The following is a 288,358-nucleotide window of genomic DNA, read 5'->3' on the forward strand; positions in this document are numbered from 1 at the left end:
TAGTTGACTATTCAGTTTCCATGAGTTTGTAGCTTTTTTTTTGTTGTTGTTGTTGAATTCTAACTTTAATCCATGGTGATCTGATAAGACACAGGTGGTTAGTAATATTTTTTTGTAACTGTGTAAGTTTGCTTTGTTACCGAGTGTGTGGTCAATTTTTGAGAAGGTTCCATGAGCTGCAGAGAAGAAGGTATATTCCTTCCTATTTGGGTGGAATATTCTATAGATGTCTGTTAAGTCCAATTGATTCATTACCTCCATTAATTCTCTAATTTCTCTGTTAGGTTTCTGTCTGATTGACCTGTCCATTGGTGAGAGAGGAGTGTTGAAGTCTCCTACTATTAGTGTGTGCGGTTTGATGGCTGCCTTGAGTTTTAGTAATGTTTCTTTTACGTACTTGGGGGCTTTTATATTAGGGGCAGAGATATTCAGGATTGAGACTTCATCCTGATGAATTGTTCCTGTTATGAGTATAAAATGTCCCTCTCCATCTCTTCTGATTGATTTAAGTTTGAAGTCAACTTTGTTAGAAATTAGTATGGCCACACCTGCTTGTTTCTTAAGTCCATTTGCTTGATAAGCATTTCCCCAGCCTTTTACTCTGAGCAGTTGCCTGTCTTTGTGGTTTAGGTGTGTTTCTTGTAAACAGCAGAATGTTGGATCCTGTTTTCATCTCCAATCTCTTAGCCTGTGCCTTTTTATAGGTGAGTTGAGTCCATTGACATTAAGTGATATTAATGACCAGTGGTTGTTAACTCCAGTCACTTTTTTAGTAGTAGAGTTTGTGTGTTTCCCTTCTTTGAGTTGTGCTGGTGAAGGGTCTCTAGATGTTTGAGTTATTGTAGTCATTGTTGGACTCCTTGGTTAGTGATTTTCCTTCTATTACTTTCTGTAAGCCTGGATTTGTGGCTGTGTATTCTTTAAATTTGTTTTTATCCATGAAAATTTTGTTTTCTCCATTTATAGTGAACGAAAGCTTGGCTGTGTATAGTAGTCTGGGCTTGCATCCATGGTCTCTTTGTTTTTGCAGTACATCTATCCAGGACCTTCTGGCTTTCATGGTTTCCATAGAGAAGTCAGGTGTAAGTCTGATAGGTTTACCTTTATAAGTAACTTGGCCTTTTTCCTTTGCAGCTCTTAATATTCTTTTTTTATTCTGTATGCTTTGTGTTTTGATTATTATGTGGTGAGGGGATTTTTTTTTTTGATCCAGCCTATTCGGTGTTCTGTATGCTTCTTGAACCTTCATAGGTACATCTTTCTTTAGGTTGGAAAAGTTTTCTTCTATAATTTTATTAAATATATTTTCTGGACCATTGAGCTGCACTTCTTCTCCTTCTTCTACTCCAATTATTCTTAGGTTTGGTCTTTTTATTGTATCCCATATTTCCTGAATGTTTTGTGATGAGAGTTTTTTGGACTTGCTGTTTTCTTTGATCAGTGCGTTTATTTTCTCTATGTTATCTTCAGAATCTGAGATTCTTTCTTCTATCTCTTGTATTCTGCTGGTTATGCTTGTTTTTGTAGTCTCTATTTGTTTACCTAGATTTTCCATGTCCAGCCGGCCCTCTGTTTGTGTTTTCTTCTTTGCCTCCATTTTAGTTTTCAAGTCTTGAACTGTTTCCATTATCTGCTTGATTGTTTTTCCTCAGTTTCGTAGGATATCATTCACTGGTTTATTCAATTCTTCAAACTTTTTGTTATACTTCTCATCCATTTATATAAGGGTGCTTTTTACATGCTGTTTAAGGGCCTCTATCGCTTTCATAAAGTCAGTTTTTTCTACTTCTTCTTGATTAAGGTATTCATGTCCTCCTGATGTGAGGTTGCTGGGTTCTGGTGGTTTAATGTTGTTTTTCAGATTGTTGGGTGAATTCTTGCATTGGCGCCTGCCCATCTCTTCCTCCGAATGCTCCCCTATGGATCTTCTTTTACAGGATCAGGTCTCCTTGCCCACTGATGTACCTTCCCAGTGATGTCACTCCCCAGTGATGGCTCTCCTGGTCCCAGATCGGATTTCCGTGCTGCTTGGGTAGCTCATAAACAAAGGGCCTACCTTGCTTGCTGCAGGCACGCTATGGAGACAAAGGAACTACCACCCTCCAGGTTGGATTCAGATTCCTAGGTTCTACTTCTTAAAGGTGATTGGTTAACAAAGCTTCCCCTTCACCTCCCCCTTTTGTCTAAACAAGACTGATCCAAACCCAGTACAATTATATACAATGGGAACAGATACCAAGTATAAAATTACAAAATAATAACATAACAAAATACAACATAAACAAGATCAAGCAAGGAACATATAACAAAGGTTTTAATAAACATTCTATTTCAAGAAGTCTAAATCTTGCATTGGAAATAAGATTGGCTAAATCATGAGGAAGGTAACAACGACTATCTAATCTTCAACCCCATTGAAGATCTGAGAAGGAAAATTATATTACTTGAGTAAGCAGGAAGTGCAATCAAGCAACTTCCAAAATGTGCAACAAATGACAGAGACAACTGGCTACCTGGGCAATCACCCAAAGTCTCATTTGCAAATTTGAAGCAACCAACTTTGGCTAAGGCCTAAAATAACTGACAGATTATTTTCAAGAGGGAGAAACTTTTCATATCTGTCTTTCTCTGTCCTGCCAGGATTTGACAGTCCTGCTTTTTCATTTCTGGATACTATGTATCTTGTCAGTGGTTGATGCATGGTCATTTCTTTGTCCAAAGAAAACAAGCTCCAGGTGAAGTGTCTTCAGTGCTCAACATTCTCTCAGGAATAGATCGGTGCTGCCAGGAACAATTGGGTCTCACTTCAACAGAACTCTAAGTTCTTTAAATGCCATTTCCTACAGCTCTTTGAGGTGACTGAAGATTATCTATCTATGCAGAATATATTCTCTATGTAATTAAAGAACCTGATTAGTCTAACTATAAGTATGACAAACATAGATGACTATTGATCTCTAATTCTTAATACCTATATAACTTAAAGACTAAGACAATAAACAACTGTGCAATAAATGAGGACAATAACCTCCAAGTGTAAACAATGTATAAGTATCTTGATCAGAGGTAGAAATGTACATTGCAATATGGTAAATATATATCAATATATAAAAAATGTTTTATACAGAGGTAGAAGCATGCATGTATACAATATTCAATATTATTTAACTTTGTATCAATATACAAGAATCTATAGCAATGTGGTTGTCTATAAATAATAACTCACAAGTACTCGCCCTATTACTATTATTATTAGTGTGAGTAAGCTCATACCATTCTATTATCCCATTCAATTTCCCCCCTTTTTTAAAAAACATCACTGAGCCTATAAAATTTCCCCCAATCCCCAACTTTATACCAATTATAATCAACCCCTAAATGATGTCCCAAACCCTGAGGACAAACTTTGTTGGGGGGGGGGTCAAGATACTTATACATTGTTTAATTTGGAGGTCATTATATCTACTGTCAGGGCAGTATTTTTCTTTAGTATATACTATATAGACTTTTCTTTAGCATATAGTTCATTGTAGGTTACGCATGCTCCAGGGGATGATACCACATCCTTCTACTTATGATCAGTATTAACAAGACTAAGTAGGTTAAAAAGGCAGGACTTGAAATAGAGCTATGTGTTTGGGAGCTGTTGAGGAACTGAGTGTGATCAAATCCATTGTTTCTATCCATAAAATTTGAAGTAATAAATATAAAATTAAATTGAGAAAAACTGGGCCACTCCAAATCTTGCAGGAAAACAGAGCACACCCTGAAGTTGAACACACAGGTTCCATTCTTACTAACCCCTATCCTCTCCCAAGGAATGAATACTTTGAGGAGCCACCCAGGGATTTCTCTTTAAAATCATCAGTATCTTGAGGTACTTCTGACCGATCTATTCTCATTATTTGATATTCTTGGTAGAAAAGAAGTTGACTTTCTTTGGCTGCAAGTACCAGAAAGTATAGTGTACTTGAAGGAAATTGTATGTAGTTATGGAATGTGTCACAGCAAGCCAAGCCTAGGCAGGAGATTTCAACCTGGGAATAAGAAACCATGAAGGCTAGTGTTTCTGGACCTCTCTCTGCATACCATAGGTATTCTTCATCTGTGCTGACCTGCTTCTTTCCCTCTGAGTAGTTATCCAGGGGAAATTAGCTCTCCGAAGCCCAATTTGCATATGATAGGTTAAATAAAGGTAAATCTCGAAACCTATTTCTTAATTCCCAAAGGACAGAAGATGAGTGGGCAATTTGTTCTGTTCATTCATGGTCCAAAGGAAAGATGAAATTGATATGTAGAAAGTATCTAGTGTTTCACCCCGTTAAACCCACATTAATTGCTCCAAAAGTGGCAGAATGATGCTTGTTGGGATGTCAGAGGAAGATGCACTGATTCCACAAAGATCAAGTCAGAGCATTGACTAAGAGGATTTACATACCTTTCTGGTAATAGTGGGAGGAGGGGGTTGCCCTACTTGGTTCTGTCTTCAGCAATGGGGTTTACAAGATGCTTTAAGGAATTTGATTCAAGACCATGACTGGTTTCTTTCAGCATTTTTGGCCAACCTGGATACCTTTATTAATGCTTGGGAATGATGAAGGCCACGGTTTGAGCTCAAGCCTGATCAGGGAAAACTGGAAATGGATGAGTCAGAGAGCTGATCAAGACATTCTGTGCTTCTCAGTAAGGATACAGAAGGTAGGAACAGGAAACTAAGGCACACCCCACGGTTAGCATCTGAACAAGGAGCAGTTTCTAGGGAAGAGAAAAATAATTGTGAAAATATGTTATCTGTGAGTGGAGACATACTAACAGAAAGGCGGAAATTGTTTAAGTCACAGATGGCTGTGCACTGATAACAAACACTATTCAATGTGACTCAAGGCTTGAGATCCAGACTTGGCAGGCTTTAGACTATTTCCTCCTGCAGAAGGTCCAGCCTACTTCACTTTGGGCCCCACTGCAGAGGAAATTTGGTGGTTCAGCATCAGCTGACAGTGTCCCACAGTGATTTCTCAATCCTGGATTTAAATTTCATGGCATAAAGCTTTCTTTTCTTCCTCCTTTATTTTGAGAATGCTTAGCTTTTGTGAAAATCATCTTAACAACAATTGCATACTTCAAACCAAACTTGGTTTCTTGAATGGCTGAGATTTATATGCAGGATTGACTTCTTCAAAGTGCTGAAGGGCAACCAGCTCCTTGATGAAATTTCACAAGTGGGTAAAGGAACAATTACCTCAATATTTAATAACAGTGGGAAGTTCTGGTACTGATCTCTTATCTTCAAGTAGAACTCAGCTGTATTTCGTGTCCAAATGAGCTGGGTTTTCTTTCCACCACTCAAATCATGGCTTTCATTTTTGTTCTAATATAATTATACAGAGGTTAATACTTTAGTCTCTATTATTTATTATGCCTTCTACTTGAGTGACAGTTAGAAAGCAAGATTTAAGTTTAGGCAAAGCTTATATTAAAAATACATATTTTATATTAAGAATATAAGGCACACACAAGACCCATACAGGTTCAAAACAAATGGGGTCCCAGTACTGAGAGGGAGAAATGGATGTGAACTCCTACCTATAACCAAGAGGCTTTTCCAGTTGACATCCACCGGTAAAGGAAAAATCAGTTCTCTTCAATGGAATGCCGTAGGAGTCTATTAATCACATTACATGTCAGGTCCTGCATCCAGGGGTAGCTGGACAACATAAAGAAATCTCTGTCTCATTTTTATTTGGGCATTTTTCTTGGGTTTTTTTTTTTTGGTTGTTCATTTTTTGCCTCTGCATTTTTTGTTTCTGTTTTTGTGTATGTGATTTTTTTAAATGTGTGGTTCTTTTTTGTTTGTTTTAAAAAGAGAGATAAAAAAGAACCTAATGTTGCATGGAGAGGGACATGGGGAAGATCTGGGAGCAACTGAGGAAAGAGAAAAATATGGTCAAAATGTACTGTATAAAAAACCTAATAATAAAAAATACCATAGAGGCTGTCGATACAGTACATCCTCAGACAACTACCACATCTCTTCATCTTCTTCCAGCTGTGTGCCCTCAGTCTGCTTTTTATTCTGTGGACAGTATTAACTGCTGAATGTCCCACCTAAGACCAACATACCTCTTCCTTCCTTAATAAAGCTTTCTCTCCTCTGCCTCTTTCTCTTCCCTTCCTTCTCTTCCTTCTCTCCCTCCCTTTCTCCCTCATCATTTTTCCTACCTCTCCCTCTCTGACATCTTCTCTCTTCTCTTTACTCCCCTCTCTCTCTTTCCCTTTCCATCTCTCATTAAATAGATTATAAATCTAGAGACATGTTGAATGAATGTAGCCACACCTATACATCTATGATAAAAAATGTATTAAATGCTTATGGGTTTTAAGTTCAATAATAAAGAACTAGACTCTGGGTCACTCTTGTGGATGAGAAATTATATTTTAAAAGCTTTAAAAAAATAAGAGCATAATAAATTGATGTTGCCTTTAGGGGATTTTGCTCTAATGGACTTGAAAAACGTAACTCTTCAATTTAAAAACCATTTAACATTTGATGAGATTTAAAAATGATATTCAATCAAGCATAGGTCTTAATGGAGAAGACAAATGGTAAAACATTTAGTTTGTTAAGAGTGAGCTAAATAGAGAAGCTACTTTATTTTCCATTCCTTGGTATGTTTATGCACTTACAGAGAGATTCATGTTTATGCCATTGATGTGAATAATGGTGTTTGGGACTGCTGATGTTAATCTTTACTTACAAATTCTATTTTTTCAGGTCAGGTTCGATGTCATTAAAACCTGCAGTTTTTATGTTGTCCCAATTTTGAGCCCTGAAACTTTTAAGAAACCCTTGGGTTTATGAAATAATGGTGCTATCTGTCCATAAGAATTAAAGCATTTCTGACACACAGCCAGCAACAAGCCCCTTGGTACATAGTCTGAATTTAAGGCATGGATCACTTTCAGTATGGGCTAACTCTAGTTTTAGAAAACTGACATTCCTGTTTCCTAACTATTTTCCTTTTTTTCTTGATAGTTTCCGTATGAAGTTCCCAAGTAGAAACAGCCCTTTGCAGGGTGCTGTTGGCATCGTGATGTGACAAGCTGTCATTAACCCATCATACCTCCTAGGAATTGAAGCTTATTTGGTATTTCTTCCTCAAACCAAATAAGAGTCTGCAGCTGTCCTTAACACTATGGCAATAGAAACTTCCTGAATACATTTCCAAATGTCCTTTAGGGAGCAAGAAGCTACCAGATGGAGATGGAAGGAGGCCTCTGAGGAGGGACTGCTGGTTAACCACTTACAGGAAGGTGGTTTGTAGGGCGCTCACGAATTATAGCCAGGTTTACATTTTTTTCCCAAAGTAATTTAGGATAATTCTTCTACCACAACTTTGTTATGACCTTTAAAGCACAAATAGGATGTCTTTCACAATCTTAAGATCTGGGGAAATGAAATGGGGAAACACACACACACACATAGAAACATACACACAAGCTTTGTGCTACTGAAATTTTTGCAGAAAAAGGATATGCTGCAATATTTTGAGTTGCTGAGTTTATAAATACACAATTTTGAAACTCTTAGGCTTCCTCATTCAATAAATTCAGAACTGTTAAAACAAAACATAATAAAAATAAAATTCTCTACAACCTCTCTCATCTTGAATGCAGTCCTATGAAACAGGTGTTTGCTTTTGCACCTATCTTACCATGATTAACCCTGCTCGTCTCTATCATGGCTTCTTTCCTTCTGTTCTCTGTTGGTTCTCTCGAAACACTAATGAGATGCTCATGGTCTGTCCTTAAGTGAAAACATACTTACCTAATTTTTAAATTTTTTTGAGATTATAATATAATTGCATTATAGTCTGCTCCCTTTGCACTTTCCAAACCTCCCTTACACCCCTCCTTGCTCTCTTTCAAATTCATGACTTATTTTTCATTTACTGTTACATATATTTGTGTATTTTAGAACATAAAATATTAAATGCTAGCAAGTACTTCTTAGTTTATTCTTTAGTGATAAGCGTTTGCCTCTTTTTGTGACTTTGGATTAAGATGACATAATCTTAAAGTCGTGAACATATTCTTCGGGGGTTCAATGGATTGGCAAGTCACTCTTCTGGTAACATTCATGTGTTTTCCTAGACGCTGACTGGAGGCAGGGCATGTCAGCTAAGCTCAGCTACAGATACCGTCTACTCTAGAGACAATTCAGATTTTTCTATTATCGTATCCAATCACACCACTAGGAAATAACACAAAGCGCTGGCTTTCTTTTATGCGGTTTGAATTTGAAGTTACTGAGTAGGGGTTAAGGGAGAGCATTCAGAGCAACAAAAGCAGAGTATTCATTTCTCTTTCCTAACATGAGCCAGAACCAAACAGCTGGAAGCTTATTTTGAATCCGAGGCAGATAATACATCCTATAACCAGCTATTTTTTTCTCTCTCTGCAGTGTATGTTCAATGAAGATAAGTCATGTGAAGAATTATCTGACTCCATAAGATCCATTAGGCCAGCGTCCAATGAGGTACCACAGCTGTGCTAGGGACCAGATAATAGAGAATAAAGAGAATTTGGATCCTTTCCCATCATCCACCTCTACCATGAATGGGAGGTGAAGAGAAGAAGACTTAAAATGAAGGTTTCTCAGCTCTGTGGTTCAGCCAGGAGACCACAGGTCACGGGGACCAATAGGAGCCATCTAGGGAAAAGACCACTAGGACCTTTCTAGGTTGTCTATCAGCTAAAGTAAAGATAAAAGAAGAATTCTTTCTTTCAGGCTCTTATCCTGCTACTGTCTTCAGATAAGGTTCAGCCAACATGTCAAAGTCAGCCTTAGGATTTGAGGTATAGCCAAATGCAGTCTAAGCCGGGCCATTCAGGAGCATGTATTCTGAAACCCTCTTAGAAAGCGGTGCAGTAAGTTGAGCCAAATCAACTTCTTAGAGTCGGCCAGATTTTTGTCCTACCAAGGGCTAATGTGCTGCTGCCTGTATTGCCTCCACTGACCAGACCACAATATTTCATTTAACTAATGACAGTCTTCTCATTAAGCTGGCTGTTAGAAGCCAATGGAGAATTCTCTGCCTGCCAAAATGGTAGGTCTGGCTTCTTTGCCTGTCTTCTCGAGGGCAGTGCTTTGTTTTCACTCGCTAATCATAAACAACACAACTGTCCTGTAGACTTGACTTGAGGACATTTCAGCATCAGAAGAAAATACCAACAACCCCTTGGAGAGGCATAAATAAACCCCCCACCCACTCCCCGGGAGGCTTTGTACCTCATGCTCAGGTTCAATCACACAGCATTTTTCCCTGGCAGTCAGAACTAGTGTTTTGAGAAGTAAGCTGCATTCATTGAGTGTGTTTGTTGTCTGCAAACTAAGGTCTCCTAGCCTACTCAAACCACAGAGCCCAGCCTATGTCTAAGACCAATACAAAGAGAATGAATGGGATGTAGTGAGTGTATTCCTGACTTGGTTATATGGTATAAATTCTTATGGTTTTTAAATTGACCTGCCTTAAGTAGTTTTGCATTGATGCCTGGAAGAAAGAGAAGATAAGTAATCTAAGTGAACAAGGGGTGGGCATTCAGGATAAAGAGTGAACAAGAAAAGACATATAGGAAGGTATGATGGTCACTTGGTACTAAAAATGGAATACCAAAAAGATTAAATATTCCTGTTGTAAGGAGTGTTGTATTTCCCTTAAGGCGCTAATCTGACTTTCTATGTAGAAGTCTGGGGTTTATGAGCAGAAGGTGAAAAGCGCAGCCAAGTCCACATTTTCATCCAGAGTTAGGGCTATTGTGAATGAGGTACCTTGAATGACTGTGGGTACTACCCGGACATATGAGCACACAGTTCGGCTCTACTTGAAGTCATGGAAACAGAGATCTTGTAATTATAAAATGTTGTGGCTTCTGGTCACTTAGTTTTGGAGCAATTTGCTATGTAGAAATGAATAACCACAATATCTCCATAATGCGTGGTTTTACATTTTCTCCAAGCGACAGCTTTTCTGACTCCCTACTGCTGTTCCAGAGGAATGGGGATTAAAAAGACATAAGAATGCTGACCAATTTTTATTATTTTTTGTTGTTTTAAGAGTTGCCCCAGGATAACAACATTAAGAAGAGGTTGGCTAGATTCTTTATTTTTTAGAAAGGAAATTAATCTGAATATGGTTCATAATATATGTACTACATCAAATTTACCCCATAAATGCAGCCCTTTCTTTTATAGAGTAGTTATGCAAAGCAGTAAACATTTGCATAACGCAGGTAGGTGCTTGTTAATCAAAAAGAACTCAGAGAGAATGTCCTGGGAAGACCAAGTCCCGTTGCTACCTTTCTTTCCCATCCTCCAAGCTTTTTTTTTTAAATGAAAGATTGGTTTGTTTTATTTCTTGAGTGTGAGTGTCTGCCTGCAGGAGTGTGTGTCCCATGTATGTGTGGTGCCCATGGAGGGCGGAAGAGGAGGACATCAGATTCCCTGGAACTGGAAGTATAGACAGCAGCCACTAGGTAAGAGCTGGGAATTGAACCCAGGTTCTCTGGAAGAGCAGTCAGTGCTCCTAACCACTGAGCAACCTCTCCATCCCCTTTCTCCAATTCTTTTAAAATACATTTTAAATTGAAATATAGTCATGCCGCTTCTCGTTCCTTTTGCTCCCCACCCACAGCTCATCAAAAGACCCACCTTTCCAACTCCTTCCATGTCCCTCTCTCATTCTCAAAGTGATAACCTCTTTTTTGATATCATGTGTGTGTGTGTGTGCGTGTGTGCGTGTGTGTGTATGTATGCACAAATATATCAATACAGCCTGCTGACATAGTTTTTGTTATTTGAGTGTATATTGTTTCAGGGATGACTAGCTTGTATCGAATAACCAACTATGGGCCTCATGACTAGGAGAAACTAATTCTCTCTCTCCCAGGAGTCTTTTTTATTTTTTTGCCTGTAGTTCTCTGCCTAGTGGTGAGACCCCATGAAATTTTCTCCTCTTCTTGTTAGCATGTCCATTTTTTAGTACCATTGTTCGGCTCTTGTTTATTCAGCTATTTCTAAGACAGACTCTTTGAGAGCTGACTTCCTGGTCTTCTGGATCTTACTACTTCAGGGCCTTCTGTCATGTATCCTGAGCCATAGAATGGGAGCCACGACAGAGATAGAGTCATGGAGGCTGAACTCCCCACAATCCAATGATCATTGCATTGTGTCAAGTTCTTGCTTTCTCTGGTGGTCTCCATTTGCTTTGAAGAGAAACATACATAGATCTTTTTTCCTAGCATATATTCTGATTATGGTTTCCTTTTCCCCAACTTTTCCCAGACCCATCCCATGTCCATACCCACCCAAATCCACACCCTTTTTTGGTCTTTCTCATTAGAAAACAGACAAGAATCTAAAAAAGAAAAAGGGGGAAAGAAAAGATAAAATAAAACAAACAAATCCAAATAGGACAAAGTAAACAAATGAATAGAAAACAAAATGAGCCAAAGAAAAGGCACAAGAAACACATCTAGATGCAAAGACTCACATATTCAGACACGGAAATCCCATAAAGACAAAACCAAAATCCATAATATATAATCATAGCACGATTCAGTTAAAAAATGCCTGACAAGGCATTATAAGGCAAGAAAAAAAAAACAACCCTTCCCCAAAGACCCCTCTAAACTTTATTAGAGTTCAATTCAATGTTGGCCATCCACTGCCGGGTGTGGGGTCTGCCCTTTGGTGTGGTTTATATACCCAGTGAGAATTCATTGGTGAAAACTAAATATTTCTTTGTGCATGTTGTCACAGATACTGTGAATTCATATATGTATTAGTTCTGTTGTGTCTAGAAGGCCTTGTTTCCCTGGTGTCTTCCATATCCACTAGAACAAAAAGAAGAAATAACCCCCCAAAGGTGTAGACAGCATTAAATAATCAAACTCAGGGCTGTAATCAATAAAATAGAAACAAACAAAACAAACCATGAAAAAAAACACTACAAAGAATCAATGAAATGAAGAGCTGGTTCTTTGAGAAAATAAGTAAAATTGATAAATCCTTGGACAAATTAGCTAAAAGATAGAGACAGAAGATCCAAATTAACAAAATTAAGACAAAAAAGGTATTATAACAGGCATCAAAGAAATCCAGAGACTCATAAAGACATATCTGAAAAACATGTACTCCACCGTACCTATCATCCTGCACAAAACTCAACCCCAAATGGTTCTAGGACCTAAACATAGTGCCAGATACACTGAATCTGCTAGGAGAGAAAGTGAAGAATAATCCCTAAATTATTGACACAAGAATAGACTTTCTGTAAAAAAACACTGATAGTACAGGCACTAGAACTATGAACATCAATTAATAAATGGGACCTTATGAAACTGAAAATCTCTATGGCAAAGGACACCATCGTTTGGACAAAGTGGCAGCCTAAAGAAAAGATTTTTATCAATCAAACATCATATAGAGGGCTAATATCTAACAAATATAAATAGCTAGACATCAAGAAAACTAATAAACCAAATTAAAAATGGGATATAAGTCTACACAGAGAGTTCGCAAAAGAGGAAACACAAACAACTGAGGAACACGTAAAGAAATGTTCAAGTTCCTTAGTCACACAGGAGATACAAATAAACGAGAAGCTTCTTTGATGGTGGATGGTCACTACACTTGTCTGTGGGTAGAAGAATAAGGTGTATACTGTAGTTAGTAATTAGTCTGGACTAGCGAAGCAGTGGTAGTAGATTCTCTTCTAATATCTACAAACTCTAAGCCCTACCCATTTGCTAGGGTTTTAGTATCAGGCGTGATCTCCCTTCTGTTGTGTGGGCCTTGAGTCCAATTAGCTCTTTGTTACCACCAACATGGGAGTGCCACCTTTACAGATGTCTGGTTGTTCTGGTCGCTGTTGTGGAAGGAGGTTTGCAGATTCGATCCAGCTGTAACTTTCTGAGTCCCATGTGCTGTGGAATATTATTTTAAGGTGTGTTACATTTGTTTATGCTGTGGAGCCTTTGTTTAATGATGCAAAGATGTGTTGCATTCCTATATATTCCATTTGTTTAACTCTATGAAGCTGTATTATTTTTGCCTGTTTAAAACACCTGATTGGTCTAATAAAGAGCTGAATGGCTAACAGCAAAGCAGGAGAAAGGATAGGTGGGGCTGGCAGACAGAAAGAATAAACAGGAGGAGAAATGTGGGAAGAAAAGACGATCTAAGAGGGAGAGAAGAAAAAGGACTACAGGGACCAGCCATTCAACTACACAGCAAACCATGGAGTAAGAAGCAAAGAAAGGTATATAGAAAAAGGTAAAAAACCCAAAGGTAAAAGATAGAATGATTTCAGTTAAGAAAAATTGGCTAGAAACAAGCCAAGCTAAGGCTGGGCATTCTTAAGTAAGAATAAGACTCCATGTAATTTATTTGTGAGTTGGGCAGTGGGTCCCCCAAAGAGCCAAAAGAGTAAAAATTTAAAAAAAGCAAACAATTACACCCATGTCCTAACTTTGCTGTGTCTTCAGCAATATGTCCTTGCCTTCAACCTCTAAGAGGCCACCAACAGCAACAGTAGCACACTCTTTCGTTTGGGGAAATGCTAACTTTATTCTGATCGTCCATTTGAAAGGAGGTTTCTCATGCCTGGTACAGGGGATTTTGTTAACTTCTGGTTAGTCTGTAATTCTTGTACAAAGCATTGTATTGTATATAATTTTATATATTTTACATATTATCTTGTCTCTGCCTTCTATCTCCTCTTCTGAGTCCTGGAATTACAGACACGTTGCTGCATATCCATCTTTTTCATGGGCTCTGCTGATTTAAACTAAGGTCCTTACTCCTTTATCAACTGAACCACCTATCTCTTCATTCCTCAATTATCTTTTGACTTGATTATGGCCAAGCACGTTCTCTACCTGGATATTTGCCTTTTGAGATATACTCCTGATTTCCCATACAGTACTGTCTAAAGGATCAAATGGTTGTTTGGACACACGGTTACTTCTGGCTTTAAGGCAAGCCATAACAAAAACAGAAAGCACAGGTTAGCACAAAAGCTAACTTAACTTTTCGAAGAAATGTGCATAGCATCAGGCTATAGAAAGACAGAAAGAAGTCAGGCAGATGTTTTATTATCCTCTCAGGATACTCAGAAGGTGCTTGCTTAGTTCTTCCATAAAAACTGTGGCTGTCCATGTAGTAGAAAAGATGAAGAAAATCTAACTGTACTTGTTTTCTTGTTCGCAGTGTAGCCTATGATGCCTCACGTGCCTCCCCATGCTGATCTTGGCTTCTGTTAGCCCCTGCACATCGAAGGGCTGGGCGAGTGGGTGTGGCTGGCAGTCTGTAGGAGTCCAGCTGTCTTTGTGGGGGCCTCCAAGATGCTTGATGTAGCAGCACGGTTCGATTAGCTCCCCTCAAAAGATCTGAGGCCCGCACTTTTGTCTTTAAAATAACACTAGGAGTCCTTTCTTATTTTCTTCTATGGTTTAATAGAAATGGATAAAACAAGCAATGAACAATGCTTAAATCAATTTCCTAAATAAAGGAAAACCACAATAACAATACAACTTTTTCATCTGAGGCTCAGATGATATGATCTGAGGCTTTGTTTATGGTGGATGTGCTATAAAGGCACTCAAAACAGCAAATGTATCCTTCCCTGGTAAAGACGTTAGCCAGATACAACCTGTCTGACTGCCATTCACTAGAGGGTAGAGGTGTACACATTCCACATTCCAACTTCAATGGTGGTTAGTCCTTAGCTATTGAGTTCTTATTACCTCTAATACTGTTCAAAAGACTACCTAGGGATGTTGTACTTATAAGAAAAATGATTTACAACATAGTTCTCAAATCCCCTGTTATTTTCATTATTTTTAGTGTATCCATCTGTAATACATATTTCATTGCAAATCACCTCTTGTAGCTGATAGTTCGGGGGATGATGTTAAAAAAACCTTTGAGACTGGTTGAGCAAAAGAAAAAGTTTCTTATTGGCCAAGTTTCTACAGTTAAGAAAACAAAACTTTAATGATATTTTCAATAATTTTAAAGAGAAGATTGGAAGTCTCTACTCAAGACTTGGTAAATGGCCTCGTGAGCCACTAAATGGCACTCAGTGTGCTAGCTTACCCGAAGAAACCCGAAGTGCAGCAATTAAGACCTGCAAAGACATTTTTCTGCACCGAAAAAAAAAAACAATTGAAAAAGCAAACCCAGTCATATTTCTATTTTGGCTGTAACTGGCGTGTGTGAAAGAGGCTGTTTTAGGTCTATGATGCCAAAATGAAAGCTTTAGTTCAGGGTTCCAGTATTCAAAGGAGAGACAGACTCAGGTTCTAGGGCCAATGCAGGTTGAACTCCGCTACTCTGAGCTTGGGTTAGTAGTTCATTTTCTTAGTGCCTTGGTCAAAAAGAGGGATATGATTTGGGGTTTAGTGGATGATTTGACAAATATGAAACTCATTTATCTGGTGTGTTATAAGAAATATCCCTGCCTAATACTATCCTTGAACATCTGAATAACACTAAATGCCACACACTTTTCCCTGAACATATACATTCATTTATTTAATCCCCAGAACAACAGTGAGCTGGATTCTGCTGCCATAGGAAATGGGGGTCCTACAAGAATAAGTAAACAGTAGATTAATACATTGAGAGGACATGAACTGGGTAGGGTGGGTGGTAGAGGGAGGTCCTCTCTCCTAATTTATGCCCAGAGAAGAGAAAACTTGAGAGTCTACTGAGAATTAAAATTCCATTAGAATAAGCCTACCATATAGGCAACAGCCCACAACCTTACTGAAAAAAAATGCTGCTTAAACTTTGACACATATGCTCAGATGCATAAGCAATTTACTTTTCAATTCATTTGGGGTACTAAAAAGACTCTTTTCAAGCTTTCAATTGAGCCACCAATAGATGGTTCATTTGAAGCAGTCCTGCATGTAGTGGTCCACAGGGGCTGCACAGATTGGCTTCACTAACCTGGTTATTCTGCACACTTGTGGTGGGTTACTGGTAACCAGTTCCTTCCCTTCTCCCTTCCTCTCTCCCCTTTCTTTTCTTAGATTAGATTTCCTATTACGATTAGTTATTCACTAAGACCAGGCCAAGAGTGAAGATATGAAGGCCCCACGTACCTCTCCTGCACATTTGGGAAAGGCTCAGTTGGTTACTTCTCTATCTGTGAAATTGTTTCCTGTAGGAAAGGGGGAGCAAATGGAATTTTACTGTGAAGGAGCATCGCTTGTGTGCTGTCTACAGCACAGACTCCAGGCGGGCACCATCAGAATACATCAGGTAGCATTATCCTCAGCCGCCTTTCTGTGAATCTGAAGACTAGTGGAAACCCTTCTTGCTTTCATAATGAGTTTCTAACGCAGCAGAGCCATCTAGGCGCTCACCACCGCACCTCTGACCCTCTTATTGTGTTCTGGGGCTCGGGAAGGAGATTTCACCATTGAGTTAACATTTTATTTGAAATCCCATAATGAAGAGAGAATGTCTGAAGCACTGGGAAATAATGCTTGAGAGTTTATAAAGAAAGAAAATGTCATCGCTTTTTATAATTTTCCCTTTTCTTCACTTATAACAAAATTGCTTTTCTGATTCTTTAAAATTTTTTTTTTGATGCTTAGTGCTGAAAGCTATAGCTGTTATTTTAGAATAAAATCGGATTTCAATGCTTTCTGTTAGATGCAGATCAATTTTTAGCAAGTGCAATTTAATAAGACCCAGGCCTATTTACTGAATTAGCACAAATCACCCTGGGCTTTCACATTTTAAATAATTTAAATATTCTAAAATTTAAAATAAAATGTATATATATATTAAAGTTCAGTATGTACAAGAGACATACTGCTATAGAAAACTTAGTTGCTTCCAGGTTGTAAACTGTCTGAGTATTTAATGTTTTATTTTTTTAATTTATTTATTTATTAAGGATTTCTGTCTCTTCCCCGCCACCGCCTCCCATTACCCCCCCTCCCCCAATTAAGCCCCCCCCCAGCCCGAAAAGCAATCAGGGTTCCCTGTCCTGTGGGAAGTCCAAGGAACCCCCACCTCCATCCAGGTCTAGTAAGTTGAGCATCCAAACTGCCTAGGCTCCCACAAAGCCAGTGCGTGCAGTAGGATCAGAAACCCATCGCCATTGTTCTTGAGTTGTCAGTAGTCCTCATTGTCCGCTATGTTCAGAGAGTCCAGTTTTATCCCAGGCTTTTCCAGACCCAGGCCAGCTGGTCTTGGTGAGTTCCCAGTAGAACATCCCCATTGTCTCAGTGTGTGGGTGCACCCCTCGCGGTCCCAATTCTTATATGTGTCTAGTAAAATTTGAGGATTTTCATAGTCTTGGCTGAGACCTTGCTTGAACCATCAAGTGCATGTATTCTACCTCTGTTCATCCTTGCTTGCTTTTCAAGCAGTAGGACCACCTTACACTTCATGTACACTCATTATTATTTTAGATTCTGTAACTCAAATCTGATAAATATGAGAGACCTAATGTGGCTTATTAAGTGCCTCAGAGGAAAAAATAATGTTAAGGATGGAGTGTGAGAGAGAAGATGGAGCGACTCAGAAAGTTTAGCTTTCCTTCAGTGGAAATGTTTAACCCACTTGGATGACCCGTGGGTCCTGTGAGAAAAAAGCTCTTCTGTCTCTAACTCATATAGAGCTTTGTGGACAACCTATAATTCTGTCTTTATGTTTTGCCCTCTACTAGTTCACTGCTTTTTCATAAATACTATATTATTTGAGGATTTTTCAGAAAAGGCAAACATTGAGCCTCACTAATTACCACAAACCTTTACTTTCTGATTAATATCTTGGGCATCCTGAGAGCTTGCTGGAAAATTTTAAGTAGTAATACACTATTGATTAATAAGATAAAATTTCTTTAAAAAAATACAGGCTTCTGTTTTTGCATACCTTAACTTTATCCTTCAACCAGCTCATCCATGTTACAACTTGTAAAAAAATCAAATCTGATATTGAGATGTTGCTAAAAACACTTTAAAATCTGGGTGGATAAATAATCCTTTGTATTTTCCTTTTTGATTTTTTTATTATTATGTATAAGGTGTTCTGTCTGCATGTATGCCTGATTGCCAGAAGAGGGCATCGTATCTTATTATACATGGTTATTAACCACCATGTAATTAGTTGCTGGGAATTGGATGGAGGGTCTCTGAAAGAGCAGCTAGCGCTCTTAACCTTCGAGTCAGCTCTCTAGGCCCCTAATTCTTTGTATTTTCTATATCATATTTTTAACTTAGCTTTCTATGCATTGGCACTTAGTAAACCCATTATGATTCAGAAGTGAGTGTACAAAAGCCTAGTATGCCCCAAGGACTGACCAGACTGCTGGAGTTTGAAATATTTTCTTTTTTTAAAAAAACAATTTTACCCAATGTACTTTTTCTCTTTGTTATGTTTTATTGTGTTTACATCCTTTACAAATTGGCAGTCAATTTAGGAGCTAATTAGACTAATGTTTCTTAATTAGAATACTTGATTAATAACACAAACTCATATTTATGCTCACTATGTAACAGGAAATCTAGAGCGCTATAGTCATATTTATGTGGGACCTGGTGGGTCTGAAAGTGTTTGGCAGTAAAATAAAATCTTGTGGGAAATGGTCACCCATGCCCGTCCACTGGGCCTTCGCTGACATTTTATGACCATGACCCATTTCCATCGCTGTTGGAATTGCTTTAGTTTATAAGTGGCATAGTGAGTTTGCTTTCCACCCACTCAATGGGAGGGAAGAAGCTCAAAGAAACAAGAACCACATCAAAGTCGGACAGAATAACTAAACACACACTAGTTACTAGGGAAAGGTGAGGTGGAAAGTGGCCATAAACACTCAAATAAAGGACTGGACTAACAGTGGATGTGGAGGCTGATGAGGTGGTTCTGTGGAGAAAGGCGCTTGCTGCTAAGCCTGAAAGCCTCAGTTTGATCTCTGGAGACTACATGGCGGAAGGAGAAAACTGATGGCTGCAGTTTATTCTCTTGTCCTCTGACCTCCACACCCATGCAGGATTTGCAGAACACACATACACACATAAACACACATACACACACACACACATGTATATGCATGTATGTGTACAAATAAATAAGGAAAAAATTAAAGAATGGAAATTAACAAATTTCTCATTCTGTGCAGAACAGGCAACTGACAGGAGGGACAAAATTAGAAACTTGTCTCATCTTCACATTTACTGAGTCCCCACTGCGTGTTTCTGGCAGGGTACTGTTCTTGCTGTCCCAGTAGTCAGCGCTGGAGATTCTCACAGCAACAGATCATCACTGGCCTAAGGCAGGTGCTGGCCAAGGAGCAGAGAGAAGAAAGTCAGCGTAGTGTTGCCACCTGTGCTGGAGGCAAGCTAAGCCAGCTTTCTTGCTTGGATTTTAAATGATTGTTTCAAATCTCATATGTTGCTTCTCTGAGTTATGTTTCCCAAACAATCTGCCTAAGAAAATCTTGACATTTAAATAAGAGACTGCCTGGAGGAATAAAACTTTAAACTCCTGTTGATTGCGGGTTTAGCAAAATTATTTGTAAAAAGCATGGCTTTTTTCATCCTCCCAAAAGATCAGCGCCATACCCAAGTCTGGTGAGTAACCAGACTTGTATCTTTCTATATTCATTTATATAGCGTAATGAAAACCATACACTCTTCCCCAGGGCACTTCCACCTGATACAAGGCTCTGCACAGCTGAGATATGGTCACTGCATCTCAAAGTAAAGAGGGGAGTCAGTGTATGGCGCATAGTTGGTGGTGTCATGAGGCCAGGACCTCTGCCTAGATTAAGGATCTGGCTGTGGAATCAGTATAACTATACATTCTCTCACCATTTTTTTAATGAAAAAATGCAATTTGAAGGTGAGAGGAAGTAGTGGCTAGCATCAGACTGCTGTGGTTTGGAAACATGCCTTATCAGTAATTATTTTATGCACGTAGGGAAGAGAATTTGGATGCATTTAGCTTCCAGCTCTGCCACTTGTTTAGTTAGGACAGAAATCCATGATTTGATACCAATTAACCTTACACATATGTAATCCAACCATGCCTCAGCTTCCTGGCTGAGTTCGACATCTCTGAGATAATCAACAGTGGATCTATATTGATTTATTTACAATTGAAATTGTTTTTGCAAACACACAGAGATTTCATTGGACTGTGATAGTTTTGTTGGACAAAAGTCCTTCAACTAAAGAAGACAAAGTCATTTCAGAATTTCAAGGTGAGCCATGAAAGCCACAGATCTCTCTTGTATTATTCATGATTAAAATGCAATACCGTTTAAACAATAGATCACGTAAAATTCAGTGACTATATTGCAAAAAGCACTTTAAGGGCTATCAAAAAATCAAGTCGCTGGACTATTTTAATGTAAATAAACTATCAGTAAGTAAAGGGAGGCTATAAGGGGAGTAGAATGGGAGTCACTATATCTGCAGGCCAGAGCAGCTTCAGTGGAAAAACTTTAGTCTGGTTTTCAGGGAAGACAAGCCAGAAAAAGGTCTCTCTCCTCTCTCTCTCTCTCTCTCTCTCTCTCTCTCTCTCTCTCTCTCTCTCTCTCTCTCCTCCCTTTCTTTTTCTCTCTCTCCTTCCCTTCCTCCCTTCCTTCTTCTCTTTCTCTGTGGGGTATATCTACAGACATTTGTAAGGTCTCTTCTGCCACAAACTCAACAACAAAAACAAAAACAAACAACAAAAATGCCAGCCAGTGCATATCTTTAGAAGGCAGAAATTGCCGCATACAACGGGAAAGCCCCAAATAAATGATTTAAGCAAAAAAGATAGCACTCTCTCTCTCATAGCAAACAAGGTTTGATTGGGGGAGGGGTTTCTCACTCATCTGGGTAAATATTTAATGTGTTGTTAGAGCCCCAGAATCCTATATTCTCATCCTCCTATCTTCAAAGACTAGATCCAGTCCAAGTTCTCTTGTAGTCCATGGTGGCTACTACATGGCAGGTATCACATCTGAGTTTTAGGCTCTGAGTAAGAAGAGGGAAACTTCAAACATTATTAGTCCTTTCTATTCGAACAAACTTTTCAGAAGTCTCATACGACACTCATGCATGTGTGTCTGTCTTTTATTTTTGGCTAGAACAAAGTCATGTGACTATATCATGTAAGGATATAGGGTTGACAACTGAGAAATATAGTGCTTTTCTGGGTAGCAATTTACACCTCTAAAAATATTTGACAAGAACTGATAGTCTCTATTTTAGACAGGGAATAAAGAAATGGACAATATCTTCACTGACAATTTTGCAGAAAATTCAGTATGGCTCTTGCTGTTCTGCATTATTGGAAGCCAGAAACCCGAGTGTCATGTTCAAAAAATAATGCATGTTCATTGCACTAGTGTAGGTCTCAGGGTTTCTTAAAGACAGTGAAGGCTGAAGTTACAGAGACCTCAATAGATATTTTATAGTAGGGACCAATCTATTTCTCAAATATATTAAATATTTAATTGAGAAAATATAAAATTTTTAAATTAAATTAATTTTTTGATTTGGGTGGCTTAAATGATACATAATATTATCTTCCTTCAATGACCCAACAGACAATAACTACACAAAATGGTTTTTAGTTTCTGTAAAAGCTTAGTTATGGAAAAATACTTTGCAAATATTTAATATAGATAACAGGAATTATTTTAGATATAACACAGATTGATTTGAGCCCTGTTCCTTGAACTGGAAGACCATAGTTATTTCCAAGGTTTTCAGGGGACCTTATATTCTCATGTTCACCTCTGTCTTTGGGCAGCTGCTTCTACCAGCTGAATCTTTATACATCTTGTTCTCTGTCCATACTATATGGATCCAGAGAAAGGGCTTGAATGTTTTCCTTTCATATAAGTGTAAGTGAACTATATCACATGCATGTGAACAGGTTTGGACTGTCGATAGTGTTAGGATGAAAAGTCACTTAGCCACCAAACTTGAGTATGTTTTCTTGGGAATATCATTCCCATTTATGTTCTCACTTATCCTTACCAGCTGCAAAACAACTTTGCTGACTTCTCTGAACTGGAATACAGTGTGAGGAGGCTCTCCTTGTCCCTAACCTCCATGACATATTCATAATGTAATTAACTGCACAGCAGGCTCACTGATATGATCTCATGTGGGTCCTGTGGCTGCATTTGGCTGTCGCTGGCCTATGGTTTGCTTTTAGGATTATAACAATGAAAGCTAGAGACTTTAGCAAGATGAAATATAAAAAACAAAATATTGTGTGTGCCAATCTGTGTGTGGCAGCCTTTAATAATCGTTAAACATTGTTATTACACCATCTTCAATGGATACACTTTTTCTCACGGAGAAAAATATTCCTCTGGAGCAGGATGGTTTTAATTTAAATAAGGAAGCCTCCAGAATATGAATTTGGGAGATGAGGTTAATATAAGGATAGGCAATTTGGTACTTCTTGGGGTTACACCAGTTCTCGGGATGATTGCATGAGTACCCTGGGCTGCTGTAACTGTGAAGAGGAAGGCTGAGGCTGGTCATGCAAGAGTCAAGCAGGTGAGTGCTGAGTGCCTAGCAGTGGTCACTGAATTCAACAGAAGGAAGATGGCATCTTTTCTTCTCTAATGGAAAGCTCTCAGTGAGGCTGACTGGTAATAGTTTACTCTGAGTTTCACAGCCTAAGTAAACAATTCCATTGTGGACACGCCCCATGTCGTCTATCCACGTGTCCCTTTGTTCTTCACCCATTGTCTTCACTACCTTTTCCTTATCAAGCCCTTCTTTTCTCCCTTTCAAACAATTTTCAATGTGTATAAATCTGTTCTTCTCGTGGATCAGGATTGGAGAACTGCAGTAATTACCTATTCCTTAGAAATTATTATATGCATTGGATAGATGATCATTTTCAGCTTGTGAGCAGACGAACAATATTTGCTGGTACTTTCCTATTTTGTTGTGTTCAGTGGCTTTTCATTTTTAAGAATGCCATCCTTTGTAGATTATGCAGACAGGCCTGAATAGTTCCCCCACCAGGCCAGCTGTGGTTACCACCACACAGCTTTTCAAGTTCTTTAACAACCACACACACCTGTTGGTGTGAAGATTTACTGCATAGTAGCCGCTGAGACAGACGCTACCTATTAGAAAAGTCAGGGATCCCTCCCTCAAGGAACATGTTGTGTATCTGAAGAGGCAGCTCATAAAATTCCCAAGATACAATTGAACTAATGGTTCAAAATGTACATAAATTCCCCATGGTCTGTTCTCTTCGAGGGTTTGAGAGGTAAATGCTCAGGCACAGGTAAGCGGTAGAGTGCCCCTGGTTCCTGAGTAGCTGTCTGAATTCTAGGGAAAGACATCTCATAATGCTTTTCAGAAGAAAAGCCACAGTAAAATCTTTGGTGATACTTCCGTGAATCCCATTAAAAAGCAATATTTTCTACATTTTGAAGATTATAATAATGCATTTACTTTCCGTACTCTAGGTTCACTGTACGGCACTCATTCAAAATAGAGGATCACTTTGAAGCAAGGCACTGCTTCCCTGATAATGATGAGTAATGCTTCATTTAAAATGTCATTTTAGATGCAAGAGGCAAACCCCTGGACTCAAAGAGGCAAAGCTAGTAGGATTTTTCACAAAAACACATGAAGTCAGAACAAAGAGAACTAGCCTGCCTTTTTTTTTTTATGAGGAAGGAGACAATTTCTTGGTTTTGTCACTGGTTGCCTGGGACAAGGAATAGATTATATGGCTTTGAGCGGTCCTTAGTTCTTCCCCAGAAGAATAAAGCACCCTTTGTTATTGTAACCTTGGGGAAATGTGATATCGTTTACCCTTAAGATTATCCATCCTTGTTCTTAAATTTTCACGTACCCTGGGACTCACAGATCACAGGTTAATGAGGAGAAAACATTTAAGGATTGAAAAAATTTTATATTATTTTTGTACTGTTGACTGAGGTTTCTGTCACTCCCGGTTCGACAGCCATTCAGTCCCAAAGAAACACTCAGAGGCCTACATTAATTTGTTGACACAGGTTTCTGTCCCATTAAGTCCCAAAGATCATCTGGTCAGGTTTTGCAGCCATAAAGTCCAGGGGGTGGTGAGCATTGGATCCTTAGCGCACCCCAGACTTGGAGTGTGGGTACAGGTATAAGCTTGGCAGCATTCTAGCTCTCCCTTCTCCGGAAGCAGGTGGTCACCATGGCAATGTGGGGGCTGGTGGGGTGGGAATGTGGAGGTACCAACCAGTTCATGAAGCTGACCACCCACTTCATCCAGGACAAGTCCCTTAGGCAGGAAGGACTGAGGCCTGGACCCTAGCGCTCAAAAGCCTCAGGGGTGGAGATGTTTCCAAGCCTTTGGGATTAGGTTCTGAAGATGAGTTTGTGTCAGAATTTCTGCAGGACCAGAATGCGTGCCTTGTATCCCCTTGTATCCCCTTAGACCTTCAAGATGGATGACCCCCTGGTGGAGATGCAGGAGATTGAACAGTCAAGCTTTTGCCAGGCTCCTTAGACAGCCCCTGGTGTAGCAGACTTAGCCTTGTCTGAGAATTGGGCCCAGAGCTCCTTGCAGTTGGAGATGCTGTGGATGTAGTTCAGGATTATCATGAGACTGACAGGTTCCAGGAATTCATTGCTGAAGTTACAGTCTGTGTCCCTTGCCCAATAGGCTGAGGAGTATCTGGGGCAGTCTGAGGAGAAGCTGTGGTTGGTAGAGCCAGGGCCTAATGCACCAGGCTGCTGGCCAACAGCTCCCTGAAAAGGGTGGACAGGGCCCCACATTGGGTGCCAGATGATGATGAAAGTTGCAAAATAACCCCACACTAGTTAAGAAAGATGTATAATAAAGGGTTACATATTTAGGGGTTAGACTCACAGATCACATTCCTAGATCACAGCCCTCTGTACTAATGGGGAACAGGAACTAAATCAGGCAGCCAAAAGCAAGAGCTGAAAGCAAGAAAACTAGCGAACGCTTTACAACTGCATTTATAGTATAAGAGACCATGCCCAAGTGGGCTGGTATCTTAAAGACTATTGGTTGAAGGAGCTCCAACAGCATGTATCTGATTGAATTTTAACTTATTCAGAAATATCAATTCATTTCTATATAGAAAAGCAGATATAAGAGTAGAATGCAGGGGGGAAAGTCGTTGTTGCTATATGACCTGCAGGTTCCTGAAACTGTGCTTCTCTGCCTTGTGGACAAAAGCAGCTTCCCAGAGCCTTTGAAGTCCCTTGAGTGTAAGAGAAGAGAGGTAAAGTGGGGATGTGATGTGTAGCACGCAGAGAGCTATGAGCATTTGCCATGTTGGTAACAATGGGGGTGGTGAACTGAAATGACATGCAGAAGAGAATACTGATTGACAGGATGGGAAATGACTGAGAAATTGGAGACCCAGGTCTTAGAAGAGCGCCAGATCCATCAATAAACAGAAATAGACCACCTAGGAGTTTTGTTCTTTTAAATTCTAGTCTCTAATGTATATGTTTAAGTCAATAATATAATTGTGTTTCCAATGTTTAAAAGGTTCATGAGGGCGGAGCATGAAAACGCTCCTTCAACCACCATTCTCAGTCACTTAACCACAATCCCAGAAGCAGCTGACATCACAAGTTTCTTGTGTATTCTTCCAGAATATTCTAAGATATAATATGACTGCCTTTGCTTTCTTTATCCATATGGAGGAGTTCTTGAGCCTGTGTTAACATGTTTACCATTATGCCAACTGAAAGTGTCATGCTTCGTCTCTACAGGCAGCTCAGACCATCAGAGTTGGTCAAAATGCCAATGTTCTTTTTTGAGAGATGGAAAGGAAAATAGATCAATACATACAGTTGCTCAGATAAAGGTCATTACTAGTATTTGTATTATATAAAGGTACCACAATTGCCTCTATCTCATATTACTGGTCATGCGTTAAAATAACAGAGGCATACTGAATATGAGGGTAAAAACTCAGTAGTCACATGATATCAGTAAAGGATAACGATTCCCTTGAGATATGTTCATTTTATAGTTTATTACATAGAGTAATTGTGTTACTGAATGATACTCAGTTTTGGACTTTCAGGAAATTATTTTCGAATCTGAGTTGAAAAGAAAACAAGTAGCCTTTAACAATTGAGTTCTTATTAATAGGACTATGAAATATCCTGTCCCTCATTTACATTATAACTTGTCAGGGTGAAAAGCTGCTTATTTATCTGTTTAATGCTTAGAATATAGTAATCTATAGATATATGCTGAAGAAATGACCAGATGAATTTACTTAGAAATAAATCATCTGGTTCATCAATAATTGGTTCAATTCCCATATCTTACCAGGAACTACTTCCATTTGAGCTATGATTAAAATAGAGCTGGTACAATAACTCAGGTCTCAGACTGTTCTCTCAACAGTGCACGGCTCTCAGGTGACAGTCTGAGAGCTGGCACAATAACTCAGGTCTCACAACTCTTCTCTCAACAGTGCACGGCTCTCAGGTGACAGTCAGAGGTGGGTTTGGCAGGCTAAAATGTAATGCAAATAAGTAACGAGCTTGAAGTTCTCTTTCCTGCTTTTAATCACCCTTTATTTTTATAAAATGAACATCTACCTATCTAGCAAAGAAAAGTAAGCTGGGCAGTGGTGGTTCTTGGGAGGCAGAGGCAGGCGGATCTCTGTGAGTTCAAGGCCAGCCTGGTCTGTACAAGAGCTTTGGACAGGCTCCAATACTACAGATACACCCTCTCTTGAAAAACCATAAAAAAAGAAAAGTAAATGAAATAAGAAATTCACCAGTTTAAGCCAATTTTAAGACACAATGCTTTAACTCCATAGAGGTGGCAAAATAAATCATCTCCAATGTGCCTGTATTACAGGGTTTGAAATGTACTAATTAATTGAACTTAGAAGATGAGCCAATAAACACTGCTAACATACTGAGCAAACAATGCGAGCATTGACAAATTAAAACAAGCTTCTGAAGAATTGCTCCTTAAGTGTTATGGTTTTTGGATTAGAAAAAAAAGAACAATGTGTGTTGCTTTGTTATCAGGAGACTTTTATATTTGACATTTTGGAAGCAAGAGAAGCAAATGGCTTAAAAGGGTGAAAAGCCAATTCACCATGATGGATGACATTTGGAAGCTATGTTATCATTTGCAATTTAAAATTTAGAAATGATAAAGTATATTCAAAGGGACTTACTGAAATGTATGCATTCATCTCGGAAAACTAGACAGAGGGCTTTGAATTTAAAAGTTTGTTTCCACTCATATTTTAAAAAATGTTTCTACATTCTGCACACACAAAATGTAGGTCCACTTTAAGAGTATAGTCAAGATTGCAGACTCCTAGCCCAACCAAACAAAAGAGAAATGAGGCCCAAATTAATGGAATTAGATGCAATCAGGAAACAATATAAAAGATGCCAAGAAATCAAAATATTGTAAAGAGTTCTTTTAAAACATATATTCCATTAAGATGGAAATCTGAAAGAAATGGGTGACTTTCTAGATTCAACCAAGTCACTAAAATTAAACCAAGAAGAAATCAATAACCTAAACAGATCCATAATAAATAACAAAATCGAAATAATAATATGAAACCTTCTAGGTTAAAAAAAAAGTTCAGGACCAAATGGATTGACTGTAGAATTCTACCACTTTCAAAAAAGATCTCTATCCAGTCATTCTTAAATTATTCAAAAGAGAGAAGGAAAGAAAGAAAGAAAGGAAAGAGAGAAAGAAAGAAAGAGAAAAAGAGAAGGGGGAGAGAGAAAGAAGAGAAACACTCTAAAATTCTTTCTATGAGGTTAGTATCATTGTAAAATTAAATTAAGGTAAAAATACACAAAAAGTAAACTGAAGATCAGCATCCTTAATGAATATAGATTTTCTAAAATGCTCAAGTAACTACATGCAAACAGAATATAGATATACATGAAAAAGATTTACACCATGACCAAGTTGGCTTTATCTTTGAAATGCAGGAATGGTCCAACATATACCAGTCAATAAATTCAATAAATTTAATAAACCAGAAAATGGGCTTAAAGACAAAAATCGCATGATCATCCCAATAGATATCAAAAAATCTAACGTCTTCAGAATAACAGTCTTAGAGAAAGTGGGACCAGAGGGAACATCTTCAGCATAATAAAAGGATAAATAAGAAACCCACTGCCAACATCTTCCTATAGAACAATTTGAAGCAATTCCACCAAAGTCAGGGATGAGACAGTAGTATCTATTATCCTCACTTCTTTTTAATACTGCACTCAAAGCACTAGCTAGAGCAATAAGGCAGGGGAAGCAAATTAAAGGGCTACAAAGAGGGGAGGAAGAAGTCAAACTACCCTTCTTTTCAGATAACATAATACTGTACATTACAGATCACCAAAATTTTACCAAAAATATCTAGAAAGCATAAAACAATTTCAGCAATACCAAAGGATAAAATATTAATTATCAAAAATCAATAAGTTTTCTATATACCTGTTACTCAACAATGTGAGTAAAATAGCAAAAATATCTGCAAAAATTCTAAGAAATCACACTATTAACTATCTGCTTAAAAACACATATATGTGTACATTTATTAATATACATTTTATATGTATGCATACTATAATATGCATATATTAAATGAAACTATGCATACTAATATGTTTATTATACATATGTTAAATCATAAGTTCCCAACTGTGTGACAGTATTCTCACCAAGAGTTAAAGATTATCTAACAAAAACCCAAACAGCAGGCATGAGAATTTTTCTGACTTTTTTTTTTTAACCATGGTTGAAGTTTCTTGAGCATAATGTGATGCTCTCTGTTGGTCATTTGTTTGCTTTATTTCTACTTAAAATTTGAGAAAAGGAAAAGAGGGAAGAAGATGATCAGTGGGTACTAAGTTACAGGAAAGTGTACTATTGCATAGTGAAATAACTTTTAAGAAGTACTCTATGACTAAAAAAAAGCTAGACAAAACTATATTTGACATTTTCACCATGAAATAGTGAGAAAGATAGGTAAATTTACTCTGATGTGAACATTACACAAAATGTACACTTATTTAAACATAAGATGCTACCCATTAAAATACATAATTTTGCTTTTAACCCATCAGCCAAAAATCAAAAATATAGTAAAAAGTAGGCCAGTAGCAGATCCTGTTCTCCTGGTGTCCTCTATCCTTCTGGATCTTATGCTCATTCTTCCCCCTCTCCTGTGGGCTTCCTGAGCTCTGAGGGGATGGATTTTATGATGACAGCTGATGTGGGAGTCCCCTCTGTGTGCCATGATTACCATTAATGAGTAAAAAAAAAACTGCTTTGGACCTATAGCAAGGAAGAACTTAGGTAGACAGGGAAAACTAGGCTGAAGGCTGGGAGAAAGAAGGGCGGAGTCGAGAGACATCATGGAGGAGATAGTTCTGGGTGGCCAGGATGAACAAGTGGCCCCTGCAACAAGCTCTTTCACCTTAAATTAACCCATTTCTATTAATCTGTGTATCGGGACGAGACTCTGACTTACTGGTAAGGATCTGGCATCTGTATTATTTGGCAGCTACATGGTATCTCTGACTCTGCCTACTCTCTCTATATCTCTTCTAGCCTGGCTATATTCTGCCCTGCTATAGGCCAGAGCAGCTTCTTTTTGAATCAATGGTAATAAAACATTCATAGCATACAGAGGGGACTCCCACATCAACATGTAAGCGAACGCATATGATATTTATTTTTATGGGTTTGGATTACCTCATTCAGGATGATTTTTTTCTAGTTTCTTCCATTTATCTGCAAATTTCATGATGTTATTTGAAGAGTTGAGTAATACTCCTGTGTGTAAATATACCATACTTTCTTTATTCATTCTTTTGTTGAGGGACATCTAGCTTGTTCCAATTTCTGGCTCTTGTAAATAGAGTAGCATGAACACACAGAGACTGAAGCAGCAACGACAGGGCCTGTGCCCTGCATCAGGTTTTTTGTGTTTATATTATGGCTTTCAGATGAGGGCTTGAGTGGGGCTCCTGAGTGTGTAAACAAGTTGATCTCTGATTCATTTTTCTTCTCTTGGGATCTTTTCCTTCTGTTGGTTTGCCTTGTCTTACTTTAATATGATGGTTTTTATTTTATATTATCATACTTCATTTTATTATGTGTTGTTGTTATCTATTAGAAGCCTGTTCTTTTCTAATGAGAGACAGAAAGAGAGAGGATCTAGATAGGAGGCAAGATGGCGAGGAACTGGAAGGAGAAGAAGTTAAAACTATAATCAGGATATATTGTGAGAGAAGAGTCAATTTTCAATAAAAGGGGAAAACAAATTTTTAAAAGTATAGCATTAACCACATGAAAGCAAGTGAATATATGATCAATGTATACTGGGAATTCCTGCTGTGGGTCAGTAAGCATCTCGTGCTGTGTGGTTGTAATTAAGTCTTCTGGCAAGGGACCCTATCTGGTGATGCCAAGAGATATTATCAGTGAAATCCTCATCAGAATATATCCAGTTTTATTTCTTCATAAGCTGTGGCCACAGAACTCATAGATGCTGCCTCTCAGAGTCTGAGGGTGCAGATAAACTCTTTGCCTACTTTTCTTCATTCTCTTTATTTTTCATGAAGGACTCCAGGACTGTGCAGAGAAACAGAGCAGGCATCAGCAATTCGACAATTCTAGTCTCTTGTGAAAGATTGGCTTGCCATGTATTTTATGTTCAGCCTTCTTGTAGTTACTCTCAGATGAACAAAGCAAAATATTCTCGTTCTTCCTTCTTTACAAATGCTGCAAGAAAAAGCACCCAGTGATTTGTATAATTGGCAACTTCAGACTGAGAATAAACAAGAAGAAAGAAAAAAAGTCACATTTTCCTTAACATAATCCAGAAGTGCTTCTTCATCTGCCTTATGGTCAGGGCATGGATTTCCCTGCTACTCCCTGATCTAATTCAGAGCAGAAACAGCTGCTGCATTTCAACTGATTTATAAAAACAGCTGTTTGCAATAGACACCAGCTGACGTCAGTGGAATCATCAACAGGCATTGGCGAGTCTACTCAGTTGAAGTCATATCAGCTCAATACACAGGTACATAAATCCTTAATTCCTTCTGTCCTTTTTTGTTTTCAGAAACTGTCATCATTTCCTGTTAGATGATAATTGTTATCAGTCATTTTAGCAAACAAGTAGATGTGGCCAGTGTTTAAGTTCTTTTGACTAATCCCTGATACATAATCCTATACAACAGACCAGCTGTGTTTTAAAAAGGTTCCTCTTCTGTGGCTATGGTAGATAAGGATTTTTGAAGACCCCATGAATGTTCTCAGTAGAATCTTGTAGAATTTCCCAACCTACAGACTGGCTCTTACTCTATTGGTTTCCAAAGACAGACTTTTGTCTTGGAACTTCTGGATATGATGGATGCGGGAACTTACAAGACTGAATAGCAAACAACATGATGCTGAATATTATTTATAATTCATTCCAGAAATTGGAGCTCATCTATAGAGGCAAATATGAACATTAAAATATCAGATGGGGAATTTGAGGGCATAGTTCAGTTGGCAAAATATTAGCCTAGTGTCCTAGTTAGGGTTTTTATTGCTGTGAGGGACACCATGACAATGGTAGCTCTTATAAAGGAAAACATTTAATTGTGGTGGCTTGTTTATGGTTCAGAGGTTTAGTCCATTATTGTCATCATGGGAATTAAGGCAGCATGCAGGCAGACATGGTGCTAGAGGTGAGAGTCCTTACATCTTGATCCCAAGGCAACAGGAAGTGAACTGTCTCACTGGGCATGGCTTGAGCATATATAAAATATCAAAACACACCTCCACAGTGACACACTTCTTCCAACAAGACCACACCTACTCCAACAAGGCCATACCTTCTAATAGTGCTACTCCCTTGGGGGCCTTTTTCTTTCAAATCATCCTTCCTAGCATATACAAAGTACTGGGTTCAGTCCCTAAAATCACATAAAACATAACATCGTGGCTAATATCAGTAATTCTAGCATTGGTGAGGCAGAGATAGAATGATCAGGAAAGTCAAGGTTATCCTTGACACATGACAAGTTACAGCTCAGATTGGACTACATGAAAAACTGTCATTTATCATCTGTATATCTATCTATCAGTCTCTACCAATCAATCAATCTATCGGGCTTCATCATCATCATCATCACCACCACTATCATCTGTCTTCTATCTCTCTATAATCTACCAATCATTTATACCACTCAGACTATGCTTTTTCACCTAACAAAAAATGCCTTCTTGACTGTTGCAAGCATCTCTCTCTATCTCTATCTATCTATCTATCTATCTATCTATCTATCTATCTATCTATCTATCATCTATCTATCTATCTATCTATCTATCTATCTATCTATCATCTATCTATCTATCATCTATTTATATTTCAAAAGTCATTCAAGGACTGAATTACAAGTCTTCATTACATTAAAATATTCCTGACCCTTTCCTCCAGATAGAGTCTAATTTCCATTCCTTGGGATTATAATGAGCTTTGCCATTTCGCCCATGACTTTGAAGAAATATTAATTCATCACTGTGGTATCAGGTTCCTTTCCTTTCCACTCAGACTATGCTTTTTCACCTAACAAAAAAATGCCTTCTTGACTGTTGCAAGCGTCCACTCCATGTTTCCCTCTACCAGGTTTCAACCCTAAAAATCTGATGTTGTGAGCCTCTTGCTTGACAATCACCAATGTCTTGCTATGCAAGAACTCCCCCATCCCATGTTCACTAACCAGGCAGTTCATTAATATCCTAGCAAGAGGACAATTGATAACTATGCTTGCCTTGTCATACCTACATTTACAGGATATAGTGTAGAATCTGATAAATAGTGGCACTCAATTAAAATATTAATTCAGCAAATGAATGATAGTCTAGTTATTAATTGAGATTGTTTTTTTTTATGTAGGCAGGAGGGAGCAATGAATATCTTTGTGCCTAATGTTGACAGCAACTGAAGAGGCATTGGGCTGCACATCAATCGTTTTAGAAAAAGTTCTTCTCTTTAAAAACCTCTTTTTACAATGGGAAGCCAAGGGAGTGCAGAAAGGAAGGCTCTGCTGCTGGTCACTTAAGATAAGAGAGGGTCCCGTGATTCTGAACTTGTGTTAGTTAATTGCTCAGGAGAAGTCGGACCTTTCCCCTTTGTTTAAGTGAGTCAATAGATGTGTTTATACTGTAGTGTAGACACACATTGTATTTAATCACTGAAAGCTATCATCAAGCAATTGACAGGGGAAAACAGTGCAATCCAATCAAATCGACAAGGATGACTAAGAGCAATAGCAGGAAGAGGTGACACTGACTTCATGTTATGTGACCTGTTTCAGGTCACTATATCTTTGGTTTAAATATATTTTCTGTGACCATGTTATGATTGGCCCCTTAGGACTCCTTAGAATATAATAGCCTTCCATGCTTTATCTATCCTTTCCTCCTTTTTCCTTTCCTTTTTTATTTTGTTCTCCCCTTTAACTTTTTTATTTTAATGCAAAGAACATGAGTTTTGAAGTCACATGATTGGTTCTGGGCCTTAGTCTTATTTACATACCTTGTACTGATAAAATCGCTAGGCTTTTTATCATGTCTTGGCAGGGCTTGCTCAGTCTCCTGCAATACTGTCAAGTTGGATGAGTATGAGTATCTTTCTTGTGTGTCATACCATCATGACCCTTTCATCTACCTCCTGGACTCGTGCCTTAGTTTTCTGATCTATGAAACCTGTAGAGACTTACTTTGATTTCTAGTTTATTGGATCGATAGAATACTAAACTGGAGATTTTTCCAGTATTATATCATTCAGGTAAATGTAAATATTTCTTAAATATCTCAGCTGCTTAGCTAGTTGCCGAAGCCTGGTAAGACAGTATACAGTTGCTGAACTACATCTAGGAATCCCATGGTTAATACAACACAAATCACGCCTATGTTCATTAGCTACCATTACGTCTTACGTTTTGAAGGGTTAGCTTATAAACTCATTTTTGGATGCTACAATTTCACTTGGAAGAGCCTTTCCTTTATTATCTCATAAACTGCACTTGTTGAAGTGGGAGCCAAAGTGAAGGTGTGGCTAGGGATGGAACTTTTACATTGATACCATCTAAATGATGTTTTAAAAGTATTTTAAAGAAGATACCCTACAGAAAATCCTAGAGCACCCCTGAACATTAATGCTCACACCTCACTTTGTCCCCCTTGTAATTTAGATACACCTCATATCTGGTTACAACTGTATTTGGCTCCGTTAATGATTTCAGCAGTGACTCAAGAAGCTGGCCAATGACTGTGGGTATTTCACTGTTAGCGCTGATGAAGGAGATATGATTTGCTGCTATCACCACTCTACTATTTGCCTCATGTCAAACCATTAATTTGACAGTATTAGATTTTTCTGAAAATAGTTTTTCTGAATTGTCTATCCCTTCCCTCATAGAAAAGCTCTAGCCCTCATTCATACTACAGAGTGAATCTAATTCTCTCCCACATCCCATATACCATAAACATTTTGTTTTTAATATGTACTTTTGACTGTATTTCATATTTTCTGTGGTGCTTCCATGTGATGTGAATTTTGGATGAAAACATATGCTTATAGTTTTTGATTTTAACATTTCAATAAGAAAATTTACTACTCGAATATGAATGGTAATCTAGAAACAGTATTCCCAAGGTTATAAGAACTTAATATTTAAAAATTAAATTAAAAATTACTCTAAGAAAAAACTGTGTGTATTTTTGCTAATATTTTGCTCTTAGAAGTTTAAAATAATTTGAAATTAAAAGCACAAAAACTTTAAAAGTAGAGTTTAGAAGTTCATTAATGTTCATTTTTAGCTTTTCATCTTTTCTAGCATTCAGAATAGTTATGAACGAACTTGAGGCAAACCTACTGAGTTCATGAAATAGACACACACATTTATTGACTTGGCTTGAGACATCTATGGGTTTTTGCAGAATACAGATCTTCTCTTTGGGCCATACTAGAACACTTTCATTTTTCTTTTCCTTTGTTTGTTTGGTTTTTTGTAGCAGAGCTTCAGTTTTCCTTTGCATCCATAACAATGACTTGAGAAGGTTCCGGACAGAACAGGAGTGACCCGTGGGCACTTGTCCTGCCTGTTTGTGAGCAATGTCTCCTAGGACTTCCGTGTATACTAAAAATCTCCAGAGATCACATCTACTACACAAACAACCCCAAAGAAGCACATTCTCCCATATACTGCAAAGTCCATTTGCAGGGTTCTCAGCAGGCCTAAGCATGAGCACGGCAAACATGGTACTCACAGGTTTTGCCCTCTTACCCCTTTCTTTCTCCCTTGCTAAAGACTGTTAGATTACATTCCTAAAGCTATCCTGCAAGGTCTATTTCCTCATTTGGCCACTGACTAATTCCTGAGACAAACACCAAGGTGCAACAATCAAAATTCATTATTTGGCTAACATGTCCAACCAGGATTTACCAATCTACTGTAGCACAGACTCCCCCTTTTTCTTCTTAAAAACTCACTCCTGAAAAAATAAAACCCAAAACCAAAATCAAAACAAAAAACCCACCTGCTTGCTGCTTGCTTGCTGCTGCTTGTTGTTAGGCTTTTAAGTCCCCCAATCCGGTCCCCTGCTTACCTCTCTGGGGTAACAAATGTTCTTTGTTCTGAGAATTTGGTGTCTGAATATATACTATGCCTACTCCCTGGGGGGTGGGGGAACTACTCCTGTATACCGTCTCTGCTCTATCTGTAATATAATGTAAAATCTACACCAATAAGTCTTGCATTATACTTATTACGGAATGACTACAAGGGAAAAAGTTTGCTTAGATGTATCTTTCTTTTTTAAAATATTTTTATTCTGTGGGTGTTTTAACCCAAGGATGCCTGAATATATTGATGAGAGAACTACAAGTATTGGAACCAGCAGCTATGCCAGGCTGGCTGTGGTTAGACACTGCACACATTTGGGCCCTTGAGACCAATGACACTCCATTCTATTTTTTAGATAAAACTATAAGAGAGAAGTTTCATTATTCATAATGATTCAGTATGAAAAGATTTTGTATTGATACAGCCAGGGTAGAGGGAAAGCTGACAGGAAAAATCAAGCCTCCATAATACTATTTGAGCCTTCAGCTGCAGGTGCAGCCAGAACAACCTCTCCTTTTAGTTCTAATTAGTTTGAAAAGGCAACCCCTCCCTCTCTCAAGTTTAAATTAATTTGAGTTGACTTGTCTCACTTGGAAATAGAACAGGTTGAAATCAGCTCAGACTGAGAAAGTAAAATCAGAATGGCCTGGAATAGCAGGCAGATGCATATAAAGCCAGCTCTGGGAAGACAGGAGAAAGTCATCCCAGGGCACACTGCAGCACCAGTGTGTCAGAGTAACCTCTTCTTGAGCGAGAGCAGCTGTCTGAAATGCTGTCAGCATGAATAAACAACTCCTCTTCTTATGGAGGACTTAAGTCACTTTGACCTAGCAAAGCTGCTCAGTTCTCAATTCACAACCCAGGAGCCAAACTTCCAGTGTAGAGATTATGCATGGAGCATCCCACAGCTGCCCTCTTTGTGATGTGGCCAGAAGCAGGCATCTGTCCCCTTTACCTGTCCCTTCTTTGCTTTGAGTCTATCTTGTTCAAATTTCATGTATAATCCCCTCTCATAAGGGCTTCTCTTTTCATTTGATGAGATGAATTAGGCGTTACTTTCTGTGTGATCTCTCTTCAAAATAGGTGCATTTGATTTCACTCAACTTCAAGTTGATACTAGTTGTATTGGTTAACTAGCCATGGGAAACCAATGGGGTATAATGATTATATCCCTCTTCCCCATTATAATGTCTTCAATTAAATTTATTTAAAAATCAGTGATCTGACCATTTATTCATCCCAGTGTTTACTTGATGGGGAATTTGAACTTTAAAGCAAGTGTTGTAAAGCTGGCTCCAAGGCATAGCTATCCAGAGGTGGATGTGGTATAGGAGGTTCTTCTGTTCATGTATTGCTTTCATTGGTTAATGAATAAAAAAAAAACTGCCTTGGCCTTTTGATAGGGCAGAACTTAGGTAGGTGGGAAAACCAGAACTGGATTCTGGGAGGAAGAAGCAGAGTGAGAGATGCCATGGATCTTCTGCCTGAGACGGACACCAGTTAGAATCTTGCTGGTAAGCCACAGTCACGTGGAGATACACAGGACAAGGGGTAGAGGATGAACAAGGGGTAGAGGGAGGACAGCAGGTAAAGGGAGAACAAGAGACAGCAATAAGACTAGAGGAAGAAGAAGGGATAGGGGAATACAGTGATTATAGGGCAGAAAAGGGGTAGAGGAAGGATGATGGGTAAGGGCAGACAAAAGGTAAAGGAGGGCAAGGAGTGGGGACAAAAGGTACTTGAGGGTAAGGGGTGGAGAATATTATGCTTCTTTTTCAGGGTTCTCAACCTCTGGCTGTCACAGTGGCTGAGATTGTACCATTGGGATCAGGAACTGATCTCAATTTACTGTTGGTATAACTAACTTATTTCTATCATATTTATATTTTATATTATATTTATCATATTTGGGAACAGATAGTAAGAATTAAGAAAGATAGCTTCTTTCTTAGTTCTCAGGAATATAAACCTATGTTTGAACATTTTACTCCTTAGAAATAACACATAGAAAAGGTCATTGAGCATGTTTATTTGATTCTTTAGGAGCAAAATCATGTCACTTGTTAGATCTTGTCAGAATCTATCAAATATGCACTTTATCAGGTCCTCTAAGGAACATTTTAGAAATGTCTTGCTTTGCTTAGTGGGAGTCTGTCACGTAGTAGGTTAAATATTTGTTGAACAAGGCTATTGAAATGTCTGCCATGAAAGCATAGCTGTGATCTTGTCAAAGAGTGTTTGTAGAACACTAATACTTCCTTCCTAAATTTGGAAATCATTACAGCCTTATATGTAGAGATCTTCTGATGTCATAAACCTACAACACATATAACAAACAGTCTTGGGTGGGTTTTGTTACCTTGACACAAACTGGAGTTATCTGAGAAGAGGAACATTAATTAAGAACCTGTCTCAAGGGCTAGGTAGTAGTAAGTAGTAAGCCTTTAAACTCAGCCCTCTGGGAGGCAGAGACAGGCTGATCTCTATGAGTTTGAGGCTGACGTTGTCTTCATACTGAGTTCCAGGGCAGTCAAGCCTACATAGTGAGACCTTGTTTCAAAGATAACAACAACAGGAAGACACACTAACACAAAAAATACCTCCATCCAATTGATTGGTAGCCATATCTGTGGGGCATTTCCTTGATTAATGATTGACATAGGAAAGCCCATCTCACTATATGAGGTGATCCTTTGGTCAGGTTTCTAGGTGGTAGAAAAAAAGGAAGCTGAGCAAGCCCTGGAGGGAAAGCTGGTAAGTATCCTTTCTCCGTGGTTTCAGCCTTGACTACAATTTCTGCCTCCAGGTTCCTATCCTGAGTTACTGCCCTGACTCTATTCAGTGATGGATTGTGACCTGGGAGTTATAAGTTGAGGTACATGTTTTCTTCCCCAAGTTGCTTTTGATCATGCTGCTTTTCACAGCAATAGAAATCAAACTAAAACTAGTGGGTTTATAAAGTGAATTTTTAACTATATTTCTTTGTCATATGCCTTTATAGTACTATTCTAGCATTTAGAATATTTTTTTAGTAAAGCATGATTTGCATCTCCCAATAATTAGGACTATTTGGTGCAACACAAAGGCAACTCTATTTCTGAAACAAATGTTTCTGTGTTATTCAGAGTGGGAGCTTCATCAGTGTATTTCCCTCACCTTAAGCTTTTAGTTTGAGAGGCTCTGTCATAGCAAAAAGTTACATTATATATTATGTGTTGATATTTACCATCCAAAGGATGGCATCAAAAGATAATTACATTCAACACTGAGACACACTTTAACTTAACCAAAACATGCAATGTGTTCTTTTATTGTCACAGAAACATTTTTTTTGTGTGTGTGTGTAAAGAAAATCCTGATGTGATGATGCCTGGGCTTTGTTTTTTGTTTTTGAAGATGTTCTTAATCATATTCAACTTGAAAGATCCATTTTGTTATAATGAAGCATGACTGAATATAAATTGGGAAAAATAAGCAAAACTGGTACCAGGACTTTATTAAGCAATTTCACTAGCTACAAATAAACTCTTTTAACATTAAGAACACAATTTCATATATTTAAAAAAATCACATCTTCTATATAGACTATAGGCATGGATTTTCATAACAGCACATGTACTGAAGTATCAACGAACAGATCCTAAAAAGAGAAGGCACAGGAATGACTTGCTCTGGTGACTTCCTGGGGTTCATGAAGGGAAACATCAGTAGCTCTACACAGACTTGTTCTCCAGCAATGAAGCAAATCAACACAAATATGTATTGGCAGCAATCACGAGATGGAAACATATGATGGGGTTTAGTTGTCCTATGTTTCTCATAGGAATTTTAAGAGAGGAGGTAGCTATCAGGAAGTTTCCAGAACTTCATTTGTCTTCAGATCATGAAGGACTCTATGTTGGAAACACTGGGCATTTATTTAGGAATTCGGGCATGGTCCCAGTGTTCTAAAGCTGATATCGGAACCAGACTTAGATCTCATAGCTCATATTCAGGGTATTTTGGTTTCAGTTCCTGAAAATCAACTGCACATACAATCTGTTTCAGCAACTCTCTGTGGCGTGGGCTTTACCCCACGGATCACTTTCTGTCCTCATTGACTGCCTAGAATCATCCTCCAACGTGGGAACAAACCCTCAGGCCTAGACCATATTTCTCTTGGATTCTTTTCTCACTCACTAAAGAGTTCATCAAATATTCTACAGTCACATAGATGACTACTTGTAATTCACAAAATAATTGTAAGGTGTTAATGAGATGGAGTGGGATGGTGGGTTCATTTGATTACTCTCTCAAAGGAAAACATACTGAATTTTAGAAACAAGCTTTGGTCTTGAGTTAGATGGCACTCCCACTTTCCAAGAGAAGTTTTTAATATGTGCCATGTGTTTGGTTGTCTCAATAACTGGGGGATTCTATTTTCAGAAATATTAGGTAGAGTCTAGTCCTCCAGCAAGCCATTATGGGGGAAAATTGAATTTGGTGGCATTCATCTAATGAAGACACTTGTTTGATTTTTCAAATGACTTTTGGGAAGATTCTTGAAAATCTTAGGCTTCGTGTAAAATAATATTTTCTTCACGAAGGAACCAAAACAACAGATTTTATGAGTTGTGTTAATATAGGAGAACGATCTCAGAGCTCACAGCCACCCAGCTGAAAAAGACTGGGAGGAATTATGCATAGTGTTACTAGATTAAAGGAAGCAATGAAGACCTCATCCATTTAAAATTGAACCTTATGTAAATAAGAATTTTAGTGGAAGCATTTCTGATGAATTATATAGAAAACTCAATTACGTATTATTTATCTGAGATCTTAATTTCACTGCTGTTCTTTCTCTCATGTGGCAACTGTAACCATTAAAAATAAATAACCAAGAATGGAAGAAATTAGGAAGCAATGTTCATAAATCTAAGCTTAAAATATATTAGAGTTTTGCTTCCAATATGACCCCCTTTGTAGACTGGTTGGGAGTCTCCTGTTGCACACAGAAAGAGAGAAAGATGAGTGCTGTTATCGGTTTTGTTGAGAAGCAAATCAGATTGGAATCATCTCATGTCAATAAAACCGTGATTCTCGTAGATCCAAGGCAGTCCATCTGATTTCATATGATCCAAACTTCAAAAGCAGTGAGTTAGAGAAATGACCTTCTATGAAAACCTTACCATTAAAGTAGAAATGATCTACCAGTACAAAATACTGTGTTGGAATTTTGGCGCTGATTCTGAAGCTGATGGAAATAAAGTTAATTTAGTCTTCTGGTATATAATGAAGTTGGGGAACTAAGTGATATTTGGTACTTTCAAAAAACATAATTAATGAGCAACCTAGGCAGTGGAGTTGTGAGAACTCAGCTTCTTTCTAAAGAATCTGCTTCATAAGATTGCATAAGTGACATCTTTAGAAGAAATATAATTTTTGCAAAAAAAAATAAATTCATATGCAGCAATTCTACCAAGCCCAAAGAAAACAAAGCAAAAATGACAATGAGTTAAGGCTAGTCATGATGTGCCCTTTTTCTTTAGGATAAGTTTGATTTTTAAGAAGATACAATATAATTACTCTAACCACTGACAGTTTTGACTCATACAAATGTATGCGCAGAACTAAGAACTACAAAATTGTATCACAAGTAAAATAAAATTAACACAATTTTCTATTAACACCTTTTACAAATTCTATAGAATATTTTATTATCATCATTGGGAAAACAAACAATTAGGACATTATTTTAAACTGTACATTTCACAGGGTCACCAATAAATTATAGCAAATAGAGCATTCACACCATGTTGTCACTGAAAAACTAGTGAAAAAGGCTAAAATATAGCAAAATAAAATTTTTTAGACATCTTATTTAGCATCTCCTGAGGGACAGACACTGTGTGTTATTTTCTCTTAGCGGTTCAGGATGCAAGCACTTGACCTATTCATCTCCTCTTTGGTTGACTAACCAAAGAAAAGTTAGAAAATTGTGTGATTAAATATTTGTAAAATGGTAGGACTGAAAACTAACAGATACATGCATTTCCTGAGACTTCCAACTCTCCAGTCAGTGATTCTAACAGATAGGAACCTGGACAGGTGGCACTGCCGAAAACACCTCAGATCATTAGAGGACTCAACATCTTTGGGTGAAGATGTGTACACGATCAAACATTTATATTCAAGTTCGCATTAGATCTTGTATCTTGAGGTTAATTGACAGTATAGAGCGCTACTGCCAGAAGCTTCTATTTTCTGATGGTCTCGCTTTTTATTGGTTTTATAATGATTTTCCCCATAAGCCTTGAAAAACTGGATCTATAGTCAAGCCTGATAACACAGAATATATTGATTTCAAGAGTTAAAACTTCAATAAAACCAATTTGACTGAGTGCAACTTCAACAATGTGTGTGTGTGTGTGTGTGTGTGTGTGTGTGTCTTGCCAAATATTTTATTCTCTGATACATTCTCTGTTTGAGTTTCCCCAATATGGCTGAAAGTGAACACTGAGGTTACCATATAGAATTCCCTAAGGCTTTTAAAGGATAACTCCTCGTTCTCCATGTTCTCTGTGTAGTAAGAAGGAGACATAAATGGTAATGGCAGAAATATTTGCTATATTGGTCCTTCAGAGCAATCGACAGGAAAGCAAATTTAAAAAATGTTTTTATTGAGTATTTTCCCTTATTCCACTCACTCCTTGGCTTCATTGCCATAGGTTGAGTAAAACTTGGATTTTAGCTATTTATTTATTTTGTCTTTTGCTTTATAGGACTTGTAACACAAAGTGTTTTAAAGTGTCAGCAAAACAAAAAGTACATCAAGACATACTTGAAGCCTATGTGTAGCCGTCATGCTCCCTGGTCTCTGGAAAGACAAAACAGAGTTAAGGGTCTGATTGGATTGCATATCATCATTTCTCTATAAAATGAGTCTGCTCTATGAATGTGCTCCACAGCAGGGCCAATGACCAGAAGACACCCAAAGGCACCTTATCTCCATTCTCTTTCCCAGAAATCTCATTTAGTGAACTCTCTTGGGGTTTATTTCTATCTTAGTCCTTATTTAGAAGTTAAGGCAAGTCCATTTATCTCAGCGCCTATTATCTAGAAACTAACTGTATATCCATATGGAAATCATAAGTTCAGACTGAAAGTAATTTCTTGCTAACAAACTTCTGTGTAGACATCTTTAATGGCAAAATCCACAATACAAACAAACAAACAAACCCTCTTTCCTAGTTAAGTAATTTTAGTCTAATGCTTCATTATGTTTATTCTTCCCAGTACACATAACAATATCACAAAGTTGACTATGTGCTAACACTGTAGTAAAACATCCAAATTCAAGAAAATACAATAAAGTTACTTTAACATTGCATTCATTTTTGGCTAACAGATTAAGAATCTCTTTTTGTCATATTGTAAAGTTAAATAATTGTGTCATTGCAACTGTGCTTGGCTGTAGATGCTCATGAGGCATCAAAATTGAGTAATCACAGAGCAGATTGATTCCAAAAGCAAATTTATAGAGAATAATGTCAACAATTGGTTAAACAGAGTTCCTATTCATCTGCACAAAAGATCAAGTGAAACAGACAGATAATAGACTTGCAGAGGATAGATAAACAAAAAAGAAAAATATGCTTTGTGAATATTAAGTCCCAAGCTGTGATGGTTTTATAAAAAGTATTTTAAATGATAAACTACTGCGTTTTCAAATGTTTTGTAACATTTTCCATACATTGATAAAGGAGGATATTTTTATTTTATTGTTTAGATTTTTGAGAATGGATCTCACTATGTAGCTCAGGATAACCTTGAGCTCAAAGTATAAACCAGGCTACTCTTGAAGAAATGCTAATTCTCCTGCCTCTCATATTCTGGGATTATAGGCATGTACTACCATGCCTGGCTCTGGGATTCATCTTTAAGTTATACTACTTATTAATAATCAGTGTTTTTATTTAAAGACAATTATCCTATGTTTTCATATAATCTGTGTGTGTTTGTGTATCTCAGTATCAGCTTGCCTGCACCAGAGTATGTATGACAAATTACACACACACAACTGGAACTATAAACTTATCTGCTGCATGTACAGTCACGTTACTTATTCTAAAAAGAAACCACATTTTCCACAAACATTCTATTTGGTATATCAATTTCCCTTCACTTTCTGTAGTTGTTAGAAAGTGCAGTTCTCTAATGAAGAGCATCTATAATCTAAGTCAACTCTTGGCTATTTGTAATATTGAGATGTAAACTTTAAACCAACTCCTTATCTAGGTCAAAGGGATTAACTCATATGTGCTCCATTCAAATTAATTAAAAGCCAAGGCTATGCTTTGATTTCTCCAGGAGTACGATATGCATGGAAATCCATTATCCCAGGAAACTACTGAAGGTTAATTATTTCTATGTGTGAAGATAAAATAATCCATAATTTTAGGAACTTTAGCAATTGTATAGTTTTTAATAAATCCCTCACGATCTTCATGTGAAACATATAGAGGGGGATTGTGCCCTTTGAAGTTTGTTTTTGGAGTTGCCAAATACTACAAAGACACAAGTAGAATACAGCACTCAAAAGTGTGTTAACATTGTTTTTCTTGTATTACCAAAAGGGATGCCACTGAAACTTTGTATGAGACCTCAGCTCCTTGGCCTTTTTCTCACCGCAAGCAGCATGGAACCCAGACTGCTTACTGAATTTCAGTCTGGAGAGATCATACATACTGAAAGAATTTGTGAAGGAACTTTAGAGACTCAAAAACGAGTTTGATCGAGTCTCAAAAACGTTATTGGAATTCCCTCTGCATTTCTTCACCTTCTTTCTAAGTTATAAACATAAATGAAGCGTCTTTAAAACTGTTTTTCATAATCTGGGTTTTAGAATTATGCATTTGGAATCCCAAATATATAGGAGAGCCTTATGGTGGTCTTTCTTTCTGATTTTCGATAAAAATTAAAATTATTAAGAGAAGTTTTTATGGATTTAATTTTTTTCTGATTGCCACACAATTGTAACTTGACATTTGCAAGGCATTATTATTTAAGACTGCTGAATTAAAATTATAGCTATCTCTGATTACAGTCTTCTTTTATTCTTTTTAAAATATAAAGTTGATGCTCACAGTCTTTCCAAACAACCTTTTTGCACAGTAGTCATAGCTGCCTCACACGGAAATACTCTGCAACACCAATGTTTTCATAGAACACAAAAATCACTAATGACTGCCAATATTACCAATGCAGGGAAACAGATTTGATGCATATTTTCTATGATCAAGAATTAGCTACAATTGCCCAATTGCAGATGACTATGGAATATTTTATCAAATCTCACAAAACAAACACATTTCAGTACAACAATGTAATACACATTACGTTGGGCATTCAATTGTTTTGAGACCCATATAGCATCTAATTAGAAAGAGCGAGCAAGAGAGAGGGAGTGGAAAGGGTAAAGGGTATGAATAGTATAGGAGCCCGAGGTTGAAATTAGAAAATGCAGTCAAGTAAACACTCATGAGTTACATATCACAAACATTAATTCTTAAAAACAAAATTCACTGTTCTTTTCTATTCCTAACACTAGTAGTAGATTTTGCTCACCAAATGGGAAATGACATATTTATAGTAATGCAGAATATGGTTACAATCACTGAAGACACGGTATTCCCTCTTTTCCCACTCACTACCATCCCTAATTCCTTCAGAGACTTGGTGGAATAGGAAATTCAGAGGGTGTATTGATAATATGTCTAATACAATGAGGCTTCTCTATCTTACTCATGGACACTCCAAAGAGTAATATCAAGTGTTGGCTTCTCCTTCATCAAAGACATAGTTGAGTTTTATGACAGTGCTGATAAAATCACCAAGTTCTACAAAATCAGCAGTGACAATATTGATGCCACTCTCTCCTGGCTTCTGGGTGCGGACCCACTGCATCATGGCCGGAAGAGCTCTGAGAAAGGGAACAAAAAGAGAAGTTAAATAAGGCATGGTGCATCATGGCTATCTCAGATACAAGCACAGGTAAAAATGTGTGAAATTGCTAAAATAAACTACAGTGAATTCTTGAGTCTTTTTAAATTTATTCATGTGTATATGCATATGCATAAATCACAGTGTGTACATGAGGAGGTCAGAGGAGAGCTTGTAGGGATTGGTTCCCTCCTTCCACAGTGCGAGTTTCAAGGATTAGACTCAGGCTGTCGTGCTTGATAGCAAATGCCTTTACAAATGCTGTTGAGACATTTTCCTGACCCTGAATTCTTGTAAATAAAACCTGAATAAGAGATCTTAGCATACTGCTCTACACTGGACTCTTCAAGTTCGGAAGAGTTATACTTTATACTTTATATATGTTATAAAGTATATACTGTTATACTTTACAATGAATCTTGAATTTTTCCCTGGTTTTGCACACTATAATTTCATACCCTGTGGGATGACGAGGTGAGAAATGAATCCTTGTACTTAGTAAATATTTATCACATAGCTATTGTTTTGGGGAAATGTATTAAGGTGTAAATTGCCACAAAGCAAAATATTTCTGTCTTTAAAAATTTTATTATTTGGTGATAAGCAGGTGAGCAAAGAAGAAAGTCCCAATAAAGTATAATTATTGCTCTTTCCTTTCAGCCTGTTAACTGAGTTCCTAGTACTTAGGAGTTCCCATTATAAGCACTTGAAATATTCAAGAGAATGAAAAAGAAAAATATTAGCATATAGGGTCAACTAGTTGACTCAGTAGTTAAGAGAGCTTGTAGCCATGTCTTTTGAGCTGAGTTTGAGCCTTGGGGAAGGCAAAAACTAACACCTGAATATTGTTCTCTGTCATGTGCACTGTGGTGTAATACACATATATCATTAGTAAACAAATTAATGTAGAAAATGTAAGTTTACATTTTAATAAATAAAGACATACAATAAATGATAAAATTAAGTAAATTGTTGCAGTTTGGCAAGAGAAAACAGATGCTATAAAATAAAATAAAGAAATAAAGACAGCAATATAAAGCTGAGAAAGAGAAGTGTATATTACATTACAGCTTTGAACTCTCATTTATTAGACCTCACTGATAAGGGGATATTTGTACAAAGTTTTTTTTTTTCCTTTTTAAACAAGGAGTTAGTCACATGGCTGTCTAGAAAAGGCATCTTAACTACTGACATGGCCCAAAAAATGTAGGATAACTAAACTTAGGAAAAGGAATAGAGAATAGTGAAAGATAGTGAGGACTATGAGAAAATCGTGTTGATTCCTGTCAGGAATGTGTATCAGATACTTTGCCTAATGCTGTGACAAAAATAAAAATGTCAAAAGCAATTCGAGGTTTTATTTCATAGTGGAGAAGGCATGGCAGTGGGAGAGTGGAAAGCTGGTCACGTGGGGTCTGCAGTCAGAGCAGAGACAGAGAAACGCTAGATACCAGGAACATATTCAGAGTGCTGTCTTTCTTCCTCAGTTAAACTTCTCCAGAAAAACTCACACAGACATACACAAAGGCTTGACTCCTAGGTTATCCTAAAACGCAGTCAAGTTGACAATGAGGAACCACTATCAACAATCCACCCTTTGTCAACATGATACCTAAATACAAGTTTTTAAAAAATTATTATTAATTTTTAAAGATTACAATATAATTGCAACACATACAATGTATCAGAATATGAAGCTATGGATTCCAATCCTAATGGCTATATCCATAAAATCACTCTGGTACCTAAGCCTCAAGGATCTTGGTATAAGTGGAGACAGAAAAATTGTAAAAGCCTGAAGATCAGGGAGTTGGGTGTAAAATTGCTCATCCTAGAAATGTCAGAAGCTACACCCATAAAATCTCATCATCAAGGCTGGTTAGACATGAGCTGAACAAGGACAGCAACAATAGGCATGATAAAGTAGATGAGAGAAAGCCCACAAGGCCGCAAAACTACACTAAGTACTACATCATTTTAAAATCACTACGATCCACCCCTTGTCTCTATGGGCTCATGGACATTTCATAATTTTAAACATTTTCAATCTAACTTCAAAATCCCCATAGTCTTAACAGGCAGGATCAATACCACTCAGAGCCAAAAGTTTCTTCTGGGATTCAAAACCATTTCATAATTGAGCACTCTGGAAAAAAATGTAAACAAGTCAGTTATATTCTTCCAATATTCAACGTCACAAAGTAAGCATTCTTATTAAAAATGGATGGATAGGAGAATAACAAAGAAATGCCTGACCAAAGCAAACCCAAAACCCAACAGGGAAAACACCAAGCCTAGCTACTCTGTCAAATACCCAAAATGTGTGGTGTCACCAAGGTTCTTGCAGAACAACCCCCCTGGTACCTAGAATACATGTAGCCTTCCCTGGATCCTGTTTCACTCCATGATTTTCTTTGCAAATATCCAACAGTCATGGCACCTCCAACATCCTGAGTCATCCATTGTGACTTAAACTTCAGTACAGCTTCCTCCAACACCCTCTCAAGACATCCTTGCAGAGAATCAAATTATGTCACAGATTTTTGTAGCTTTCACAGCTTTTTGGAGCCTCATTTCCAGCTCCTATCACCCATTCATTTTACATTTTGAATTTTTATAAAATCAGAACTCTATGAATGATGCTGCAAACTCTACTGCTAGTTAAGATGTAGTCTGGTCCTTTTTACCATAGCTGCAAGGGCCTTTGCACACTTAGTGACTGAACTTTGGGGAAAAATTCCTAAATGGTTGTTTTGGAGCTGAGAACCCCTTTGGTGGTATAAATAAAGCAGTCTCTCTCCTTTCAAATGAAATTTGTTTTGTTTTGTTTGTTTGAAGTCTGGAGTCTTTGTTCGTATCTTGTCTTCAAGGCAACTTTCTATTTCCCTATGTGAAATGCGAGTTTTTTCTTTAATTGCCTCCCTTCTTACTGTAAAACTAGGTAAACCCAGGGAGCAGTAGCCACACCACAGCCTGAAAAGCTATGTTGTTTGGAAACATCTCCCACGGTGTTAGCAACATGAACAGCACATAGTTGGTGGAGCAGAATGAGAAAATCAGAAGCCAATGTGTGCATCTATAGCAACTGACCTTCAAAAATGGTGTGAGGAACATGAGTAGGAGAAAAGATGGACTTTTCAATAAGCGGTTCTAGAAACTGGGTCTTTGTAAGCAGAAGAACTAAGTAGGATCTCTATCTCTGCACAGTTACATAAAAATTAGGATGAGCTGCATTGAAAATGCAAATACAACATGTAACTAAGACACTATTAGAATAAAACATAGTCGGAACACTTCAAGACATTAGAACACAGGGCTTGCAGAAACAAGATCATCTCTTTCCTTTCCACAAGTGAAAATAGAAAAAATAGGACTAAATAAAACTTATAGTTCTTCACAGCTAAGAAAACAATCAACAGAGCAGAGTCAACCCACAGAACAGGAGAATAAACTTGTGCTGTATATAGTTAAGTTAATATCCAAATTACAAAGATAACCTAGAGTACTAGGTAGAAAATGCAAGTCAAATTTCATCCAACGAATAATCTGTTCTAAATCTGCACAGTAAACTTAATATACATTTCTCAAAAGAAAATGTAAATAACTAGCTTATATATGAAGTTTTGAGAATCATCTGCTGCTAAGAAGATAAGATCATAGCAAAATTAAATCACTTTAGTTAGATAATTGTTATCAAAAAAGAGGTGAGTTTAGGCATCATCTCTGGGGTAGCACGTTTATAATATGTGAAACCCTGGGATCAGCACACACACACACACACACACACACACACGCACACACACACACACACACACAAAGATAACAAATGACTGTGAGGATACAGTATAAGGAAACCCTTGCACACTTTAGAGCATATATTAAAAGAGCCATTATAGAAAATAGAGATTTTCCTCAAATATTTAGAAAGAGTATCATTATATTGGATGTTAGCCAAAGCAATAGAATAAATGTATCAAAATAATGTCTGTACTTACATATTAACACTCTTCTATTAAGAAAAGTCAACAAATGGTAACAACCTAAATGGCCATCCACAGATGAATAGATGAACTTAAAGGAATACTATTCAGCTGTATAAAGAATAAAGTGCTGCTATTTTCAACAACATTGATGGAACCGGAGGTCACCACATTAAGCAAGCCAGAAACAAAAGAAGACACATATCATGTGAACTCACTTACACGAGGGGTGTAAAAAAAGTTTGCCTTGTAGATATTGGGAGTAGACTGGTAAATACAATGCCTACAAAACATTCAAAGCTAGACTTATGAAAAATTCAAAACTAGACTTACGAAGAAGGGATAGTAAACAGGTTGGTAGTGAGATTGAAGTCATTTGTTCCTACACACAGAGAAAAGTAAGACAAAAACTCGTCTTCAAACAAATGGTAATGATAACATACTATCTATTTGTAGAATAAGCTGGAATAAATGATGTTGAATGTTTTCCTACAAGGAAAAGATAAATGTTTGTGGAGATCAATGTGTTTACCTTGGTTTGAACATTGCACACCACGCCTTTAATGAAGTATCAGCTGGTGGTCCATAATTGTGTATCCAGTTAAGTAAAAGATGGTGGATTCTGAGGTTAATCAAGACCGAAACAATGTATCCTGCTTTGGAATAGCAACAACGTGTCTTTGAAATAGTGACAAATGACAATTTGTGTGGGATTGGATGCCGACAGAAGAAAGAGGTCATGGATTAAACTAGATTTCTAATAAAATTCAGACATTTACTATATTGGAAAGATCAGGATGATATCTTTCTGTCACAAGAGGTAAGTTTAGAGTCAGACACCAAGATGCCTGCAGAATGCATGCATTGAGACCTTAAGTGGCTATTAACAAAAGCACAGACACCAGCTAAAGCAACATTTGATGAGGATGCTATATGTGGATGTTTCTCCAGATACTGGAAAACGTATCTGTACAACTGAATCCATTGGGGCAAAGTTGGATGAACAGCCTTTGGCTGCACTAAAGCTTTCAATCATACCTTTAAGATCCTGATCCATATTCCTAAATCTCTTCATTATCACATTCAAGACACACTGAGATGGATACCGCTGCTTCTCAAACATTCTCAGCGGTCCACTGCCTCCAAAAACAGACCAGTAGGTGGGGGAAATTTAGTTCTCACAGCCACAGTTACAGAAGATTCTCATCTTAACCACTCTGGATCTCTGGATCAAAGGTACTCATTAGAAAGGCACTGTGCTAACGTGTGTGCAGCCCCTCAGGTTTGGACCCCATCAGTCTCTTTTGGATTTGCTGAAGAGGAGGAGGCATCCCTGCTATGAATACAGCATCACCCTTGCATTTTACAAAAGCATATATATGTATCTGTGGAAGAATGTCATGAATAGAGTCTATTTTTCAGAAAGAATGCTCTGTCAACAGCTAACTCACCCACAGAGGTAAGAGGAAGAGTAACAGATGCCAAGGCCAGTGTTGCCTGTATTTACCTTGACTGAGACTGTTTCCCAGAGTTCTTTGGTACCAGGTCACCAGAGGCTAGTCAGCACCCAAATCTCCATCTTGGATCCGTGACCATTGCAGACAGCCTCAGATGCCCTCACTACACTGAGATTAAATTCCTGGTTCTTGAATTTAGACCTATTTGTGATCTCTATTGAGAGAGGTCAGGAGAACATAAGACAGCATTTTTCCTCTCTCTCTCTCTCTCTCTCTCTCTCTCTCTCTCTCTCTCTCTCTCTCTCTCTCTTTTTGCTATAAAATAGATCGCTTTGGGGATTGGTGATATATTCTTGGAATAGCTTGCTGCCCCCCAACAAAGCACAAGTATTACATTGAAAATATTATTTCACTGAGTTAGGAGCATATTTCTATTTTCTATGCATGCATGCATATTTTCTAACAGTCGCTATGGTACTAAAACCAAAACAAGCAATTATGCCAAGTTGACTCTCAAATACTTAGACAGTTGTAAGTAGAGTTATGTTAAACAAGAAGAATCACTACGCATGATTAAACTTGCAAACACCACTGCACATTTATATGTGTAGTGCACCACACCCATCTGCGCTCTATGCAGTTTGTGAGCCGGGCAAGGGGCTGGAGATTGAAACACACAAAGACTCACAGACAGAGAGTCAGAGACACAGGTCATCCTTGAAACAGGAATGCCCCCTTTATTGTGTTCAGAGGCAGTTTATATAGGGATCCTTAACTAATAGCCATGCCCCAGCCAAACCCACCAGAAACCACTCTTTTGCCATCAGGAACTCCTGAGGGTCTCAGGTGCAAGCATTGCAAGTTGTTTACCAGAAATTCAGGACCTTGGGGGTTCACAGCTCCCGACAATATGGAGTAGTGTTTCTTTTATGATTGCTCTCCTAGATCCTTTGAATCATTCATCCTGTTTTCCTTTCTCCTTGGTGACATTTTAATACCACAGGAAAAATGCCTATTTATTTATACGTCTGTGATCATACCATTTATATATTTATGTTTTATAAAAAGTTTTAGCTTGCTTCATCAGGAATCAGTTTTTGCCCCTTGGAGGCAATATTGCTACTGAGAGTGTGCAATGTACAGGGAAATAATAAGTAGTCAATTTTACTTAGCATCAAGCAGATAAGTAGAAAGAACTGACAAAGTCTCTTCTGGCAGAAATAAAATACCAATGGGTGAATAGTCTTGGGTTTGTCAGTTAAGGGATGTTGTAAGAAGCCAGGCCAGGCTCACAAACAGTTGAAGTTTGTTTCTCATAGTCTGGGGTCTGGAAGGATTAAAATCAAGGCTGACGCTTTGTCATGGAAGTGCACTGTGGTTCACAGAGAGACTTTATATCTTCAGGTTAAACAATGGTGGGAAAATAACCTCAGTTAAACAGGTGTATCTCATAAATCATAAAAGCCACAAACTGATACACACACACACATGTACACACACATGTATACAGAGAGATAGAGATAGATAGATAGATAGATAGATAGATAGATAGATAGATAGATAGATAGATAGATAGATAGATAGAGACATGCACACCCATGACTAGAAGCAGCATATCTGGTTAAAGCTTGCTTAAAAAAAACTGATTTAAATTATTTCCCTAAAATTGTACTCTGAGAAAAAAATGCATAATATAAGCACAGCTCTTTCCTTCCAACCCATTCACTGAGCACCTAGTACTTACAAGTTCCCACTGTAAGTGCATGAACCATTCACGAGAACAAAAGAGAAAATATGTTAGTTTACAGTGTCAGCTAGTTGGCTCAACACTTATGAGTGCTTGTTGTCAAGTCTGATGACCTAAGTTTGATGTTTGTCCTCTTAAAGATTATCACATCAACTGGAAAGATAGGTAGAGGAGAAAGGGGTAATGTTACATTTGTATTTCAGGTCCCAGTTAACCGCAGTTGTAAAATACAAGTGACAGTATCCTGAGTTTTGTACACTCATACCCGCAGGGGATAAGGTCATTGATAGCGCATCTTAGATAGAGGTCAGGGTTGTTAACACTGCTTAGCCGCAACAGATGTGTTCTGAGCGCTATAAGATACAGGCACAAAAGCTGCAGCCACACTAGAGAGATGGGGGCACAAGGATTGACAGGTGTCACCCTTCTCCAAAAGGTACTAGTAGTTTAAGATGTTCAAGGGAAGTTTCTAAGTCATAGGAAGTTTGTGAGCTGTTTCTAAACTCATTCCCATGCTCGGAGAGTAGCTTATCTTAGTTTTGTTTTTGTGGTGTTTGTTTAACAGAAAGCAATGAAATCAAAGCAAAGCAGGATAAGCCATCCATTTCCCTTGACGATGGCAACCGCATCCCATTTTGTTATAGCTAGAAAGACTGTTAAAAATCCATTTTCAATTAAAATAAGATCATACGAAGTACAAGAAAAATGAGAGTTCAGAAAATATGCTGTGTCCTCGGGCTCATCACTTGCTCCCAGGCAGTGTTTCGGAATGAGTCACAGCCCTGCTAGGAGACAGAATGTGAGCACAGCCAGCCCTCTGATGGGGCCTCCTGGTGTGCAAGAACTATTCTGTCTGTTAATTTTTTCAAGGGAATGAAGCATAAGGAAAGCTTTACCAATTCTAAACAAAGAGCTCGTTCAATATATTAATAAGATTAGGTTGCAAGAAGACACAATAATCTTTCTTTTACTTGAAGAACCTCAAGTTCTGTGTGGGATCAAGAGTTCTCACTTTGCACACTCTTCTTCTTCAATACTGACAGCCCCCAACTGCAATGCCACTGCACTGCACTGGGAATTTGAGTTTTGAAAGCACAGGAGAGATTCACCTTTGTGCACAGGACTGCATCTATCTGTTGGCAGCTCTCCCCCTCTTTGGAAAGATTCCCATTTGCTAAGAGCTGCTGCTGACCTTGTGAGGAAGAGTCTTAAGTATTTCTGGTTTTGTTAGGGAAAAAGAACTCTCCAAGTCTCTCCAAGTTTGTTTCTTAGGACTCAGTGTTTTTCTAGTCAGTCCCAGGCATAGCAGAGGTAGCAATGTCAAAGGGCATTACTGCCTACCATCTGCAGCTTGTGACTCCACCAAACAGCTACAAATATTTACAAATATTAGCCAGATTTTTAAAAAATAAATTCAGTGTTTAATTTTTCTCTTGATTTAGGATGCAATAATCACACACATTTATGGAATCCAGAATTATATTTAATACATAAATTCAGTGTTTAATTTTTCTTTTGAATTAATATGTAATAATCACATATATTTGTGGAATGCAGAATTGTATTTAAAACATGTATCACCACCATACCCATTATAATTTTTCATTTTTAGAGTTTTTAGCTCTTTTTTCTTTAAAAAAATTACATTTATTTATTTATCAGGGGAGAAGGAAGAGGGAGCCTGTGGGTGCATGTCATGGCACATATGTGGCGCAGAAGACAATCTGAATGAGTCAGTTCTCTGATTAGATGATATGGCTCCTAGAGACAGACAGGTCAACAGAAAGAAGGCAAGCACATATAACTGCTGAGCTGTCTCACTGTCCCTAGACTCTCTTTCCTAGTTCTTAAGTAGAGAATGGAAATTTATGAACTATAGCTCCAGCCAGAGATGATAAACACTATCTAACCTCATTCTGTTTCCTTTGCCTTTGCAGCCATGGCTTTGTTTTGAGATTAACTTTTTTTGTTTCAAATATGAAATTCTGCAGTATTATCTTTCTATGCATGAGTTAATTTTCATTCAGCACAAAGTCCTATGTTTCTCTCTATTTTGTCAAAAAAAAAAACAACAGGACATATTCTTTTTATAGCCAAATAACATTCTGTGGTATACACATAAGCCTCTTCTCTACCTAGTTACATTTCAACAGACAACTCTCTTTTTTCTGCAACTTTGCTGTAGTGAGTAGTGCTACAATGAACTAGCATCTCAAGTGAAGAAAGACATGTAAAGATTAAGTGCAATAACACGGAAATGGAACCAGAAGGCAATGGTGTTCCATCATCACTGTTAGTGCCTACAGGGTGTGTATATGTAGTTAGCTCTATTTTTCTAGTGAGGTGACTTTCAAGCAGGTAACTGAGGACAGTTGCTCTGTCAAGTGGATAGCGTGTTAGGTCATTTGGGTCAGCAGCTCAGATTCTACCTGCTATATGGTGGGCGGTTTTGTCACCACTTCTAGGAGGATTGCTGGCTATCAGCTCTAAGCTGGATTTCCGTGTAAGAACTGCCAGCAGCTAGAAAGCCACTTTACTGAAGCTCATGCATCATTCCTGCAGAAAACATGCACCTAATGTTGGTGCATGTTGGAAGGGGTGAACAGGTGCACTGGGTTCAAGGCATGTCAACAGAGATATAGGCTTTAAGCAATAGGGTTACTCCACATGACTGGTTTCGATTAGTTTCAGCAGTGCTAGAAGATGGGCTGCAGTTACAGTGGAAGTGCTATTGGAGAGAGGAGGCTAAATCCCTAGAACAGCAAGATAGAGTCAAAGGATTTGAGGCTTCCCAAGACCGAATTCTCAGGGAGGACCATTATGCTGATGCACACAATACAATGAACATATCTTGACCCTATGCCATACAGCAGCTTCTGTTTACAAAATGGTGCCCACTGTGTGGAGCATGGATCCACATAAGATCTAAGAAACCTTAAGAAAAATGCTCTTGTTTATGGTATTGTGTTTGTGAAGCTTATTTTAAAATGTAATGTATAATTAAAAATGATAGATTAATAGATAGTCATTCATAATAGTCAAACTTGTAGTCATGTTAGCTAGATTTTTTTTAATGTACAGAGATCTATTTCAAAGGGATAGGTATTTTTCAACTCTTCCAAAGACCTACTGAATATGGCTTTTAAAATTTTTTTTAAGAACTTAGACTTTTCTTGACAGTGAGACATGTCTGCTTCTTGAAGCACCAATTACTTCAGAGAGGTTGATGGTCATTGAAGAAACTCATTATGGAACTTGTCTTCAATGTGACAACTCTAGCCAGTTGGGCAAGAAATTGCTCTTGCCTGGACTGCTTTAGGGGATGCTGTGTGAACTGGACACGCAGGACCCACAGAAAAATGATCGCTGAACTTGCCAAAAGAAGGTAAGATGATCTTTCAGAGTTCCTGTTCATGAAAGAACTGACAGACATTTTTCAGGACACAGAAGAAAGCAACTGATGAACTTTGTCAGTACAAGACAAAACAGATCTTCAAATTTCCTGCTTCACTTAAAAGCCTGCCAGATATTATGGGCCTGTAGGCTGAAGATGGATGCCCCAACATTACAGAAGGACTTCGGACTTTGGGTGACTGTCCAGGCAGCAAGATGTCTCTGTCAATTCTAGAACTTTGGAAGTTGTTTACAATGCACTTCCTGTTTACTTAGATAAAATTATATCCTTCTGGGGACTTTGATGGAGTTGAAGACAGATAGTTATAATTTTCCTTAGTTATAATAAAAGATAAATTAGATACGAAAATTTAGACTTACAAAGAAATATTGTAACTGTAATTCTGGTTTGATACCTGTTTTGTTATATGTAATTTTATTATGCTAAAGTTAAAATCTTTTTTTTTATTTAGACAGAGAAGGTGAGATGGTATGGGATGCCCTTCTGTATATGTGTTGCCTTTATTGGTTGGTGAATAATGTTCTTTGGGCCAATTGCTTAGCAGAGTAAAGCCAGGTGGGAAATCAGAACACACACACACACACACACACACACACACACACAGAGAGAGAGAGAGACAGAGAGACAGAGAGAGAGAGAGAGAGAGACAGAGACAGAGAGGAGGCAGAGTCAAAGAGATGCCATGTAGCTAGTGAAGGAGAAAGATGCCAGACCTTTTCAGTAGATCAGAACCTTGTGGTGATACATAGATTAATAGAAATGTGTTAATTTAAGATTAAGTTAAAAAGAAGCCTGAGCTAATAGACCAAATAGTGTTGTAGTTAATATATTTTTTTGTGTGATTAGTTGGATCTGAGTGGCTGGGAAACAAACCAGCAGTCTCTGCCTACAGAGAATATCTATCCCAGCTCCGGCAAGCTTGCTTGAGGACTTTATTCTAATGGCATCACAGTTTAGATTCTTCCTCAAAATTCTATTTTGATCAATCTCCCTAAAAACTTGATCTCAGCTGACTTTGGAATAAATCTTTAGTTCTGAAGTTCAAGAATCTTAGATTCTGTTATAAAAATCAACCTACAAGTTTATTCTTTGAATGCTGCAGGGTTGGGGGAGGGATTGTTCTGTGATCATGAAAAATCTTCTACATAGTGGCCACTACGATAGACTGATAAAAGTAATGAGCTTCAGAAGCAAAGACTATGTTTCCATTCTCCAAATGTAAACAGGAAAGGTCTTCAGTAAACTGAAGGATTTGGGGGAATTGTTGCCTGAAACTGCATTTACACCCAGTGCCATGGACTGCCTAGACTCAGGTGGGCCTCACTGTTTCTTCTAACAAAGCAGCAAAGCTTGCAAAAGCAAGGTATTCTTGTCAGTGACCAGAGTGTCTTCCCTCAGTCTTCTTGAGATTTCCCTCCACATACCGGTAAGTGAAGAATAATGTATGCAAGACTCAGGAGCTCCAAGTCTGCTCCTAAACACTCCAGTCCAAACTGCTGGAAGTAATGAGAGGATTTGATGACGTCATCACAGTGTTTTGTGTGTCATACTCGGTGCATCTCAGTGTTCCCAACACAGCCTTTTAAAGATGAGCATGCTTGCTAAATCCATATCAAGCGTTCAAATTATAAAAAGCCATATGTATCCCTTAGTTGTGCCTACTACCAAAAATCTAGCCAACTACCAAGGGCTATTGAAGTCATGGATCTTGGAGGAGAATCTATAACTGCCACTTTGCTAAGTCAGCATAATCCATAAATGCACTATTTATCCTTTTTGTCCTTATAGCCATAAGTAAGTGTAGTCTCACCCACTCGTCAAGGAAACGTCTTTACAACAGATAGAGACCATTACAGAAATTGACAAATCAGAATGAGCTGTTACAGAGCCCAGTCCCAGTGGATACATCTACAACACAACTCCTGTACCTAGGGCTCAGGGATCATTGCGGAAGAAAACACAGGAAAAAAAATGTAGATCCAGAGGATCAGAGGAGTTTGCTGTGAGATTCTGTGTTTTAGTAATCTACATAAAGGCTACACTAATAAAGTCTCATCAACTTGATTGCTTAAACAGGAACTGAACAAGTACAACTACAGTAGACATGCTAATGTAGGAAAGCCCAGCATGCCTCAAACCCAGACAAAGAGCTACAGGTAACAAAGGAATGCTGAGAGTGGGAGAAAAGAAGAAAAAAAATGTTCCTCAGGGAAGAATGTGCCATCTGGTTATTCAATACCAAATGAACAGCCCTGAAAACACACTTATGTGACATTCTATAAGCTGAGCAGGTAATATATAAGAATTTAGATGTATATACATATATTCATGCAACAACAAAAAAATGAAAAATGAGGTCATGAATTTGAAAGGAACAAGGAGGGGTTTGTGGGAGGGTAGCGAAGAAGGAAAAGGAAGGGGAAAATGATGTAATTATAATATTATCTCAAAAATAAAAAATCAAAACTATCAAATTTCTAAAATGTCTCATTCCTTAGAGAAAATGTTAGCACGCAGGAATGAACACAAACCAAATTTAATTTGATCACAATAACCCAGGTGCTAATGAGCTAGCGTATCTGTGGGCCAATGAAGTCATGGAAGATTCTCAAGGGTGATTTCTTTAGCCTTTTCTCTCCTAATAAGTGATACCTGCAGGTGCAAAGAATAGAATGATGTCATATTTTCTGTAAGAAAATAATATCCACTAGGGGCTTATTTATAATTTCCTCTTGGCAGCATTCGTAGAAAATTGCCCTTAGAATGTAGTCACGGAGACAAAATTTTAACCCAGTCTAAGTTAGAAGACTACATTCTATCATGTTATTTATTGTTTTTGTCTTAAGAAAGTATGCTATAAGACACTGCTTAAATTCACCTATTTTTATGCAAATCAAAACAACTCTGAGATTTCATCTTACACCTGTAAGAATGGCTAAGATCAAAAACACTGATGTCGACTTATGCTGGAGAGGCTGTGGAGTAAAGGGAACACTTCTGCATTGCTGGTGGAAATGCAAGCTGGTACAACCCCTTTGGATGTCAGTGTGGCGATTTCTCAGAAAATTAGGAAACAACCTTCCTCAAGACTCAGTAATATCACTTTTGGGTATATATCCAAAGGATACTTAATCATGCCACAAGAATATGTGCTCATCTATGTTTATAGCAGCTTTGTTTGTCTTAGCCAGAACCTGGAAACAACCTAAATGTCCCTCAACCGAATAATGGATAAGGAAAATGTGGTACATTTACACAATAGAGTACTTACTACACAGCAGAAAAAAATTAACGACATCGTGAATTTTGCAGGAAAATGGATGGAGCTAGAAAACATTATTTTGAGTGAGGTAACCCAAACACAGAAAGACAATTATCACATGTATTCACTCATAGGTGGTTTTTAAACATAAAGTAAAGAAAAGCAGCCTACAAACCACAATCCTAGAGAACTCAGACAACAATGAGGACACTAAGAGAGACTTACATAGATCTAATCTACATGGGAAGTAGAAAAAAACAAGATCTCCTGAGTAAATTGGGAGGATGAGGACCTTGAGGGAGGGTTGAAGAGGGGAGGGGAGAGTCAGGGAGGGGAGCAGAGAAAAATGTAGAGCTCAATAAAAATCAATTAAAAAATGGTGTAGCAGGTCCTTCTGTCTATGTGTTACTTTCATTGCTTGAATAAAGAAATTGCCTTGGCCTTCTGATAGGGCCGAACTTAGGTAGGTGGAGTAGACCGAACTGAATGCTGGGAAGAAGGACAGTGTGGTAGACAGTGTGGACTGTCTCCTATCTGAGACAGACGTAGGTTACAACCTTGCTGGTAAGCCACAATCACCTGGTGATACACAGATTTAATAGAAATGAGTTAATAAAGATGTGAGAGTTAGCCAATAAGAGGCAAGAGCTAATGGGCCAGGTAGTGATTTAATTATACAATTTCTGTGTCAGTATTTCTGGTGTAAGATAGCAGGGTGGCCAGGCCAACAAGCAGCCCACTTGCAGCAAAAAAAAAATTCACCTCTTTTTCATTTTCAGCAATACAGACATTCTTAAAGACTAAATAACATGTGACAAGTATGTCACAACATAGAGGTGCCGGATTTGTGCCCTATTGGGCAACACATGTCCCTTCTTCCTACTTCCTACCTCATTACCACACTCAGCAACGTGATCAACAGCATCAGGCTTAAAACTGTCTTGATAACAGTTATAATCAGAGACTACAATCTTTATCAAACTCTTTCCTAAGCTTACTTCTGGGGAAAATGCCTCATGAAAAATGAGAAGATATTCCCAAGACAAAGGTTCATGATAGAATTTTCATTAGTTTAGGAAATGCTGAAGTGCCTTTAATATTTTCAACATACACAACAGTGTGTGAAGCCTATTATTATATTAGGGGTACTGAGATATTCTGAGAACCCATTTCCGTGTCTTAATGCGGTATTCGTCAGATTTATATGATCTAAGAACATTCCTCCTACTTCTGCTTCTAACACATCACTAGCATGTTTGTTCATATGTACACATACACACACACAAACACACATGCACATCCAAACTCAGAAGCCAGTATTGGGCACCTACACAATACTGTATTTCTGTGTTTCTGGTTAGCATTATTTTCAAGGTCTTGCTATCCCCCTATGTTTCAGGATCTTTTGGATTCATACAGCCTATTGAATCTGACCTTCCTACCTTTGGATCACTCCTACTCTTGGAAGGTTCTTTTTGACAATTAAATAATTCAAGTTGGGTTTCAAAAGAAAAAGTCTATTCTTTTTCAACAGAGTATCCTTTTAAATGTTGAAAGTGATGAGTATTCTCCCTTTCTTACCAAATATAGCTTCCCTCTTCTGTCCTAAAACACCACATTTCCTTTCCATAAGTAAATCTGAGAACGCACCCTGTCCATCCTTCTGATTGTTCGACTTTATCTACAGTTCCTTAAAATGGTATTTAAGTTGATGCAGTGGTCTCTCAGGAATGGAGAAAATAGAACGGTGTCTCCATCATCATTCTGGTCCTCTTATTATTCACAGTGGGAAATTTAACTTCTATTATATATCTGAGGCAGAAAGTCAGTTCAGTATAAATTAGTCTTACTGTTTGTCTACTCAGAACTCGTTTGACACATGGCTTGTGGCACTTTTTCTTTTAACATTTAAGTTACACTTGAACAGTTTCCTATTGTACATCTTGTATGAAGATTAACCGAGTTTCTTACTTTTCAGTAATATTTAATGGTTCAATGTCCTATAAATAAAGATTAAAATTCATGATTTCCTCCATTTAACTCTTAACATTTTGGTTTCATACCATTGCTATTTGTCTCCTGACAGTCTAATTTCTCCTGAGTGCCTAAGGCTGTTCTTGGCTGTAATGAGAGGGAAGCATAGAGAGGAAGCAGCTCCACTCTTAGGAGACTCAACGCAAGCCTTCTACCTTATGACTTCTCTCTCCTTCTAGCTCATCCAAGTAGAGCTGTAAGAAAAGCCATCAGTGGGAGCCTAAGGCTATTAGTGGTTTAAAATGAGAGGACACTAAGCGATGAGGAACGCAGAGTTTTGTAACCCATGGCCTGGCAGCTGCTCCAGCTATAAGTAGTGATGGTTTGTCAGAGGCTGAAGCTGCACAGGAAAGCATCCCCTGGCTTCTTCGGAGTGATGATGCCAGGGAATCCCGCAGGGCAGGGTATCTGGACTGCTCTTCATTCTCGAGAGGGAGGGGGAATGGAATGGGGGGAGGGGTAGGAGAGGGGGAAGGGGCGATGTGTGCGAGGAGGGGGAGGGAAATGGGAAACGGAAATTTTTTTTTGCAACAACTAAAAAAATAAATAAATAAACAAACCAAAAAAAGAGAGAAATTGGGCAGTTACCACTTTTCTTCAAAAATGGAATCACATTTATTTGAATATTTGGTTATAGAACTATTGTGTTGCTTGGTTGGGTCTATACTTATCAAATACAGAAAGAGGGTTTACAAGGTGGCTTAAAGACCATAACAATGTCTTCCCTTGTACTGCTGCTCACTTAAGTATTAATAAAGTCGTTAATTAAGAAGTTATTCATTCCAATTATTTGAGCATAGATTATCCTATAAAATGGAAGCACTGGAGCAATGTCTAGTGTGTCTTACATTGTATTTAACATTGTGGTCCTAAAAGAACTTTTGATTAATTAATTCAACTTAATTCTACTTTCTAAATTAGATCTTTTTCCCAAACTGATTTTGTCCTACAGGACAAAATAAATCACCTTGCAAAACAAAGCCGACTCAATCCTTGGTAATTTCAGAGATTTTCATGGAAAAGTCTTTAGGAATTGTTGAACTGATTGTGAACAGAAGAGAAATGGCACTGGTCTGGATTGAACTAGAGGACTGTCATGAGGGGTCCATAGAAATGTGGGGCTCCAGTGGGGCACACATTCTTAACAAGACGAGCAACACAATTTTTAGGTTTTTTTTGCTCATTTTCAACTTTTATTTTAAAGATGCAGAAAAGTATTTCTGGTTGTTTGTATATTGGGTGTATACATTATGGATATACTGTATAGGTTTGGGAACCTTAACTTCCAAAGTTCCGAGAATCACAACTTGAGTTGTATCAACTACATTCATTTTTTTTTATCTTTGGTTTTCTTCTCACGGTTCTGCTTTCAGCAATATCACTCTGAGATAACCAGGAGCTTTCTCACTGAAGAAATAAGGAGAATGGCATTCAGTCTTATTCATCTTAAAGCACCTAAATTTTAAATATGAGTTTACTTAGCATTCTAAGGTCAGGTAACACAGTATCATAAAATCATCCAGTTAAAATAACTTATGATAAAATAACAAAACTACCTTAGAAACAATCAACATATACTGGTTTTATCAATTAAAATAAATTATAAAAATAACTTTATTTCCTCTGTTTCCTTTTAGACTAGAAGAACAATGCTTAAAACTCCAGCAAAGACTAAACATTTTTCTTTGAAGAGCCAGTGTGCAGATTTGAAAAGCACTCAACAGTGGAGGTGGGTTAGACAGCAGTACTGGTGACATCCAAGGCCTTTGTTGGCTTCTCAGCATCAGCTCCTCATCACCTGGTTAACCCTGTCCTTGGGAAAGGTCAGACCATGGGGGCTCTTCTTCCAAGGCATTAGATTTCTTTGACAGGAAACTGCTTTAGAGAGATTCCGCTATTCTCAAGGGAAGGAATTAATTAAAGTTTTCAAACTAAAAGTTGAAACCAGCATGATGGAAACCTAAATAACCGTGTTGCTAATTTTATTAGGCATCCCTATCCCACTGGACACCATTAAGGAGAAATTATTTGAAAATACCATCAAGTATGTGACTTTCTTAGCTACTAATTTTAGAATGTATTTTATAACTGGACTTATTCCTGGCATTCCTTCCCATTTTAGGTGATAAAAGGTTTTGAAATAATAATGAAAGAAGAAAAGAAATCTTTATTAATTCTATGCAAAAATAAAGTGCTCCAAATAAATATAAAATACTTTGCTGACAAAATCTCCAGCTGGTTCTTACTGTTGCAGATGATAAATGATGTTTCATAATGCTGATTTACTTTCTTAGTCACATTAATGCCTTTAAATTAGGTAAAAACCAAAATCACAATCACTAGGATATACAAAATTGATTTAAGAATTCTAAGTACTTGACTTCAAACCAGGATGTTCACGTCAGGCTACTCAAGTAATACAGAACCAACAATATCTGAAATGGTACATGGATGTTCTTGACTAGGCAAAGACAGGTGTGAAATCAAGACTGAGTCTACTCAACTGGGACTGCAGTTCATGTGCAACAGGCAGTGTGGAAATTCTTCACTAGTGTTAGGAGAAAGCAAAGACTTAAATGAGTTGGTTTACTTTCTTGAAAATCTTAAAGCGTCTACAAATTTGATACAACTAATTCCAAGACTTGAGACTCAGCAAACTGGAAATACGACTGCCTGGAAACTGTCTCTTTCACTTATAAATAGGTTGGATTGCAATAGGGCTTGGATTGTAATTGAATTTTGTTATTGATCTCAATCTGTCTGACTATGCATTAAGAGGCCATGAGAAATGGTGGAGGAAATAGTCAAGGTCGTAGTTGGAATCTTTTCATTATTCGTTTTATATTTGGTAGATTCTCCCTTATGTTAGAAATCTAAATGAAGATAAGGACATCCAGTTCATATTTCACCTTTAGGCTGTAAACTAGTTCAGTATGTGCTAAGATGCCAAATAAATATTGGGTAACAAAGCTATTGTTACACATAGTCTTGTTTCTCTCTCCCTCCCTCCCTCTCTCTCTCTCTCTCTCTCTCTCTCTCTCTCTCTCTCTCTCTCTCTCTCTCTCTCCCTCCCTCCCTCCCCCTCCCTCCCTCCCTCCCTTCCTCCCTCCCTCCCTCTCTCCCTCCCTCCTCCCCCTCTCTCTCTTACTGTTGCTGTTATGTTTGTGGATACAGCATCTCACTATGTAGCCCTCAATGGCCTAGAACTTGACATTGTAGGTAGACCAGGCAAACAGTGTTTTAGAATTCCTCCTACGCTTTGCTTTTGCCCAGGTACCCAGTGCTTAGATTATAGGTATGGGCTTTCACACTAAATCTGGCCCCACTATCCACTTTTGTTCAAGATACAGATTCACAAATACTCCTCAACATGGAATTCCTGCCATCCACAGCAACACACCATTTCAGTTACTGAAATAAGTCTAGTGAATACTTGTCTTTTTATCTGTCTCTTCAAGCACAAATCTGAAGAAGCTAGATAAGGATTTCCTTCCAGAATGAGTACATTGACAGCATGCATTATTCCACATATCCTTTCACCATCTGAGCTACAGTCATAAGAGCTCATGCAGATTAGCATAATATAGAATTCTTTTAGCCACCAATGCCACAGTTTCCGTTCAATCCACATGGGAGAAATGGGCTATGTTAGTTAGTAGAGACTGGTCTAGGTGATGAAGTTTGAGCCTAGAAGATATAATAGAATAAAATACCAACATTTCTAGTTTAAATTCAAAAGACTGGATGCTTCTCAGGAAAACAGTGTTGGTTACAGTATCTGAAAAGAAACTACTTTTTATTAACTCTATTCATTAAACTTATTAAAAATAGTACAGAAAATTTGGGCCCCAAAGCTGTTGGAGCTAAAACGTAGGTGGATCAGAAAGATGAATGTTTCTAAATATGTCCTCTTTAGTATATAATTTGCATCACCAAATATCTTTCAAACTAAAATGAGATGTCTAGAATGCTTTGCAAATTTAATATGGATACTCTATTGTGAGCTTCAAGATCTCATTATTTATCTTGGTTTATTATTTCACTATGTTCAATCAATAAAGCTATTAGAGAAAGAAAACTCCAAATAGAAACAAACCCTCCAAATGTAGCATAAATATAAACGCAAGTCAATAAGATCATTCATTCCAAACCCCAAACATGTACGAATTTTTAATGTACTTACTTGTTTTTACTAATAGAAGTAAAAACTGAAAATGTTTACTTATATAAGAACATTAACCAATAGTATTTCCTTTATTTTACGTTTTAAAAGAATTTATGTTTAGACAATAGCAAAGGTGATAAATGAGTGTTCTGGAAATGGGCATGTTCTCAAAACTGGAAACCCAGCAACTTCAAATTTCAGTACTTACCTGAATATAAGCATGGAGTGACCACATTTTCTGTTTATTCCAAGAACATGACTATACTGTCAAAGTTGTTGCAATGTCACATAGACTACCAAATTCTCAAAACTTACTCCAGCTACCTTCATTCTTGCTCCTTTTGGGATCTTGCTCATTTTCTAGGCTGCTAAATATACACTAACGTGAAGAACATTCTGTATATCACAATGATAACCAAAAGTTGGATTATAAATATTAAAATCATGACTCTTCCTTTTAATGAATCCACTGTCCTTTTTCAGACAGCTTGAAGATTTTATGATTATTTGAAATCTAGTTGTTTTGCTTCAAAAAATGCCTGTTACATAAACAGGAAAAAAAAATCAATCCAAGCACAAACCAAATAGCTCCATGTACCCGACAAATATTTTGAAAATGATGGCCCGAGGAAAATCAGTTGTTTATATATAAAGTAAGTGTCTCTCTTTGGGGGTAAAATAAATGGCCAACTCAATTTTAAACCTAAATGAAGGTTTATAGTCCCAACAGGAGGTTTCATGATGTACCACCACAAAAATTATTAAACTCAGTTTGAATCCACATCCCAAGCTTTGGATTGAAATAATTTAAAACTGTCGCACAGTGTCTAGACTAAGAACATTTTTAGTTGCAATGAAAATTCAATATGCTTTAACCTGCAGAAAATAAAACATGGTGTCCGCTGACAGCGAATGCTGACATTTTTCTGATCCTAATGAAAATGTTGTTCTGTTTTGATGTCAAGACACAGCCATATTAAAACGTTTCTCCCTAAAGCTCAACCACTATATTTGCTATACACAGGGCAAACGTTTTTATGAATTGTGTGATTTACTTAAGCTGAAATCAACAATCTGTTTGTCTGAAAAGATTTTTTTTTCTATCTCAGGCATCTACTTCACTTTTAGATAAGCAGGAAAAGCTATATTGCCATGGTAGTAATAAGTAATATAGTTTGCCTTCTTGTATTTGCTGTAGGTTTTAAATGTAGTCAATGATTCTTCATTTGGCACAAGCATTATCTTAAACTTAAGAAATAATCTCCCTAAATGATCTTCAGAATTAATGGATATGTTTTAAAGGAGTGATTTCAGGTGGATTTCTAAGATGGATGATAAATCATCTATAAAGAGTAAGCATTCCCAATCGTCTCCACAGACAGACACAAAAGGGAAAAAAATAGCCTGCCCAATATTGTATTGGCATAGTTGATTAAAATACTAAGTGCCAAGTAAACCAGAAGAAATAAAATGTATTCCTAGAAAAAAATACATGCTCAATAATTAAAGCTCCTGATTTTGTCAACTTTTATTCAAATAAAAGGAAGACATGCACAGATTTCTGTCACTTCTTCTATAGCAAAATGGAAATTTAAACTCCAAATGACAAAGTCATCAATTAAAAAAATATTAGATTGCAGAATAAAAATTCATTTCCATCTGTCACTTAAGGAAACAGATTTTTATATGTAGAGTAATTTTTATATGTAGAATTGTTAACTTATATTTATAATTTTAATGAACTGCTGTGCCTAGAAATTATTTTAGATATGGAACAAGAAAAAGCAACTGATGCCCATGACTCTTATCCAATGACAACAAGTATTTCATTTCTGTACAAGAAATTTAACAACGATGGCTAAAAAGATAAAATTTATAAATTCCTTCTGGAAATTTCTCTATTTAAATATTCAAATTTTTAGGAAAAGTCTCCTAAGATATACAGAGTAAGCTGTGCTTTTAAAAAATCTTAATTTTCTCTTACTTCAGATAATTACTGTATCTGTACTAGGGTACAATGCCCACCTGCTCTGGGTGCTCACTCTAGGTACATCAAAATAGGCTGTGCTCTGCCCTTGCGTTGCTCACAATTTGGTACTTCTATCTGTGTGCAGCCCTCACACAATATTGAGTAACTTAAGGTAGTCACTACAAATCACAGTGGTCAGCACAGAACTGGCCTAACTAGTTTGGTGAGCTCTTGTATCAGGGTGATTGTTAACACAGTGAGTTGGAACAGGCTACTGATTTGGGCTATTTCCTTTCTCCATCTGAAGTGCAGAGGCAAGTCACCATTAGGCTTTTCTCAAAATGAGATGATTTGTGCACCTGGATGCTGTATTTAAGAATCTCTAATTGGCATCGTTGACTAGATCTGTTTATTGATATGATAGTGGAACTTGACAGTGAGGCTGTTGAAAGAGCGTCTCGCCAGACTTTTACATGTGGAAACAGATCATGGGGTTGGATTAGAAACTTCCCCCTGAGTGGTTTTCAACCAGTAGAGTTACAATCCTGCCCAGAGGCTTTCTTGACTGCACCACACGGGGGCCATTTTGCCTACTGTTAGCTACTCCAACGCAATAATGAAATAACTGATAGGGTCACGTGATAGGTAGTCCTGCAGAATGTTGGATAGAACAACAACAACAAAAAATGGCTTAGAAAAGCATACCTTTTTATTTCGTAAGGTAATCTCTAGGTCATCACTGAAAATGCTTGCAGTTTGCTGGATTCGTTCTGCTCTGGGCATAGGCTAAATCGGTTCATAGTTAGGCAGAAACTTCTGACTTCAAGACAAAGGCTGGCTTTTCCAGCACCTAAAGTCTCATATCCTCCCATCTCCTTGTGTATTCTTCTATTACTTGCCTTTCACACATCACAATACTTCTTGTCAGTGCCAGCTCATCCTCATAGGAGTGTGAGCTTCTAAAGACAGAAAGCTGGGGAAACTGCCCTTGCATCCCTGGGCTGTCTGCTATCAGACTAGAGTAATTCCTGGCGATGGGACAAATTAGTTGAGGTCATGGGAGAACACTACAAACTCATCCTGGCTTTCAGCTGTAGTCATTTTTTTTTTTTGCCTTTGTCGTCTCAAATATTTTTGCCTTGAGTTACAAGTGGTCCAGTCTTCCCCTACAATGACACTAGGGCCATGTGAAGCTCAATAGCTCCAACCATCGGCACACAGGATCAAGAGAGAAAAGACTAACAATATAGGTATAAGTCAGGAAACTAAACCATTAAGAGAGAAAGACTGACTAGCAATTTTTCTTTATCTTTCTCCTCATTATGTCTGTCCTGAAATCATCAAATCAGTGTTGTAGATATTAGTATTTAAGGCCTGGCAAACAATCTTGCCAATATTTGTCTAATCAAGGTTTCAAATAGACCCCACTGTGCCATTCCATAATTTTAAAATATTGATGACTTAGGAAACATAGAAAAGTTGGGAAACAAAAGTAAGTACCTAAAGCTGGGTGGTGGTGATGCACGCCTTTAATCCCAGAACTCGGGAAGCAGAGGCAGGCAGATCTCTGAGTCTGAGGACAACTTGGACTACAGAGCAAGTTTCTGCATAGCCAGGGTTACACAGAGAAACCTATCTCAAAAATAATAGACAAATGAGCAAATAAATAGACGAAATTATTATATAAAAGACAATTCCTATTACGAAGGCCTCTCCCTCCCTCATTTCCTTCCTTAATTCCTTCTTTCCTTTCTCTCTCCCTTCTTCCCTCCCTTCTCTCCCCTTTCCTCCCTCCCTGCCTTTCTTTCTTCTTTCCCCTTCTTTGTTTCATTTTTCTTCCCTAGTGTCTTCACATTTAATATTCAGGAATGAGAAAAATGTGTTAAAGAAGGAAACCATACAATAAATCCTTGCAGCTTTTTCCCCTGTCGGTGTGTGGTCCTCTAATTAATTTGCCATGCTTTCTGCAACTGTGAAGGCGAACGAGTTTTCTGCCATAACAACATGTATTTTCCAAAATTGTATCACCAACAGATACAGTGTTGTGCAGAGCAGAAGATTGACAGTCTGAAATGCATGTAAACTGAGTAAAAAAAGGCACAGAAACATCTGTAATTGACCTGTGGATGACAAGTAAGGGAGCTTCCCTTGAAAGCGATGAGAAGTCATGTCTTTCAGCGAAAATATGGAAATATCAAGCTAAAGGAAAATCTGCCAAGGTATAGAGGAATTAGGCAATTCAAAAAATATCGTAAGACCTCATTTCAGAGAATAAAATGGAGTGGCATATAGTCATATAACATGAATTAGAAAACTCAGGCTATTTATATTCATAAATAGGGTTAAGAACCTTTTCCTGGAGGCATTACCCATCCTGGAACAGGTGGTCTGAACAAAGAGCTCCATAAAGCTGAATATTTTCCTTCCTAGAAAACCGTTCTGCATATCTTGCACTATTATAAACATGCTACCAAATCTTTCACTTTGTGAATTCCTTTCTAAAGCTTTGTTGCTATTTGTCTGGATTATTTGTGTAATTTAGGACTGATAATAATGTCATGTGTGCCACATCTGTCATGTGTGCCACATTTCGTCACGCGTGTCATATTTTGTCACGCGTGTCATATTTGCCATGCATGTCATGTGTGCCGCATTTGCCATGTGTGCCGCATTTGCAATGTGTGGCATATTCGCCATGCGTGTGATGCGTGCCATATTCGTCATGTGTGCCGTGTTTGCCATGCGTGTCATATCTGTCATGTGTGTCACGGCCGCCACGCGCGCCATGTGCCTAACATCTGTCATGCGTGTCATATTTGTCATGCGTGTCATATTTGCCACGCGCACCATGTGTGCCGTATTTGTCGTGCGTGTCTTATTGTCATGTGTGTCGTGCATGTCGCGCTTGCCATGCGTGTCATGCGTGTCGTAGTTGCCATGTGTGTCATGTGTGCCGTATTTGTCATGTGTGTCGCGCTTGCCATGCACGTCATGCGTGTAGTATTTGTCATGCGTGTCATGCGTGTCATGCGTGTCATGCGTGTCATGCGTGTCATGCGTGTCATGCGCGCCGCGTTTGCCATGCACGCCATGTGTGCCGTATTTGTCATGTGCGCTGTGTTTGTCATCTGTGTCACATCTGTCATGCGTGTCATTTGCGGGGTGCTTCTCATGTGTGTCACATCTGTCATGCGTGCCGTGTTTGTCATGTGTGTCATGCGCGCCGCATTTGTCATGCGTGTCATGTGTGCCGTATTTGTCATGTGTGTTGTATTTGTCATGTGTGTCACGTGTATCGTATTTGTCATGTGTATGTTGCTTGTCATGTGCGCCGTGTATGTCATGCGAGTCGTGTTTGTCATGCGAGTCATGTGTGTCGTATTTGTCATGTGTGTCGTATTTGTCATGTGTGTCGAGCTTGTCATGTGCGCCGTGTATGTCATGCGCGTCATGTTCGTCATATTTGCCATGCGTGTCATGTTTGCCACGTATGTCGCATTTTTCATGTGTGCCATATTTGTCGTGCGTGTCATATTTGTCGTGCGTGTCATATTTGTCGTGTGTCATATTTGTCGTGCGTGCCATATTTGTCGTGCGTGCCATATTTGTCGTGCGTGCCATATTTGTCGTGTGTCATATTTGTCGTGCGTGTCATATTTGTCGTGTGTGTCATATTTGTCGTGCGTGTCATATTTGTCGTGCGTGCCATATTTGTCGTGCGTGCCATATTTGTCGTGTGCCATATTTGTCGTGCGTGCCATATTTGTCGTGCGTGCCATATTTGTCGTGCGTGCCATATTTGTCGTGTGCCATATTTGTCGTGTGTGTCATATTTGTCGTGCGTGCCATATTTGTCGTGCGTGCCATATTTGTCGTGCGTGTCATATTTGTCGTGCGTGCCATATTTGTCGTGTGCCATATTTGTCGTGCGTGCCATATTTGTCGTGCGTGCCATATTTGTCGTGCGTGTCATATTTGTCGTGTGTCATATTTGTCGTGCGTGCCATATTTGTCGTGTGTCATATTTGTCGTGCGTGTCATATTTGTCGTGCGTGCCATATTTGTCGTGTGTCATATTTGTCGTGCGTGTCATATTTGTCGTGTGTCATATTTGTCGTGCGTGCCATATTTGTCGTGTGTCATATTTGTCGTGCGTGTCATATTTGTCGTGTGTGTCATATTTGTCGTGCGTGTCATATTTGTCGTGTGCCATATTTGTCGTGTGTCATATTTGTCGTGCGTGCCATATTTGTCGTGTGCCATATTTGTCGTGCGTGCCATATTTGTCGTGCGTGCCATATTTGTCGTGCGTGCCATATTTGTCGTGTGCCATATTTGTCGTGCGTGTCATATTTGTCGTGCGTGCCATATTTGTCGTGCGTGCCATATTTGTCGTGCGTGTCATATTTGTCGTGCGTGCCATATTTGTCGTGTGCCATATTTGTCGTGCGTGCCATATTTGTCGTGCGTGCCATATTTGTCGTGTGTCATATTTGTCGTGCGTGTCATATTTGTCGTGTGTCATATTTGTCGTGCGTGTCATATTTGTCGTGCGTGCCATATTTGTCGTGTGTCATATTTGTCGTGCGTGTCATATTTGTCGTGTGTCATATTTGTCGTGCGTGCCATATTTGTCGTGTGTCATATTTGTCGTGCGTGCCATATTTGTCGTGCGTGCCATATTTGTCGTGTGTCATATTTGTCGTGCGTGCCATATTTGTCGTGTGTCATATTTGTCGTGCGTGCCATATTTGTCGTGCGTGCCATATTTGTCGTGCGTGCCATATTTGTCGTGCGTGCCATATTTGTCGTGTGTCATATTTGTCGTGCGTGTCATATTTGTCGTGCGTGCCATATTTGTCGTGTGCCATATTTGTCGTGCGTGCCATATTTGTCGTGTGTCATATTTGTCGTGTGTGCCATATTTGTCGTGTGTCATATTTGTCGTGCGTGTCATATTTGTCGTGCGTGTCATATTTGTCGTGTGTCATATTTGTCGTGCGTGCCATATTTGTCGTGTGTCATATTTGTCGTGCGTGTCATATTTGTCGTGCGTGCCATATTTGTCGTGTGCCATATTTGTCGTGCGTGCCATATTTGTCGTGTGTCATATTTGTCGTGTGTCATATTTGTCGTGCGTGCCATATTTGTCGTGTGTCATATTTGTCGTGCGTGTCATATTTGTCGTGTGTGCCATATTTGTCGTGTGTCATATTTGTCGTGCGTGTCATATTTGTCGTGCGTGCCATATTTGTCGTGTGTCATATTTGTCGTGCGTGCCATATTTGTCGTGTGTCATATTTGTCGTGCGTGCCATATTTGTCGTGTGTCATATTTGTCGTGCGTGTCATATTTGTCGTGTGCCATATTTGTCGTGTGCCATATTTGTCGTGCGTGCCATATTTGTCGTGTGTCATATTTGTCGTGTGTGCCATATTTGTCGTGTGTCATATTTGTCGTGCGTGTCATATTTGTCGTGTGTCATATTTGTCGTGCGTGTCATATTTGTCGTGTGTGTCATATTTGTCGTGCGTGTCATATTTGTCGTGTGTGTCATATTTGTCGTGTGCCATATTTGTCGTGCGTGTCATATTTGTCGTGTGTGTCATATTTGTCATGTGTGTCATATTTGTCATGCGCGTCGTGCGTGCCATATTTGTCGTGTGCCATATTTGTCGTGCGTGTCATATTTGTCGTGTGTGCCATATTTGTCGTGTGTCATATTTGTCGTGCGTGTCATATTTGTCGTGTGTCATATTTGTCGTGCGTGTCATATTTGTCGTGTGTGTCATATTTGTCGTGCGTGTCATATTTGTCGTGCGTGTCATATTTGTCGTGTGTCATATTTGTCGTGCGTGTCATATTTGTCGTGTGTGTCATATTTGTCGTGTGTCATATTTGTCGTGTGTGTCATATTTGTCGTGTGCCATATTTGTCGTGCGTGTCATATTTGTCGTGTGTGTCATATTTGTCATGTGTGTCATATTTGTCATGCGCGTCGTGCGTGCCATATTTGTCGTGTGTGTCGCATTTGTCATGCGTTTTCTTGTCTAGTTTTGACAACTCAATGTCTTTATCACCAGTGTAAAGCTCTGTTATAAAGAAAATTTCTTTTTACAGTGGACAAAATTCAGTAAACTATATTTTAAAATATTTTTTACATCAAGGATTTGGAAAAACATTAAATGGGCTTTTGGTATGATTCAAAGTTAAAATTTAAAATCCTTAGAACAAATTTTTTTGGAATAAACATTTTTCTAACCAGTATATTTATTTATATATATTTAGTGGACGATACTCAAGTATGAGCAATCCCATGATGTGTGATGGAAGCTGCAGGCACAGGCAAGGGTCTGGTGATGACTGGGGGTAAGGTGGAACAGCGTAGATTTCACAACACAGGGCAGAAGCTCTAGACCAAGTAGACGTTGCAGAACCAGCCAGAACTGATACAGGTTAAGGCATCTAGAAGCTAGGAGTTCTACAGCACTGAGATGAAGCTGTGAACTCAAGGAAGATATCTGTGCTAGTTCAGGGTCAGGTGCCCGGGCATTCGGCTTCCACAACACATGGCAGAAGCAGAAAAGCCCCAGTGTTGGGGATGCTGGAGCTGACCCAGGGTAGGGTGTCCAGACACAGGAAGGCTGTGAAAGCAAGTATTGGATTAGAGCTAAATAGTAGGGGTTTTGGACATGGAAAGCCACACCAACTGTAATAGAGGTAGGGAAAGCCAGGGGTGTGCTGAGCCTTGGATGGTGCATGTTACTGCTGCTGATGGCGGTTCATCAGGGATGATGATAAAACCTGCAGCCTTGAATACAAGTCCCACAGAAAAAAGAGACAATTCAGCCCTACAACAACTTAATCCTCTCCTGAACATTGGAAACACCTTCACCAAAAGAAGAAAGGTGACTTAATTTAAAAAAGAAAAAGAAAGAAAATCTCAGCCAAGAAACAACATATGCACAAATCCCAGCAAAGAAACAGAACATCATAGAAAACCAGGACAACGTGCCTAATGCAAAAATTACTAATCTCATATAGTAATGAATGTCAGTGAGAACAACTAGGAAGAGCTCCCAAAGAAATAATTCAGGATCACGGTTATAGTTGTGTTCAAACAAATCAGAGAAGATATGTTGTACTTCAGGAGTACAAAAGAACAGAGTCTAATAGGATTCAAGAGAGGGAAAGAGAATTCAATAAAGACACTGAGTTGAAAAAGAAAGTCCAAACTCAAAGACGGCTGGAAGTGAAAGACTCAGTAAGCTAAATACAAATTTCAATAGAGGTTCTCACCAACGGAACAGAGCACGTGGGAAGCGGGTCTCAGGCCTCATTTGAGGAATTTGATCATTCAGTGAAGGTCAACGAGAAAAAGAAAAGAGCACAATACAGGCCAATCTTGGAACACCATGAAAATAAGAAGTTTGTGTGGGTTTGTACCCTTAGTTGTGTTTTTAAAATTTTAATTATGTGTATGTGTGCATATTTATACATTTGATTTCATTTTAATTATGTGTATGGTTATGTGTATCTGAAGACAGGTGTCTGCTGAGGCCAGAGGTGTCAAATACCCCTCCCTGGAACTGCAGTTTCAGGCAACTCTGAGCCTCTTGACATGGGTGCTGGGGATGAAACGAGTCCTCAAGAAGACTGTGTGTGGTGTACAAATATATGCATATATAATTTCAACATATGCATACCCACATATTTAAGGCCAGGCTAAAGGGGGACAGGTGCTCTAGGGTGCTGTAATGCATTATTATTTCATGGGTGCAGAGAGCTTTCCTGATTTCTGCTCCCCACACGCTGGCATCCTGCAGCAATGTGATTTGATTAGCATCACACCGCCCATTCCATTGCAGTGTTTAGTTTCTCATTCCAGGAACAACATACCTGGCGAAACCTGCTTAAGGGAAGAAGGTTCAGCTTCAGCTTACAGTTCAAGGTGAGGGTACAATCCATCCTGGCAGGGAAGGTGTGGAGAGAGGAATAGAAGGCTGCTTGTCACATTTTGTCCAGTCAATAGTGTGATAGACTCAGTACTCGGATGATTCTTCCTTTTGGTTCAGTCTAGGACTCTAGCCCACGGATTGGTACCACCCGTACGTAGGATGGCTTTCCCACCATAAGTAAGTAAGTAAGGAGATCCCTTTCAGGCATACCCAGAGGTATGTGTTTCTAGATCCTTTGCAGCTGATAATCGTTATTCACTACCACGACTGTGAATGTCAAGCTCTAGGCTCCTGATTCCTTTTTTAAAAGATTATTTTCCCAGAGTTTGAAGAGCCCGAGCACATGAACAGTTTCAATGGATTTAGAAGGCTCAGCTATGCCCTATTGCAGACTCTAGCCAGAAGAAAGGGAGTTCAGAATCATTCGTGAGAAGAGTCACACAGTGAAAGGAACCATGGGTCTGAGACGCCAAGGGCCTCAATTTTAGTCCAGTTCTATACAACTACTTTTTAACTTGTGATCCTTGACTTTTATATTTCATAATAAAATTATTTTAAGGAGCATGACTTTGTTTCTTTGCAGCTCCCAAGACCCATGGTTCTTCTTGTTCTGGGCTTTTAAATTGCTTCTTTGTCCACCTAATACATGGCATTTCTAATGTATTCTGATGGGCAAGGGATATTAAATGGTAGTAACAGTATCCGCTGTACTTTAATGACAAATGAGTTTAAGATGCTAACTAGCAGCTTGTATTATTTGTCAATTAATTAATGTCATTTAACTTCTATCCTTCATTTTTTTCTGCTTTGAAATATGTAAGATACATGATATGTATTCTTTCTTGAGTAAACGTTTGAAGAAAGTTACAAAATTAATTACACTCTTCATGGTGATCATTTCATTTAAGATATAGATCATCAGAGCTTTCTCATGTTCTGTAGCTTTAAAGCAGGAGGCAACGTGGCCTGTTGTTTCCTGCTGGTTTTCGTGGATCTGAATTATCCCCCAAGGTCCATGTTTTAAAGACTCAATTCTTCAGCTTGGCAGCATTAGGAGGGGTTGGACATGATATGACAATTAAAAATAAGATTGGTTTCTAGCCATAAATAAGGGTCACAGAGTCTACAAGTGGTGAACCTAAAGAAGCTAAATAAGAAGGTGAACCCAAGGAAAAACATATAGTTATCCTCTTGCCTATGGGAAGTAGACAAAATTGCCGGGAAGAAAAGTGGGATCTTGGTGGTGGAGTGGGTTGGGGGTAAGGGGAGATGGGGAGAGAAAAGGGAGAAGGGGAGGATGGGGGGAACTTGGGGAAACAGGATGATTGGGATAAAGGATGGCTGGATAGGGGAGCACGGAAGCACAATTCTTAGTTAAGGGAGCCACCTTAGGGCTGGCAAGAGACTTGAACCTAGAGTGGCTCCCAGGAGCCCAAGGCGATGTCCCCAGTTAGTTCCTTGGGCAGATGAAGATAGGGAACCTGAAACGACCCTATCCTATAGCAATACTGACGAATATCTTGCATATCACCATAGAACCTTCATCTGGTGATGGATGGAGATAGAGACAGAGACCCACACTGGAGCACTGGACTGAGCTCCCAAGGTCCCAATGAGGAACAGAAGGAGGGAGAAGATGAGCAAGGAAGTCAGGACCTCGAGGGGTGCACCCACCCACTGAGACAATGGGGGCTGATCTATTGGGAGCTCACCAAGGCCAGCTGGACTATGACTGAAAAAGCATGGGATAAAACCGGACTCTCTGAACATGGCGAACAATGAGGGCTGATGAGAAGCCAAGGACAATGGCACGCGGTTTTGATCCTACTTCATGTTCTGGCTTTGTGGGAGCCTAGCCAGTTTGGATGTTCACCTTCCTAGACATGCATGGAGGGGGGAGGACCTTGGACTTTCCACAGGGCAGGGAACCCTGACTGCTCTTTGGACTGGAGAGGGAGGGGGAGAGGAGTGGGGGGAGGGGGAGGGAAGTGGGAGGCTGGGAGGAGGGGGAAACTTTTTTTTTCCTTTTCTCAATAAAAAAATAAAAAAAGAAAAAAAAGAAACAAAAAGGTTTGTGAAAGGAAGTTAAGCAGTTGGGTGCATATTGGGACCCCCTCACCACCTATGTGTATGTGTGTGTGTTTATGTATAAGTATGTGTGTTAGAATGTGTGTGAGGTTGTATATGTATATAGTGTGGCTGTGTGTGCATGTGCACGTAAGTGTGCTACCTGTCATTAAGTGAGCAGCTTTGCCCTACCACATGCCTATGCTGTGATGTTCTGTTTCAACATTGGCCCAAAATCAATGGACCCACCTGTCCAGGTACTCATGCTTCTAGTAGTGTGAGACATAATAATTCTGTTTTTCTTATAAATTGACCCTCTCAGGTATATTATCACAGTTCACAGAGAACTGACACATAAACAAGGGCTAGATCCAAGAATTTTTTTTTAGAACCAAAAATTTAATGAGCTTTGTTTATAATAAAACAACTCATAATATGGGTAATTGCTACAGGCACTCTTTCCCTATGGCCTTACGTTACTGAAATTATGAAATAAAGGTTTGTGTCCATTTTGAAGGGGTTCAGCATGCCAGGGATTATATTATCTGATTTTTATTAAAAACCCTTTATTTTATTTATAAATTACCTGCATAAATCTGAGCTTAAGATCCAGTAAACACTTTGGACCTGGGTACATATCCTTTTCTATTTAACATATTCTATAAATTGCAGATAACATATCTTCTACCTCAAAGCTTCTTTTTGTTCAACTAGAAATTTCCTACTCACTTTAATTCTCAATTTAACAACTGCTTCTCTGTGAGATGTTCCCGAAAGTCCTGATTCACGGGAACAGGAACAGTTTCTTACTTAACCTTAATTCCCTCAGCGACATGTGCCTGCCTCTGACAGGGCAGATGCTGTCCCTGAGCAATGAGGGAGAGCGAATCGGCCCTGGCTTACACCTTGGCCATTTTTCTTTATGTAGTTGGAATGAAGATAGCAACGTCTTACGCAAACAACTCTTCCCTATCCGGAATTCTTCATAGTAAAGTCTGAATATTTTAAGGCCCAGTTGCCCCTGGATATCAAAGTCAAAAGCAAACATGCATGTGAACTATTCTTGACAGCTGAAAATGCCTGTTTAGAGACATTCAGATGAGAAAAATATTGAACAAATCGTTCTCTCTGGAGTAAAGATTTTCTTTCTTACATTTCAGGCAATTATTTAGAAGAGTTCTAAACAGGTGGAGTTAATTTGAAGAAAGTCCTTCATCTCATCACAAGCCATAGACTGTTTCCCCAAATTCTATTTATCTCCAGGTAAAAAACTTTCAAGTGTACGAATGCAGTGATTCAAGAACAGTGCACATGATAGCCGAGGAGATTTAAGAGAAGTTTGGGATAATCCACACAACACAGTGAACTTTCAGTTAATAAAACTTTTGCATAATAAAACACTCAGACAGCCGGGCGGTGGTGGTGCACGCCTTTAATACCAGCAATCGGGAGGCAGAGGCAGGCAGATCTTTGTGAGTTCAAGGCCAACCTGGTCTACAAGAAATAGTTTCAGGACAGAATCCAAAGCTACATAGAAACCCTGCCTCGAAAAACAATAAATAAATAAATAATAAGTAAAATAACACTCTCAGACAAAATCAGTATTTTAGGACAAACACAAGACAATAAGAAATTAAGTTCCTTTCAGGTTTTCCAAATAAGCTTCCCTGAGACTGGCATAAGGACAATAGTTTTATTAGTAGTATTTTTATTCATACAACAAATAGTTAATGGATACTGATTCCATGACAAAAATTGTTTTAGGCATTGGGCATACACGAGACAGCAGACGGGATTCACTGACTTCAGTGGGTTTTTTGGTAGAGCTTGAGTTTTATTTAAGGAAAACAAATAATAAACAAAATGCCAGGTGATAATACAAAGTTGTGTTATAAAAAGCACTCTGGGTCAGCAGTTGCTGCTATGCTTCTACTTCTAACTTTGTTCTAGCTTTAGACTTATGAGTAAAAAGATTGATAGAGAATTCTTTCCGCTGGTCCAAAGCACTACTTCATGCCTCTCTACATCTGAATTATTACTGGATTGTCCTCCCTTTCCCTAGAACGTGAATTTCTCTAGAGACAGACTGCATTTCTTTTATGTTTATATCTTCAATGCCAGTGATGTATGTTTCTTCTTTAAATAGACTATGTTGGCTTATGAAAAATCATCCTCCTTCCAACTTTTCCATTTTCTTTCAAAATCTGGCACCTTCTGTTTTTTTTTTCCTACCACTTTTCTTCTGCCCAGACTTAAAACGACTGTTGCTACAGTCCCATCCACTTCTTTTACAATTCTAAATTCTTCCCTCGGATTTTTGATGTCTCAAGTTATCTTCACAGTTTATTCCATTCTGCACTGTAGGGAACAGGATCTGTAGACACAGGAGGTTTTCAGATCACTACGGCCTGAATGTCCTACTCATCTCTATGCTTTTATTAATGTATTATTCTCTCCTTCACCAAATATTTATGATCTCAGTGAAGAGTACCATTGTGACTGAGGTAGGAATCTATATTTACTTTTTCCTCTTTTAACTTTTCTCCCTCATCTCTGTAAAAACACGAATTAAAACTTTTGTAGGTTCTACATCACTGATATAGTTTCTAGTTACCTCTCCAAATCCTTATTACAACCACTCAGTTTCATTCATCATCACATGATTTCTCAGGTGGCACCACAGTCTCTCATGGGCAAACATGCATGAACCACCTGCTATCTATCTAGGGAAAAAGATATAGGAAGCTTTTGTCTCACTGGAGATCTGGGTCTGGAATATCTTCTCTTGTCTCTTTGCATGTGGTATAATCTCATTTGAAATTATTCATCCTTCTGTGGAGGGATGTGTCTAAATCCAAATCTGATTTATTGTATCCTTAAATTTAAGCTTCCATCATTTCCCACTCTTCTCAACAAAGGTCTTGCTTTTTGATGAGAAATACAAAAAAAAAGAGTTGTTATGTTATGCACCTGCTTTCTGTTTCTAGGATGAATTCTTGCTCTAATCTCAAAAGCTGTATTTCAGTAGCAGAAAGACAAAAGTTTCTGAATTAAAATGTGTAACTTCTTACCTCCAGGCACTTGAATTTCTCAGGATATTAAGAAGTATCTTCAAAATACATATACACATATACCATACTTCTGATAGCCCAAATATGTCCATGATTATTCCTATACAAAATTCACCATATCATAATTTCTTCCCTCTTATAACACTGGACTGCCACCAGACCTCAGTCTACTAAGAATACAACATCAAGAGTCTCTCGATCCATGACGGGGAAAAGAATATACATGGAGTCTTATGTATTACTTTTCCTAACCTAAAACCAGACAATGTAATATAAATAATTCTCATGCCATAGATGCTGGATTTTAAAATAAACAGAGTCACAAGGAATTATATAGCACCCGGAATGATGCCTTTTCATCAGAAAGAGGGTGACACATTCTAAAACACATCTCCTTTGCTTGGTTACCTTTGCAAATTTAGACATTTTTTGAAATGGTGACATTATACAGTACATATCTACTACAAGCTTTCTGTTTTAAACCAACGCTGCAACCTTTACTTGAATCTTATCTGTCTGGAGTTGCCAATGGCCACTCATATTCTACCCAAATCCCCTTCAGAAAGAGAATCTCAGTACCAGTTGTGGGAACTAAAAGTCTATTCTAGGATTTTTTTTTTCTCTAGTGCATTGAACTAGAGAAAGTTCATTGAACTACATTGAAAGGAAAGAAGCATTGCTTAGTTCACCTAATCATGATTTGTTTTCTATCCTGTCCACGAGGTCTGGTTACAGCAGTGGCTTCCACATAAAACAGGACTCTGGTTCCATATATGTGGGCACTGGAGAATGCTGCTCGTGCTGAATTTCAGTACATGTGACATCATAAGAAGAAGAAAACATTTCCCCACCAAACATGAGAGACTGCTTATTTCCATTTTATATGCCTTCTCTAGCTGCACTCTCAATTTACATTAAATTACTATACAACCAGACCATTTATCTTTGCTATTCAATCACTTCTCCAGAAGAATATGGGCATCTAAGCAGGTAGACACACTTAATATCTTGAGTCCGAATCCTAGAACCCATGTTCAAAAGAAAGAAGTAGCACACAAATGCTGTCCTCTAACCCCACAAGCTTGCTGTGGCATATAAGCACTCTAGCACGCATGTGCCCATCTTTAGACACATACCACAAATGCACACACAGCATTTATACACAATGATGATAATGATAAGTGATTAAAAACCCTGAGACACTTGATGTCTTTCACTAATTTACATCAATAATGGATGGTACTGCTAAGAGGTGACGGCTTTACGTCACTGGGGGAATAAATGTTTGTGAGTATAGGACACTTTGGTTCTAGGGGAAAATTTACAGTGTCATTTTGGAATAATATTTTACATGTTTAGATGTAAGAGCATAGATGCTGCTGGTATCTGGGTGCAGTGTATTTCTTTGGGGCATTTCTTTTGTTTGCTATTTAATTAATACAAATGCTAAGATTCTTCTCATCAAAAGTAACATTCTTAAATTCTGTGTGCATCTATTTTATAAAAATTGGACTAGATGGCCCTATAGAGCACCATGTTTCACATCAAAGCCTTCTTAGCAGTGATATTCAGAGATAGGAGACAGATTTGTCTCTGTCCCTGCTGATGTGCTGAAGTGGTAAGAGCTCACTAAACCATGATCCCGGAGGGCCCACAGATGGATGGGGAGAAGTCACACATGCCAAAGCCTTCCATTAGCTGCTTCAATTAGCCCCACGATTATAGCAGTCACACCAAATTGTTGCCCATGATGACAGGGAACTTACTAGTGACTAAATGACATGTTTTCCATTTTGCTATGACAACCATGCTTATTCAGACAAGCTTGACCAAACCCTGAGATGCTGTGATGGTTGATGCAGTTAGACACTAGAAAGATGACTAATGAAAAGAGCATATTTCTCACAAAAATTATTTGTCAACATTATACAGTTAACACAAGTTATCAACAGTTTCTTTAAGGACAAGTATCTAAATCATTTTTTAAATTATGGAAGTCTTTTTGCCTTAAAATATTGCAATACAGTTAACAGGAAAACACTACTGAGTGAATTTAAGGAAAAATTTTCAATTAAAATTATTATGATTATTTAGGGAATCAATAGCCAAATATGAATTTTCCAGATACTAATTTTAAGTCTCACTTCTTAAGACTTTCATGTCCTTGGTTCTGTAACTCTATTCCTTTTATTTGTGTCTATAATACATGGTCTGCACACTAGAGAATAAAAACCTTAATAACCGTTAGAGCCATTATAGAGGATAATAATTGATATGTCACTATTGTTATCCAGTGTCAGGCTATAATCCATCCACAGTTCTTGGATCTGACTTGCCATCAAACTCATATTGAGCCCCAGATCAACTATAGAAGCCCCACAGAGGAAGCTTGAATGTGTGTAGGTTGTCAAGTCTCCTTGGCAATTCAAAGACACAGAATCGCTGTGATAGACTTACTTGTATCTCTAAGAATGATCATAATCAAGTAAAAATAACAAATAAAGTTAATATCTGCAGTAATAGTGTTACAGAGAAACAAAAGCCTAAGACACCTGTTACTATGGCTATATAATATCTGACAGTGTAATTGTTCTGTATGTGCACTTCTGTTGAAAGTGTCAAATATGCTAAATTAAAATAGGATTCTTTTCTATGTAAACTTCATTAAGCCCAATAATAAAATCATTCCCTAGGAAAGTACGTTTTCAAAAATAATTATTTTCTCCTTTAATTGGCAAAGCACCATTGAGTGTTCCACCAGAAATGTGCTGTTAATGGTGATAATAGTCAATATTTGCCAAGTCTGGACTCTGTGTGGTTACAGAATGAAGCACCTGTGTGCACATTTCTTCAGGCCTCACAACAGTCGTGAGGTTGGGTACATTTTATCTCCATGTCAGAGGGGAAGAGTTGAGGATTTGGGAGATTAAGAAATTTTCCTAAGGTCACACAAAAGCAAGAGGAAGAGTCAGGCTAAGCCCCGTACTATGATAGCGGGATGCTCTGGGCTAGTTTATATCGTACTGGAACATGAATTTATGACAGGACGAATACAAGACAAACGGCCTCGTTCACTTCCAGAAAGAGGTTAAGCAAAGGGATGATTATCCCTCTCTTCCAGAAGCTACCTTTCAGGGTTGTCAGTTCATAAATATCTCTGTAGTTCACTGAAAGTTTAAAATTCTGTGTTATGAAAGTAATACCATCAAAATGAGCATTATAGTTGATGTATAGTGTTGGTATCAAAGTAACTGTCATAAATTTAACAAGCTACTCTTAAACCACCAGAATTTTCACAGTTGAAAGCTGAAATCTGGAAATCAAGATGGCTGCTCTTTGGGCAAGCAACCCAAATCACACGTGTTTTTAGGCCACGACAGTTAGTAAAGATGACCGAGGAAGAGAATCTGAAAATTGAATGGTCTTTTCCTTTATCCTTGAAACAGTAAAAATTTTGGATAAAAATCAATGAATAGACTCAGAGTTGTTTCACCTATTGTGGAATACTACTCATCCACCAAGACTTTTGTTTGATTGTTTTTCATTTAAAACCCTCAAATTTGGAAGTAAATGCAAACATGGTCCTCTCTTTAATTTTACATTTGTTAGCAAATATGTGAGACTTTAATATTCCCGATTTGGTTTCCTTTAGGAAAGAATATTGTAATTTCACAAGTTTGTCATAAGCAAGGCAAAGCAAAAACAAAACAAACAAAAAACAGAGTATTCTATAGGGGATAAGAAACTACAGGCTCAAAAGTCAGATGAGCGTATGTTTGAATCCTACTTCTTCTGTCTGAGATGCCATTTGAGGCTGGGTGAGTTGGGTTAATTTGTTTTCTGCATGTAAAGCAAAAATGAGAGTATTTGAATCATTAGTTGTTTGGTAGAATATGATGGGGGCAAAAATAAAGTATTATTTGTATTAATTCAAAATGTGCTATTTTCAATCTCAATTTTTCATTGTACATTTAAGTAAATTTTCTAAAAGTTGTCTTAATTTTATTTTGTGAATATGAATGTTATTCTTATTTTTACAGCAATGTAGTAATTTAAATTAAGAAACATTTCTAAGTTAGGTTGTAAACAGAGATATTTCATTTCACTTTCTGCCTCTATTTTTCTAGATACTGAAGTTTCTGGCCAACCAAGGATACAGGTAAATCATTAAAACCATTATAGTTCAAGGAGAGAAAGAAGGAAAGCTTATTTTTGTTTATTATTATTATTAACTAGTAATAAAATGTCAGTAACATACCATATCTACTGAAACATTGGTGTCCATAAAAGTTTAATTGGGTTTATCTTCTTGTTTTGGTAAAGAATCAAATGAAAGCAATGATTTGTGTTTAGAAACGTGATTAGAATTCTGATAAAAAAATTCATTCATATGTTCAAATAAACTACTATTGTTTACTCAAGGATGGAATCAGCCTAGAGCCTGCTAGTGGAGGAATAGATGGAGAAAATTTTCTGAATACATGCAATTATGTATTATTCTGCCACAAAGACGAGTGAAACTATGTCATTTGCAGGAAAATGAATAGGACTAGAAATCATTGTGTTGATGAAATAAGACAGTTTTCATAAAGAAAGATACTGTTTGTTTTCTTCTCAGATATGGAATCTAGATTTAAAGGAAAATGACTAGAAAGAGCCATAACAACCAGCAGCAAGTTGAGACTAGGTACAGTTGGGTTGGTAGCGAGTATGTTCAAAGTACTTTATGTGCACGAGAAAGGTAATGTTATAGAGACGCATATTCCAACAATAACACATGGGCTCTATATGAAGAGTAAAATTGAAAACAAAAATACCATTGTTACCACAGACTTGGAGTATTTACAGAAGAGAGGGCAATTCTTTGCCAGTGCCTTTAAGTGAATGAATTAAGAAAATGAGAGCATGCACAGAATGAGGTGCTTCTTCCCGCCTGCATAGTTAGCTGGTATTTGACAACACTGCATTGAAAAACCCAGTAAATGCCTGGTTGTGGCTTACTATAGTACACTGCCCTAGGTTGGATGAAAGTGCCCAGAGTCTGCACTCTAACTAAAGGGAAGACTCTCAGAAGACCAGCTGCTATGGCTTCGTCCTTTGGAAGCAAGGAAAATTGCATTGTATAGTAAAAATCTGTGTACAGAAATGATTCAAGTTATACAAATAATCCTTAGCATAAACAAAAGGAACATTCTTAAGAATCTAGATATTTTTCTTGTTTTCTTATTCTATGATATACGGCTCTAAAGTAGTTTTTTTTTTTTAAAAAAAAGAATATACCACAAACTTAAAAGCTGAAAGTGAGCTGTCATTCAGACTGTTGCTCATGAAGATGATTGCTCATTTATCCTTTCCATGAAGGATGACTCAAAACCTTTCCATGACTCCTCTACTAAAATCAGCCTCCAGGTCTGTCCATGGGTCTCACAAGAGAAAAAAAAATGATCTCATTATTGTTTCCCTTGGATTTTTCTCTCCCTCATCCACTTTGCTCTCCCACCTTGTTTACTGAACTTGACTCTGAATGAGTGTAGGTTGTTCCAAAAATCAATTCACTTTGAAAAGATGGAGAAGTCCCCCACCCCCACTAAAATTCTTCCAAAATTGCTGCAGCACCACTTAGATGAGTAAATTCCGAAGATGACTAACGGGAAGGTGTCAGTAGACCAAAAGTGTGTGAGTTCTGTCTTGCTCGTTTAAGCAGAAAACAAGCCATACAGATAATTCTGTCGCTTCCCTACCTCTTGAGCTGCTGGATCCATCTACACTTGCAAAGAAGGCAGACTCCTGTACCACACTGACTGATCTTTAGCTCAGAGGCAACTCTCAGTCAGTCTGCTTTCCTCTGGGCAGGAGGCATTTTGAACATAAGAAGATGTTTTTCACCGTCACGATTTGGGGAAAGGGGCTTCTAGAATCTGGTGCCTTGAAGCCACAGATGTTAGAAGCTCCTTCCATCCACAAGACACTTCCCACAAGAAATGACATTGTCCAAAATAATTTTGCAGAGGCTCAGAGACCCTGATCTAAGCTGAGAATTCTGCTGCCCAATCTTTTAATATCATTAACTAGGTCGATGCTAATGTTAGCATACCCTTGTGTTTCCATAAGCATAAATGTGTACAAAGATTTTTCTCTGATATTGAAGGAGCAGCTTCCCCCCCCCCCCCATGGTACTCTTTGGCCACTTAGAATGTCTCCTTGCCTGAGGCTCCTTTACCAAAGAATACTAAATCATCAAAGAGGTTGCCTGGAGATGTACTTGACATCGTAAATGTCTAATTGGCAGGAAAACCAAAGCAACTAAATATGTGTGTGCTTCTGAGGGAGAGGTGCTGTCCCCATCCCATGTTATTAGATCTCACAGAACAGTGGCCGGAGGAGCAGGGACTGCCAGCAAGTCTTCTCTTTTTGCCAAGTATTTGTAAAATTGTCCCTTCTCACAGCAAAACTGGAAACGGGGGAGAAAACTGGTACAGAGGCCAACCACACTTGTCAAAAGTTGCTTCTCAGCTATCTTTCAGAGGTCCCAACAGTGACTTCCTGGCTGTCAAGTTAATTCAATAGGAGCATAGATTCCATTTGCTGTGAGTTGTTAACAACCAAGAATACATTTTAGCAGAAACGATGTAAAAAGAATGGCTGGTCTAAAAGCATATTTTTTTCCCATCTCAGATTACTACAACATAATGTTATTAAATTTTCAAGGAATTTATGGAACTTTGAGGTTGAAAATCTTACACAATGACTTTGCTTTTGCCTCCCTTCTGTCGACTGTCACCAATAAGCACAAGAAGCATTGCGTGTCTGAATGGAGCTTTCCGATCTTTATGCACATCCCGCTTGTTGGCATAGTTTGCAACGTTTTACCTGGAAATGTTTGCAAAACAAGACTCAAATTTTTGTTGTTTTTCTTTGGAGCACAGGGGGAAAAGTGTGTGTATGTGAGTGTTATGCATGTGTATGTTTGTGTATCTGTGCAAATATGTATATACATGAGTACACACATGAATCTAAATGTGGATGGCCAGAGGTTCACATTTAGCGTCTTTCTTTATCACCCCTCAACTTATATTTTACATGTCTTTCTTGGAGCTTAGTCCTGTGTTGGGACTAATGAGTCCTGGCCTTCAGCTGCTCTTCCCTCCTAGAACCTTCTAATTGAAGTTACTAGAAGCTGATCCTAGCTTAGAGGATCAGAGGATGGGATTTTCACCTGTTGGCCATTGACTGCAGTGTATTTAGGCCTACATGGTGCTAATAAAGAGGTGCTTTTGGTACCAGTGTTTAAAGGTCTGTATGTGGGTCTGTCTCCGCGTGTGTTTTCTCAACCTTCAGCCCCTTGCCTGAAGCTCGCGAACTGGGGTCTAGCGCATAGAGCACAGACCGGGGCCACGTTGCCCAGCAGTCCTGCAGCTTGACTGGTCAGCAAACTTTCCAGGATCCTCCTATGTCCGCCTCCACAGCACTGGGGCTATAGCTGTGTGCCACATCACATTGGGGTTTTTATGATTGTTCCAGGGACTTGAATTCAACAACTCTGTCCTATGAACCATCTCTCCAGCCCATAAAAGGATATTTTAAATGCCATTTCTTGTGGTCAATGATTGGTTAACAACATTTCAGAAGAGAAATACTTCATATTAAATATTGAAATATTTAAGAGCAAAAATCAGGATGTTTAAGAAAGAAAAATGGCAGGAAAGGTCCAAATATAATTGTTCTGAGATGTGGAGAACTCACTTCTATCATCTGTCCTTTCAGTTCCTACAGAATTGTTATCTACAGGTTACAATTTTAGTAGTTAGCTGCAAACTATGTCTTGTGCGGTTCTATAATTGTGTCTTTTATATAAACTCACATATCAAAGACATTGTCCTATAAAACAAGGACAAAGCTCTCTTCTCTCTCCTACAAGTGCAGAGTACATCCTTAACAATGTCCTGTTTGCTGGGTAGTCAGCTTAATACATGTGTAGATGCTTCTCTCTGTCCTTAGACATCCTGAGGCATCCAGGCGAGCCACTCTGGGATACTCTGAAAATGAGAAATCATAATTCTCAAAGTAATAGCATGAATACCACCTTAGTCACCAAGTGACTGCATCTCTTTCTCCACCCCCTTGTCCACCCCCTAGATGAGTTCTGTCTAGATTTTTAAAGAGGAGTCATAGGCAGAGAAGATGCTGAAAATAACAGAGAGATGAACTACACAGTGTTGAGAGCAAAATATAACTTTCATAATTACTTCCTTCTACTCCCAACGAAATACCTCTGGGAATCTTACTAAACGAAAAGCTAATATTTAGAGCAAGATCAAAGATGAGTGCATCTTCTAGGGCATGGATACAGTAGGAGAGAAGGTGCAGGCACACTTTTAGGAGCTAGTTGTCTCTGTCTTCAACTGGGAGACAGAGCCACAGTGCCTGAGAAATTTGTCTTCTCTTCATGAGCAGCAGAAGAAAAAAAAACGCAATTGTATATGTATTGAAAAAAGGGAGATTTAATGCTTATTTTTATTACTTCTTTCACCCCTCTTAATATGCTTCACACACACACACATATGCACACACACACACACGCACACACACACACACACACACACACATTTAGACTACCCTGTGTGAGTAGGAATAGAGAATGGCATACCATTAAAAGAACTATTTTTTTTCCACACACTTTGTGCGATGGAAATATCAAAATGTTACTGCTCATTCTCCAAACCCTTAAAGAGTTTCTTCAGCCTGAAGAAATAGTAGTTCTCAGTTCTATCTTATTTGGGGGCTACTTGGCTATGGTGAAGTGTTGAGGAGTAAGCATACAACTACAGTAAATTGTGTGTGTGCTGGCACGCAAAAGCCTCCTGTCAAAACCAGACCGAAACGCCTGTGGCAGTCTACTGTTCCTGAATGGTAACAGACTCAAATTCCTTATACAACCCTTTTACCAAATATAACATGATTAATAAATAACCCTAGAGGAAGAAATTGGGTTTAACCTGAAGCAAAGAAGCCAGCTTCTGGCTCTTATCTCTACCTCAGTCCAAAATGGCGATCTTCCCTTCAGGAATCTCAGAATGAGGCTGTGTGTGAGAGCTGTCTCCTCCTGTATTATATTCCTCTCTAGGGCTGGGATTAAAGGTGTGCACCACTACTGCCCGGTTGTGGTAAACTAGTGTGGCTACTGGGATTAAAAGTGTGTGTCACCACTGTCTCATATGTAAGGCTGACCAGGGCGGCTGTTTTACTCTCTAAACTTCAGGCAAGCTTTATTTATTAAAATAGAAATGAAATGTTATTGCAATGGTCAACCAGTAAGCGTGGGACAGAAATAAAATGAACTCATCAGGCCACTGAGAAAGAGTGCTTTCATGTCTCATAAATTTCCATATTTTTTTGCAGACAATGAATTTATATTCAACTAAGAAATCCCACCAGGTTGCTATGATTCTGTTCATTATAAGCTACATATTATAAGTGTCTTATTTGAATTAAAAAAACAACCTGAAGAAGATTCTGCAAAAACAAACCACAAAATGGAAAGATCTGTGTTCCTAAATGACTCTTGATAGTATTATATGTAATTTATTTTCTTGCCTGCAATATTTTCAACTCTCAGCTAAATAGTATAGGCAACGTCTTTCCAGTTTGTCATTCAGACAACAAGTGGCCACACCGTGGACCCAGTGGCATCCTGTCTGGATCTCACACTCATTTCCAAAGGGCAACGTGTGCTTTTAGCATGAGCTAATGAAATCACACATTACGGTCTTGCCGCCACCCACTGCTCTTCTCAGACAGGATGTCACAGCCTCTGTAACAACCTGTAAGCTGTTCTGCTTTTAACAGCTGAGACCACAGGGAAGTGAGTGGTGAGGGGGTAGGAGGGAAAATATCTTAAAGCAAAAATTCAAGCTCTGCTTCTGATGTTTTTTTTTTTTTAAATCAATTGCGGCAAGCAACTCCCCAGTTATTCTTGTCTCATTATTTTTTGTACTTTAAAATAAGTTCCTCAACAATAGGCGCAACCACAGACAGAACAAATGCAGAAAATCTGTGCTTTGATCAATGAAGCTGAATATTAAAGCCTGTAGACAACCTGTGCGGAATTTTCTTCTAAAAATCCCCCCAGCTTTGATACTTTGGTAAATTGCTCATATTCCCAGCTTTTAATTACTGTTGCTATATTGACGTTATTGTAGAAGATGGTATGTTCTCAGCTGAATTGGTGATCTAAAAGCTGAGCTGTCCTTGCCTGGAGTGCTATTAGCAAGTTGCAAGCGTCTGTGATACTTTGCCATGTGGGGATGCTGAGAGCATCTCCTAATTGTCTCATCTTTTGGCAACAGGATTTGGCCCATTTCGCCTCAAGCAACTAAACACTTAGACTTTCAAAAGTAGATCAGTCTCTCAGAGTTGTGTGTACGAAGAACACACAATGTATCAGCATATGGCAAGGCATCCATTCACCTCCTAACATTTCCTCGTATCTGGCATAAAGGTTGGCAAAAAAACTGGGGTTCACTTATGACAGTGTGTAGGTGCCTCATCAGCATGAATCACCCCGGACTCATAAACACATGATGCGGTTCCTTTCCCTTTTCTGCCTCTTTGTGGCCTGCAAGAGCTGAAAGACCTTGAAGTTGGAATACTGAACTCCACAGGTCAGAAAGGTCTCTAGCTAATTCAGCTTCCAATCTCAACCGGCCGAGAATCCTTACACTTCCTCAAAACCATTCCCCACGGTTGTCCAATGAGTAGCAATAGACTTTAGATCCCAGAGGGAGTGAAATTGAATCTCAGCGTGGCTCAAGTTGAAGAGTGTGTGTTTTTAGTAGTCTGGGGTATAATTAACTCCGATTCTCATTATCAGGGTGGGCTAGGATTTGGGAATAGATATGGCCAGAGTTGTTTCAAGCCAAAAAAAAGTGCAGCAAAGACAAAGTCTACAGGAAACCTCCCTCGTCATAAAGCTTCCAGGCTGCATGAAAATGGCAGAAGCAGCAAAACAGTAGCCACCAGCAGCAGGGCAGGGGCTCACATAGGTCATATTACCCTCTTTTTGTACACAAACAGTCTCTTGGAATACTCTGGGATCATGAACAAGGAAGGCTTTTCTACTCTATTTAAGAACAAAACCAAGGTCTGTGTGCCATAAACAACTGAATAGCTAGCTCTCTTGACCAAAATAAGTGACTATGATTTTATTAGCAGTAAGCTTCATTTTATTCTGCTTTACAGATCAAGCTTATTGAGATGACCAGTTATGGAACTGTCCTTGCTTTCTAACAGCACCGATCTAGAGAGAGCCTGTATTTTCTTAAACCTTCCCCAGCATTGCCCACCCTAAGCCCCCCATCCTGTAAGTCTTTTGTAGCATCCCCTTCGTGGATGCCTCAAGGTCCCTCTTCCTGCATGCTCCCACTCACTGCAACAAGTAGACAAACCCAGCATGCCCAGCGATGCATTGAAACTGAGAAATCTTCTCCAAAGGGCTAATTACAGAACTCTTCTGCCCTTTCACACTACAGCTTACATTTTAGTTCTTGCTAGAATGTGCTTGTCACACCTTGACTGAATTTTCAATTGAATGGGCCTGTGACCCACTTTAGGAGTACTGGCTACATAGAGTAGAAAGGAAGAGCTGTCCTAAAAACCTGAAGGCCTCGTCTTCATGGCTCAGAATGTGACCTGTGAGGACCAGAGATCTGATTCTCTTGAATCAGATATACCTTGCTTTCTACCAGTAATAAGTCCAAAATAAATCAAATAAAAGCCCAAATAAATCCCCCTAACACCTTACTTGCAGAGTGAAGTACTCAACAGATGTACTGCAATCTACTTGATGAAGTATCTGTGCTCCCTGGACACTAACCTTCTTTATTCTCTCTGTTCTCCCGTCTACCTACTTCCTCTCAGTGTTCTGTGATATCTATGTATCTCTATAGCTAAGCTATTTGTATCTATTTATAGAAAGAATTATGATTATATACTAGGCTAGTTCCTTTTCCGTGTTAAGCTCACTTGCCCCAGAAATTCCACATAAGAGAAATGGAATCTGGCAAGAATTACTAAAGCACGCAACTCTCTATCACATGACATATCCTCTCTTTCCATCTCCATAACCCTCTCTCATATCCACAAACACACCCTTAATATAAATGGAAAGGATCTGACTTCCCAAGGGCTTAGAATCCCTTCCAGTCTTTGACACTGCTGACATGGACAATGGAAGGTGTCTATGTTTGCTTGCATGTTATCAGCTGAATGGAAGAGAGAGATGTTTAATGCATGCTCTGATTTCAAAATGTCTTAGGTTAAAGTTGTTAAATCGAAGAGATTTGCAGAAAACATGTCTTCCATATTACAGCAAGATCCATGCTGAAGTTACTGTATGTCACAGAGTCTTACGGTAAAGACACTTATTAAAAACAACAGCAAATTTCTTTCCCCCTTTCCTCCTCCTCATCCCACTTCCTTCTCAGCATATTGGTTGAAATCGTCCTAGGGGACAAGTGGGATGCAAAGAGCCATAATACTAATTGATGTAGTGGAAATACTGAACTTGAAAATTATTGAGCTCCTGGAACGAGAGGAAATGTGATTTCTAGCAGAGGGGAACAAAGATTCCTCGGAGGAATCGTTGTTTAAGGCTTATATCTTCATAATAACCCTGGGATCAAGCATAAGGTCCTACTTTTGAGAGACATAGGAGAGATAGTGCCAACGGAAATGAAATCACTTGTAGGCATTTGAGTGAAAGACTCAACAACCAGGAACTTGTATTTGGATCTTTTGAATAAAGGGACTATGACCAGCTTATGAGCACTACCTGAGTCTACAGAGGAGGATCATCGCGGATGTAGAGACTGGCTCTTCCCAGACTTGGTATGCTAAAGTACACCCATGAGCAACACTACTCAGAGTGAATATGTTATGCAGGCTCACAGGAGTCTTAAAAGAGACAATCTTTGAGTTACAGACTGTTGAATCAGTCTCTGAGGGAGGCATTCACAAATTTGCATTTTAACAATGTCACTATAAACATGTTTCATATTGCCAAGCTCTGAGCTGGGGATGGATTGCTTTCTGGAACTTCCTTTTGATTTCTCCACTAGAATCCTTTCACACCGGTTCACAAAAGCTGGCATCTGAATTGAATACAACTCGGCCTTCAGTGACAAAGTAAATTATCTCGTTTTTCTGACCTTCAATTTCTTAGGCTATAATTGGTACTAATAATGTGATACTAACAATATTTCATATAGGAAACGAATCTTCAATGCCTTTCCATGATGCCACTAATGTTCTTGTTCCTCAGACATACGTAACCAAGGAGACACCATTGTTCTTCCGGTGGACAGAAAATCTATTACTAGTTGCCCTACTAATCTGCTGACCTATCTGATGGCAAGTCCTGGATGGGGGTAGTGACAACAGGTGGCTCTTCACGTAGTTAGCACTGCCTCGTGCCACTTTGCAGCTAACTTGGAAACATTCTCATACTCAGCCTCTTGGTAAAGCTTTTCTTGGCTCCCAAATGCTGCTATGATGTCTGCTATTGGAGCTGAATAGCTTCCAGACAATAAACTGTAAATAGAACAGCAGGAGGCTCACAAGCTTGACTGTATTCCCACTGGACAAGAAAGACGAGTTGACTAGCTTCCTAACACAGGCCCAGAGAGCTCAGAGAAGATAGGCTCAGCAAACATTGATGCTCCAGCCCTCAGGCTCCATGATGAGTCTGATACCACAGGCATCAGTGATCCAGGGCACAATATTAATTGCAGACTGACAACCAGCTTAAGCATTCCTGGTGCTTTCTGTGCCATGATGCTCTCTGGCTTTCCTTGGACTTTATATTCCTCCTCTGACTATCATACTTCCACTACTGCCTATTGCTTCTGTCACCTTGCACTTCAGTATCCATGTGGTCTCAACTTTCTTACTAAATCAGAAGGGGCCAAATGGTAAATGGATACAAGGCAGGAAGGACTGAACTTAACCATCTCTGAGTTTCCTTCCCCTTTGGTTGTTCTTTATCAGTGATCTCCAGTAGCCCCATGCCGGAATCCTGTTTCGCTCACTTCAGACCTCCTCTCCTCATGACTTTGCCCACCCCGTGTTTTGAATGCTCTACCTTCTCCTGCATTTGCTTCCATGTCTAAACACACAGTGTATTAACAGACACCAAGTTATGTCCTTTCAAAGGGCCAAGGCAGTTTCTTTTTTAACCAATGAAAGTAACACATAGACAGATGACCCTCCTCCATCAGTGGGGATTTGCAAGAATAAGGATGGAGATGAATGTGAAATAGACCCATATAATAACCCTAATTTATTAATTATAGAATTTTTCAGAACTTGATTATTTTTGCTTTCTATTTATGGGGTTGTCCTGCCTGCATGGTTTGTATTTATAAGCTTGGCCTGCCTGCATGTGTGTGTAGATGTGCACCATGTGCATGCAGTGCCCGCCGAGATCAGGGAAGGATACCAGGATTCCTGGGAACTGGAGTTTGAGAGAGTTGTCACTTACTGTGAGTGCTAAGAATCAAACTCAAGTTCTCTGAAAAAGCAGCCAGTTTTTAAATAGAGAAGTCATCTCTCATGCCATAATTTTGGGGAATTATGAAAATTTTTGAGTTACATACTAAAGACTTGTCTCAAATTTTTATTCCTAATAGATTCACTATTACCTACTTCCTATTTCCTTTATTTCCCTTCTTTCTTTTGCCTTTACTTTAACTTTTGTTTTCCTTGTGTTCTTTTTTCTTGTTGTTTTTTAGATTGAGTTTTCAATATTCAGCCCAGGCTGGCCAAAGATTAATGATATGCTTCCTCTGCCTCCTAAATACTGTGATTATAACTAAGTATTACAGTATCCATCTACTAATACCTGGGTTGGGAGACATAAGGAGCGAATGGACTTGATTCATGTGGAGCATACAGCACAGTCCCTGGCACATTACAGCAGCTGGGTAGCTGCAATTGCCTTCCCCATGTTTGCCCAGCTGGCTAATAGGGTATATACAACAGCAACATGGATTTTCTACAACACAGGTAGGGAGATGACTGTCGCCTGGGATTTAGTAGTCAGAGCTGGCCCATTGTATATCTCTATGGGATGCGTGTTCACCTAGAATGATGCTATGAGGGTTTCCCAGGATTCCAAGGGGCAGCATTGCCTGTAGAACTGAAGTCACTGTGTTAACATGTCTTCGATTTCTCTTTCCAGCACTTACTGTTTCAACCTTGGCACTGCTGCGGGGGAGTGTAGCTTCAGTTTTCCCCTTCCTCAGCCAACCTACATATTGGAGTTATTTTTATCCCCAAGGTTCAGTTCTGACCTGACCATTCAATTTCCTGTTAATACAGCACTGATTAAACTTAGTCATAAAATCTTCCCTTCAGTTTCTCAATAACTATCTTTCATGTTCTTTGTTTTCCACCTTGTTGTTGGTTTATTTTTCCCATAAATTTTATTGATATGTGAAGGCTAATTAACACATTCATTTTATCTGCAAACTTTCCCCAAGATGACCTTAGTGCTCCTCTCAGTGACTACATTTTAGAGAGATTTTACTTTGACAATTGATCTTTGACATCCTAATTCTTAGAGCATTAAAAAAATTGCAATTGCAAACTATTTCTCTCCCTTCTTAAGATGGAATTTTCTCTTTGTCTTCTACCAGTACGTTCTCAAACTTTGTTTCCCAAGGACCTGAGCCATTTTCTTGAAATACAATACTCAAGCGCCCCTATTTCCTCCATCTCTATGTAAGTCTAAGAATCTAACTCCCCTGAGCACCTATTAGCAAACTTAGACGATCCAATAATAGTCAGTAAACTATTCTTTTATGTTTCATGTTCCATTGAGATCACTCTTTGGTGATCAACTCTATCTTTGATGCCAAGCTGTTCTGTGCCTACACCTAGTGCTTCCTATTTCTGTAGCCTGGGTAGCTACCCCCTAAATTTGTCTTTGCTTGTCACAATGGCATTTAAAACCAGTCAAAACATTTCCAGGCACTAGGCATCATTCCTGTAAGTCTATATATTTTTGATCTTTAGTTCTCTTACCACTATTATGCAATTTGTACTTAACTTATACATATTTGATTTCAAACTTACTTGATATATGATGTAACAATGGTATCTCACTGATTTTAACAGACCTCACACCACTTAATATACCTCATTCTTCAGAACCCTCAATAGACAAATGCTGAATTGGATCTAGTCCACTTGAATATATTGCCAAGTTTGGCTTGGATACTACCATTCAATGGAATCCAAACAAACTTGTAGTTAAATTTTAGAGCTTGACAATAGCAGGGAGATAACAGTGTGGTGGCTTTAAGACTCTCTACTGCCACACGCTTGAAATACAGTGTTCAGAGCAGAATAGGAATGCAAACAGGAATTAATAAACACAGCAACTTGGGCTTACATTTTGGGTCTACAGTTCTTGGCTATGCTATGAGGTGAAGTTGGTTAAGGCTTTTAATACTTTGTTCTTGCATTTTTTAAAAATGGGATAGCAATATGCCAGCATCTGAAAGATTTTATGAATGTCAAGTCAACTAATACAGGTAAAACGGTTTACTATAACACCCAATAGAGGTCACCTTAAGACAACTGACAATAGCAGGGCATGATTATTATGATCATATAGTGTATTGGACAATATTAATTTACTTACAGAGAGATGCATTGTCTCCTAAAATCTGACAAGTGATACTTGCTTTTAAAAAAGAAAAAAACACAAAAAGCAGTAATTTAATAAACTTCCACATATCAGGAAAGGAATCGACTCAAGATGTACACCTTCTTTTTAAGAATGTGTGAATTTCGTGGGGGTGAGGTGTAAAAGCTGGTGTTTGGAAAATACATTAAAAATAGGTCTTTAAGAAATCAAAATCTGTGTCTTTCGGCACTGCAGAAGTGCAGAAAACACATGTGTAGTTTTTAGGACTGAGGGTCAGACTGAAAGCTGAGGTCCTCGGGTCCTGGCTGGGTTTAGTTTCCCTGAAAGTCACCCAGAGTTTCAGCCACCAGCTTCTCTGCGCACATGCTTGAGATTTCATTAACCAAGCTATTAGAAAAGATTGCTGTAGAGGAAAAAGAAAGCTCGTCTAAGTCAGGATTCAGTTCAAACTTCAAAGTTTCGGGTGTGTGTTGGGAGTAGTGAGCCCACAGATCCTGAATTTCTTGTAATGTCCTGATCTGAGTGCCTACAGCTGCTCTGAGCATGAGACCTTCAGGAGTTCCTGATGGCAGGAGAGTGGTTTCTGGTGGGTTTGGCTGGGGCGTGGCTATCTCTATATAATCTGCCCCTGAACACAATAAAGGGGGCCTTCTTGGGGAATTCAAGGATGACCCGTGTCGCTGTCTCTCTGTATGTGTGTATCTGTGTATTTTAACCTCCAGCCCCCTTGCCCGAAGCTCGCGAACTGGGTGCCAGCGCACAGAGTGCAGACATGGGGGCGCTGTGCGCGGCAGGTGTGGATTCTTGAGTCCCATGGCTGATGATTGCATGGTGATTTTGGTTTGGATCTTAGAAAAGTTCATCGTATCTTTTGGTTCTAACATGGAACTTCTAGGGTGAACAGCCATGGCACAATGGAGTAGGTGAAAAACATCAGTCTATTTTTATGCTTCTTCACTTGATCTGAAGAAATGGCAACAAAAACGACCCTTCGCTCCCTCTTTTAGAGGGAGGCAAGTAACCTCTGCTGGCCACGAATCAAGGCCAGAAAGGAGCATTTTCCAGAAAGCTAGAAGGTCCTTCTCCTGCCTCAAAGGTAACAAAGCAAAAACTCAGGTTTCACATTAACACCGCATTCAATCCAGCAATGCAAAGGTAAAATGCAGGTGACTCTAGTATGTACAAGATGAAGCTCAGCTAGAGAATGCTCGTAACACTAGTATGGTGGCCAGGTTACAAGGCCGACGGATCTGTAAACCAGTGCAAGTCACTTGTATGATCTTAGAGGGCAAAATTTCATTCTACCTAGAGGATCCTTTTTTTAAAATTAAATATCTTTTTTCTTTTCTTTATTCTTTTGAAGCAAAGTTAGAATTCACTAAAGTTTTAATTTTGATTTAATTAAGGCAGAGAAGGGCTTGAGCAAATGCCACTCAAGGCTGGGTAAAGACCTCAAAAAGAACAAGTCACACCTCTAGGATCTTCCTATCTCCCTTTCTTCCTTTTCCCATGCTTATCTTTCTCTTTTTTGGTGCTATTGTTCTACTATTCCAAATATGTAAGCCTCAAGCAAGTGAGAGATACTGAGTTAGAACAGATGGTTGAAGACAGTTCTTCACAATTAATTTCATGGGCTCTTAGTAAATATTATCTCAAAAAAGTGCGTGGAAAACACTAGGAATTAAATCAAAACAGGATTCTTCAATAAAATATTTGTAGGTGTCTTTTATATGGTAATGTGCACTGTGACTCTTGGGAGAACTGTGCAAAATACAGTTTTCAGTACTTTTCTAACATTTGATATTTTTATCTCTACAAGTCCTCCTATAGTAGCATACCAGAGCATAGATAGCCAGAAAGCAGTTTAAGTATGACTTAGAAGCATCCAAAGTACATCAAATGCTATAGAAAGGTAAATGAAAGCCATTCACTCTGAGTATGTCCTTTGTGGGTTTTTCAAAGACTGCTTTTCTACCTGGGAAACCATGGAATGGCTCTTGGTCAAAAGGCAAAACGGTCTTGTAGTATAGGTAAATGTTTTCCTAAACAGAGAATTGAATATTGAAACAGGTGTGCTCTTATAAACTTAAAGAGATCATAGGGAGATTTATGCCACCCTAAAATATAAAAGTTAAAGATACAGTTTCTTTCTGCTAAGATGGAGGCAGAATGACAAAAAAAAATGGTATCAGTTTAGCCTGGGGATTTCTCTGTTTATTCACTATTTCCAGTGGGATGCCAGGGTTTCATCAAAACATAGAGACCTTATGGGATACAATTACTAAAATAGCACGTTTTTATATGTACATTAATCCCTTGCTTGCTAATTTGGTGAGAGGTCAAGTAGTCATTTGTCAGATCAGCTAGTCTTTGTGGAAAGTAGTGCTATTAGATGAAAATCTTTCTTGATTTGGGATATTTTGATGGAATTAAGTGAGTTTAGCCTTAATCATCTGAGAGAAAGATGTGGGCTCTCAAAGGCAGTTAGAGTGGAAGCAAAGGAAAGTAGTGAGAAGAGGATGGGTGGGTGGAAGAGTGGATTCCACCAGAGGGTGTTTGGCTAAGATACCAAGTCATATACAAGTCGTCAGAGGAGCTATCTCAGGGGAAGTCTTAAAATTACAGACAAAATGCTGAACTTACTTTTCCAATTATGTGCATTAAATTGATTATGCAATTTCTCTTAGATCCATAGATCTTCAGTAATATCTAAAAATCATGGAAGACACCGAGCCTAGAGCAATGGAATGCATGCACAGATCATGTGGGATCACCGGTGTCTCAGGCACTGAAGCAGTAGTTAGGGCTCAAGTTTTAAGAGAAGAAAGGTAGACATTATAGGAAACTGCATGGAAGAGATTTCAGTGCTGTAGGTATAAAATGGATGCTTTGCAATGGCATTTAAATCTCAAAGTATGTGGAGATCCCAGCTAGTAGGTGATCAACAGAAGAAAGTTATGCTTTTGTAAGGAAGACTATTTTATTCTGGTGATCTGTGCCTTTCCCTATCCATAAGTGATAATAGCTCCAAATGAGTTGGCTTTTAATTAATACTCAATTGGCTACATCTATTTGCATACTTTAAATGGCTTTTAAACTTAACATGACTTGCTGGGTGGTGGTGGTGCACGCCTTTAATCCCAGCACTCGGGAGGCAGAGGCAGGTGGATTTCTGTGAGTTTGAGGCCAGCCTGGTCTACAAGAGCTAGTTCCAGGACAGGTTCCAAAGCTACAAGAGAAATCCTGTCTTGAAAAACTAAAAACAAAACAAACTTAGCATGACTCTAACTACATAGTCTCCTTTTACTACCCTCAACTGCTTTTAGTTTCTGCTTTGGTAGATGGTCCTTCATTCTGTTTGTCAATCAAAAACCTCATCCTTTCTTCTCTCAATCTTAGCACAGAGCTAACCAGTCGCTCTATGATCTTATCCTTTATTACACATCATCCTCTTTCAAGTTCTCCTTACTTCCTCTCCTAATGTGGAATAGCTTACTAAAAGTGGTCTAAGCTGCTTACCCACTTACCCTCATTCTGTCTTGCAGTCTGCATCAATTATTATCTAAAAGGCACTTGTGATCACTTGACTGCCAGACATCAACAGCTAGCCCTCTACCACTGGCTCGATAAAGTTCTCTGCAGCTTAGCTACAATATCGGTTTCAACTATGTTCTTATCTTCTAAAGATTCTCCCACTGCCGCTGTCCACACATCGTGATATTCCACAGGATCACCCATGCCATTTTACTTCAAAGTTCTTTTCCTCATTTTCGTATCTTTCCACACAAGACGTTGACACTAACCAAACCATCCATCCATTCTGTCCCATTAGCACAATTCAAACTATCAATTAAAAGACTAAAATACATTCTATGAAAAGAATGTGGGTACTCTCTTCTTATGTTAACATTAATTAATATTTTAACTGAAATAAATGGTACGCATGGTTCTGCATGCTGTTATTCTTTTGGTGGAAGTTGTAGAAATCTTTGTTGATGTCTCTATTAATACCTCACAAGTGATCATGGCTCTGTCTTGTTAGCCAGTCTTGATCAATGGCATGCCGTCTTACTGGAGAACAAACCTTCCTAAAAAGGCAGAATATGTAACTTACAAGGCACAAGATGTGGCTTGAGAATGGGTCAAAATCAAGTATCTGTTTTATCATTCACTGATGAAGAAGTCTAGGAGAAAGTATTATATTTTCCTAGACCTATTTTTTTCTGTATGATAATATCTACTTCTCATGGTTGTTATTAAATATTAATTGGTATTCAGTATATAAAAACACTGCAAATAGCAAAGCGAGAGCCTTCTAATGTGTGGAGTGCTACACAGATACATAAAGGAATAACAATCAGGGGACAGGACTTGCCACTGGATACAGGATATATATTGTTACACACAGATATGTATTACAGAGGATATGTTAAAGTTCAATGGATATGAAGTTATCTGGAGAAAAAGATACTTGTAGAACTAATCAAATTAAGATCAATTAATCAAGGCAGGCTTCAATTCAGTATCGTTTTATCCATATAAAAAAGAGGCACATGGAAGAGAGATCACATAAGGAAGGTACAGTTGGTGATGTATCTATAAACCCAGGGACAAGAACTGTCAGCTCTCACCAGAACCTAGGGGAGCTTATTAGCTTAAGTCACCCAGTCGCGCTACTGTGTAACCCTAGCAAACTAACGCACCTTGGTAAGATATTTTGCTCTCTCACTTTTGTGCTCTGTAAGTTGAGTTTAGACTACTAGACAATTCTCCTGGCTTTCCGAAGGGCACTTACCTTTCTGTGATTGTTTCTCTGAGGCCGCTTGCCACTCCTTTGACCACAGTGCTTGCTTTGGGTGTCAGCACCACCTGAGATATAAAAAACGAACCCTTCTTTCTTCTCTCAGTGATGGATGCCTGGAGAAACTGGATCAACTTCTCAGGGTCTGTCGTGTTTGCCCAGGGTGCTGGCATCATCTGCCCAGGCCAGAGAAAGGGTACCTCCAACGCCACTGGACTGTGGTAGAAGACCAATACTTGGTAGTCCTTCTCCCATAGGTACTTTAGACTCACTTCCTGGGCAAAAATAGCTGGACACATTTTGTTTCCATAGATGTCTTTCAGCATTTGGACCAGTTTTTCATGGTGATATTTCTGCATCCCATAAAAATGGTTGAAGTCCAAGAATACTACCTCTTTGGGGTGCTCTGTGAGAAATGCATTGATCTCTTCAAGACCCTCATTGACTTTGGCACTGAATAAGCCATGAGCAAAGTACAGTTCATTGTCCGGGTCTCTAGGCTTCGTGGAAATTCGAAGGTCAAAGTAGCGAATCCCAGCTCCTAGCTGGCCAGTGAAGCTCATCGTTTGAGTGGCTAACCATTTCCTCATCAGCTTCTTGGCTACAGTTCCAAACACAGAGACAAAGTTTTGGACAGTTTCTGGCTGCTCAGGGCCTACAGGAGACGCTTCATCAATGTAGAAGCTGAAGGAATCATGGGACCCTGGGAGAGCAACAAGGCACAATATGGTTAATTTCTGGTCTTTCCAACAACTCACTTGTTTCCCTCCTGAAAAGCATTCATTCTCCCCTCAATTGAATCAGAAAAAAAACTATGGTGAAATATTTATTTAGTGTTCATATGTTGTGGGGATTCTTTGAATGGCCTGGTATAGGAGAGGAAACATTTCAGTTAATCAGTCTGATGGCAAAAGAGTAAATGATTTCCTTCAAATAATTACTTCAAAGGTCACGTACTCATCTGCTATGAATTAAACCACACTAACACACCACCACACTAACAAGGATGGGCTTTCTATACCAGCAGTGTAATGATTCATGAAGTGTGATGTATGGCAACTCGTAAGGACTAAATACTTTGTCCTCAACTTTTTCATCTGTGATGGTTAATCTTGTCAATATGACAGGATTTGAAAATCATCAGGAGGACGTTGGTGGAGACAGTTGACTAATATGGGAAGATCTACCCAGAATGGGGGCCATAGCACAGTAGAATGTCATAGTCTGGGGGCTTTAGATGAGAGCGAGCGAGAGAGAGACAGAGAGACAGAGAATGGAGTATCAGAAGTCATCTCTTTGCTTCCTGACTACGTGTGCCTTGGGACCAGCTGCTCTCTGCTCTCGCTGCCACAGTTGGGGCAGAGCTCACTGCAATACCTCCTTTAATTTCCCTCACCCTCAACGTGTGACTCAAAATAAGCTCTCTATTCTTTAAGGTGTTTTTTATACGATATTTTGTCATAGCAGCAAGAAAAGCAATATACCAGTTCCCTTTGTTCTAACTCTACAGGGATTGTCTCAATGAACAAATAACTCCTGCGTATGGGTAGGTAATCAGAGTGTGAATTCTCACCCAACACATTTGGGAAGCAAAAGAGGGATGGTGAGATAAGGGAAGAAGTAAGAGGATAGTACAACTAACTTCATCCCTGACCTTGTACTTGGCTAGTTGTGGACTAAGATGAGATCAGATGCTTTTTACATACTGAATAAACAAGGGAATTTCTTGTAAATTAACACAACTGACTGTGCTTAAAAATTAACCAATATTTTCTCTCAAAAGAAAAGCCTCTCAATGGAATTGATTTTCAAATTTATAAGAATCCCTTCCATCATAAAATAAGAAGTATTTATTTAGTTATTTATTGGGGGAAGTTATAAGTGTCAAGTAACCATAAATACAGTGACATGTTTATCACTTCTTGTAAGTATGAAGTGCCAATGACATCTAATGATGATCTGTAAAAAGAATTATCTCAAGGTTGAGTTTTATCTTTCCAGTCTTTCTTGAGTTCTGAGTCATGTTTACTGAGTCATTGAAATGGAACTCATGCATCTTGGATGCTTCACATAGCAGGAAAGGCAGATGGGCTTCCAATTGTGACACTCTTTCTTTCATTTTCATGACCTTGTCCCTGAGCCATTGTTGCCCGTCTGTCACTTAGCTTTGTCTTGTGTTCCCTTTGTTACCTTGATTCTGACTAGGACCCACAAAGAACTGATTATTTTTATAGATCTTTGAATTCTCCAATATCTTATACACACACACACACACACACACACACTCCCCTATATTTATGGAGGCAACATGTCATGGCATTTGTCAAATACTCTGCTTTTCCAGGATGCAGTATTAATCTTGCTTGCATTCTATAACTATACCTGTATGTGCTCCATCTCTGTGCATGTGTATAACCGTTTATCATCGCAGAGCTGAAACTGTGCATAGACAGAAGTCAGAGAGCATCAACTTTGGATACTGTGGAATGTGCTGTGATAAAATAACTTGCAAATGTACTTTAATATTCACAAAATTGAGAACTTTCAGGTTTAGAACAGAGAACACCTCAGAGTTTTTAGACTTTTTAAACAACAAAAGGTAATCCAAACAAACTGAAATGTCATGCTGAATTTAATCTTAAGCTGTGTGATCTATTTATCTTTAGTTGATGGGATAGGAAGAAAATGTCAGCCATTTCTGAGTAAATAATGGTGGAAGTTTTTTGTATCTGTCACTGCCATATTTTAATAGGTATTTAAATTTCTGACTATTAATTTATTAATACCTGTTTATCTTATTTCTAATCTAAGCAATGAAGCTGAACAAACTGTACTGTAGATTCATATACACAGAGTAATGTATGAGCTTAAGAAGCATTATAATTGAATGATGTAAGATCAAAATAGTTAAATAATCATGCACACCCTACACAAGTAAGGAAAGGTTCTTCATGCAGAAAACGGGGTGGGAATATTGGATATGTCTTCAAACTTACAGAAGACATTAATTAGAATCAGGCAGAATGAAAAGCAAATATAGCTAGATTTCTTATTCTATAAATGAGATTTTGGGGTGTTTTTTTCTATCTTTTTAAATTTTCATTAGTGTCTATTAGCTATACATAATAATGGGCTTCATTTTATTTTGACAACTTCGTACATGAATATAGTATATTTTGATCATATCCATTCTGCCTCTGTTCCTTACTCTTGAACGTACTTCCTTCTTCCCTACTTATCTTCCAATGTCTTAACCTTCCTTCTTTTTTCCTTCCTTTCTTCCTTTTGTATATTTTTAATATGTGTGTGTCCCACTGAATTTAATTACAGCTCCTATAGCCTCATACATGAGGATTATTCACAGAGCTTGCACACCTTCCTAGAGGCTGTCTATAGGATGGAAAACCTGCCTCTCCTTCCCCAGCCACTCCTAACCACATTTCTGTTCTCGGGGAAAGGTAGGCCATTATCTCATTCGTCTTCGTGACTCCATTATGGCTTTACTCTCACCTTACTATCATGTGCTACATAGTAAACATTTTAATGTGAAAATAAGCTTTGAAAATCATGTGAAAATTAAAAAAAAATGGTTTCAAGATTATGTTATTTGTTGGCTTTCAAGGAACATATGCCTTTGAGCTCAAAAGGAGTTAAAAATAACAAAAAAGTTAAAAGTACACGTAAAGAAACAATTGATGCCTCTGTTAACACTGTTTTTAAACTAGGTGCCTCCATGGCATTTAGGAAGCAGCTGTTGGGGGTAGAGTACTGGGACTGTCTCATTATGTAGGCACTGCTTGGGAAAAGAGTTAAATCAGTTCATACTAAGGATAGTCCATGCATTAGTATGGGGGTAAGTAGCCTAACATGGGTTTTCTCCAAAGAAAGTAGATTAATGACTTTAAATTCTATTTGGAATGATTTTTCCTAATGCCAACTTTTTCCCCTGAGATCTTTTCTATTGGGTTGACCTTAAAAATAGAAGCCATACTTCATGGCCACTTAGAAAGAGACAGAAAACGTTCTCCTACCCTCATCTCTTTAAGACTGGAAAGCTCTCCTCCTTTGTGAGTCTTCTGCAGTCTGTGATCTAATCTATTGTTCTGTGCTGACTTTGTGTTCCTGGACTCTTGACAGCTTTCATGCTCGGCCTCGAGCTAACAACCTGAACCTAAATGAACCCTTGTTGTTTTGGGCTGACTTTGTACTATCTTCTCAGCAAAGGCCTGCTCCACCTCTACAAATGCAGGAATATCCACGTACCTGTGTTTGCTCTGGCTCTTAATAATTTAACTCTAAGAGGTTATTCTGTTACATCTTTCAAAACTGACACTTTGATTTTTCCTTCTTGACAACTACTTTTCTCACTCAGGTAGTGTGATTGTAACGCTTAGGTAGTTCTTAAAGCTTTTGCACTAAATTTTAGGCTTTGTTACCTTTGAATATAGCCATTTAATATTCTATATTTTTTGAAGTGTTGCCTTAGCTATATTATCCAAATTTTGCTTTGTGGTATATCCTACATAATTTATATATTTTATTTTCTGAATACTTAATATTTATATATTATCAATTAAATGTTCATTATTTTTATTTTATTTTAATTTAAATCAGAGAACATCCATGCCATGTATAATTATTTTATTAGAGGCAGGGTATTTTAATGTAACCAAAGATTGAACTCAGTTTTCTGAGTTCTGGGATTACAGGAATTCACTATCATGTCATCATACCCAGACTATAATTTTCATCTTTTAATATGTAGTCGGCTTTATTTTATTTTATTTGGTGACTTTACATGTGCAGTTGGGAAGAATGTTTATTCTTTTGCTACTGAATATGCTGTAAATGTTTATTAGGTTCATTTAGTGAGCGATTTTGTTCAAAGTTTTCATATTCCTATTATTTGTTATTTTGTTAATTACTTAGAAAGAAGCTTAAAAATCAATCATGTTTTATTATTATTACTATCATCATCATTATCAATAATGGTCCCCATAGGCTCATATATTTGAATACCTAGTCAACAGGGAGTGGCAATACTTGAGAAGGATTAGGAGATATGGTTTGTTGGAGTAGTTGAGGCTCTGTTGGAGGTAGTATGTCACTAGGCATAGGTTCTGCAGCTTCAGAAGCCAAAATCAGTCCTAGTGGCTTACTCTTCTCCCTGTGGCCTTTGGCTGCTGATATATAACTCCCAGCTCTTCCAGCAGTCTACCTGCAGGTTGCCATGCTTCCCACCATGATGATAACAGACTAAACCACTGAAACTGTAAGCCATCCCCAATTAAATGGTTTCCTTCCTAAAAATTGCTGTGTCTCTTCACATCAATAGAACACTGACTAAGATAGACAATTTTTTTTTGCTTTCTAAGTTCTGAAGCCTTGTTAATAGCTTCATAAGCATTTATAAATGTGAATATATTTTCTGAATGAATTAATTTTTCCTATATGCCTTCTCCTCTCTTCCTCTTCCCTCTTCTCCCTGGTACCAAATGTTAAGTCAGCATAGCATTATTATTGTTCCCTTTTAGCATCCTTGTGTCTTTATTGTAAGGGAGTTTCTTGCATACAACACATTCCTGAGAGTTGGTTCTATATCTACTCAATGTCTGTCCTTGAATTCCTGGGATTGGCTCAGTGAGACAAGCAAGCTATTCTGCTACATTTTTACTACTGACCCATTTGTTTCTCATTGCTGTTTTTAATCTGATTCTTTCTTCCTTTGGATTAATTAAGTTTCCTAATATTCCATCTACTGGACTTTACTATCAATATCTTATTAAAGTCTTTAATTTCTGGGTATGAAAAGCAAAATATTTATATGATGATTAAAATATCACATAAGAGGTTCTTTTGACATCTAAAACAAAGCTTATAAGAAAAAAATTAATTAACTATTCTATAAGCCTAATTAAAATAACTTTCTATAGCCTAACTACCTGAAGATTATCAAAGTTCATATGTGGATGTTTGACAAAGAAAAGTGATGTGTAAAATATGACATCAAAATATATTGGTTTCTAAGCTGGATACTCTAAGGAATTCATTCATTTAAATAAGTCTTTGATTAAAATACACTAGACATTGTAAAACACTATAGGCAACATTAAAGGAAGTGTTGGAAGACTAGGGCCAAGACTCAAGGCTTAATACAGGAAGGTTATCAGGTCATTAGTTATTTATATGGCTTTTATTTTCTATATTAATAAATTGAAATACTTTAGTTCATAAGATTATTATAAAGAATGTATGACTACCATAATAAGACTATATATAAATACTGTATAAAACCATAAAGATAACAATAATTGAGGTTTAAATTGCTGTTCATTTTTATATTGTTATAACTAGTGGAACATCCATTCACTTAAGACTAAGCAAATATCATCTGCACAAGTGAACATTGGGTGGCTGTACCAGCTCATGATGGGGATGATGGAGACAGTAAAATACTAAAGCTGCAGATTTCATGTTTGGAAATGTTTATTGGAAATAAGAGTCCTCGACAACCTGTGTCCAGGTTTCACAAGTTTAAAACAGAAGAATAATTACTCCACTTATTGTTGTTTTGAACAACATTTAAAGACTCACATTCATTATATTAATAAAGTTGGTAGATGATTGAGACTAATTTCTAGTGCTCCTCCTTCAAAATCCAGGCAGTATTATTTATGAAAAATCTTTCAGATAAACTTTTGGTTGCTATCTGTGTTTGATCACAGCCTCATTTCAAATAAAACTATTGGTTTAATATGCACCGAAGAAGAGGTATCAAGTCAATTTCAGACTAAATGACCCAGCAAGTTAAAGTCAGAGAGGTATGCAAGCATTCAGTTCCAATAGCCACAATTTCACCAGTGAATCCAGGCTCTGACTATGTCACAGGAATAATCCCATCCATTGTTACCCTGGCAGAGCACTGAGATTGCTTGTGTTTGTCCAGGACATAAGACTCCATCATCACCCCTATTCTTCTAGGAATCCTGCTTCTGACAGCATATTTCTTGGTTACTTGATAACTTGATTGTCATATAATCACAGAAGTAGCACTACAGAGGCAAGAAAGCATGGGTGTTATCTTCCACTATGAACCAAAAAGGTGAAGAAATAAGAAGGTGGGCTTATTTTTGTGACCATTTTCTGGGACAGAACAAAAATGGTTAGGATTGCTTCCATGCCTCAAGAGAAAAGGAAACTGGACGGAAGTTTTCCTTTTTGTCTTTCCAATATGTAAACACAAATCCTAACTTCATTTCTTCTGGTGTGGTGAAGTCCTTTTAGCAATAATGGTGGCCTTTCCTTCCCCGACTTCACAGTTCATCTGTCTACGATGATGTCTAGTTGTCACTAGGTGTTCGATGTCATTAGTGGTACTTGGTTATGTTTATCAACTTCTTCCTCTATCATTGTGTCTTCCTCTCCTCCTAAAACCTTCCACATATGCACACTTGATTTTAAACCAGACTGAAAGCTTTTTAAAACAAGAATAAAACAAAGCATATTCAAAAGGAACCTTTTAAATCTCTGGGCTCATTCCAGCATCCATCTTGCATAAATACAAAAATATTTTATCTGTATCAATCAGTCGAAATGGTTTGCAGAGGAAACACTACAGAATGAAGTAACTACTTCTGGTTTGCACAAGAAAACACCACGGAAGTGAAATAACTACTTCTATTAATAATCATTTTTTAATGTTAGGCCAGACTAGGCCACTTTACACAGCATCATCAGGCCTCCTTCCTCTTCCTGAGTTTGGCTGGATCATCTCAGATCATCAGATGGTGAAGACTAGTCTGTCTCTCTCTTTATCCACTCTGGTCCCTTCTCTTAATGCGATAAGGCTATGAGTACCACAGCCTGTGGGAAACCTTAGGAATATTGCAGATGGCTGTGAAAGAGAACATGCCTGTCACGTCTGTGACTTCATTACTACTTCTTGACACCTGGCAAGGTACATGGCTAATGCCACCAAAACAAATTTTAAAAAATATCAGAAAATTCTGCTCAGTCATTCTGAGACTCTTGGTGTTGATATACTTCTTAGAATATTTAATCTTTCCCTAATTTCTTCTTCTTTCCTTGGCATTGTTTGCTCTCAGGCTCCCTCATTTTCTCTTGTTCTTCTACTTCCTAGTTGAAAGCATATCCAGGCTATGACCATGGGTTTCTCAGTTCCTTTTGGTGATCACATCCAATTTTAGCTTCTTTGTCTTTCTAAAATGTTAAAATTCAACACATCTACTTTTGTCTGAGTTTTAGAATCCCTGCCTTTAAGGAAAGTAAATTTCATTGCTTTCTTTATATCTTGAATTGAAATGTCCCAAATAGAGCTCAGTGTGCTTCTAGATGTGTCCTTCCCTGTGTTCACCAGCATATGGAACTATCGCGCCAACTTCTGTCCTTTCCTGGAGTTTTTCTTCAACTTTATCTGTGCCCCTCAAGCCACACAGTCTTCACGTTGCACTGTGTTGAAGTAATTACTATTTTAAAATAAATATCCTGCCTCAGAGATGTTCCTTTCTTTTCATCTCGGTGCAAATAGCCTGGTGTCTTGTGTGGATCTCAAGGACCATTTTGACTGAGATTAGCAGGTCTCCCAAGCAGTCAGTCCTCTTGTCAAACTTGCTCCTCAAAGGTTAGCCTGGCTCAGACTCTAGAATGGATTTAATCTGAGAGGAAAAGGCACATGACTCCAGCCCTCTATTCATCAGGAAATCTCCTGCTTCCCATCTTTTCCCTAATAAGCTTTGTGAGGCAGTAATTTACCATGTCTCAGCTCCCCTAATGATACTGTTTGCTTTGATCATGCTGCTCCCTGAGAATTCGGATATGCCATCACTAAAGGCTAGGCTGCTCACTAGAACCTGGTATGCTGAAGCTACTGTCTCTCACTGCTCCTTTATTCCAAGACTCTGGAGTAGAAAGAAGCTTGCTCAGTTCCCAATTCCTTCTCCCAAATCTCTAAAGACCACCCTCTGTGATGCTGCCCACGTGACCCGGAGCACGACGGAGCACAGAGGACTCTGCACTGTCCTCTCAGGTGGTAACATCCCAGAAAATACTATAAAATCTACTAATCTTCTTTTATTAATGTAACGATGGGGGAAATTAAGTATATTACAAAATAACATTCATACTCAAATTACTTTTATTCAGGGCATACAGCAATTGAGGCTCTCTATTTGTGACTACATGATGTTCAACCCCACAGAAAAAAATAAAAGCCTTCAAAATTAATCACTTGTCACCTGACAGTCTATAATTAATCTCATTAATTTTTGTTTATCGCACGTATTAAACCAATCAGTTGTTTGTGTTTTTGGAAGAATGTGACTAAAACCTTAAATAGGAAGGATTATCTCTCATTTCTGACACATGTTCCTGACTTAATCCTCTATCATATGACTGTGTCTTTGATTAAAAACAAGATTTTTTTTTGGTCCACAAAGATAATGAACGTGTATCACACATCAAATACTTCTCAGTTCAGACAAACAATTAAATGGCACAGCGTTGTAGCTTAATGTGCACACTTCCTCTGACATGATAGGTACATAGAAAGTGCATTCGACAGTATTAAAGCCAGTGTATCTGGTGAATCACTGAGGTGATCTTTCTGCAGTGGAAAAGCCAATTTTATCATGCTTTAATTTTAATGTCTTTTGGGGGCAAGTCTCTAAGTTCAGTTGTCTAAATTCTCCTTCTTTAGCTCACCCCAGAGACCAAAGGTTAAAAACATGGATTACCTTACTTTGGTATTTTGGCGCAGGGTTCCAAATGCTAAATTGGGAAGTCCTATTAGATTGATGTCTCCTGGGGGTGAGGACGCTCAATACTCACCGAGAAGGCTATGCATTCACTGCATCCACTTACTAAGTCAATAGATGAACTCATGGCAGATCATTTAAGAGCAACAAGGGGCAGAAAATTGCCATCCTTGCTGCCAACTATCAATTCTCCCATGCATTTAAATTTCTCTTTCAAAACTATCAACAGATCTATAAGGAAAGCAATAGAAAGACTCTAAGAAATAGAACATTACTAAATTACTTCCAATTTCCTGCTAAGCAGCCATAGTGGGGGCCTTTCCTTTCCAGGGCAACACACTCACTCTGGGCACTGCTCAGTATCACATCAAATGGACTTACGCCCCGAAGCTTTGCTGCTGTGCAGGGTACTGCTAACTCAATAATAACACATCACAACCTTGCAGCCTAGAATCACAAAACTGGGGGAGGGAAAACAGGGACCTGGAAAGAAATGTATACTGAATTACAAAGATCTAACAGCACTGTGAACCAGATAGTGAGAAGCAGTAACAGACTTCTGCCTGGAGCTATCTGCAGCAATAGTACTTATCCAAGGGTGCTTTTCATTCAGGGGTATTTGAACAGCTAAGGAGACATTCTGGTTGTTTCAACACACAGGGGCTGTGGCTAGCATAAGATGAGTAGAGGATGCCTATAGACATCACATAATACCCTGGAGAGCCTCTAGAATAAAGAATTATATGACTGGGCCGGGCGGTGGTGGCGCACGCCTTTAATCCCAGCACTTGGGAGGCAGAGGCAGGCGGATCTCTGTGAGTTCGAGGCCAGCCTGGTCTACAAGAGCTAGTTCCATGACAGGAACCAAAAGCCACGGAGAAACCCTGTCTCGAAAAATCAAAAAAAAAAAAAAAAGAATTATATGACTTAAGACATCAGTAGTAACCGAGTAGAGACAGCTTACAGGCAGATAATTTCCCAGAGGTCACCAGTACTCTGAATTAGTCCTCTCTGCCTGCAATAGCCACCTTTCCTTCCAGATGGCTTATCTCACACATGCTTTCTATTGTGATGTTCTGCGCCAAAGCTGTTCTAAATGTACACAGCAACAGGATTCTCACATACAAGAAGTCACTTCTGACTATGATTGAAAAATCAAGAGAAGGCATAGTTTGGGGACTCAGTTCACCTAACTACTTGTTTGCTGTTGCCATTGTTGCTGTTTCAGAATGTCTTTTAACTGTTCGGACTGATTTCCAAGTGAATAAATCTTTCAGGTTAAGATTAAATCGTTGATCTTCACCTATATCCCAGAAGTTCCTATGAAGCACAAATTTGGCTGGAGAATGTTTATCTAGCTCTTTTCAAAAATCAGTAAATAAACCGAGCACCCATGGGACACATGACACTGTAGTGGGTGTCTGTGTATGTGCTTATGGATAGGCAGGGATTGTGAGAAAGGTTAAAAACAGCAAAAGTATTTAAGGAGGGGGTACGGGTATTAGTACTGTCAAGTATTTCCAATCACTCACTTCTTCCTCTAAAGAACTGAGCATTTGATAGGTATTTACTGAGCATCTGTTACATATCATGCATTAGGCCAAGCATTTGGAAATAAAACAGTTTGCAAGCATTACCTGGATCTTTCCTTATGGTGTTCATATTACAGTGGGGAGAAGCAGACAGGGAAACCACCATTATCACAAAGTATAATGAATGTTATGATAAACTACACACAGCACCTTCAGATAAAACAGTTCAGTCCTTAGCGAAATGTCATCTGCTATGGGAAATTACTAGTAAATGTAAAAGGTGAGAACAAACCCCAAACACATGCAGCCATTTAGACAATTCTTCACCCATGTTAAAGCACATATGATTCACTTGGGAGCTTGTTAAAACCTGACTAGCTGGTCTTGGGTGAAGCATAAGATATTGCACATCTGAAAACTCCCATGTCTTGTGAACACCACTTTGGAATAGTGAGTTATCAAGATAGTTTTTTATTTTTATTTTATTTTGCTAATCGGACGCCTGTGAAATTATCTTCTCCTCTAAATACTATCTCTTGCGTTTTCTCATTTTCAGTATCTATTTTTTCAGGGGAAGGTATACACAAGCATACACACACACACACATGAACAGATACCAGCATGCACACAAAGCGATGTATAGATTTTTGCATATGTGACCTGAGCTATGTCTGTATGAGAGCCTTCCAAGTTTGAATGGTTTATAATGTGCATGCTTAGGTTATTTATTAAATACTGTATCAGAAACGAGAACTGGGCTGATCATTTTCTATTAATAAAGCATTGATATGTTTCCATGATAAGCTTTTATTTTGGTGAACTTTATGAGATCATTTCTTGATACAAGAGCTCTGGCAGTGATTCTAATGGAGCATCTAAAGTCAAGTCCATAGCCTTCAGAACAAGGTGCCGTGTTTATCCCATTTAGCTTGAGCCCACCAAACTGTGTTATCTTTCAAGTGTTTTTATTTCCAGATGCAGTGAGTCAGGGAGAGGGATGAATCAGTGATGACTAGATAACAAGGAAGTGCAAGGTGAAGATTTGTCTGTGAAAGAAATGTAACAAACAGAGAGGAAAATCGCACATTTTATCAATAATTGGCCTTGACAATTTTGGCATAACTCATAGGGGAATTCAAAAAGGACCTGACTATAAGGGAATGATTTGGAGGAGAACCACAAAAGAGAACCACCTGGTTCCTTGTGGCATTCAGCTCTACCTCTGCCTCGAAGGTTCTGGATAGTTTAAGAAGGATATAATGTCCGGACCTAAACGAGATGTATGCTTTATTTATGATAAAAAAAAAACCATGAAAATCTGTTTTTTTCCACAGCAAGGTGACTGGTTTTGCCCCAGAATTGTTCAATGAAATTAAAGAAAAGGATATTTTCTGACATTTTTGGTAGTGATCATCCAGGGTCTGTGTTGCCACTCAGTGTGAACCACTCTGCAGCTCCAGCCACAGTTAACTTCTTTCTCCTTCTTGAATACACTAAGTTTATTTCCACTTAGTCTTGCCCTTGGGAACCCCATTGCCTATTAACCTTCATATTCAAGTCTTTATGTAGACACAGTCTTTTTAAATAAACTAATGTCTCCAAAGTGTCTAGCTCATCCAACCCTTCGCTCTTTGTCTCCAAGACATGACTGAGTGGTGTTTCCTTCTTAGCACTTAAGTTTTGTTTTTTTCTTAGCTTAATTTTTGATTGTTTGTTTTCTATCACTGCCACAGATATTGAATTCCATGAGAATAAGAATGGGTCTATATTACTTATTATTGCCTTTACCAGCAAAGCCCAGTGATTGGCATGCAAAAGACATCGAATAACTAGTGATTATATGAAATAGTATCTTTCCATCTCTGTAAATCTCAGTATCTTCATGTATCAATGGGATTGTTAAAACACTATTTATTATGATTATAAAATAAATTAACTGACAAATATAAAGGATGGCTCACTAAGAAAATAATTGAGAAGCGTTAGCTTTTACTATCACTCTGGGTCAGTGTTTCTACCTTTAACATGGAGGCTTGAGTTCTTGGCACATAAGTGGTTTTTAACCAAACATTAGCTAAATGCAGGAAAGGACGCATATGCATCTCATTAAAAGGCTGTAAATGCCTGTGGCTGCAATAAAATTCTTAGGATTATGCAAAGAAAATATTGGTACTTGTTCCAGGGTAGTATAGATAGATAATTTGTTGCAAGCCTTCCCTTTTTCCATTCCTTAGAACACAAGTTGCTTTTTCTGTGCTAAGTGTCACTGAATCAAAGGTCTCTAGATGGGAAAGGCCCTCCTTGTGCCCATGTGGCTCCAGATTCCTATTGTGAGCCCTGGTTCCTCCGATGTCCAGATGTCAACAATAGCTTGTTGTCCACTGAAGACTCTGAAGGATTCTTCAGTACAGGGCAGATTAGTGCAGACCACCCCTTCCCCCAACCTCTGTGTTCTCCTGCCAGGGAGCACCCTCTGCTCACCCTACCGCAGTCACTGAAGGAGAAACAGAGGAGCTCCAGCCTCCCGTTTGGTGAATAAACATGCTAAGAGAAAGAGATACAGTCAGTCCAGGCTTCCTCATTCTTCCTTAGGAGTTAAGTTTTGTAAGATGCTGATTTAACAAACAAACAAACGTGTCATGTCTTTCACTGGTTTTTTTTCTCTTAAACTCTTTTATTGCAGGCAGTACAGAGTTTGGGGTAGCCTTGGATACCTGCGGCCAAAAGAGCAGCTCTGATTGCCTAGGCATGGATGCTCTAGAGAAAGGAGGGGGGAATGCTCTCTAAAGCTAAATCCCTATCACTAAAATCACCTGTTCTGAAATGAAGCAACACAAAGCATCCTATTGAATTTTTTTTTCCCCGTAAGATGTAACCAAGCCTGGAAACACACAAAGAGTCTAGTTATTAAATTCTCAGATTCAAGAGTCAGAAGGCCTCTGAAGTTCAACTATTTATTTTGTCTTGAGAGTCTGGCACTATTTATTTTTCTTTTATGAATAATGAGAACCTAAAAAAACCACACATTACCCTTAATCATGTTTTGCTACAGGAAGAAAAATCTCCTTGAAATACAAGCCTTTGATTCTCTCATGAGCTCACAAAGTACCACTTCTGGTCAACAGTTGGGTTTTTCTCTTATCAAAGAAGTGCGTGAGGGTTGGAGATTTTTCATTCACTTTCCTTCCTGCCTTTATCCCCTTCCCCAGTTCCCTAAGATTTGATATGTAGTTGTGTGAAGAACGCCATATCTTCCACTTTCTTTTCTCCTACGCCCTTCCCATTTTCCAACCTTGCAGCGTGATACTAACCAATACCTGCCAGATGACTGCACACATGTAGACTGCTTTCTAAATACCAAAACATGGGTACCACAGCTGGGTCCATCACAAGTAGATTCTGTGCAACACTACCTTGAAGGCAGAGGACACTTTGTCCCATTAATCTTAAGTACACGCAGAAATTCTCAATATACTCACTCTCAAATATACATGTTATAAATTGTTGGGTAGTTATGGCAGTGGGATTACTCATATATAGTCCTAATCATGGATGTAAACAGATAAAAGCATATTAAATGCATTTGAGGTCTTCAATGCTTTCTCATAGTGTTGCATCATCTTCAAACAATCTAAATGACTGCATTCTGTAACACACATTGATAAATGCCTTAAGAAACCCCTAATTAGAGTGCATCTCTGAATTTCCTCTCATATGCATGATATTGAAATGAACCCCTTCCTGTTTCTTAGTCACTTCTTACGGGTTTCATTTTCTGGCAGATGACAAACTCCCCCTCTTCTGCTCCCCCCTTGTCTCCTCATAGAGTGGTAGGACTACCTTAGGTAAAGGACGGGAGGACCTGGCTATGGACCTTTGTACTGCAAAATGACAGTGACAATGGCTCCCTCTGGCATTTGCTCTCAGTAATGTTCTTGTTACATCATTCACATGCCTATTTTAGTGAACCCTCCCCTAAAACCAAGGCATTTCTTATTTTGGCCTCAGGTTTGTGTTAAAAGATTTGTTTGTATTTACTATTGATCCTTAGTTACTATATCTAGTCATTTAAGAATATATCTTGACACTATTCAAGTCTTGACACTATCTGTACTGGTAACAGAAACACATCTCATCAAATATTCTTCTAAAGGAAAGGGTTTTCTTCCTCTCTTCCTTCCTCTCTGCTTCCCTTCCTCCTTTCATCTCTCCCTCCCTCCTCCTCTCTTTCTTTCAATGTTCATTTATTCACTTTTGTGCACATGTGGAGGTCAAAGACGATTTGCTAGAGTCAGTTTTCTTCTGTCTCACGCAGGTTCTAGCGCTCAAATTCAGGTTTTCAGGCTTGGCAACAACCACCTTAACCTCTAAGCACCTTGCTGGTCTTCCCACCCATGTCTCCCTCCATGCGTCCCATCTCCCTCCCTTTCTCTTTATCTCTTTCTGCCTCTGTCTTTTTGTCTGTTTGTCTGTCTCTCTCCCTCTCTTTCTGTCTCTTTAGCTCTCATTTTCCCTCTCTCTAAGCCTTCTTATTTTACTAGAGTATCTATTCTCTATTGTCCTCAGGTAGGATCTTTCCAGACTGGATTAGTCACGTGGTCAAATATATAAGAACAAATCATGTTCTTATTGTTTTGTTGTTTACTTAGAAAGTAAAGGAAACAGAAAACAATGAGTGCTGACTGGATCTCCCATGAAATGTTTTTTCTAGTGATACAAGGTTCAGATGGAAACAAAGCAAAATAAAAATACAATGAAAGAACCATGCCAGTTTGTTGGACCACACTGGTTAGAGTTAATGGTTAATTTGGGGGTTAGCACTCAGCCTCACAATACCACAAATAATTAAAGTCTGTTTCCTAGTTATGACTTATTGACTTTCATACATACAAAGTACAGATTGCAAGTGAATGTGCCCAAGAATAGGTCACAAATCCTGTGGGACATAAGGAAAGCATTGCTGTGTGGGGGCTCATTTTCAGGCACAGGGCAAGCAAAGAAACAGCAAACACTTGTGGAGTTTGTTTTGGTTTGGTTTGTTAATCTTGAGACAGGGTCTTGCTATGTAGCTCTGGCTGACTGCAGCTCACTTAGTAGACCAAACCTTGAACTCACAGAGATCCTCCAGCCTTTGCCGACTGATTTCTCAGATTACTGCTGTGTTTCACCATGCCCGACCCAGAAAATGACAACTCCAATGTTTGCTTTTATTTTTTGTTTTTATACTGGACTTCAACAAATCAGTTAAAACAAGTGTATAAATATATAATTAACACCTGCAGTGTGAAAAGAAGATCTGATAAAGAGATACTCTGGAAGAGAGATGCTAAGGGGAAATGCTAAAGACAATGAAAGACAATGCTAACATGGAAGGAATAAGAATAAACAAGAAGGTTCTGGCCCAGAGAAACCATGCCCAGTAAACTTTGGAATGTTTTTAAAAGATAGTCAGTATAAGTAGCTCTGATAAATTCTGGTGAGAGACAATCATTCCACTTTTCTACCATTCATTTCTAATAGTCAGTCAATGGATTTCGGCTCTTAAAGGTGTAAGTTATCTGCATTAGCTTCTTGCTGTAAATCTTTTCCATTTCCACAATTAACTCAGGCAATAGTTGTCATGACTATGTGTCAAAAGGGCTTTCAAACTCCTAGTGTAATTTTCAATATGCTGAAAAGTATCAAATTTTTGTATTTTACAACATGAAAAATTGTATTTATTTTTTAAAAATTTCCCTCCTCAAAAGAAATACATGAAAACATTTAAAAGAATTTATTTTAAAAGTACCCAGCTGGGTTACATAAGAACTAAAGAAAAATCACATGTTTTGTTTGGTTAAACCAAATCCAGAATTTACTACGGTAAGCTGTCCTTGAAGTTGATTGTCCTGAGGACATTTATTGATTTAAAAACAATGCGCTTTGTGTTTTTATAGGCACAGAAAAGCAAGGCCATGGATAAAGCACAGTAATCACATGGAGCCCTGACCCTCTGAGGTCCACACAATATCCTCAGGCTTCGTTGCATCTCAGTGACAGTGTGGTTTGCCTATCACAAAGGGAATTTTAAAAGCTCTTTGTCTATTTTGGTCATGGTTTTGCATTCATTTGAGCTGGGAAGAGAGAGAATAAGAAAAAGGGAAATGTATCTGACTCTGGAGGATAAGCTATATGCTTTCATTGTGTTGGGAAGATTTTATTTCTTAACCTGAACAGCAATGATTCTTATGTTATCTATATGTTTCTAATATGGTCATGTCAAAGGGAAGAGGTAATCTATAACAAGCAAATTAAAAGTAGTCGTTATTTTCAAATTTAAAAATATTTAGAATATTGTTAAGAAATGACGCATGACTAAAATGGGAGTCTCCAAACCCATGCAAGTTCTATGACTTTCAAAAAGAATATTTTAATTTAAGAAATCTAAGAAGTTTTCTATTTCATGGAGAGATGTGTTGAGTCCAGTCCCTCACACCAGATATTATAGGTGCTGGGTTCATGAATGATTCATTTCCAGAAGATCCTGTCTAAGATTGACCAATGTCATGACAACCCTTTAGAATACCATCATAGGGCATGGGCTTTGGTACAGCTTCAAATATAACATCTATCACAGGTTCAGATTAGAAAATTCACAAACGGTTTCTAGCTGTTGATGGACTTACTAGCCTATTGGTGAGTATCATTTGACCATTCCAGTCACACTGACCTTGATCACTTCTGAATCCTTAGAGCATTCATCAAGCATCTTAATCAGTTAGATACTTAGTTCCATTTTCCATTTTATGCTCACATAAATTACTTATTCAATGATGTTCAACATTCTCAAAGAAGAAATTCACCTTCACTCATTGCCAAGCACATGTAGAACTGGGAGGGATGCTGTTATCTGCTTGGAATCTCATGCCTCAAATTTTAAGTGTCCAGTCCTACGAAGTGCATCCGAAGTATCAGCAGAGAGCAGACTGTTCAACACAGTTAGGGTAATGAATAAGGATATTTATAACACAACCATGTGCATGAGGTATAAGTAACACAGATTGCGGGGTGCCTCAAAGCCACTTACAGTAGAATCATTAGCCACTCCCCAGTTGCAAACCATAAGGATAAGTAAGGAATACGGCCAGAACCTAGAAGAAAAACATCACAATGCAAGGACAACGAGGGCAGTGGAGAGACTCAGATGTTAAAGAGAGTGGTCAGAAAGAAATAATACCCTAACCTCTTTTTACTGTATTCATCCAGGGAACCAGCACTGCTGAAAACCCACCGAAAGGCCTGAGAACAATAGAAGCCCTTTAGAAATTCCGTAACACGTTGATGGGAGCAGTGGAAAAGTGAAAGCAGAGAAAGAGGAGGGAAGCAGAAAGCAGAAGACAGCGAGAACAAAGAGCATGCGCAGGAATCAAAGTTTCCTAACTCAACAACCACTTTAAACCCAAACATAAACCCTCTACTGCTCAAAAACGATACCCGACAAATTAAGCTTAACTGAATAAAAGCTTCCCAGTAAGAGTAAAGGTTTGGACGTCTACTGTTGAGTCAGAGCCCAGTGAGGGGAGAACACAGACCATTTCCCCTCTGCAGAATTGGAATCAGGTCCAAAAGCTGTTCTCAGGAACAGATGGAAACCAGGGCCGTTCCCAGGGCCAAAGAAGTGAAATGTTCCAAACACCCAGACCCACTCAGTATCTTCTCGCTAAACAGTGACACAGCTCAGCATATGGCATGCTGGACACCATGTGAAGTACAGGACCATAGCCAGACTTGGTCTGGTTTAAAAGACGTGGGCTAGCTTTAAGAATTCAAGAGGTAGACCTAGGAAGCATCTCTACATGTAAGAGATTCAGCAGGTTGAAAGAGCTACAGAGCCCCTAGATTACTTTTCCCCAATGGATAAGACACCTGTTCATGTCAGGTGTGTAACAGAGCTCTGGAGGGCAGAGGAGGATCCACAGCACTTTCTGTGCTTGCTGGAGGTAAATTCCCTAAATCTCCACTGCTGTGAACCCCAATGTGTATAAAGTGAGGAGTTTACCTATTGTAGGGATGAAAATCTCATCACAAAGAAGGAGATACCATCCCAATTAATCTATCATAAAAAAGACACTTATTTCCCAGGACCAGTCATGGACCACAACAAGATCAATGATGGAGACGTCCCACCATAACATAATAGATATTATCTCCCCCCCCCAATTTGTGGTTAAACTAATGCAATTATTTTTCCTCTGGTGAACATATCTCATTGGAATTGTGATGATAAAAGGAAAACATCACTTTACTATGTATAGCTCCTGGGAAACTCCCTGCACTGTGGTGGGACTGTAAACTTGTACGCCCACTTGGGAAATCAATATGGAGGTTTGCTGGGCATGTACTGAAAAGATGCTCAATCATTCCACAAGAATACTTGCTTGACTGTGTTCATAGCAGCATTATGTAAAATAATCTAGATTCCCCTCCACTGAAGAATGGATTAAAAAAAATGTGGTACATTTTCACAATGAAATATTACTCAACTGTTAAAAACAATGACATCAGGAAATTTAAAGGTAAATGGGTGGAACTAGAAAAAAAATCATCCCTAGTGAGGCAACTGAGACCCAGAAAGACAAACATGGCATGTACTCACTCATAAGTAGATATTAGCTGTAAAGTACAGGATAACCAATCTACAATCCACAGCTCCAGAGAGGCTAGGTAACAAGGAAGACTCACAGGGAAACAGTGACAAATGGATTTCCTTGGTTAGCAGAAACAGAAAGGATCTCCTGGGGAGACTGGGGGCACATAAGGGATTGGGTTGGGGCAGGTGGGTGGGTGGAAGGAAAGAATAATGAAAGGGATGAAAGGGACATTTTGATAGGGGTGCATTTGGGGTCAGGAAGAAACCTTGTGCAAGGGAAACTCCCACGAATCTACAATGATAACCCCAGCTAAGACACCTAGCAGTAGTGGATAGGTAGCTGTCTCCTGTAGTCAGATTCATAATTACCCCAGTTGTCATCAGAAAGCCTTCATCCAGTGACTAATGGAAATTTGTAGAGATCCACAGCTAAGCACTGGGCCAAGCTTGTTAAAGAGATAAAGGAAGGATTATATGAACCAGGGAAGTCAAAGTCATCACAAGGAATCCCACAGAAACAACTAACTAACCTGGACTCATAGGAGCTCACAGACTCTGAACTGACAGCTAGAGAGCCTGCATGCAACCAACCTAGGCCCTCAGCATGTGTGTGACATTTACGTAGCTTCATCTACTTGTGGAACTCCCAATGGTGAGAGCAGGGCCTGTCTCTAATGCTTTGACTGGCTTCCAGGAACCTATTCTTCATCCTGGGTTACTCTGCCCAGCTTTAATACAAGGGGAGGAGCTTAGTCCTACCTCAGCTTGATAGACCCTGCTTTGTTGACATCCATGGGAGGCATGCGTCTTTCTGAACAGAAACAGGAGGAGATTGGCTGGGGAGTGGGGGAAGGGGTAAGTTGAGGGACAGAATGGGAGAAGAGGAAAGAATGGGGAGGGAAACTGTGGTATGGGTATAAAATAAATGAGTAAATTTAATTAATAGGAAGCACTCAACCTTTAAAAAAATGTATGACTTCTGTATGGATCAACTAATATTTTATCCAGAAGAGGATATCTATGTCTGCTCTTAGGAAAGTGATTCTCCCAGATTCTACTACTGAAATCAGCCTTACAATATTTCTCCACTGGAGCTTGGTGGGTAATGTAAAGAACTGTGGCTTCAAAGGAGTCCCTGCATAGTTCCTGGATCAGCTTTCTCTTTCCCACCTCAGGAACTAGAAAAGAACACTTGGCTTACATCAACAGAGAAGGGTAGGGTTCTCTTTGATCAGACTATGGGGAAAAATATTACTTGGCTTTTGTTCCCCTTCACTGAGCAGGAAGAGAGGATCAGTGACTGAAGAAGAGTTGGGTAACCATTTCTCTGAGAAGTCACGGGAGAATTTGCAAAGGAGGAAAACGAATTCCTGGAATAGTACAACACCTTCGTGTCAACTGCTCTTTGGTTAGCAGATATTTGTTACAAATAAGTCTGTGGACATTTTCCCTGACAAACAGGAGAGCTTTATTGTCACAAAGCTCAGCCAGGGCACAGGCCTATCCTGCACAAACCTGTGAGGATGCGTCTTGTCCAATGAAATTTATTTATTTATTTATTTTTTAATTTATTTATTTATTAAAGATTTCTGCCTCTTCCCCGCCACCGCCTCCCATTTCCCTCCCCCTCCCCCCATCAAGTCCCCCTCCCTCATCAGCCCGAAGAGCAATCAGGGTTCCCTGACCTGTGGGAAGTCCAAGGACCACCCACCTCCATCCAGGTCTAGTAAGGTGAGCATCCAAACTGCCTAGGCTCCCACAAAGCCAGTATGTGCAGTAGGATCAAAAACCCATTGCCATTGTTCTTGAGTTCTCAGTAGTCCTCATTGTCCGCTATGTACAGCGAGTCCAGTTTTATCCCAGGCTTTTTCAGACCCAGGCCAGCTGGCCTTGGTGAGTTCCTGGTAGAACATCCCCATTGTCTCAGTGTCCAACGAAATTTAAATACAAGATGTATTGGCGACTCTTTTACTGCTGTGACAAATGCCATGACCTAGGCATCCGATAGAGGAAAGTTTATCCTGGCTGATGGTTCCAGAGGGTTGTATCAGTAATGGAAAAGCATAGTAATACAATGGCTGGAACCAGGAGCTAAGAATTTATATCCTGAACCACAAGCAACAAGTAGAGAGAGTAAACTGGAAATGCTGCCCGTCTTTAAATTCTTGTTCCTCCAAGAAGGTCACTCTTTCCAAACAGCACTACCAATAGGGACCAAGTATTCCAACACCTGAGCCTACAGGAGGCATTCCCATTCAAACCATCACACATGAATAAGGCAACCATGGGGATTATCAACACTGGGGTCAAGTATGGTATATTTTTAGGATTGACTTGGTACGTAATTTTGATTTCTGAGCCATTGAAGCATGGACTAGATACAAGGAAACATCAGGTATTATTTTACTCACTATCCACAGAATAAAATTAACTATGTATTTGTTCTGATAATTCAGGTGGCATATTAAAGCATTTGAAATCAAAATCCAGTAACTAATCCCACAAAATGTAATTTTATTAGCAGGGAGAAAAATTGTTCAAGGTAACAAATATCTATTTGTTTCAAACCACAATATCAAAATTAGCAGCATTATGTTCTAGAATTCAATACAAGTTGCATAGCATATATTACCTAGAATATCCTAATTTTATTGGGTATTTGAAAGAAAGAAATCTTTTTTTTTAATCTAAAACCCTTCCTTTGTGTTGTGGGATATTTGATCACACTGTGACACTCCTAGACAGTGTTAATAAAGTTAACTTTGAATAAGGGGGTGAAGTCAGCTCCTAGCTGACTGGAATTAGCCATAGAGAAGCCTGAAATATGGCTAGGGAAGATGGACAGAAAAGAGAAGGGAGAGACTTGGAATTGGCTCCCTCTCCTTGATTTGGGATATGTGGAGAGAGGTCGCCCCTCTTCTATCTGTGAGATCTATAAAGTTTTCAGTCCAATATGTGACTCTCAAGCTTTTGTTGGTAATAAAACAATTTAGCAAAACCCAACATTTCAGTCTAACATAATAAAACTATGCTTTCATATACAAACACAGTTACATTAAGGAAACCAAGACAGTTTTTTTTTCTTTGTTTGTCTGGAGGCATTACCATCCCTGACTTCAAACTCTAGTACAGAGCTACAGTAATGAAAACAGTGTGGTACTGGCATACAAACAGAGAAGTCAACCGATGGAATTGTATAGAAGACCTGGATTTTAACCCACAAACCTATGAACACCTCATTTTTGATAAAGGAGCTAAAAGTATACAATGGAAGAAAGAAAGCATCTTCAACAAATGGTGCTGGCACAACTGGATGTCAACCTGTAGAAGAATGAAAATAGACCCATACCTATCACCGTGCACAAAACTCAAGTCCAAATGGATTAAAGACCTCAATATCAGCCCGAACACACTGAAAATGATAGAAGAGAAAGTGGGAAATACCCTACAACAGATGGGCACAGGAGATCGCTTCCTATGTATAACCCCAGAAGCACAGACATTAAGGGCAACATTGAATAAATGGGACCTACTAAAACTGAGAAGCTTCTGTAAAGCAAAGGACACTGTCACTAAGACACAAAGGCAACCTACTGACTGGGAGAAGATCTTCACCAACCCCGCAACAGACAAAGGTCTGATCTTTGTAATATAAAACAAAATTCCAAGTATCTGTAACAAGATACTATGGATGACATACAGACCTGGTGAGCTCTGATGATTTTCATGTGTAGCCACTAGAATTACTTGAATTGAGAAATCTAAGGAATTGTGATGAAATAAACCTTAAATAATAGCAGAAAGAAAGCTAGTAGAATGAGCCTGTAAAGTCTTCTAAAAACTTAGAAATCCCACACAAAAATAAATGAAAACATAGAAGACTCACATTAATTCGGGGGACAGACTTTACTCAATATTGAATGAGTACCAACAACATAATAAATGTACAGCTGAATAGCATCCTATATCACTGCAAGGTCTCTGATTACTAAGTAAACTAGGTTACACGTTGCTAAAGTAGAAATCAAATCTGGACTATGATTTTTCTGCTTATACTTCCACGCTACACCCCACAACACACCCTGGCTCATTACTGAGCTTACATGTGAATTATCCCAATTGTTTACAGCCCACTGAACTGTTTATCATGGTTTGGAAACACACAGCCCAAAATATTCTGTCATTTCTTATGAATCACAACCAAACTGTGATCAATTACACACCAAAGGTGGCACTGTGTATCATTGAAGTCACTTTGTGTATAGTTAGAAGTAGGAGGCCAAAGAAAGGATATGGCTGTACAATAATCAATAAACAGTTAGTGATGGAAGACATAGATATTGACTGGTGATCAGTGGATTTTATTTTGTTATTAAATCCCCTTTTTTCATTTTGTGTAGATTAGACATATGAAATTTAAGATGTTTTGTAGTCACTGTATAGAAAGAAGTACCTACTTTGAAGAAGAGAACCTTTCAAACGATGGGGTTTCCTGAAAGGAAACAGAAGTATGTGCTCCACTCTTTCCAGTTCTGTTCAATGTCTCATATCTACAAATATCCCAAGTCATACAAAAATCTACACCATGAAGTAGTCTATGTATTCATGATAATAAAAATGACTCCCAAAATATTATCAAATAGAACCAGGTAGAGTAATACACACCTTTCATCCTAGTAATCAGGAGGCAGAGTCATGTGTATCTCCAAGTTCTAGGTCAACCTGATCTACATATAAAATTCTAGTCAGCTAGGGCTATGTAGTGAGACTTTGCCTCAAAAGAAAATAGTATGCAATAAATTGTGATTTAAAATAATAAGTATTTGAAATAGTAGGGTCATAAACTGAATAGATGATATAAAGAGTTTTATAGATCACAGTGTTTTGTTTTGCTTTTTTCCCTGTGGAATAGCAGGTCCATACTCTCAGGAAAATCTCCATAATGTCAGAAGAGTTGGTGATTTTGGAAAACAGAAAATAGAATTTCTGATCCATACTCATCACAAATTAATTTAAAAGTTTTAAATTTTTTCATTAATTGTGTGTGTGTGTGTGTGCTTATCTGTGTTTGCATAAACAAGGGCTACAGGTTGAGTTGAGATATCTTTCTATTATGTTATTTTCCACCTTACTTTTTGAAACAGTCACTCACTGAACCCGAAGCTCATATTTTACTGTTTCAATTAGGTCAACTGGCCATCAAGTCCTAGTGTGTGCCTTTGTACTCCCCTACCCACCACTGCTGGAGTTGCAGCCATGTGCTTCCACGTCCAGATTTAACCTGGATATAAGAGAACCAAAATTAGGTCTTCATTCTTGGGGAACAAGCACATCACTTAATGATTTGTTATCTTCCCAGCACTATCAGGAAATAATTTTTAGGAAATACTCAAACTGTCAAATAGAGCAGTGAAAATCCTCTTGTTTCCTGGAATAGCATAATCTTATTATCCATCAATAGTTCTGCATAAACAACCATATGGGAAAATAACACAGGATTTAGAAGCTAATTGTTTCCTCCCATTACTATTAAGGTGGGTGACAAGATAAATTGCTTAATCTCTGTGCCTTAATTTCTTTAGGAAGAAGTTGTCTACCCTACTTAGTAAGTCAAAAGGAGGATCAGCACAGTGCTTAAATATCAAATATTAACTATCATGTTCACGACTGCTTGGATGTTTTTTCCCCTCTGTGTTATTATACCAAGCTTTGCAAATAAATGTAGTGTCACAGTTACGTGGTAGCTACATTTTTTCTTTTCCATGACAAACTTTCATTTTTAATTTTAATTATTCTGTCATATATGTTTTATTGCCACAATATGGTTCTAATCTTTAAAAATATATGAGGTATAAATTTTTAAAAGACTGCAACTATACTTGAGTTACACGAGAGTTTTAAAAATGTACATTTGTTTATTCATTTATTTATTTATTAATGTGTGTGTGTGTGAGAGAGAGAGAGAGAGAGAGAGAGAGAGAGAGAGAGAGGACAACATATGAGAGTCAGTTTTCTCCTTCTTCCATGTACTGTAGGTACTGAGAAATTTATTCAGTCAGGTTTGATGGGTGATCGTTTTATTGACTAAGCCGTATCCCTGGCTCCAATATGAGTTTTAAGTGGATTATTTTTTGTAGCCATTCCACAAGAATTAACTTCTGCATGTATAATGATTAGAAGAACTGAAGGAATAGACAATCCACCTATGTCCCAAAAATTTAACTTCTATGAGTTGGATCTACTAGGTTTAGTTAACTCTTCCTTTTAGAGTTGTTTGGTCACCATAAAATCCCAGTGTGACTTAGACAATGATTCAAGTGATCCCTCAGTAAAAATCCAGTGTTCCTCACTGTTCTGAAGCCACCACCATCAGATGCCACAGGAAGCAAGATTATAACAATCACATTTTTCTTCTGGAAACCATGGGATAAAACGGAGTTCAAATTCCCTCCCCTGCTTCTTGCCCTGGCAGCATAATATTAACAAACAATAAGCAGAGACATGGGACCCAGATATAAAATGACAAGATTTTTTTCATATTTATTCTTTTCCCACTCCTTATTTTCTTTCAAGTATTTCTACCTTGTCCTCATGAAAATGTCTTTGTAGGCCAGAACACTCCATTGTACCAAGCTCAGGGCGACAGAATCCCACGGCTCATGATGCTGGCAGATTGGGACTCTTCCCCACTGTGATCCCTCTGTTCTTCCCATCAAATCCAGTCCAGCAGCAGACCTTTGGTACCCGTCTGCTCCCCCACTATGAGCAGAACACACAGCCAGCAACAGTATCTGATCTCTGAATTTCTAAGACTTTTTTTCTTGTAACACATAAATGGAAAAATATGCTTACTAGAAGGCCTCCAAATGTTATGCAGAATGTGCCAAATTCTTTCCCACTTACACTATTATTTGTTTATTCTTTTTATGCAATTTATTCTCAGTCCATGTTATTCAATTCATAATTGCTTTTTAAAAATTATGTTCTGGACTATATCTGATTAATTAAAAGGTAAGAAATTTGAGGATAGGTGGGACTGATTAATTACATTTCTTACAATAATCTGAGTAATCTGTAGAGTATTATAGTGTTTAGTTTATGTTTAAAAACACTACTTGGTATAAATCCGATGAGTAGAAAGTTTAAATGTATTCGCAAGCTGGTTTCAGCTGATTGCAATAAGATATCCAAGTTCAAATGTATCAGGTGCCTTAAAAAATATTTTTAGAAGGCTAAATATTGAAGTCACGTGTTCTAATTACTCATTAATGAAACAACTTTGATATATTAGCATTGTTTTTCTTCAAGTTTTTGCTATTATTTCCAATATCAATTACAAAAGATTAAGAAAACAGTCTAGATTATCCTAGGTAGAGGTATTTTTTTAATGCGTAGAATGATGCTATTTCAGTCTTGATCCTGCTATTGATTCTATATGTGCTCGCCAAAACAGACATATAGTATTGTAGTTTTTGATATGCTAGAGTTAGCAGAAAAAAAACATACATTGTTTTCTTGCATCTAGGACTTCTGTTCTAAATAAACACCAGCTGCCATTTGATCAGCCCGCCCCTTTATCACAATGTCCTTCTCCCCATCCATTCATACCCATGTACCTTCTCCTTTTTCTCAGTCCTGGAAACCCCTCTAAAGTGTGACTGACATCTCCATGATGAACACGGAGGTAAAGTGAGGAGGGTAGACTTGGCGGCCATAGGAACGAGTTGAATCCTAGCTTCCCTGTGTACCACACTCGTTGGCCTTGGGAAGTTCATCTACATACTTCTATAGGTTTATAGGATGGGCTTCTTTGGCCTTGAGAATTTCATTTACATTACTCTACAGGTCTATAAGATGGGTTCCTTTTTCTTCCTTTTCCCCTTTTGTTAAAAAGTATTTGGTTAATCCTGGAGTTTCTCTCTTCCATAGGGTTTATCTTGGAATATATTTTTCTGATCTACTGAAGGTTTATTGAGGTAGTCCTTCAGGTCTTTTTAATAGATACAATAATTTGGGGGAAATTGCTCCTCTGTGTATTGACATTTCTGCCCCCCGAACCCGATACCTGAGTTCTCGTCATTCATTCGGGCTCCTTTTTATACCTGTAAAGTTTTTATTTTTATTCATAAAGGTATTTTCATGGATATACTTCTAGACATTTTCTACCTTTGTTTGCCATGGAATATGGCAGTTTTATTTCTGTCTCTCTAATCTGTGTGCTCCTTTTTCCTCCTGTGCTAGTTGGTCCTGTTTCACCTGCTGGAGCTCAGAGAGAAGACTTTTTGATTCCTAAATGCAGTCCAGGGATCTGGCATGCCATAGATATATCTTATCTGATCAAGGAATCCACCTGCTTTCCTTAGTTTGCTAAAAGATGTGGTTTTTCTTTAACTATGAATGAGAGTTGAATTTTTTTCTTTTTTCTTTTTTCAAGAAAGGGTTTATCCATAGCTTTGGGGCCTGTCCTGGAACTAGCTCTTGTAGACCAGGCTGGCCTCAAACTCACAGAGATCTGCCCACCTCTGCTCCCCAAGTGCTGGGATTGAAGGCGTGCGCCACCACCGCCCAGCATGAGCATTGAATCTCATTAGTTGCTGTTTTGAATCTGAGAGAATATGGAATTCATCTTTTACTGTTGCATATCTCAGAGTGGTGAATCGCACTGACACAGTTTCTAATTTTAAATTATTCTCACATTCTTACCATGAGCCCTATCTGATTCTGATTTATTGCATTAATTTCCCCCTTCTCGCTGAACATTTATATTAAGCATGGGTTATGTGTTCCTTGATGGTTTGGAGAATTATGATTAGAAGTGGTCGTGTTTAAATGGAGTTTTCAGCTGTTACTGATTTTCAAAGACTTGGGTTTTGTGGTTAATCATTAAGGTTTCTTGGATTTTCTATTTATAATTGAGTCATTTTCAGTAATTTCTGTTTTTTAATGTATTAATATAAAGCAGTTCTTGGAATTCTCCTAAAAACTACTGTATCAATAGTTATGATTCTTTATTCCTGGAATTATCTTTATCTTTTTCTTCCTATTCCATTTCTCTCACTATTAATTTGCTTAATAATAAATTTATTTTCAGTAATTGACTTTCTGTATTCTGTTGCTAGTTCACCAATTTTCTTTCCTTGTCTTTGTTTGGATTTTACTTTTCTCCATGTTTATTGACATAATTAACAAATAAAACTGCATATTATACACCCATAATTGCCAGCATGGCAAGATATGCATAAAAGTGTAAGAAGTGGCATTCACATGTTTGTGGCAGGTAATAGTTATCTAATTGGACCTAAGACCCACTCAAAATAAGGGAAATCATGCTTAGGACTAGAAACTTAGCCCAGATTCTTGGTGCTACTGATATCATGGACCTTAGAAAAGATTCTACTAATACCATTCTGATAGACCAGCATTAATTCCTTACTACATTCTGAATCTTCTTCTTATACCCAATGGTAAGAGTAGCTACCCCTCATCAAAGAAGCCTTTTTTTATAGCAAACAGAGATTATCACAGAAAACCACAGAAGGACACAATGCAGAGATCAATGTAGCAAGGAAAACACAGCCCTGAAGAATACCTCTGCATTACAGTTGCTACATCTGTGGCACAGGGAACATCACAGAAGAGCCCAATGAAAGATAATAAGACCCAGAATACCAGGAAATCTTATAGGAAACAATCTTTCCTAGAAACAGCTGAGTAAACAAGACTAGAACATTGACACCATCAATGTTAAGGTGGAAGGGGGAAGTTTTCATGAGGCTCCACCACCAGACAAAGAACTGAAGAAAGCGGTTGACTGCTGGAAGAAGAAGAATTAGGAGGACCTTGCTTTGAAATCCTCAGAATCCAGGCAGAGCCTCAAGTGCTTACAATCACGGTGTTAAGGGGAAGTGGGTAATTGGGCATGACCAAGGTCTATGCTGGCTTACTCAGAAAGTTCACTGGCCAGTCAGGCTGGCCAATGCAGCAATTGTGCCTCACCAAATAAAATAGACAGGTATAGAGGAAAAGAAATTACATTTTCTTTTGGGTTCTGCATACAGACCTGGCATATGCGCTCTCTCTGTCTCTCTGTCTCTCTCTCTGTCTCTGTCTCTCTCTCTCTCTCTCTCTCTCTCTCTCTCTCTCTCTCACACACACACACACACACACACACACACACACACACAGGAGTGTAGGATGTTCTTCCTTCTATGTGTTGCTTTCATTGGTCAAATAAAGAAACTGCCTTGGCCTTTTGATAGGGCAGAACTTAGGTGGGGAAGACAGAACTGGATGCTGGGAGGAAGAAGGCAGTGTGTCAGATGCCATGGCTCTCCTCTCCGAGATGGATGCTGGTTAGACTCATGCCGGTAAGTCACAGTCAAATGGTGGTACACATTAATGGAGATGTGTTAAATGAATATGTGAGAATTAGCCAATAAGGGACTGGAGACAATGGGCCAGGCAGTGTTTAAATGAATACAATTTATGTGTGGTTATTTCCTGCTTATCAATCTGACTCTAGGACCAACGTTTTCCTCAGCTCTGTGATGACCACCAAATAGTCAAATGGCTTGCTCCTGGTAACATGTAAAGCGTATTCTCCACCGAGACATCTATTATAAAATTGTTAAGAGACACGTGGCCAGTACTCAACATTCCAGGGTTAGAGAGGAGACAACCAATGCCAGCATCCTGGGTTGCAGCCATTCGTTTACAGTCATGCAGAAATGTTATCTCTTAATGGTGATGTTTTGTAGGGGGTTTGATTTACTTGTTAAAGTTTGTATGTAATTGAAAATGAATTGGTTATGGATAGACATATTGGCCTGATCTCTGGTTTGAAAGGGAATGAAGAGAACTGATGTTTTGTCTTTTGCCCTCTCTCTAATTCTGTGCTAGAGAGTGCCGAGAGTGTGTAGAGATAAAGAGCACACTTCTTGATACCAGACTTTGAAATTCTAATATTGTACTTAGTTGTGACTTTGACATTAACTTACAAGTTTATTCAAACTGCACAGTTACTGTCACGATGAATTTATCTTAAATTTCATGGCACAGTGGATCACTTTATAGAGTTCTAGAATTTACAAAACATTCATTGTGAGAGAAAATATTCCCTAGACGCTACAGTAAATGGCCTCCTATCTGTCTATATATTATACCTCTTTGTTCTTCACTCAAACAGAAAAATAGCAGAACAAAGTCATTTTGTTTTGGTTTGTTTTTTTTTCATTTTTTCCAGAAAAAATATGGACTATATTAAAACCCACAGAGCGAAGTCTCACTGACTGTCTTGCTGTGCAGTTCCCCGTGAAACTCTAATGGAGACATTTGGATGTAAAAAGCCTTCAACTTTAGAATTCAGATGGTGTTGTGTTTAGACATGAAGGAAGGCATTAGCATTGTGATTACATCCAGGTTCATCTTACAATCTCACAACTGGCTCATGAGGGGTGGCAGAAGCCGGGCAAGGGGAAAGAGGACCGGTAGGAAGAGAAGACAAGCAGAAGTGGGCATTTTCTTGTCTTGAATATATTGTCTTTGGAAACTATTGTGACCATTGATCAGGAGACCAGATTTGTGTGGTTCTCTGCCTTTAGTTGAGACAAATTATTTACCCTTATATTACAAAGCAGATTGAGAATTTTAGGAGTCCTTCAGACTAAATAAAAGTATAGACTTCCTCTTCGCACTGTGTAATTCAAAATAAACACATTTTAATACATAAATCATCCTTCTTGTACTTATGCTAAAGATAAAGGACTATTTTCTATATGACACAATTATGAAATTCTAGTAAGTGTACAGAGTTGGGATGCTCTGACTTCTTTGGATGAGGCTGTTCTAATGTCTAGCATGGGTTTGCTCTAAAATATTTTTTTTTTAAAAGCAAGATGGGAATAAACTCAGAGGAGGGCAAGAGAGAAAAGGGAGAAAAAAAAGATGCATCCAGTAGAGGTTGATTGTTCTTTCTTTCTTTGATAGGGTCCTAAAATTCTGTTACAGACTGCTCCTCAAGGACTGACACTGAAACTCTGCCTTTCCAAAGTTAAATCTCTCCACGAAGAGCAGGTAAGAGAGCAGTGTCTGTGGCGGTTTGAAAGAAAACGCCCCTCCTCCCCTCCCCCCTTCAGCAAAGGGAGCGGCACTATTAGAAAGGGCATGAAGTAGGTGTGGCCTTTCTGGAGGAAGTAAGTCAAGTAAGTCACTGTCAGGGCGGGCTTTGAGGTCTGTTTTGCTCAAGCTTTTCTCAGTGTTATTGTCAATCAACTTCCTGTTGCCTATAAGACGTAGGACTCTCAGCTCTAGTACCACATCTACCTGCACATCGCGATGCTTCCTGCCATGATGATAATGGACCGAACATCTGAAACCCAATTCAAATGTTTTTGTTTTAATAGTTGCTGTGGCCATGGTGTCTCTTCACAGTAATAAAAACCCTAGACTAAGACAACATCCCAAGAGGAAAAGCCCCATATCCCAAGAAAGAAGGTGCCACGTCTCAAAAGGGAATCCCATGTCCCCAAAAGGAAGAAGCCATGTCCCCAAAGGGAAGGAGTTCTGTCCTAAGAGGGAAGGCTTCGTGTCCCAAGAGTGGAGGCTCTAAGCCTGTCATGCCTAGATACCCAGTAAAGTCCCTCAGTGTATAATGGATGATTATGAAATAAATGGAACGGAGCAGGAAGAAGCTAGATGTTTTTCACATAGTGCAACTAACAGATGGAAATAAAAACATAGCGAATGAATTGTTTTGCCTCAACAAAAATCCAAGCTCTACTGCTTTTAATAATTCACTGAGCCTACCTGCTTGCAGGTCGAACTGACACTATGTTCTTTCTCTTCCCGGGAAGGAAGACACAGAAGGCTGCCTTCATGTCACTCTGGCTCCCCTTACTTTTCAGCCCAGATCATTCAGGAGTGTCCTGGGGAGGTTGACAGTATTTTCAAGGTACTGAGTGGTGCTGAGTGTGTGTGTCTGTGTGTCTGTCTGTGTGTTGGTGAGGATCAGAGTGTGGCAACTGGGAGCTCTTTTCAGCTAACCTTCACAGAATCCATTTTTTCTGCACTATTAGCTGGCTTGTATGGCATATCTTTTATGCCTTGATGGCTGTTTCTCTACTGGAATCAGACCAGGATGCATACTGAACTCTGCTACTTATCAGCCAGATAACCTTGGACAAATCTTAGTTCCTAATAACCTCAAAGCCTCTATCTGAAGTGAAAATAATCACACTAACCTCATCTCTTATAAAAGGGTTATTTGACTGCAGGTCCCTGACAATCATGCCTGGATATGTTAAGTGTACATTTAAAGATCTTCATTCTTCTAACCATTGGGTGCCCAAAAACTACTGAAGGACAGGCAAGAAGCAGACTGACAATATCTTACCAACACCCTCGGTGTCCCACTCCCTCATTGCCAGAATATCCCTTAGCCCAGTCTCTGAATTGAGAGGACTCAGATTAATTTCTCAGTAACCTCTGAGAGCTTTATAGATTTTTTTTTCCATGCTCGAACTGGCAAGGGAGGGGGAAAAAAAGGCCTGAGCTCTCTTGGTCTTTCTTTTGTTACTGACTCACAAAGATGACATTAGAAATCAGGACATAAAGTGCGAATCCCAAGAACAAATTCCGGGGTGTGAATACAGCTCACTCGTCTCAGCTGACCTCATCAGCACCAGTAGAATTGGCAGGGAAAATGGTTGTGTTGCCTATCGGGTTATACATTAAAACAGCATGAATCAGTTCTCCAAATACACAGAAACAAGGACTCTTCTCCCCTGAGCTAATAAGATTTCACCTCATCTTCTAATCTCCATCTCTCAAATGCTTCAGGGAGGGAAGGCTGAAGAAGGATGGGTTAGTTGTGCAGCTGATGGGGCAGGAGCTGATGAGAGCCAATGGATCAGAGCATTTCTGCCGGAACGGGCTGGCATCACGGCAGTGCTCAAGCAGAGCCGCCGCCGCTGCCTCACACTGGGATGCACAGGGGAGCTGGGACTTGTGTGGGTAGCAGATGATAAAGACCCTGGAGGTTGCATGACCAAAGCTGTGAAACTTTATGATTCTTTTTTTTTGATAATAAAAGTCAAATTTATTTTATTTCCACCTTAACATATTTATGATTCTTGACGTTTTCTTGCTTATTTTCATTGTCCTACCTGGCTTTTACTCATGGCGCTGTATTTCAAACCTGGGTTTGAGTTCTCCATAAGATGTTGAGAAATTCTCTTGACAGTTCATTCATGTATTACTTTACTCATCAAATGTTGATTGAAGTCATCTGTGTCAGTCACTGTACTAAGTGCTGGTGGGAAGATGTCTGTCAGAGGAAGAACGTGACCCTTCTTGGTGGAAAATGACATGAGCAATGATTATGGATAACCGCTCATAGCCGAAGGGTTTAATCTAGACTTGAGGGAAGGGGCAGGGATCTGGACTTGTGACAGACAACAGCCAGAATTCTCCTCATTTTCTTCCCTTAGTTGCATTTCTTTGCTCAGAGCACAGTAAACACAGAGGTCAAACAGCTAATGCCGCTGTATGAAATCTTTAGAATAAGACCATGGCTGGCACAGCAATTTCCAGACTCTCAAGGATCTGAAGTTACCCAGGGAAAACTTTGATCAGGACTTGAGTTTGTGGATAGTTGGTAATAGTATGATGGAACGTCAGGGGCAGGCATTGTGCTGGAAAGCAGGGCATAGGTTAATAATCACTTGGGTAGAAGCAAAGCTTGTGCAAATATGGGCGGTAAGGAATGGCTCCAGCGGGCTGTTGCCTGGAGCTGCTGTTAGCATGAACAGGGGAAGAGCAGTATAAACAAGGTGGGACTGGGAGTCACAGGTGAGGAAAAGGATCTGATGTTTCGGCGTATGAGGGAAAAGGAATCTCATGACTTTTGCCTCTTGATGCTACACATGCACATACACATTTTGCAGGCAGGTGAAAACTTCAAAAAAAATAAGGGTGGAAATCATATGCAGTGTCATTTTTCAAAGAACTCATCTACCTACATCATGAGACAAAACGTGCAAATGGTTTTAAATGGTATCACGCTGAGCATATGGGACATACTTATAATCTGCATTCATTGATTTGCATATGCCATTGGAATTTTGCCAGATTGGTGTACAACGCTTCAATCATTCCATGAAGGTAATAGATGCACCTGTGTAGTCCTTCTGCAAGTGATGGACTGGTAAATGGTATTTCTCAAGTTTGGACTATTGCATGAAATCTTATGCTAAACATTCTAAAGGGATTCAGAGTATGAAGAAAATATAGTAGACCATCGTTTGAAGCCTAAGACGAATTCCTGGTTTTGCCAGCTGACAATTGTCATTCATTATATGCCTCTCTCATGGCCACTGGTGAGGGGTGTGTAGAAATATGGGTGTTGAAAATGTTGCTGGGCCTGAGGATCAAGATTTGGGTCCAAATCTCTGTTACTGACTTGACCAATCTTTACAAGTCTTCTCTGACTTCTTTAACTCTGATTTGTGAGGGGCAAGAGGGAAAGATATTTTAGATTAGTTAGAACTTCTAAAAGCACAAATTCTCGGAAAGTAGAAAGTCATAATTGGCAAAAAATGAGCTCTGTTGTGAAAATCCTTAGAATGCTAGGGACAGTTGTAGATTAAAATTCATGAAGATTAAAGATGCTGAGGCTCTGATGAGATATAGGTAGAAAAAGGAAACTCTCCCCTGAAGAAGCAGGACTCAACATCAGGCTAAGCATGGAGCTTTTGTTTGAAAATGCATGTGCCCCCTGCTGGATGGTGTCTCTGCACCTGACAGCTTGTCCTGCCTGTGAATACAGGGGAGAGGTACATGTCACATCTGTTCTGCATGGGCAGCATCCTTTCTGAATAGATGACATTCACGTATTTTGAATTCTACACTTGTTTAGATTCATAAATGTCAACCCTGAAAGACACCTTGGCAATTAACATCGCAGTTCCTGTGATATATGTCAGTGAGTGTCACCCTGTAAACACTCGCTAATGCCAAGCCATGTACTTCTGTTCAGAGCAGTGGATCCTTTTCACAAAATTTAGTTAAGTTCAGAACCTGCCTGTGCCTCTTACTATGTGATCTTAATGTCTAAGGTCCTTAGTGTCTGTGCCTGGGAGGCCTCAAAGCACACCTACAAGGTTAGTGCAGAGATCCTTAATGCACTCCACAAATGCTACTACTGTCCTTACAGCATCTGGGAAGTTCTTAGTTATTTCTGTGTAATAGCATCAGCAGATATTCCTCTAGAGCAAACCCCACAGTGACACCTTCCAATAGAACCCACCAGGATGCAAAAGCCCAACCCCCCACAATCACTACTCACTGGGCATGCACTGGGCATGTGCAAAGCAGAAGAGCACAGCGCTCCAAATCCAGAGCTTGAAGGAAAATAATACCCAAAAATAGATCTTCGTGTCTGTGGTTGGTGGACAAAATATAGAAGCCTCCTTCAGCATTGAGTTTTCAAGAATCCAGCAGGTAGATGGCTCCCCAAGCCTGACCATCTGATTTCAACCAGCAGGACTCACTTGAAAGAGCTGGGTTGCATGTTTGCAATCCTAGAGCCCCGCCAGCAAGATGGGAGGCGAACTAAGATCAGCTAGCCTGGGGTATGCAGGGCAGCATAAACAACAAACAAAATCCTGACTCAGGAAGGTAGAGAATAACAAGGCACTCCTGAAACCTCACCCCTGACCTTAGTTTTAAAAAAGAAAAGCAAGTCCATGTGTTAAATTCCAGGTAAAGGTCTATTGTTTCATTTGCATTTCATGTATTCTATATTTGCAAATACTTCCTATAGCCTAGAGAAAGCATTGATTCAACAGGAAATACCACCCTTAATTACCTACAAAATTCCATTTACTTATGCATAATATGGATTAACCTATTCACAGGACCCTGGGGCATAATGAAAAATCTGAACTCTTGTCTTTAAACATTGGCCCTCATTCCTGCCAATTTTCAAAATTCTGTTTCCTCTCTTATCTTGCCCTTCATGAATTTATACTAGTGGAAAATTTAAAAGACAATTGAAATGATAAGTATCACCCTTTGGGGAGAGATCTTACGGTATGAACACCATGTGCTAATATGATATTTGAAAGTAATAGAGAATGGGAGACTGAGACCTAGATCTGCTGAAACAGTTGTGGATTTGCGTAGATCAGTGGATCAGCCAGAGAGAGAGGCTGTGATTACAATAATCTCTCAGGTAAGTTGTGATTGGGGTGTAGCAAGTAAATATTATAAATAAATAAATCCACTGTAGATATGACTTCAGTTATAAATTATTAAGTGTTTGAGAATAGCAATATGATAGAGCCTCACTGGTAATGTGGGATCATTTGAAGACGACATCCATGCAGAGGTGATCCTCAAGCATCAACAGGAATGCTGAAAGGAAATCATGAATAGGATTCTCTTAAGGAGCTCCATTTTTGACCCACACATAGCAAAATCAGAGACTTTGGAATAGGAAGAAGTTTTGCAAGTCCAAGAAATAAAAAGAAGCCAATGTGACCAAATCCACATTGTAACTGTCATTGTAGGCCAGATAGAAGTCCTGTATGGTTTTTAAAACAAGGGAATGTTATTTAAGGGTTAGGCAACAAAACCATGGAAATTTGTTCAAGAATTAGACCTAACTATCGGAGATCTTGGATCAAAAGAATGACATAATCTGATTTGTCTTTTCAAAAATCCTTTGGCAGAAGGTATATTATGGAAAGCACAGAAAGGATGAAAGATTAACTTTTGCTTTGTGTTGAATACAGATTCGTCAGAGATGCAGTTTTGTCCTCCTCCACCTGGACACAGGTTGTCCAGTCTACTGCCTGCCTTCACTCATAGTTATCATCAGAATGCGAGGAAAGTGATGTGTGCACTTTCTTCTTCATTTATTTTGGAAAGATACCTCACCCAGATCCATGATTACTTTTTTCTGAAGTTGGATAGAAGGGCAGTCACTACAGAAAATGTTACTAAAACCCTGCATGTGAGGAACACAGCTCCGACCAGTTTAGAATATTCATGTGACACTTTTACGTTATAGAGAAATTAAATTGCTCACTTTTATGAATGACTGACTTTCTTTATTCCAGTAGTGTAATCGGTTTATCTTAATTATGAAAATGAATTGCAAGGAGCACATTAATACAGCGTTTCTACTGGACTAGCCCGAAGTTGTTAACGTAGGCACTGTCTTAATCACTGTTCTACTGCTGTGAAGAGACACCATGACCAAGGCGACTTTTCTGAAATAAGGCATTTAATTGGGAGCCTTCATCCAGTTTTAGAAGGTTATCATTGAGGCAGGAAGCTTGGTGTAGGCAGGTATGGAGCTGAGAGCTATAACCTGAGTCACAGAAATTAGAGAGCAAGTTAGTAAAGAGACTGGGCTTGGCATGGACTTTTGAAACCTCAAAGCCTACTCCCAGTGACACACTTCCTCCAACAAGGCCACACCTTCTAATCCTTCCCAAACAGTTCTACTAAATGGTGATGAAGCATTCAAATATATGAGCCTATGGGAGCCATTCTCATTCAAACCACCACAGGCAGTTTTTAGTACTGAATCTATGATAACGACAAGATCTCCCCAGGTTATCTATGCCTTTTAAAATTAGAATGTACGGACAGCTAAATGGTTGCCTTTCAAAACAAAGTTTGGCATGAATCCCTCTGTCCATCAAAATAAGTTTATCAGAGTCAATTTTGAGGTTGTTAATGTTCATGTTTTACTGCAGGAGCGGGCCTGTCTTCAGCAAACTCAGCAGGCGAAAGCAGCACTGCTGGTGGTTTGAAGCAGTTCTCAGAGAACTTTCCTGATGTTCTATTTTTATACAAGGGTGACAGGTGTTCTGTACCTCCTGTGAGCCATACAAAGCACACTTCCATTTCCTCCATGAATCGTGCGGGAAGATTTGCTCACAAGAAATCAAACGGTGTTAAAGGGAAATTGATCAAAGGTTGTTCTTAATTTTCTCTGTAGAAAAGGCTACTACTTCCCTATCTAATGTTCTTTGTTTTTCTCAAATTAGTACAGGAACCTCAGTTTCTAAGGTGGAACATACTAGATAAAAGACTAAGTAGCACTTTTAGGTAGAAACCTCTGTGTGAAAAGTTCCATCCAATGAGGTGTAAGTTATGTATTTTCTGAATCTTTTAGGAGACATCAATCTGTATCCTTCAAAAATTTATCTGATGAGAGGATACCTTTCCATTTCTTGTTGTTTGGAATGAAACTGTAGTAGCCAAGGAAGTGGTCTTGATGTATTAACAATGTACTAACAAAGCAAAGATATCAAGAAAGAATTTCAGTACCTAGAGATACAGAGATAACATTCAATACTTAGCTATATTACTCCTGGCACATGTTTTAGATGTGAGGGAAACATGTTATTGAAACTATTATGATTTAGATTTTTTTTCCTGGTAAAATGTAATGAAACTTAATCCCAAATGACAATCTTGCGTATTTAAAACTTTTATTTAAAAATTTTAAGGTTACCAGTATCTCAAGATCCTGCTGGTTTGTTTACTGGATATTTCAAATACTAGATTTTTCAGGGATAGCTCTGTTGGGCCATTTCATACATTTACTCAAGCTAACTGGGAAGTCAAATCTGAGAAAGAAAAAGTGAAAGCTAAAATAGCAAGAGGGCCCAGTGGGTAGAAATATTTGCCACTAATTCTGATGACCTGAATTTGATTCCTGGAATCCACATATCAGAAGAAGACAACATCCTGCAAGTTGTTACCTGACCTCCATACATGTTCCATGGCACATGTGGGCACTCATGCACATAGACACACATGCAAACATATGTGCACACACACAACATATACAACTACTCCTAACTACTTACCCAGAGGATTCCAGCTTAACACATGACAGACACTTGCAATCAATATTTATTGCAACATCTTTTACAATAGCTAAGATATGGAACCAACCCAGGTGTTCAACAGCAGAAAGTTGGTTAAGAAAATGTGCTCTATTTAAACAATAGAGTGGTTTTTCAGCCATAAAGATGGATGAAATCGTGTAGTTTACCTGGAAATGGATGCAGCTGGAGACAATCAAAGTAAGCAAATTAAGCCAGTCTCAGAAAGTAAAACACAGTATAGTTGCTTTCATTTGTGGTTCCTAGATTTTTAAATAGTCATACAGAGTCCTGTGTGTATAAGGCAATTAAAGTAGAAGTAGAAATGTCTAGGGAAACAAAGGGACTAAGAGGTGGAGGGACACAAAAAGAGAGGGTAGGAGGGTCTGATAAGCTCAATGCACGCATATATCTATAAGAAAAGCTTAAAATGCCAATAAAATACCTTATATTATAGTGCTAAAGAGATGTTGAAAACTGTTTACATTGAAACATTTTCCAAAATATAAATGTTAAAACATGAATACATTAATCCTGATAATGAGTTTGGCAAGATTTATATCAATTTATAATGAAGAATTTGAACTCCAGTAAATGAAGATGACCAAAAATAGTTCCATGTAAGAATGTCCAGAAGAGGAGAGGGCTTCAAGGGGGCATGGTTTTTAAAGAGCACAACTTTCCCTGTCTTATGAATGAGGCAAACCATAGTTGTTCCTGACACCCTGGGTAGTTCATTGAAAATTGAATGTGCATTGCAGTAAAATCATACTAACATATGTTTATTATAATTGTGTTTATGCTGTACAGAAAATGTATTGGGCCTTAATAATACAATAATTATATAAATTATAATCTTGGAAACCGTGACAACAAAATGCCTTGCTTCTGTTGAAGTTACACAGGCATATTGTTTATACTACATGTATTATATGGTGCTGTACATGTATTATGCTTGTATTTTGATACAAATATTACCCATAATATATTAATGTACATAATATCATTTCAGTCATTGTCTGAAATGCTTGGGGTCAAAGTATTTCCAATTGCACCTTTTTCAAATTTCAGCTATGTGACAATATTTCTGTCAACAATTGACTTGATACACAGTGTGTGACCTCGTCAATTTACAGTGCAACTGAAAACCTTCTTTTCCTGAGCGATAGCAGAGCTCTCTGAAATATCACCATAACACAAATTATTGCTATCATGATTGTGGTATTGTTGGTTTAAACAAACATGATGCTGAAAATCACAAGAGAGAATGGCACACACTATGTATACTAGCTAATATTTGATAATGATATTGACCATGCTACTGCATTAGGTATTCAGTCCTTTATTCTAGAGAGTGCTCCTACTTATTAAACTGGAAAAGAATATGATTCTTGAGTGTCTTGAAAGCATCAAAGGCCATATCAAGTGATAGATCCGTGCAGGTGTGTGAGCACACTATGATGTGCACAGTGACGATAGTCACTAATGACTCACCTCTCTGAATGCATAAATATCTCATCACTAGTGATACAGGACTAGAGTGAGATCCCTTATAGATGACCACTTATGCTTCATAGGCACTTTGCTTGGAAGTAGTTTCATGATGTTTTTTTAATGAATTTGTGCGTGGAATGTCTCATGGTGTGGAATTTTCCACTTGTGGCATCCCCTTGGTGTTGAAACACTTCAGGTTTTATAATGCATTGGGCACCATATTTTCAGATTAGGGTTGCTCCACATATAGGTTGACATACGCATGAACATTAGCAGCATCACTTACAGTCACTGTACAGAATGGAAGGCACAACCACTGTGCCGACCCCTGACTAGCGTGCTGGGAAGGGTGAACAATCTGAAGGAGGAAATCTGAACTCCGTCTCCTGCTTAAGATATACATTATATTGATAAAACCAAACTATTTCCCTTTGTTTTACAAGCTTATGAGAGCAGGTTGGGTGAAGTAAGACAGAACAGAATCAGATAGAGGTGTTAGGACAGTCTGTAATTGTCCCAAAACAGAAAGCCATATTTGTCTGAGAACCCATGGTTGTTCTTTGGCATCATTTAGCTTTACTCTTAGTCCTGTTCTGCTTGGATACTTTTCCCAAACTTGTTGACATCTCACGAGTACATTTTATCTGTTTTTTTTTCTGGTAGTTGGAATACTCTTAAAATGTAAAATCAATAAGACAGTTTGGTGGTGTAATTTCTTGTTGAGTTATTTTAGTTGTGCCCATGTCAGTGTTTTCGCTTCAGCTTTACCCAATAACTGGTGGCTTTAATCCGAGGTGAACAGTGATGGTAATAATTGTGTAGTATTTCTTACACAGTACTCAGTAAGTTAGCTGTTTGTTATTTCAAATGTGGCTCCTTTCTGAGCACCCTCAGATTAGAGTTTATTTACATATGTCCTCAAATGTCTTAAATGTGTTTCTTATAATTTTAACACTATGTATATATGTGTGTATTGTGTTATAGGTATACCACATGACACATATATCATACATATGTGATATAACATTTTATATGTGTATGATTTACATATATATACATACTTTATATATAGTGTGTGTATTGTGTGTGTGAGCATGAAACGTGAAACAGCTATCCATATCAATGGCAGAGGACTACTTGCAGGACTGGGGTTCTCTTCTCCCACCCTGTGGGCTCTGTGAACCAATCCCAGGACTTGTGATCAGGCTGCAAGCACCTTTACCCATTAAACTATATTGCCAACTCCTCAATCTTTCTTATGAATAATGGTATTATAGCCAATGTGTCTCAGACTGGAAGAGCAGGGTCTAAAGAAGAATTTCTAATTTTACCTTAACTTGGAATATCAGGAGAATATGAGTCAAATTTTTGGTTGAGCTTGGAGAGATACATTTATCACATGTCAGATAGAACCAGCCAGTGTTTTCTACCTAGTAGTAACATCAACTTTGTCTTCTAAGAAAGACCCATTTATTTATAATTGAGCTGAATTCTTGGTGAACTACAAGCCTATGGTGGTCTGAACAAGTATTTAAATTCTTAGTTTCCAGTTGCTACCACTGTTTAAAGAGATGATGTAGCTTTGCTCTATGTCACTGAGGCAGGCTTTGAGGTTCCATAGCCTCACCCCACTACCAGTTCACTCGCTCTACATTATATTTGTGGTTGAAGATGTGACCTCTCTTTCTGTCACATGCTCTTCCTGCTCCTGCCATTAGTTCCCATGTATCCCTTCCACGGTAGACTCTTATCCCTCCAGAACTGTAATTCCCAAATAAACTCTTTTTTTTTCTATAACCTACTCTCGCTCATCATGTTTAATCACAGGCACAAGAAAGCAATTGACAGAAAGTACAATTCTTATTTTGTTCTTATTACTTATACAAATGCCCTCAGGCACTTCAATACCAGTATAGCCAAGACATGTGTTGCAAACAAATGAAACTAATAAGATTAGTACAGAAAAGCATTTCTCAAGAAGCAATTCTGTAGCTACAGATAATAGTACAAATTATCAAATGGCCAGTTCCATTTTAAATAGCTACCACAGGCTGAAGTCCATCAACCGTGTGTAGGAGCAAATTATTTCTTGAGAAGTTGTTCCAACATCATCTACGAGCTTTTAGATTATGGTGGCATACAGTAAGCTCCTTAGAAGGATTTGCTCTTAGTGTGAATTTTTATTTCGGCAAATATTAGAGTGCTTTGGGGTGTTGTTCTGTTTCAAGGGAAAAACCGAGGAAGAATAATCATTGTCTCATGCTCCTCAAGTGCAAGAGAGAGCTTATTTGATGAACTTCTGTCAACACAGATTGCTGGGAACAGTGTGTAAATATGTAAATGTGGTCCTGGAAGCATCTCCAGAAAAATTCTTGACTGATGAGAATCTAAATCCACTTCCCTGAGCAGAATATGCTTTTTATATGAAAATACTGAGCAGAATCAAGAAGGGGGAAGGTTGATTTTGGTTTGTGGCTTTCAAGATCCTGCTGACTGAATTTATAATGAAGTCTGTTTATTACATTGCAGGGAGTAATTCCCGATGGCAGACTATTTTCAAACCCCAATTTATGATATCCAGTGCTCAGGGTCTCTGGTTATGAACGACACATAAAGATCATCCCGGCTCCCACAACAGGAGTTAAACTGCTGGGGATGTGTGTATGTCACTGTCACACACGGCAAGACAAAGAAAACGAAACCAACACCTTAAAGGTATGACAGCCAGCAAGGACTCCGAGGTAAAGAAGTCCACACACCTTCTAGACTTCCTCGGGAACACAGCAACCTGCCACCCAGCCTCCTCCCTTGGAATCAGATTCTGACATGTCTGAAATGGATCCTCATAGTCTCTGAGGGAGAGATCGTTGACAGAAAATTACTAAAATGTGACATGTCACGCCAGATGTAGTGGAAAGGAAGAATGCAAAGATGAAATTAAGTCCAGACTAATCCCAGAACTAATGTCTTGGTGAGTGAGTAGGGTGTGGCATTGCTTGGTTCCTTCCCATCAAAGCACAGGTGTCTAGAGGCCATTGCAATGCCTTCTTGGCTTTGGAAGGCAGATTGTCAATCATATTTATACCAAAGGGTTTAGCAGGTAATGGAAGGTATGGCTTTGATCCAGCTGGATGCTCACTTAAAAATGGATTGGGCGGCTATGTGACTCAACTACCAACCTCCATAAAAATACCTCTACATGGATGTTTCCTACCAACAAATGGAGCCTGTGTAAAAATCCCCATGGAAAGAGTAAGTGCTAGTTTCAACTGAATAAGCTTTTTCATTTGGAAGTTAATCTTCTGTAAAAATGCTAAATTAACTATATAATTTCTTTATTGTGGATGTAGTTGGGGCTACATTGTGGGGGTGCTGCAATAATTGTTCAATACTTGAAAAAGCTATTAATGCACAGAAACGACTTCCACCTACATGCCATGCATGCCCAAGGTTCTTATGCAATGGTTGTGTGTCTGGGGGTGGAGGTCAGAAAACTTTGTGCAGGTTGGCTTAAAAACTAGGCTGGTGAATGATTCTATTAACCTTTAGCACTTGTAAAACTCTTACCCGGTTTCTGGTTCATGTCTGATTATGAATCAATTTGGTTGTGTTAATAGAGCTGTTGCCCTTTTCTTCTCTTTGCTAAGCATTAACAAGTTACCAGAAAAGCACGCTGTGAAAGAGCTGGTCATTAGCCAGTGTTAAAGATTCAATGGTAATTGAAGTGAATGAGGAAACATAATTTGGTCAAAAGGGACAAGGCCAAAATATCTTTAAAAGCTGAGGGCAAGCATCCAGGCAATGTTTTCTTTGGGAGGTATTGGATACCTGTATTATATCATTTTCAGGGTCCTAAAACTGGCTGGATTCAGGAAGGGGATTGGAAGAAGGAAAGGCATGGGACATGGTATAGGAAACAAGGCCAGTACACTTAGAGACCTTGTTTAATAGCAGCACATTGGAATTAAGAGATAGCGCGTGACTCAAATAGCCTCTTATCTAAACCACCTGGGTGGTTCTGCTTGAGGGGTTGTTACAAACCACCGTTAAAGGGAGAAGGGGTTCTAAATGGTGCAAAGACCAGAGCAGGAGGGAGAGGCCATAACATTTTTCTCTGCCAATGGACCTGAAAATATGTCAGCACAAAGCTGTAATTTCTTCTTGTATCTGCTTAGGTAAGGCTGACAAATAAAGCTAGCATAAACCTCCAAACCTGGGCGGCAAACAGTTATCTCATTAAGGCAAAACCCATTAACTTGCCATCATCTGGCTGCATGCTGTGCTATGAATAAATTAAGTGAAGATTCAGAAGCATTCTTCCTGTTGTAGGTTGACGTGCACTGTGCCAGTGAAAATGCCAGCAATCATTCATACTCCAACACTCTAGAGGACAAAGAAGGAAAAAGAGAGAGATGCTCGTCCTCAGGCCCCGATGCAGCTGTAGCCAAGGCCATAAAGGGTAGAACATGCTGTTCATGGATCCCAGTTTTCGATAGCTGCAGGCCCATAACAGACATCAAAGAGTCTATGGGATCAATGTATCTAGCAAGGTGTTCTTGATGGGCACATGAAGCCCATTTTCCCTGACAGAGTCAAGTCAGGAAAACTGCTGAAATGGAGGAAACCTGCCCTTGGACAGGATGAGGCTATAGACAAGCTTGGGGCATATTGACTTTGTACACTCTTCTGACTCCCCATATCCTAAACAAGCTACACACACACACACACACACACACACACACACACACGCTACTATTCTTGGATAATTCCCTGGAAATCGGTGACGATAGGCTTCCAAAATAGAGAAAATAGATAGGGTTTGAGATTTAGACAAAGTTGTGCAACTTCTCATGTAAACTATACAGAAATGGTATATAGGCTTGGGGAAGACTGTGTTGAGCTTCTCAGGCAAAGTTAATAAATAGACAAGTGTAATGTTTCTCTGAATTTAAGTCCCATCCTCCTTTCCTTAACTTTCCTCCAAGTCTGGAGTATGCTTTTATCCTTTGCCAAGAAACGAAAGCCAGCATGTACCTTTTAAAAGAGCTAGTTGGTAGTGGATGGATGAATAAGAAAGTGAATGAGTGTCTGCTTTAAAATGAGAGAGAGTAAGAGAAGAAAAAGAAAAACATCTGAACTTCCAAACACTTTAATATGAAAGTCTTCAAAAACTGAGTATTGCCCAGCATGTTCAAAGTCCTGGATTTGTTCCCTAGCACTGCAAAGATAAATAAATGAGTAGATGGAGGTTAGAATACACAGTAGCTTGTTTCCTATTGCTCTCATAAAGACCATGACCAAAAGCAACATGGGAAGAAAGTGTTATTTGGTTTATTTGTCCCTATAACTGTCCCTCATTGAGGAAAGCCAAGAACTAACCACAGAAATCTGGAGGCAGGAAATGATGCCGAGGCCACGAAGTAATTCTACTCACTGGCTTGCTATCCATGGCTTGCTCAGTCTGCTTTCTTATAAAACCTATGGCTATTTGTATAAGAATGTAATGACCCTCGTGACACTGGGACCTCCCACATCAATCATTAAATAAGAAAACATCCCACAGACCTGCCTACGGGTCAACGTGATGTAGGCATCTTCTAAAACGAGCTTATCGTTTCCCAGATGACCCAATCTTGTGTCAAGTTGGCAACAGAATAACCGGCACAGACAGACAGAAGACAAGCAATAGATAGATAGCTAAAGCTAGGGAAACAGTTGTCCGTGCTTTTCAGTTCAGTGCTCCCCTAAAAGAATTCTTCATTTCAACTAGACTCAAATTCATACCTACTTTCTGTACATGAAATATTTCCCTTTCATTAAAACTATCACTAGCTTCTTACCCAGGGCATTTTCAGGGCATTTTTTTCATATCCATGACTTACACTCTGAACTCCTGCAGTTGTCTCTGTTTTCATGCTGTATTTTATCACTTACTCCTCATCATTCTTATGCATAACATTATTTATTATCATTTAACTCTTTATGAATAACTTCACTCCCATCAATAATATAATCTAGTTCTTATTGATAGGGAAAAGGTTACATTCGTGGATATGTTCATAGCAATCTTCAGTAATGCTTTTTATACCGCATATCAGAAAAATGTAAAAGAATGATTTAAGACTGATGATGCTGAGATTAGGAAATCTCTGGGGACAGGTGCTGGTAAAGTTTTAGAAAACTTTCTAGGTGTTTAAACCATTCACAGATTCTTTTACAACTATCAGTATATCAAATAATTTCATGTTCACATATGAAAATTAATTCGTTCTGAGTGCTGATTTTCAATAGTCCTCTTGCAGACCAGAGGGAACTGAGATTTTTGGATAATTAGTTTACTTGACATATGATCCCAAGAGCACAAAGAAGGCGGTACAGAAGCAAGGCTGGGAGAGGAATGAAACGAACACAAGGTTCTCTAATGAGCACGTTTTGAGACTGAGTCAGGCTGCAACCTACTGAGGACACACGGGATGTGCAATAGATCTTTCCCACAGCTGTCTCACTTTGTCCTGGGTTAAGGCTAACCCCCATCCCTATTCAATCATAGAGTCTTATACTGAAAAGTCCCTGGAGTAACAAGAAGTCGAAGCAGAACATTAACTGTGTCTGTTGGGCCATGCATCATAAACCTAAGTGTTAAAGACACTGAGTTATCCTTCCTCCTCTGGAGAAAGGATGCTTACATGGACTCCTTGGTTTTCTCGGAGAAATACAAATGAGGGCAATAGTATGCAGATACTTCCACATACAGATGCTGAAGCGAAAGACGTGACTCTGTAACTATGAAATAAGATCTTCTTTCATTTTTCGAGCCTCCCCATGTGTTCAGCTTCAGTTTTTCGGAAACAAGATCTTGTGAAGTCTGGTGAAAGTAAGGATGGAGGTCAAACCTAGAACGATGCTGTTTTAAAAGATTGACATAAAGAGCAGGAAACCCCCTGGGTTCCTGACAAGGTAGAATGGGTAGCAAATTAACATTTACAGCATCTCAGACACTAGAGCATCCAGCTGGGCAGCTGTTATATCATCTCCACGCAAACGTCTACGCTCTGTATTTCAAAGGTCTCCTAAAGAAAGAACATGAAGTTTTAATTAGCAAGTTTCAGTCAACTGAGAATTAAAATGTAACCTTACATCCATCAATGCTTTAAGATGAAGATCCAAATGGGTAGAAACTGAGGAAGGTGTCTATTAGAGGAGATGCTCAAATTTGCCCATGTTTTGTAAGCCTGATATGAAAAAAGCAGGCTAAAAGTTTCTCCCAAAAACACACCTTAACTTCAGATCTCAGTGGAAAAGAGAAACAATTTCCTGTTTCTCCCATTTTTCTGTCACTTTCCCAGAGCATGCTGCTGGTAAGAAATTTTGACCCATCTGGATACAGGCTTCCCTGTCCTTGGGTGGCCTCTGATGACCGTATGAAGATCCTCCCTCATAAGACAAAGGGATTGGGGTTGAAGATCCCCAGCCATGCTCCTCTCTCCAGTCAAAGGACAAAGACAGATGAACAAATTGAGATGTGAGAAGAGCAGAGAGGAACTGAGTCATGACAGAGACATTGAAAAGGATGGAAGGGTGAAAAAGAATCTGAGGAACAAGAGGCTATCTAGCAAAGTGGGGGAGCTCATGCTTCTCTCTAGTATGAATTGATGACACAATAACATGAGAGTATCTTCAGCTTTATTCTTAGATGACCTTACAGTGTTCACATCAGATGGAGTTTAGAAGCAAAATGTTCTTTTGGTACATTTGTAAAAACAAATGCATGTTTTTACCCAAGAGTATATTCATCATAAAATACCAAAGTCCCACCCCCACGACAAGGCTTTCACACACTATCTCAGTTAAAAGTATAGATAGATATAGAGATAGCTAGATAGAGACACAGAGATGACAGATAGCTCACTACCTAGCTAGATACACAGACAGACAGACATATAGATAGACAGATGGATAAGAAAATGTATATGCATGGGGAACAGGGGCTGGAGAGATGCCTCAGTGATTAAGAGCATGTACTGCCCCTGTGGAAGGACCCAAGTTCCATTCCCAGAATCCTTATCAGGCAGCTCTCACCCACTTGCAACTCTACCTCCAAGGGATCCATATCCTTTTCTGGCCTCCATAGTACCTGCATGCACAACCAAATGCACATTAATACCATAATTCAAAAGAAAATAAATCTTAAAAAAGAAATATGTAAAATAAATATCACAAAGTAATCACTAACCAGTGTGAAAAAAAGATATCTGTTTAAGAAGGGAGGTCATAATTCACAATGACATGTGGTTAAGTACCTAATATTGCAAAACAAATACAAAATTGTCCCTGATGTCCACAATGTCACTCAAGTCAGAAAGGATGGGTACAAACAACTGTGGCAACAAAGATAAACTCTTCAAAGGCTTTAGCAAAAAGATAAAAGTCCTGTATTGTTGGAGACATTTGATGAACATTTCTAAAAATAAGTAAGCTGCTTGTTTCATCTAGTAGAGTTGAGGTCTTTTTTATTTTATGTGGAGCATCTTCCGTAATCTGGGGATTAGCAGATGACCTGCTATCTCACCTAAATAGGCATAACAAGGGGAAATTTGCCTTAAAGACCCACTCTCCTGGGGTTCTTTGGCCTTTACCTAGCATGGGAGGTCCTTCTGTCTATGTGTTGCTTTTATTGGTTAATAAATAAAGAAATTGCCTGGCCTATTGATAGGGCAGAACTTAGATAGGCAGGGAAAACTAAACTGAATGCTGGGAGGAAGCAGGGTGGAGTCAGGAGAGAAGTCATGGAGCCGCCGGAGATAGACGTGCTGAAACTTTGCTGGTAGGCCACGACCTTGTGGTAATGCACAGATTAATGAAGATGGGTTAAACTAAGATGAAACAGTTAGTCAATAAGAAGCTAGAGCTAATGGGCCAAGCAGTAATTTAATGAATACAGTTTCTATGTGATTATTTTGGGGCCAAGCTGCCGGAAAGACCAAGCAGCCTTCTTACTACATTTAGCTTTTAGTGCTTTATTCTAGAGCTTTCTGATAGCAATTTTCCTTAAACAATGTAATCAACTGTTTCAGTGAACAGCAAGAAAAATATCATTTTTCTTGTTGGTACTTTTATATCTCAAAGGTTTCTCTGACCCTTGTAATATGGTATTTACCCAGCCCTCAGTTGAGGCCAGTTTCATGATCATGTTGAGAACAATGAGATTTTGACTGCCACACTGTCAGCCCAGTTTGCTTCTCAAGGAAATCACTCTCCTAACTGAAACAAAACCAAGAACCATATTCTTTTTTTAAAATTTTTTTTTGTTGAAACAATTTCCGCCTCCTCCCTGCCTCCCATTTCCCTCCTCCTCCTCCCACTCCTCTCCCCCAGCCCCACTCCTCTCCCCCCTCCCTACTCCTCTCCCCCTCCCCTCACTCCATTCCCCCTCCCTCTTGAGTCTGAAGAGCAGTCTGGATTCCCTGCCCTGTGGGAAGTCCAAGGCCCTCCCCCCTCCATCCAGGTCCAGGAAGGTGAACATCCAAACAGGCTAGGCTCCCACAAAGCCAGTTCCTGAAGTAGTATCAAGGCCAGCTGGACTGGGACTGAATAAGCATGGGATAAAACTGGACTCTCTGAACATGGCGGACAATGAAGGCTGATGAGAAGCCAAGGACAATGGCAAAAGGTTTTGATCCTACTTCAAGAACCATATTCTTAATTTCTTTTCTTGTTGCTATGATAAAATATCCTAACACAACACCTTCAAAGGAAAAAAATACTGATTCTTGTTTATATTCATACTGTGGTCCATCGTTGGGGGGAAAGTCTAGCGTAGAAGAACTTGAAGCAGATGTTCACACTGCATCCACAATGGATGCTTGCTAGTACTCAAATCATTGTCTCCATTTTGCACAGTCCTGAACTCCCTGCCCAGGGAATGGTACCACTTACAATTAGTATAGGTATTCCTAGATCAGTTAATCAACCAAAGTCCTTGTAGGCATAGCTGAGTCCATATGCTTGCTGATTCTAGATCCTGTCAAGTTGACCATTAACACTAAACAGAAACCTAAAGCAGGAGGAAGTGTTGTTTGTAAAGCAGGGGCATGCGACTGAGCTCTGATTTTGTCTCCCAAGTGTCACTTCCCTTGTCAATCCATCTTCCTAAATTGACAGATTTAATTCCTGCTATGTGGTTTGTACAGACTTGGACTAGTTTCCCTTCCTTCTCCTTAATTCAGTAGTGTCAGGATTTCAAAAGCATCAACCACTAACTACTACAGACGTGCAAAGAAGTGACTTTAAATCAGTCTGCATAAAATACGCAATGGGGACCTATTTAGCTTTCAGCCAAATTTAGAAGATACATTGAAATGGTCTAGACTTTATAGATATTAAGGCTCCATTTCAGGCAAGCCAAACTGGTGACACCGAAATGATGACCCTTCCCCCACAACACACACAGGCATGTGAAATAGTGGGAAAGGCCTATGACCTGCTGTCGAGGAGATGTGCCATAGCCTTCAGAGAAAAAAACATAAACAATGAAAATTCACTTCTAACCCTATATTTAAATCCATACAAGTATACACAAAGGCAATGCCGCACACCCAAGCTTCCCCACCACTAGCCCCAAGAACATTTCTTTATATTCTACTTCAAGGTCAGTGTGGGCAGAGACATATTTATTTGAACAATGGTGACTGATTTTCTTGAAGATTGCTGGCAATCTCAGCTATTACCAGGAATTTAAAAGCATTTATAATTAAAGGAACAAATTCTGGAGAGATGGCTCAGCAGGTAAAACTGCATGCACAGCCCAAAGCTCTGTATTATATCCCCCTCATGATTTGATCACTGGAACCCACAGCCACAGCACATGATTTACTCCTACAAGTTGTCCTGTGACAATGACACTTGTGCCATGGCATATGCATGCACACATTCACATGCACAAATCACACATACACACACACCAGCACCACCACCACCACAACCAACAACAAGCTAAAACAATAACACAATTCTAAAGCACCCATAGGTATCTCCAACCTCAAAATCTCTGTACAATTCCATCTTCTTTCTTTTGACTACTTTTTCTTTAGCATTAAATAAGTGTATACAGTTTATTTGTGGAGCACAATACAACTTTCTAAGCCTGTATGTATTGTTGGATATCTAAATCAAACAAAGTACCATGCATTATGTTACTTATCATTTCTTTGTGGTGAGAACAACTGGAATCTATTATCTAAGCATGTTCCTTGTAGGTGTTCTTCTCTTTACAAAGGGATTAGGTACTGATAAGTTAATCCAAGTTTAAAGTGTTATAAATTAAAAACACATTTATTATTTTGCTTTTTAAATGTTTAGTTAAAGTATAATTTACATATAATTTATTGTATATATTTGGAAAAGTATAGAATTCAGTGAAATTTTGCTTATATATGTGTGCACATAGATGTACTTATGGAAATGAATATAGTTATCATCTTCAAAGTTTTCTTGTGTTCTATTAGTCATAACAGACTCTCCTTTGCTTCAACAGCCATTAATAAGGAAGTGTGAACACAGGTCTGAGCAAAGTCCTAATTTTTGGTCATGGATTCCACTTTCCCACTGTGTCTTCACAAGATGGAATATATATATAGTTTCTCTTTATTAGTGCACTATTACCATTTCCATGGGCTGAGTTCTAGTGACCCAATTACCTCCTAAATGCCTTACTTCCTAACACTGTCATCTTGGTGATTATTACTCCACATGTAAACTGAACAGGGGATTCACAATCATCCAAACTGTATCATATCTCTTTTAACATGTATTTACATATTTGGAGAGGATCATGCATGTACTGTGGCACATGTGTAGTGGTCAGAGGACAGCTTGTTGCTATGTAGAGTTGGATAAATGTGGTCATAAATGCTGAGGGATTAGCTCAGCTTTAAATTGGATAGCCAAGGTAGACATGGTAATTAAAGTTATATTAAGTAAAGATCTGAAGGGCTATATTGATGTGTCTGTGTAAATAGGTAATGAGCAATTGCTTATCACACTTAAGAATCATAGAATTATGGCATCTTAAATATCGTCTGCTTCTGTGGAAGCTACTAAGATCCTGTTTCAAATCTTTGTATAATCACTTAGCAACTGAAAACACAACTCTCAACTGTACTTCATTAAATTCTGTTGCTCCAAACAACCTATGTTATGATTACATATATGTGTGTGTGTATGTGTATGTGTTTGAAGTGGCTAATATTTTTCTAAAAGAGATAAAAATCAGGATGGAAAACTATTTATAAAGATGAATGAAGAATAAAATAACCATACACACTAACGTAAACACAAATGCTTTCCAACTTTGTACTTAATCCTATGGACTGAATGTTTGTTGCCCTCAAAAGTATGCAGAAGTCCAATCCTTACAGTGAGGGTATTTGAAGGAAAGACATTGGAATGAGTGCTTGATGTTGGAGATAGAACCCTCTTGAAGACTGCTTGTATCCTTGGGGAAAATATGCTTGTCACTTCCATGGGAGGGCACAGCAAAAATATGCCCAGGAACTAGGAAGCAATGGCCATGAACTTGGAAGTGATGATCATGAGATAAGAAGCACTGACTATGAGCTAAGAAGCAGATCCTCACCAAATATGAAATCTACCAGAGCTGTGGTCTTGGATTTGGGAGCATCCAGAACTGTAGGAAACTAAAATATATTATTTATAAAAAAAAATTTTGTTAATGGTTGTTATATCAGAATGGATTTAGGTAGTTAAGAAAAATTACTTTCCTATTCTTTCCTTTCTTAGAGAGATGCTGGTTTATGATAGTACATTAACTCTTATGGGAAAACATAATTATTTAGCCAAGATGAATTTATGGTGCATACGTGCTTTCTGTAACATTATATATTTGAGGATTACTTTAAACAATTTTAAAAACTTCAAGTCAATGTACACACTATTTATAATTCAATTTTAGTAGGTAATCAAGTTAGGAAACTGTTGACATCTATACGACCTGGTATCCACCCCTGTTCAAGAAAATACCTAATTAGCATTCGAGGGAAACATGGTTTTCAGTGATTGAAATGGAGTACAATTGATTGTATGGAATACAATGTGATGCTTCTGTACTTTGGAGATAGCAAGCTACTCAAAGAAACCAATAATATGTCTTCATCAATGAAGTTTCCAGTGTCCTTTTAGAGCCCATAAATGTATCAGCCCTGGCATGGCCAACCTGTGGGAGAATGCATTCCAGGGAATCTGTGTCTCACATTGATTACTGGGAGGCCATTTCTACTCAAGGTGCTTGTATGCAATAGAACTCTACTCTCTGAGAAGTGAGACAATATCTAAAGTTGTGCCCTTTAAATTATTCCACATGAATTCCTTCCCACCTGTCTCTGTCTTTGGAATTTCCTATTACATCTAGGCCTTTTAGCCTGGAATGTGCAGGAAAGCTCCCAACATCCCATATCACACACTAGAACAGGATGTTGGAGGAAGGACACTGAAGATACACAAGACTAGGCTTTCTTATCTTATACACTAAGGTGTTCCAGCTCATCCTCACCTCCACCACCAAAATCAACTCTGTAGTTGTGAGAAAATAGTTATAAACCACAACAACACAATGCTACTGATAATGCAAAGAGGGAATTGTATCGATACATGGGGAAAATAAAAAAGCAAACAACAACAACAATAAAAACAAAGACAGCATGTTCAGGTTCAGGAAAATCTATCATCAAAATGTGTTTGAGACACAACAGCAATTTAGAAGAACTGAATTGGAGTTGTCACTGGTATAATGTTTAACTGCCACACATAGATCATTTTCCCTCTTCCTCTTGGCAATGTCAATAATATGAAGATTAGTTAGGAGGTGACCAGTATAATGTCAATAAAATGAATCAAGGTGACTCAAGTAGCTGAAGATTTAACAACTCAATAATTAAAGAACTAAATATAGAAGGAATAAAAGACACAAAGAACAGTTTGAGAAATAAACAAGTAGATAAAAACAGAAAATTTGAAAGTAAAAAATAAAGTCAGAGTTAATGAAGGTACAATTGCAGTGTAATAGAAAGAATAAACGAGACCAGAATGAATAAAAGATGTGACGTATCTTTTACAATGATGACCAGACATTTGTCAGTCAAAAAAGGTGGATTAAAAAATAAAGAAGCTTAATGGTTTTCATTCCATAAATGCTAATTAAATGCCAATCCTATAGTAGGCATTATATCATGTGCTAAAATCACCAGCAGGATGAAACAGTGATTTATGGTGGTAGCCAGGGAGAGGGCTATATCATTTCACGCTAATGGTAAACTCCCCCAGAAAACTTTTGTTAACACTATGAAGGAAAGCCAAAACAGAAAGAATATGCTAAAATTTTTTAAGTGGAGAGAGGATTGCAGAAGGAAAACCTAAAGGCATTTGTTTTAAATGAATTCATTTATTTTTAGGAGCTACAAACACATTTAAAAGTAAACTGAACCTATTAGACAAATATTTTCTATAAGAAATATTGGACAGAGTTTGGTATAGACATGTAACAATACAACAACTTAGCTCTATGTTTCTAAGTTAATAGATATATTAATTTTTAGAGTATGTGTTAATATTTAGAGTAAATAGAAGAAGATAAAAGCTATACATTTAAATTTCCCATATACTTTTGAAGGGTGAGGAGGCTCTTCACCCAGGTCTAATGCTGCACAGAGCATCTGGCAGAGGAAGACAAATGACAGCCAATGATCTCCAGTAACTGTAGTATTTGAATAGGTCAGAAGGAGTCGTGTCCTCTTTCTTCCCAATGTAAATGGCAACAGGCTAGACAAAATGGAAAACAAAACAGTCTCTAGATTTTCAGAAATGCTATCGAAATGTCACCCAGAAAAAAGTGACAGAGTCAGACTACACTTAGAGTTAGATTCCATTGCTGTACACAGAGATGGCAGATCAGAGACAGAACTTAGAACCACAAATAATGGCACAATAAGTCAAGATCACAGTCCAAGTCCCATCTGATCTTCCTAACTTTGGAACAATGCTACATTCATATGAAGAAACTGTGTGGTCTTATGAACTAGTGTCAGACTGCTCAAGTCCTGTTTGTATACCAATCATCAAGTTAATGTTCCTAAAATGTCATTTTTGTAAGACTGCTACTAAGATTTCACAGACCTGACCTTAAGATTGCCAACTAGCCTTATTTCTAATAGCGCTAGAAAGTTATACTCCATTCCAAACAGAGGCACTTCCTTGTGGTAATTTCTCAGTTTATCTCAGTTGATTCTGCCGACATCATTAATCAACATTGTTGAGGTAACCTACTGAAGTCACACCTCTTCTCACCAACTTCTTTTGCCCCAAGCAAATGGTATGTATTCACTGAACATGCAGTCTGTGCCTGTGACTGATCTCAAGTAGCATGAATGAGAAGAAGAAGGGAAATTCTCCATCACAAACACCAAGCCAGCAGGGAACCAATTGCATAAGGAACAGCTTCAGATCAAGGTCACAGGCCACAAAAACACTTACCTGTGCATTAGAGATGGAAAATACACCTAATTCATTTTCAACAAAAAAAAAAATACATGCAAGACAGAACATAAGGTACGCTTTGTTTGTGCTCTGCATCGTAAACATTTATCTGGCCCCACTCCTAAGAATGAAATGAATAATAAAATTATAGAATATGCTATTGTGTTAGCTTAAAATATTTTCCCTAGATATTGGGGAAGACTTCATATACTGACTTAGCAGATAAGATTTAAACTGAATCTTAGTACAGTATCAGTGGGGAAAAAGGAAGGAGAAACTTGAACTAAAAATTACATTATTGCATATGTGAAAATGTCATAACAAATTTCATAGTGGTGTACTATTATTATCTGCTAATGAAAAACTAAGACCCCAAGAAGAGTGTAAGACATAATTGAAATAATTCTCCTTCACCTCTCTCTCTTTTACATCCTATTAAAAGTCAGGCAATTATCTCTCCTACTCAACATGCAAAAAGAAAGGAAGACCAGCACCTTGTGGGGTAGTAATTCCTCGCTGAGTCTTCGTGTTCTTCCATGCACAATGAGAATCATTGTTTGCTTTCCTTCCTCCCTTAAGTGGGCCAAACACTACAGGATTTCCTTTCTTTCCAAGATCCAAAGCTGTAGAAATATTTGCCATCACTCCTTCACTTGGTAACCTGCACTGATTCCTAAGTTTCCCCTTCTTTTGCAACATTTCAGAGCTGTCTGATCTGAAAGTGATCTGGTCACTTTCAAATGATTCCGTGAGAAGCCAATAGAGAGCGACACAGAGACATGGTGAAGAGTTTACCTGCAGACCAGCCAGTAGGATGACTTGAACTTTGGCAGAAGAAGCAGCTTATCCCATTCCTCATCATAGCAGCAGATCATTCCAGTGCTGAGGCAGAAACCCACCATAGTCCACAGCCATTTCAGTTCCTCTCACAGGAGGAACTCATTAGAAATTGAGCTGTGGTAATTCTGTTTTAGATGTCCATGCTTTCTAGTAACAAAGTCAATTTTAATTTAGGCATTAAATCTGCTCAAGAAACAGGTGTGTTGCCACTAATAGCTTTTTTCTATCCAAAATCTTAAAGGATGCATGCCATTAATCTGCTTCCATAACCAGACAGCCTCGGGAACACATAGGCACTCAGGCTAAATTTATCATGGGATATGCAATTCAGGCAGTGGTTGTCACATACGAGAGTCATCAAACTCAAGAAAGTCCAAAATAATATGTTTACATCAACTATATAGAGTTGCTTGTTGTCTAGTTCAAACAAGAAGTCCAGAATCACATTTTTATAATCCATCCTGCAGAAAGATGTCTTTGACATTTCATATCTTTCCAGTTACCAGAGGAACAGGAATAGTGTAAAAATCAAAGATCAGGAAGTAAGGTGGTAGGGAGACAGGTAAGGGTCAGAGGGACAGTTTAAATGGACTTGTGGTACCTGTGGAACGATACTATGAGGTAGTATTTGAACAGTTGGGCAGTTTAGTGGTTGCTGGTTTGGCCAAGATAGAGTTATTGCAACTTTGAAAGAATATTTTTAGTAGAATGAGAAGGAACTAAGAACATTGATTTCAGTAGAAAAATGAATGGAAACTAAATTGGAAACCACACATTAAAACTCAGAACAAAATTATCTTTGGGAAACACTTCTATGAAATGTTTTAGAACCAGCTGTAAAGGACCATCCATGCAAGGAGCCATTCATCTCACCTATCTTGGTCAGTTATGGTTGCTATAACCCAAGGCCACACACTAACATGCAACAACAAACATGTTATTTCCGCTAGTCCAGAGGCTGGATGTCTGAGATTAGAGTACCAGCAAGTCTGGTTCCTAGGACATCCTTCTGCTTGCAGACCACAAGTCTTCCCTGCTCATGTGGCCTAAAGAAGGCAAGAGAACTCTTGGGATCCTTTTTTTAAAAGGGACACAAATCTCATGTAAGGATTTCACTCTCATGATCTGAGGATCTCCCGAAGGTCTCTTCCCTTGATGTCATTACATCAAGGATTAATATTTCAGCATATAAATGGGGTGCAATATAAATATGCTATCCCTAATACTATCTCAGAGGAATTTGTTATATTCTACTCTGTATTGGAAATAGTTTGAGTTTCGAGTGTTTCTGTACTTTCCATTTCTAATCCATTTTGCGTGTTCTTGAGAATCTGCTCACACATTCCCGAGTGGGTGAGTGCTAAGGCTGTACATTTCCCTTGGTGCTAAAACACTACAATGCCAAAGGCTTGCATCCTGACCAGCAGATATTTGATTCTGCTGCGAATATCTTCTCTGTGTTTTCATGTGCTGTGCATGGGCATTAATCACAGTGGTGACAGCATGAAGATTTGTACAAAATTAAGCCAGACAAAATCCAAGCCTGGATGGGAGAGGGGAGCCTGAAATTCCACCCCATCTGAGGAGCTGTTGGTGACTGATGTGAGAGGGAGAGTTGGTTCTCTCTGATGATTGAAAGGTGGACCATGCTCCCATGGATGGCCACATACCCAAGAATATACAAGCAGCATAAATTGGACTCAGTGGGTTTTAAATAATGACAATATAAAATTGGTTAGATATGGAATGGGCACATGAATTAGGGAGGAGCTAAATGAATATGATCAAAATTCAGTGTATGAAATTCCCAAACAATTAATGAAAGTATTTAAAAATTGCAGTTATTTCTAGTTTTTAGTTTCAAAAGCTTCAGCTTCTGCTGGTCATTGTGTTTCTTACTCAGTGATCTGAAGGTATTCTAAACCTGAAGGTTTTCATCTTATGTTCGGAGGAATTCTCTAACATTACACTTTAAATATTATTTCTCTGCATTTCTCTTGCATTCTTCTTTTTGAGTCAGGTACATGAATGTTGGACTTTCTGGATCCATTTCTTCATGTCTCCCAACCCTTCCTTTATGTTTCAATGTTATGCTGCTTTTATTTTGATTCATCATTCCCTGCTAGCTGGTTTTTCCTTCTATTCAATGTGTGTCACTTTTGTTTCCTATTTAATACCATAACCATGTCACTAAATCCCATCGTTGTAATGATAATTTTCTAAATCTTCTTCTTGATTTATTATTATTTATTTATATATATAAACACTATATTTATTTTAGTGTTTCTACAGTTCATTCTTTGTCTCCAAAACAATTTTAAAAGTGTTTCTGGTTATTCAATTATTCATATCTTTGTGGGACATGGGGAGCACAGCTTGGTGTATCTGGAGCATGTTTTTTACCATTTTAACTTTTCTTAATCATGGCGTCATCTCCTGTGCCAACCTGAAGCAATGCATGCAGGCTCAGCACCAGCTGTGCCGTGCTCAGCTGTGAAGGAAACTCAGCTTGAGAAGACAGCTCAGCTCCCACTTTCCAGATTTCTTTCTCGTTTTTAGCATCTCTACTGGCAATCATTTTCAGATTCCATTTAAATAATTACATGGTGTTTTTGTGATTTTTGGAACAGAGGTTCAGCACATGTTAAATTTTCAATCCATTCTTTTGAATGAAAAATAGTTCATTGGCCTTTCTCTCAGCTTTGTTTTCAATCTAGGTATGAACCAGAAGAAGCTTTAATATGGTTGAGCAAGGAAGTGACAGAGAGAGCCAGTCACTGCGTTTTCTAAGATGATGTTCCAGGCAGGCATGGGGACAGGGAGCATGTGCCTGTGGGAAGAGCCCTGCACTGACCACTGCCAACATCTATTTTTAGCTCCGTTCTGACTTTTGAAATTGCCTGAGGAAAAAGCTGCCATCTCTTCTCCCTTATTGATGCTCCTCACTAATCTTTCCCTTCAAATCAATTTGGAAATACACTTCTGCTATGAAATTGGCCAGATGATCGTAAGCCTGAAGTATTCTGAACCTATAAAATAGGCTCTTAAATAAAAGAATTGGCCAATTATGCTTTTTTTCCCATTTCTCACCTTACCCTTGTGCAAGCACAAAAAGAAACCCATTTCTTTCATCTTTCTCTAGATCTCATTAACCACACTAAAGAAAGCGTTGCTGTCTTTCCCATACTCCTTTTCAACTTCCTGAAGGGTTGTCATCAGCAAATAGATTAAAATCTTACAAAATTTTGACCTTGACATTCTATGTAAATGTCTAATAAAACGTGATAAAAAATGGGAAATTATTTCTGGAAGATTTCATAAAAATATGCTTCAATGTGTGAAAAGTGAGGGCAAAATACTTAAAATGTGCAGAAAATTAACAAATGACTCTCGCAGTATTGGAAGAAAAAGCACAGGTAACACAAAAATGTATCGTAATTACAGTTTTATAAAACAGTGAGTTTAAAATTACATCTGTGGAATAATTGGTGAGAGAAAATACTAGTGTATGCCTTCCTCCATGCCCTAGTTATTTATGCTGATGATACTCTCATTAGTCGTCTTAGTAACGTGAGTCGCAAACTTGCCTACTGTATTCTTTTATTCAACTGAGGTGTCCTAGGCCCTTCGGAGCTTGACCACAGTCTCGCCCTTCTTAAATGTCTTGTGGTGCAGGCTGAGAGTAGCAGAACAAAAGGTGAGAGTGGGCCAATTAAAAATACTTTAGAGAGCACCAAGGAGCAAGATAGTGGTGGCACACACCTTTACACCCAGCGCTCGGGAGACAGAGGGGGTAGATCTCTGTGAGGGTGAGGTCAGCTTAGTCTACAGAGTGAATTCCAGGACAGCCAGAGCCACTACACAGAGAAACAAAAGAACCAAGGAGGGCCTTTCTTTTCTAAAAATAGGTCACAAAAACAAAATTAAAAGTCATGAATCTGGGGGAAAGAAACTGGTAGGAATGGGTGGGGGACTGACTGGTATGGGAGGGAACTACAAGAAGATAGGCAAAGTAATCAGAATGCATGTTCCATACCCATGTATTAAACTGTCAAAGAAAAAAATTAGTAAACAAAAAATGTAGAGAAGTCGGCGGAGTCATGTTTATTTATTTCATATGTGACACAACCACCAACTTCGTCTTGACACTTTCGCCAGCTCAGTTATCATGTAGCGACATTTACTGTAGTGCAAGTTTAAGGAATAAAGTATATATGCATGGTCTTCTCTAACTCCCTTCCCAGGAAGAGAGATAGAGAAGTGTTAAAAATTCAAAAAGGTAAGCACTGGGACCAAGGGACTGAGATACCTGGAAAACAGGAAGTGGATGACAAGAGATTGATGATTATTGGAAACAAAATCCTGCAGCTGAAAATACAGGTGGAAGGAAAGACAATCAGTCCACAGATCCAGGAAAATCCTCAGATTTGGAACCACTGTGAAGATCATCTTTAGAAGCATCATGAAGATGCAATGAGGTGAACAAGGAGTTGGAACTATGATCTAGAACAGTGATCCTGAGCCTCACAGGGAGCACCCAGACTCACTGGTCTCTCCCACCCATCCCACATAACAAGAAAGGAGTCGCTGCTCCAAAAATAGAGAACCAAGATTTGTCTGGAAACCTAATCCAGAGGCACACTTATAAGCTGAAAATTGGAGGTGACAAATTATAAAGATGTCCTATTTTTTCTTGGTCATGTTCTAAAACTCGAACAACCAAAATACTAGAGTATTATTTTACTTACCAGGAGAGATATACGCCTCAGTATAAACAGTCAAACCTGCCACCTGACCCCAAGAGCTAATAATAACATCTACAAGGCATCTTTACTTAGGAAAAGCAGAGATGGGTGATAGTTAAAACCAGCAAAAACAATTTTAGTAAGTAACCACTACAACTGAGGAACAGAGATCTTACTACAGAGCTGGACTCAACCCCAATGTGGGCAGTTAAGAATTAAGAGTCATGGAAAAGGGAATCACTTTGTGGGGCAGCAGAGGAAGAAGGGGTTGATTATTGTTAAGGGCAAGAATCGTTTCTAAATTGACTTAAGAGCTTTCTTACTAAGGTTGCGCTATGTAGGCTTGATGAGGATGGACACTGAAGGCCAAAGTCTAGAGACCTCACAGTTCCTAGACCAGAAATGAGTCCAGAAAGACAGAGGGACTTTCTGTCATTCCCAGAAAATGGATACATCATTTTAATAAAGCTGCCAGTAAATATGAGTGGTCATCCTACAATCACAGGACACATGAATGAAGCCTCAAACATGAAAGAGAGGGACCAAAGAATGTAAAAAAAAAAAAAGAATCTCTAAGAACACAGATGAATCAAATTTTATAAAGAAACAAAAAGAGCAGAGGAAATTAGCCAGGAAGCAATATAAAATAATTTGAGTGGCAAAAGTATAAATTCATAAATTAAAACAACCACCAATTATACATCAAAGCGAGAAAATGAAATGATTGTCAGAGATCAAAACACTAGCTCTAACCAGGAGAACTTGAGATTTCACAGAAATCACTCAGAAATAAACAGATGCTGGGAGCAGGAGGAAAATGACATTCTATTCCTTAAGAGTAAACACTCGTGATAAAACATAATGTCTCAAGGCCTCCAAATTTTGAAAGTCAGGTCACTTACAGCTTAGAAATCTTTCTCTAGCTAATAAAGCAAACTCTCATGAGCATGGATAATATCTTCTGATATGTGAGCCTTCAGAACTTTATATCCCCAATGCATTTTCATCTCTACTAAGGACGTATCTTGGGAAGAAGTATATTACAATGGACAGTACAAATATTAGAAGAGGGATCCTGGGTTTGAATCCAGATTCCTCATCTGTCTGGCTGCATGCTGCTTCAAGCACTCTCACTTGTGGGTCTTGGCTTCTTCATTTGCTCTGTGGAATCCTAGTAGTACCAATCGCAGGAACATTTGGCTCACTGAATACATGTGTATTAATAATGTCTGACAAAATATGTCCATTAGGGCCACCATTTTCTTGGCTATGTCATAAAAGCTGCAGATTGATTTTCTAGCATGGAGGAAATTTCTATAGATCATCTGAAAAAAATAGCCTAGATAACAGCCTCAGACCTAGAGAGCAGCCTGCACCAGAAGAGTATAACGCAGGGATCGGGAGTGAAGCGTACAGAGAGAATGGACCTGCTGCTCTGGTATTTGAAGCCATGAACATTTCAATAAATTATAACAGGTGAGTGACAAATCCTTGTGAACATTTGGAACATCATTACCAAGTGCATAAAAAATTTTAATTGTTAATTAAATTCAGATTAAGATTAATTCTTAAGATTCAGAACTTTAGACACAACAGAATAAATGTAATCATAATGTATTAGTCAGGGCAATGGTGGAAAATAATGACTTCATCATAGGAATGTAATTTAACTTAGTTGTTAATATAATTATAATAAGGGAATGATGGAGAATTTGATGGAGAGAAGACAGGAATCAGCATGAGAGCTAAGATTTCAAGTTGTACGCCAAGAAGTCAGTAGGCACGTCCTAAAGCTGACAAGCCAGGAAACACCAACATGAGATTATTACTAAGATATATGAAAATCAGTATCAGGAAAAGCTTCTAAAAGGAACGTCCAGAGAGTTGCTCTACAGGAAGAAATGGAAACAGGGACATCTGTTTGAACAATAAAGTTTTTGGCTATGACTTTTATGAATTAATTATAACGAAAAAAGTAAAAACAAAAAATCCACAGTTACTAAAGGGAGTCGTGATACATAAAAATGCACTCATTACTGAATCATTATCATATGCCAAACATGTTAGATCCTAAATGTGTTAAAATGCAAACATAGTCCTGCACAGAACAAATTTGCAAAACAGACATAAGTCAAAGGAAAACTCCTAACCATATCGAGTTTGCTAACTGTCGCCATAGAAGCATGAACAATGCATGGAAATCTGAGCAGATGACAAATCGATCTGCTCTTCCTCAGCAGGTGACTAGATAATATAAATATTCATTATAAAACAGCACAAGGGAGCATATAAAGCATGATTTGTGAACTGGCAAACAATTGCATTCTTCATTCTGTAATTATAGCTTTTTATGACTTGTTTTCCTGAAAATAAGTTTCTTTTTTCCAGGAAACTTAAGATGATAACGAGTCATATACATTAAATTGTATGTGATGGACTTGGAGACAGTTGTTATTTCAACTTACTTTCTTTGAAGGCCTTGAACAAATAAAGAAGATCCTTTAAAAAATAAACTGTTTAGTATAATTTCTATTTAAGAAAATAACCTGAGATCACTCTCGAAGCTAGCCATATTCTGTTTCAGAGGAGACAGTGAGTGGTTTAAGGATGTTCTTTGAAAGAGTTGATGATAATTCCAGAAGTTACAGTATTTGCCAGAGATGTGTGTGGTGGTTTGAAAGAAAATGACCCCATAGGGAGTAGCACTATTAGGAAGTGTGGCTTTGTTGGAGTAAGTATGGTCTTGTTGGATGAAATCATCGTGGTAGTGGACTTTGATATTTCCTATGCTCAAGCTACACCCAGTGACACAGTTCACTTCCTGTTGCCCTTGGATCAGATGTAGAACTCTCAGCTTCTTCTCCAGCACCATGTCTGTCTGTATTGCCACCATGTCCTGCCATGATGGTAATGGACTTAACCTCTGAAAGTGTAAGGCACCCAATTAAATGTTTTCCTTTATAAGAATTGCTGTAGTCATGGTGTCTCTTCACAGCAATAGAAATCCTAAGATAATGTGCTCGAGCGTTAGAAAGCTGATTCTCTCGAGTATGGTCTCAATGTGTCTGTATTCAGGTGACTCAGCTGGTCAGCAAAGGAAAAATCACCATTGCAAAAGCTAATATAAATCTTACTTACATGGTTACTACAAAAGGATAATTGTTTCCTTCCATAAACAGAAAAGAATATTTCCTTTTTCTTTCTTCGTTTCTTTCTTTCTTCCTTTCTTTCTTTCTTTCCTTCTTTCTTTCTTTTTTTTGAGACAGAATTTCTCTGTAGCTTTGGAGCCTATTTTGGAACTAGCTCTTGTGGACTAGGCTAGTCTCGAACTCACAGAGATCCACCTGCCTCTGCCTCCTGTGTGCTGGGATTAAAAGGTGTGTACCATCACCGCCTGGTGAGAAGAATATTTCTAAAATAAGCTTTTAAAAGAAAAAAGAAAACCTTCAGGATTACTCAAATATTCACATCAGGTTAGTAAATATTATGAAATAATTATTGAGACAATAAGTTTCTCCTACCTAGCTCCTTAACATTTCATATGATATTGTATGTAGCTACTTTCATTTCTAATGCATTTTTATTGCCTAGAGAAAGCTACACATGACCCAAAATATTCTGACTTGCTAGGGAGATCCTGTTTGGCATTAAAAATTAGCATGGAAATTATCCACGAAGTGGAAAATCCATTGACAGATAATTGAGGATTAGCAGTGTCTCAAAGAGAATAAAGGAGGAACTCTGACTTCTCAGGCTTTAATGAATCAATTACAACTGCTGGAGTTTTTAAATTACAACATAAAGTAACATTAGTTCCCTCATGCAAATTGGTAGCACATTTATTATCCTTTCTTAGTGACAAACATGACAATATGATGCCTGAACTGATAGAAACATTCTGCATTTAAATTTATCGAATGAAGAATAGGTATGTAGTAAATGCTACAGACTAATTCACAAAAATAACCTAGTCAGTCACTATTACAGGAGTTTGGTTGCCTCTTTCTCTTGTGCTTAAAAGGAATATTTTTTTTAAGAGTTAGCTTTCTCTTGTTAATTTTAAACAAATGTGTGTAGCTTTAGGACACCCTAATAAGAAATATCCTCCTCCTTTATGGGAGTTGTGAAGCCCAGGATGACATTGTTACTTGAGCATGGTCTTCTCTGTATGTGACAGTAAGGCACAGTATTCAACAGATAACCAGGTAGGCCTTGTATCTGTCTGTCTGTCTGTCTGTCTATCTATCTATAGCTTGACAAACAAAATTAATGGCATTTACCTATATAGTGACACATGCTGAATAATGATTCATAGCATACAGCATATCCACCAAGGAGCATGCCTTATTTACAATGTTGTGGGATATTTATTTATATCTGTCTTGCCTCCTGGTTCATTTACTGATATTGAAGTATTTAGTTTTCCTTTTCATTGAGATGCAGGGTTGTTATTCTCTAGCAAGCATTACTGAAGTAAATACATTATCATATATACTTCTTACCACTTCAGAAAAAAAAATGTGCAGAAAGAAGTTTGCATAGTGTCTTGGGACATTATCCCGAGAAAGGTCCACCAACAGGATGTCCCCAGTGCTTGTTAGAATGATTCTTGCTTTGCTCCAATTATTTGTATGGCTTATGTTGAATATCTACTTACCTTCTAGATGCCTGGAACTTTATATATGCAAAGTTCAACCTCACATATCCGAATAAAATTCCCTAAGTGGTGAGAGTCTAACGGGATTTTCTGCAGTGGAACATCTTACTTGTTTTGCCATAACTTGTTGCTGAGAGAATTAAACACATCCTGTGTGACCCCGCTGGGAATAGTCCATTGAATGTTTGCATCTGGTTCCCCAGACTTTCTCTGTCTTTTTCATCTACTAATTTGCTGTGTATCCCTTCGCCGTAGGAAATCAAAGCCGTGTGATTGAATGTTGAGCCCTCTGGTCCCTCCTAGAACATCAATGATGTGGTTCTTGGAAACCACAAGTTCTTATTTTTCACGTTTTACACAGGAGAAAACTAAATCACTGAAATGTTAAGGATGCACAAACATTCTCATCAAGACTTTCTCCAAGAATCAAAATTATTCTGCAGAGTCATGGCATTAACAACTTCTTTCACTGTTCTTCTGGTATCCATAGTATGTATCCAACATGACATTGTAGGTAAGTCACTTCCTTTTCACAAACCTAAGTTCCTTATCTGCAAAGGTAACTGAATTATTTTAATGCTTAATACTTAATTATTTTAATTATTAAAATTAAGTGAAACATGACTTAAATAATTCAGCTTAAAGCAAGAACTTAAGAAATGGTCATAGCTACTGGTATTATCAAGAAATTTTTTCATTGTATGAAATAGAGTTTAATGTAAATAGTAAATAAAAAATAAAAGCACAAAAATCTGTCAGTGTAGCCGGGCGGTGGTGGCACACGCCTTTAATCCCAGCACTCAGGAGGCTGAGGCAGGCGGATCTCTGTGAGTTCGAGACCAGCCTGGTCTACAGAGCTAGTTCCAGGAGAGGCTCCAAAGCCACAGAGAAACCCTGTCTTGAAAAACCAAAAAAAAAAAAAAAAAACTGTCAGTGTTTGTCACTTCCACAAAATGCCTGAAAAAAAAAAAAAAAAACAATTTCAAGAAAAAAAAAAAGGGTTTTGTTTTTTGTTTGTTTGTTTGTTTTTTGGCTTGTAGCTTCAGAGGTTTTTGACCCTGGCTGACTTGCTCTAAGGCTCTGAGACTGAGGTGAAACACGCCATCGTAATGAGAAGTCTGTGATGATGGCACAGGCCTGCTGAACCAAGGTGTCCAGACGGTGGAGAGAAGAGACCCAAGTACAAGAGGTTCCATTTGAGCACTCACAAGAGGAAACCTTCAGAATATATCCCCATCCCAGTGACTCTTCCAGCTAGACCCTACCTGTTGGTTTCTGCCACGTCCCAACAATGCCATCAGATGATCGCACCCTCAGTGGAACAATCAGCTGATGCCAGAGCCTTCATGATTCAGTCACTTCCAAAAAATATGACCAGGTGGATGCCAGGGCTTTTTTTTTTGAAAATATTAGTAATTAACCAACTCATTCTCTAATTGAACTATCAGATAAAAAAATGTATGAGCAACTTAAAGGATATAACTATAAACAAATAAAATTTCCATACCCCAATAGCTCTTGGATACATTATACAGTACACCAACCATAGAGGCAAACAAATTTTAACACATGAGTTGCTAGGGGATATATCAAACTCATCAGCCTGGCATTAGGAAAAGTAAACAGGACTCTGGATGCAGAAGACTTACTCCCAATTCCTGTATTTGTTAAGAGAATTTGGGCCCACCTGTAAACCTTTCTGTGGGTCAGAGTCCTCATTGCTAACACACCAATAACATTTTCCTGGCTTCACTTTGCAGGGTGCTGAAAAGATTCAGAAACATGTTTCCTCAGTTTCTTCATCTAGAGTGGTACAGATTAAGATGTCTCTTCATGATTCCTAAGATTTTGCCTTGCTATACCACCTGCACTCTGGGGTTTTAAACCACCGTAGACGCTTCATAGAAATGCTCATTCAGCTTTTAGCTTGCTTTCGATGAGGCTCCCTATAACTGACTTATCCACTGTAGATTATCCTTTGCTATTATAAATCGCAACTGACCTGATTTTACAAAGACAGCAAAAGAAACACTCAATACAAACTTTTATCTCTTAGCAGCCCACCTTTCTTTCTCCTAATGACCTAGGTCAGTGTGGCCCAACACAAAAGAGCTGAGAAAATTACAGGGTCACTTACAAACCTTCTGAAGAGGGTTTGCAAAGAATAGAAGCTCTGAGAACAAGGAGAGGAAGCACAGAAATGTGCTGTCTAAGGTTGGGGCTGGTGCATTATAAAGGGGCCTAAGAAATACCTGACAAAGTATAGTGATGACGACTACTCCACCCTCCCACACAGAACAGTTTCAGGAGCTCCTGTCACTAGTCTTCCAATAGATTGTAACCGAAAACAGAAAGTAAGTTTTTTGACCCCTGAGCTTCATTCAAAAACATATATAATAAAGGCAATTCTCAGTAATAGAATTATTTAAGTGGATTTATAAAGTCTTCCATATAGAGAGCCTGTATCAATTACATAATCCCACAAAAATGCTCTGTACCAACTTCAAAACCTCATTAAGTTCACAGCTTTTAGAATTATTATTATAGTTGTGCACAAGCTGTTCTCACATACAACACACAGGTCTGTGTTGACATGAGAGGATAACAATAGAGATTTGGTTCATTCCTTTCACTGCAGGTTCTAGAGAATCAACTCAGATCATCAGACATTTCTTGCAAGCCCTTTTACTCATTAGTGGATGGCACCTAGCATTTGATCTGTCATCAAAGCATATAGGCACACAGCTGACACCTAGGTTATGGATTCTAAATCAAATACCTACAGTGATCTTTTCTCTAAGTCACCACTTCTTACAGTATTCATTGTTTAAAAGACAAGATCTCCTGAGTAAATTGGGAGCATGGGGACCTTGGGAGAGGGTTGAAGGGTAAGGGAGAAGCAGGGAGAGGAGGAGAGAAAATTGTAGAGCTCAATAAAAATCAATAAATAAAGAAATACAATTAAGATGCTCAAAGCACATAAAATAGGAGGGCCTTAACTACTTAGAATAGATCATCATAACGTGTTTGTTGGAGCTAGGCATCCCTCAGAGCCTATTTCCTTCCATGTAACCAGCAATGTTAAGAAGGCATGACTAGACAAGGAGATGATGCTGATGCTAAACACATTAACGATAAAGAAAAATGTCAAGAAAAGGAAGATCAAAATTGTAACTATCAGATGGCTTAAAGATTATGAAGAATTATCCTGTGATTCAGTAATTTTGTTTTCAGGAATATACCCGAAATGAAAGCAATGGCTTAGCCCCCATGTTTGCCTGTTTGTTCATCAAAATCCCAGCAGCATCATTTTAAAAACCCAAAAGATAGGCACAAGTGAAGGGTTTATTGACAGATGAACTGATAAACAAAATGTGGCATGGGCGTATAATGCAGCACCAGTGGAAGGAAGCCCGGATGCAGGCTACAGTGTTAAGTGCAGTGCCAGCAGTGTTGAAGAAAACTGGGATACAGGATTCAGTGTGAATAAAACTTCCAGACATTTTGTGAGAAACAAGCCAATCACAAAACAGCCAATGCAACATCATCCCAATGACTTGAGGATGCTAAAGCAGTCTCATTCATCTAGAAGGAAAGAATAGTAATTGAAATACAGGGAACAATAGACAGTTGATGTTCAGTGGTTGCAAAATTACATTTGCAGAGAGGAGAGAGCACTTGAGATGGATAAGGGTTGCACAACAGTGTGACAAATACCACGACGCTTAACGTGCCTTAGAATCATCTTAGAATGAGAAGATGAATGCCTTGCATATCTGACCACAGTAAAAATCATAGCACTGCTATGTAGAGCCCTGAGTGCATGCCTAAACTCCCATGCACTTGCCAATAGCTTTTTCAAAGTGCCTCATTATGATGTGCAATATTCCAAATAACAGTTCCACGTCACAAAAAGTTATCCAGTGATTATGGTCTTAGCAGTCTTGTAAACACACACACACAAACATAACATACATAAACACACACATACAGAGAAGGGGGAGGGTGGGAGGGGGAGAGAGAGACAGGGGGAGATAGGAATAGGAGAGAAGAACCAGAAAAAAAAAGGGTAACCTTTTAAAATTAAGTGGAACAGTTTAAATCCATAATGGTGTCATCTTAAGAAGGCAAATTCTGCAATTTAGAAAAAGACCTCATAGGATCCTGGCACAATAGTGTCAGCAGTATTTGCCAAAGGGCCTAGCACACTGCCTAGAATACAGAAAACGAAAATTCAATGCAGTACTATTTGTTACATTTTTTTAAGATTGGGGGGAAGAATTTAATGACATTACTTGCACTTAATTTTCTATAAAAGCATTCACTCACAAGGAGTAACGTGTATTCCTTATGATTCTTGGCCAACATTATGGCAACAGTGAACCAGGTTAGAGAGATGGGAGCTGGAACTTTGTCATATTCTGTTCTGAGTCTGGGGGAAAATATCCCCTTCAGTGGGAAAAATGTAATTTTCCCCAAATATTAGCCAAGAAAATTTATCTGAAAGCAGTGTTTGGGGAAAGGTTCTACACTCTCCAAAAGGGAGCAATCAATGCCAGTCTTCTCCTTGGCACTACCTGAATGGACAGAAAATAGAGGCTATGCAGCCAGGAGACCTTGGCTAGAACCAAACACAACTGACAGAAAAGAAAGACAGAAAGGAAGGAAGAAAGGAAAGAAGGAAGGAAGGAAGGAAGGAAGGAAAAGAAAATTATTTCTATACTTTTATGTCATTAGAGAGACTCCAGAAACTTATAGGAGCCAATGCCCAGACCCACAATCAACCATTAGGTAGAACTCAGAGAAAACCCACAAAACAGAGTGAGGAAGGGTTGGAGGAGCTAGAGGGGTCAGTACACCACAAGAATACAGCCCACAGAAACAACTAATCAGGGCCCATCGGGGCTCACAGAGACTGAACTGAATCCCAGAGCCTGTATGGGACTGTGCTAGGTCCTCTGCATATATGTTATAGTTGTACAGTTTGGTGTTCTTGTGAGACTCCTAACAGTGCTAGCGGGGCTGTCTCCGACTCTTTAGCCTGCTCTTAGGACCCCTCGCCCCTACTGAATTGCATCATCCAGCCTTTGTATGAGGGCCTGTTATCCCATATATGGTTGCTATCCCTGGGAGACCTGTTCTCTTCTGAAGAGAAACTGAGGAATAGTGGATCTTGGGGAAAGGCAAGAGGCAAGGGAGAGACTGGGAGGAGAGGAGGAAAGGAAAACTACAATCTGTATGAAATGTATTAGAGAAGAATAAATTTTTAAAAAGCTTAAAATCAGCACAGTTTTATGACAAACAAGAAGCACTCAAAATCAAAATGCTGTCTCCCAGGGTCAAGGACCAATCTGTCTCCCATTGAAAGATTCTCTGAATTTCACATCACAGTAGAATCATTTCGGTTCTAACATGGGATTTAATGCTCTACTGGGGTACCTGTGAGGCTGAAGCAGCTGCACCGAGGTTTGGGGTTTGTCTGGTTTTGTTTTTCATTGATAACATTTGCTTTTTATCTCATCTGATAGCAAATGGTATAATTCCATTTTGCAGCAGTGGTAGGGCAAAAAGGAAAACACATTTCCTGGTTTAAAATATAAAGCAAACTTTCAGTCTCACTCTTGCTAAAGTTTAGGAATTATGTTTGATTTGTTCCTTGTAAAGAGGAAATAAGAAAATATCTAGGCCCATCTTAAAAGGTAAGGTAAAACATTAAAATACTCTAACAGTGTTTCTAAAGGGTTTTTACCCATTTGAATGAGAACTATGCAAAAGTATAATTTATAATTTCCAGTGGAAAGAATTCTGAAAACAAAGCAAAGCAAAATACTAACAGAAACCTAAATTATAAAATTGAGCCTTGGAAACTTGACAGCTCTCTGGATTCACCACCTAACATTTCTATGCACCTGAACACTTGCAAAATGAGAATGACACTGACTCACAGGGTTGCAATAAAGGTTGCAATAAAGATTAGAAAAGATATGCATCTATTGGAATATAGACCCTTGATTTTTAAATTATCTTATTTTACAAGATCATATTATAATTACATTATTTTCCCCTTCCTTCCAAACCCTCCCATATACCTCTCCTTACTCTCTTTCAAATTCATGGCCTTCTGTTTATTAATTGCTGTTATATACACATGTGCGTATATATGTATACATACATATATATATTCAACTTGCTCATTCTGTATAAAGGTAATTGTATATGTCTTCAGAGCTGACCATGGCTCTCTATTAAATGGTGTCATAGAGTTATGAACACAGTGTTATAATACATTAGCAATATTTCTGAGAGACTTTTTACCTACACAAAGGTCCACAGCTAAAGAAAACATGGCAGAAGAGAATCACACCTGTGGAGTAAAGCCAATTGCTGAGAGCCAGGCCTATTTAAAGCTTTCTCGGAGACCCAGAGGAACCTAGTTCTGTGTCCAATCACAGGACAAGACTTGGTAACAACTGGTCTTAAACTGGAGCCAGAGCCTTGAAGGAATTAAGGTTTTGGTTCCCGGTAACTTGTCCCCCTCCCACCCCATGTAAAGACTGGATTATTGGTTCCAAATCTGTGCGTGCTTAGTCTCTGATGTTCTTGAGACATTTTGTGTTCCTCTTCTACAACATTGCTTGATTATTTCTATGCTGACTTTGTTCTATTTCCCCCCTTAAAAACTGTATATAAATGGTACTTTTTTTTGTTTTTTTGAGACAGGGTTTCTCTGTAGTTTTGGAGCCTGTCCTGGAACACTCACAGAGATCCACCTGCCTCTGCCTCCCGAGCGCTAGGATTAAAGGCATATACCACCACTGCCTGGAAAGATGGTGTACTTCTGTACTTATTAATAAACTTGTTTGGCATGGACATAATTTTTTCAAGACCTCCTGATCCCAAACCTTTTGTGCTTTCTTGTCATCTCCTAGTCTCTCTGTGAGGAACCTGTGACTGAAGAAAAACCTACTGACAATTTGAGACAACTTCCTTCAGTTCCTGCAGAGTGACTCCACGCCTTAGTGAGTTCTCCCACCTTGACCAATAGCCTCTGAAAGATCCAGAACAAAGCTTTACTCCACTCCTGCCCTCTCAGGAATCTAAAATCAAAGGGCGGATACATAAAAAGAACAATGAAATTTTAAGCAACGGTCATCAGGCCTGGAAGGAAACCAGGAAAGACAGTGAGGTCGTGTGTAAGCAGGTGAAAGGCAGCGAGGGAGGCTTCTGGGCAAAGCAGTGCCTCAGGTGAAACCACTCAGACACAGTTTCCTTCCTGTCCCCTGCCCTTCTGGGATAACGAGTAGAAAATGAACCCATAAAACCATCTTGTTGGAGGTAAAATGGTCGTGCTTTTTCTGGATGTTTGGAGCTGTAAAAAAATTACTGAACTTCTCTAATATTTAATTGGGTATCATATCACCTGACAGGGACAGTGAATGTCTGAGAGGCAGAGGACCTGTAGATGGGAGAGCCCAACCGTTATGACTATGTTCTACATTTCAATATACAAATGAGAAGGAGGGCTCTAAAGAGGGCTTTTGATTGTACTGATAATTCAGCTTTTTCTATGGAAATTAACATACTGTCTCTGGTTTATTCTTCCAATGGGTCTTTTTCACCATAGATTTTTTTTTTAAAACTATGTCCTCTGGTCAGTAGAAAAAAGTTGCCTAATCTATTTTGGTCACTTCCATGTTCAGCCTTTATCTCCAGCCGAGATGTATTTAATTATTAATGTATAAGTTACATATGAATGAGCTCTGATTCTGAGCGTTATTATGGTGTTTCCATCTCTATCCAGGAAGAGAAATCGCCCACAGAAGTCTATGCAGTGGAAATCCTCACAGAATCAGAAACTCAAGAAGATTTTTGGACCAGAGTTCAAAAGGTTTCCTATATTTTCCCCTCAGCCCTTCCCAACAGACACTGAAGATGACAACGTATGCTAGTGTAATATCACACTGAAGAGACCCATCTGAGAAGGTAATATGATCTAGCCATGTTCATTCAGTGGGACTGTGAGTGAACTAAGGTTGTTATCCTTATAGCTGGAAGCCTTTCTAGTGTTAGATGCAGACAGAGCTATGAAAGCAGGAGCGGAACAAACCCTGCAGGACAAACCTGGAAGTACTTACAGCAAAGCTCACCTTAATCTAATGGGGCAGGGTCTTTCCTTCATTAATTTTCCCCTTTTCTTTTCTCTTTCTTTCCTTTCTTTCCATTTTTTTTTTGTTTTCAAATATGTATAAAAACAGGACACAAAATTTAAAGCATCAAATATATTCACATTACCATAAATGATATTCAAAATGTTAGCATTATAAAAAATACCTGAAACTACACTTATTAAATAACTCTCCGTAGCCCCTACCTTCCAGACGCTCGCAAGCATTTTTCTGTTTCCATAAATTTAACTATTTCATGTATCTCGAATCCATAGAAGCATACAGTGTGCATATTTTTGTGATTAGCGAAGTCACTTAGCATAATGTTCTCAAAGTTCATTTATTGGGCAGGTTCATTTTCAGGTCAGTTTCTAAGTATACAATATAAAGCACTAACGATCGCAATTAAAGGGAACACGGTCTGAACTCAAAGAGCCCCAGCACCAACCCGAGCTCAAATACTTAGGGTTAAAAGAGAACGCCTGTGAAGCAACTGCCAAGCTTCAGGTAGCTCATTATCCAGCCAAACAAGCTGTCACTTAGAGCATGTGAGAGGGACAATTTGTTAGTGTCGCATTACTGGTGGGAAAAGGCAAGAAGCCCCATGATCACTTCAGGGGGAGCCAGCTGACCTGCTTCTGGGTGCTGGTTCCCTCGTCCACCCAACAACTTACTGGGCATTTAGCCTCTAAATTCCTTAAAAGAGTCGTTGGCCCACAGGTGAAACACCTGCTGTTAAATGATTTTGAAAGGGAATTTCAGAGGCTTATTGAATATTTGCAGAGCTTCAGGTTTGCACGACGGAAAACATTCTGTGCATAGATGGAGTGGTGTTTGCAGTCATGCGAGTGAACGGAATTTGATGGAGCTACACGACTCGGTGGCTTGACGTGGAGAACACCAGGTTACATGTACTTGGCCATAATTATTAAAAATTTTTAAAGGGCTGTAACTATACACAAACTTGTATTCAGGTCTTGAAATTTTATTGCTGCCTTAAAGGATATATTTTAGGTGTGCAAGCTTACATTCTTTTCCCTTTCATGTTAGTAGTACTGTGTACATATTTATATTTGCACATGTGACTATGTGTTCACATAAGTGTGTACACAGGCGTTTGCGCATCTAGATGCCATAGGTTGATGTTGGAAGTCTTCCTTGCCTTGACCACTCTCTTCCAAAGTGCGTGAAGCAGAGTCTCTGGATTTATTGATTTGTTTAGGCTGACTTCCTGGTGAGCTCTGTGCATCTCGCAAATCCCTATAGCTAGAGTCAGAGATATGCGCAGTTCTGCCCTACTTTGCATGAATAATGTGGACCCGAACTCAGCTATTCATGACTGTGCTGAGCACACTGCTCACTGAGCTCTCTCTCCAGAGTATTTTTGAGTACACAGTTTGCCTCCCCTGTGCAAAGGAAATGCTATACTATGGCACACACACACAATTATTTTACTAGTTTTGACATTACATATATAATATATTTAAATATACAGGTATTTTATTAGTGTATGATTCCTTTTTAAGAAAACAATTGCTGATATCACCCTCTCACAGGAAGAAAAAACAGAAGAAGCACACGGGTGTTAAAAGACTGTGAGTCATGTCCTGCCCCCAAAATAATGCTTATTGTAACATATACATGAGAAGGGTCAGGGGTAATACTATGTGTATAATTTTCAGTACTCAATCTGGTCGGCTTATAAATACTTGATACCTTTAAATCATTTACTGTAAGAGTCAGTGCACACACACATGCACACACAGAGATCAATGTTTTGAAATACACACATTCATATTTACTAAATAGTTAAGACAAAAAATAAATGAAGCATATTTAAGTGACTGTCAATGTGAGTCACATGCCTGTCTTTTTGAGCAATTCTTTGGAAAATGTTTGTTCTTACAATTTTAAGTGTATTTCCCCCATCTTTTATTTTGTCAGTATAAGTAAATACTACTGCCAAATATTATTTCCTGTAACTCATTTTTAAAAAACATTTCTTTCTCATTTTTATTGGCAGAAAGCTGTGATCGGTAAGTTGACTTGAGGGAGAAACAGTATTCGTGTAATTTAAAATTCTCCTCCAAAAAGTCAGGTTTCTCCTGCAAGAACTTGGCTCGAGGCATTTGCATTGAGAGGATGGCCCAGCATCCTGACCTCAGAAACAGAGCAAGACACTCCAACCTGTGAATGGGTAATAGAATGACGGCAACCTGGCGTCTGCATACCTCTTCTCACAGGAGATCAGTCTCAATAATTAATTAATTGGCATAAAGAATAATAATCTCCTTCTACAAACATGCTAAAATGCTGTTCTTAATCAAACAGCTTGGGAAATAGCATTCAGGTCTAAGAAATTGTTAAATGATCCTAGGCAGTTAAATACTAGTGAGGCCTTATAAAAAATTGAAAGACCTAAGTTATAAATAGTGATGGGTGAATCTGATGTATCCAGTCTGTCAAGAATAACAGGGTGACTTCATATAACACATCACTTGTTCAACTGGGGCATTATTAGGTACCACGCACTAGGCTAAATATTTCACACTGGTTACTCCAGGTCACTCACAGGATGAGCTTATGAAAATAGATTCTTACCTCAATTTTGATAAAGAAACTGATGTTCAGAGAGATTAAATAACATGCCGTAAACTACACAGTATGCGTGAGCCAAGGAACAGCCTCAGAGGATCTAACTCAAATCTTTTGGGAATCCAGAGTTGAAAGATGAGCATCCAGGTTCTCCAAGGCTCCTTCTGCTGCAGAAGATGGCTTTTCTAGTTAAGAATCACATTAATAAACGTTTCTTTCCTTAAGTTTGATTTATTAAAACCTTCATTCCTTTAAGCTTTATCATTTAGATGCTTTAATTTAGAACTGCAGGAACCTGACACTTTGTCATTCTGAATGGTCACATCTTTATCTGTTGTGGACTTAGAACTTTAAGAGTTAGCCATCTTGTTTAAAACCCTCTTTCATAGTCCTGAGGCTTCAGCTGTACATTATCTTTTGCAGAGCACAGGACACATCCCGTGTCTTTGCAGAAAGAGAAGAGAACACATCTAATATTTAGTCTTTTGAATACTCATCCAAAAAAGTATTAGTTTCTATTGAGGCCAATCTGAGGTTCATATAGAAGCTACCAACCTAAGACATTCTAAATATTAGGGTCCTGTAATATTTTTAAAAAGTGTGCAGGGGCCATGATCCTACTTGAGAAAATCTGTAGCATATCAGCAAGACACCAGAGGGAGTAAGAGAGAGTACAAATTTGTAGGTAAAATTTCTAGCTACACTTCTAGTTAGATATCTATGCATAGATGTCCAGCAAAGAACAAACACACAGGGCTTGAGAGGCTCCAAGATCCATAACTTTTTAAGGTGAACAATTTTCTTTATATGAAGTCATTCTACAAAGATGATGAGGAATACTTGTTTTCAAAAGGATTGATGTCAGCTCCAATGCCCAAGGAATTTGAGGAAATTAGATAGTTGCATCAGAGACTGAAATAAACCTCTAGAAACTAATTTTGAGAACACTATCTTACAAAAAAATGTTGAGGACTGGAGATATGGCTCAGCAGTTAAGAGCCCTGGCTGTTCTTCCAGAGGTCCTAAGTTCAATTCCCAGCAACCACATGTTGGCTCACAACCACCTGTAAATGAGATCTTATGCCCTCTTCTGGCCTGCAGGCATACATGCAGATAATTACATGTAATGTAATTGATAAATATAGATATCTAGGATCTAGATAGATAGATATATAGAGAGATAGACAAATGAAATGTTGAATGAAGATATCTAGATAGATAGATAGATAGATAGATAGATAAACAGATAGAAAAATGCAATATTGAATGACATTCTTCACATTCTCATAAAAACCACATAGAAACATTAACTATACAAGTATGTAGCTCAATGGTAAATAGAGAAAATACAGATGATTATAAAAATGTGTTGTTGGTAATGAGAGTTAAAAGGAAAAATGCAAGAATTATAACTATCAAATACATTAGTGGAAACAAAATATAAGAATATGTAATATGCGATCCCATATTGTTTGGAGTTGAAATCAAGTTACTACCATTTTTTTCTAAAATTGGGTTTCTTTATATAGCCTTGGCTATCCTGGAACTCACTTTGAAGAACAGGCTGGCCTCAAACTCAGAGATCTACCTGCTTTTGCCTCTTGAGTGCTGGGATGAAAGGTGTGTGCACCACCGCTGGCAAGTTACTATCGTCTTAAAACAGTAATAAAACTATAAAATGTTTCACATAATACGCATGATACCAACAAGTAAAGTAACTAGAGAAGGTCCACATGAAGAGAAAAAAGGACAGATATGGGATCAAAGTTATAAATTAATAATGGTGGAGGTTTAAAGTAAAATGCCCTGCAAAGGAAGTGGCACTATTGGCTTGTTCATTTTTTCAAACATTATTTCTTTCTCCTTCTTCCCCTTCCCTTGGTGTATATATTAGGCTTTATTGATCTGTGTTGGTTACTTTTCCCAGTGCTGCAACAAAAATAACCTACCTAAAACACCTTCAGGGAGGCAAGTTTGTGTGGGCTCTTGATTTTAGAGAGTTTTCTGCTCATTGTGGTGGAGAACGCAGAGCTACCATCTCAAAATGCAAAGTGCATTTAGTTCAACCCTCAAGAGTTTTTATAGTCGTACAGTTCCCAATGCTGAATCAAAAACATACAAAGTCAAATGTCTTTCTCAGACTCAAGGTATATATACTCTTAGCTATGAGCATTCTAAAATCAAACAAAAATATGTACTTCCAATATTCTATTGCAAAAACATTCTCATTCTAAAATGGAGAAATGGGATATAGCAAGAACATATTGGACCAAACCAAGCAAGACTTCAGTCCCTTGTGTCAATCATTAAATTCTGCAAGTCTGTGTCAAACATCTAAGGCATATTACTGAGGCTCTTTCATGCCTTATTAAGGAATTTGCTTTAGCATTGTTGGGGCTGACTGAAGTGGCTTTGGTAGGAGTGGAGGAACAGGGTTGGCTTTGTGTATCATCAGCAAGAGTTCCCTGGCCAAAGTATGGGAGTCCTTCCATGAAAGGCCTGAGGTGAAGTCAGGATGACTAGTTTAAAAGCCCTTGCAAAAGATGACAGTGATATGGACTAGGATATGACATTTGGTGGAATAGAAACAAAACGAAACTGGTAGGTTTGAGAAGGATTTGGAAAAAGAATGGATTTGTCTTGAATGTGCTTGCTAAATGAGAGAGAAAATTATTTGCATTATTCCATTTATAAAGCTATATTAGCAACTCTCTATTTAGAACATGAAGTGACTATATTGTTCTATAAATAAGTATTTATGCTAGTGACAAAAAGTAAAGAAAAGAAATCAGCACTAGTAGGAGTTTTGACGTAGGTATGGCATGGTTGGGGGAAGTGTGTCACTGTGGAGGTGGACTTTGAGGTCTTATATATGCTTAAGCCATGCTTACTGAGACAGACCACTTCCTGATGCCTGCACTCCAAGATGTAGGACACTTGGCTACTTCTCCAACCCCATGTCAGCTTGCATACCACCATGTCACACCATGACGATAATGGACTAAAGCTCTGAAAATGTAAGCCACACCAATTAAATGTTTTTCCTTTAAAAGAGTTGCCATGTTATGGTGTCTCTTCGCAGCAATAGACTCCCTAACGAAAACAATAATATATAATACCTATCAACAGAACAGATTAAATATCTCCAATCTAAAATACTAGAAACTATGATTATATCAGCTACATGGTTTTGAATATTTTTGGAAATATTTGCATAGACTTTACTGGCTGAATATCAATAATCTGAAATTCAAAATATTACAGCTTTTTGAACATCATGTTGGCATCCGAAAAGTTTCAAATATTTTGTAGTATTTCTGATTTCAGAGTCCCAGACTAAGAATGCTCTTTTTATAAGTGATTTCATATTTCACATCAAAAGGCAAATAAGTCAAATAAATAGAAAATTAATTTTTAAAACAGTGGACTTGAACTATACTATAATGCCTGAAACACAAGAAAAAAGTGTTAAGAAGAAAACTTAAATCACCTAATTATATCCCTCAAGAAACAAACAAGACCTGAGTTAGTATTAGAAAGGAAACAAGAACTAGTATTAGAAAGGAAGCAGAAGTAAGTAAGATGGAGAAGAAAAAAATAGCAACAAAACCTCTTTTAATAAGAACAAAATTGACAAATATTTGTATCAGTCAAGAATAAATACAATGACTCAATTAGAAATTTTAAAAAAATTACAACTAAACCCCCAAAAATAGAAAGAATGGTAAGAGGCCACTATGAAAATGTGTCCACCAACAAATACAAAAAGGATAAATAAAAACGGTAATATATTATCTGCCAAGATGGCATTATGAAGTAATATAAAACTTAACTGTTCAGTAATAAGATGAAATGACAATCTCTTCAACAAATCATATTTGGAAAGTGAGATATTCCCATGAAGAAAAGCAAAATTAGGTATTTGTTTTACTAAACACAAAGATGAGCTCAAAGTGGATTAAGGATTTAATATAAGAGCTAACACTATAAAAAATAAAAGAGAAGATAAGAGCTAACACTATGAAAACTGAAATGAACTTTCATGTTAGTGGGCTTGGTGATGAACCTTTGGATACAACCACAAAAGCTACAAGGAAAAAAGAAAAGAAAAATATGCATATTGGTCAATGACATTTTTAACTTTAGGTTCCAGGTAAAAACCCACTAACTGAATTCTACTAACTGAACACAGCAGTAAAACAACTCTCAACATTATATGTCCTCATCAGAGAAGCTTCTTTCAGTAGATGGTAATTCACACAGAGACTCACAACTGGACAGGGTATAGAGAATGAGAGACTTTGGAGTACCCAGCCCTGAATGAGGAGTGTTGGTCATACTTTTCCCTTCAAGGCTCTAGGATCTATGCAGAAAAAAATTGTAAGTCCCAGAGTGGGTGGAAGATTTTAAGGAAACAACGTTCTTCATACACAACAGAGTAGATACACATCTACACCTATTGAGGCTCTTACTTCATAGACAAGACCTATAAGCTCAAGGCAGACAGGAATAGCAGCATGACAGAAGGGAGGTGAGACAAAGTCTCACCACTGCACCAGAAAGCTGTTCACAAATAATAAAAGCTGGGAGCAAGGAACTCAGTTTTCTTCAATTAAGTGGCACTGGGTTTATCATCCACACTCCAGGGCAGGGTCTATGCTCAGAAGTAGTAAAATTTGTAATGAGCACAAATCAGACTTCATATTTTTAGTGGCTTTTTTTTCTTTTTTAGTTTTTTTTTTTTTTTGATAGAAAAAGAACGTGAAGCTAAGGAAGGAGGGGGAGGATCTGGGAGAAGCTGGGGGATGGGAAAGAATATAATAATATAGAGTATATGAAATTATCAAATTATAAATAAAAATACCCAAATGGGACTATACAGAAGCTTCAGTGAGACAAAGGCAATGACCAAAAGAGTAATAAACAGCTTACAGAATAGGAAAACACTTATAAATATCATATCTGATTAGTTGTTAATTTCCAAAATATGGAACGAAGTCCTACAGCAAAAGCAAAGAAGCAGTCAATTAAAAGTCAGCCTAGGAGATAAAATATACATTTTTCTAAGAGAAAGAAAGCAGCTAAGAGGAAAAAAAAATCCCACCATATAATCTAGAAGACCCACCACCTTTGGAGATTTTCTATGAAGTAATTGAAATCCAAATCTTGAAACTGAATGTATATATGCGTGTTGAGTGGAGCATTGCTTACACTCTAAAAGCCTGTCAGTGGATAAATGAATAAGGAAACCTGGTACACAGAAACAAATGTTCTATTTATTGAACTCTCAGTAATAAAGAAATTCTGACATGTATGTTTTAATGGGTGGATCTTGGGGACATCATACTAGGTAAAAATTGACCAGTTACACAGAAAGAAATGACATGATCCCACTTAGAGGATGGACTCATAACCAGACCCCTAAAAGCAGGTAGCTGAATGGTGTTTCCCAAGGGAAAATGCTGCTTGTCGGATGCGAAGAAAGTCTTGTGTTACAAAATAAGGCAGTATCAAAAAATGGTAAGTTACCCATCCAGAAATATATTTCAAGAAGTGGGGTTCCATGGGCCACACCAGATGCCACCAGAAGGTCAAATGATATTATGGAGGCTGAACAATCAGAAAGGGGAAACGTAGGTTTTTAACAGTCATAATATGAATAATTTTAGTGTGGTGGTGGGAGACAGTGAGATTAATATGGGCTAGAGGAAGAATAGCAGCCTAAACATATAAAGGTTATATCTATGAATACCAGAAAAGGAGTTCAGTAGACAGAAAGGCAGATATGATGTTAAGTGGACATCATAAAAGGTGTAACACTGTATGCTAGCTAGAGCGATGATGGGGATCAAACTACATCCTGCCTGAGCTCGGCTGCTCCACAGAGTAAAAGAGCAGTTTCTAACAACTGCTTTAGGCTGTGCTTGGTCCTGAGTGACTCCATTTTTAAAAGCAGCATTTGTCTCCATTTTGGGTGAAAATGAAGAGGAAAGATAATCACACTATAGACATCACTACTTATTCAGTACCGTCCATGAGACACAGAAAATGCAGAGGACAGATAATTGCACTATAGACATCACTACTTATTCAGTACCGTCCATGAGACACAGAAAATGCAGAGGACAGATAATTGCACTATAGATCTAGTACCACCCATGAGACACAGACTCGTAAATAACCTACCACAAGAACTTAAAATGCACTACTTACAAACTTCTTAAAGCACACAAGGAACCTGTGAGCAGATGGGCCTATAAAAACTATAATAAAAACACTAGTCTGAGAAAGTATTAAATACACTAGACCAACAAAAGGTACATAACCTCCATAAATAGGAGAAATTGTCATGACATTGTCATGGCTATGGCTCCACCAACCCGCAATCTGATTGCCCGGTGTGTACAGCAAAGGAATGGCAGGCAGGCTGTTCAACTGTCCCCTGGAAGTGACTCAATTCAGTCCCCATCAGTCCTATGCCATGCCTCATCTTCCATGGTCTTCAACTTCCCTGTGAACAGAACTCAGTCTGCCACTCTGCATTTTCCAAGTGCCCCCAAGCAGCTTTTTAAGTGGATTTTAAAAAAAGTATTAAAAAAAATAACCACAGCCTTCCTATCTAAGAGGATTTTGAAATCGCCTTAATTATCTTTTTATTGGGAAGGCCCAGGATGTGTTAACTTTGCACTGAGGCCATCCTGACCATTTTCTCACTCCATATGGCAACACAATTCACTGTGGCTTGAGCCATGCAGTGACGCAAGCTCTTATTCGCCCACCAAAGATACATCCTGCGCATCTTTTCTTCACCAGCAAGCCTAGAGGCCTCCAGGAATGTTGAGTAGACAACTAGTCATCATAACTCACTCTCTTCAAAATAAAAAGTCTTCTATTTAGTTGAGAAACTGAACTATCATTGCGTTTACCAAGGATAACCATAATTGCTTCCTAAATGTTAATTCACAGGAAGAATTCTTCTGTGTAAAACACAATAATAGGTAGTATTTTGTATGGAGAATTGTAAGGGGGCTGTCCACTCCTAGAATCTGTAAGGAATACAAGAAGATAGCAAAAGCACATCCAACAAAATCTATGGGCCTTCTGTTTCAGAACCTGATCTCTGGAGGTAACTTATCCTGGAACTTCTTGAGAATGTTTAACCACCCTCCCCTGCCTCTCTTCCTGGCCTATCTTCCTCTCTTAATTGAGCAAAGTAAAAGGATAGTGTACCATAAAAACCTTTTGGCAGTAGAATTCTATCTGAAATGTACTAGGTTTTATTTTTCTCTCTCACTATTTTTCCTTTCTTATGGAGCACGTGGTTTAAGATGCTTGTCTGGTCATTAGCCTTCTGAGGCTAATCATAACCCTACGTAGAATAGAAAAGATAAGATGATATAGCATTTTAATATATCAAATCTTGTATAATTTTATCAAGGGCTTTGTGGTATTTTTAATATGGTAGATAGCTCTTGGATTTTCAAAAACAGAAGAAAAAAAACCTAATGCTCATTGGTAAGAAGCGTTCTCTCTAGTGGTAGCAGGCAAATTTATTACAAGAAACAGTTGCCTCCTATAAGTACCAATAATGAGAGAGACAGAGAGAGAGAGAGAGAGAGAGAGAGAGAGAGAGAGAGAGAGAGAGAGAAAGTGTGTAATTTCTGTGTCCCTCTTTTCTAGAAGGGCCAGTGTACATTATTACTTTATGTTTCAATAAGGTGGTGCATTTAGGAATTATCAGATTATTTGCTTCTATTTATATTCACTCAGACTAATTGGTGAGAAAAATTCAGATCCCACTTTTATTTTTCCTCTAGATCTATATGTAAGAATGGTTACATAGCACCATCCAGAGGTGTCTCTACAGAGAAAATCAAGTAGCAGTAGCTTTCTTAAAAAAGAAAGTGATACACACTCATACATGTATACACACATGCAAATGTGCCTATATATGCACACAGAGAGAAACTGAACTAACAAAAAGCCTGAAGGAGAGGAAAGAATTCTATCCTACATGTTGACCTAAATCATCCCCCTGGTGTGGGAGAATGGTCTATATTCTGTCAATTATATTTTAAATAAATGCTGATTGACCAGTAGGCAGGCAGGATGTATAGGCAGGACAACCAGACAGGAAGTAGAGGCAGGTCAAAGAAAATAGGAGACTTCTGGGAAGGAGGAAGCCCATTCTTCTGTAGTCCTGGACCCAGCCACAGAAGAAGCAAGATGTGACTGCCTCGCTGAATAAGGTACCAAGCCACGTGGCTAGTATAGACAAAAATAATAGGCTAATATTACTTATAAGAGTTAATAAAAAGTCTGAGCTAATGGGCTAATCAGTTTATAGTTAATGTAGACCTCTGTGTAATTTCTTTGGGACTTAACGATTGTGGGCAGGACAAAAACCCTGACAACAAACCCTGGCAACACCCCACTAAAATCATATCTAAGTCACAGGACCAAATGGTAATAACTAAAAATGAATAAATAGGAGCTATCCCAAACAAAGGATGAACAGGTTTGGTCAGTGCTGGCCCCCATGGCATCAGCAGTGATGCAGAGCCAACAATTCAGCAGCTTCACAATGATGATCTCAGCTCTCAGAACTTTTGATCCTTGTTAGACCTTAACATTCTCAAATTTCAGCCTCTAAAGACACAAATAAATGACTACTCCCTAAATATTCATCAAGACAGGAAAATAAAAAATGCCTCAATTGAAGGGTAGCCAAACTTTTGTGATTCCTGTGGAGCATGTTTAGAATCAGTCCTAGGATGTTACAACCAATCAGAAATTCACTTAGGATGAATGGAAGTGAATCAGCACGTCTCTGGTTTTACTCCAGAGCTAATAATCCTTAGAGCACGCTTTTCTCTGCCAGTCTGTATTTGTTTGTTTGTGCTTTCTTGCAAATAATGGTTGTGAAATTGTACAGTTTTCATGTGTATTTAATCATTATGATGTTGGCTTTAGCATTTGAGGTGTCTGTGTGTGTGTTTCTGTGGTTTATATATATTTACTTTTAAAATATTTTTATTGCTAAACAACCGATATTCAAACAAGTGAGTAGTACACACATTCATACATATTTCTATCCCCTGAAAACTCTGTTTTAAGTACATAAGTATGCCTTGCAAATACAAACAAGATGGACTACTTTCTTTCCATCACAAATAAATTTTTTGTTTTACTGTTTACCTGTGCTTTTTATAGTTTTCTGGTGGTGACCATTAAGTAAATTTTATGTTTATAAAGTAAATTTTACTCAATAGAAATATTGAAACTCCTGCACTATAGATAAAGTAAATAAACCTTCACCTTACAAATATTGCATAAGTTCTTGTTCCTGTTCACAATAAGAAATGAGAACAAATTGATGCAGAAGCAGTGTAGAGGTCTTTCTTTCCTTAAGCCGACACTAGCATCCACCTGCATCACCGGATGGGCTGATCTTAAGTGTTGTTGATAGTCAATATCAGTGAGCAGCAGGGCTTAAAGAAATAAAGGGGAAGGTTTTACATTTATCATAGTGACCTAATCTGAACACTTAAATAACAATTAAATAGCATTTAAAGTTCATGCTGAGCTATAAAGCCAGTTATCAGACATGTTCCCAGCCTGTGCAATTAGCCTTGAATCATATTAATCAAATATGGAACTCTGGCTTTAAGCTTGATTGGAAACTTGAACGCTCATGGGTAGGTCAACAAAGAAGTATACTTAAGTTTGGCTCTGCCACTCACATAATAAAGCTCCCCCTTAACGATGTTCTAAAGTGTTTTATAGACTGCAAATGTGCATGTGACTATCTTGTTAAATTGTACAATATGATCAAATACATTGGGAGAGTGGAATATAGATGCTGTATATTTCTATCATGAGTCTGTGTATAATGATCTGGTGGTCCTACCTGGACAGCTTTGAGTGACAAGGTCCTAGAAGATCATTGATAGAACACATTAAAATCATATGTGTTTATGGGAAAATACTATAAGCAACAACATGTAATATATATATATATATATATATATATATATATATATATACTTATATATATATATATGGTGTCAGTTAACAATATTTGAGAATTCAATTCAAATCATCATGAAAAAGTTTTAGTAGAACAAAGTAGTTTAACTTTTATGTATGAATTTCAAAAAAATAACTTTTGAAATGCCCAACCCTCCAGATATTCTTTAGTTTTTCTTACTTAGAAAAATCAAGTCCAATGGGTAATTGGCAAGATAACACAGAGAGATACTCATTCTGAAGAGTCTTGTTGTATTTTGATTGATGAAAGGTTTGCTTCGTATGGCCATTCTGACCAAATGTATGCGCAGTTTTAGAAATGTGGTCAAGAAGATTCCTGTGCCTGATTGACCCTATGGGCTGCTCCGTTTCAATTAAAGTAGAAATAGAAGATTGCAAAGAAGAGGAAGGGGGCTAGAGAAAGGGCTCTAAGGTTAAGAGTGCACACTGCTCTTGCAGAAGGCCCGGGTTCAGTTCCCAGCATCTATGTCAGGAGACTCACAACTGCCTGCAACTCCAGCTCTGGAGGCATCCATTACTCTGGCTTTCAAGAGCACCTGTACTTACACACACATACCAGAAAAACTCATGCATGTGATTAAAAATGCAATAAAAATCTGAAAAAAAAAATAAAAAAGAAGAGGTAAATTCACTCTAAGAATGTGGGCAGCATAAAAGGATTACCATGAGGCAAAAAGTTAAAACTGAATGAAGGCCTTAAGAGGTAGGTCACGTGCGACAGCAGGTTCAGCATACAGTATCACACAAATACAAAAGCTAACAAAGCAAATGACAACATGAACACAAGCTAAAGCATTTGGATGAGAAATCAGATGGACGAAACTGTTCTTTTGGGCTGGTGTTGGCATTTTTCTAAAGGAAATAAAATCTCCCCTCATAATCACTGTTTTCTAAAGCATTTGTCTCTCTATCTAAACACCATTAACTACTCGCTGTTCAGGAGTGCACACATTCTTCCTGGCACGCCAGTCCTACATTTTGATAATTATTCTGTATGGGGTGATCAGTCAGACTATGCATGAATGATTTTCATCATATCTCAGACAGTGTATAGCAGGTCCCTCCCATAAGCCAAGACCCCGATCATCAACACACTACAAGCTTCCATGACAAATCTCTTTTTAATGGCTCTAGAGACACTGTGGTTCGAATTATAACTCTTTAAAGATGCCAAATATTCATCAAACTCACCTTCACTTGGATTTTGTACTTTGTCTTCCTAACCTCTCTGACCTGCTTGCGGTGAGAGACAGCATCATTCATATTCCAAATGCCATAACTTTGCTTTCATCAGAGAAAAGAAAATGATAAGGCTGAAATTTGAACAACTGCGTGTTCTTTCAGTATTCTGTCTTTGAATAATATATTAATTAAAAATAATTCACTAATACCAGCTGCTAACAATCGTTTAGCCCAGTCCATACCAAAACAAGAAGTCTTTAAAGGCAGAACATCACTGAGAGACTCGGTTCTGAAAGCATTCAAGACACAGTCGTTTGAAAAACATTCAAGGACACCAGAACTGCACACTAGTGGGGACTAGAGCACGTGTGTGGGCATGCGCGCGCGCGCACACACACACACACACACACACACACACACACACACACACGCTGTTCTTTGCTATGGTCTTAGGCAATCTAAGACAGCTGCCCCAAGTAGGTGGCCTCACAATTAGTTGCCTCTTCACCCCCCATATGCTTCACCTAAGAAAACCTGAGGCTGTGAGGAAGATTGAGCAGCAGTTCCTCTCCGGAGAAACACTTGCCTTGTGCACCAGACGTGTTTTAAATGGTGGAGATAATTGCTTAATTCAAGCTAGAGCAACTGGCCAAGTAAACATGCAGCAGCCAGGAAGCTATTAGCATGATTTTAAGGCAATTATTCCATTAGTGTTTAATAGTCTCCAATTAGTCTGCTCTATCAAAATTTGAATGACTTCTTTTTCTCCAAAAATTCTGTGTTGAATAATGCAGAAAGGTATCAGACTCATTTTAACCCCAGTTTTACAGGTAAGAATTTTTGGCAAACCTGTTTTGTACAACTATATGGGTATTTGGGGATGTAAATTTGGTGAAATGGTGTGTGTGTGTGTGTGTGTTTCTTGGAAATATTGGGGTGAAAGTGCAAACTTTATGTGCCATTTACTTCAAATCTTATACTAAAAGGGCTTAGGAATACTATGTAAAGTTCATATCTTCCAAATATCGTCATGTTTATGTCTCTACCAGAGACCAGCAGAAAATCGAAGTCTCTGACCCCAAAGTTCCACTTAATCCCATGAAAGAGAAAAGTAAAATTACCGTGTGTCTACAGGTGCCTTGCTTCTCATCTCTGTGAGAACTTGTTGCTTTTCAGTTATACTCTGTCTATCATAATGCCCTTACTCCCTCATTGCTAAGAAATACTCTATAAAATCTTTAATTTTAGGGATTAGATCACTAATCAGATTTTAGGTCACTTGACGCACTGAATTTCTGGGTCTTTTTTTTTTTCCTGAGTGGGATGCTGCTTGTTTTTAGTCTACGAAATGGAAATGGTAATCCCAGCACTGACTACTTTACAGGGTTTTTGGAAGGATGTGAGCTAGCAGACATAAACTGGCTTTGGAAAGTGAAGTGCTACAGACGTTTATGGTGAGACACAAATGTGGCGTTACACTGTTCCTCAGAGCTGGTATGATACCCCAGGCGTTTAACCTCCTTGCATCTCTAGAGATTTTCTTTACAGGAAGCTAGCACCTCGGTCCTTGCCGTTATTACCAGCTCGGTGCCAGAAGCAGGTGGACCAAGTGAAAAGAGCCGTCTAAGAAAACAATCAGAAAGCAAAGGAAGAAGAGGATGCCGGGGGAAGCGAGAGTGGCATTTCACTTAGGAAGTTGTGTGCTTTCTAGTCCTTCAAAAGAGCAGCCCACAGACTCACCAGGAGCATGGAACTGATGCAGAGGGGGAGCTGGCTTGTGCTTTACCAGAGAGACACCTAGGCCCCTGGGAAGTCATTCCTTGAGGAAGGACAAAGGGATAGACAACCTTTTTCTGAGGACAGTGAGCTGTTCAGCCTGTGCCTGCCCTTGCCACAAAGTATCCACTCCAAATGAGTTAAGTTGCTGGTGAGTTCCAGCGCTTGCTTGTCCCTTAGACACTCGGGATTTTTCCAGAAACCTGTTTTATTTCTCTCCCTTCTCTCCTTATTTCTTAGGTTTCAGGTCCACTCCAGTCCTCCAAGCTCATGTTTTCGTGGGGTTTTGGAGGTGGAGAGGACAGTCGATGGAAGTAGACCAGAAGGTTGAATTTAATAACTCAAGCTCTACTCTGGGCAGGGGGTTGATTATCCATGACTAATTTGCCCTCCAGCCTAGTCTTGTAAGAGTCCCATGTGCAAACCCTCAATCCATGCGCATAACCGTATTGTTAAAGAAACAGAGGCATTTCTCCAGCTACAACACTTGTAAACTGTCCAGAAACAATCAATCACCCCTCTTAGATACTGGAATTAGGGACTACGGAGTGCTCGGACCCAGAAAGCTGGCCAGCTCTCTGTGCACACTATGCTAAAGCCTCTTAATGCCACACAACTATACCTGGCTGGTCCTAAGCTTCCTTTCCTCTAGGCCACCAGCTCAGTCACCTTTTCCGGGGCAATCTGCTCATTCCTACCTCTACACTGCTGCTCACGGGGATTTCACTGCCTGGCTTCTGTCTGGAGCAGCAATTGTGTGGTCTGCAAGGGTTTGTCCTCCTCACCTAGGAGCTCTACCTGAAGCAGCTCTTTGACTAGACTCCCTCCGCGTCCAAGCCAATTAGGAAATGCTTGCTTTCTGCTTCTGCTTCTTGCCCCCTTCAGCTCAGTGTCAAGGACAATGATTATGCTGCTGCCGCCACTGCCACCGGCCACTGGCCCCTGAACTTTCATCACTCTTCAGAAAGCGCTTTGTCTCTTTAAAGGAGACTGGGGACGAATACTAATGATTGGGCTAGATTCTAACAGTGAAACTACCAAATCCTCCTAAGTCCACGCCAAGGATGGACTCAGTGATGTTTCGGAGCTGAACTCCTAAGACAGCCCAGCTTCCTTCCATAGCGCACCATGGAGCCACAGATTAAGAAACCTGACCTGCCTTGCCCCCAGCAGACCCCTTGAATCTTCAGAGAAAACCATAGAATGGGGACCAGGACGCGATCCTGGAACCACCTTCTCCCCTTCCCCAGCCCTGCAAGCACAACCTGCTTCTGAAGACCAGGGGAACCAGTCACCTTGACTTCCAGTGCCAGGGTCCTCCAAGGTTTGGAAAACCTGGGTACCCACCCCGTGGACGAGCTTCCCTCCCGCGGGCACGAGGCAAGTTAGCACTGAGTGTAGGATGAAGCAGGGCGGGGCAGGTGCAGCGGGTACCTACCTGGGATGGCTAAATTGGTGAGGGGAATGCTGTGGATGCTCTCAGGCAGAGTTGCCATCCAGTCGGCGAATTTCAGCTCGTTTTTCCCCTGAGACGAGGCCATGGTGCTGGTCTGCTTGCCGCCGCGCGCTGATCCCCACACTCCTAGGCACAGACTGGCAGCTGCTGCCGCTAAGCCAATGTTTGCTTCGGCCCCGCTAGAGTTTACACTCCGCTCTGCGCCACACCCACAGGATGGCGCAGACACATGCTCATTTTAATAATTATTCAAAAACACCCCATGCTCTCTCCTTTCCTTCGCCAGACTCTGCTGCCGGGGCTTTTGTTCCTGACGTCCGTGCTCCGCTCTCTGCTCTCTCCCCCCTCCCTGCAGACTCCCTCCTCCAGTCTCACCCCTCCTAGGTGGCTCTGCCTTTCCTCGCCATTCTGCAGCTCCCCGTCGCTTCTTATTATTAGTCTTTTATCTTCTTAAAAACTTGGCTTTCCACGCTCCTTTGTCCCTGGTCTTTCTCTGTCCCTTGGTGTGACTTCCTGGTCTTGTTTGCATAAAAGGCAGTCTTGCAGTGGAATCTAAAATTCCTGGTAGACTTTGGGATGTTCTTGCCTCCTGAAGAGAAGCCGCATCTCTTTGGCTCTCAGGACTTTCCATTCTTTCTAAAGAGTGCTTCTTTTCCTGAGGCACAACAGGTTATGCCTTCCCTCAGCCCTATTTGTACAAAATGGTGGTCTTTATATATCACTTTGCCTAATTTTTGGAGGAGCTCATACACTTGGTGAGTGGGAAAGACAGTATATTCTACAGTAGGATTCTTAATTCCTGGTTCCAGACATTTCACGGTCAAGAAGCAGGGCTGCAGGTTTGAAGGACCCACTATTTCTGCGGAGAGACACTTAGTTTCTTGGTTTCATGGCATTCGGGATAAGATGAAAGTCTGACGCTGGAAGAAAATCGCATCTCCCAACGACATGCTGTAATTACTGCCAGTAGCATTTGGTGGAATGGATTTGGCACCATTTGAAGTGATCTATGTGATTGTTTGGATTTTCATTCCTTGGCAGACTAGAGAGATGTGTCTCTCCAGAGAGAAATCGCTTGTGTGGCTCCAAAGAACTGTCTGGGTCCACCTGCTCCCCAGTGAGAAAGAGGGGAGATCACATCTTACTAATGTGATGAGGCTGGCATTTGTCTGAACAGGACTGCAGGAGTCAGACTGAACCTGTGCAGGGCCTTGGCCGTTCAGACCAAGGATGGGCAAAGAGGGCCTGTTTTCCTGTGGAGGGGTGTGTGAATTCTTTCCCTTATAGGAAATCCTATTAAGCTGAATAAATAAAAATCAAGGCAGGAGAGACAGCACTGTGAAACATGAGAGTGATCATTTAAATTCAGTAAACCCATTTAGCATTGTTAAAAGCCAGGGAGCCCTCGTATTTTGTGCAAGGATGCCACGGCCAAAGAAAATTCCCATCTATTCGAAATCACTGTGGGGAAGATAGAGAGAGGAAAGATAATGCTCAATCATTTTGATCGAATTCTCTTCCTCTCCCTGGAAACAGTTCATAGTGTCATGAGGACATGGTAGGTCTATCTTTAGGGATGAGAATGAGATGTACTGGAACTTCTGCTCAAGGAACTCCTAATGTTCTCACTAGCAGAACAGATCCTCATACCCCTTCAGTTTGAACGAGCACCAGCTCACGTTGATTTCGTTGGCCAGGAGATCTATAAGCATCCGTTTTCTGAGTAATGCCAGTAATCTCAAGGCAGCCTGCTGGGGCAGCAGGTGAGGTTCAGACGGCAGAGTTAGCTGCACTGTCTCCGAGGAGAGTCCGTCAGTCCCTGTGAGCCCAGTTTCCTCCGTTGTACAGTCATGATAACCGAGCGATTTGTGGTGCCACTTCCAGGAAAGATTGGAGATGCTTGCTGAAACAGCAGGGTCTGTATATTCACTTTTTTGTGTTTTTGAAACTGCCCTAGCCTTTTAAAGTATTCTTTCTAGGGTAGTAAATTAATTATGCATCCTGGGAGATATTGTTTTGTAAGATGTACTTGAGAAATACTCTCTGTCCAAATGCATTGTGAGGATGTGTCCAGGAAACTTTAAGACACAGTTTTTTTTAAAAAAAAAAATAAGACTTGCCTCTTCCTCTGGGAATTTAAATATTTGCTCCTAACTACTTCAACTGGTTGGATGAGGTCAATACATATGATAATAGGCAACATGCTCCATTCAAATGACTGTAAACATTCCCTCATCCACAAACATCTGTATAGCCAACATCTACTTTAGTATTTGAACAAACAGCTAGTCATCATAATGCAGGCAATTCATGATATGGAAGAAATCATCACACTCACTGGCAATCTAATGCAAATTAGTATTTGAACAGCTAGTCATCATAACCCAGTCAAGTTATAATGTACCAAAAATCCATCATACTTACTGGAAAATTAATACAGAGTTTGCTATCAATCCACAGATCTCTTTGGGACTCTATTGTTCTCTGAGTCTGTTGTGGCTAAGAATCAGAGTGTCACATGCATGGTAGTTAGAAATCAAAAGAGAAAAAGCATAGATATTTTCTTAGATTTTTTTAAATCATGCAATGGGTCTGTGTTCTTCTACGCACAACATGGGGAATGCCCTTCAAGTTTTACCGTGGAGTTTCACAGTGATCTATTTTTCTGGTTACATTCTGTTTCTGTGATAGAACATGTTGACAAATGCACTTTGAGGTAGAGAGGGTTTATTTCATCTTACACTCCCAGGTCATGTTTATCTTTGAGGGAAGTCAAGGCAGCAAACTGAGGCAGAAACCTGAAGGTCACACTGCTTGCTGTTCTGTGTAGTATGACCTCAAACCAGGGAATGCACAGCAAGGGGCACAGCAGCAACCAGGGGGGAATGCTGCTTGCTAACTGGCTTGCTTCCCACATAGACTCGTGGTTAGGCAGCTTTCTTATACAACCAGGACTACCTGCCTGTGGATGGTCTCACTCACAGTGCAATTATAATTGCATCAATTAATTAAAAATTCACAATCTTCATGCTCACACGCTTATATTAGCTAGCTAATTCCTCAACCAAGGTTTTTCCTTTCAGGTGACGCTAGGCTACTTGACACAGACAGTTAAAACTACGTAGGACACCCACCTTTAAAACTGGAAGTCTTTTAAGCATGGGTGAAAAGAGTAATGTGAGCTCAAGTCCTATAGCCCCTTCAACTTCTTCATGCTATCTACTGTCCGTCAAACTCACACCCTGCAAAGGGCCTGAACATCGCTTCTCCTCTCAACCGTCTTCTTACTTCCTGTTCATCTTTACCCATAAAAATACGGTAGCTGTTTGCCTTGTCTGCCCATTCAGTTCACAATCTCACTTCATTGTTAAATAAATTTTCTTTTTAAGCTAAGCCGATTTTGAATTGAGTTAGAAAGAGTAAGCATTCTCAGAAGTCAGGAAACGCTCCAATCCATTTTGGTCAGATAGTGCCTCAGGAGAGAACATCTGCTTCCAGCAATTCAATCAAACTGGTTTTAAGACGGGGTTTGCAAATTAGTAATTTTAGAATCAAGCTTAAAAAATACATACACAAAAGGTAATAATCTTTGTAAAATTAATAATAATGAGCATGACTTTTTTATTATTTTCTATAATATCTAACTAAATATTCCATCCAAAGAAATCTACAGTATCTGAAATACAAAAAAAGTTTATATATATATATATATGTTATATATAATTTTATTTTTCCATTCAAAGTTTCCACTTCCTCCCCTCCTCCTACTCCCCTCCCGCTCCCCCACTCCCCCTCCTCCCTCCCCCTCCAGTGTTGAGAGAGGGCAGGGTACCCTGCCCTGTGGGAAGCCCAAGGCCCTCCCCCATCCATCCAGGCCTAGGAGGGTGTGCATCCAAACAGACTAGGATCCCAAAAAAGCAGTGCATGCAGTAGAAACAAGTCCCAGTGCCATTATCAATGGCTTCTCAGTCAGCCCCCATTGTCAGCCACATTCAGAGAGTCCAGTTTGATCACATGCTCGTTCAGTCCCAGTCCAGCTGGATTTGGTGAGCTCCCATTAGATCAGGGACGCTGTCTCAATGGGTGGACCAACTCCTCGCAGTCCTGACTTCCTTGCTCATCTTTTCCCTCCTTCTGCTCTTCAACTGGACCTTGGGAGCTCAGTCCAGTGCTCTGATGTGGGTCTCTGTCTCTATCTCCATCCATTGCTGGACAAAGGTTCTATGGTGATATTCGAGATATTCATCAGTGTGACTATGGGACAAGGCTAGTTCAGGCACCCTCTCCTCTCCCTTCTAGAGCTAAGTCTCTTGCCAACCCTAAAATAACTCCCTTAATTAAGATATCTTCTTCTCTTCTACCTGTTCCTATATCCACCCTTCCTCCATCTCAAACCTCCCACTCCCCCAAGCTCTCCTCAATCTTTCCCTTCTCCTCGTTGGTCTTAAGCATGGTTAGAGCAGACATGGTGTGATTTAGTATTCTATATTGCCTGTCACAATGACTAGGATGTAAGAGTTCATTCTAATAATTAATTTTACTCACTTATTTCATAAATATGAATTGTCTAGTTCATATGTGCTCTGTCCTAGAGGAAGAAAATGGAGCATGGAGTCCCTGAACTCTTTGAAGTTTTTGAATACATGTTCTAGGGAAAAGTGTCAAATGATACTTCGATAGATGAATAAATAAATTATGTAGATGTGTCTCTCACATTGCAGGGAAAACATCTCTTAACATCTCTATTTTTATCCCCTCACCTAACAGGAAAATCATCAAAGGTTTAGACCTTATTGTTGAAAATATAACTTGAAAGAAAGATTGATTTAAAAAACATTTGGTTACTTTGATGCTCTGTGATGTTTTTCCTTATCTTCTTCTCACCATTGTTATCTTATAGTTAGTAGTGGCATTTGGAAATTCCATTTGATACTCTTCTGGGTCTCCAGAAGTTTATTACTGTAAATACATGGTTCCTCAAAGCATAGAGAATGAGAGAGATGGGCATAGCCTGGAAAGGAAGAAAAAAGTTGCTTCAGGTCAATGAACTGAATCAGAAAAAAGATGAATGAGATGAAACATTTGTGTCATTGAGAAAAACTTACAACATCTGTATCAATATTTGTACTTGTCACAAACCAAGAGCAACTCACATAAACACATAGGAATAAATAGATCAACAAGTGTGAAAGAATTGGAATATTATTCAACTTTAAAATGTTCTGATATCAAGATACAGGGGGAGGAACAGAGAAAAATGTAAAGCTCAATAAAAATCAATAAAAAATTAAAATAAATAAATAAAAATGTCCTGATATCTACTATAAAACAGGAAATTTGAAGAAAAGATGCCAAAAAATTAAATACTGTATGATTTAGAATCTGAGCTTCCTAATTAGTCAAATATATAGAGACGGAAATAAGAATACTTTCTATAAAAGGGAGGGGCAATAAGGAATAATGATTTATTGCTTTGATGCTATAACCTCACTTCAGGGTCCTCAAAAGATTCTGGAAATGATATATAGTGTAGGGAAAGCCCACTGCCGTGAATGTGTTTGGAGCCACTCAAATGTACACTTAAAATGATTAGGATGCCATTGACTGTTGGACAAACTATTATGCTAATTTAATTGATTATAGAGGCCACATTTCTTGATAATTCATCTTCCAGGAAATCGCTAGAAAGAGCATGCTTGAAGTTGAGCGAAACCTGCTGCAGCGAGGCAATACACTAGCACAATAAACCAGAAGGAAGCTACAGAGTGAAGGTACAAGCTGTGTACGTTCTATAACATGCCTGTGTCCAGCAGAACTCCAAGGTCTTCCCGATAGCACTGACACAATTCCCGAGGCCAAGGAGCATTTTCCTCTTCTCATTGATAAGGAGGACACAGAGTGGTACCATTTATCTAAGGTTCCTCTCCTGACAAGACTGATTTCATTGTTAATGTTGATCCATGCTTCCTATCAGTTACATTTTCACTTATACTTATGGAAAGAAGTTGACGCAACATTTATTGTAGGTCATGAATGGTCTTGCAGTGTTTGTCTAGGTATTGTGTATTCTTGACATTTTGAAACAGTCTCACAGCTACGAAAACGTGAAGATACTCCCTGCTGCAGGGGAATTCACTCCATTTCCATTTTCAGCCGCTTATTGCAACCCCCTCTCCCAGAAGGCAGACATCCGTGTCTAGAGCTGCCTGGAACGCATCACCTGTGCTGCGGCACGCGTGCTCACACCATAGAGAAGGACTGTGAGAAGAGTCTGGTGATGAGATTTCGGTGTAGCCCTAGGCTCAGAACTATGTGTCAGCCCGTGGAAGATGATGTCAGAAATGTGGGTGTGATGTGAGAGAAACAAGCAGTTGGCTCTTCAGGGAACTCAGGGCAATATTGGCAAAGGCTGGATTTGAGAGTTTGACACTTTATGCTTCTTCGGTTTTCTAGATACTGTTCTATTGTTTATGACTACAGCCTTTTTTTAAGCTTTCATTTCTGTTTTAGCTTTTTGGAGACTGCAGCTCATGTAGTTCAAACTGGCCCCAACTTTGCTTGGTGGCTGAGGCTGGACTTGAACTCCCAATCCTACTTCTTCAGCCTCTCAAAAGTTGATACAACAGGTATCTAGCACACTTGGCTATAACTATAGAACTGACAGATAAGGATTTGCTTTAAACACTGAATATTCATCTTGATTTAGTAATAATCTTCTGTCTACAACTCTATGTAGCCTTGTATTTGTAGCTTTCTTGTTGCTGTGAACAGAAAACTGACAGGAAGAAACTGAAGGTGGGAAGGATTTATTCTGGCCCAGGAATTGTAATTACAGTCCAGCCTGGTATAGGAGGCACACTGGTGGAAGTGTGAAGGCATGGGGATGTCATATCTGTTGTCAGAAAGCATAGACATACGTTCTTCATTTTCCATTTTGATTTGATTCATGACCTTAGACAATGCTGCCACCTTCTTTCAGGACAGACCTTCCCTATTTAATCTTTAACTTATGGGAGTTGAACTCCCAGACATTCCCAGAGATGTATCTCATGGGTGATTCCAAACCCAGTCAGGTTGGCAGTGGTGATTCACCCTTACTCCTTAAATATGATTTTGATCCTGTTAACTTCCATCATATAAGCAAACAATTTAAATATTAAAGCTATTCCTTCTCATACTTGGGATCAAAAACTAAATATAACATAAATAATACACTTTACGGAAATCTTACTATGTTCTCTTTAAGGAAGTTGATACCACACTATCTATAGCACCTACAATAAGTGACTATAATATACATGACAAACAGATTTTAATAATGAGAATATAGAAAGATGCTTTATTCTATTTTATAAAAGTATTTATAGTTTTAAAAGATTAAGAATAAATATCATAGTAAAATGTCAAACTAGAGAGACTAGGAGTAGCTACTCACAACTCCAGTGCTGAACACAAGTGGCTCAATTTGCACTATCATGATGTTATTGTAGCCTGTTATTACATGCCTGTAACTAATCCATTTGATGTCAAATACTAAATGAACTTTTGGTTCATAGCTACAGTTGGCATTCAGTATTGTTATTTTAAAATATTTTATCATAAAAATTTTAAACATCATTGTGGAAATAACAGTTAATTTGCCACTACATGTTTACCAGTTTCAATAAGAGCAGCTAACGAGAAACTTTTTTATTTTCACATACTTGCCTTCCAAACTAGATTATTTGCAAGCAAATCCATATAGTATAGCATTTAATGCATGATGTTTTGGTATTAAGTCAATAATTATTTTATTTAGTAAGAAATCCAATTCAGAGTTTCAAAATAAAAGGTAATAATTTATGAAATTAACTGATCAATTATACTAGTATGGCAAACTAAACCTAAACAAATTATCAATGTGAAGTTTAAAATATTTTTACTTAATTCAGGCTAAATATAGAATAAGTCTATGTAGCTTGTATTGTAAGGAAATTATAAAAAGTAAATTAAAGTTCACAAATATAGACCATTCTATATTTACAGCCTTTGGTTACACTTTGGTGTGATTTATTAAAACTCACACAATTTTCTGTGTATCTAGGAATCATTGTAAACATATGTATTAATAATCTTCAAATCCTTTCTCCTTTAAATGATTGAAATATCTGTATGCTGATCACATTCAATGTTTATTTAAATATAAAAACATGTTTCTAATAAGCAAAGCTAATATGTAAATTTCATTCTTCATACAACAAGTAAATATTACTATTAAATCATTTTATTACATAGCACATGTATACGACATAATATTTCTTTTTATATTTCTATAAGAAATAATGTAATTTCATTTAATTATTGAAGTTAGGTTGAAAACAACATCTGATAAAATGTCAAAAGTACATTTGCATATGTTTTTCATAAGCCTATCTAAAGACAAATGACATGTTTCTAAGAAATAGGCATGTGTTGGAATAATAATCTTAATATTTTTAGAGTGTTAAATGACTATATTTGCGATAAAAGTGTCTTTGAAAGCACATAAAAAAGACTTTGTATACAGATGTGTCTTCAGACACTGTAGAAGTTATTATCACATTTATACCATATCAGAAAAGAAAGTATTATTTATATAAGATGACTTAGAAACTGCTTTTCTGGCCCAAGCAAAGACATTTTAAAGGAGATGAATGTCAAAATCTATCATTAATCACATAGCCACTGACAGAAAAAGCCCAAAGGGAGACTGCAATGCCTCAGCATCTTACTTCCCTGGCTGGGAGGTTGTAGTCTTTCAAACACAGTGGAAGAAAATGTGAAAATGAAACCACATAACTAAAAATTTCCTCTCCTAGATATTCTTATGAAATGAGGAAGTTATGGAGTTGCCTCTCTGAAAATACAAAATTAGTATGCATGTAGCCTCCAAGTTAGTTGGGGAAAAACACACATGGAGAAAGAGGTAGGAAACAGAACATATTCCAAGTGAGTAATGATAATTTGCAAACATGGGAGCCATGACACTCATCATGATTTTGTAAGAAATTTGACCATGAGATACTTAAATTCATATTTAAGTCAGGTAGCTTACTGTTAAGGGAAAGCATATTACAGTATATAGCTGACTAAGAAGAAGGAAATTTTAAATAATTTAAAATTATTTAAGCACGATCCCACACAGTTCAATGGGATGGAGTTGATTTAACTCTTAACTCTGAAACACATACATAGGTACATTCATACGTAAAACGTTTATATCCAAAGCTTACACCCACCATTGTCATATACTGTGAATAATCATAAAACTTAATTCTTCATCCATTATTACTGATGTTATCATTTTTCCAAGAGATATTATTCATTTTTACCTGGTTAGTAACTCTGATTAGTGCAACTGGAAAAAGAAGCATCTGCTATTGTGTTTGTTCATACTGTGCTTCCTGTTATTCACAAGCTTGAAAAAAAAAACTAAGCTGTCTCTCATGGAAGACGTTAATGGGTCTGAATTGACTCAAGTTCATCACTATAGGTATAAAAGAGATAGATTGACCTTCACATAGGCAAAAACTTTAAAATTAAATTATATTAAATAATTGTTGGAAATATAAACAATGAGATGTTAAGGACACACATTTCCGCATGCTCTATGTTTAATGAGATTATTTGATGAATAGAAACATAAAATGATTACAGAATGAAATAAATACATAATAACCAATTTAAAGTTATTCACACAGATTTTGTATGAACATTGTAAGGTAACATCATGCAATGGTTTCAGACTAAGGATAGATTTAAGCACCTATTACTACTAATAGTCAACATAACCTCTTTTCATTAGCTTGGAGTTAATATACTAAAACCTGTACTAAGAACTAGAAAAGGAAAGAGATACTATAAAACAATAGCAACGTAAACAGTATGATACTGGCAGGACCAAATATCTATGGAATAGTTGAGGATTCAGACATAAACTCACTGCAGCCTCCTGATTTTTGACAAAGAAGCCAAACATGTGTTAGTTAAAAGGCAGTAACTTTAGCAAATGGTGCTAGCCAAATGGCATAGTTAGTACAAGTAAGTACATGTCTCTCACCCTAAATAAAACTCAACTCTAAATACATTGACGACCTCAACGTAAAATCTAATAATCTGAATTTGACAGTTGAAAGTAATGAATATGCTCAAATAACAGGCATAACAAGAGACTTTCTAAATAAGATTGCCAGAAGAAAGGCATTAAGATCAACAATGAACCAATGAACAAACTAAAAATCTTCATTATACCAAAGGATACCATTATTTGAATAAAGAAGCAATATACAAAATGGTAAAAAAAAAATACTGCCTATGATGAATTGAATGAGAATAGCCCCCACAGACACGTTAATTTTAGTTATAAGAGCTAGTTAGGGGACAGTCTAAGCTAAGGCCAATATTTCATAACTAATAATGTCTTAGTGTCATTATTTGTGGACTGATGGTCCCAAGTAGAAAATACTACTACTTCACTCATTCCCTTTTAGCTTTCTCTGTATATGCCTCTCTTTGCCTTATGTTTATGAATCAAGATTAAGCTCTTAGCTACTGCTCCAGAGCTATGCCTACCTGCCTGATGCCAGAGTCCCCTCCATGATGGTCATAAATAGACTCTAACCATTAAAAGCTGTAAGACCCAAATCACCTCTTCTATGAGTTGCCTAGTCATGATGTATCATTACAGCAATGGAAAAGTAACTAAGATACCAGCTATACATCAGACAGAGGGTTAGTGTCTAGAATAAACAAGAATAAAAAAATACAACAAAACAAATCAAAAACTGTCAAGACAGCAACCCAGTTATAATTGGGAACATAAAATAAAATAGTTCCTAAAAGAAGAAAATCAAATCGCTAAGAATTTTTTTTGAATATTCAACATCCTTAACTATAAGGAAAACCCAATTAAAATTTATTAAGAGTTCCTCATACCTGATAGGAATAACTAATATAAAAATCATGTCAAAAATATTGGCATGGATGTGGAGAAATGGGAACTTATTCACTGCTGCGAAGAGTGAAAACCGGTACAACCATTATGGAAATCAGTGCGGAATTTCTCTAAAAAGCTAGAAATAGATATGATGTATTATCTACCTATACTACACCCAGTCATATTACCGAAGGACATATGTTTAATAGATAGTGATTAATACAAAACTAGCCAGCATGTATAAAAAAGGAGATGGCAGAGTGTTCGGCTCTTAGTAGAACATTGGTACCATATTCCTTCTGCCCATGGTTCAGGCATCCTTGTGGAAGAGTCAGTGAAGAGGGCAGCTACTATAAAATAGTATTTGTCAGACACATCAAGACCACTGCACAACTGATTCACAGCATCTGTGACCGAACACACAAGACTGGCACAAAACCAAGCCAGTCAAAACACCAGCCTGGATGGAGGAGAATTTCCTGAAGTCCCACCCCACCAGAGGGGCATTATATATTGATGATTGCTGATGGATTGCTGCCCAAGAGGCTGCTGTGTTCCGGTAGATGGGTCTACACCCATGCACACACAAATAGCACTATGCAAACTCTGTGGGTTTAAAAACAGGGAGAGTACAAGAAGTTGGGAGATGAAAGTGGTGGGGTACATAAGAGAGGAAGTGGAGCAGAGGGAAAGAGGGAATGGGTTTTTTCAAAATGTACTATATGCATGTATGAAATTCCTAAACAATTTCTTTTTTCTTATTTTTTTTTTGTTTATTTTATTTTTTTTTAGTTGTTGCAAAAAAAAAATTCCGCCTCCTTCCCATTTCCCATTTCCCTCCCCCTCCTCGCACCCATCGCCCCCTCCTCCCACTCCCATACCCCTCCCCCCTCCCCCCACTCTATTCCCCCCCCCCCTCGAGAATGAAGAGCAGTCCAGATTCCCTGCCCTGAGGGAAGTCCAAGGTCCTCCCACTTCTATCCAGGACCAGGAAGGTGAATATCCAAACAGACTAGGCTCCCACAAAGCCAGTTCATGTATTAGGATCGAAACCTAGTGCCAGTGTCCTTGGCTTCTCATCAGCCTTCATTGTCCGCCACGTTCAGAAAGTCCGGTTTCATCCCATGCTTATTCAGTCACAGTCCCGCTGGCCTTGGTGAGCTCCCAATAGATCAGTTCCACTGTCACATTGGGTGGGTGCACCCCTCGTGGTCCCGACTTCCTTGCTCATGTTCTCCCTCCTTCTGCTCCTCATTTGGATCTTAAGAGCTGAGTCCGGTGCTCCAATTTGGGTCTCTGTCTCTATCTCGATCCATCGTCAGATGAAGGTTCCGTCCAGATGGAGCTCCTCAGCACCTAAACAGGGACGGCTGGTAGCCCAATGAGCCCCCAAGCAATTTCTTAACATTACTTTTTTATTTTTTAAGATTGTAGTATAATTAAAAAATAAAAAAGTTAGAAATATGAAAAAGATAACTATGAAATAAATTACTAATTTCTTTTTGAGCAATCACTATAACAAAAAAAAAATAGAAATTTGGAGATTCTTCAGTTGACTCAATACTATTTAAAACTGATCAGCGAGAGACTAAGTTTGGTATTTTCCAGACTTTTTATTTGGTGCAACTGATGAGCCTGTTCCTCTTCATTTCATGTTTTGTCATTTGAAAACTACTCAAATCCACTCGCTGCCAAAACACTCAAGTTCAACAGACTGATTAATTCCGTTATACAGATGTTTCTGCGCACGTTAGTAAGGCCTGGGGCTTGCTTTTTTCATTCAGATATTTTGAGCATATGTAGCGTTTCAAATCAAATCCAAGTTACAAATTTTTGTATCGCATATGGCAGGCTACGAGAGGATGGAAAGTAATGTATTAAAAGTCACTTTTGGCTAGAAGCTAGGAAAGGAAGTCAGAAGAAGGCAGGTTCCAGGCGCAAACTTAGCAGCATCTCTTGGGCCTCTCCGGAGCTGTGGCTCTAATACTAGATCAATGAGTTCCCTTGAAATTCTCTGTTGTTTTAGAACATTCCTCCAGTGTGGATTCCCCAATCAGGTCTGCAGGTGACCTCTTCAAGAATAAGACGAATAGTTTGTGAAGAAAATCCGGGATATTTTTTTCCTTCAAGGTGACAGAAAAGGAAAAGAAGCCACCTGGATGGGGAACATGAGGTCTTGGAACTTAGTAATTCAAAAGAAAAGCCTGTACAGACTGTCTGCCGTGACTGGGAAGATGAGTCCTCTATCAGGCAGCTTTCAAAGCAAACTGAAATCCCTGGTGACATGGATCTGGCTAAAAAGTTGTTAAAACTTGGGTTTCAACAACAGCGAGTGACCTTTGAAGATGGAAATGAGATACATATGGAGAGTTAGGTACGCGTGCCCAGCCTGAAACCTCAGGACTCAGGAAGCTGAGGTAGAAGGACGGAAGACTGAAGTCAGTCAGACTGGACTACGTAGAAAGACCTTGGCTCAAAACAAACAAGTAGTTTTTTTTAAAGATGAAGTATGTGGGCTTATACCACATATTTCACCGTTGGAGCTTGGAATGAACCTACATGCTGACAAATTATGCTCGATTTGTCTTAAATGGTGGGACCCAACCCTGCTTCCTGTAAACTCCGGGTGAATACGGCCCGATGGAGAGCCACTGCCTTCCAAATTGCTCGCCAGTGTGCATTAGAAAGTCGCAATGGCAGTTGTGGTTTGGAAGCACTTTGGGTTTCATAATGAACAGTGAAATCTAAAACCCGTGTGAGCTAATGCTCCCACTCTCCTTAGAAAGTACATTTAAGGATCATTTTCCTAAACATTCAACCTAAGGGATTTGCCTGGGAAAATTAACAAAGAAACAGTCAGTTATTAGCAGCATACACTTCGTGATATTAATTTTTTTCTTACAAATCTTTTCAACTCAATATAGAATTGAATACCACAGTTCACAAAACAAAGACCACACAAGACATTTTATGTTATCAGAAAAAAATATTCCTTCCCAAAAATGTGCTAAGATTATATGATAGGGCTTGGTGATAGGGGGATCAAAACCAGGATACAGACCCAAGATCACAACTGAAACAGTTCTTAAATAACTCTTCCTCAACACTGAAAAGACTAGTCATAATATCTTTTTGTTGAAAATAATTGGACGAGTTGGGCGGTGGTGGCCCACTCCCTTAATCCCAGCACTCTGTAGGAAGACGCAGAAGGATCTCTGTGAGTTCAAGGCCAGCCTGGTCTACGTAGTGAATTCCAGGACAGCTAGAGCTGTTACACAGAGAAACCTCGTCTCAAAAAGGAAACCAAAACAAAAATAAATAAACAAACAAAAAAATAATTAAACAAATTAAGTTTGCTGAAAGATATGCAGTTTTCAAATTATAAACCTGTGAATTTAGCTAAATCTATAAAGTTCTTTGCGATCATTTCCTTTTTCATACACTTATTTTGTTTCTTTATCCTCCTCATTTTTTATGCCTAATGTCATTCTGTGTAATAGTGAGATATGGAGAAAATAATGACCCTGGAAGAATGCTTAGTAGAAAATTAAAATGTCTATTTTTGAGAAAATTAAATACTTGAAAAATAGCATAAGAAAATTCACCTTCACTAACGTAATAATTAAAGTGGAAATTATCAACCACATTTCACTCAGACGTATAGACTGCGGGCCCACAAATATCATTGTATAACAGTTACTGGGTCCGTAATATACACTGTAGGCACTAACATATGTAACATATTGAATAATTGATTGTTTTACAGCTGCACATGGGATTTAAGATATACTAACCAACTGAAGGGAGAGCCTGTGCCTAACTTAAATGTATAGTTCAATTAAGAGAGAAATACAAGGGTCAGTTATTAAATATTGACCCACAGAAATTCACTTACCATTTGGTTGATTATAACTGTATTCTAAGGCGTTCTTCTCTTGGACTACATCTCCCTATTCCTTCCTTATATAATTAGAGCCCTTTAGTATCCACTAATACATGGCTTTCTAATAATTTCACTTTTGCTATGGTCTCTACTCTTGATGTTAGGAGAAGGGATATGTAGGCATCTGGAAATAGCATTAAGCTACCAGTTAGACATTTTAGCAGAGTTTTACCTTATGAGTTTACTGCAGGGCACCCTAGGTTCAATCCCCAATTATGAAAAAAAAATCTGAAATTAATTTGCAGAAAGATATGCTCTTCATTAAATCTAATTCTTCCTTCCAATTTTGATATCTTTTCAGATATAATTTTCTATAGAAATTAAATTCCCTGCATATAACCTGGGTATATAAACTTCATCTTTATATTTTCAAATAAGCTTTGCTTTTTCCCCCGTGGCTGCCCTTTCTTCTCTAACTGGAAAGCATTGTGAATATCCTGTATTACGTAAATGCAGGTTGTTAAGGCCATTTCTATGATGGGCTAACATATTAAACAAAAACATAATTAACTTCGTCTTACGTTCCATAGTATTCTCTGCACAGAAACCTTTCCCAGAGTGGGGAAAGTTCTGTGAACAGTCTGTGTCTCTCCTTTTCTTTGAGAGGGGCAAAGCAGATGGGCCCAGTAGGGCACAGAGAAGCAGCAGGTAGGAAAAGGTGTAGCTGCATTCCAGTTCTTTCGATATAACTGAACTTACGTCATTTTGAGTTCTGTGTCACTACAGCAACTTCAGATGGAAACACAGTTATACCATCCATGACCTTTTGAACTAGCACACATGTAGATAAAAGGTAGTCAACTTTACTCTTTTTCCTGTTGAGGGTTGTATTTCCCTTTAAGTCATCACCTTTCATTTTTCTCATCTGTAGACCCAGGGAAAATTCAGTGTAGCTATGCCCTCACTTCTCACTCAACCTTTAAGGTATTGTGTCTTTAAATGCACCATTCCTTCATTTCCAAAATCCAACAATTTTAAGGAACTTTAGTCAGCACTGAAGTTTTATGGATTGGGGGAGAGTGAAGGATAAAGACCAACTTTAAAATAATATCACTAAGTCTGTCAAGAGAAGGAGCATAACTCTCAACAAGCACCGTTCCTGTCTGATGAATACTATTGTACAGACTCTGACCTCCAAATCAATGCAAAAGTATAGAAAGCAGAAGTGAATGTAATTGACTTTATGCTTCCATATTTGAAGCATGATTGTTTTATGTCAAGTGCATTGGTCCCTAGCAAGAGCTATTAAAACAAAACAAGTTAGCAAATGTTGAATGTTGTTTCTTTATAGCAAACATCTAGGACATCTGAATGGATAGTTTCTTTTGACAGTAAATTTAAAGATTTGACAGCAAAATGAGATAATTAATAAATATTTCTATCTTGCATTGCCTCTCCTTCCATGTAAAAACAACATATAAAATTTTATTAAGCTCAACATTGAGATGGGCTAGAAATATTTAAAGGAGCCCAAACAGTAAATTTCATCAGCGAAGTTGGCTTTCAGTATAGGATTTAGGCTATCTGAATTTAAAATCAATATAGTAATTTCTATGGTTTTTCTGCTTCAAAAGAGAAGCAAAACCAATATGAGTGATTTTCAGATTTTGAATGCTCGATATGAGGGAAGAGTAGCCTTATATTTTCAGATCATTTGGTTGAGAGAGTAGGTCTCTTTCTATTCCACTGTTTTAATCTCTTTCCCTGTAACTGTGATAAGGCACTCTGACAAAATTCACTCACAGAGAAAAAGGGTTTATTGCTGCTCACAGTTCAAGGACACAGTCTGCCACGGCAGAGAGCTAAAGGCAGCAAGAGATTGAAGCATCTTGTCGCATTGCATTCACAGTCAGGAAATAGCAGAAAATGTTTCTACTCAGCAAGATTTCTTCTTTATAGTCACTCCAGAACCCAAACTTTGGGAATGGTACCACCCAATTTTTGTGTGGGTATTACCATCTCAACCTAATCAAGATAATGCCTCACAGCCATTCCCAGACTCTAACAGCTGTATCTGGAGGCCGGCATGTGATTCCAAGTCCTATCAAGTTGGCAATAAATACTACATATACTGTTCATGGTGGCTCCTGAAGAACTGGTACCCACCAAGTCTGAGATAATTTCCTTTCTTTCAACCTAGACAGAACCATCTCTTTTTAAGCTACTACTTCTTTTATTTTGGGCACGCATAGTGGGGAAGTTGAATAACTAATTACAGCCCCAAAGTCTTAGAAAATAAAGCGCACTAGGTTATAATTTCATCATTTCTACCCTTCCTTTTCTTCCCTGAAACCTTCCCATGTACATCCCCTTGCTTGAATTCAAATTCATGGTCTCCTTTTCTTTAATTGATGCATATATATGTAAAAAGTACATATGTATTTCTAAACATATAAACACAAACTGTTCAGTCTTTATAATGTGCATGTATGTGTCAGTTTTCAGGATTGACCATTTGGTATTAGAAAACCAATTAGTGTTATGTGTTCTCATCTAAAGACTTTCTCCTGATGACAGTAATCTTTAGTTGCCGTAGGACTATGTTTTTATTGTGTGTGTGTGCGCGCACACACGCGCGAGCGTGTGTGCATGTGTGTGTGTGTATGTGTGTGTGTGTGAGAGAGAGAGAGAGAGAGAGAGAGAGAGACAGAGAGACAGAGAGACAGAGAGAGACAGAGAGAGACTGAGGCCTTGTGAGTTTTCCCCCATCCACTTTGGTATGTCTGTTGATATTATTCTCCAGCTTATGTTTAGCCCAGGCATGTTGGTGAGACTTCCTGGGTGTAACTGCTCTGACATTTCTAAGAGACACAATCTCATAGCAAACTTTCTGTTCGTCTGGCTCTTAAAAGTCTTTCTGCCCTCTCTTCTACAATTATCCCTGAGCAATAGGTTCAGGAGTCAAGTTCTATATGTACCATTTGGGACTGGGCCCCACAGCTGTGTGTTTTGATCAAGTGGTATTTTTCTGTAATTGTCTCCATCTGTTGCAAAGAGAAGTTTCCTTGATGAGAGATGAGAACTACACATATCTGCGGTGTAATGATAAATATTAATAATATTATTGGGGGATCATGCTGGTCTAGATAAGTAGTGGTTTTAAGCTTTCTTTCAAGATCTGTAATTTACTACCTCTAGGTAGTTGGCAGCGTTTCCACTCTTATTGAGCAGATATTAGATCCAATTGATGAGTTGTTGGTTACTACCAAAGTAAGTGTGCCACTATTGGACCCTTAGGTCGTGTGTCATCGTGCCATGCTGGCCTGAGATGTGGTTTATGGGTGTCATAGCTGGACAGAACCACTGGTTGCTTCCCCCCTTATGTGGAGCTTACATGGTACCTTCTGGTATCATGAAAGTCACTCATCCAAGAGGAGACTTCAGGTCAGATCCAAGTATGGTCTTCTTGGGCCATGCCCAAAATCCCCGGTGTCTTCAAGCAATAAAGACTTTCCTTCTACCTCTGTGGTGTCAGCAAGGGCAGTAGGAACAGTCTACATTGTTTAGGGAGTTTCTTGAATGATCTGATGGACAACTCAAGAGTGAGCTACTCATTCTAAGTGCTGGGAGTCTTGTTAGATAGCTTATGGCTCTTGGAGGGAGCATTGTCAGCCTGGATGGAAAAGTTGGCATAAATTATACATGTAACCGCACACAGAGATGTATTGTAGGTACCTTTGGGTAGATGGCTAATGGCATGACTCCTTAGGCTTTTTTAAGTCATCCTTACCAGGATTATTTTACTCTCCTCCCTCCTCCTTCTGTATTTTCCTCCCTTCCCCTCACTACTTGGATCTCCCCAAGCTGTTGGGAGCAGTGAAACCCCAGATCCTGAATTTCTTGTAATCCCCTGATCTGAGTGCCTACAGTGCTCTGAGCATGAGACTTTCAGGAGTTCCTGATGGCAGGAGAGTGGTTTCTGGTGGGTTTGGCTGGGCGTGGCTATCTCTATATAATCTGCCCCTGAACACAATAAAGGGGGCATTCTTGGGGAATTCAAGGATGACCTGTGTCGCTGTCTCTCTGTCTGTGTGTGTTTGTGTATTTTAACCTCCAGCCCCCTTGCCCGAAGCTCGCGAACTGGGTGCCAGTGCACAGAGCGCAGACACGGGGGCGCGGTGTGCAGCAATTGGATGTCCCCACCGAGCTATCGGCAATTGGAGGTCTCCACAGAGATTTCAGCACCACGCTTTCCCACTTCCCCCATCAGATCACTGGTGTCCCGTCTCGCTACTGCTCCACCCTTTGTCCACTACTCTGGCAATTGCTCCTCATTGCTTTCCTGTTTCTGCAGTTAACTCCAGGATATGCACTTACATCTGAAGATTAGGAACCTTAGATGACAGAGAACATCCAATGTTTATCTTTTTGAGTCTAAGTTAACCCACTGAGTGTGATCTTATTTGGTTCCATCTTACCCACAAGTTCATGATTTTAGTTTTCTTTTCACTGCTGAAGAGTATCTCATACTGTACATGTACCACATTTTTGTTATCTTATCATTTAGGCTGTTTTCATAGCTATTGCAAATACAACAGCAATGAAGATGCCTGAGCAAGTCTCTGTGGAGGAGAGTGGCAAGTTCTTTGGGCATATATGGAGGAGGAGTAGAGCTGGGTCAATGGTAGATTTATTTTTAGTGTTTGAGAGTTATCCACACTGATTTCCATAATGGCCACACGAGTTTGCTGGCCCACCAACAGTGGATGAAGTCTCCCTTCCTCCCACACGCCCTCTAGAACTTGCTATTGGTTGTATTGTTGCTCTTTGCCATTCAAACTGGGATAAGATGAAATCTCAAAGTTGGCATTTCTATGGAAAACGAACATCTTTGAAGATATTCCTTAGCCATGTGTATTTGTGAATGGGGGGGGGGGGCTCTCTGCTCAGGTCCTACAACCATTTTTTAAATGACTCATTGCTTTTTTGGTTCTTTGTTAGTCGCAAACTTCTAATTGTATAAATTACAAGCTTAAATCAAATTTAAGATAAAAAATGGTTTTCATTTAGTTTGATATTATAGCCTAGACTTTATTTATTCCAAATACTTTGTATAATGAGACAATTTGTTGGGCAACTATTATTCCAAAGGAACTTGTCATACAAGTTTTATTTATAGCAGCTTACCCTTGGATTTCCAATATCACAAAAAGGTGTCAATGAAATAACATGTCATGAAAAACAAAGTATAAAAAAAGTGTGATACACTTCAGGGTAACCGACATTGGCCTATTAATCTAGTTACTAAGCTCAATCTCCGTTGTTGATTTGAACTACTTTGGAACTCATTTTTTTTTTGTACCTAGATAATCAAATTTGAAGTGATTGTTTCAGAATTCTTCACTAACTACAATTGGGTCTCTTCTCCAGTGGTATCCCATACTTTCAATTTCCAGAATTTCTTTCTCAAGGAACAAGATTACATTATTCTATATTTATAGAAAAAAAGTTGAGAAACTCACTGAAATTTTACTAAATCCTAGGCTAGGAAACTTACTTTTGGTTAAGGAACTAGTTTCAAGTTACTAGAAAAGTCTCCTTACACATTATCCGAAACAGTAAGTGTAGGTAGCAAGAGTGTTAGACTTGCAGTATGCACTTCTCAGTAGGAGTGTTTTATTCTCTTAAAGACACATAGAATCTACTGGAAATTTCTTTAATGCTTGTGTTATCCATCACAGCCTTAATGCAAGACAATTTACAAGATGAACACTTTCACTTTGCTCTTCAAAGACAGGTAGAGTGAAGCTTAGAGAAAATTACAAAGACACCACGCTATGGGCATTAAGTACTCAACAAATACCAGAAACTAGCAAGCATTTCTTTCTCTGTGCCTAGAAGAAGGTAGTACTAATTTTAAAAGTACATTAAAGTGATATATAACCAAAGAAAAATTATCTGTGTCAATGAAGTATGATGTTCTGTTATCCTCTATACATTGTTTGCTGATTAAATCACATTATGTTTAGGTATGTTCCTTGTATCCCTGTCTCTCCAAGACCTTCATCATGAAGGGATGTTGTATTTTGTCGAACGCTTTTTAAGCATCTGATGAGAAGATCATGTGGTCTTTTTTTCAGGTTTTTTTTTATGTAGTTAATTACATTGACAGATTTTCATATGTTGAACCATCCCTGTATCTTTGGGCTGAAGCTGAATGATCATGGTGGATGATTTTTCTGATGTATTCTTGGATTCATTTTGCCAGTATTTTATTGAGTATTTTTGCATCAATGTTCATAAGTGATATTCTCTTTCTTAGTAATGTCTTTCTGTGGTTTGGGTATACGGGTAATTGTAGCCTCATAAAAAGAATTTGGCAAAATTCCTTCTGTTTCTATTGTATGGAGCAATTTGAGGAATTTTGTTATTAGTTCTTATTTGATTATAGATTTCTTATAGATTTTTACACTGAAACCATCTTTCTCTGGGCTTTTTTTGGGGGGGGTTGGGAGACTTTTGATGACTGTTTCTATTTCTTTAGCAGTTATATGTCTATTTAGTTTGCTTATCTGTTCTTCACTTAATTTTGTTAAATGATATTTATCCAGAAAATTGTCAATTTCATTTAAGTTTTCCAATTTTGTGGAATATAGGTTTTCAAAATATGACCTAATGATTCTCTGGATTTCCTCTGTATCTGCTGTTACGTCATCCTTTTTGTTTCTGATTTTGTTAATTTGGATATTCTCTCTCTGCCTTTTGGTTAGTTTGGATAAAAGTTTGTCTATTTTGCTGATTTTCTTGAAGAAACAACTCTTTGTCTCATTGATTCTTTGTACTGTTTTTTTTTCTATTTGTTGATTTCAGTTCTCAATTTGATTATTTCTTACCATCTAGTCCTCCTGATTGAGTTTGCTTCTTTTTGTTCTAGAGTTTTCAGGTATTCTGTTAACTCACTAGTGTGGGATTTTTCCAGCCTCTCCCTCTCCTCTCTCTCTCTCTCTCTCTCTCTCTCTCTCTCTCTCTCTCTCTCACACACACTCATACATTTAATGCAATTTTAAAACACAAAAAAGTATTAGTACAGTGAGTGGGGGGAATGAGATAAATTTTTAAAATACATTAAGTAAATATAATTGAAGAATTGTCTGTGACTGGTTCGCTTCTATCAAAGAGCAATTCATATCCTGCTGTGAGTTCTATGTTGCTTTTAGCCAAGAGTGAAAACTGAGCATAGTACACACTTTAGATTACACTCCCCTGGCCATCAGCACCAGCACCAGTACAACCAATGAAACCAGAGAGAGAGAGATGCTTCATTTCCCTCTTCTCCTGCACCATGGCCCCACCCATAAGGCTCCCTGTTACAGCTTCCACTGGGTGCTGTGACTGTTTTGCAACCTAATATGGGCTATTTCAAATCTAAGAAAGAACGGGCTTTATAACATTCACTTATATTACCAATCAGTTTTATAATTAGCAATATAAATATTATATTCATAGGGTATCAACAGTGGATCTCACCTTACAGAGTTAATTAAATAACTATAAATTAAACTCAGCTGGTCTTCCCAGGCTGGGTAACCTCGTACCTTAAATATTCACTTTAATTGCCGGTGGAATGAGTCTTGATTCCTTTGGGTTATACTTTTATTATGATTTTCTCCATCTCTTTGTCCTCTTGATATAGCGTGGATAACAATAATTTTTCACTTAATTATGTTTATTGTGCAAATCTACTGCAGATATGATGAAAAGCATTAAATAATGTATGGCGTCGAGTGGGTAAAAACACAAGACATAGAATGTAATTTTCAAAGGATTCTGCATTTTTAATGGAGAAGGGCTTACCTTTCAGTGCTTCATAGTGCCTCATTGTCCAATATATCCTTCTGACTTCTCAGCATGTCTCCTCAGTTCCTGGAAATCAGATCAGACCCCACGGTAGCAATGCTTTAAAAGAGAGTTTTTATTGACTAGTGTTCAATCAAGATAACTCTTCCCAGCATGCTAAAGTATAATAATGCTTGCTGTATACACAGCTGGATGATGCTATAAGAAGTGAATTTTCCCTCGTCTGATTAATCACGCCCTTTTCCTCTGTGGGGTTTCAATTCAGGATCGCTTGCCCATTGATAAAACTAAGCATCCTTTGCTTTGTGACTGAACTGCACCTTGAATGATATAATAGTAGAATTAATCATTTCAACAAGTGCGGCACAGTTCAGTTCTGCTAATTTGTTTCTTTAACCAATTTCTGCTGAAAATGGAAATATTAATATAGGAGAGGAAAGCTTCTCACTGAGCTAAGCAATTGCTAATGAAGGGCTTTGCTGGTAAAGGAGAGAGGGAGTAAGGCTTTCGTTTGATAATGAAAAGCCAGGGCCCATATTCAGGAAGTTCTTTCCCTAAGTGGCAAGACTTCCTCAGTTCCGTGTACACATACGAGAGTATCATGTTCCTATGCGGATCTCATCTTTGTGCATGTAGATAAACAAAGCAATGGTACAATCTGGGGAGTCTGGCAGACACTCTATCCCAGATCCAAACTGTGGGCAATTTATCTCTCTCTTAATCAGGCTGAGCTGCTACAATGAAACACCACAGACTGGAGTGACTTAGAAACAATATTTGCTTTTCTCTGTTTAAAGGCAAAGGACTCCAGAGTCATGGCACTGGCATATTGGTATCAGGTGGGACCCATTTCTGACTCATAAAAGGTGTTTTCTTCAGGTGTCCTTAGAGGACAGAAGGAGAGAAGAGACTCTTGGAAGCCTCTTTTATTAGGACACTAATTCTGTTCATAAGGACTCTGTTCTTGTGCCTTAATTCCCCAAAGCCCCATTCCCTAATAACATAGAATTGGAGATGTGAGCTTGGGGAGAACAGCAGCACTCAGAATATACCAAGCCCTCTCTGCCTGTAGTTTCTGATTGAATATTTTAGGGCAGACAATGCACAAATCACACAGTTAATGCATGTTACTGGACTCTCATCTTTGCAGCTGCTACAATTTGTAAGTATGCTACATGTAGAAAGTCAGGAACAGGATATATAATGGGGCAGTGATCAAACTATCCTGTTTCTTGGTTACTTTTAGTAGTTATTTAACTGCTTGTATTGCCTAAAAGGTGCATAACTGAACAGAAACAGAACAGGATCATCCCTGAAAGTAAATAATGTCTTCATAAGGCAATAGAGAAAAATAATGAGTATAGGAAACAGCCAAGTTAATTAATTATATCTATTGTTAATCGTTTCAGATGCTGAATAGTTTAAGAAAGATTTATTTCAGTTCATATTCTTCTTAAAATATATCCTGTGTTTTATACTATATAGAGAAAATTACCATCACTTCTTGGGCATTTGTGATGGTCACTATAATTTAATAAGGTTTCCTGGCACTTCCTCAGCCACAAGCAAAATGTGAACCATCTTGCCTTGCTTTCTTCGGGCTCCTGATTCTGACCACATAAATAAAGAGCTCTAAATGACCCACAGTTCTTGAATGGTATGTCTCATGGAGCCATATGTAAACACGCTTGTATAAATGCAAGGAGTCCCAACCATAACAAGACAGAAAAGAAAAAAGACGCTTGCTTGCTCTAGTGTCTCAAGTGTGCGAGCTCAATAGTAGGAGGATTTCCTTGGGTGATCCCAGCCCTAACAACCAGAGCAACCAAAGTGTATTGACTAAAACTTCTGAATTTTAGTCCCAATTCTCTCATTCACTTGGATGACCTGGAATGGATTTCAACCACATACACTACCTACTCTCTGGAAATTTGTGAATATCAAATGAGACCAAATCATCAGAAGCATGCGATCACTGAAGTATGGATGTGTGCCAAGAAAGGAGTTTGCAGTTAGAGCTTTCTGTTACTTCTTGCAGTGCATCAACTCTAAAACTCACTTTTTGCCTTGGTATTGAAAGCAGCCCATGAGATTTTAACAAGTTTATGCGTGGCCACAAACACTAATGCCCCTCCTTATACCGTGGCATCCTATAGCTACCTCCATCCTTACAACACCGAGGACTAGATGTTTATGATGATGTCCTTGATTCAGCTCAGCTTCTGGACCCAAACCCACACTGAACAAGCTTAAGGAAAGCAGCAACTAGTGGAGCAGGGCTTTTTGATTGCTAATTTCATCTATTTTTAGGTGGCAGTGTTTGAAAATGTGGGTTTTTTTAAAAAAAAAAAGATTTTAAAGAAAAAAAATCCTCATTCAGTTCTTAATCCCAACTGTGACTGCAGCAGGGATTTCTAGTAGTTTTCAAAAAAGTCCTTAAAAGAAAAAAAAAACGAATTTTATCTCGTGATAGTTTGTGGACCATGCCCTGGAAATCTTTCCACAGAAAGAAGGCCAACACACTGACTTGGAATGCTTTTTCTGGGGATAACAGGCAAAATGACAGCCCCTTGTGACAATCTACGCCAAGGGCATCATCCTCCGAGGTCTGCTCACAGCATTAAAGGACAGCTGAGTGTCAAGAGCTCCTTTCTGATTGCTGGAGGCTATCAGAAGTCAGAGTTCAGATGGACTGCTCAAGGCTCTCCCCTCTAGTCTTTGAAGTATTAATACCCCTTTGGTATCGGCTGAGCCTTCCGTGGGAGCGGAAGGACTATTGCTTCTAATGCCAGCCGCTCCGGCTGTTCAGCCGATCCTAATTCCCGCGTGTACCACTATGTTCATGTAGCCTGCATGTAACCTCTGCAACCTGGTTACTCCAATGAGGTGTGAGAACTGAAAATTTGCTTCCCTGAGTTACCGTCTTTCTTCCAGACTGATTGTGGAATGTTACTATTTGCTCTCATTGAAATCTCCTTTTTTGTTTTATTTTTATTTGCTCGGGGGATGAAGGAGAGAGATAGCTCAGCAGTCTAGAGCACTTGCTATTCCTCCAGAGGATTCAAGTTTAGTTCCCATCACCCACACTGGATGGCTCACAGTTCCCAGTAACTGCAGAACCAGCGAATCTGACTCTTCTGGTCTCTGTGGGCACCTGCACATGCGTGTAACACACACAAAGTAAATTTTAAGCATTTTAAAAGTTCACACCTTTAATCCCAGCACTCGGGAGGTAGAGGCAGGTGGATCTCTGTGAGTTCCAGGTCAGCCTGGTCTACAAGAGCTAGTGCCAGGACAGACTCCAAACCTATAGAGAAACCTTGTCTCGAAAAACAAACAAAAAAAAAACCCCAAAACAACAACAACAACAACAAAAAAAACAAAAACAACCAACTCGGCTTCCTACCTTAGCTTAAGTAAATAAAACAAACAACCACTAAGCTGCACAGAATGCGTGAGTCTTCACTGTGTAGCTGGCATGTTTTAGCAATGTGTATTCTCCTCTGCAGACAACATCTGATTTAGGGCACAGAATACATGACATGTGTCCTAGTAATTTTACTGTCCCAAAGGTCAACATTATTCTAATTCCTGTCACAGATACACGTATTCTACCTGTTTTCCCTTCATGTAAATGAAATCAAAGCTATGCGATACTTTGGTTTGGTGTCTCAGGAATGATTGTGCTGATCTTTATCCAGGCTGTTGAATCGGTAGTTTATTCATTTTTATAGTAAGCACTTTCTCGTTGTGTGAATGTACCACATTTTTAAAATCTTCTCATCTGTTGATAATCACATTTGCTGACTAACAAGCACATTTTTTTTGTTGTGCCAGCTATTAAGAATAATTCTGCCCATGTCCTTACTGGGGGCCTCTCTTTGCACACACATATTGTTTATATTTTACTCTTCTTTTCCATGAATAAAAGTTCTTAATGACAGAGAATGTAAGTCTTTCAGATACTTTGGATTTTCTAAAGGGCGTGTAACAGTTTACACTCCCACCAGCAGTGTATCAAAATAACCTTTACTGCAGTCAATCCTTCCATTCGTTGCCAACATAGTTAGTGTAAATGTTATCTTATTATGGTACTAACGTATGTTGTATTGAAGTCTAATAACATTGTTTATCTTTTATTTGCTTATTGATTTTTGGGGTATATTTATGAACTATCTAAATGTTTAGTTCATGTGGCTTACTTCCATCATATTACTTTTTTCTTTCTTCCCTTTTTATTACTTCTTTGAGAATTTTGTGCGTGCCTTTAATCAGAATCATTCCCTTCTCAACTCTGCCAAGACCCACTCTGCTGCCTACCCCACCCCCACAACTTCGTCCTTTGTTATCTAGTATTTAAAAATTATTTCTTTTATTTTTGATATTATAATAGATATATCACTTTCTGTTTCCCTTTCTTCCCTAAAAAACCCTTACATATACCACTCCTTGCTCTCCTTCATATTCATGTCCTCTTTTCTCATTAATTCTTACACTATTTGTGTTCTTACATATTGACATTACTAGTCTTTTGCTATATATGTAAATTACAATATCTCCTCCTAATGTATGTCTGCCACTTTGTTCTCCTAATGATGAGCTTTTGTTTTTAGAGAAATGGAAAACAACTTCTGCTTTTTATTTCATATCCAAGTGCCCTAGCTTGACACAAGATCTGAAAGAAGGGAACTTCAGTTGAGAAAAATATCTTCATAAGATCCAGCTATATGGCATTTTCTTAATTGGGTGATCAATGGGGAAAAGACCAGAAGTGCCCATTCTGAGTATGCCATCACTGGGATGGTGGTCCTTGGTTACATAAGAAAGTAGGGTGAGTAAGCCATGATGAGCAAACCAGTAAGCAGTATTCCTGCATGGCCGCTGCGTCAGCTCCTGCTTCCAGATTCCTGCCCTGCTTAAGTTACTGTCCTGACTTCCTTCAATGATGAACAGTGAGATAGAAATGTAAACTCTTTTCTTCCCAACTTGTTTTTGGCCATGATGTTTCATCACGGCAGTAGTAATTCCAAGTCATCATGGTGTCTCTTCACGGCATAGGTCACTGACTAAGACACCAAGAAAGCATTGCTAAACCAAATACTTTTATTTCCTCTAAGAGTTTTGCCATTCACCTCTTTGCTTAATTCTTAGATCCAATATTGTTTTGTATGTAGTTTGGAATAAAGGTCCAACTTCATTCTTTTTCATATGAATATCTTCATCAGAGCCCAGTTCACGCTACCCCAGCTTCATGTGTTTGCTCTTGTTGCCCCAGTTGACACCAAAAAGAATACAGCAAGACTCACACTCTTTTAAAAAGGATTCTTCACAAGATCTCCTGAGTATATGGGGAGCATGGGGACCATGGAAGAGAGTTGAAGGGAGGGGAGAGAAAGGGGGAGCAGAGTAAAATGTATAGCTCAATAAAAATCAATTAAGAAAAACATCCTTCAGATTATTTAGAGTTTCAAAATTCCATACAAATTTTGGGTTGATTTTTCTAGTTCTAACACACCACTGTGATCTTGAGATGGACTGAACTGGATCTGTGAACCACTTTGGGTTACATTGACATTCTCATAATATTAGACCTAATACAAAAATATAGTGTTTCCTTTATTTGCCCTCAATATAATTACATTTCAGAAATGGTTTATAATTTTCAGTATGTAAGTCTTTGTCGTTTTAGTAAAATCTAATGTTATTGTGTTCTTCTAGAAATTTCACTTAGATTTCTCTTAATTTATATTTAGTTGGTCATTGTTAGTTATATAAGTAATGCAACTAGCTATGCATCCAAAACTTTAACAAATTACTACTTCACTGATTATAACATGGTATAGGGGGGAGATATGAGAGAGAGGGAGAGAGGGAGGAAAGGAGAAGGAAAGAGCATCATGTGAACGTGCATGTTTCTATGTGTATGTTTTAAGGTTTTTGACATAGACAGTCACATAAACTGTGAACAAGAGTTGCTTTATGTATTCTCTTCTGATGTGACTGCTCTGTTGTTTCACTTTCGGTTGCTGTATTTTAATTGTCTAGCTGCTGTGGCCACCACTTTATTCTTTGTCTTAAAGGATGTAAAACTCTGAGTACTTTCCTACTGAGTGTGATATAATTGAGTGTTTTCACAAACAGCATTATTACTTCAAGGCAGTTTCCTCCTATTTCCAGATTGCTGAATTTTATTTTTACCATAGGATAGCATTGAATTTTTCAAATGCTTTTCTGTATCAATTGAGATAATCATATACTTCTATTCTTATTCCGTTAAAAAGTAGGTATTGTGAGGGTAATTCCATGTTAGGAAATTTTATTATATTTAATTTCAGTTTTATTACCGGTAAAATGGATCTAATACTAATATTTACCTTCAGTGTTGATAATATTAGATAAATTGTGTATGTAGCACTTACAGTTGAGCCTTGAGCATTCAGACTCGAAACTAGCAGCTACCATCGATATCAGAATAGGGTGATACTTTTGAACTGGAACTAATAGTAAATAATTATGATTGAAAACAGACATAAGAGCAAAACACACCTTCAGAATGCATTTAAATCTCCTGTCTTTAACCATTACTCCCAAAACCAAACAAAAAGGCCAAACCCTTAGTGGAAGAACTTGGTTGTCTCAGTCAATAGCTGTAAGAACATAGTAAGTATCTTTGTTTCCTTGTCCCTTGGCTTCTAATCCTATGCCGTTACTTCTGCCAGAAGGAGTGTGAGTTTTATGTTGACTCAGTCATGAATGCAGTATAGAAAAATGGGCAGTGAAAGAAGAATGTTCTGTTAAGGTTTAGGGGTGAGAATGAAGGGTAGATATTGCAAAACTCAGGAGAAAAAGCCACTTGCCGATGTATCAGATCTGTCCTCAGTTGTAGCCAAAGGAGAAAAAGGCTCTGCCCTACCATTCGTCACAAACCTCCTGTACCCCAACATATCCAGTCTCCATAAATTCCTCCTGTACCCCAACATATCCTGTCTCCATAAATTCCTCCTGTACCCCAACATATCCAGTCTCCATAAATTCCTCCTGTACCCCAACATATCCAGTCTCCATAAATTCCTCCTGTACCCCAACATATCCTGTCTCCATAAATTCCTCCTGTACCCCAACATATCCAGTCTCCATAAATTCCTCCTGTACCCCAACATATCCAGTCTCCATAAATTCCTCCTGTACCCCAACATATCCAGTCTCCATAAATTCCTCCTGTACCCCAACATATCCAGTCTCCATAAATTCCTCCTGTACCCCAACATATCCAGTCTCCATAAATTCCTCCTGTACCCCAACATATCCAGTCTCCATAAATTCCTCCTGTACCCCAACATATTTAGTCTCCATAAATTCCTCCCATACCCCAACATATCCAGTCTCCATAAATTCCTCCGGTACCCCAACATATCCAGTCTCCATAAATTCCTCCTATACCCCAACATATCCAGTCTCCATAAATTCCTCCTGTACCCCAACATATCCAGTCTCCATAAATTCCTCCTGTACCCCAACATATCCAGTCTCCATAAATTCCTCCGGTACCCCAACATATCCAGTCTCCATAAATTCCTCCTATACCCCAACATATTTAGTCTCCATAAATTCCTCCCATACCCCAACATATCCAGTCTCCATAATTCCTTTTCTCCCTCACGCTCACCTGTCTCCGATCTTCTCCATCTCGCCTTCGTGAGACATAAACAGTGCAGAGACTAGAATGTCACCCTGTTGTGGGAGAGGTGTTACATTGTTGACTGAGTTCAAGACCTCTGAACCAATTATTCCTGTTTTGCATTACCAGAGTGGAAGAAACTGAATTCTTAAGAATCAGAGTTTTCCAGAAACCCTTTGAAACTAGGCTCAGTCACCCCAAGACTCAGTAGACATGACTCTTATTATTTTTATCCTGTCTACTATTTATCCTGCCTTCTTAGTTTCTGCTTCAAAGTTATTCAGCTTTCATTCAACCATCATGGACTGGGGATAGTGCAGTCACTATCAGTCACACTTGGTCTCCTCTCATCAAATGCATGTCCTAGTAGAATACACAAACAACAAATACTCCAAAATTATATGTAATGCAATAAGAAGGTTATGGTGAATACCACAAAGGAGGGGCATTTAAAGTGGCATTTGTATTTGTGACATATTACATTGTCATAGGGTGTAGATTTCATGCAGAGGTGAATGGACATTTTGAAGAAAACACACACACTTAACATTTTTTCAGTTTCAAAGAATTCACTTTGTTAACTGCTGTATATGTCAAAGCTTCACATTTTCTTTCTCACCATTTTCCATAACGACAAAGGAAGATCCAGATTGAGCCTCACACCAGGATCTACCAGTACAGTCTCCAGAGCTATGGCGCCATATCATGCCTTCAAAAAAGTTCTTCAGTGTCTGTTAACAGCCAATCTCCCTGTCCAGACTTAGACTGAATCTCAGAGCTAATCAAGTTCCTGTTTCACTGACAAGTTGGTGTTTTCCTTTAAACAGGTAGTTTTAAATCGCGTTCTCCAATAGCCAGCCCTACCTAATTAAAAACAAAAAACAAAACAAAACAAAAAATGGAATGCTCAGCTGGGTAGCTTCACCATAGTATGATATGTAAAATGAAAGCAGTTCTGGGGAATAAGAATTCATGATACTTTAGAGAGGAAGATAATTAACCTTCCAATTGCCATGCCAGAAACTTGACCATTCAAGCGTTCCTTGAAAGATTTTTTTAGAGGGAACTTTCAAAGAAACCGAATAAGTAAAGCAACGGTACTAAGTTTAAATCCAAAAAAAAATATTTTCCACTTATGAGTGAGTACATGTGATAATTGTCTTTCTGTGTCTGGGTTACCTCACTCAAAATAATATTTTCTAGCTCCATGCATTTGCCTGAAAAATTCAAGATGTCATTATTTTTTTCTGCTGTGTAGTACTCCACTGTATAACTGCACCACGTTTTCCTTATTCATTCTTTGATCGAAAGACATTTAGGTTGTTTCCAATTTCTGGCTATGACAAACAATGCTGCTATGAACATAGTGGAGCACATGTCTTTGTGGCACAATTGAGCATCCTTTGGATATATACCCAAAAGTGGCATTACTGGGTCTTGAGAAAGGTTGTTTCCTAATTTTCTGAGAAATAACCACACTAGCATCCAAAGGGGCTATACCAGCTTGCATTCCCACCAGCAATGCAGGAGTGTTACCTTTTCCCCACAACGTCTCCATCATAAGTTGTCATCAGTGTTTTTTATCTTGGCCATTCTTACAGGTATAAGATGAAATCTCAGAGTTGTTTTGATTTGCATTTGTCTGATGACTAAGGATGTTGAACATTTCCTTAAATGTCTTTCGGTCTTCTTAGATTCCTTTGTTGAGAGTTCTCTGTTTAGGTCTGTATCACATGTACTCACTTGTAAGTGGTTTTTAAACATAAAAAAGAAAAACAGCCCACAAATCACAATCCCAGAGAACCTAGACAACAATGAGGACACTAAGAGAGACATACATAGATCTAATCTACATGGAAAGTAGAAAAATACAAGATTTTCTGAGTAAATTGGGAGCATGGGGACATTAGGGGAGGGTTGAAGGGGAGGGAAGAGTCTGGGAGGGGAGCAGAGAAAAATGTAGAGCTCAAAAAATATCAATAAAAAGTGTTTTCCATCAAAATTTTTAGACTCCCCCTTTGTCTCCTCTAGCAAATCACTATTTCAATAGAAGATTTTTTTATTTCCGCCAACTCTTCAGGATTCTCAGGGATAGAGTAAATTGAGAGCATGGGGACCATGGGAGAGGATAGAAGTGGAGAGGAGAGGAAGGGAGGGGAGCAGAGAAAAATACACAGCTCAGTAAACACAATTTGACAAAAAGAGATTATCAGTGATACACTCTAGAAGAAAATGGGTGAATCTGCCTAATTGCTGAATGACCAAGAAGCACTTTGAAAATACCATCATCAAAGATGTTATTTCAGTGAAAAGATCATTAGATTATATATAGTTGTGGAAGATGAATAGGATAATGATGAGAAGTGATACAGATGTTAATCAGGAGGGCTGTGGATGGATCCTTTCCCACAGTAATAGTTACTGTCAACAGGCTCATTCACGTGTTTTTCTGAAGGAGACTGAGCAGATTAGTAGTGGTGAGCTTAGTCTTTCTCTTAACTGTATATTCTTGGCACTAGGTCAAAGTAAATCTTTCTTATAGGTAACAGGTGCTTCTGGGGACTTATCAATAACGACAATCATTTGCTATCAACGCCCTAATTTTCAAGTGTGTCTTATTTTTGATCAGAAACAACACTTGGAGGTATTCAGTATTAGAAACTTTAGGATTTCTGGCCAGTGACCATTTGCACCTGCAGAGTCTTGGAACTGTGCCCGTTCCCCCATCCGTCACAGTATGTTGCTGAGGAGTCCTCTTTTCCTTGCTGCTTTGTTTCCCTACATTTTCATCCCTTTAACATTTTTCATTTACATTTACAGGCTAGAAAAAAGATAGAAAACATCGCTGGGGTGATGGGCCTTTCCTTCTGTGCCATTTCAAATGCTCTAAAGCATTCTAGGGAACATTTTGTACAATGTGCACTGCGTTTTCTAACATGGTTAGCTTCAGAATTCAATAATACATAGAATATTGTGTTTCAAAGATAATACATTTTTATCTTTGGGGCATAGTGTTATTGAGACATTTTGAGAGCTGAGAAGTAATTAAAAGCTATTTAAATTGACAGTATGGGAAAAAAGAAATATAATAAAATGTCAAGATACCCTTTATGAGGAAGCGAACCAACACATAACAAACTCCACAAGAAAATGAAGCAGAGAATGGATACAGATGGAAAGTGGAGAGGTCATATTTGGCATAAAAGTAAGTAAGTTTTGACAAAAATGTATTCATAATGGTCCTAATTTCTCTATACTGAATATATTTCTTCTTTTTCCAGGATCCATCCATATTTTCTCCATATAACGTACAGGTATTTTCTTAATATTTTCACCACATGGTCTTGGTGTCATCAGAATTACAATGAGTCCAAGTGGCCATTACTTGTTCAGTAATACTATAGCCCATACAGTACCCAGGAATTGTGGATTGCCCTAATCCCAGTGTACTCTTCAAATATCTTTGGAAAAGAGCAAATTGGGTTGCATCACCTAGTCCTGATGTGAGGATTTGTGCCTGATCTTATTGTAGTTTGTTATTCCATGCTTGACTGATACCCCAAGAGAGCTGCACTTTCTGAAATGAGGCACAGGAAGAATGGATTTGGAAGAAAAGAGAGGTGGGATGCTAGGAGAAGTGGAGGGAGGAACTGCAGTGGCCATGTATTGCATGAGAGAAGGATAAGAAAAAACACAAATTTAAAAAGAGAGCAAAAATTTACACATCTTGTTTTGTTTGGTTCTGATATTCTAGAGACTAACTTCCAGGACTTCAAACCAATTAACCTGTGGGCAGAAGGCAGAGTATATGGAACGAAGCAGAGTTTGAAGCAGTGTGGCATGAAGAACCAGACCTATCGAGCACCCTCTGGAGTTTTCCTTACAACAATAGACACAGGTAATAAACAACAAGGAAAAAAAACCAAAACAGTGGTATAGCAGGTAACAAGGAACAAACTGTATTGTTCTTGTAAGTCTCCATAACAAAGCACTATACACTCAGTAAGTGAAGTCACAAAGGGTTATTCTTTATTCGTGTGTAGGCTGGAAGTCTAAGATAAAGCTTCAGAGGATCCTGTCCTTTAGAACTTTCAATGAGAATCCATCTCTTGTTCCCAAAGCTTCTAGTGGTTTAAGAAGCCCCAGTAGCCCTAGCTTTGAAACCAGATTACTCCAGTTTTGCCTTTTGCTGTCATATAATGTTGTTTTTGTATGTTTTGTCTCTGCCTGATATTTTTCTTTTATTTCAAAATGCAAGTCATATGGGATTAGAGCCCACCATAATAATCTCAACTCAACTTGATTGTATCTAAAACAATCTCCTATTTTCAAATAATATCACATTTATAAGCACTACAAGCTTAAGATGTCAAGATACCTTTTATGAGGAAGCAAACCAACCCATAACAGACCCCCACAAGAAAACAAAGCAGAAAATGGATACAAAAAGAAAGTGGAGAGGCCACATTTGGCATGAAAGTAGACATATAATCCTGACTGAAAAGGAGACTTACACGTTAGGACCCATATGTGAGTGCATGCGGGGCAAGAGCGAGTGCAGAGGCTCTGTGGAACATACTATACATATTTAGAGAACTTTAAGGCTATTCCTATGACTGAGGCAGAGCAAACAAGAAGCAAAGCAGCAGGGGACGAATTCCAAGAGGTAAAAAGAGGACGAGCTTGTGCAGACTTCGTGGTCTATTTAATATGAAATGGAAGGCTTCTGGAAGTGCTGCCCAGAGGATGTCATAACCTGCCTGCTATTTTAACAAGACATTTCTGCAAACGGCTGTAAACAGACTGGATAGAGTACCAGGGAAGTAGAGGTCCAGCTTTAAAAACTTTCGCAATCATCCAAGTGAGAGAAAACAAAGATAACAAGCCATTTCTAGTTAGTTTTTGAAGGTAGAGATCCCTGATTTGTTGACAGGTTGGCCATGAGATGTGAAAGCAACAGGAAGTGTCAAGGATGAGAGAAGGTTTTGATGAGAGCAACTGAAAATAAATATCCAAAGGCCAGGATGTGCAGAATATGAAAATAGCTGTGCTAGACGGAAGGTACGGCCATCATTAGGTGTGAAGCTTTAGGTGGTTCGTGTCGAGACATCTACTTGAGATGCCTGAACAAGAAAATATAGCTTTGTTCTGCATCTCACTTTGGCAGGTGCTGCTGTAAATCTGGCTTATGTTACACCATCACCAACACCCTGCATAACAGGCTAAGTGGTTGATTTGGGAAAATATCCCAGAGAAAAAGTGTCAGCATTGCAATGCTTGCTCCTGATGCAATTTCATGGTTCACTTATTTATTAATTAAGTGGGTATTTATTGCAAAGGTTATAATTTTATAGAACGCAGCAGTTCTGATGTGGGATAGGAAACCGGTTTGGGATAAAGTATATTATGTTAAGTTTGACCAGGGCTCAAGAAACAGCAGCCATCAACAAGGTTTGTGCTTACCAGCGCTCTATAGCAAGAGTGGTGTTCCTTCTTGGGAATATACCCAAGAGAGGCCCTATCATACAACAAAAGTATACGCTCAACTATGTTCATAGCAGCATTGTTTGTAATAGCCAGAACCTGGAAACAACCTAGATGCCCTTCAATGGAAGAATGGATGAAGAAAGTATGGAATATATACATATTAGAGTACTACTCAGCAGTAAAAAACAAGGACTTCTTGAATTTTGCATACAAATGGATGGAAATAGAAAACACTATCCTGAGTGAGGTAAGCCAGACCCAAAAAGAGGAACATGGGATGTACTCACTCATATTTGGTTTATAGCCATAAATAAAGGACATTGAGCCTATAATTCGCGATCCTAGAGAAGCTAAATAAGAAGGTGAACCCAAAGACAAACATATAGGCATCCTCCTGAATATTAACCTTCATCAGGTGATGAAAGGAGACAGAGACAGAGACCCACATTGGAGCACCGGACTGAAAGCTCAAGGTCCAAATCAGGAGCAGAAGGAGAGAGAGCACAAGCAAGGAACTCAGGACCGCGAGGGGTGCACCCACACACTAAGACAATGGGGATGTTCTATCGGAAACCCACCAAGGCCAGCTGGCCTGGGTCTGAAAAAGCATGGGATAAAACTGGACTTGCTGAACATAGTGGACAATGAGGACTACTGAGAACTCAAGAACAATAGCAATGGGTTTTTGATCCTACTGCACGTACTGGCTTTGGGGGAGCCTAGGCAGTTTGGATGCTCACCTTACTAGACCTGGATGGAGGTGGGTGGTCCTTGGACTTCCCATAGGTCAGGGAACCCTGATTGCTCTTCGAGCTGATGAGGGAGGGGGACTTGATCGGGGGACGGGGAGGGAAATGGGAGGCAGTGGCAGGGAGGAGGCAGAAATCTTTAATAAATAAATAAATTTTAAAAAAAAGAGTGGTGTTCCTATAATCAACAGTAATGATCACCTCCTAAGAAAAGAATGCAACGGAATATGTATGGAACCCTGTTGTGGAGCTGAATTCAAGCTTTAACTGCAGAAAAAAAAGAAGGTTTAATCATTTCACAGATTTCTCTCCATATGCTTTTATGAACTCATCCAATCTGTTAATTCTATGATACTGCCATAGAAAGTCTTTGAGATCCTGGTTAGAGTCCAGAATCTTTTTCCATCATTGATTCCTGTGGCTTCTCTCTACCAGAGGAACAATATAGTCAGTTAGGGTAGGTATCCATCTGAACTACATACATTTGAGCTGTTAGTGGGTACTGTAAAGCTTCACTTGATATTACAAAATCAAATCAAAAATCGTAAGGAAATCTCAGCTTTTCTATGAGAAAATTAATATATATATATTACTTCTCCTTTAAATATTTAGAAAATTTGTAAAATAGTTCTATGGATTTTTTTTGCCAGGTTATGAGACAAATTAGTTTATGAGTCTCTCAAAATGTTACACTTTTCAATCACTGAAATAAGGATAGAAGGCACATTCCCTGGCTTATCAACCTCTGTTCTTTACGCCCTAACCAATTAGCTGCCAATATTATGATTGCCAGTATTTTCAGTATTTGCCATACATTTGGTATCACTTTATAGCTTTGAAAGAAGCATCACTGAGTGGTTTACAATTCAGCTATCTAAGATCTTGACAGCCATGCAAAGACAGATCATTATGATATGATATAAGGACCACAAATTTCTAAGTCAAGGAAATACCTGTAGTCTGAGATATTCTGTGACTCGGAGCTTCTAGTAGCCCCAGTCTCCTCGTTTATAAAATATAGTAATGCACCAAAGACTTGGATTTCAATTCATGTCATTTTAAGTTGGTAAGTGGTTCAATATAATTATAAGAAACAATGCCACACAAAGAGGACCCTAAGAGAGACATACATGGATCTCATCTACATGGGACATAGAAAAAGGCAAGATCTCCTGAGTAAATTTGGAGCATGGGGACCAAGAGAGAGGGTAGAAGGGGAGGGGGAAGGAAGGGATGGGAGTGGAGAAAAATATATAGCTCAATAAAAACAATTTTAAAAAGAAACAATGCTGTGTTTAATGAGCACATATATAATATATAATGATGGAGGAAGGTCATTGGTTAAAAAAATAAAAAAACTGCTTGGCTGGCCCTCATAGGTTAGAACATAGGTGGGTGGAGTAAGCAGAACAGAATGCTGGGAGGAAGAGGAAATGAGTTCAGATTCCGCAGCTCTCCTCTCGGGGGCAGACGCCTCAGAGAGACACCATGCTCTCGGCTCCTGGGCAGACACACGCAATGAAGCTCCGACCCAGGATGGACGTAGGCTAGAATCTTCCCGGTAAGCGCACCTAGCTATGCTACATAGAATATTAGAAATGGGCTAGTCCAGGTGTGAGAGTTAGCCTAGAAGAGGCTAGATAGAAATGGGCCAAGCAGTGTTTAAATGAATACAGTTTGTGTGTTGTTATTTCGGGCATAAGCTAGCAGGCAACCGGGGTACTGGGGACGCAGCCCCGCTGCTCCTATCACTACAATGTAATAAAAACTGGTTGGATTAAACTAGTTAATGTACCTTGCTTCCCTCCCATTTTATATCAAAATATTTTAAAGTTACACTATTATTATTATGTGTTTGTGTATATGCATTGCTCTTAAAGATAGTTGCTATACTGTACAAAAGATTTAAAAAACAAATTATTCTTATTTGTTGTGCGGTTTTATAAACTGAAACATCCACATTTTCCCCCAGAGGTGGGAGGAATGTTAATAAAACTCAGAAAGTAAATAAATCTTATAAAACTCAGGAAGCTCCTGAAACCTACAAGATTCACAGCGTCCCTCCAGTAAGCGACATATAATGAAATAAATACTGGGAGAGGTAATGCTCCCATCTGCTGAGTTGCATGCTTGTTCTGCAAGGATATTCTTTGATGAAAGTTTCATTAGTAGCCACTTATTCTGGGGGGTCTTTTTAGATGTGTAGCTACATTTGAGTTGCCCGTGTACTCCAAACAGACGGTGAACTAGAGAATATACTGACAGTCATTACACGGATGGGATCACACACAGGCTCTGAGGCTGCAGTGAGGCCTTTGCTGTAAGAAATAAGACATGCAATAGAGATACAGATGTCTTACTAGAAAGAAAATTATCTGTGCAAGTGAGGAACTGAAATGGATAAAAGAGATGTGAATACTGTCCTCGCGTTAGCCTCTGATCTTGATGAAAAAAATTGAGAAACAGGAGGATGATATGGGAGTAAGAATCAAGGAAGGAGAATGCAAGTGAGAACTCTGGAGACAGTTCTGGCTAAGATCCAAAAGATGGAAAGAGTAAGACAGTGAGTAGGAAGAGAACAAGGTAGAAGTGAAAGGAGATGCTTCTTGGGTCCAACATTTGATATAAAAGAAGGGACAATTCACAATTCAACACATTAACAGGATCCTTAAAAGTGGCCCAATAAAAGAAACCATGATATTCAGAGAATGGTCTGCATCATAACTGCTAGGATTAAGACAGATTTTCATACAAGAAATGAAGATCCTGGCTCAAGAGATTGAGGAACACAGTTGTCAATACAATTAGTCTGCATGCTCTAGAAACAGATAAATAAAGGTAATTAGTTACCTATCCCTCCATGAAACAAAAAGCACATAGGAAAGATGAGGGAAATCAGTCTCTGGTAGACTGGCTCATATGAGCCATTAGTAACCTTTGGTCATCACTTACTGAGGTTCTTATGAATATCAGAAACTGCAAGATAAAAGAAGAAGGAACCTGGCTATGTAAGTGAGAAACTGGGCATGAGTGATGTTTGATACCCACTTCACTTGTCCACATTGGGGTGTATTTATAGAAAAAAGTTTAAAGGATGATTTGGCAGGGACCTCTGGACTGGCATGGGGCTTCTAGTATCTTTGATGAGCTCAAGAGATTGAGGAGCACAGTTGTCAATACAATTAGTCTGCATGCTCTAGAAACAGATAGATGAAGTTAAGTAGTTACCTATCCCTCCTTGAAACAAAAAGCACATAGGCAAGATGAGGGAAATGTAAGGATGAGATTTTTATGAAGTGGAAGAGGCTGATCTGAATGACTGATCCTAGCATGTAAGTCATGAATTACAAAGGTGACTAAAAGACCATGGGAGTAGGGAAAGACAGAGGAAGGAGTCCATCTGGACTCATTCAATGGCAAATGACACAAGATTTATGCTAAACTTAAGTTTCTATGGGGGGGGATAGAAATCCAACCGCTGCCCTCGTGCTTTTCTGAAAGACATGGAAGCTTGAGTCATAATTCAGAGGACAGAAATGATGAAGCAGAGCAGTAAAAATTACTGTGTGTCCTCAGGCAGTTGGAGTCTCAGGATCTGTGCACTTTTATTCTAAATGAAAATGTACTGTAGGTGGATATTGTTCATCCAGTCTAAGACTCTTTCAACCAGACATGGCCAATTGGAAGTCAAAGGCCACAGTGGTAGGTCAGAGTGTGCTCTAATTGGGTGGTTAGCTCTAATGGCAAGTATAGTTGCCTTAGAGTCACACAACACAACCTAAAATTTTACACTCCCAACTTTATACTCCCAGATGGTATTGGTGATGGTGGTGCTCCTGACATAATATGTTCTTCTTCCTCTTCCTCTTCTTCTTCCTCATATTTTTTCCTCCTATCATTATCTTTTTGAGAAAATGTAACTGAGTAATAATCAAGGTGGCCTGGAACTCCCATCAACTTCCACAATACTACAGTTAGACGATTAGAGATGAGTACAACTGTACTTGACTTTGACTCCAAACTGCTGCCAACCATGGGTGTAACTATCTAGTTCTATGAATTCAAATGTTCTTAGAATCCACATATAGATAAGAGCATAGGGTATTTATATTTCTGTGCCTGAGTTATTTTATTTAATATAGCATCCTCTGGGTCAAGTAGATATCAGAATTTCCTTGTCTGTATAGATTCAAAACTTTGTTGATATTGTTACATTCTGCTTATATAAGTTTGAAGTATTGGACACTTATGCTGATTTACTATTATAACAATATTAGAATGAATATAGATGTCACAAACATACCCTCAATATTGATCTCAACTTTATATATATACATATTAGAAGTGTAATTATTAGAATTTAAAGTATATAAAGTAGTAGTATATAAAGTATGCTGTATAATTTTTGATGGCCTGCTATTCTGTTTTCATAATGGTTGTGTTGGTTTACAGTGTCATCAACAGAAGACAAGCATTTCTTTCCTTCTGAATATTTGTCAGCAAACATTTTTTTATCTTTTGCCTTTCTAACAAAAGCTGTTCTAATAGGTGTGACATGGTGTCTAATTATGGATTTAATCTTCATTTCCTCAAATATTAAGGAAGCTTGGCATTATTTTCATGTATCATTTTCAAGTAATTGTTGACTATGTTTTCATTTGAAAAATGTCTGTTCAATTTCTCTTCTCACTTTTAAATTAAGTTACTTGATTTTTATTTGTTTTATCATCAAGTTGCTTGTTTTCTTTACATATTTGGATTATTAACACCTTATGAAATGAATGGATGTGTCTTAATTACTTTTCTGATGGTGTGAAAAAATAGCCCAACAAAGGTGACTTAAGGGAGAAAAGATTTATTTGGGTTATAATTCTAAGGGAGAATACAGGCCATTGTGGTAGTGAAGACACAGAAATGGGAGCAGGAATAAGACAAAGTCTCAGGGTCCACCCCCAGTGATATACTTCCTCCTGCCAGGCTCCACCTCCTAAAGGTTTTATAGCCTCCCCAAACAGTGTACCCAGTCGAGGGCCCAGTGTTGAAATACAGGAGCTGATGGATGAGAGTTCATATTTAAACTACCATAGTCTGTATACTGTAATCATTTCCTTATATCCTGTAGATTGTCTTTCCACTCTGTCAATGCTTCTTTTTTGTTTCTCACTTTTTGTTTTTTGTTTATTTGTAGTTGTTTTGTTTTTTGATGAAATCCTTTGTGTCTATTTTTGCTACTTTTGTTTTGGAGGATTATATTTTTAAAAATCATTGCACAAACTAATAATTTGCATAAACAAATTTTCTTCTTTTAGTTTTGTTGCAGTTTCAGGGTTTATATGTAAATCTTTAATCTACTTTTAGTTCATTTTTATCTGTGGTGTGAGATAATAATATAACTTTATTCTGTTACATGTTGATACCCTACTGTATCTACATCATTTGTTAAACAGACTTTCTTTGCCCTGTTACATGCTCTTAACATCTTGTTCAAAATTAATTAACCAATAATTATCTTATATACAAAAAAGTCTTAAACATGGCACTGAGAACATGTTAAGATGAACAAATTGACTTAGTAAAGCCACAAGATACTATATCAACAAAGTTCAATAGCATTTCTTTGTACTAATAATGAAATATCCACAAAGAAAAATTAAGAAATCAGTCAAACTACAATAAAAGCAAAATTAAATTACACAAAGAGATGAAAAAGTTGTACTATAAAAATGATTTTTAAAAAGATAAAATATCAAAACACAAATAGATATCTGATGTTCATGGATTAGAAGATTTAATCTTGTGAAAATTACGAAAGCAATCTATTTCAGTGTCATTTTTATGGAAATTGAAAGCACAACCCTTTAATTGATACAGAACTACAAATACCCCAAGTACAAAAACAATCATAAACATATTTTAATGAAAGCAATGAATTAACGACATTAAGACAAGCATACTGATCAGTGGGGGAAAAAAAACCAGAAAGGTCAGAACAAATCAAATACTTTGGATGACTAATTGTAATAAAATATTTAAAGAATATAATAAGCTCTAAATAAATAGTAACTGCCTATTAATAATAACTGATATTATTATCAAAGAAAAACTTTAAAATGAAGCAGTTTTCAAACTGATGGAGGTTAGATATAGTTACAAAATGATTTTTTTTTTTTTTTTTTTTTTTTTGCTTTTTCGAGACAGGGTTTCTCTGTGGCTTTGGAGCCTGTCCTGGAACTAGCTCTGTAGACCAGGCTGGTCTCGAACTCACAGAGATCCGCCTACCTCTGCCTCCCGAGTGCTGGGATTAAAGGCGTGCGCCACCATCGCCCGTCACAAAATGATTTTTTAAAACTGAAAATATAAATAAATAAATAATAGAAGTAAATAGAAGCTATTGTAGATAAAATAATTGGCAAAACTAAGAATACTATACAACATTAAATATTTTCTTATTTATTTACTTCAGTTGGAGTATCACAAAGGAACACTGTCTTGGGAGTGTTCATAAAAACCACTCTTGGATTTGAAAAAATAAAGGTCTTTACCATAACTAATAAAAATGTTAAGTTGTGGAGCCTAGTCCCAAAGGATACATCTACAATGTACCTCTTGTACCTGAAGTTCAGAGATCATTGAGGAAGAAAGGTCGTAATCCCAAAGATCTGAGAAAACCACCAATCCAAATCATCATGGCAAAATTAATTAAAACAAGCAATTAATTAAAGCAGGCTTTTTAATTCATGTACTGCCTACCTCTAAAGCAGAGTTCGAGAGGTCAGCATTGAATATGAGGAAGACAATATTTTTATAACTCGGGGTAGTGGGTTTCCAAATGGAGCATTTGGCAGGCAAAATAGGAGGGTTATAATAGAAGCAGAATGCACTCGTACCATGTCAGTCATAACAACCTCCAGAAACAAATACATGAGTTCAAGGGGGTCATAACAAGTCAGTTATAACAACAAGCAGTCGTAACAACCATTTGAAGCAAGGGCGGGATTGCAAGATAGTTATAAACAACTTTTTGAAATAAAAGCATGGTTGCTGTTTCTTGGTATACACAGTACAAAACCATTTGAAGTTAAGTTCACAAGTGGAGGATAGCCCAATCCTTAAGAAACAGAATGAACCTATTTGTCTTTATTATACGATGGAAGCAGGCTACTTTGTCACAGGCAAAAAGACTGTAAGAAACAGAACAAGGTGTTTGCTATAAGACTGCTTCTCCTAGTTTGTCAGAAACTACACCAATACCACCAACATAACTACCTAAACTTGAACTTAAAAAGGACAATAGATATTATAATGTTGATGTGATGTCAAGGGAGGAGCCCAAAAGGCTTTAATCCTTCACCACAAAGAACTAAAGACACTAAGGAATACTGAGAGTAGGAGAACTATACTTTCTTAGGGAGCATACCATTGGTTATTCAATAGCAAACAGCCAGAACTTAAAACATAGATACAATTAACATTATATAAACTGAGCTGATTATAGTGTGTGTGTGTGTGTGTGTGTATAAAACAATAATCAATGAAAAAGAGGCTATGAATTTGGAAGAAAACAAGGAGAAATATACCAGAGAAGTAGGAATGAGAAAATGGAAGGAGAATGATATAATTATATTATAATCTCAAAAAATAAAAGTTTAAAAATATTTGCAAACCACTACCTTTTCATGAAGGAAGTAGGAGGATTGTAGAGGATCATTTAGAACATGGAAGTCAGACAAACTCCCCAAAATTCAAGTGTACTTCTCATTCTCATTATGGAAAAGCAGAGCAAAGAATGACCTCCCACCACCTCATTCTTAGTGAGGAGGAGTAGACAAAGAATCTTCAGGTCCCAGATGGCCAATTGTCTCCTTGCAACATTCAACCTAAGTGGACATTCAAAAGCTCTACAGTATTATTTCCAAACAAACAGAAATGTTTTGTGTGCCCTAGAGAGGTGGCTTGGCTTTTCTTAGCACTTGCTGCCTTTGCAGTTGAGCAGGGTTTGGTTCCCAGCATCCACACTGTGTCAAACTTCTGTAACTCCAATTCCAGAGGATCTGACACATTCTTAGGGCCTCCAAGGATACTGCATGTGCAGGGTGCTCAGACATACATGCAGGTAAAACATCTACAAATAAAATGAAAGTAAATAAATACATTTTTATAAAAGATTCTTTGGGGAATGGGAGCGACTGATTAATGCTTTATTTTTATAAATTTTTTGGTAAAGTTTTTTTTACACCCCCCCCCCTTTCAGTTTACACTTCTTCCAGCTAAGGAAAACCTTGGGCTCACCCTGATTTCCTCTCTCAAGTAGGCGGTACTGTTTTTCCTCTACAGTAGCACAACTTGGCCAAGTTAATGAGGCCCTTGGGGGAGAGTTCATGGTTGCCATTGCCTCTCTCACTCTGGTTGCCGATTACACCCCGGCATCAAAGCTTCAGAGAATCTATTACCATATGTTCCATTTCCCTTTTTAGCACTGTTTGGGCTCTGTGTACAGAGGCAAGAGACAAGGTACTTCCTACAGCTAGTCTGCAGCAGTTTTTAGAAGACAATGAGTTACAGCAAGAACCCTGAGCTTTGTTAAAGATACTGTCTGAAGAGAATATTTGCACTCTTACGAGTGGCTATGTTTCAGCACATGACGATATATTCCTGTTGCAAAGTTCCATCAGCTAGGCAAGGCAGGTGGTTTTTCTTGCTGAATTAAACTGACCACTCACTCTGCCAGCCTCCATAATGTTAAGTATGCCTGTCAAGGTGTAGATTCAAGAAAATCTCTGACAGGTATAATGTTTGCCTGTAGCTGGAGAAACTAGATTCTACAAGCTCACTTCCTGTATTTTTCTGGAGATGATTTTCCAGCAGAGTTTGCATAAACAAAGGTTTCTCCCCCCTGCAAGTCCCGTGCTCCTATTCTGAAAGTAAGGAAGGTTTGTAAGATTAAATCTTTTTACGCCTTATCCCTTAAAGCACCAAAGAATTTATTTATAGTGTGCCATAAGAAATGGTTTACAAGTGTAACTTGTGTTTGTATTTCAATATGCTGGCCACCCCCACATGCCATGTAATGTGATCGACTTACTGAAAAAGACACATCAAGCAATATTTATCCCACGAGCAGGAGACTACAGATGCTTATGAATATTAACATCTCACTGCAGAAATATAATTAGTCCATGTCATATAAGTTCTCTTCTTCTCAAGCTCTGAATACATTTTTTCCCAGTTTTTGATTTTCCTAAAGGAAAAATCCTAAAGCTTCCTTAGCAACAGAATGAGGTATAAATTGTGCTCCTATATTTCCTAACATCTGTATCCAAGCAACATATTAAAGTGCACTGTCAAGTGATGCATGTTTAGTCTGCAGGTAAGTTTGACTTTACAGAATGACAGTTAGAGAAGGGACATGGAAAGGCTAAAAAAGCAAAAGCAAAATAAAATTACAAGAAGAAAAGGACAATTTTCCACCTCAGTTTCTCTGTTTAATCTGAAATAAAATGATAGTCAAGCTCCTGAAGATGATGATGATGATGATGAAATCATGTAATGATAATTAATTGGAGTGGTTATTACTACGGTTAATCAATACACCTTATTAGATTGTCCTGTATAAGTTCTAGGCCAAATATAATTCATCAATGTTTCCTATGGTTTTTAAATGTCACTGATTACACTTTGAGAAGTGAAAGAGAAATCACAAATGCCCAGTGTGAGGAAGACCGTAGAGCAGAGAACTCACTAGTCATGTCTGCAAGAGGAACATGTTAATTTTCTAGAAGGAAGACTGGTATCCCAGATCACAGACTTTTTTACATTTGCTGTAAAATACTTCTTCAGTGGGTCCAGTAACTTAAGGCATAAAGTGGAATTCCTGCCTGAATATCCATATTGAGTTCAAGTTAAACATCTCTAGACATTTCCCTGTGTCCTTTAAACCTTACCAGTGTTATCTTTAGAGACAGAAGGAGTCATTGCTTAGTAGGTGAAGTTTCAGTTCCAGAAGATGAAAATGTCCAACAGAGACAATGGTGATGTGTGCATCATGATGTTAACATATTCTCTAATTTTACATGCATAGTTGCAATAAAATATCCTGACATAAAGCAACAGGAGAGAAAAGAGTTTATTTGGACTAAAATTCAGAATTACGGTGCTTCATTTGGGAGAAGTAAACGTGGTTATCTCAAGCCAACACATTACTCATTGCCTGTTTAATTGCTCCCAGCTAGCTTTCTCCTCCTTTATACTATTCAGGATCTTCTGCCTAAGGAATGGTGCTACCCACAATGGGCTGGGTCTCCCTACATCAATTAACAATCAAAACAATTAATCACAGGTGTGCTAACAGATCAACAGGATCGATACAAATCCCTCTGTGAGACTCTAGATAGTGTCAAGTTTATAAAGATAACCATAACAATGTATTTTATGATACTTAAAATTGCAATGTGTGTGTGTGTGTGTGTGTGTGTGTGTGTAATGATCATCTTCTCCCAGCCACTTTATCCTTTTCCATGCATTGGCTTACTTTCATGTCTTAGGTCTTAGTATCTCTTTTCACTATTTTTGTATGTATGTATTCTTTCTAATATCTTTATGTTAAGCAAAGTCAACATGGAAATAAAAAATGAAAGTCTAAGAGTGTCAAAACCTTAGCTTAATGTTTCACATAAGTACAATTCTAAAAGAAAAGTGTTTTAAATTTAACCAATAGTAGAAAAAAACCTACCAAGTGACTAAATCTATGACAGTTGAAAAGACAAGCCATAGGTAAAATGTAAAATATATGAGAAAGTGAGAGTTTTATATTTTCTTGTCTTGCTCAGATGCAATGGGTACCAACCAACAACTCAGGGCTTACAGTAGCTTTTGCTGGAGTCCTGTCATTCATTTCATCCCTGTGTAGGTGATGACCCAGGAGCAATGTTAGCTCAGAACATCATCCTGGCCTTGTAGTGTATTGTTGTTCTCTATGACCTCTGTGCACTCTTGGCACCTAACAGGATCTTTTTCCAGCCCTAATCCCTCCCTCTGGGCACTAATAAATAGAAGTGTCTAGAACTAGAAGGAATTTTGGAAAACCTTCAGTCCATAACCCCATTTCACCACTAAAAACATGAAGCATAATATAGTTAATTATCCATAGTCATTCTCTTTAGCTCCAATTTTCTCTTTTTACAATTATTTAGCTTCTCACTTTACCATCTGCTCCGATTCTCTCACCATTTAATGGCCTCCTTCTGTCATCAAACCCATGCCTTTCAAGCTTAGAATTCTAGACCATCCCACCATTTCCAAGGCCCTCAACTCCTAGACCATGTATCCTGCTGTGAAAAAGCTCAAGCTAGATTGAACTCCACCATCTGCTGTCTCTGTACCTCACCCACGCGAATGGAATAAAGCCACTCAAGAGCAAATGGTGATGGGACTTGTGGTCGCCCATCTCATTAGCTTTTTATCATGGCTCAAAGATCCTGCTAGTCTTTTAATGGCCCAGTCTCCCTTCTGAACTCACTATCTCCAACTCTTCATACTCAGCATAAACCCTGACTTTCTGATGTCCCTTCTGTTCTTAGGAAATGCCCTTGTCTTCTTCAGCGGGCTAGAGACAGTAAAGCCACTTGTGATGGTTGATTGGCAAGTAGGTGGGATTTGGAATCACTGAGGAGACTTACACCTAAGCGTGTCTGTGAGGGCATATTCACTTCTAAGTGAAGACAAAGCAGACAACATGACTATAGGGAGAGGCAAGGGCAAGATATGGTTTCTAGAAACTAATTCCTAGCAACTCTGTTCTCCAGTTCAGCCCACCTCCTAATACTGCTGTGATACTGATTCCATTGTAGGATTAATCCACTCATTACACCAGAACCTCATCACCCAGTCATATGAGGAGATGTTCTCACTATATACCCAAAGGAAGTTGCTATGGGTCTTTATCCCCCTTCCTTTTTTTCTGTTTCTACCATGTTTGCTATTTCAATTGCATGTGAAACCCTTCACCACCACCTCTTTTAAAAGAAAAAGAAAAAAAAAGAAAAAAGAAAAGAAAAAATGCCCTCCCTTCTCCTTCCATATTGCTATTCTCTCCCATTTGCTGCTAAGTCTTCTTATATAACTCCCCTTTTCTGCCCATGCACGAAAAGGATTAGTGTTGCAAGGCTTTATCCTTATTAAACTCTTTCTTGACATTTTTTATACTCTGAGAACTTTAATTACTTTATTGGCCAACTCTGAAATCATTTCCACCTGAGTTCTTTACATAACTGCCAACCTGATGTTCCTCACTAGATGATTCCTAAGACACTTCCACCTCAGCCTGTTCATGCAAGTTTTCTTCTAGCTTATGATCGTTCTACTTTGCCTTAATTAATGGTCTTATCACAATTCTAACTGCTAAAGTAAGAATCTTGAAGGCATCTTTGTTCTTCTTTCTTCTTTAATCTTGGGTTATTCCCTCACATTCTTATTCTTCAAGACAACTGAGTACCCCCAGAACTCCTTTCAATGTCTAACTGACGAACTATACAGCCAGAGTTTGTACATCATTAGGTCTTATCCAATTAAATGCAATAATACACCATTGACTTATCCACTTTCACTTTTGCTTTCATAATTCCTCTTTATTCCACAGTATTCACCTTCCCTATTACTTTTATTATGAAAGTCTTAAAAATTGTTTTACAACATATATATGCATTTACTTTGCACTAAGATTTTACAAGTATGGCATTTGCTTTGCTATATCACACATATATGTTTGCATACTCCATGCTCTCATATTTCTACTTGTTCTATTTGAAAGAAAATTGTCTGCATGCAGGCAGTCTTTACCTCTGGATTATGAGACTATGTATTCAACTAATCTTAGGTTAAAAGTGTTCAGAGAAGTTGAATCTGCAATGAATATGTTTAGGTTTTTTCTTTTTCTTTAAGCAGTATAGCAACTATTTATATAGCACTTATAAGTAATTATCTAGAGGCAATTTTAAAAATATAGGAGAATGTGTGTGGTATATATCTAAATAGAGAACTATTTTGTATAAGGGACTTGAGCTTCTGCAGCTTTGTGTATCTGAAAGGAATCACAGGGGTTGGTGGAAATTTTTAAGGAAATAGTTTACATGTCTATGGACAATGGCAAGTCTGAAGCTCTAGGGCTACCCAGCAGTCTAAAATGTAGGTGATACTGTGGCATTGACTCCAGCTTCTGAAAGACAGTATGCTGAGAATGAAAACATTTTTTCTTTCTGCTGCAACCTTGAAATTCCCTGTTTGAAAGACATCAGTCTTTGCTCCTAAACTCTTTAATGTACTGAATGTGATCCATTAATATTGTGGAAGATTATTTACCTAAACTGTACTATTTACTAGCTTGGAGCAGTAGAAAACAAAAGTTTTATTTCATTTTCCAGCTTACAGTTTATCATGAAGGAAACCAAGACAAGAACACAACCAGGCAAGGGACGGAAACAAAAACCATGGAGAAACACTGTTTATTGTCTTGTTCCCTGTGACTTGCTCAGCCTGCTTTCTTATATAATTCAAAAACACCTGCCCAGAGGTGGTACCACCCACAGTGGGTCTGCTCTACATCCATCATCAATCAAGAGAATGCCCCCACAGACTTCCCTATAGGCCAGTCTGCAGAATAGAGGCATTTTCTCAGCCAAGGTTTCTTCTTTCCAGATGACCCTGGCTTGTATTAAGTTGACAAAGCACTAGCAAACACAAAAAGCAACCTGGATTTGTAAGCTATACTATTTCAAGTGTTATATCTCTAATTCTTTTCAATTCCCATAGTCATGTTTGACCACAGTCTAGTTGAGTTGAAAAAACCATCAGAGCATCCACTTTTGATCATAAATGGCATCAATTATTAGATTAGAATGATCTTTCCAGTAGTCAGTTTGAACAAACTTTTCCCATGCAATATCCTTCACCCATTTTCCATTACAAAGAAGCAAGGTTTAAGATGCTTAGAATGTTTTCAAGGTCCCTTCAAAGACAACATTGCCCTCAATATTTTTCCATTTCTCTCACCATTACTCTCTAAGTAGGGTTTCTTTATTAGTTTGTCTGCCTGTATACATACACAACACATTTCTCTCTCTCAGAGCCCTTTGTTCATGTTCATTGTGTATTTCTCCTCCTCCTTCCGTCTTCCTTTTTTATAATAATTTATTTATATTTTATATACATTGGTGGCTTGCCTACAAGTCAGATCCCCAGAACAGGAGTTACAGACAACTGTGATCTGTCATGTGGGTACTGGGAATTGAACCCCGGTCCTCTGGAAGAGCAGCCAGTCATCTCTCCAGCACCTGCCCTCCCCATCTTCCTTCTTCCCTTCCCTTACTCTGTCTTATCAAGGAAATTTTGTCTCAACCAGAGCAGCTTCCTCCATAACACGTCCCATTGCCTCCCATATTCCTGGTACTCCTCTCTGCCAGAGCTCCCATTTAACATCTCATCAACTAACTATAGCACAAACTAATGGAGAAGGTTGAGCTATCCTACTTTTAATAATTCACTTGACCTTCTAGCTATCTGCCTTTATACCTTTTGTGTTTACTTTTGGGCCAGAAAAAACAAACCACAAGACTTGAAAGCAAAGCAGGAAGTCTCTGCAAGGCTAGATAATAGTGTTTTCTCTTCAGCTAATCCTTTCTGCAAAGCTCTGGAGTCTGGAGGTTCTTAGTGGGCAACAGAGTGGCTGCTTCTTTGAAAGGATAAAATATCCAAAACAGCTTCACCCTGCTTTCTGGCTCATAGAAACAGCAGGGAAGTCATTCGACAGGTCCTGATAAAAAGTTTTCCCTGAAGTTTCTGCTCCTTTGCCTCTAACAAGGAAATAAATGACAACATGCTTAATTTTTCTTCCAGCAATGTTAGCTCTCACTACTTACCAGTTTTTAAAGTAAAATCAGCCTCAGTCTCTTGCGTTTTTGTAGTTCCTGTAGACAGAAACATTAATTCCTTTATCATTATGACTGCTGGGTGTCAGCTGTATCTTTATCTCAGAGAACATTAAATCTTTTGCAACCCATTAGTATCTTTTCAGGTGAAAAGATACCCCTGGAGAGTCAGCTGTCCTGGAGACAAACAGGATCTGTACTTCCAATGCAGTCTTTTGGCCTACTGGATGGGTAGCCACCATTTAAGTCAATACGAGAGTGGCAGGCAACTTTGAAAGCATTGCTAAAGGATACAGTCAAATTTAGATCAAACTTACAAGTTTCCAATAAGATATTCGGTCACACCGATAGGGTAAACATTAGCGATCCCTTTAGCCAGAGTCAGACAGAACTTTCTTCTTGTTGTGTTTAAATTTTCAGTTTCCAACGCTTCCCAAAGATTATTTTCCAGTCTCAACGTTTGTCACATTCATGAAAAGGAGCTTCCCATCACCTCTCGATTTCAGAGCTTCCCTGCGCCTCATTTTCTAGTGGGGAAAAAAATCTCAGCCAATTTTGTCACAGTCTGCACAAAAGGAAAACATATATGTCTGAAAGAAATCTCTGGAAGTCAAACAAAAGAAATTCTTGGTGCACAGAGGACAATTTTAAGTCTAGACAAGCACAATCTTTAAGAAAACAGCAAGGTAAAGGCTTGCTAGATAAGGACCAGGGGTGACTGTCTTTCTCTAAAAATCACATTCAGGTTTATTCTTCTGGTCTCGCTAAATGCATTGTTTCTATTCTGCTCTTCTCTGAGCCCACCTTCTAAACAGCAGCCACTTGTTTACAGGAAGCCAATCAATCAATTAGCAGAACATCCTAGTGAATAAGGACAGTCAGTAGTCATGCAACGTGCATCTGCTCAATCATATTATTTACTCAAAGGGCCCATGTCTAAGCTCACAAAAGTCAAAAGTTATGCATCATTGGATTAAGTCCGTACCCTTCTTGGAAACACGTCAGCCCGATTGTTTTGTTATAACTAGCTGGAAACGCATGGAAAAGTGTGGATTATTCACTGTCGTTAAAATGTACAAATAGTCAAGTTGCATTCAACATTGAGAGAATAATTTCTAAGCATGTTCTTGATCATAATGACAGAAGTTGGGCACATACAACTTGTGCAGTACCAGTAAAGAATTAGCTATGAAGTAAGAGATCTGGTGATAAAATGGTAGTGTTATTTCACTAAAAAGGTAGAAAGAAAGCATATAATGAAGGAGAGGGTTTGAAGAATTAATGGCCTTGGCTAGAAATATCAAGAATAGCACACTTTCTGGGCATGGGGAAATGTAGTAATATTTCCATGTTCTCTCTGTATATTTTCCAGAATGTTTTTCTTCTTAGTTTTATTTCCCCATCCATGGCATATTACAGCTATTATTTACTCTCAGGAAACGGAGCTAAGTGATTATGCATGAAGTCTCACTTCCTTTAAATGATATATGGGTTTATTACACGACATATAGTAGAGAAAAAAATATTTACTGTGAAAACATTTATACCTGTACCTTTCTCTGATCCTTTTTATCTGAGTTTTTCTATCTTATTTCCTCTATCTAAGGTATTAAAAGGATGGCATTCCTCATGTTCCTTGAGAAAATAGTACAAAACGAAATGCTACCATGCCCAGGGGCCTGATCACACTGGGGAACTTGAACTATTGAAAGTGTGTCCTGAAGCTGGAGCGTTAACAGAAGAGTTGATCTTAGAAATAAGGCAGTGGTGACTAGATTACATGCCTGACAAAGTTTCTTGGAGTGGCTGAGCGACAGACTCTCGACTTGAAGAGCAGAGGAATAAAACTGGGAGGTTTCCAAAGGGTTGCAATGAAATATATATGTTTGAATCTTCTGTATGTGGATAAAGAAAAGTAAAGATCAGAATTTGTATTGAACTTGACTTGTTTAGATACGGCACTGCTCCAAAAGTATTTAATATATAAAGCTTATAAATCTGCAGGCTCAACTCATCCATAGCAACATGGGAACAGAACCAGCTTGTGAATTCACACTATTAAACATCCATCATGTATAGCATATCTCATCCATTTGTCCAACATATGCAATTACAAAAAACCAATTGGGATTTTTGCACCTTACTTCCAAAAGGCCATTTCTTGAGAGTCTCTAGTCTAAATTCTTTCTGACATACCACTTTAGGCTGCAAAAGCAACACACCTATTATTACATTTTCCCTCTTATTTAGTACTTGAACAATCAGATATAACTTGCACTTATTTTTAAAATATATGTCATATCCCTTTGGGATCCAGTTATCTGCTGACATTCAATTTATGTTTGAGGTGTTTTCCCACCTGCTCTTCTCCACAACTATACAATTGCTAAAAATGAGACAGAGAACAGTGGGTTTTTTTACCTGCCGCTCACCAGTGGCTATCTGCTTTGCATCTGCCCTACTCACAAAAGAGGTGTTGTCAACGAATCTGAGGAAGTCTTTCTATATACAGTCCAACACTATGGCTAGTAGGAACTTGCCATTATCACAGGCATTTTCACGGAGTTGCTCATAATTGGCTTCAGTTTTTTAGATCTGCAACAGCAGATTACTAAAATCTTTAATGGTTTAACAGTGCATCAATTCATTATCTTCCACTCTGGAGGCAAAAAGTCTAAACCCAAGGTATCAAAAGACCCACGCATGCTTTGAAGGGTCTAGGGAACAGTCTGTCCTTGCCTCTTCTAGTGATTCCTCGGACTGGTTCCGGCTGACTAACTTCAATCCATGCCTCTGATTTCATATCTGCATCCTTCCTGTATCTGTGTGTTACTATTCTGTTAATATGAATGATAGGCATTCCATTTGGAACCCACTGTTATTTTAGGATATTTGTTTATTTGTTTCAAAGCCTTTGATGACATCTGTCAAGATGTTATCTCTAAGTAAAATGACATTCTGAGATTTTGGCTGGGTGTGAAACCTGGTGATGGGAGACACTATTCCTGTGGCCTTTAAAAAGTGAAACAAAGGGATGAGGGTGTCCATGGAGGATTTGCGCCTTGCTGAAGGGTTGGTCCTCTTTCTCTGTCTGCTGATCTCCTGAGATAGCTCTGTTCCACCGCAGGGAGATCCTACCAGCTGCTGTCCTGGCAGAGTGGGTCCTCTCTGATGTAGCTCAAACAAATGACCTCCTTGCTGCCTTAGAACAGCCATTTCCAAGTCTGTCTTTAGAGCTGTGCATGTCTAGTACACTCAGGGATATCTTAAATTACCTTTCAGTCTGTGCTTCCTTCAGGGTTACTGATTTGAGAGTGCCCCCCCCCCCGACATTCACTGAGAATTGCCTTTTGCAATGATTTTTCGTTAGTTCAGTCTGCATCCTAATAAGCTGAATTCTAGATGTGGTTCAGGGACTCACTGTTGTGTCCATTTTAAACATGGGCCTCATGTTCCTTAAGTTACTTTTCTCTGTGTGAAAGTTTTCTCATCTCAGCCCATTTGCCCAAAGCTTTCCATGTGAAAATTGGAAAATTGGTAAAAATCTATCAGTGTAATGCCTATGTTTTCTGAACATTAAGCCCAGACACATGGCCTAATCTAGCACACTCAAGGGAACAAAATTTCTTTGAAAATGCAATTTTTCATAAATATGGGGATGCTCAGTCAACACTAGGACATTCTTGTGGGCAGCTCTAACAGTAGTACTTCTGATTTCTATTAAGATTTAAAAAAAATGCTTCCACTAAAGTAATATTATAATTTCAGATCTCAACCATTTGTATAATTTATAATCAAAATCAAAAAAAAAAGAACAGATAAGGTGAGCCAGTTAAAAATATTTACTGCAAATTGAAGTTCAGTCTAATAAAGTCTGAAGTTTAATGAGTGATTCCTGAAATCAATTATCTAATTATTGAAGACTCTTACATTTTAATCAATAGAGAGCCCAGGACATACAAGATAATTAATTTAGTGATGAAAATTCTCCAGTAAAGTATATAGCTTTATAAGTTGCTAAAAACATCAGCATCTTTCCTTTTATTTGTTATGACTACATTTTAAAACTTGTCAACTCCTAATTAAACCAAATGTGTTCAATTTATTTTATAAATTTAAAAATATTTTAAAATTAAGTAATTAGAACATTCATTCAAAATATGTCATTGGCTTCTTCCAAGAGAAGGAGAAATTTCAACCTGTGTTTTTTCTTCATGTCACAAATTAAAAAAACTGAAATGAAACAAAACAACAACGAAAACACCTTTTTTTGTTATTTCAGTTATTTTTGGTAGGAAAAATTTCATCCAGCTCTATGTACGTAAACTTTATTTCAAAAAACGGCCCCTCCATTTGGAGTCCGCAAGCAGCTCAGACAAAGTATAACTATCACCTCTGGGACACATTATTAGTAAACAATTGTGGTTCAATTCATGGAGTCACTTGCAGGACACAGTTGTAATACCAGTCCTAGCAGCTCAGTGCCACACTCTGATTTTCAATGCTTAATTTTTACACTTCTGTTTCAATAAAACTGCTCTATTGATGGCTACAGGACTATTTTAGTTCATTTGTTTGAGTTGGTATTACAAAATACCACAGACTATTTGCCTTATAAACCATAGAATTGTGCTTCTCATAGTTTTAGTGGCCAAGACGTCAGAGATCCTGATTCTGAGAGCTCGTGTCTGGGGAAGGCCCTCTGCTTCATCCATAGACCAGACCATCTATCTCATCATGACTTCACAGGGCAGGAGAGACACGAGCTCTTTAGGTCACCACCATATAAAAAACTAAGGTTGGAGCCTAATCACTCCCCAAAGTTCCTACTTCCTAACACCATCATTTTGGGGGTAAGAGTTTCAATATATGAATATAGGGGAGACAAACATTCAAAAGGCAGCGTGGGTAAGACTTTAGCCTGTTTGAGCAGAGTACACACTGCTCTTCACCCTTGCTTTATTTGTGCTAGGCCCCGCCCTCTGCTCTGAGTCATGCGGCCCTCCTATGGTTTTTTCCGCCTCTCACTGTTTCGTCTCCTAGGGTTGCTGCTTCCTCACAATACTCCCCAATGGTTCCACCCATTTGACACAGATAGCAGGCAAAATGACAGGGGCAAAACAGGCAGGTGGTCATCTTGCACTCAGCTCAGGCCTTGTTCATGTGTAGCCTCCTTAGACAATTCCAGGCCTGACCCAGAGTTGAGGTTGGGACAGTCTTCAACATGGCATACTGTTTATGCTACAGTAATTGCTCCCATTAGAGCACACAAAGCAGGCTAGCCTTCGCCTGTGCTGCTGTGTTTCCTTCCCAGTTTATAGCAAAAGAGAATAAGAGAAGCACATGCCAGTGATCAGGAGTCTGGGCATGATGCCCCAGAAGCAGCCATCCCAGAGAGCAGCCACACACCAAACACCAGTGATGTGGTGCTCGATTCTCGTAGTTAGAATCTTCTACGTTCCTCTCTTTGCCTGCAGCGGGTCTGTTCTTTTCAAGTCCCTTTTATGATCTGGCTCACTTTGCTTCTAACTGAATACCCAAACTTTCTCAATGTCCCAGCTCCATTAGCATGGAGACATCTGTCGTCGTCGTAGGTAAACTAGTGTTAAGTTGGATGTTCGTAGGCCAGGAGGATCTGTCTTCTTCAGCCTCAAAGTCTAAGAAGAACCGTGAGAGTTTTTAGTGATCTTCTCTTCCTCCTAACTCTGGCATGTTCACATGTTCCTTTAAGGTGCTCTTAGACTCTTTGCTTCTTGCAGAAGAGCGTTTTACCCTTACTTATCAGCTGGTGCATTGGTAGGTCTTGTTCTGGAGGTGAGCTCTCAGCTTTTCCTCCTGTTCCATCTCAGACATTAGATTCCCTGTAGAGTGGAAGCAGAGCAGACGGAATTTTCTGTGCTTTGTACTACAGTAGCATCTGGCAGATGGAACCTTATGACTCGGGAGGAAGACGTTCTTTCTTGTACTTGGCAGGAAAGAGGGCATTATCATTCTGGTTCACAAAGTTGTCTCTTATAAACACTGTAATTTTGGTTTCTGGTCCATTCTCAACTTTCCATGCAAAAGGGAAATGAACCTCGGTGTGTATCGTGCCTGATATATTATTTGCAAGACCATTTGGGAGCATATCACAATAGGCAAATTTTAAATACCTGAGTTTACTTCTCCATCTGTGTTTTCTTGACTAGTATTCAATGAACACCCAGGCACTGCAAGCCATTTTATGGAGAACAAACAAGCAATGAGCAAAATCCAGGTGTCTTAGTTGGGTTTCTATTGCTGTGATAAAACACCATGACCAAAATCAATTTGTGAGGAAAGAGTTTATTTGCTCTTACAACTTGAAATTCATCATGCAGAGAAATCAGGACAGGAACTCAAGGGAGGGTCCTGGAGGCAGGAGCTGATGCAGAGGCCACGGAGGAGTGCTGCCTACTGGCTGGCTCCTGAGGGCTTCCTCACTCTGCTTTTTTATAGAGCCCAGGACCACCTGCATGGGTATGGTAAAACTGACAGTGAACTGGAACCCCCCACATAGATCATCAGCTTAAAAAAACTGTACCGGAGGCTAGCCCACAAACCAAGCTGGCAGAGGCATTTCCTTAATTAAGGTTCTCTCCTTCAAAATGACTTTATCCTGGGTGAAGTTGAAATAAAAACTAGCAAGAACACCTGGGTACAATTTTTAAACTGAGTGGTAAAAATTCATATATAGCTTATAAAGTGCTGATTGTGCTTTGGATACAGAAACACATAAAGTAATCTAATTAAAGTGTAATTGAGCATTGTCAAATATTTCTAAAGAGCAGAGTTACAGCACAGGGCTCCTTCAAAGGCACCACGTAAACTTGGATGTGCATGCAGTTAGACTTATTTTTAAACTTTAAAAAATGGCAGTGAAGTTTGCGCCTTTGACTTGAATTCACGTTTTAAGAAGCTCAAAATAGTCATTGTATTGAAAAGCTAATCTAGGTCACTACTCTGCTAATGCTGCTGAGTGTTTCCCAGCTCTTGAGTTCTCACAGCTGCCTATGTTTCTGCATGTTGAACATGAATAATCACAGCAAGTTCGTGATCCAGTAGGAGAGGATGAGAACCCCCTAAAATTGTTTTCAGGAGAAGTTCACGGTCATTCTTTACACACTCAAGACTTGGATTTAAAATGGAGATGTTATCCTTGCTGGCTTTGTTGGTGTGGCTTCAGCCATCCTGTGCAAATTAACAATGGTACTGTGCTGGAATAAAAGAGAATTAAATGTCCTTCATTTGGCCTGGAACATGGTCTACTGTATAGTACACTTGCTTTTGTGAAATAATAGAATAATAGAACTTCATACAAAAAATGGAGCTAAATATGTTAAGTACAGTCAGATAAAATACAACTGCAAAACAAACCAGGATCTCATTCATCATACAAGTGAACTTAAAATTTTGAATTCCTAAATTAAAATGAAAATGCATGCAATACAATTGAGTAAAGACCTCCCCAAAGTATTGCTGGTATATTTTCTTTGTAGTCCACTAAGAAGAAAACTATAAGATATTTTGAAGAAGCTCATTCTTATGCCAAACCATCTGCCAGTGTTGAGACCTTCAATAGCATCTAACTCAGCGTTTCTTAACTTTTCTAAGGCTGTGACCCTTTAATACAGTTCCTCCCATTGTGATGACCCCAACTATAAAGTTACTTTGTTGTTACTTCGTAACTGCAATTTTGCTACCATTATGAATTGCAGTGTAAAAGACTAATATGCAAGATATTTGATATGAGACCCCTGTGGGAGAGTCATTCAACCCCCGCCCCCCAAGTGGGCCATGGCTCACAGGCTTAGAAATATGGTTCTAACTGCTTCCCTTAACTTTTATATTATTCCTTGAGTCTTGATCCAAAATTGTACATCCTCAAACCTGTCATTTTCCCATTGAACTTCAGTGATGTTCTAGCTTTCTGCAGACACTGTCAATTATTAACATAATAAAAATTTAAAACATTTATTTCTTTTACGCCAGTTGTTTCTTGCCTCTGAGGAAAAATGAGTGTGAAGTCTTGTGTTTTCTAACAGTCAGTTTACTAACTGACTTTGAGTAATTATTCATGCTCTTCAAGATCTAATATGTTCCTCAGTAAAATGGGATCCATATCTGCTTCATGTACTTCATATAACTTCCTCATGCTAACAAGACAGCGGTTCTTAAATGTTAACGTGCTTAAAAAATCTCTTACTCCTCTTAATGATTTCCATTTCTCTTCCCAGTAAGCGATTCCTTAGGAAGTTTAGGGATTGTGTCTTGAGTTCAGATGTTGTCGCTAATCAGCAGGGTCCTCAAGCCAGCAGCAACAGTCTCAGTTACTGCCTCAAATCAGTCCCAACCCTCACACTGGTAAAAGAAAATAGAGACCGTCCAAAAGGAACAGTGTAACCTCTCCAAATCCACTCCTGTTTCGTTCATCTACTAAGCACAATGTATTTAATCCCTTGTATATAGTTGGCATCTAAGGCATCTGAATGAAGATTTTCTGGAAACTTCTACAAGGATGATTAACTGGTTAGATTGTCAGTGATTGTGGAGAAATTGGAAGGTTGCATATCCTTAGCCTAATTACAATTTACCTTAGGCTGTAGCCTCATTATAATTTACATGAGATTATATCTTAGCATGTTTGTGTATTTTTATTTTATATATCCATACATATAATACATTATTATATACACATATTATATTTATCTTATATCCATATTATTCTATGTATATTTAAGTATTTTCCCTGCATGACTGGTTATGTACTATGTGCATGCCTAGCCTCCCCAGAGGCTAGAAAATGTTGTGTTGAAACACCTAGAACTGGGGTTACAGACCATTGGGAGTTGCAATGTGGGTTCTGGGCACTAAACCCAGGTCCTCCGAAAGTGCTCTTAACTGAGCCATCTCCCCTGCCCTGTGGACTATCTTTAGCCCCCTTAATAGTAATCCCTTGCTTATCTCTTCATCTGTTCTAAAATAATTGTGACAATTAGATGGAAACTTTTGCATTGTATTAACTTAACAAATCATTACCACCACCACCACCACCACCACCACCACCACACCAACTAACAAACCCAAAAATGTCATTGGATAACATCTGAGACCTATGATAGACTCCCCTGCTATTTAATAACCTATCTGCCCAATGTTTTCAATAATGTATTTGAAACAAATCTTCATTTATAGTTTTCTTGGCTGTATCACTATGAATACTCCATGAAACTGTTGCCATGTTGAGAAATAGAATGTAAGGTCACCAAAATTTGTATTTCCAGGTCATGATAACTCATATTTGGTTCCAAGATAGACTGTCTCTATCTTCTATGAGGTGTGAATTGTGATCTGATATCTCTCGACAAATTAAGGCCATGGAACAATCCTATCGCCTGTCTTATTTGTACATAGTCTTCTTGTACATAATCTTATTTGTACATAGTCCTATTGAAAGAGAACCTCTTCCATTTGTTCATATCATCTATAAGTGATAAATACTACAATGGCAGAGCTGAACAATTGTGACTAAGACTGGCTGGCCCACTAGCTTTGTGACCTGGGATATTGTTACAAAAATACTATAAACTTGTTGATTCATAAACAGTGAGACTGTGTTTATTCATAGTGATGAAGTCCAAGGTCAGAAAAGCAGAAGATTCTGTGTATGGTAATGAGCTGCCCCAACAGATGTTCCTTTCGGTCAGTCTGTGTGCTGTCATTAGGCAAGCAGACAGCCAAGCTCTTTCAGAAATCTCCCAGAGCTATCAGAAGGTTCATGATCTAATTGTCTAAAGCCTCAACCCTTAGCACTCAAGATATAAACTGGGGGAGGAAGCATATCCACATGTACAACATGATTTTTCTCAAAGCTTCAAGTGGTTTGGTTTTGTTTGTTCATTGGTTTTATCTTTTTTGGACCAGTTTGCTGATCCCTGACTTAAAGGATATAATTTCCTCTATTTTCTAATATTCTCTTATATTACACTCCTAAACATCTACCTTCCCCTCTTCACTTCAAGAAGATATCAGGCATTCTCTTCTAGTTTGGAAGCCAACCAAATGAATACTGAAAAAATAAACAACAACAATAAAAACACAACAACAATAAAAACACAACAACAAAAACATAGCAGGTAAACTTTGAAATATCCTTGTGTATTCTAAGGTAGTAGCCGACAAGCCCTAGTAATCTTGTTTCTCACCCACACAGCGCTAGGGTTGCACTGTGTACAACTGCATGTGGCATTTTTACTTGAGCTAGGATCTGAACTAAAGTCTTCATGCTTGTAAAGCAAATGCCCTTATCCACTGAGCAATCTCTCCAGCTCCATACCCCATGTCATTCTGATTGGGCCCCAGAAGGCACAGATAACTTAAATACTGATGTATGTCATTAGTTATTTTCCTCCTCATTCCATTGATGAATATAAAATCACTAACAGAGGATAATGAAAGAAATCCGAAATTGTTTTTAATTTTTTAAATATTAACATGTGGATAAAAACTCCTGAAAAAAGCTGTCTGCAGAGGCCAATTGACCGTTTTTAGTACTGTGAAGAAAATAGAACGTTGCCAGTCCAGAGGCTAATTACTTTATCTTGGGCTAGTTTTGGCCCTCTGAAACAGTCATTCCTACCCACCTCTGTGTCTGAACTAACACTTGAGGAACCTATTACCTTAGCACACAAGTAATTTCCAGCAACCCAAAAGCTAAAAATGTCATCAGATAGCTTCTGGGGTCTATAGGAAAGCTTTCTGCATCTTGCTAAAACTACTTTTCAGATGTATTCAACAACATATTTTAAAATTTGCTTTGAGATCAATCAATTGCCATCTTCCTGAAGAACCAGCACATTTATTTCCATAGTGGATGTACAAGTTTGCAGTCCCCCAAGCAATGGATCGATCCACCTCAAGGTCCAAATGTATCATTCTTGGGCACATACCCAAAGGATGCTTCATCCTACCACAGAGACACTTGCTCAACCATGTGCATTGCTGCTCTAGTCATAATAGCCAGAAATTAGGAACTGCCTACGTGCCCCTCAACAGAAGAATAGGTAAAGAAAGTGTGGGACATTTATAAAATTAGCTGTTAAAACAATGAAATCATGAAATTTGCAGATAAATGGGATGGAATTGAAAAAAAATCATCCTAAGTGAGGTAACCTAGACTCAGAAAGATAAAAATTGTGTGTATTAACTCTTTTTAGGCATATTAGATTTTAAGTTAGTGATAATCAAACTAAAATCTGTAGAACTGCAGAGTGTTTTAAGCATCTTAAAAGATAAATCCAAGTCGAAAACACAAACTTAACTGCCATTTTTTAAAGTTTAAAAATAAGTCTAACTACATGCAGATTCGAGTTGTGTGTTGGCTTTGAAGCAGCCCTGCACTAACTATAACTCTACTCTTTGGAAATATTTGACACATGCTGGATTATACTTTAATTAAGCTACTTTATGTCCTTTAAAGATGAAAGCTGTAGTATCTGAGGCAACAAAGAAGTCAATTCTTTAATGTATGTCAGGCATCGTCCTAAGCCCTTTGGACCCTTTAGAAATATTGTTCCATGACTGAGAATAAAGTAACCCATTTTGTAGATGGAGAAATATAAAGTATTTTTATATAAATATACAAAATACAAAGTAACAACTCTCTTGGAGTCATAAAGGTAGCAAGTGACATAGCCAGTATTTTAATTTATGCCCTCTGGCTCCAAAGCTTTTCTTAGTCTCACACACTGTTCCTCAAGCATTGCAGAGTTATCTGAGCCATAAAGGGATTGGAGATGTGGCATTGGCCTTATTAGCAAAGATCAGTTAACCTGACAGTTTAATTCTCTGGTATTTAGTTTTGTGGAATTTCAAATTTCCAAGTACACTGTACAGAAATAATGGTGTAATTACCAGTATCTACCTATGCTTGATTCAACTAAGTGGGTCTCTTTAGTTTTCTTTCCATGAGGACATACAGAGTCTGTGCTGATATGTCTCTCAAGATATTAGGCTGAGGTTATGCTATGGAGTGTTTTAGAATTTAAAGGACCCATGGGAGGCTCTTGAAGGAGACTTATAGACTCCAGAGAAGCTAAGAGGATAGAGAAGAGGTTAGGGACTAGGGGAAAGCCATACCCTTCCCTTACTCCATTAGACTCTTGATACCTCCCTGCTCAGAGCAATGACATCACACTTTCCTAACTCTCCTCACTTCCAGTGTGGCTGCCACTATACATTCTGAGTTCTCAACGGGTAGAAAGCATGCTATTTTTTGCCCAGTAACTGCTACAGAGTCTCCTTCACAAGGGATGTATTGTAAATATCTGTGTAATGAGTGGGTGACTATTTTAGAAAATTCACTGGCAATGGAATGGAAAATGAACTGGGGCAGTGTTAGGACAGTGAGGCATGAAGCTGAGAGGCATTTGGAGAGAGTTTCTGTATTCCAGATGAGCCATGATTCTGATCCAAGATGGTGAACCGACGTGGAAGCGAGTTTGATGAGATGAGCGCAACTGTGAGAATCAGCTACAAAAACAAAACAAAACAAGACAAAAACAAAGCAAAACAAAACCAAAAAAAAAAAAGAAAGAGCCAGCAACAATGGCTAAATATGCATCTAGGCATAATTTAAAATATTTGACCATGTGCCATTTTCTATCCCTTCAACATTCCAACAGTTCATTGTCTTTGATACATGGTTCTTTGGTCATTCTTATTTCCGCTTTAATGGATGCATTCCTCAAGTGCTTAAGGCCATTAGCCACAGGGATCCTTAGTGAGGAGTCTGCTGCAGCCTTTCTGAATCTGCAGGCTACAGATTGATTTTTCTGCTGAAAAAGAGAGTGAAACTCAGCAGGAAGCTCCTTTGCCCCAAAGCAGAGCACCTGACCAACTTGGGCTTGTTCATTTGAAGATGTCATTTCTCTAAAGATAAAGAAGTGTTGAAAAAGTTAGCCTCTGAAACTGTCTAGTCAGCTGCCTATAATCTGCAACAGTGTGACAGCCTTAATGGAGTAAGGCTATTTATAATTATGAAAGCATAATTTATAAATCTTCTGACTTATCGCTAGTTTGACTCTGTTTCATTGTGTGGGATCTACATGAAGGCCACCCAGCTACATCAAGCATCCCACTTACTACAGTCCCAGAGTGCGTGGAGGACTAAGGGTGTATGTGTCTACTTGAATTTACCATCCTGAAGTGAGCAGAAAGGCACATAGTAAGTTATTCTATAAAATTAAATTTAATTGTTCTTCTGTTTTCTTCAGAAAACTCCCAATTACCCAACTTTTTCATAGTGGGCAGGATAGCCATGCTCCAGAGTAGCCCTAGGGATACTCGAACCTGTTGGAAAGTCACTTCTTATCTTGAATCTTCTGATAGAGCCAAGCCAACCTTTTCACTTTCTCCAACATTCCCAGTGTAATAGCTACACGCACACCTCATTTGTTCCTTCCTCTAAAATGGAGCTTCTTCATAAACCTCATTAACAAGCCACGAGGAGATTGTCTAGGGTAGTCTCGTTTCCTAATGAAGACCTAAGATGGAGAACCCCCTTTAAAATGTTTTTATTAGTAAGCATTAACTATATATAACAATGGGCTTCAATATGACTGTTAAGATATGACGTGAGTTGGACCTTGGCGGATCAGGGTGAGGACCATGGCAGATGACAGAATATGCCATGCAGAGAGAGCTTGAGTATGAAGTTTTACTAAAAGGGAGGAAATAGAGAATGAGAGAAAGAAGATGGGGAGAGAGGAGAGATAGTGGGGAAAAAGGCAGAGTGGGCAGAGCTTGTCTCTTAAAGGGACCTTTGTGCCTGTGCACAGTTGGAACTCCTTGCCATAAGCAAAGAGGTAACTATGCCAGGATTTCAAAGCATAGGACCAAGGTGTGCCTGGAGAATAACAATGACCTTTTCATACATATACCTAATGGGTTTCAGCTGTATCAATTCCCCATTACCCTCTTATCCATCTCTCACGTCAGCTAATCCCTTTTCCCTGGCACTAGGGTTTTTCTTTAATAACCCATGGTTTATTAAATGAGTTTTATCCTTCTCTGCAGAGTACCTCTGGTTCAAACTCTTTTAATTTAATTTGATTTCGTTTTTATTAACCAGGGACCAGATTCCCTTATGCCTTTTTATATATTAGTCTTGTTTGAACGCCACCACCCTACACCCACCAATATCCTCTAAAATATCTGTTGAGGACATGATCTCTAAATAAGAGCAGTTGGGGGAAGCAGAAAAGAAAGGTAAGTAAAGACATAATCTAGGCTAGAGATTAGTGTTTCTATTGTCTGGGGGGCTAGGGAGCTCTACGGCATGAATTCCCTCATAAAGCTGGTGTCCCTTGAGAGGGCTTGACGATTAGCCTTTTGCTCTTGGCTGTCAGTACTTTCGTACTTGTTCATCAGCCACAGGCTTTGTTGGAAATCAAGGGATAAAGCCTCGTTTATGGATAGATTCTTCTCACCTGTGGTCATCTTCCCAAGATTTACCTTAGAGAAATTCTAAGAACAACTAGAGTTGTATCACAAATAATGATGAGGCCACAGAGGCAAGAATAAAGCATGAGTTGTGAATAAAAGTGCAAACATTTGGTCTTAAGAAGCCCCAGGAATACTGTTTTGGGGAGTTGTCGCCCTTGCTAAAATAGGATTGTCGTTATACAGTTGCCTTTGAGTCACCCATGTTCCTTGAAGTATTCTTTTCTCTCTTGTCTTCTTGGAATTCTAGTAAACTCATTGGTTTCTTAAGCTTAACAAAGTGGTTCTTAGAACCATGAGAGGGAAAATCTCAGCCATTATACTGCTTGTGGCTCTCATGAGGCTGCAGTATACAACCATGGACAGTATTCCTATGCTGCTGCTATTTCATGGGAGGGAGAAATAAGCAGAGGAAAATGTCTTTCCGAAGGAAGAAAGTGATTAAACAAACACTATAGTACAAAATACCATCTATTTCTTATTTAGGCTCTGGTCACTAATGCATTCTTTGGGTGCTGTATCAACTAATCAGGCATGTATTCATACTTACCTTTCGTTCTCCTCAGTGCACAGAATGACTGCATATAATAGGAGGAGCACAGCTAACCACTTGGCCTTGTTACTCCTGCAATGGCTGTATCTGTGCCACCTCGGTTCTTCTGGTTTACCTTTTCAGTTTCTCATAGGATAACCTGTGATGTTTCTGTTTCCCTAAGTAGATGACAGACTCTGAATACTAATGTACTTTTGTTTGTTTGTTTTTGTTTTTGATTCTTTCTTTGCTTTTCTTTGTAAAAACTGAGTGAGTAATACCATCAGGGTCCCCCGGGGAAACTGAAGAGAAGGAAATACAGAAAGAAGCAGACCCATAGTTTGAGACCTAGAGCACAGTATTGCTCATATCACTAATTGTATAACACTTCTGACTGATTTCTATTCTACACTGAATTGTACATTCTCCCCGCACACACACAATGCGTCCTGACCCAAACTCTTGATACCTGTGAACATTAAATTATTTAGAAATAGGATATTTGCTGTTCATATTGGATTAGAGCAGGCTCTAATGTAAAGACCAATGTAATCATATGAAAAAGAAATTTTTGAAATAAAGACAGAGATAGAGAAAGAAGAGATGAGCATGTGGCAACCAAGGCAAATTGTGTAGGTATTACACTTAAAAGGCAAAACCATCAAGGATGGTTGTAGCAACCACTAGGAGATAATAGATGGGCAATGACCACCCTCCTTTATAATCTCTATGGAGAACCCGACTCTGCCAACATTTCGATTTCAGGCCTTTAGTCTTCAAAGCTATGAGAGAATAAATTTGTTGTTTTATGCCACCAAGTTTATGGTAATTCAATAACAACAGCCCTAGAAAGCTTATATAATCTCCATTTAAAAAATTCATTCAAGTATTTACCTCTTACTTTTATGTGCATGGCTTTAGCATTGTCTCTAAAAATAAGCCTCTTTTTTATTTTTTTTTATTTTTTTTTTCTTTTTGAGAATTCAGGCTCCTTGGTTTTATTTTTTATTTTTTTTTATTTTTTATTTATTTATTTATTTATTAAGGATTTCTGCCTCCTCCCCGCAACCGCCTCCCATTTCCCTCCCCCTCCCCCAATCAAGTCACCCTCCCTCATCTGCTCTAAGAGCAATAAGGGTTCACTGACCTGTGGGAAGCCCAAGGACCGCCCACCTCTATCCAGGTCTCCTAAGGTGAGCATCCAGACTGCCTATAAGCCTCTTTTTTAAAAGAAAAAAAGCGATTTTCGTTTCCAGAGAAGTGGTAGTGAAACTAATATTAACACCTACCTATCTCCTGGTTCTGAATGAGTGATTTCTTATCATTCTGAAATTTAAACATAGGCCTTTTGGCCCAAGTTTTTACAACCTGGCACCAGGTTCTTATGTAATTCCTAAGTTTTAATACTGAAAACTTATTTATCTAGTTCTTTATTCAGAGTGCTCAGAGACAATACAATGTATTATTCACACAGATAAAGAGGCACATTTTATACTTTCCATTTACTTATATTTCATTTTTAATGAATTGTTAGAGAATCACAATTACTATGTCAGTGACCTTTTGTTAGCTTTGTTATTCTCCCTTACCAAATAGATTCTTTGGGCAATAATAAGGCAAAATGAATTTTGACCTTAAGAAACAGAGAAACAGGTCCCCAAAGTACTTTGTCATGTTAATTAATGGCAAAACTTTGGTAATGTTCTTCCTTTTTAGTCTAACCAAACTTCAGAAAACTGAGTCAGTTGCTAAATGATCCTCAATTACTGCAGGACAAAAATGGATTCCACTTAGAATATTGAGACTACTGCAAGATTAACTGGACCTCATAATGTACATCCTCTCTGCTACAAATTCATGACCTATACACTCTCTGATTCTTGTCATGATCTGACTTCCTCGAGTCCTAATGACTGGCCCATTGGCATGGTAGAGACTAAACAGCCTGGTTCATGGATACCATAAAAAAATTCTTTATCCTGGGCAGTATTGTAGGCATGGTTTTCTTTAAATTGCTATTACTTACCATTTCCTCTTCATCATTTTAATCAAAGCTATTAGCTCAAGCCTATAAAACATGTAAGTAGAGGTCAGGAGTATATTAGCATTCTGTCACCTCAGTCCATTTCTGTCCATCTGCCCTAACCCTGTATGTTCGCCAGTCCTTCTGAAAAGGAAAGAAACTGCCTTCTATGTGGTTCATTGTGAAACTTCTTGATTTTATTCCTTCCTTCATATGAACCGGGAAGTAATAATTACGGGCTTTGAAATAGAATGAAAAGACTTGGATTCAAATTCTGACCTTAGTCACACACCAAGTACAATGAAACAACATACAAAGTCCTTAGTCTTCTTATTATAATGTCAAACAAAATTGTGTGCTGGCTTCTTTTGCTTGATATTTACCCATAGTTATATTTATATTCAGACTGAAGGAAACTCTGGAACATCTTGTATTCCGAAATTCTAACTCTTAGGATAAATGAAAACCCCAATTTCGTTTTATTGATTATAGTATGCCTACAGAAGGACGCTGGCAGCGGAGGGGAAATGAATAATCGCTTTATACCTCAAACAATGAGTGAGTATAGTAGGTTAAATACCAGCTTTCAAAATGTACTGTATCTATACAAAAGACAGAGGAGAGGGGGAATTACGAGGGAAATATTCATGGAGAATTGCAGGCATCCTCTTCTCATCTCAGTTGACTGGGTGTTCGCTTTTGGTTCTACTTTCTCTGTACAACATTAAAGATGTTGAATTTGGATCCAGAAATTGAACTAAGAAGGGTATAGTTTGTCCTTTTTCCTCTGGAAAATGTTACATACCGCTGTGTTCCACAAACAGTGTGATTAACCATCATGAGTTTTACAAACTGCAGCTGGAACCAAAATCAATAATTTGGTTCTCGGTGTCATTAAACCCAGATATCGAGACCTCTCCTGAAGGAGGCTCCATTTTAGAATGTACCGCTCAGGCAGCTTTTCTCTCCCTACCACAGCTATAGCAAGAGCAGCAGGCACCCAGAATTTCGAGAGTGCTTTTCTAAAAGCACAGGGAGAGAGGGAGCTTCCGTTCCAAATGTCGCCTCTGAACAGAACATTCTAAGGCTCCCTGTGGCATGTTGCAGTGAGAATGGCTCCTTCTCCATCTTCACATAACTTCCATTTCCCTTTCCCTCATCCACCAGTTATCATGAACCCTTTGCAGTGATCAGAGAGAAGTACTGGACTCAAACATGACTCTAGTGGTTTGAACCTAAGTTAGGGAAGCCATCTCCTATTGCCCAGCCATAGCCCATACCTTCTCTGTAATGCAGGCATACTCCATTGTAATGGGTTTATCCTCTTGAACTATGAACCTGAGTAAATTCTTCCTCTGTTTAGTTGCTTCTTTAGCTATTTTGTCATAGTGATGGGAAACCTGACGAAAATGGGCAAATCAGAACTTCTTAAACTTTTTATACTCATGATGTCCTATGGTCCAAGACATTTTTATGTTATCTCAACTATGTATTGTTGACTAAGGTTTCTGTCTTGCCCAGTCCCTCGGCTGTTCAGTCCCAAAGAAATACACAGAAGTACATTAATCATAAACTGGTTGGCCTAGTAGCTCAGGCTTCTTATTAATTAATTCTTAAATCTTACAGTAACCCATTATTCTTGTCTGTGTTAGCCACGTGGCTTGGTACCTTTTTCAGCAAGGCAGTCACATCTTATGTCCTTTGCATCTGGGTGACAAATGCAAACTGACATTTTCCTCCTCCCAGAATTCTCCTGTTCTAATTGCCCCACCTCTATTTCCATGCCTGGCCCCTACCTACTCTTTCTGCCTGGCTACTGGCCAATCAGCATTTTATTAAACAAGTACAAGAAACAAATATTTACAGGGTAAAATCTTTGTCCCACAGCAATGTATGTGTATAAATTGTTATATATACACACATATATAGTATGAAATTAGCTGTTTTTAAGGAAATGGGCCTGTTTAGAACAAATCTATGCTACCTCTTATTCAATTTTGTTTGTTTTATTTTGTTTTATTTCATTGTAGGGTATATTTTAAACTCAGGTATGAAACAGAGTTCATAACTTTGAATTCTATACATTTGTTAATAATATGTACTAAACATTCATTTAATATGAGTATATGATATATACTTAGAGATTTATTGAATATATAGGAAAATGATATATTAATGAATGAAAATGGAAATACTCATTTTGCATAGAACATAAAATTCTTCTTTAAAGTCAATTATCAGTTTAAAACTCAGGTCAATATTTCTGAAGGCTTCTGTCAAAAACATTGTTTATAATCATTAAAAAGAAACCATATTGTGAAAATATAAAATCTAACTCATAATACATTAAATAAACTATAGATTTTATTTTATAGCAACAACATGAAAAGGATGCAGAGTTTGTCAAATGGAGAAAACCCCAAAGAAGAAAGAGTGCCTTGTTGGGCTATAGCCCAGAAACTGCTTTCATCCCAAGGGTACAAGGAGAACTGACAACATACAGAAACACGAAAAAAGCAGCTAAAATGTAAGCTGCTAAAATATAGCTGACCCTGTGGGACAGTGTTGAAAGTCTGGATTACCAGAAACTATGAACAATGAACTCACACTGACTTCCATCTCTACCGAGGGATTTGATCCAGCGATGGCTGCCTGCAGGAATGTGTAAAGCGAGGAGAAACATCCCATGGTTGATAGTTGATGAAGTCTGCCCAAGCCATTGTTGGGGAACTCATTATGCATTCCTCTCCCCAGGCTGGAATTCAACAAAATGTCAGAAGCTCAAAATTGCCCACTGTGGGAGCATTCATGCTGTGAAAACCAGCAGAAGCTTCAAATCAGACATTCTTTTTTGTTTAATCTGTTAAGTACTACTGAGACATCATGAGCTATAATCCCTGACCAAGAATACTTCTTCAGGCTGGCCAGATAACCTGAAGAAGGATGGGACTTGAGCTGTTAGAGACCTGTGTATGAGTATTTTACCTGCACAGATGCATATGCAGCCTGAGTGCCTAGTGCCCTCAGTTGCTCTAAGAAGGATCCCTGAAACTGAAGCCATTGTATGGGTGACTGAATCTGAGCCTGGGGCCTCCACAAGAGCAGCAAGGCCTATACACTGCTGAGCCACCTCTCCGGCCTCAGCAAGGCTGGTCCTGAAGTACTTAAGACCTTCTAGAAAGAAGAACCTTAATGTTCCCTCAAATCACTGAAATCAGTTATCACCCACCTACAATTCAACAAAGCTGCAGCCCAGCCTTAACTCAAATTAATTCATGATGAAACAAAAACAGCTCTTAACACCTATCAGAGGAAATTGTGTATGCTTTCTAAAATGAGATACTAATTATTTTAACTCTAACCTCTTTACACCTAACACTTGAAATACTGTAGAGATTGTTATATTAACACTATGCTTCTATATACATTCTCATACAAAGAGGAAATAATGTTCACTGAAATGAATTCCCATAGGGTATGGAAATATAAAAGTAAGCACTTAAATAGATACAGAAATGTACAAAAAAGTATTTAAATACAAAGCCAATAAGAGAAAGATGAAGAGCTAATTGGTGGGAAGGAGAGAGAAATTCCTAATTTGAGCTTTGATAGATAGCCATATAATAACTGTCCAAATAACTCTAAGAAGATTCCTGTATTAAAGTAAGGTAATTTTAAAAACACATACTTAAAATAAATAAGAATTGTAAAATAAGAATTATTTTAAAAATTAAGCATTGATTAGAAAATGGCTGTATCCTTTTGAAGAAACCTTCCCACTTCCCCCTACATTAAATCACCATTAATTCAATGTAGAGATAAAGATAATATTGGGAGACATATTAAATATGTGTGTGTATGGATTCTTACAAAATATCACTAAATATTTGAGTAAAAGTGTTTTCTTTTATAACAAATACAGAACTATAAAATGTGACAGTAATAGCACCAGGGGAGAGAACGGAACGATGACGATTAAGGCTTCTCTTTTGTGAGGAGGTGATTTGCCGTAGACTGCTACAAACTAAGGATGTATAGTGTGGGGGATTTTTTTTAAGGGAGAAACCAAAGGAATTAAATTAAAACACTAGGGTAAGAACGGAAAATGGGACAGAGATCCAAACACTGAATAACAAAGCAGCAAATGCGTACTGATATCCTAATAGAGTAAATACTCACCCCTTGCTATCTCCTAAGCCTGTCTTCACTATTTTATTTATTGTCCTCATTCTTTTAGTCTATTAGAAATCTTTGTGTTGTTTTCATGAATTTTGAAGCACTAAACAGAATTACAAAGGATATTTTCAGGAAAATAAATAATGTGCTGATAATGTAAACAACTTTGATCTATTCCTGGGCTCTTGTTTAATACGAACCCTAAATCAGTGTTTTTTATCCTGTGGGTATCAACCCCCTTTGAGGGGGTCACATACCAAATACTCTGTGTCTCAGACATTTTACATTACAATTATTAACAGTAGCAAAATTGTAGTTATGAAGTAGCAATGAAATAATTTTATGGTTGGGGGCCACTACATCATAAGGAACTGTACCAAAGGGTTGCAGCTTTAGAAAGATTGAGAACAACTACACAAAACCCTTTTCAATTTAAAGGGGGAGAGCTAACAGTCTGCATCAAACAGAAACTCAGCTCTCTGAAAAGATCCAAAACAAAATTTCTGGCTCGTTTCTCACTGTACAAATTTTGGGATGGGCTCAAGTTATTCTCTGAAATACAGAAAGATGTCACCTGTGTAATCTTGGACATGGGCAAGAAAGGTGTGTGTGTGTGTCCATCATCTTTATGTCCATAACAGAGGTTTCCCAGCTACATTTCAGTGCAAGGAAAAGGTTAACACACTAAGAACTAAGGAACTGAGATTTAAATATTACACAGTTAGAAGAACTGTTGTGTCCTCAGTGTTGAATTAGCTTCATTCTTTTCCCCGAGCTAGAGTTTAAATGAAAGAAATAACCTTGAGCTTCCAGTTGGGAACAAACCATCACTCCCAAAAGATAAATCGGAACAGTTCTCATCATGCTGAGAGAAACGTGTAGAATCCCCTTCAGTTCTGCGTGACTATTCAGAGTGACAAACTAAAAGGGTCCCCACAAACAGTGGATTATCTAACAATCATAACTGGGGTTTGTTTAACAACAAATAATAGAATAAGCATCAATCAGCAATTTTTAGTGTCTTTGTTGTGCCGTTTTTACTTTAAACACACAAATGGTAACAAAAAAAGGAAGGAAAAGAGCACATAACTTAGCTTATGTTTTCTGCATGCGAGTGCCAACCCTCCTTGTTATTTCTTTCTCCAAAATTTGTGTCTAATGTTAAAATTAAAGAAAGGTAGACACGTTGGCTCAGAGGGAGTTTCAGGTTACTGTGGATAATTGTCTCATGGACAAAAATCCTGCCAAAATGGCATTTATTCAGCTTTCTAAAATGATTGTGACATTTGAAAAAAGTAGTTAAGCATGACCTCCACGATTTTTAAAAGAAGTAAAAGGACATTAATTATATCAAAACCTTTTGGGCTATATTTTCAAGCTGTACCCACTGACTATATTTCAATTGAAGAGACAGTTGGATCTGGTGCTCTGAAACATTAGAGTTGTGTGCACATAGATGTTAGCAGAGCTATTTCTTCTACAGACACTAAAATGGGAGCCGTTGACATTCCAAGGAAATGAAAAGCCATTTGCCTGATGAATTGCAAAACAGTAGATGACTAGAACATCTAACCCCACTTTCTACCAGGTCACCCTTCCTTACCCTTGGCACACACCATAGAAAACAATCTTAAACATCAAAACGGCCTCCTCATCAGACTCTGCTAAACATTCAGAAAATCACTATCTTTGGGTAGAGTATCACTATGGCAGCTGATACTCTAACAGATTTTGATATCTAGGAAAGCAAAGCCTGACCTCGTCACAATTACTCTAGGAAATGATTCCTCATCTATGTCTGTGTGGGGTTTGTAGCACCTTCATTCAGAAACACTGATGGTCTTTAGAAATTGGATATCCATTAGGAAAAGGCATTAAGATGAGCCACCTAAGAGCACAACAGAAAGATGTGTACATTAATACATCTGGCTTATGATGTTCTTTGAACCTGAGTTTGGTAATGATAGTGTAGTCACTTGCAGTTCTTAGATTCCAGATAGCTATTTTTTTTTGTTGTTTTTTGTTTTTTTTTTTCTGAACTAATTTTTTTTTAACTTTCTTTTTGTTTTATTGAGAAAAAAACAATTTCCACCTCCTCCCAGCCTCCCACTCCTCGCCCCCACTCCTCTCCCCGTCCCCCCACTCCTCTCCCTCTTCTCCCACTCCTCTCCCCCTCCGTCTCAAGTCTGAAGAGCAGTCAGGGTTCCCTGCCCTGTGGAAAGTCCAAAGTCCTCCCCTCTCCATCCTGGTCTAGGAAGGTGAACATCCAAACTGGCTAGGCTCCCACACAGCCAGAACATGAAGTAGGATCAAAACCCAGTGCCATTGTCCTTGGCTTCTCAGCAGCCCTCATTGTCCGCCATATTCAGAGAGTCCGGTTTTATCCCCTGCTTTTTCAGTCTCAGTCCAGCTGGCCTTGGTGAGCTCCCAATAGATCAGCCCCACTGTCTCCGTGGGTGGGTGCACCCCTCTTGGTCCTGACTTCCTTGCTCATCTTCTCCCTCCTTCTGTTCCTCATTGGGACTTTGGGAGCTCAGTCCAGTACTCCAGTGTGGGTCTCTGTCTCTATCTCCATCCATCGCCAGATGAAGGTTCTATGGTGATATGCAAAATATTCATCAGTATGGCTATAGGACAGGATCATTTCAGGTTCCCTATCTTCAGCTGCATGCAAATGGATGGAAATAGAAAATACTATCCTGAGTGAGGTAACCCAGACCCAAAAAGATGAACATGGGATGTACTCACTCATAATTGGTTTCTAGCCTTAAATAAAGGTCAGTGAGTCTATAATTGGATATCCTAAAGAAGCTAAATAAGAAGGTGAACCCAAAGAAAAACATATAGCTATCCTCCTGGGTAGGGGAAGTAGACAAGATTGCCAGGCAAAAAATCGGGATCTTAAGGGTGGGGGGGAGGGGGTAAGGGGAGATGGGGAGAGAAAAGTGAGACGGGTAGGATGGGGAGAACTCGGGGCAACGGGATGATTGGGATAAAGGAAGGTTGGATAGGGGAGCAGGGAAGCACATATCTTAATTAAGGGAGCCATCTTAGGGTTGGGAAGAGACTTGGACCTAGAGAGGCTTCCAGGTGCCCAAGGCGAGGTCCCCAGTTAGTTCCAGATAGCTATTTTTGACCAAAGCCATTTGCTCCTTGATTCCTATGATTAACCAGTCATAGCTAGAATGTGAGCCTCACCCCTCCTCTCCTTCCAAACGCCTTGAGAAATTGTCCAACACCATAATCTCATAGAGGACCAATTCTCATCTCAGCTTTCTCTGATTCTATTTTCTTGTGTCCCTGCAAAGGAAGCCAGACTCTGACAATGTAAATTTCCTGTCACTGTGGGTGAAACAAAACTGCCTTAAGGATGAAGGGACGTGAACTGGCAGGAGAGAAGGATGGGGGAGAGGCTGAGTCAGCCCCACTGTGGATAAGATTGTTTGTCTCAACTCTCCAGTTGCAAGTGACAGAAAGCCCGATTCAATTACTTAAGCAAATAAGGTATATGAGTCACATGGTCTGCAGTCAAGGGTATCTGAATCCGTTTGAACAAGCTTGGACACAGGACAGTGATCCACCTCTGTTGCCCATGTTCTTGTCTTTGCTATTCCCTTCCAGGCTTGCTTGCAAAGCCCAGAGAGAAACAAGATTGACCCAGACTCTTGGAAAAAAGCCCTAAGATTGATATGCAAAGGAAAAAATAAAAATATAGTTTGATATAGATCCTATACTATGACTAAATTGATCTCCATAGGGAAAGAGATGTGATTTTTTTGTAATCACTCAATAATTTGGCATGCTAGAAGGCAAGTGTAATATCCGTTCTACTGATGGGTCATCGTGACCACACACACACACACACACGTAAATAAAAGTATTTAAAGACTACGAGAAGGGTAAACACTGTAACTAAGTATTAAACACTACCTCAAAAGTTCCTCAATCTAGTTATACATGATCCCAGAAACTTTATATAAACATCTAAATTTATATACAAAATCTTGGGTTTTTTTTCCCTTTCAAATTCTGAAAGATCAGATCAAGACCATAAACTGGAGATTTGAGCTCTGCCAATGATTCTTGAGATGACTCACTCAGGTCCAGACCACCTAGTAGTGTCAATGAATTCATTTATTAAACAAGTGTGATAAAGTAATTTAGGAGTTCTCAATCTTTTCCAGCTGCGAACCACTTAACCCCAAGAACCCTAGAGCCCACACACTGTGCCCACTCACACTTCACCTGCACCAGGCATGCCTCCTCCATTGATGTTGTTTCAGCAGGGGGCCACTCAAGAGAAGCTTCTCTTTAAAAAAAAAACACACACACACTCTAACTAGGACTCTGAGTTCTGTCCTACTTACAGCAATGTGTTTGCCAAGGTTACCAGTGTTCCCTTAGAATTCATTTTTCAAGTCTACGATTAATGGAAAATTTCAGCCTAGCTATATATTAAAATACAATATGTCCAATTCAGCAAACGCTTTCCTCTACTTCACCACTCGCCCTGAAGATCACCACAGACCTTAACACTGTGATACTTCTCTGCCTTTAAGATACTACATCATGTGGACATACCCTTCGTGGTATAGTCTCCTGTCCTTCTCAGTACCTTCATGGACCACTCATCATCGTGTGAAGTTGACTGATTTTTCTATCCCATCAGCATCCATTCTTTCAACCTATCTTTGTCCTTTTCCCAAATTAGATTGCAGAGTCAACAAATTTAACTACTTCATGTTTAGTATTTACCTGAAATTCTTTTATTCTTCCAGCTCTTCCCCCAGTTTGCATTCAAGTTTTGCTTGAGAAAAATCCCAATATGTAAAACCCATCATGTCAAGCTGTACTCAAAATCCTTTAACAGCTTCTCCTGTGAAGATTCTTTTCTATGTTCAAAATTACTGTTTGCCCCTTACTTCCAGTCTCGGCTCATCTCCCTTACATGTTGCTCTACCAACTCTGATCTCATTGCTGCTCCTTCAAAAAGTCAAGCCTCTTCCTGCTTCTGGATTCTTGCACTTAGGGCTTCCTTTAGCTGGAATGTTCATCTTCCAGGCAGCTACTCTCCCTTTTTCACTTGGTTTAGTCTTTGACTTCATTCTGCTCAACTCTCTCCATCCTTGGCTCTCCTATATAACAGATATCTATCGAGGGCTCAGTGATATATTTTCTAATAACACTTATCACCACCTAAAATAATAATACAAGACATATATGTTAACACATAACCTGTGCCTATTTTCTAGTAGAAGATCTAAGTTTCATGATGACACATGACTCTTTTCATCTGCTTCTATATCTCAAACCCAGATTAATGATAACATTCAAGAAATATTTATGGAATAAATAAACAAATGACACAAGTATATTTAGAATTGTAATTTTACGGATTGCTTAGTTCACTGGGTCTTAAGACTATCTAGACATTACATTGATGTATATGGAAACTTTAATGTCCGATCTACTAACTACTGCAAATCTCAACTGTTCTCTTTAATTCTCTGAGCCTCTTATTAATGCACACACACACACACACACACACACACACACACACACACCAGCAACCCATAATTACCTCTTCACAGTAGACCACCTTGCTATTTTCAAAAATGGTATTTACAGAAAAGAGATCTAGTATATCTAGTATAGCTATTATGAAACCTTCATCCATACTTGTCTGATTTCTCATGTTACAAAACACTTGATTTATTTTTATTTCCTCTCCTCTAAGCCAACTCTTCATTATTTCCTTCTTTCTTCTAAGGACCTTTCTCCTTGACTACCTTCAAATACGTTCATGTCTGTTTCACGTTAAACCAAAACGAAAATACTGTTTTTCAACAGTATTGTCCTACAATCAATTTAATCGAATAAGTCTGGAATACATCTGGAGGTTAAGATTATTTTCCTTGGTGATTCTGATGTGTGACCAAGTTTGGGAACCACTGCAGAGACGAGGGTGCTTGCTGCCTATGTACTTTGAACCAGTTGAGTTCTATTACAGGGACTGCACCAGTGTACGTAAACACAGGTGATGAGGCTTTCTAAAACAAAGTCGCCGGCCACTCACAACTCCGGCAGCATGTGGCCGAGCACCTGGTAATCACAGGCTCGTGGTGATGAATGCGTCTAAGTAGGAAATCATTTGGGGAAATGACTCAATGTGCAGCCTTTCTGTTCCTGGTTTGGGAGTGTGACTTACTTTTGAAGACGTTGCACAGATGCTCAGTGAAGGCACAGGGCTGAGTCTCTCCAATCAAGGGTTCAGCCAGCACTGCCGCTGATGAATCAGGGCCACAGACGCTTTCATCCTGCAACAAGGTCAAGAATCCAGCTCTCCACCCGAAATAGCTGAGTTTTAATCTCAGCCCTGCCGCTTTCTTGGCTTGTGAACTGGATCAGTACTCTATGTTTCTGAAGACTCAGTCCCTAGTTTTAATTCTGGAGGAAAGATAAATGTATAATGAAGTTTTAAGTCACAACCGTTTCAAAGCTGAAGTTAGAAGGTCATAGGAAATTATGCAAATAGAGCATCGAGCATTGCTTGGCCCAAAGTAAGCATGAATATATACCAGTTAGTATGAACTACTCAGGTAAAATTGGAAATTACTCCAAAAGATTGCAATGCTTCTATCTGCACTTTAAAGCTAATTTGTAATTTGGGGGAAATCAGAACTAAAGTTGAAGAATATCTTGAATGTAATAATGTTACTAAGAACTTGCCTCTGTCTTCTAGCTGATTCCAAATCCAGATAAGCCGAAATGAAGATTTATTATCACACAAGGTAACAGCAGCTAGCGAAAAGGCCAGGGCATGGTAGGATGCAAGGCTTCCACCAACGGATTAAGTGGAAAATCATAGAATTAATTAGTATCCAGTATCAAGTTCTTAAAAAAATAGAAGATAAATAGAATCTTAGAAGCTATAAAGTGGGAGTATAAGAAGCAAAAGGCAAGCTCTTTAGACACGAAGAGAGTTTTTTATATTAACAAGTACCTTTTGATTATGTTAAGTTTTATTTCATTGGCATAGTTTAAACTGGTTGCTTGAGGTTTGCATTCTCTAAGAGAGTCATCTACTTTACTTTTGTTCTCAATAATGCGTTAGTGATTTGGAGCTAGGGCGATAGTGGTTCTTGGTACCTTGGAGCCTCAAGCTGAAATCTGACTTGGATGGCCTTAATTTCTGGTGCTTTGTGAACTGGTTGTTAAAGCAACCAGTGAATTATTAATTGCAGTGTTTTTGCAGCAGGTTATAATTTAAATGAATAAGTTCATCTCTTAGTGTCTGTTACTGAGGAAATCTGCACGCCACCCTCTGTAAGCATAATCACAAATCTCTAGAGAGGCTGGATGTACTAAAACCCACAGGGAGAAATATAATTGAAAGCCATCTTTCCTGTGATGGCAAAGCCACGGAAGGCTGAAGTTCAAATTGCAATAGGCTTAAAATACCAACAGTTAGTTAAACCACTGGGACCGGGGCCTGGAGAAAAACTTTGAGGACACATTTCTTAGTTGAGAGTTATTAGTATTAACATTTCTTATGTCAGGAAAACTTTCCATCCCCTTGAAGAGCAGGGCCTTGTTTAGTGGGATAAACTTGTTCCTCAATGGGGTTTATAACTAGCCCAGAAAAGAGTAGCATATTTTCCAACTGCTCCTATGCAGATTTGTATCATAAACATTTAGTTTCACAACATAGTCCCCGAAATGGCTGTACTAATCACTAAGAACACTGAGTTCAGGGACCTGGGTGTTTTTCTGTATAATTTTTAGAAAAGGACTGAGCATTGGAATATAGACGTTTTAAATTTTGATGCAATACATATGTACATACTTTATAAAATGCAGTTGAACTGTGGCTTATGTTTCTGAGTTCACATTTCTGATTTTTTTTTCTGTACTTTTAAAAGCTTTGCTTACTTCTAAGTGTTATTTTGTGACAAATTGGAGACCCCGCATCCAAACATCTTCCCCAGGGCATCATACAATCTAAAATATGCACGCACAAAAACACGTCTATCTGGGACTCTGTGAATTGGCTGGCAAAGCATCTCTCCAGCAAAGAGGAGAGCCCTGGTGTGTGCAGTGTTTGTTCACGGTTCCAATGTGTCTAACCTGCTGCCCCTGAGACTGGATGCAGTGTAGGGCAGTTGTGAATGCAGCTCACAACAAGTTTGGAAACAGGCTTAAAATAACACAGGATGCATTTATGTGTATGATTGGGCTTCTGTAACTCAGTTGTGAGGTTCTCAAATGCAAAGACTTGAACCTGTGACAAGCCTTTGCATATAGGTTCAAAAGGATAAACATGAAAGACTATGGCTGGCTTTAACCTAACATTTATAATCAGCTCTCAGCAAGTTCATGCGCAGAAAGCCCTTTTCTGTGCCAATGAGCTTAAATGTGTCCCTTACAGTGTTAGCTATCAGATTAAGCATCTCAAGTTGAAGTCCTTGACCCATTTGGAATTGAGCTTGTGTGGTGAGAGATAAGGATCAAGCATAATTCTTTTACCAGCAGCTTTCCAGTTTTACCAGCACTGTTTGTTGAAGATGTTTTGTTCTCAATGTGTGTTGTTGGTCTCTTTTTCAAAAATCCGATGGCTCTATAAAAGTGTGGGTTTATTTGTGGGTTCTCAGTTCTATTTCATTGACCAATAGGTCTGTTTAGATGGCAGTACCATGCCATTTTTCTTGATGTAACTATATACAAGAATTTGAAATTTGGGGTGGGTGGTGTTGCCTCTAGCAATTTTTATTTTATTGTTCAGGATCATTTTGGCTATCCTGGCTTGTTTATATTTCCAATGAAATTTAAAAGTTTTTTTTTACCAATTTATGTAAATAAATTGCAATGAAATTTTGATCAGCACTGCATTAAATCTGTAGATATTTTTGGTAGAATGGTCCTTTTCACAGCTTTAATCCCACCAATCCAAGCACATGGGAAGTCTGTTTATGTTTTGGTATCTTCTCCAATTTCTTTGTCAGGGGTCTTAAATTTTTCATTATGTAAATCTTTCACCTCCTTGGTTAGATTTATTCCAGGTTTCTTCTGAGGCGCTTGTGAGTGATTTTGTTTCCTTGATGTCTTTCTCAGTGTGTTCATCATTTGTATAAAGAAACTTACTGGGTCTTTTTAATGTGCTAATTTTGTATTCCACTGTTTGCTGGATCTGTTTATCTGTTGCAGGAGCTTTCAGGTAGAGCCCTTAGGGTCTTTTATGTAAAGAATCATATCGTCCACAAATAAAGATACTTCAAATACTTACTTTACTGGTTTTTATCCTTTTTTTTTATCTCTTTTTCTTGTCTCATCGGGTCTGGTAAAACATACCATTCTCCAGGCTATTCTGGAAGCTGCTGGGCGCCCCTGCAAGATCTACGACTGGCAGGGAAACAAACCTCACGAGACAAGAAGGAAAACGCAGTTCAACACGATTTAGCTGATGCTGGGTCAAAACTTCTGGCGTCTGACCCTAGGCTGCTTTAATTTAGACATATTTAGATGCAGTATAATTTAGGAGGAAAGTTTCCTGGTAGCAATCATTGCTATCCCATATGCACAATAAAGCTTAAGGTATGACTATACCAAAACATTTTTGCAAAGTATATGTGACCATGAAGATGGGTTCTGTAGCTCAAGGGCTCTTAACATAGTATGATCTGGTGTGCTCTCTGACTAAGAAATCACGGAAGGTGAGCAGGCTTTAAAGAACACGTAACATCTGGGTTGGGGGGGGGGGGGAATCTGGGCTTATCATTCTCCAGGATCTGGGTGAAATCTGACTCTACAGATAGCAAAGGTCAACAGATCATTAACAACATCCACTCCCAGCCTTCTGGGTGGAGAGCAGATATTCAATTTCCTCCCCTGAAGGGGACAGCCTATCTAATTAACAGCCCTGCTTTCTCCAATGCTTATCTGTAAGCATTCTGTGCCTTCTAGGCTGAAGCAAAAGGATCACTACAGAAAGGTTTGCTTAGGCTACAGAGCAAGTTCAAGACACTCTGGGCAATTTGGTGAGACCCCTGCTCAAAATAAGTAAAAACAAACAAAAAAGGTGTAAAAGAATTGAGCAGGGCTGGGAAGATGGCTCAATAGGTAACGTGCTTGCTGCTCAAACATAAGGCCTGACTATGAATTATGTCCCCAGTGCCCACATAAAGAACTCAGCATGACAGGCAGCACATGCCTATAATCCCCGTGCTGGGAAGGAGAGACAAAATGATGCCAAGGTTTTGATAACTAGGCCATATGACCAATCATTACACAGGGTCATTGGGAGAACCTGTACCAAACGTTAGAATAGAAAGCAATAGAGGAAGACACTGCTGTCAACCTCTGAGCTTCTCATGTAAACACACACAGCAAACACATTTTCAAAGGAGGCTGAGAATAAAGCTTACATGTGGAAGGCGCTGGCTTTAAGTCACCAATACCCTACACACAACCGTCGTAATTTCAAAATAATAGACTAAAATGTAACAATACAATAAAACAGCTCTTACCAGCCAGTGCGATTGACTACGTCCTTTCCATATTCTGATTCTTCATCCAACAACACTTAATGGCCAGCACTATATGAACTAAAAACACACACACATGCACACATGTGCATGCCTGTGCACACACATACACGCTTAAATTCTAGGGCACCAATGCATGTGGTAGCATCACCTGGCTATCTTATTGTTTGGTGTGATTCGCTCCTCATAGAAGACTTCCTTCCATACTAAGAGTATATAATACATTTAAGCTCAACAACAAATGAAATGTGAATAGATAATTAAATACATTACTTTTTCAAAAATGATACAAAAATTGCCAAAAATATATTCTAATATCTAACAGTACAAAGAATTGGAGAAATACAAACCAAAGCTGCAAGTTACTTACCAACTCTCTCTCGTTAGAAACACTAAAATATGTGAATCTAGGGGTGTAGGCAACCTAGAACCCTGTGTACAAGCATGAAATAAGATAATGGCTATGGAAACAAGAGTGAAGAATCTCCAAACCATTAAAACTAGAACTGCTATATGGTCCTGAAAAAACATTTCTGCACATATGTTTTTAAAAACTAAAAGCAGAATCACAAAGAAATATTAGCACAGTGCATTGATAGCAATATGATTCACAATGGCCACCAAATCGAAGAAACACAACACCCACTAAGAAATAAGCAAATAAAGCACTGTGCTATGTACAGATAGTGAAAAATGTCTTCCAGAAAGGGTACACATGGTACCTTCCTGACACATGGTACATACGAATGACCCTTGATGGTAATGTGCAAAGTGAAACAAGCCAATGAGAAAAGGAAGTTGGAGGATCCCACTTATTTATAGGAGAAACCTGAAGTTGTCCACTGGAGGGAAATAAAGAGTAAAATGGCAGTTCTAAGTGTCTATTAAAAGAAGAACTTTTGTTTAATGGATACAGAACTTCAGATTTGCAAGATAAAAGCTTCCTGGCAATTTTAATTTCACAGTAAATATACTTAATACCAAAAATGAAAGCTTAAAAGAGATAATGTGGTAAGTTTTGTTATGACTTATGAATTAATCACAATTAATTAATCCACAAAATATGCATGAAAAATCGCAGAGGTAAGTAGGGATGGTCTCCAGACAGGCCATGGGCAGCAGAAGACCAGACTGAGGCAATTTGAGCCTGAAACAGTTAAGAAGGTCTTGAGTGTCCCTAAATGATTTGCTGTTGTTGTGTGGAAAAGAAATTTCTCCAGTTTTCTAGTTTCGCCTCTGGCGAGCCCCAAGCCTTGTTTGGCTGCTTTGGGGGAGAATCCAGTACTCTTTTGTGGGGTTTCACATATTTACAGTGCTCTCATCCATCTGGTAAGTGTTCCCTACGGCTGTACTACAGCCACTATGCCAGCCCTGGAGACACATTGAAACAACAAGGTCCAGACATTACAAAGCGATGTTAGAGATTAGAGAGTCCCTGAGAACTTTGTGAAATATATCCCTAGCTAAGACATAAGACTGGTCACCTGTGGTGATGCACAGATTAATAGAAATTACTTAATTTAAGATATAAGAGTTATCCAGAAATGTGCAAAAAAGTATTGCAATAAACAAACAAACAAACAAAGATTGGTAACCTAAACAGCTGAGGGACAAAGCAAAGATACCACACCAATATTAAAGCAATGCACACCTTGAAATTCCCAGCTGCCCTCCCATCCCTCCAAATCCAGGTCTGAATGAATAAGAGTTGCTATGTCTGTAAACTTCTCTGAATGCATAAGAAGAAATTCCCCACGGGAACAGGACTTGTGCGAGCTGTTTCATAGTTGCACTGCTTCGCTGCAGAATACTGTGACGTTTACAACCCAGGCCACTGGGCGCCCTGAAGTCCTTGCTGTGGAAGTGAGTCCTGTCTCCCTCCTGGTGCTGCTTTTCATCTCCTCACGGCAGGGACACCAACATTAACCTCGCAAGTTGTTTTCTATCAAGCACTTTAATGCTTATCAGAGTAGGCAAAAATCTCTGACTATAGATTCTGGGAAGCGTGTTTATCAGAAAACACTGTTTGAAAACCATTATACAGTCAATTATGCCCCAAGTCATCAGCATATCGCTAATAAGAATTCTGCCTCATACTTGCTTCTTGTAGAACTTTCATTTTTCTTTGCTTTTGCCTTTTACTTTTGAGGATTTCACATAAATTCACATATGATGTATTTATATCATTTCAACCCCTTTCTCTCCTCCATCTAACTCCTTCCATGGCCCCTACTCTCTTTCAAGTTCATGATTCCTATAACTATATTGTGCTAAGGTGCACATACAAGAACTAGGAAGTACCTTATTTAGGGTTTCTACTGGTGTGATGAAACACCATGACCAAAATGCAAGTTGGAGAGGAAGGGGTTTATTAGGCTTTTACGTCTATAGCAGCATTCATCATTGAAGGAAGTCAGGACAGGACTTAGAATAAAGAAAGGGAAACAGCCCAGAGGCAAGAGGTACTTAAAAAGAAACAGGATAATTTAAGTTAGGAAAGCTGGCTAGAAACAAGCCAGGCTAAGGCTGGGCATTCATAAGTAAGAATAAGTCTCCATTTATTTATTTGAGAGATGGGTGGTGAGCCCCCAAAAGAGTAAAAAAAAGAAAGAAAATAACTACATAATGGCTCAAATTTGAAACTCTTTTCTTGTGTATTGGGAAGAGTTCATTCCAGGCAAGAAGAACCCATCATTTTGAATGTTAGCAGTGTCAGCCTGTTCTGGCTGTTCATGAGCCCAAATATTGTTTTCAACTAAAAAAGAAAAAATCAGTCCTGTTGAAAGTACTGATTCTGAGCAAACTGAGATTTGAGCTCGAATCACTAAGTGTTCCTCAGAAGAGCTGGGAAACATCACAGACTTCCAGTTCTCTCAGGTGAGCAAGGCAGATAACACTACCTGCCCTGTGCCTGCCTCTCAAGGACACCGAGTCTATTGACTAACAGTGACAATGAATTGCTTCTGAGGTTCTGGGATAAAACTTCTATATAGACTTAGGAAACATTAATAAAAAGATCAAACACACTAGTATTTAAAATATGTCTCACCAACTTTGCCAAGGTCAGGAAGAACAGAGAGATAATCTCCTGAAATAGGAACCAAACATGATTCACATCCTCAGCCTCCTTCTTCATGTGTACAGCTCTTAGGGGTTCTTTAAAAATAGAAAGAGATAGTGTTGTATGATAAGGCCTCTCTTGGGTATATTCCCAAGAGTGGTATTGCTGGGTCCAATGAGGACTACTGAGAACTCAAGAACAATGGCAATGGGTTTCTGATCCTACTGCATGCACTGGCTTTGTGGGAGCCTAGGCAGTTTGGATGCTCAACTTACTAGACCTGGATGGAGGTGGGGGTTCCTTGGACTTCCCACAGGCCAGGGAACCCTGATTGCTTTTCGGGCTGGGGGGAGACTTAATTGGGGGAGGGGGAGGGAAATGGGAGGCGGTGGCGGGGAAGAGACAGAAATCTTTAATAAATAAATAAATTAAAAAAAATAGAAAGAGAAATGTAGCATTGAGAACCTTAGAAACCAAAGGGGAAAATTAAAAACATAAAACTAAATTATCAGAATGGAATCTCCCTTTTCCTAGACTATATAATAGAGGGAAAAAAATCAATTCAGATATTTGCAAAAATACTGAGGGACATCTTCAAAGATTATAATATACAATCAATCTATGCGTAACTATGTTTGCTTCCTGGTCTAAAATCTAAATAAATTTTCCCATTATGTCAGAAAGAGTAAATGGTATAGAGGAATCCTTCAGTGGCAAAGGACTTGTCAAAATACCCTGGTTTTCTATTGCGTTTGTTGATGTTTATTGTTGTGAAAAACCCCTAAGCATCATACCAGTGACCCCTTGAACATGGGAAATATGGGTATATTTAAATGATATGAAGAAAGAAAGGCAGATAGATAGATGACAGTTGGAGAGATGTATGCAATGCGCATATATGTCAGAGTCTACCTTTCAAAATTATAGTTCTAATTGGTCTACCTAATAATCTTGAAAGTAGAGGTTTTCATTTCCATTGTATATTAGAAAGAGAGAATTTAAAAAAAATTGCAGTGGCTAGCTACCTCAAGGTCACATAAGTTGCAAAGCTAGGAGCTTCCTTGGGATTTCAGACTAAGCCTCTAAGTCAGCTGTGTCCCCTACTCATGGCAGGGAATGAGAATGAAGAAGATATATTGTTCTGTTCAGACCTCGCAAACATATGTTCACCTGCAACAATATTTTCAGGTTTTAAATAGTGCTGCTCTAAGTCAAGATTGTTTGTAAAATTATTGAAGTCCCTTATTTTCACCTTTGGAAAATTTCAGAAGAAACTTTTAAATAATTGTATTTTGTTAACTGAGTAACCTTATGCAAACGCTTACAAAGGTTTACATGAAATTCTGATGTCTTAAAATTAGAAATTGCTTTGACCACCAACATGTCTAATTTTCTCATTTTGTAAATGCAGTTGATGAAGTTAGACCGCACCAGATGATTTGTTGTGGACTGAATGTAAAATGTCTGCCATAGGCTCGTGTGTTTGGACGCTTGGTCCCCAGTTGGTGATCGTTTGGGAGGGCTGTGGAACCTTCAGAAGGTGGAGCCTTGCTAGAAGTGGGCACTGGTTTGGACCCTTGAGGGACTGACACTTCCTTTCACCTTTTGCTTTCTGATTGCAGATACACTGTGACCAGCTGGCCTCTCACTCCTGTTCCTGCTGTGGCTCCTTCCTAAATGCCAAATGAAATGTGTCCGCTTGACCGTTAAACCAGAATAAACCTTCCTTAAGTTGCTTTTTGTCTATTTTGTTATAGCAAAATAATACCATTAAGATCTGCTAAAACTAGTACTAACAAATATCTAGAGTAGACTGGTCTCCTGTCTCCTGGAGTACAATTATCAATATTTATATCTACCTATGCATGGAAAGAATGGGAGAGGACCATGAAAGAAATGTAACTATAAGAGGTCCCTGAACATCAGAGTCTATGTCATATTCACAAAATGTTGCCTCTTTGGAACAAAAAAGATCCCTCTTCTTCAATATCTACTGGAAATTTTTCAAATATAAATTTCAAATAGAAGTTTTTCAAAAATATAAAGTATATGTACACAACAGGAAAGACATACCCCAGAGTTTATATAAAGCACTGTGTATGCTACCACATGCAGAGGCCAGAGAAGTGCATTTGTTCTGTTTAAAAAGTGATCTATGATGCTTGAAATCATCTCGGTCAGAAGCCACTACTCCTAATAGTAACACTTAATGTTCTGATCTGAAAATTTGCATCCTCATTGAAGTCCCTATAATGCAAATTAACCTCCAATGAATTAAGAAGTATGGCATCTGGGGTTAATTACGTTATAAGGCCTCCACAGTGTAAATTACCATAAAAAACACGGAAAGGGCTGGTTAGGCCCTTTGCCACCCTGCATGAGAGAACACATTGAAACCACCATTTATGAGCCTCTATAGATACAGAGGTGTGAAAAAGAAATTATTGATATTTATAAATTATTCATCCAAATGCATCTTTTTATACAGCAGCCCAAATACACTAGAAACCAGTGATGTGGGATTTCCCTCTGTATACTGTAAATGCCACTGGTTAATAAAGAACTGCTTTGGACCTATAGCAAGGCAGAACTTAGCTAGGCAGGGAAAACTAAACTGAATGCTGGGAAGAAGAAGGCAAAGAGAGAGGAGCCATGTAGCCCCATGGGAGACAGATGCCGGAACTTTACCCGGTAAGCCACTGTCACATGGCGATACACAGATTAGTAGAAATGGGTTAAATTAATATGTAAGAGTTAGTCAATAAGAAGCTAGAGCTAATGGGACAAGCAGCGATTTAATTAATACAATTTCTGTATAGTTATTTCAGGGCTGAGCAGTCGGGAACAAACAAGTGACTTCTTACTACAAACCACAAAGAAATTATTGTGGTTTTGAGCTAAACAACAATTACTTAAATAGTATTTTGTGGTCATGTGAATGAATGACAATAGCCCCCACAGGCTCATATGGAGTGACATTATTAGGAGGTGTGGCCTTGTTGGAGGAAGTGAGTCACTGGGGGGGGTTTTGATATTTCAGAAGCTCAAGCCAGGTCCAGTATCTTTCTTTCTTGCTACTGCATGTAGATCCAGATGTAGAACTCTCAGTTACCTCTCCAGGACATGCCACCATACTTCTTGCTATGCCAGACTAAACCTCTGAACTGTAAGCCAGCCCCAAATAAATATTTTCCTTTATGGGGGTTGCTGTGGTCATAGTGTCTCTTCACAGCAATAGAAACCCTATGCCAAGCATGCAATGTGTAGGAGGGAAAAAAGATTGATAAGTCACATTTCAAGAAATTATGCCAGATACTATTGAGAATTTAAAAAATGAGACCCCAACTTATAGAAACTAACTGGAAGTCATGCATAGACAGACCTCATATATACATTATATAAAATTTCTCAAAGTACAATAATAAAAAAAAATGTCCTGATCTTAGAGAGGGTCTGAACAGGCATGTCACCAAAGAGAAAGTCAAGTGGTACACATAAAGAGATGTATGTCTATTGGATGTTTGGAAAGGTAGATTTAAAACATAGCACATTGCTATACATATCCAAAAATATCTAAAATACTAAAGGACTGATGATCTGATGGTGACATGAAGTAATTAGGAACCCCATATGCTGCCATTGGGACTATAACATGACACTATTGCAACCACACTTGAAAAATTAAGAAAAAGTTGACTGTGAAAATTCTGTGACCCAGATATTTTACTACTGCACTTGTACAGTGGGTATAAAAAGAAATAATACACATGCAAAATCTTGTTTATAAAAGTTTGTAACAGCTTTAATGGTACTAGTCAGAAAATTGAATGCGTCCATCAATAGGTAAATGTGCAAGTGAATCATGGCATGTCCACTCCTCAGCAGCCCAGGGGAAAGGAATTGTTGTTAGAAGAGAATGGTTGGTGCAACATGGATGAATCTAAGTCATTATCCTAATGAAAGAAGCCAGATATAAAGGAGTACAAACTATGCAATTCGCTTTATAGGAACTCTAGAAAGTGAAAAAGAAATTCATACTGGCAAGTAATAGCTCCATGGTTGATGCAGATGGCTGGAGGCATTTATCTTAATTCTGATGATGGTTAACAAGTGTATAGCAAAGCTTACCATATCATACAATTTAAATATATGAGGCTTATTACATGCAAATTATACCTTTAAAGTCATTAAAACTAAATGTAGACGGTATGCAGTGTGCAGCTGTGCTATTGATAGCTGTGTTAAGACGGAGCAATAGATGGGCTCTATTCTCTCTAAGGTACTATGCTGGCTAGTTCTATGTCAACTTGACACACAAACTAGAGTTACTGGAAAAGAGGGAACCTCAGTTCAGAAAGTATTCAGCTGGAGGGCATTTTCTTAATTTGTGATGGATGTGGAAGGACCCAGCTCATTGGAAGTAGTGATAGCTATCCCTAGACTGGTGGTCCTGGGTTCTATAAAACGCAGTCTGAGCAAGCCATGGGGAGCAAGCCAGTAAGTAGTAATCCTCCATGGCCTCTGTGCCAGCTCCAGCCTCCAGTTTCTTGCCTTGTTTGAGTTCCTGTCCTAACTTCCTTTGGTGATGAGCAGTACTGTGGAAGTGTAAGCCAAACAAACCCTTTCTTTCCAAGTTGCTTTTTGGTCATGGTATCTTGCTGCAGCAATAGAAATCCTAAGACAGGAGCAGATCATCTCCCTTCCAAATGACCAAGTTCTCCAGGTAACCTCATGAAACAGAAGGGGTTAATTTTCAGAATTCACCGGATTTACTGCTAGATGCTATTGGAATAGACTTATATATCAGTCAATTTAGAGAATGAATGAACCTACACTGTAGTAAGATGAGAAGTTTTGGTCTTCTTGTTCCAGGTCATGTCACTTATCCCCTGAAAAGTGTGGATCAGCACTTAGTAGTGAGAAGACAACAGGTGTCTGAATTATATCTGGCATCAAATCTCAATCGATTGCTTGCCATCTCCACTACTTTAGACAAACTCTTTAAACTCCATGTTTTACACCATAAAGTAAGGATAATAACATTTGCATAGTCAGATTTCGATGACTGGTCAAGACAGAAAACATTTCCTGTAAAATCTACCCCAATCCTTGTACTCCAGAGAAGTCCAGTTTGTTTCATGTTTTTCCCTTCATAACGATGCTTACTTGCATGCACTTTGTCTAATAGAGCACAGCACACATCACCAATTTTATACATCAGCTAAAGCAGGGAATAATTGTTTGTTACCAAATTAGTGTTCACTTTACCAAGAAAACCAGCTCCCCGCTTTTTCAAGATACCTGAAAGCCTTCGTGCATGTGAAACGCACTTGAAAACGAGTTTTATTTACACGTGAAATTATAGTGGCTGCTCATTCTCTAGCTTCTAACAATCTCTCAATTTCTCAACAAAAATAATTTTGAAAAATAAACTTGATCCCATATATTGAAAGAAACTGATAATTTTGCATTCAAAGTGTCCTTGAAAATTAGCTCCTCAGGGACACTCATTTGTCAAAGATAAAATTCTGCCCAATAGGAACAAATATAGCTTTCTCCATCACTGAATCACAAAAATAGGAAAAAATATACAGAGACAAAGGCACAGACTCAACTACAATAACAATAAAACAGTGGCATGATTCCCTGGCATTCTGCATTTAGCTTGTTTTTGTTTTAATTCTAAAGTAGAAAACAATGAAGCTGAAAATACATCCAGACGTACAGTCATTGCTCACCCACCACACTTAAGCAGCAAAGGATGGAATGGTGTTCCTGGCTGTGGACGAAGGTCCCTGCAGTAAAACGTTCTATATATACATATACATATACATATATATATATATATATATATATATATATATATGTCAGTTTCTGAATTTAGCCCACATCTCTTGATGGTAAGTCCTGAGATCTGAGAATTTTTATCAAATATTCTGTGTTATTCTTCACACTGGAAATTAAGAAAATTGGTGTACTTGGAGGTGAGTAGATGATGGATAGTAAAGAAGAAGAAATATTTTAAGCCATGTTCCTATGTCCAGGCAAAAGAATACTGAAGATGTAGACACATGAAGGACCCTATTATTATGACCTGGAAAGAATGCCTACTGAGACCATTTAAAACGAGGCTAAAAACTGTCCATATAGAAGCACTCCATTAGTACAATCTACTCAAGTCTGCATTTTATTACTTGTATGTATGTTTTCATGGCTGACTGTTTGGTATTGAAGAACCAGTGGTGTATTCCTCTCTGAAGAAGACTATTTCTCCTGCTCTTACCTGATTGAAAATTAATGAAAACAGAGGTCTTGAATTTGAAAGAGAGCATGAAAGGATATATAGGAGGACCTGAAGGGACAAAGGGGAAGGGAGAAATAATATAATTGTATTATATAATCTCAAAAATAAAAGAAAAAATTTTATAAGTTGAAGCCACTTTTGTTTTTGTTTTCCTTTTATTGGAAGTAGACTTTTGTTCTCGCATATTATATTCTGATTATGGTATCCCCTCCATCAGCTCCTCCCAGATTCTCCCTACTTCTCCCATTCAGATCTACCCATTTTCTATCTATCATGAGAAATAAACGGGCTTCTAAGAGATGCTTATAATATAATATCAAAAACTAACAGATCAGAATAGGACAAAATGAACACACAAAAAGATAAGATCCTAAGAACAGATACAGATGCAGACAAACACTAGTTTGCATACTCAGGAATCCCATAAAAACACAAAACTGAAAGTCATAAAATATATGCAAAGGATCTACAGGGTTAAAAAAGGGAAGATATATAAATAAAATAAGAATTTGAAAATTTTAAATCCCTGATACAACATTAAGAGACAAGGGATAAAGATACCATTGAATTTGTTTTCTGCTGTTCGTCTACTGCTGGGCATGCAACATATACACTTAAGAGTAGTTAGTGCCTCTGGTGAGATTCCCTTCAAGAAAACTAACTTTTTATTTGAAAGTGACTTCAGTTTGAGAAAACTTCTGGATTAGGGATGGGGGAAATATACCCACTTTTCCGTTCGGCTCTAGGTCTCCATCTGGTGCAGATTCGTGTAGGCCTTATGCACACTGCCCCAGTCTGTCAGTAAATATGTGTGACAATCCTATTGATTTAAAGGGTTTTCTTGGTGTCTTCCATCCGCTCTGGTTCTTAAGCTTTTTCTGCCTCCTCTTCCACTGGGTTTCCTATTGTCTGAGGGTAGAGATTTGATGGAGGCATTACATTTAGGGATGAATGTTCCAAGGTGTCTCACTCTCTGCATAATGTCTTGATGTGAGTTT

General features: G+C 38.5%; 1 protein-coding gene across 1 annotated transcript; it reads right to left on the reverse strand.

Moving 5' to 3' along the window:
- Positions 1-39,197: 39,197 nt before the first annotated feature.
- Positions 39,198-195,018, reverse strand: Plcxd3 (phosphatidylinositol specific phospholipase C X domain containing 3). Its single transcript, XM_075975969.1, has 4 exons — positions 194,660-195,018; positions 102,328-103,036; positions 42,646-45,679; positions 39,198-42,574 (listed from the first exon to the last, which is right to left on the reverse strand). The coding sequence occupies exons 1-3, from the start codon at positions 194,760-194,762 to the stop codon at positions 45,526-45,528; spliced, it is 966 nt and encodes a 321-aa protein (XP_075832084.1). The 5' UTR covers positions 194,763-195,018; the 3' UTR covers positions 39,198-42,574; positions 42,646-45,525.
- Between the last annotated feature and the right edge of the window lie 93,340 nt (positions 195,019-288,358).

This window comes from Microtus pennsylvanicus, chromosome 6, assembly GCF_037038515.1.
Source record: "Microtus pennsylvanicus isolate mMicPen1 chromosome 6, mMicPen1.hap1, whole genome shotgun sequence".
In the NCBI taxonomy this organism is placed as follows: domain Eukaryota; kingdom Metazoa; phylum Chordata; class Mammalia; order Rodentia; family Cricetidae; genus Microtus; species Microtus pennsylvanicus.

Coding starts and splice junctions, on each gene's coding strand:
- Plcxd3 (XM_075975969.1), bottom strand. CDS start 194,762: ATGGCCTCGTCTCAGGGGAAAAACGAGCTGAAATTCGCCGACTGGATG. Junction 103,037..194,659: donor CACCAATTTAGCCATCCCAG/GTAGGTACCCGC, acceptor TTGCTCTCCCAG/GGTCCCATGATTCCTTCAGC. Junction 45,680..102,327: donor AGAGAAACAATCACAGAAAG/GTAAGTGCCCTT, acceptor TCCCTTTCTCAG/AGCTCTTCCGGCCATGATGC.